Genomic DNA, 288,358 nt, shown 5'->3' on the forward strand with positions numbered 1-288,358 from the left:
CCAGGCATGTTATTTTACTTTTAACACTTTACTTGGTAGCATTCACTGGGCATCACTGAGCAGAACAAATATTATTTTTACGTATAGTATGGCTCATTTATTATAATTAAAATACATCAAATATAGGATCATAGAGTAGAACTTAATCTTATAACTAGAGGAGTCCAATGAAATCAGTAAAACCCGAATGATTCTTAAGAAACTGAATTTCAGTGGACTGATTGCACTGAAGATAGCAACAAAACCCTTGCTGTGCTATACAGATAATCCTTGAGGTATGACAGTCATTTAAAAAGTGTTAGCAATTATGACAGATCCAGCTCTAAAAGCTACGGAAGACCTCATTTCAAAGTTAAGTTGGCGGCTGCTGTGGTCATTCACTCTTACGACCCACCACAAGGTCAATGCAGCACGTTCCTGCCTTTTCTCCATCCCATCCCACCAGCACTCTGCAGCACTTGGGCCTCCTCCCCACAGGCCCATAACTCCCCAAACTTACCTTTTGAGGCTCTTTGGACCTCATGATGGTAAGGAGGGCAGGCAATGTGTCCTTGGGTTGTGACAACGATCACAATGTGGCTGCCATTTTGTCTTGCTCATTTGTATGAGGCCACCATTTTCTCCAGCCTTTTCTGTGGCTGTCAGAAAATTGTTTCATTTTGCTATCTTAGAGAGATCAGCACTGTGCTGCAGAATCTTCTGAATGCTGCAGTGTGCAGACCTTGTTAACGGAGCAGAACAAAATAGTTTGTTTCTGAGTCATGTGGTGGCAACCCAAATTTGGCTGCCATTTTATGGGTGAGACAAGATAATGGCTGCTTTTAGAACCATGCCAGGCAACCACACAAAGAAGAGAGTCATTCCATTGCTGTGGAAAGTTATGGAGCTCTTGGAAAAATAAGTGATGAGAATGGTGGTTGGAATAATGGGGTGGGAATCAGGCCTAAGGTCTAGATAGAACAAGTGGGAGTGGAAAAAGGCCTGTTGCACCCAAGATGTAGGAAATGGACTGTGGATTGCCTTAGAGGTGGAGGAGGCCTTGGGAGTATCAGGGCAGGTGTGCCTGAGCCTATATTGCCTCCCCACTCAATTTAACAATCTGCTTCTTTATTTTACATTTCACTGGGGACAGCAGTGATGGGAGTATTGTTACATGGCAGATTAATCTAATGACTGTTGTGCTATGTGATGTAATGGGCAGTCAGTCATATCTCAAAGACTACTTGTAATTCATGGAAATTAAACCATGAAATCTAAATTATAACATTTGAACTTCAACATAAAAGGCAATCTCATGATATATGAAACAGTATAAACAGACATGGAGTCTAGTAGCATCTTCAAGGGTAACCAGCTATATTGGGATTTAAGCTTTATAAATAAGCGGAACTTGATTTATCAGAGGTCTATCTAATTTATGAAATACATTCTCCAGTCTGTGTTTTGTCTACGGCTTTTAAAATTCCCATATGTCAGGCTGGATGGAATTCTCAGAGATGTAGTCCAAATATAGCAGAGGGAGATCAGATTGGAAACAGCTCATTTAGATGACAAAAGTTTGCAAAATCATGGATCTCAGAATTCTTGTATAATTTATCACTGTTGGTATACAGTGAAAGTAGTCGTGTTGAAAGCCAGCTGAATTAACCTATTCAGTGAGAAATATCTATCTGCCTTAAAAGATTTTAAACATGGATATTATATCAGCTTTGATTTTATTACTAGAGAAAGGTAATATAAATCAATAGTTGTATATTTACATTTTCACAACAGTTGAGCTATTTGCTGAAATTGTTTACCAGTTTTTATAGATTGTAGCTAATTTTATCATACAAAAAGTGCTAAATTATTTGTTTAAAGTATTATCTAGCAATACAATTCAACATCTTCCTAGAGGCTCAGAAATCAGTACTAAAGAGGAACAATAGCATTATTGCTCAAACCATAATCAATACCTTTGAAAAGATACAAAGTTTGAATTTTCTATTTATTTTCTGAAATCGCTTGTTGACTGTTTTTCAACTTGAGAAATTTTTGGATCTACAAGTTTGACAACACCAGATGATATTCCTTTAATCCTTCTTGAAATAAAATGTTAATTAAAAATTTTAAGATTTTTTTTTTAATAAATGTCAAAGGGATAATTATAATTTTGGTTTTACAGAGTTATATGAACTAAAAGACCAGAAAAAATTTAAATAAGGTTTTGGAATTTATTTTGATTTATTTATCATATTTAAGAACTGTCTATCTTCTTTACAGAGTAAGTCTAGGCAGCATACAGTAAAATAGTAAAACAGTATATAAAATTTTAAAAAGACAAACATTGTCAAAATTAATTAAGAGATGGGGAAAGACTTCAGGATATTAATCAGCCTCATGACTGCGTGCTCCTATGTGAGCCCTAAGCAAGGCTGCAGAGCCATATTTTTTAAAAAATAATTTTTATTGAATTTTAATCTTTAAAAACAATAAAAGAAAACACAACAAGAAAGAACAAAACACAAAACATACATAACAATATACAGTATTTTTACAGTTTTCTATATTGGCTTTCCTGCTTAGCTTTTATAATTCTCCATTCTGCATTGCCTTCCTATTGCTTTAATCTTGTCCTATAACAACAGTAGAATTAACACTTATAATAATATTAATTATTTGTATCACCATATTTTTATATTCTCTAGTTTGGCTTCTGATTTCTAGACACTTATACATTTTATTCCATACTTTATAGAAGTCTGATTCTTCTCTTTCTTTTAGTTCTATTGTCATTTTGTCCATTTCTGCACATTCGAGTATTTTTCTGATTATAGTTTCATCTGCGGGTGTATTTATTTTTTTCCAGTTTTGTGCAAAAGCAATTCTGGTTGCAGTGAGTATGTGTATGATAATGTATTGAGATTGTTTATCCATTTTTTGGTCTAATAGTCCTAATAAGAATGTTTCTGGTTTGAGTTCTATTTTTCGCTCAGTAATTTCTTCCAACCATTTCCGAATTTTGCACCAGTACTTCCTTGTGATGGGGCACGTCCACCACATATGGCAGAATGTTCCAGGCTTGTCGCTGTATCGGCAACATTTGGGAGATAAATTTGGGTACATGTTGGCCAATCTCCCTGAAGACAAATGCCATCTATAAAACATTTTATAGAGGTTTTCTTTGTAAGCTACTGCCGTCGTAAATTTATAATTTCTTTTCCATAGTTTATCCCATTTTTATAACTCTATATTATGGCCAAAACTTCTTCCCCAGCTAATCATTGTCTCCTTTACTGTCTCTTCCTCCATTTTATATCTTAAGAGAAAATTATATAATCTAGAATCATTTTTCCTCCTGTTCCTAATAATATTTTATCTAATTCCATTTGTTTCTCGTGTAGTCCATATTGTTCCCGATCTTTATAAAATCTTGTTTTAATTTGTAAATAGGGCCACCATTCCATATTTATTCCTTGTGTTTTCAGATCTTGTACTGATTTTAGTTCTCCTTTTAATCTAAGACTTCTGCTTACCATTTTACTGAGATCTATCGTAAATGGATATGTCATTGCCTCCATTGTTGATAACCAGATTGGGATTTTCACGTAATGTTTTTATTTTATTTTTCCCCAGACCTTAAACAGGGCATCCCTTACTATGTGTCTCTGGAAGTAGGAATGAGATTTATTCTTTCCCTCCCAGAGGAAGCCATGCCAGCTTAGGTGGAGATTGTGGCCTTCTAGCATAAGGATTGTTTTATTTTTTTAGTTGAATCCTGTCCTTGAGCTATGTTAGTGCTGCCGCCTGGTATTAAAGCTCCCAATCTGGGAGGCCAAAGCCCTCTTTGTTTCTACTATCTTGTAGAAGTTTGTATTTAATATGCAGTGTTTTCCCTGACCAGATAAATTTGAATGCCATTTTATTTAGTTGTTTGGGAAAAAAATTCTCTAATTTAATCAGTATTGTTTGGAAAAGATAAAGTAGTTTGTGTAGTACATTCATTTTAATTGTTGAGATTCTGCCAATTAGTGATATCTGTAGTTTAGTTAAGGTGACCAGATTTTCAGATTGGTAAAGAGGGACACTTTTGACCGAGGGGGGGGAGGCTTGATTAAAAATTTTATACGGAGCAACAAAAATTTTCATACAACACAAAAATAGTATCATAATATTTTTTTATTTCAGCATAACTACAATTTACAAATATAAATTGTAACTGTTGCCAAATATCAAAATTTTGAACACGTGACCATGAGGATGCTGCAACGGTCGCTAAGTGTGAAAATGGATGCTAAGTGTGAAAAATGGTAATCAGTCACTTTTTTCAATGCCATTGTAACTTTGGTCACCATACCACCTTTCTTGCCACAGTTCTTAAGTGAATAACTGCAGCTGGTATTTTGTATTTTGGATAGAATCTTTTTTTAAATAGTCTAAGACAATTAAAAAAAAGAATCCACACAGAATAAATTGAAGTAAAACATTTCAAACTATTCCACACGGAATAAATTGAAGTAAAACTATTTTAAAAAATTCTATGCACAATATATTTCAAAGTATTGTGCATAGAATTTTTAAAAATGGTTTCATTTCAATTTATTTTGGATAGAATCGTTTTTTAAAATTGTCTTAGACAAGGCAATTGCAGGCAATTGGCAGTCAGCAGATGTGATCTGCAGTATTGTACTCTAACCACATGGCTCAAAGAAAAAAATGAAAATAAATCATGTTCTATGACATTATTGAAATGAAATAAAGATTAAGATTGTTAGAAGTAAAAGGAAGTAATATAAATTTGATTTATTTGAATAAGGTTAAAATCAGTGGTGGGTTACGACCAGTACGCCCCGGTACGGGTGTACCATTCCGGTATGGCACTCCAGAGGGCCTACCCACCCACCCATGCTCCTTACTGGTATTTGAACTGTTCTGGGCTTGTGTGCACGCATGCAGAGGGTATGGTGCCTGCGCAATGCTTCACCAAGCAGCTGGAGCATCACAGAGGCGTCGCAGAGGCATTGTGGAGTGTTACAGGTGGTAAGTACTCGTGTATGTTGCGCATGTGCGTCCGTGTGCTGCACATGCTCATGTGGTGGACGCCTGGCTCTGTTGCACCATACTGGTTGCAACAGGATCCGGAACCCACCACTGGTTAAAATAGATGCTGTATGTTATCTGTGATGGAATGTGCAGCTGGCGAAGCAACGGGGAATAATTTTGCAGAAGAAGGAAGAAATCAAAGAGAAATCTAAATGTGCAAGCAAGAGGAAAAAAGTAAAAATATAGAAAAGAAAGAAAAAAGATGCAAATTAATGGTTTCCAATATTCTTTGCATAAGTTATAAATACAATTTATAAATTTATTTCTTCTGATTACAACATAACTCTCCTTTGTCTATAATCTATTCTGACTATTCATCAAAACCATAAATCATAAGTGCATTCTTTTTAAATTTTATGCTGAAAGTCTATATATTTGGTCCAAGTTTAAGATATATAATTGCATACTGCACATACATCATCCTGAATCAACAAATGAATTTCACTAGAGATGTCAGATAGATATTAAACAGAATCAGAGAGAAGACTGACTCATGGATAATGGTGCGTCTAAGTCCATATTTTCCAAATATTTTCCTTCATTTCCCCAAACCATTAACAGCGAAGAAAAAATTTGTTCAAACGTCTGAAAAACATTTGGTGATTATGATAGATCCTTTCAAACTGAAAACAAATATAATTTCAGAATGACTATCATATAGAAATCTTGAGATACATGACATTAATTTTTAATTACTATATTTAATCACATAGCCTTCAAGGCTGTTAGTGTATCTTCTTTTCTCAGAAAAATGCAGTTGTTTACTTGATCAACTATCACATATTGAGATCCAAAGGAGCGAATTATTTTAAATGTAATTAGAGTCAGGCTACAAAAATCTAAGTGACCATTAAATTGTAGCAAAAAGATACAGAATTTTCTCAAGCTTAGTAGCTCATTTTATCTTCTCCTTTGGTTTTCAAAGAGAAAAGTTTCTAAAATTGTCACCAAAAAAGTAGGTGTAAATGTGGACATAAAAGACTTCATTTTTTTCATTAAAACATTATTAATTCATAATTATTAAAAATTATATTTAATAACTAGAAGATATTATCTGTGAAGAGCAGGTGGTGAGTGTGACTAGGAAAGCTTTTGCTCAGGTACAATTTGTGCACCCGTTGTGACCTTTCCTGGATCATCTTTCTACACTTAATTATTCAAGTCCTTGTCATCTCTCAACTGGATTACTGCAATATGCTCTACACAGGGCTACCCTTGAAATCCTTTTGGAAGCTTCAAATAGGGCAAAGTGCAGCAGCAAGAGCCATCTTTGGGGCCTCTAAGATGGCCCATATCACACCTCTGCTCTGAGAACTTCACTGGGTCCTGGTTCTGCTTCTGAGTGCAGTTCAAGGTTCTGATTATGACCTTTAAAGCCCTTAATGCCATAATTCAGGCTACCTGAGGAACTGCCTTGTTCTGCTAGAACAATCCTGTCCTACTCACGGGGACAGGCAGGGCTTACTTGAGATCTTGTCAGTCAAAGAATTCCATTTGTTGGGATCCAGAAGTAGGGTCTTCTCTGTTGCAGTGCCTGTCCTTTGGCATATCTTACCCTTTAAGGTAAGATCATCCCCCATATTCTATTCTTCTACAACAGCCTAAAACTCTGACTGCACCAGTTGGCCTGGGGTTAAATGGGGGAGCTCCACACTAGAGGTGGTTGCTGGATTGATTGCAGACTACACACACACACACACACACACGTACACACACACACACACACAGAGGGAGGAAGGGAGGTAGGGTGGGAGGGAGGGAAGGAAAGAGATATTTTTTGGAAATCACATAATGTTTCTCATGTTCTTTTACATTGTTTATTTTATTGTACTACTACCTTACTTCTGTTCACACACTTTTCATTTCTTTCCTTTTATTGTTGTAATATGCCTAGAGTAGTCCCATGGTACAAATAAGGGTAACAAATAACAAAAAGGAAAATAACAACAAGGAAGTAACAGTTAGTCAACTATTATAAAATTGTTTGGGCCACTATATAATCAATAAAGCAATATACGAACAATCAGAGAAACAGAAAAAAATTGATGTTGTAACTTCTCTGATGCACCAACATTCCACCTGACCTCATCTATCCCAACGCCAGGGTACAATCAGGTTTAAGTATTCTTTAGAACAGCAGTCCCCAATCTTTTGGGCACCAGAGACCAGTTCCATGGAGAAAGATTTTTCCATGGACCAGAAGGGGCATGGTTTTGCATGCTGCCTGGATCTCATGGATTGGATTTTGCTTATTTGCATGGACTGGTTGCTGGTGGGACACGGGGTGGTGCTGGTACACTGACCAGGGGTTGGAGATACTTGCTTTAGAAGGATAGTAGGATCAGGACTTATCAAATCTCAAACATCTGAAAAGGGTATTCTATACAGCATTTTCAATTGTCCCCTAGGGAGATACAATCTACCTTTTCCCTTCTGATTTAAGCATTTACAATCTGGCTTTCCATCTAATCCAGGAGAAAAACATCTTGGTAAATTGTAATGCACTGAGAGAAATATTTGTGTATTTTTCCTTTATTACTCGTAGCTCTTATAAATTTTAAATTATTCTTTATGGAAAGGACTGGTGTTTTTCTTAAATTTCTTTAAGAGAAGACTGTAAGTCAGTCAGCGTCATCATGAACAAACGGTAAATTAAAATATTAAATAAATATTTCTATTTCTATTTCTATTATTAAATTTATAGGCCGCCCAATCCCGAAGGACTCCGGGCGGCTTACAGGAATATATGTGCCTTATTAATGGTAGGTGATGTGACATATAGTCAATAGCTTAGATAATTTCTAACTTATTTATCTCTGGTTTATGAATGAACCAAAACTAGCTGATTTCATATAGCATGCTTACTGAAGCTGATACCACTTAATACTTTAGCGTAGTCTAATCTGCAAATTGGAATGTTCTCTGCTTATATTGGGACAATAAATTTTTTTACACAGTATCTAAACCAGACAAAGTTAGATACCTCTAGATTAAACCTTATACTAGTGTTAGATCAGATTAAATATCAGTTTAATATTAAAAATCTAAAGGGTACAAGGTTAGGAAAGGCAAATTTAACATTTGTGGTTAATTAATATTAAACAACAGTTTAATTTAATAAAACATTGGATATTTCTTCAACCCAGTTTTATAACTTAAGCTTGCAATATTCTTAGATGTTTGAAAATACCTGAAGGACAGTAACTACATTTTATATATTCATTGTTTGACTTTAGAGATGATGAATGTAGGTCTGCTTTGCATTCTTCCCTTCCGACTACTCTCTTCTAACTATTTCTTTATATAGTTGCATCATACAATAGCATATTGAATGTATCAAATGCCTCCCACTGTAGGTCAAATATATATCCGGGAAGAATGAACATAAAATACACAAGTAATTTGGCATTGTTTCATACTACTTTATTCTGCATTTAGGAATGTGTATCTCAGAAGTCAACAAAACTTTTAAAACTGCTGTCATATCCATTGCTAAAAAAAAAACAAAAAACCTCCAAAGCTACTGGCACATTATAGGAAAAATGAACAATGGAACTGAACTGGAAAATACCATACAGTATAAGGAAATAAGAGCAAGTATATTGTTCTGTAGGGAGAATGAGGCAGGCAGGAACTGAGGCAAGGCAGGTTGAAGCTAACACAACCTCTATTAACAATTTAACAAAGTAAAATGCAAGGCAAGCCTTGAACCAGCAAACAGCAACATTTGACAGCTGACAGCCCTTTTTATACCAGAGCTGTCAGAAGCTGAACCAATACAATGGCTGCATTCTCCTGCCAGCTGGCTGTTGCGTCTTAACCAGTCAGGAGCTGGCAATGATAGTCAATAGCATCGTAGCCTCGAGGACTTAACACCCCTCTCCTCCCAGTTAGCACATGCGTAATCAGCCAAGTACGCTGGCCGCCATTGGCTCCACTCCGATCGTCTTGATTCAGGGGCGGTGGCCAAAGGAGAAAAAGCTGGTGTAGAGTCCTGTGTAACATCAGGAGACTGTGCAGTTGAGTCGGCAGGAAACTTGACTGCCACGTGACTGACCCGATTCTCAGGTAAGCCTGGCGACAAGAACACATCGATGGGGGGTGTTGCGTGTGACTCTATTTGCGCTGGAGCAGCCTCTGTCGGTATTAGTTCCCCAGGGCAGGATTGGGCCTACACTGGGTGCTGATCTGCTGCACTGGTGGCTCACCATCTGAGCTGGTTGATGTGTCACCGCCATATTCGCCCATCACTGAGCTGCATGTTAGTTGCATGATTTGTCTGGGAAGCCACCTTGGTTTGGCCCCATAGTTTTGGGCATAGACTTGGTCTCCCACATTAAAGTAGTGTGTGGAGTCGCCTGTGAGGGGGCTTTTCTCTGTTGCATAACCAGGGTGTAGTCGGTCTAGGGTTGTCCGGAGTCGACAACCCATAAGCCGTTCTGTGGGACTTTGATTGGTGATTGGGCACGGGGTTGTATGCTGTGCCAGGAGGTATTGGGGCAATTTGTTGTGCCAATTCCCTGGCCCCAGGGGGCCCAATGCCTCCTTAACCGACCGGATGGTTAGTTCTGCCAGGTCATTTCTAGCAAGGTGGAACGGGGCTGTAGGGGCGTGTCGTATGCCATGCTAGCCTAAAAACATCTGGAAAGGTGCCGACATGAACTGTGGCCCATTGTCAGTCACCACCATGTCGGGCAACCAATAGGTCGCAAATAGCCTCCTCAGCACCCTAATTACGGCCTCCGAAATGGTGGAGGGCATGAGTGCCAGCTCCACCCACTTTGAGTAGGCATCCATGAGGACCAAGAAGTTCTGCCCTAAGAACGGGCTGGGGAAGTCCAAATGGACTTATGCCCATGGAGCCCCGGGCATGTCCCATTCCCTGATGGGCACAGAAGGGGGAGCGAGTCTAGATTGCTGGCACTGCTGGCAGGTGGCTATCCAGCTTTCTATTTCCTGGTCAATATTCGGCCAACACATGTATCTTCGGCCCAAAGCCTTCATGCGTACAATGTCCGGGTGAGCAGTGTGCAGGCAACTTAAAACTGGCGACCTAAGCTTTGGGGGAGCTACCACCCTATTGCCCCATAACAGGCACCCGTTAAGGACGGGCAGCTCATGCTGCCGTATATAATAGGGGTGAAACTCAGGATCTACTGGCTTCTGTGGCCACCCCCTGCGCACCCAGTCCAAAACTTGGGCCAGTATGCGGTCTGTGGCAGAAAGCTTGGCAATATTGGCATGGCCAACTCTTCAATTAAGAGGACCAAAACTGCAGGAGCAGCGTCCAAAACAGCTACTGGCCCCAAGTTTTTTCCTGGTCTATATTGCAGCTGATAATTATAGGCCGCTAGAAAGACTTTCCATCTGGACATCCTTGGAGACAAAATTTGAGGAGTCTGGCGATACCTTGCCAGAAGACCCAAGAGGGGTTTATGGTTGGTCACTAAGTGAAAAAAACAACCATAAATGTAATCATGAAACCGCTTTACCTCTGCAACAGCAGCTAGGGCCTCTTTATCCAGCTGACTGTAATTCCTTTCAGCTGCTGAGAATGTGCATAAATAATAGGCAATTGGGGCTTCTAAGCATTAGGTAGAATGGGGAATGGCCCCAATGCCATCAGGCAATTAATCGCATGGCAAGGTTAATGGTAGGCGATCACTGTATTGCACTAATAAAGACTTGAATGTAAGGATATCCTTAACTGCCCTAAAGGCTTGGGCTTTTTTAGATCTCAAATGCCAGGCTGGAGTCCAGGAGCCTATGAAGAGGCTCTGCCAAAGATGCCTTATGGGGTAAAAAAATGGAATAAAAATTAAGCAGCCCCAAAAAGGCTTGCAGCTGAGTCTTAGAAGAGGTCGTGGGAGCTTTCTTAATCGCCTCTACCTTGGATGAAGTAGGGTGGATGCCTCTGGAATCAATTAGATACCCAAAAAATTCTACATTGGGAACCCCTATCCTACATTTTTCTTGTTTGAGCTTCAGCCTCGCTTGGCAGAAACAGGTCAGGACTGCTCTTAATTTATCGACGAGGTCAGCTTGATCCAAAGCAGAGATAAGCACGTTGTCGAAATAGGGTACCACCCCTGGCAGCCCCTGGAGCATGCGCTCCATTAGGCTCTGGAAAATACCCATGGCTACACTAACCCCAAATTGCAGGCATTTACAGGAGCAAATTGCAGGAGCAGATGTTGAATCACTGGCACTGGGTAAGGATTGCAACCCTTTATTAATTGTGCATTTAAAAACCTCACAAATTCTAATATTACCATCCTGCTTAATAGGTATTACTATGGGGGTCTCCCAAGGGAAGTGGTCTACTCCTTCGAGCACTCCTTATGATATTAATTTATCTAGTTCTAAATATACCTTGGGACAAAGAGCAAAAGGCACTCTCCTGGGTTTTAGATGTATAGGCGCCACCTGGGGGTCCAAGTTAAAAGAAATGGGGGTCCTATTATATTTACCAAGCTTGTTGTCAAGTAAGACTGTGAACACGCTGGCCAGTGTGAAGGAATCTGTTACAATGGAGTGGATGCCAGAGACGTTGAACCCCAATGCGGAGAACCAGTTGAGCCCCAGGAGGCTGGGCAGATGGCCATCTACAATGATGAGGGGAAGAGGCCCCAGGAAGTTGGTGAATGTGCCACAACCCTCAATGGGTATTGGCTGCCCTTGATGATCTCTGAGGAGAAGTGGGCACTTTCCGTTTGATAGTAGCCCAAGAGACCAGAGATTTGGAAGAGCCAGTGTCCACTTCCATCTTGCAGGGCTCGCCCTCTATGCGCACAGTCATGTATATCTTATGGGTAGGCTTGGTCAGAGAAGCATGGCTGATAGCCCATTCAGGGTGCTTCTGATCACCTGCGATGGCAAAGCAGTTTTCGCGGTGTTTGGGAAGTTTTTTTGTGAATCGTTTAGACAAGGCGTGCTCCCGAGGTGGTTTAGAGATTGGCATGGCCACTTTGCAGACCTTGGCTAAATGTCCTTTCCTGTCACACTGATGGCATATTACAGCTTTGAACCTGCAGACTCACCTTGCATGGTTCCCGCCACAACTCAGGCAGCCCCGCCTGAGGTAAAAAATAGCCTGAGTCCGTTTTTTTCTGGTGGCCAGTTTGAGGTGGCTAATCTCTTCTTCCTCATCAGAAAAGTCTTCTTCGTTGTCTTCTTCATGATGGACAGCATGGTCCCTGCTGGCATGGGTGGCGGGGGCAGAAATCTCTGAATTTCTGCAGTGGATTTGTCTGACATTTCATATACCATGGCTTCATCCATGGCTGCCTGAAAGCTCAGCTCTTTTCGTGCCAGCAAGCATCGCTGAAGTCTGAGGTCTTTGATACCACAAACCAGCTGTTCTAACAGGGCTCGTCCAGTACTGGAAAGTCACAGTGCAGGACCGCTGTTCTGAGGGAAGCCATATTGTCGCTCACAGATTCCCCTTCTCTCTGAGTTCTCTGGCTAAAAGCATAACGTTTGGCTATGCGCGAGGGAGTTGGGAGAGTGATAATTTTTAAGTTTCTCCAAAAGAGTCTCCCAGGGCATCGAATGGACAGATTGAAGGGCTGCCAAAGCCCTATCCATTCCAAACATCCCGTGGCTACATGCGCTGAAAAACCACACTCTTTTACGGCCACTGGACAGACCATTGAAATCGTTTGCCTCCAGGAAACCCTCGAACTGCTCAAGGTACACATCCCATGTTTCAGTGGCCGGGCTGAATGCCGTGAATGCTGGTAGACTAGCCATCCTTAGAAGGACGGAAACTGAGGAGATAGCCTTGGAGCGATGTCTCATCGCCTGTGACTTGAGGCAGCTCTTATTAATGACTTCACTTTTCCTTTAGCTCAGTCCTTATCCCACCCTCGTCACCAGTGCTGTAGGGAGAACGAGGCAGGCAGGAACTGAGGCAAGGCTGAAGCTAACACAACCTTTATTAACAGTTTAACAAGGCAAAATGCAAGGCAAACCTTGAACCAGCAAACAGCAACATTTGACAGCTGACAGCCCTTTTTATACCAGAGCTGTTAGACGCTGAACCAATAGAATGGCTACATTCTCCCGCCAGCTGGCTGCTTGCATCTTAACCAATCAGGAGCCGGCAATGATAGTCAATAGCATCATAGCGTCGAGGACTTAACATACATGTAGTATCATTATATAACATCATATATTTTAATATATGAACAAAAATATCACCATTCTTAAAAATGTAATCATTTAATCACCTGTATTACATTAATTTCTTAATGCATCCTAAGATAGAATAACAAACTCATTCTACAGTATAGTAGATAAAATGACTGAAAGATTCTAAAGCAAAGATGGGTACTATTATGGTGCCAAGTTTAGAGTTGGAATAGCTCTATGCTTGCCAACATAATTAGACTAGCAAATATGTGGTTGCATAATAGGAACTGGGTGAGTGAATGGTGAGTTTATGGTTGATCCCAGAACATATGGTTTTAAATAAAATGACCCAGATACAATTTCTTGGCATCTCCAGATAAAGCTAAAAATCAAAAAAGTTATTTGTAACTGTTCAGCTAAAGCTGAAAATCAAGAAAGCTTCTCTTGAGTTAAGTTAGCTAAGATATGATTAAATATGTGGAATCATATTAAACAGAATTACAACATATGGGATGCAAAGTTCTGGATAGACAGAGTAGGCAGCAATGAACTAGGATTTATTATATCCTTTTTCTGCCATTGTCTGGTCGTTGGAGTTTTGCAGTACAGTATAGATATGGTAGCCTTAACATTGTGCACTAAAATAGTAAGATTATCTCAATGTACATTATGTATCCTATTATAGATTGTAAATACTCAATCATCCAAGTCACGGTAGTCCCAAAGGTGCTTTTCCAAAAGGCAATTAGACTATCTTAAGTATTTGTTTGTTTATTTGTGTCCCCCCCCCCAACCTGAAAACATTTAGTTTCTCGCCCAAGAAGCTTCTTTGGTCAGAACTGAAGAAGCTTTTTGAATGGGAAGCATAACAATTTCAAGGAAAAAATCTAGGAAGTCCAGTTGCCTTTTGGAAAAGCACCTTTGGGATAGATGTACATACATCTCTTGGCTCTTTATCGATTGCTGTCTCTCCATTAGTTCATATCCTTGCATCTCCATTTCCTCCTTGTGCTTTCTTCAGGCTACATAAGAAAAATGTGCTTGACTACTGAGATAGAATGAATGAGCAAGAGACAGCTGTTTACTCATCCTTTGTGGTATGTTCACATAATATATTACCTCATTATCAACTTGGTTTACTCAATTTTCTGGCTCCATCTGACACATTGATTCATAAACTAAGCACTCTTTTAACAAATAAGGGCTAGTTTGTGTGATCTGTGAACATAGTTGGCATAGACAAGACAAGGCATAGTTGCCATAGACAAGATTCTATTTTGGACCAATCCTGCCAATTATGAGATTCAGGTAGAAAAAGGAATATTAAGTACCTTCCATTGCAAATTGAATTATCAATAATTCTACCAGTATGAAAATATATGCCATAACCTCACAGCAATCCTTCATGATCAACTGGCACTGGGAAGATTGTGGATTTTGCTTACAACATTTACAACTTTCAACATTATGTTCATTTGACAATCTTCTTAAGAAAACTACATTCTTTTTGTCCTGCAATGCTTCAGATCCTATAGTTATCATATGGCAACCTTTTAACCCTTGAGTTGGTTGCTGGCACATCAAGTGCATTGTTACTGCCTTTCCAAGTACAAATTTGATAAGCTAATATTCACACGACTCACTAATTCCTATCAGTACTTTCTTTTATTTCAGTAATAGAGAATTCTTGATTTACAATCATTAGTTTAATGACCATTCAGTTACAACAACACTAACAGTGATATATATGATTGCAGCATTCCCATGATCAAAATTTAAGAACTTGGCAACTAGCATGTATTTATGGTAACTGCAGTATCCTGAGATTATGATTGATACTTGTAACTTTCCCAGGTGGCTCCCAACAAGTCAATGTGAGAAGGAAGCTTTACTTAATGACTATGTGATCCACCTAACAACCTCAATGATTCACTTAACTATGGCAAAAAGGTCATAAAATTGACACTTAATTACTTATTTACAATGGAAATTATGGTCCCAATTGTCATCTTATGTTGAGGACTACCTATATTATCAGTTTCTATGGGTCCTTTTTGTGACTTTCAGTATCTAGTTAGTGGTTATTCATTATCGCATAACTGAATTTGTAGGTCTTTTCCAAAATTATAGAAATTTTTTTTAAAGCAACGAGAAAAATCATCAGATTTTATATTCATATTGTGTATTCCAGAGGTGGGATTCAATTTTTTTGCTACTGATTCTGTGGGCATGGCATAGCTTGTTGGGTTACTGCAAAATCCCCATTCCCTCCCTTTCAGCTGGGACTTGGGAAGCAGAGAATAGATGGGAGCAGGACCCCGATCAGAGGTATTTACCTGTCCTCCAAACTATTCAAAATTTCCGCTTCCAGTTTTCCAGAACTGGTCAGAACCTGCTGAATACCACCTCTGGTGCATTATGGAAGTCTTCAATTTTGGGGGACTCCCTAAAATTTAATGCTCTAAGTTCTGCTGAGAGATCAGCCTTAATGGTGCAAACGTGGAAAATAACTGAAAACACACCCTTTGGATACACTACAGATTATTCATACAACATATGAGGTGTTCGGATCATTTCATCAGCTTTGTGCAATAACATGAATTCAGACATAGTGGCTTCTTCTTCAGGTCAACGAGTTAACCTGCGATCAAAATCTGCTCCAAAACTGTTCTTTTTAAGTGAAAGCAACCCCGCCCCCCCATCACTGGGTCTATCCTCGCATCGGGTGGGCTCCATCCTCCCAACAGCGCCTAAAAGAGGAGGCGGCGGTAAGAACCGCTGCGGTCTTCCCCAAGTCTACACACGCCCCCTCGACAAGGAATCGGATGGGAGGCTCCACGAGTAGACTTCCACACAGGCCTCTTGGGCGGTTTGCCCCTGCCTATTTAGGCCCCGGCGGCAAGCCAAGAAGGAAAGACTGCTGGTCGCGGCTCCTCGCCTAACTTTATTTTAGAAAGAAAACCGCTAAGCCGTCACCTCAGGGTTGCCCTCGAAGCGCTGCTTTATTCCCCCTCTATTGCTTGGGTGTGTGTGTGTAGGGGGGGAGGGGGAGGCTGTGTGTGTGTGTGTGTGTGTGTGTGTGTGTGTGTGTGTGTGTAAAAAAAACAGAGAAAAGAAAAGGGTCTCGGTTGTCCCTTTCTGCTTCCCTCAGGCGCCTCCCTGTCTCCTCCCCCTCAACCGTAGTAGCAGTTCTTCCAAGCTGAAGCCGCGCTTCTAGGGCGAGGCGAGGCGCGCGGGGCCGCTGGATTACAACCCAGAGCTTTTCCTCCCCCCCCCCTCTCCCTTTTTGTAACCACCGCCCTCTCCTTTCCTTCGCCGTCTCCTCCGTCGGTCAGCCTAAAGGAGGCGAAGCATATGAAACATTTCAAAATGGCCCGACCCTGAGGGATTAGCAAAGCTTTCCTCGAGGACCAGGAGGATCGGCAACAACCTCAGGAGTGGGGGGTGGGGGTGGGGAATCCTTTGCAATTGCTTCACAGAAGCGCTTCTTCTTGGAATAGATCCCTTCCTTTCTCCAATGGTCCAAAGTGACCTATCCAAATCGCCTCCTGTCACAGAAGTAGCGGCGGCGGCGCAAGAGATGCAGATGGACTTCCTGGAGAATCCCCCGGCGCTCGTTACGGCACTGCAGGTACGACTTGGGAGCGTGGGGAAGCCACGGCGAGGGGCACCCACGCGGAGCCGCTACCACGTGCGTGGAGGTGGCCGAATTGTCGCGAAACACGGAGCCGCCACAAAGTAACCACCCCCTCGTGTTGGGCGAACCCACCACCTTAGGCCACTTGACCAAGTCGTGGTTCTGTTTGCTAAGACGAGACGAATTGTTCGGGTACAGGTTACACAAAGCCACAAGGTAGATTCCTGGATTGTGGGTTGGGCAGGTTGTGCGAATCCAGACGTGGCTGCTTGCCAACCAAGTATAATTTGTTGGGTGAACCTGACCAAATGTTATTCAGCCAGTGATGAACTGGTAAAGAAGTCATCATCTGACAGTCATATGTGGCTAATCTTGCCATTTCTAAAGACTGTTTCAATGTTCTGCAACAAAAACAAGACTCTCCTTGCATATTTTTAAAGCGAATCTGTTATCTGCATTAGTGCATTTCACTGCTCACTTCATAGGTGCTTTCAGCCTTCTGTCTCTGGAAATGTTTAATATCTTCCTATCATTTTTCAGCCTCCAACTAACTTAGAGGTAATTATCTGGCTAGAGCTGCCGTTATTGACCACTTAACCACACCCAGTGAGGCATAGGTAAAAGTTTATAGCTTCTGAACATAACAGCCTTTCTCAGAATTATTGTTATTAAGTTGGGTCGGACAAGATAGTACTGAAAAGTAACTTGGGGCTAGGTTACACAATAAAAAAAAAATCTAACTCTGTTTCTAAATAGGCTAAGTGTAGAAATAGAAATAATAGCAAAGTTATTTTGACATCAGTTCCAAGGTGTTTTCAAGGATGATCTCAAGGATATTTAAACAACTTTGACCACTATGCCAATGTCAGAGATAGCTGTGATTTTAGTATTTATTACATTATAGAGCCACAGTCTTATAGAGTTGTTTAACAAATAAGTCTGTTAGACCTTTGGATTGAAATCTAACAGGAATACCATATTGGGAGTAAGTCCCAATGTGTATAGTAGTTCACAGCATTGAAGTGTGATGTTAATTAACTGCAAGAATTACAATATGCAATAACACATTCTTTAACCTTGTTGCAAGATCCTTGGCTTTTTAATTCTGGCATTCTTTGCTAACTAGACTTCGTAATAATAAACTCCTGAATACAAATCCCAGATTGCTTAGAAGCATATATTCAAGTGGCAGTATAGAAACAATAACTTTCCCAGATTCTGAGAGTATTCTGAGAGGATACTACTTTTTTATTTTATTTCACACATTCTTGATTTGAAAATTATGTGATGACTGCCATGTTGGAATGTTCTGTCAAAGACAAAATTTCTATTTTTTACCTTTGCAAAGTTGTACAGTAATCACTGTAGAGAAATAAAATACATGCATATATTAATGGATTAGGCCACAATGATTTGCATTTTCTTAAATAATGTTTGCCTTTAGATACGTAAGAGAACTTAGACTTTCTCAGACCCTGTCATATTAACTTAAAAGCAAGTTTTTGTTTTAGTGAAATGCATACAGTTCAAAAGATCCAAATCTACCAAACTGATGGAAATGGGCAACTACACCAAGAAAACACATGCTTTTCCATATGAGTACATGCTGGAAAGAGCTGTAGCATATATATTACTTTTTCAATTTTTGAAAAAGTAATATATACATTTTTGGACACTAGCTGATAAGATTTGTAATGTGTTCCACATACACACTAGAAATTAACAATTCCTTAAACTATCCTGTTACACAGAAAGAGACAAGTGGATGTTTTTTTTTTTTCATTTTCAAAATACTTATGCACACAAAAGATATTCTAATGTAAGGACAAAGCTTCTCTAATTCTTTTTAATTGTGCAAATTTTTAATGGGAAGTATGAAGATACACAGTTGGATAATCAGATCCATCCTTAAAAAGTATTCATATAGAAATGTGTTACTATGAATGTCTTATTTAGTAACTCCATTGTTTGTCATGCTCTAGCAATTTGCTACCTGCTGCTTTCTATGCAGTATGATGACACCCAGTGCTTTAATTGCTCTTTTATTCAGTGATTGGGCAACTCTTCATTTGACAGGAAAATGTATCATTTTTGAACTTGAAGTAAGATAAATATATACAAGAGAAATCTATGTGCTTTCAGATTCCTTTTTTATTTCCCTACTTTTTATTTCTCTTGGAAAGGGAGCTACATATATGCAGATTTATAAGTATTTCTTATCAACTGCATGGTCAAATTTGCAAAGACATAGTTCATACTAATAAGTTCCATTTAATTTTTATCTGCATATTTTAAATATTACAATGTTCCATGATAGTACATTAGTTTATCTTGTACATGAAGTCTTTTTAATCTATTCTGTGATTAACTTTTAACACACTACATATTTTAGTGGAAATTAATAACCTACTATATACTTACCATTGCAATAATAAAGTATCCCAAACCTCAACAAAACTCTTCTCAGATTTAAACTATGTAATGTATGAACCATAAGTAAGGTTGTTCTAATAATGCAGCTAAGAGGTCTTCTGAAAGAACATTTTGTTTCACTAATAAATGATAAAAATGCTGAGATTTCCATCAAACTACTCTCTGGCTTTACTTATTTTTCTAGCAGAGTAAGCTCGTTTATAAATAGCTACATCCTTTTGTGTGTAATAAATGGGATTACAGTTACAATGTATCTTTTGCTCAATATATATTTACTGTGTTTTTATTTAATATGTTAACTTCTCCTATAATTTTGTTTGTGTGTGTGTATGTGTATATATATATATATGTATATGTATGTGTGTGTGTGTGTGTGTATTTATAATTTTTCTCTAAAGTGTTCTGATCTTAATAGGAAAGATGAAGATTAATATAAAATTTTAAATTACAATTTCTTCCTTGTATCATTTGATCAATTTTTTCATAGGTGAACTTTTTCCTGCTAGACTTAAAGTTAAATAAAACTTATGCAGTTGATGAATACAATTGCTTTTTAATTCTTTTCAGTGCTTTTGATTATATAATTAGGATCAGATTACAAGTCATTGTCAACAGAATTCTTTGTAAATAATTTTCTAAAGTTTTGATAATTTTTATTACACAAATTATTGTTTGTTCTCCATGAAACTGACATAGTTACCCCATCTGTCATGAGGTGCCCAAGTGAATGGATGCCCACCAGCAATCAGAAAAGCTATAAGGGGAACTTGACAATAAATCATTATACAATCTGTCTCATTTATCACTTACATTTTTGTTGAAGAACATTGTGCTTTTACTGAAACTGAAAAGCATTTTCATTCCATTACTTCAAAGTAATTCTGTGATGTTTAAGTAGCTGATAGGAAACTGATTTTTTCCCCTCAGGAATGAAAAAATAGTTTTCCACAATGACGTAAATGGTTATGGACCTTGCTAATTTTCATGACAGAAATTGTCATAGAAAATGACAATTGATTACTGATTGTAGATTGTATATCTCTAAGGTGTAGTTGCCGCTCAAGAAATGTAGACAATAGTGAGGGATGCTGACAGTTGTTGTTCAGCAATATCTGAACAATATCTACTTCTACCTATATAATTTATGATTAATTTATCTATTTGTTTTGAAATTTCTGAACAGCTTTTCTGCATTTTTAAAAGTAGTCCTAGATCAACCTTTTGAAAGCAGAAAGGAGAAAATAATATTTGAATTTAATTGCAGTCTGTGACAATTGCGGATCACTTGGATAGTACATAATGCCAGCAACTGATCAATGATCCATATTAAACACTGAATCTCATTAATCTTATAAAGTAACAGTGATCAGAGATAGCATTAATACCACTTATGGTAGTAGCAACAACTGTACAGTTTCAAGGCTGTAAAGTATAGAGAAACTTTAGAAATATGGGACAGGAAGGCAGCAGCAGCAACAGGTTTAAATTACTATGCGTATAAAAATTACAATTTCATACTAACATGGCATTCAGATGTTTACTATAGCTTCAAGCTAATTTGCAATAATAATGCTTATCTAGTCATAGTATGTTGAGTGCCTGAGGAAATTCTTCAGAGCTTGAACTTAGTAGTTTTGCAAAATTGAATGTTGGAGAATTACAGCCAAATTTTGGCCAATACAGTTTGACATAAGTGAAGCTATGCTGGGGTGATTGCATTCATATAGCCTGTTTTATTTTTTAATCTCATCAAGAAACTGGACTGCCACTTTTTAAACTTTCTTTTAAATAGATCTGGAACTTTCAGGCGTCTTTCCCTGCAAGTATTAGCCATAATTAACTTAGTCAGCTTTCAAGTTGTCTTAAAAGAGAACATCCTTACCATATGCCAAGAGAAAAAATACCCTTAAATTTATGACCACATCTGTGAATTGTTTTGGCAACTGCATGAAAATGGTTTGCTATTGTTCCTTTCTGCAATGTTTTTCAATTACACAGTACAGCCTAAAATTTCCAAGTAGTCCCAAGTAGCAGGTACTAATTGTGCTTTAGTTTTGGTATTGGCTTTGATTAGCTATGTTCTGTAGCTGCTCCTTTAATCAGTTCTTTACAATAGGGTGTAGAAGACAGATATATAATTGTTGAGCTAAAAATATATGGTACAGATAGTCCTGAACTTATAACAGTTGTTCAAATTTACAATGGCACTGAAAAATTGACATGACCGTTTTTCACACTAATGTTATAGCATTCCTGTGGTCATGTGATCAAAATTCAGATGCTTGGCAACTAGTTTATATTGACATGGGTTGCAATGTCCTGCGGTCAGAAGGTAGGCGACCTTCTGACAAGCAACGTCAATGGGAAATCCACATTCACTTAGCAACCTTGTTACTAACTTAATAACTGCAGTGATTTACTTAACAACTATGGTAAGAAAGGTCATAAAATGGGGCAAAGTTAATTTAAGAACTGTCTTGCTTAATATAAATTTTGATACAAATTGTGATCATAAGTTGAGAACTACCTGTATATATAAATTATGAATTTTGTTTCTATGTTCTGTTCAGAATGCTGCATGTGAGCTAAATCTTTATATATATGGGAATGGAAAGTTAAAGTGGTTTGACATTCTGTAATTTTTAATATTTATAGGCTGTCATGGATTTTAAAAGTGTTTGCATAAAGACAGGGAAACTATTGAATACTTGTGGCTGTTTTTAGGTCTTGACCTGCTTTGCATATCTCCAAGTGCCTTTTGCCACATAAATAAAATAATTCCCTTTGAAAATAGTTTTTAGGTGGGTAAAAGAGTTCTGAATCTCTTTGACTATTCATTTAGTGACTGCTTTGAATTTCTGTACCATTTTGAAATCCTGACCTAAAAACAACAAAAAAGTACCTGTGTCCAGTTTCACTGAGGAGTTATGCTGGATGCACATATTTTCTTTGCATCCACTTTGAGTTTTGAGAAGATATTTACATTCTTTTTTGAATGAAAATATCCAGTCTTCTGGATGTATCATAAAATGTGATAAGGAAAGAAAGATCTTGTTTTCATAGAAGGCTTTCAGACTTAACAAATATTCTGTGTCACTTGTTGTTTATGCCATTCTATAAATTAGCTCTGAATTTCCTTTATTGTAATGCAGATTGTTATAGTTTTATGAGTCAGAAAATATGTAGCTGTATATTGCAGACTATTAACATTCATACTGTTTTGTTAGTGCTATTTGCCATCTCTTCCTCACCTCTCCTTTTACATAATTAGTGTCAGCCATAATGTTTCTTTTTTAACTCACATATTTTACAAGTTGATTGTGATATATCACCAAATTAGCAATGTCTTTTTAAAAAAATGCTTTCATTCATTATGCACCCTGTCACACATAGATTCTGCATTTTTGCATAATTACAGTCCTCATGGTTTTAGAATTTGAGGTTTGGACTTATTTATTTTTTTAAATAGACGTAGTCCTCTAATTTGTCCCTTATATGTATATCTTGCTGATACCAAGTTTAGTCTTCTAAATATTAAGTTAAGTAACCTTTTGAACGTTTACATATTGTCATGCCTTTTTAATTCCTATTTCTTGAGAAATTATGTATACCTTTTGGGTCCTGTTTTCTCCTCTTTCTGGAATCCTTTAAATGAAATTACCAGTGAGCAACTAACATTTAAAAAAAAAATTCCATTCATTTCATATAACTTGCATTGTTATTTATACAGTTCTGCAGACTGTTGGATTATATAATTGTTATAATTATTTTGTACAGAACCTTGAAACATATTGAATAAAAATAAATTGCTTTAATGCTTTAAGTACAATTGGATTCCCCCCCTCCCCCCAAAAAGCCTAGTGTTTTTATCATTATCTGCTAAAATTGAAGAAAAATGTTTTTCTATGAATACATGAAATGAAGCTTGGTTTGTTTTAACTTAAGATATGTGAGCCATGTATTGCAGCTTGTTCAACAATGATTTAAATATGCATAGATTTGCACTATTTTTGAACTACATATACATCATTTGCTTAGGCATTCAATAATTTTTTTCCAAGATACATATTTTCAGAACTAAGTCTGAAAGTACATTTGCTTCATGCATTTTATAAAACCATAATATGGTTTCTTTAATTTTTGCCTTATCTTATATGAATTATGATTTGGAAAACATAATTTAGTACTTAGTGTGTTTTAGAAACATAGCCAATTATGGTTCATTCAATAAACTGGTTAAATCATGCCTTATGTCAATTCAGTCATAGAGTAGCTGGAAGAATATATTTGGTAACTGGAAGGGCATATAATATACACACTTCATTTTCCAGTGCATATGCCTGGTTTGCTTAGAATAAAGTTTTAATATTAATACTAGTCTCCTTAGCACTTCTGAGGTCTATTTCAAAGAATACTTCTTAGTAATTTAGGAAACTTGTAATAATAACATATCACAATGTAGTTTTCCTAGATTCTTTTGCCTTTTAAAGATTCTTTAATGCTATTGGAATTGGAAGGAATGAGATATGGAAAGGCAAGGCTGGAGAATCTGGGAAACTGCAGAAATGAGAGGAATTATTTCCTGATTTTGCTAATGGAAATCAATACGAGTATGAAAGAACACTGGAATAGGATTCCATTCATAGAGCTGGATTTAAAGAACCCTCAGCAAGAAGAAATTGATCTGCACAAGCAAGTGATACAAAGGAATTCACATAGCATTATAAAATAGTACTTTCAGTGCTCTTTTGAATTACTTGTTCAAGGTTGTATTATTGTTGTCTATTAGGAGCATAACCTGCTGCTGACACATCATTGTTTCCTCTGACAGACGGTAGCTCTTCATGAGACACTTACACATGCCCTTTCCTCTCACCATGTCTCAAAAACAGTTTGAAATGAACCTGACAATTGGCTAACTTTCCACTACCTTTATTTCACCTGACTTCAGAATATTGAGAACATCCTGGGAGCATGAGTAGAGTTCTGCCTCTAGCCAACAAATAGGAGCCTGCTAAGTAAAGTATTTTAAAAGATCCAACAGTATGTTCTCAAATATTGCTAGTTCTGGAGCAACAAATATTTCATACAAAAAGAAAACAAAGTATGTTTCTAGTGATATCTTTCAAGTATGTTTTAGCTGCAAAATAACACCCTGTCTGTTCTATTTCCATTTTAGCTTGTCATCTCTTCATGTTTTCATTATGAAAAAAAGAATTTAAAAAAATCAAATGTTGATGAAGCCATCTAGCTAATAAGCTATCATTCCCTTTGTATTAAAAATCCAATAGAGACTTATAGAATTAGCATTAGCATCATCAGTTTTGCACCCAGGCACATTTCCCAATTACTATAACCATGGGATGAGCTCCCTTGAAGAACAGTATAACTTCTGACAAAATACATTCTGAGCTGGAGGAATTGGAGCTCATTATAAGGTGTTTTCACCTTGAAGCAGCCTGTCACGTTGCATATTAGTTTTCTTCTTTGCTAATCAAGACAGCATTCCCTTAGAACCTGCAAAGCTGTCTGAAGCGCACTGAAAATGAGAGGAGAGACATTAGATTCTTTCATAAAGACACAAAATGTTCATTAGACCTGGAAAGTTTCATTGTATAATAAGAAAGATTCTTAGGTATGTGATTTAGCTCTCAGTACATCAGTTCAGATGCCAAATTCAGTCAGCGTTGGGGCCTCACATAAATATGAAACTCTTTACAGCCTCATAGAGAGTAGAATCCTTGTATGAACATGCCAAGGACTGTGGATTGGATCTAAACTCTTTTGTAGGCAAATCATGAGCCTTATTGTTGAGCTACAACCTTCCCCAAATAGAACAGTATAATGGAAACATGCATATTATTTTAAATTACAGATTAATTATGGGTTTAGGTGGAGTTTTGTTTTGCAATTGTGGATTTAATTGCAAAATTAAAATTAAAGAAAACTTGATATGAGCCACATATAATAGTGTGTGATAATTTATAACAAAAAAGAACAATAGAACAATGTCTATATTATTGCTTAGAAAGCAAGGTAAATATGGCAGAGGAAATCACAAAAATAATTAAATTTCTCCCAAATGTTTACGTATTTCCTAAATGCAGAAGGATGAAATTCCCAATGTCTGAATTATATAGAGCAAGGCTTCTAAAGTTGGGGTCACAATCATTGTGAGGGGCATGAACAATTTGTGAAGGATTATTGTTTATTTTAAAGCTGATCTGCCAACAAATAGGATCCTGCAAAGAAAAATAATTTACAATAATCAATACTTTTTTTCAACCATTGCTTGTTCAACTATGTCATATAAAATGAAATATGTTTATCTTCAAAAGGAAGTCTCAAGAAAAGACTTTGTTTATCAATTCTAATCCCAAATAAATTATTGTTATTCATAGAATGGCAGTCACAGAAATTTATTGATTATTCCTGAGGACTATATTATTGCAAAATTTGAGAATCCCTAAAGAAAGGCTCCATGATGAAATTCACAAGCCAAAAACTTTGCCAAGATTATGCATTTCATCTGATAACCCATTACTTATAGGAAAAAGGTTTGATCCTTAATTGGATTTTACTGTCATATTACAGCACCTTAAAATGTTGCTTTCAATCTAATAGATAAGAGGGAAATATGGAAACATTACTTTAGTCATCATTCTAATTGGTTTTCAGATTAATGTAATTATAGTGAGGTCTGAAAAAGAAGTGATGAAGAGAAAATAATGTTAAAGTAAATTGTAAAGAGAAAATGTGGTGCCACCACCAGCAGGAAGGTGAAAGTGTGTGCGCTTGAAGAACACGCTGAACACACTGAAAAAGAAATAGTGGTAAGATTTCAGAAAATTCTCTAGAAAAAGATTACTCAGTTCTATAGAAACACTAGATATCTGTTACGTACTTCAAGTCCTGATGCATCATGTTTTATGAAATAACCAGATTTCAAGAATTATATAAATATATATATATATATTGAGATTGTCTTGGCAACTTTATGTGTGTGTGTGTGTGTGTGTGTGTGTGTATTGTTTGTGTGTGTATATGGTTGTAAAATAATTTAGGATCACTGTTACAATACATCTTAGCAAACCTATACCTGAAAAAATATGAAATATGAGAGAATACAATAATAGCATTTACAACATTGTATCCATTTTATGTTTGTATATAGAAAAACAAGTAAATACAAAAAAGGACTACCCTGTTAAATCGAAACGAAATTAAAAATAGTTTTTTTCCCCAGTATAGTTAATTGGTTTATATAATAATGAATAAACAAACAAACAAACAAACAAACCATGGCTTCAGATAATAATAAAATAGATAATCTCTCATGCAGAAGTAAAAGGCATTTGCTGTATTTGTCTAACAATAAAGAAGGAATTTCTTGAAATTCTATTTTTGAATTCTGCATAACCCTGTACTTCTTGTTAAAACATGATATGGCATATACAAATTTGATAGTTTTTCAATGTAGCTGTGCTTTTTGTTAATAATTATTAGTTAGAAAATCTTATATACAAGATTGCATTATAGAATGCAAAAATTATGCCTTTTGCTTCTTTATTTTTAATATTGAATGCATGCAAAATTAAAATATTTTTATTAAATTTAATTTGAATGCATAAACAAAATAAGTAATCATGATTAAAGTGCACATAATATATTCAATCTTAAATGCCAAATAAAATGATACCAATTAATTTTTTTCTTTTAACAGGCTTATGGCAAAGGCGCAAGAAGGAAAAACAAATTTAAAGGCTCAGATGGCAGTACATCTTCTGACACTACCTCAAACAGTTTTGTTCGACAGGTAGGTTACTTTTCTCTATTTGTGTAATTTTTGATTCTATTGCTTCACAAGATATCAAAAGTAATATTGTAGTAATTGCACAATTTCTGCTGACAAAAAGAATAATAAAAATTAAAATAGAAAAGTTACTTCAAACTCTCTTCAATACAGATATAAATATATAATAAAATATTATTGTTTTAGTTTAACAAAATAAAGATATAAAACTAAATATAGAAACATATACAAATAATAACAGCAACACTGTATATCATAATCTGAATAAAATATATAAACTACATGCATCATTTTAACACTTCCAAAAAAAAGATAACACATATTACTAGATATTTCCATACCAAAACAAAACATCCTATATTTTCAGATTAAACAAATACATAACAATCTAAGATAAAAAGTATCTCTATTAAACTGGAGAATCAGAACATATTTAATCATCAGATTCCAAAATCAAAAAAATCATTTTTTTCTTTATGAAGCCAAAGTCTAAAAGTTGTTTCTATGTAGAAAGTCAAATTATCATCTTTAATCAAAGCAGTGTATATTTCCATCTTAGCCAACTACATTTATTTCACAATCCTTCCTTCCATTGTTATAGTTTGTATAGCCACCTCGCTCTTTGCCTGTCTTGCAGCAATTATTGTATATACGAATAAGATCCCTTATTTTAATAAAAGTTATCCATCAAATTGTGGTTTTAGTTTTCCTCATTCCCTCTTTTGTTGTAATTTTATAGTTTAACCTATATTTTTTGAAATGTAATAATATTCTTTAAAAAATTCTGCCGGCAAGTGATGTTTTGAAAAATCTCAGAACTAACATGTTGATAATTATGTATTTGCTAATCATTGAATGATATTGTATGAAATTAATTGTTGGCTAAGATGGCAATACGGACGGCTTTTATTAAAAGTGATAATTTGACTTTTTACTTGGAAACCACTTCTAGATTTTTGTTTGATAAGAAAATATATGAAGATTTTGGAATCTGGTGATTAAATATGTTCTGATTATACAGCTTAATAAAGATACATTGAAAGATATTGCATGATTTTTACAGTATATAGGTTTTAGGTTTAGGTTTAGGTTTTTACAGTATGTAGGTTAAGAGATAAAAGTTTGATCAAGTAGAAGATTAGATTCTGAATAAAGTAGTTCAGTTACAGTTGAATTTTAAAAAAATCATTATTTAATTTTTAGAAATTAAGCAACTGTAAAAATGGTTTGTGTTTTATATCATAAGACAGAAAAGAAAGAATGAGGTTATAAAGTTTCTAAATGTACTTACCTTCCCCTGACGGAAGAAAATATCAATGTTTTTTCCCTTGTCCACATTTGTTGGTTTGTTTAATACATTTCCATCCTGCCATTCTGTGATGCTTGTGTAAACTATAAATAGAACAATTTAAATTTTCCACAACTACATGCAAAACAAACAGATTTTAACTAATAATGATAATAAAACCATACAACAAAAGAATAGAAACATAAAATAATAGATGACATATAGAAACTCACATGAAAGCTTTCCAAACAATGTTGCTTTTTTAAAGTAGATATTCTAAAATGCTGTTAGCATTGTATAATACTGTATTTTTTAATCGGAATCTAGATTTCCATGATGTTGCTCCTGAAATAGTCAATTCCATTATGAAAAGCTATTTCTGTTTCTCTGTACTGTCCGCCAAAATATAATTACTTATAATTTAAGTCTATTATTTCTTATTTTATCTGTCTTGAACAAGTCTGCCCATCTTCTGTAAAAAGCCCTCAGATACTTGAATATACTGTCAAGCTGTCTTTTGTTCTTCATGCAAAACGTCTCTCATGGTCTTGTTGAAGCGCACTATTTTTGTAGCTGCATCATCTTGTTTGCTGATCATCCAGAAGGGAAATAGGTTCCTTTTTGGAAGTACTGCTACTTGATTCCCTTGCCTTTAGAATTTTCCTATCAAATACAGAACTTGCATTTATCTCTTGTTGAAATTAATGTTGCTGTTTACTGCTTATTGCTGTAGAGTTTCTTAAATCTAGTTCTCTGAAGTTTGCTCTTTTAATAATCATGTCATCTGCAAATGTGATAATCTTATTTATTAATCACTCATTGAAATCATTTATCAATACATTGGGCTGTACTCAGCCTAAAATGGAACTTAATGGTATATCTCTTGACAACCCTTTCTAATTTCATCACAACACTTAACATTCATTCTTTGGAAACTATTGTTTCAACAGTTATATATTCATTAATGGAAACATAGACCAGTTCACATATGGGATAGAAACGTAGAGGATATTTTTCAAAATCTTTATTGAAAGTCAAAGCGTACAATACTATCTGGCTTGAGAGTCAATAGTACAGGTAGTCCTCGATTTATGACCACAACTGAGCCCAAAATTTATGTTGCTAAGTGAGAAATTTGTTAAGTGTATTTTGGCCCATTTTACAAGTTTTCATGCCACAATTATTAAGTGAATCATTGCAGTTGTTAAGGAAACTTCACCATTTGGCTTCACCATTGACTTTGCTTATAAAGAGATCACAAAGGGTGAACACATGACCCCAGGATACTGCAACCATCATAAATATGAATCAGTTGCCAAGCATCTGAATTTAAATCACATGACCATGGGGAGGTTGCAGTGGTCGTAAGTGTGAAAATTGGTCATAAGTCACTTTTTTCAGTGTCATTGCAACTTTAAATGATCACTTTGAACACTGTAACTTTGAACAGGACTATAGTTTAAGTGTAACTGTACATCTGTTGGCATATGAAAAAAATATTGAAAGTTGCATAGCATATAAGTTTAATTAATAGATTATGATGATTGGAAAATAGCTAATGTTCCATTGTTTAAAAATGGAATACTGGAAACTGTAGACTAGTTACACATAGGTATCTGAGAAAATCCTTAAAAAAGATAAGCAGTGCATTGCAAGTATATAGAAAAGGACAAGATGATACTTAAAGTCAATGTTTTTTTAGTAGCAAATGTTGTATTCGTTACTAAAAACATCTTGTAATTATTATTTTTATTTGTATATTTTAAAAAGCAATCCCAGTTCAGATAGCATAGGAAAACACTATATTAAATAGTTCATATTTGGAGGTTGAAAATGCTGGAGTAAAGGAAAATAAAATATAAATAACATTATGTAAACTAGTTTGTTTTTATTTTGATGGGTGATTGATTTCTATAATGTTGCTATCCTATTTACAATTAGTGAACCAAAAGTAGTAGTTACTCTAATTATCTAAGCAAGTGTACTACAATTCTGTGCTCCTAAAACTGATCTAGTTTCCGAAGATTACAGAACTGTTTTGTAAGTAATATCTATCAGCATTGGTTTTGTTACCAAAGAGGAAAAAGAGGAAAAAGTAACACTGTTTAGTGCAGAATATTATTATTTATATCAGTTGGTTAAGGTAATAATAATATTCTATATTCAATATATTCAATATTTGTCTTTTTGGATTTTTGGTTAGTGACATAAAATTAAATATTGTGGCCTTCCCAGTTTTCATTATCCTATTCCTTTGGCTGTGCAACTAAAGTGTTGGAATTGAGTCTAAATGTGAGGGTGGCAGCAGGGGTGGGTTTCAGCTGGTATGTACTGATATGGGCATTCCGGTTGGTGAAATTTAGCTTGCTTTCCCATACCTGATCTTCCCATGGCCCCGTAACAGTACGCTCCCTCCCCTGGTCTGTCCGCCCGGTCGCTGCTCGCTCGCCCTGCTGTCCACACCGTACTTGCCCAGCTCACCCACTTCAGTTGCACTGACAGTTTGGTGGCAACGGTGAAATGGAGGCTTATTGCCAGCCTCCCATCTGGCAAAACAAACATTTTCCAGCGGCGGCTAAAGCACAATCCCAGACAGTCAGTTCTGGCTCTCCCTTCCCCAAGCATGCCCCGTTGCTACTGGAGCCGCTTTTGCTGAATCTGGCGCGGTGGCGATGACAAGAAGCGGCTCCAGTAGCAATGGGACATGCTTAAGAAAGGGTGAGCTGGGATTGTGCTTCAGCCGCCACTATGAAAATGTCTGTTTTGCCAGCTGGCAGGCTGGCAAAGAAGCCTCCATTTCCCCGTTGCCACTGAACTCTCTAGGACAGAAGGTTGCTCCCAGCTAGGAAGGGTCTCCAGGAGAAAAGAGCAATGGAATGTGAAGGAGTAGCTGCCAGCAGAGCTGGGGACTGGAGGTGGAAGGAAGGTGGGGGTTGAGGCCTCCCTAGGTGCCTGCAATGTGACATGGCAGCTGCTGGGGTAGAAGTTCATCAGAGGCACATGCCTGCCCCGTGGCTGATTCGGTTCCTGCTTGAAGGGCCCACCATTTGAACGAACGGGTGCTGAGTCTTCCTGCTACTGAGCACACCGCCACTGGGAGCATCCACAAAGAAATCCCCGTTGTGGTTGATTCAGCTGGGAGAACGGCCCCCGAAGGCAGGATGTGCTCTGCCGCTGCCACTACTGCTGCTGCTGTCAGGCACATCCATGCAGAACTCCCCAGTGTGGCACAGTTCTGGGATGGCAGAGAGCCAAGGCAAGCTTTCCCCCAACCACAGCTGATTCCGGGCGCATTCACACAGAACTCTCTGGTGTGGCACAGTTCCTGGATGGCGGAGAGCTAAAGCAAGCTCTACCACCACCGTCACCATCTATGTGCCCAGACAGGTGTGTGTGTGTGTGTGTGTGTGTGTGTGTGTGTGTGTGCGCGCGCGTGAGAAAGAGAGAGAGAGAGAGAGAGAGAGAGAGAGAGAGAGAGAGAGGGAGAGAGGGAGAGAAGGAAGGATAGACTCTTTGGAGAAATATAATTGATCTCAGGATCCTTTCTGGATATAAGATGATGGACTATAACAACTAATTGGTATTTCCCATCTTGGAAAATGGATTCAGAAGATGGAACTTCTTTCCTCCCTCCTCCCTCCCTCCCTCCCTCCCTCCCTCCCTATCTATCTATCTATCTATCTATCTATCTATCTATCTATCATTATCTATCTATACCTACCTACCTACCTACCTACCTACCTACCTACCTACCTACCTACCTACCTACCTACCTACCTACCTACCTATCTCTGTTCCTCTCAAGCTGTTCTTTTTATCCAGACAAATGGGGCATCTGCAATAATGCCTTTATTTTGCGTGGATACAAAAGACAACAATATTGGCCCTCACTTCATCCTTTTCCGTCACCCGTTCAAAATAACCACTATTTCACCAGCTTTGGATGAAAAGTAAAAGTAAAGCTGACTGTCCCCTCAGATTAATAATGCAGCCCACTTCGGCCAGCTGATCTCTCTCTTCTCCTATGGAAATAAATGTCTATAAAGCTGATAAAAGGTGGAATATTATGTAAATTCAAGGAATATTTTTTTCACAGCAGTGAAGGGTCTGTTGCTCAATTGGTGGCTCAGCTTTGTAAGGTGCCATCTATTTTATGGTACATAACATCTAGTTAGGTCCACCTAATGTGTCCCTTTGGACAGAAAGAAAGAGTAAGAGTAAGAGGGGGAGAAAGAGAAAGGAAGAGAAAGAGAAAGAAAGAAAAAGAAGGAAAGAGGAAGGGAGAGAGACAAAAAAGGAAGGAGGGAAGGAAGGAGAGAAAGAAAGGGAAAGAAAGAGGAAGGAAGGAAGGAAAGAAAGAAAGAGAACTCATGACCACAATTGAGCCCAAAATTTTGGTTGCTAAGCAAGAGTGAGTTTTAGTGAGTTTCACCACAATTTACAAGTTGGCCACGCCCAGTCAGTCACATGATCACCAAGCCATTCCCACCTGGTCACATGCCTGCAAGCTACTCCCACAAAACAGGCCACACCTACAGAATAATTTCTAAAAAGTTTTGAAACCCACCACTGGGTGGCAGATAAGAGAAAGATTCTAATATTGCATGATATTAGTATTGGATACATATTCCTTTTGACTTAATTTTAATAGACACATTTATAAAACAGCAGAGAAGCTCTTTTATAATAATAAGCCATTTTCATTCCCATGCTAATAACAGTAAGTTATACTCAAGTTTTTTTCTAAGGTACTTGACATTTATCATCTAAAAATGAAAAGGGTAATCTAATGAGCCTTTTATAATTAGAAGAACAAAATAGTTCTAAGAGTCACTCCAAAGAGTTAGAGGCATAGGAGGTATAAGAGGGGAAGTACAAGAAGGGGACTTCTATTATATGAGTCCATGCTTTTAATATTGGGAATAATCTATGAGCGCCTTAATTTATAAACATATTTACAAATACATAATGCATCTTTCCTAAGAATTAAGCCCCACTGAATTTAGTACAGCTTACTCTGTAGAGAAGGGGTGCCAAACTCAAGGCCCATGGGCTGGATCCAGCCCGCGGGGTGCTTAGATCTGGCCCATGGGGCTGTCCTTGAAACAGCAAAGGTCCTGCCCACATAGTGCTAGCAAAACAAACTACTAGTGGCATTTGATCACACAAGTGATGTGGATCTGGCCATACCTACCCCAGTCCACCGAGGTCAAACAACTCTGATGCGGCTCTCAATGAAATCGAGTTTGACACAGCTGCTGTAGAGTATGTGAATATAAAAAGGCAGCTTAATGAATTAATGATTGATTTAATTTTAATATCTCTTTCGTTTTGTGATATGTATGCATTGAACTGCCAATAAAGAAATGTGATAAGGAATATTGCATTTGGAGTAAATCCTTAAAACCATCACTGTGATTTACTAAAACATGCTGCTAGGAATATGTCTGAAAACATTGTGCGTGTGGTGACAAATACATATGCTCAACTGAAATATTTATGAGCTTCTATGCTAAGTTATGCGCAATATATTCCTATTGTTTTAATAATTGAATACTCTACACTCTACTACAAACATTACTCAAAGCAATGGCATATAGAAAATAGAAAAAATGCTCAATTATAGTTAAAATGCAGACAAAATAAATTAATTGTTTTTAAAAATGCCTAGTAGACCAAACACAAACTTTCCTTCACTATCTCTAGAAAGAATTCATGAGAATCTTAGATATAGTGCAATAAATTTGCAGGCCCTCTGTTATCAGGTGTGTGTGTGTGTCTGTCTGTCTGTCTGTCTGTGTGTTTCTCCTGATCTTTTGAAAAAAAAAACCTACATTCTAGATTTCTATGATTGGGGCTGATCTTGAGGTAGGATGAGGTTCTATATGTCAGAAAAGGCTTGTTTCCTAGGACCTTTCAGTTGGAATTTCTTAGCAGATGGATCTGCAACACACCTTTCTTGCCAGACTAGGGCAGGTAAATGTAATTGGGGAAAAAGAGTCCTTTAGCTATTCAAATATTAATACATAATGAATTTAGGTAGCCCTTGACTTACAACCATGTAAATGGATTTGCATGTAAATACACTCAAGTTAAGGAAGGCTATTCTTAGGTATTATACTCATATCTTTTGCAATATAATGAATGTGAAATAATGCCATATTAGATGTAGAAATGTTACTCAATTAACCTTTTATATTGGAGCCTAAGTATTCTTAGCAGGTCCAGTAGATCTGGATGACAATAGATTGGGAAAAGTTATTCTACATAATCTATTTTCTTTATTTTCCTATCAGAGGTCTAGAATTTGGTAATTCTATATAAACATTGATGATACATCTCATGATACATAATGTCTTGGGCAAAGATTGAAGGGAACCAAAAACAAGATTAGGCAATTCCTCTGGTGATTTGGGTCAGTAACTCTCAGCCCAGTGCACCTGACAGAATTGATGTTGGGGCGGATAAAATCAAGGGAGTTCCTTCAAGCCTATTTAGGTATTTCCTGAAACTTTTTTCAAACATGAAACTATTATTTTATTAAAATTGATAGTTGACAATAGATGTACCTATGTATGTTACATTTTCTTCTCTAATTAGTGTCATATATTCTCAGCTAATAAGATTTAACAAGCTTTTCAAAGGTATTAAGTTTCAGTCTTATGCATGACTTTTAATGCTCCATTCTGGTGTTACTATTTATACGTGCCTTTTTCTTGGGATGCAAATTGATGAACTTAGGATGTGATCTAGCCTCATTTTATCCCCAGCACAATCCAGATATATAAGTTATACTTTTATAAAATACATAGAGAGAAAAAGATTGCTAAAATCACCTGTAAAGTTGTGTAAGGTCTTGAATCTGGATCTATTCAGTTCAAATCCACTATGCTACACTGGACCTCATTTGTGTGAGACTTCTAGCTCTTTTTCAAGCATAACCCTAGAAATATTTAATTTAAATAATGTTTAAAACATACATATATTTCTTAACTAACATAAAACATAGGTATTGTTAGAATTTTTGGTTCGTTTTTGAAAACCCAACAAACAAATTATGATCTATTTTTAAAGAAATAATAAACAAAAGCCAAAAATACAGGCAAGCTTTGATTTTCCCGTAAATTTTTGACCATTGAATATGCAATCGGGATTTTAAAAAACCCTCCGTGCTCATTTCCACTAACTAGACGGCAAAGAAATTAACAAAGTATTATTAAGGTCAGGCTGTCCCCTTGGCAGTAGATAATGAACAGAAAGTGCTAACATTTTCCAGACATTACTAGAAAATGAAAAAAATTGAACTTGTCTCGTCTTGCTATACTGAAAAAAGAAAGTCTGAAGAAAGAGCTTATTTTAATTGTACTTTCAAATATTCGTCTAGATAAAGGTATAAAAGAGAGATATTCTAGCTGTTATAAGAACAGTGTTTGGGTGACTTTCACTTGGTGAAAGACTTACCTATATTTTAGCTTTTGGAATAAGATGGAACCTCTTGTCAAAGGTGGAACCTTTTCTATCATGGTGAGTAGGATGTATAGACAAATGGGGAAACCATGTATATATAGGCAAAAAGAGAATAAATGAGAATATATAGACAAATATGGGTAAAATGGAGATGTGTAGACAAATGGGGATAAAAGCAGCAATCTTTGCACATCTTCTGCCTTGTAAGTGACAGTATTGTGTCATGCATCTGAAGAGGATATCATATAGTATATATATGTATGCATATATAACAGATGATCAAATGACAAAAATGAAAGAATTCCCCTTTATAAGTATGTGATACAAATTGTGCATATAAGTTGGTTTTGTGTTTTTTTAATTAGTATATAGACCAATTCTAGTACCTTAAATTTTAGTTGAACCACTTTTTAACTGTCTTCCTTTTACCAGCTTCTTACTTCAAATCAATTTTGGTTCACTCAGTTCAACTTTTAAAAAGTTATCCTGCTAAGAATCAGAGAAAGCTTCAGGCTACTTTGTAAAATTTCTTTCCAGTATATTTCTGGATTACAAAGAATAAAATCTGTCTCTTAGATAGGCTATTGAAAGGAAGAGAGCTAGAGAAATAGATTAACAATAAAAGTACTGTGGATGCAATTCCTGTACAGAAGTAAACTTACGGGCTGAATTGGTGTCTTGATCCTAAGAACAGTATTTATTCTACACCCAATCATGGTTCACTGCTCCATCTTTTTGATTGGTGGACTACAGATCTTTAAAAAATGGATCCTACAGATAAGAGGTTAGTGAGATTTACTTTTGAATCAGTGTAAAAAAGTAGCATTATCAGATTTTCCCCATTTCTCTCCTTTTCTACTATATATTACTATCAAAGTATTAAAAGTATTGTTTTTGTAATTTTGGTTCTGATCAGTACAATGAAGTCTATGGCTTCTCAAATCATTGCTAACAGGGCAATTTCAACTGAGAGCAAGGCAAAGCACAGAAATATATTTTGTGAGAAATAAATAGTCTGTACAATATAATCCAGTATTATTCCTAAAATATCAAAGGGTATAAATGTTATTGACAATATCTTTAACAATTAAAATAGAAGATTAATAATTGAGTTTTGTTAAACTTGCATTTTCATTTGTGTAAGAAAAAATGATACAGGAATATTTGTATACAAAAGCTACATACAAAAGTTTTAATTTGCCATTTACAAATATTGTTAGTTTTAGAAGTAGAATATGGATTTATGGTAAAGTAAATGTTTTTTAAAAATAAAAAAATGTTGATTTAGAGATAATATTGAGAAATTATGTCTTAGAATTTTATTCATTTTGGATTAATTTGAAACATAGCATGACAACAAACTTGTAATAATATACACTATGTGCATAATTATTAGGCAAGTGAGTGTTTGACCATATCACCATTTTTATACGTATTTTCCACCTCCAAGCTATATAAACTAAATGCTTAGTGGATATAAGCATATCAGGCAATGTATGAGGGGGTATGTGGCCTAAGGAGATCAACACCTTATATCAAAGTTTGCATAATTATTAAGTAGCTTCTTTTCCTCAGGCAAAATAGGCCAAAAAAGGCTCTGACTCTGAAAAGTTAAAAATTGTAAAAAGTTTTTCAGAGGGATTCAACACTTTTGAAATTGCTATGATATTAGGGTGCGATCCCAAAACTATCAAATGTTTTGTTGCAAATAGTCAACAGGCTCTGAGACACATATTAAGAAAAAAGATGCACATTACCTGTCAAAAGGTTTTAGAAGAATCAAATGTGAAGCTACTAGGAATCCGTTATCCTCCAGTGCTGACATATTTCAGAATTGCAACCTACCTGAAGTGCTGGAAAGTACAAGGTGTTCAGTGCTCATAGACATGGCCAAGGCAAGGAAGGCTGAAACCTAACCACCACTGAACAAACTATGTAAGTTGAAATATCTGAAGACAAATTTGTCAAAGGTTTTATGGACTGGTGGGATGAGAGTGACTCTTGATAGACCAGATGGATGTCCCTTTGGCTGGATCAGTAATGAGCCCAGAGCCAACAAGGTAGAGGTGGAGTGCTAGTATGGGCTTGTATTATTAAAAATGAATTAGTTGGATCTTTTCAGGTTGAAGTTGGACTCAAAATCAACTCCTAAACCTACTGCAGGTTTTTAGAACATACTTTCTTCAAGCAAGTAGGGCTCGCTACATCACAGAGATCCCTCCTTCCGGCCCTAGGAGTTCCACTCCGAGGCCAGATGGTGCGAGTGATCAGGACCCCGGTCTCAGGCTGTTGTCGCTAAATGCCAGGTCTGTAGTTCACAAGGCTCCCCTTGTCCGGGACTTAATTATAGACGAGAGGGCAGACCTGGCATGTATTACTGAAACCTGGCTGGGCCCGGAGGGAGGAGTCCCCCTCGTAGAGATGTGCCCAGAAGGATTTCAGGTGCTTCATCAGCCGAGAGCCCAGGGAAGGGGTGGCGGTGTGGCTATTGTTATCCGGGAGTCTTTAGCACCTCGTAGGATCCCTGCTCCGGAGCTTGTCGGGTGTGAGTCCCTGCTGGTGAAGTTGGACCTCAAGGGTCAAGTGGGTTTGCTGTTAACATACCTGCCTCCCAACAGTGTTGCAGCAGCCCTCCCCTCGCTCCTCGAGTCGGTAGCCGAGCTAGCAATTGAGTTCCCCAGGCTTATGGTCCTGGGGGATTTCAATCTGCCTTCGCTCGGTGAACACTCTGATGGGGCGCAGGAGTTCATGGCTTCCATGACAGCCATGGGCTTGACCCAGGTAATCTGGGGCCCAACTCACTCAGCGGGTCACACGCTCGACCTCGTATTCCTCTCGGAGCAGTGGAGTTATGATCTTGGTCTGAGGGGTAATGAGATCATACCCCTGTTGTGGTCAGACCACTGCCTACTGAGGCTTGACTTTCGGAGGCCAAACCCCCACTGTAGGGAGGAGGAACCGACCAGGTGGTTCCGCCCCAGGCGACTTATGGACCCCTTGAGGTTCCAGACGGAGCTTGGGGTTATTCCTGATACTCTCGCCCACAGTCCGGTGGAGACTCTGGTTGCTGCCTGGAATTCGGCAGCGTCAGAGTCTCTTGACCGGATTGCGCCACTACGGCCGCTCCGAGGTGGTGGATCCCGGAGGCCTCCTTGGTTTACCGAGGAGCTCCGGGAGAGGAAGCGCCGGAGGAGACGCCTAGAGCACCTGTGGAGGTCCGATAAATCCGAATCGAACCGAGCACTCTTAACAACTTGCACTAAGGAGTACATCAGGGCATTGAGGACAGCAAAAAGATCGTATATTGCCACCTTGGTTGCGTCCGCTGAGTCCCGCCCAGCCGCCCTGTTTAGGATAACCCGCTCCCTCCTAAATAGGAGGGATACGGGGGACCCCTTGCAGGGTAGGGCTGAGGATTATGTCCAGTTCTTAGCGGACAAAGTTGCTCGGTTTCGGTCGGATTTGGACTCCACCTTTGCAGATCCAGCCGAGGCACAAGAGGATAAATTGGCAGACCACCCCTGGGTTGAGTTCCAGGATGTTGCCCCTGGGGATGTGGACAAGGCCATGAGAGCTGTGAGTGCCTCCACCTGCGTACTGGACCCGTGTCCCTCCTGGCTGGTTGCCAACAGCAGTGAGGTGACACGAGGCTGGATCCAGGCGGTCGTTACTGCCTCCCTTCGGGAGGGGCACTTCCCCTCCGCACTTAAAGCGGCGGTGGTGAGACCCCTCCTGAAGAAACCATCTCTGGATCCAGCCGTTGTCAACAATTACCGTCCTGTCTCCAACCTCCCCTTTGTTGGGAAGGTTGTTGAGAAGGTGGTGGCCTTCCAGCTTCAACGGTCCTTGGAGGAAGCTAGTTACCTTGACCCTTTTCAGTCCGGCTTCAGACCTGGTTACAGCACAGAAACCGCTTTGGTCGCATTGACCGATGATCTCTGGAGAGCCAGGGATGGAGGCCATGCATCCATCCTGGTTCTCCTTGACCTCTCGGCGGCTTTCGATACCATTGACCATGGTATCCTTCTGCGACGACTGCGGGAGGTGGGGGTGGGAGGCACTGTTTTGCAGTGGTTCTCCTCCTACCTCTCGGACAGGTCGCAGTCATTGTTGGTTGGGGGGCAGAGATCGACCCCTAGGCCCCTAACATGGGGTGCCGCAGGGTTCGGTCTTATCCCCCCTACTATTTAACATCTACATGAAACCGCTGGGCGAGATCATTTGGAGGCACGGGATAAGATACCACCAATACGCGGACGATACCCAGCTGTATCTGTCCGCCCCGTGCCAACTCAATGAAGCGGTGGACGTGATGAACCGGGGTCTCGAGGCCGTTCGGGACTGGATGAGGGCTAACAAACTGGTACTCAACCCAGATAAGACCGAGTGGCTGTTGTGTTTCCCTCCCAATAATTTGGCTAGTATTCCATCACTCAGGCTGGGGGGCCAAATTTTACACCCCTCAGACAGGGTTCGCAACTTGGGAGTCCTCCTGGACCCACAGCTGACCTTTGACCACCATTTGTCAGCTGTGACCAGGGGGGCATTTGCCCAGGTTCGCCTGGTGCGCCAGTTGCGACCCTACCTGAACCAGGAGGCTCTCACAACAGTCACTCGAGCCCTTGTGACCTCTAGGCTGGAATACTGCAACGTGCTCTACATGGGGCTGCCCTTGAAGAGCATCCGGCGACTTCAGCTAGTCCAGAATGCAGCCGCGCGAGTGATTGTGGGTGCCCCACGGTTCGCCCACATAACACCTATCCTCCGCGAGCTGCGCTGGCTACCTGTTGATCTCCGGGTGCGCTTCAAGGTGCTAATTACCACCCATAAAGCCCTCCATGGTAGTGGATCTGAGTACTTGAGAGACCGCCTCCTGCCAATTACCTCCTCACGACCTATGAGATCACACAGATTAGGCCTCCTCCGAGTTCCATCTGCCAGTCAGTGTCGACTGGCAACTACGCGGAGGAGAGCTTTTTCAGTAGTAGCTCCGACCCTTTGGAATGATCTCCCCGTGGAGATTCGTACCCTCACCACCACCCAGACCTTTCGCACAGCCCTCAAGATCTGGCTATCCCGTCAGGCCTGGGGATAAAGATAGTAATCCGTCCCCACCCGAATGATGAATGAATGTTGTGTTCTATTTTAATTTATGTATTGTTTATGGCTTATTGTTTTGTATTCCCCTCCCTATAAATTGCAAGCCGCCCTGAGTCCCCTCAGGGAAAAGGGCGGCCTATAAATAATAAACTAAAACTAATAAACTAAAAAGCAGCGATACAGGAAAAAGTCTGCATCTTTCAAAAAGACAATAATTTTTATGCAGTGATCCATTGCAGTACTCCACCGTGTGGCTAGTTAGTAAACGCCTTAAAGATGAAAAAATAATGGCATGGCCTCATTCCTCACCTGACCTAAACCCTATTGAGAACTTGTGGGCCATTCTTAAATGGGAGATTTACTTGAAGGAAAACAGTAAACTTCACTGAACAGTGTCTGGGAGGCTTTGGTTGCTGCTGCACAAAACGTTGATCGTCAAAGATCAAGAAACTGTCAGACTCCATGAATGGAAGGCTTATGACTGTTATTGAAATGAAGGGTAGCTATATTAGACACAATTTCTTTTTTTGAAATGACAGAAATGTTTATTTGTACATTTTGAGTTGTTTGTTTATTATTCTCACTTTAACAGATGCAAATAGATGAGTCAGGTGGGCAAATGTTTGTTTTTTAATAAATTGCATAATAATTCTGCACACTAATAGTTGCTAATAATTCTGCACATATAAGGCCAAAACCTTACTTTTACTTTCTTAAATATTCAGGTTTTAGGTTTATTAATATTTTGGATTGATGAGAGTACTGTAGTTGTTCAATAATAAAATGAATCCTCTAAATTACCATCTAATAATTGTGCAGACAGTATACAGCAGGGATGGCTAACCTTTTTCTAAAGGCATGCCAAAATTGTGCCTGTGCCCAGACCCACAATGGAATGGTCCTCACCCACCTGCGCATGCGCACACAACCATCCCCCACACATGCACGTGTGCCCCCACATGGGGGGAATTTTCACTCTCCCCAGGCTTTGGAAGCTTTCCTGAAGCCTGGGGAGGGAGAAAAATGGCCCAATGGGAAGTTTGGGAACAAACTTCTGGTTGTTCTGTTGAGCCTGTTTTTGCCCTCCCTAGGCTCTGGAAATTTTCCTGAAGCTGTGGGAGGACGAAAATGGCCTTCCCCTGCCCTCTGGAAGGGCAAAAATCAGCTGGTTGCCATGCACATGCACGCCGCAGCTGATGGCTGCTGTGCCGGCAAACATGGCTCCGTGTGCCACTTGTGGCACACGTGCTATAGGTTCGCCATCAGGGGTATATAGCATAGGATCTGAGATATATTAATTTCTAGAAATAAGCTTGAAGATTACACCATATTTAATCATTATCTTAAAATATGTAATAAGTATCCATATAGCATGATAATAGGGCTGAAGTTTCAATTACTCAGATAAATTCACACTTCAGTTTTTATAACAATTTCATACAATATTTCTTATAATTAATGTATTTAATAAAGGTTAATTTATAAATAAACATAACAAGAATGAAGAACATTACAGAATGAAATGCTCTGCTTCTATTGGGAAGAACATATGTTGTTATCTCTATGTTACTTTTTCTAGCAAAATCAATAACATTTTTTTTAAGTTCATGCTAAATAGGAACGCTGTTTTGCCTTATAAATGAATGGAGTTCTATCTATGTAAAATAAAAGTTAAAACAGTTATAAAGTTTGGATAAAAAAGCTAACTGTAATTAACAGTTTCAATCAATATTTTTAAGTTGCTTCTGCCATTGTAGAAATATCATTATTTGTTCATGCTGCCTAACACATAACTTTATGTGGCATTCAAATTAAAGTTCATCCAAGACACAATTACAGACACAAACATACATACAATCACACAAAGAAATACTGAAAATTGATCACACCCCAATATATTAGCACAGTTCATTCAGGCTATTTTTTGTGCCAATCTTATGCAAAACTCTTTGGGGTAATGGAGCCTGGAAATTATGGAATATATTTTAATCTTATATAATTGTAGTTCAACTGAATATTTTTGAGCTACCATAGGTATTTAATTTATGTAGGATATTTCCATTGAATATTGCAATATAAGAAAGAAATGGGTATGAACATTCAATATAGCATTCTGCTTTTCAATGATGCATTTTAGGTCAATGCTTGCATGTCTGTTTAATAAGAGCACATTTAAGGAGAGCTTGTAAAGCACACTACCATTCAACATTTTATTTATATATAATCATATAATTATGACACAATTATATAATTGTTTGTTTAATATTTTTGTACTGATTTCATGATATCCAGGACAAAAACAATATACTTTTGGGTTTTAATTATATATAATGAATTATGTGAGCAAATTTGTAAATTTCAGTGGAAAATGAAAGAAAGGCTAGGAGGAAGAGTTAAGGTAAGATAAGGATAATCAGTATTATTAATGGCAGGAAAATCAGGGAAACATGGCTGTATTGAGGTATTGTTTGTGTGTGTGTGTGTGTGTGTGTGTGAGAGAGAGAGAGAACATAACACACATGTGTAATATATGATCTGTCATGTTTCATGCTGTTGGAGGAAGTATTTCTCATAATACCCCTGCTTAATTTCAGTTTTTTCATCCCTCTTTAATGGATTATGTAATAATGAAAACATTTTAAAAATTACTATTGTTGATGATTTCGAAATGCTTATTTAAAGTATTTTGCCATAAACTGAATCAAAATCATTAAAGTCTTGTAAGTTTTCTCATATACGAATAGTTTTCCATGGTGTTGAATTACTCATTATAGTTTCTCTGTTTTGATCCATCTGATTACAGATGGTCCCTGTGATAGTTACTATAGAAACTAAGCCATTTTACTTCAGATTTTTCCTGTTGCTATGCTGTATGGAAGGCTGCTGTTTGCGGTGGGTTTTTTATGGCAAGCTGTGTAATAGAGAATATTGATTTCAAGATAACTGACAAGTTAGTTGGTAAAATAAAATCTGAACCGGATTAAAGGTGAAATTGCTGCTCCAGCAAATGAGTAGAAAGTAAGTTTAGAAAAAATATGCATAGAATTCTCTTTTCATTGGATTAAGCCAATTTTATATTTATGTTTAATTGTAAAGCAGATTGTGAATGGTATTTCTTCATTTTTAATTGTTACAAACTGAGACATTTTAATAGTTTAAAAAGTACTTTCCAAACTTTTTCTTTCATTACCCAATACCACTAATCAAAAAGGCCTTTATACTGCTTAACAGAAGTCCTGTTGTGATTAGGTAATGGTTAGTATGTTGTTACCCCCCCCCCTTTTACCCAATTTGGAGTAGTGTACCCAAGTTTGGGAAACAAAGTTTAAAAAACAGATTGAGAGTGAAAGAAATGCTGACCTAAAATTTAGCCCACTTATGAGATGTATACGGTAAAATTGTAGAAGCCTTTCATCAATTATTGTTTCAACAACAATAAAATTTGCCAACACGAAAAACGTGAAAAAGCTGCAAATTGTTTTTTTTAACTTTCCTCATTTTTATGAAGGGATGTGCATGGATTTGACATCAGATTATAGTGCATAAATGCAAATTCAAATTGTGTAACTTGTTTGGAATTATCAGTAAATACGATTTCTTCCATTATAGCTTCAGATATTGTAGCAGTTTCTGCATTGCTACAAGGTTTGTAAACAATTTAGAAATATAGTCAATTGAGAAATTCTTTAATTGGTGTATTTTAAAGAAGGAATAATATTTCAAGAATAGAATGCCTGACAATAATTATTGTTACCTAGAGTAATGACCATAAACAATCATGGGAGCAATTGTGGTTTCTGGAATTTTTGTTTTAGAAGCCAAAATTAATTTCAAAATGTTCATAAATAAATGAAATAACTTTTTAAGGGTTTTATGTATTTTTTTTCAATTAAGGTTTTAACTGATGAGAAAGATTTCAATAATCGAAAAGCTGGGGGGGGATGGAACAGATTGAGATGCATTGAATGTGTGTCAGTAGTTAGAAACAACATTTAGAAATGTAACAGTTAGGTGGCCAATCCTGCCATCTAGTGACCAAAACTAAATACAATATATTTTATTTCTCCACTCAAAGCGACTATGAAGCTTTTGTAATTATTTCTATTTTGTGTCTGAACTGATAACATAGTCTATATAGAATGTGGTGGGGAAATATCACCAGCTTTTAAAGAAAAATGCACAGTTGGTGTTTTAACATGATCAACCAAATACATTCTGGAAGAAAATATAAAGTCAAACCAAGAAGAATAAAGTAAATCAATAATACATTGCCTAGAGGCGGGGGTTGACGTTGCTATGACACAACATGCAATCTTGTGGCTCCAGAATTGCTGTCGATATCTCTGTTGCTGGACAATCGTTTTCGGATCTAAACCATTCTAAAGGAACTGTGATAGAGAAGGGCATGTCCTGCTGATCTCAGGGGCATCGCAAAACCTCTGATTGATCCAGGGAAAGCTCTTTTTGCCGGCTACAAGAGAAGCAGCCAAAATGGCTGCAGAAGTTTGGGACAGGCTGCTGAAACAGAAGCAGAATAGAAAAGACAGTGTGTTGAAATGGTGAGAAAAATCTTTATTATTAGAGAAGAGAAAACCAAAAGACTTAGAGTTAAAATAAAATTGAAGACAGAAGGAAGCAAGCGGCGAATTAACCCTGATTTAAAACTATCGTGTTATTTTTTTCACTTTAATTTTGTTCGTTTTCTATGGATGGACTTTTTACAAATGCCTCTTACTTTTAAACTGGACTGGTATTTTTTTCCCCTTTTTCCTCTATACTTTTCCCATTTTTTGTATTCGCGGATTAAAAGCCTCTTTCTTTGCAAGGCTCGGCCAGATCATAATCTTTAAACTTTTTTTTTCTCTTCCAGAGTTTGGAGTTTTGAAAAGAGAGGCAAAAACAGTGGGAAAAGGGGTAACACTGCCATCTAGAGGCTAGAGGCTTGGCAACATCTGATATTACAAAGCTATTGGCTTTGTTTAAACCTAGCAAAAGCCTTGGATGTTTTAGTGGCAGTGTCTATAATTTGGAAAAATGGCGCAATATGAAGAAGAAAAGGAACTAACATTGCAAAAAATTGTTAGAAATTCAAAAAGTCTTAACAATCACAGTGAATTGAAAAGAGACTTGAAACTATAGATCGAAATACAGAAAGTACAAAGGGAAGAGTTGAGAATACTTATAAAACAACAATGAAATTTGAGAACAGAGTTCAAAAAAATCACAGAGACATATGAAAGTGATAAGTAAATTGTTGACAGACAGCAAATCGAGTGCGGAGGGAAATGATAAGTGTGAAATATGGAAGGAAGAGATTGATGAACTGGAACTCTATCTCAGATGTCAAAACTTAGATGAAGAAAGGGGAGAAAATTTGGCAGAAACAATGAGAGTAATTTCGGCGAAAGCACCAGTGATAACAAAAGTCAAGCTGATGAAAGGAACAGATGGTGGGTTTTGAATACTTATAAGATATGCAATGAACAAGTTGTCAAGAGAAGTCCACATAAGGCTTATCAAGAAAACACTTAGAATACAGATTCTACAAATGGCAAGAGATATTGGACTGCACTATTTCTGGAAGGATACAGGATGATGAAATGAAACGTCACAATAAAATTTAGTTAAATGTAGTTAAACTTTGAGTATTATATATAAAACAAAGTAATAATAGTTTTAGTCAAATAAATGATTAATAATGATAATAAAGCATTTATATATACTAGATTGATAATATGAAATTTTATACAAATTGTAAGTGTGGATGATGGAGATGATGTTGAAAAGCCTTTTTATAAAAGATAAATAATTCTATATAGAATAGAATACAAAGATGTAATATCATTGGATGATTTCAGGGTGATGTAATGAAATGCCATAATATAAATTAACTTCAAGTTTAATATGCCTCATATAAAAAGGATGTAATAATAGCTATGCTTAATGGATGTTTAACCAGTGGCATGCAGTCAGGGGAGGCAGGGCCTCACCACTGTCATTGTGAAAAGAAAAAATAAATAAAAGGAAAAAGGCTGAGGTAGTTGCTGCCAGAGTCATAGTGGGTGACTCTGCTTAGTGCTTAACTGTTTTAAAAAGCCTCTAAAAAGTGCCCTCTACAGGAGGAGGCGGGAGAACCACGTGCCTCATTTAGTCTATCTTTATGATCACTCAAGCAGAGTTAAGCAAGGGTTAAAAGCCAAAAAATTCCTTATGTAGATGAGGCACGTGGTTCTCTTGCCTCCTCCTGTAGAGGGCGTTTTTTAAGAGGCTTTTTTCAACAGTTAAGCAGAGTCATTCATTGGGGACTCTGGCAGCAGCTAACCCAGTCTAACCTCAGCAGCTCTTGCCTTTTTCCTTTTACATTTTTACATTTTCATCATGGCAGACAAGAGCAGAGTTGAAATCCTCTGTGAAACAGCTGGATCGGAGGGAGGGGAGGAATTCAAAATTAATGTAATTTGTAAGTAATTGTATTATTGTAAGTAATTTGTGTGTGTATGTGTGTTTTACCTGCCTCTGCTGGCGCGCGGGCTGGCACTTTTTTTGGGTCGGACATAGCGGCAGGGCTTTTGGACATAGCAGCAGAGCTTTTGGACATAGCAGCAGGGTTTTTGGACATAGCAGCAGGGCAGGGCTTTTGGACATAGCGGCAGGGCTTTTGGACATAGCTGCAAGGCTTTTGGACATAGCAGCAGGGCTTTGGACATAGCAGCAGGGCTTTTGGATGCCCCAGTGCTATGTCTGCCATAGACGCGGGACGCCTCTACGTTGGACATAGCGGCAGGGCTTTTGGATGCCCCGGTGCTGTGTCCGCCATAGAGGCGGGACGCCTCTATGTCGGACACAGTGGCAGGGTTTTTGTGAAAATACGTTTATTTCCATTTCATTCTGTACTATCACATGTATACTGTGCATAACCGGGGCATATAACATTGAATAATAAACACAGCCCTCACTTTTATAAACAATACCCCCCAAAATACAAACCCAATATACCACCTTGACCCACCATACACCTTCTTTCACCCCCCTCCAACTTTCATTCTTCCTTCCGACATTCCCCTCTACCTACTTCCCCTCCCCCTCTAGCACTCCTCTCTCCCAATACCTTCCCTCCCTTCCTTCTCCTCCTGCCTCCAATCGTCTCTCCCACCCTCTCTACCCCCTCTTTCTTCTTTCACTCTACTCCTGGCGCAGTGGTTAAATGCAGCACTGCAGGCTACTGCTAGATCAGCAGGTCAGCGGTTCAAATCTCACCGGCTCAGGGTTGACTCAGCCTTCCATCCTTCCGAGGTGGGTAAAATGAGGACCCAGATTGTTGGGGGCAATATGCTGACTCTCTGTAAACCGCTTAGAGAGGCCTGAAAGGCCTATGAAGCGGTATATAAGTCTACTGCTATTGCTATTGCTCTCTTCGGTGTATTTGTATTGTCTATCAATATGTTCAGCTTGTCCTATTCTTACCCTAACATTAAGAAGCCACAGTATACAAGTGCAATCATGTACTTTAAAATCTAACACATATTATATTTCCCCCCTCCCCCTAAAACCCCACCTCCCTTCCCTCCCCCCGACTTCCCAGAGCCCGTACACGGTATAACTTTTTAACAAACACAGTCTAAAGTATCTTAAAACAACTCAGCTTCTTACTGTTACCCAAACTTTAAACAGTTTAACTTATTGCTAATCTTAAGCATAGGCTATCTGGAGTTTCTTAGTCCCATATTTGCTTTGTGTATAATCAATCCATTTTTTCCAGTCTTGTTTATATCTCTCGTTTGAATGTTCTTTAAGATATGCTGAAATTTTTGCCATCTCGGCTAAGTTTATAACTTTCAAAGTCCATTCTTGAGTTGTAGGCACCTCTTCCTTCTTCCAATATTGCACCACCAACAGTCTTGCTGCCGTTATTAAATACAGAACCAAGTTAATCTCCACCGCTGTAAAATCAGTACATATACCTAATAAGAACAACTGAGGGGTGAATTTTATCCTTCTTTTGAAGATATTTTGCATGATCCACCATATTTTTATCCAAAATGCCTTAACCTTACGACATGTCCACCATATATAAAAATATGTAGCATCAAGAGAACCACATCTCCAACATTTAGGTTGTACATTAGGATACATAGAAGCAAGCTTTTTGGGATCTAAATGCCATCTATAAAACATCTTATAAAAATTTTCTCTCAAATTTTGTGCTTGTGTAAATTTCACATTTCTTACCCATATTCTTTCCCATGTGTCCAGCATTATTGGTTCCTCAATATTCTGAGCCCATTTTATCATACAGTCTTTAATCAGTTCCGTTTCGGAATCCATCTGTATTAGTACATTATATATCCTCTTTATATGCATTAAGCTTTGATCTCTTATTTGTTTAAACAGATTGTCCTCAACTTTAACAAAGCCAGTTTTTTAATCTGTTTTCCACCTAGCCTGTAATTGGCCATACTGAAACCATGTTTGAACTACCTTCTCCTCTTTAAGTACCTCTAAAGATTTTAATTGTAACACTCCCCTTTCCGAAGTAAGAAGTTGTCTGTAAGTGGTTCTATCATGTTTTTGTTCTATATTCATATTTTGAATTGCATGTCTAGGAATTGCCCACATGGGCAACTTATTGTTTAGTTTGTGTTGATATTTTTTCCAGACCCGCAATAAAGCATTTCTTAAAATATGATTTTTAAAATTCTTATCCAATTTTTTGTTAAATAACAAGTAAGCATGCCAACCATATAACAAATCATGTCCCTCGATATTCAGTATTCTATCATTGGTTAAATGGATCCAATCACTAATTGCAGATAATGCCACTGCATCATAATATAATTTTAAGTTAGGTAATTTCAATCCTCTTTCACGTACATCCTGCATTATTTTCATCTTTACCCTCGGCTTCTTTCCTGCCCATACAAATTTGTTGATACCCTTCTGCCATTCTAGAAGGTTCGCATCTCTTTTAAGTATTGGTAACATTTGAAAAAGAAATAAAATTTTTGGTAAGATGTTCATTTTCACTGCCGCTATCCTACCCAACAAAGATAAGTGCAATTTCTCCCACTTTTTCATCTCCGTCTGTATACTATGCCAAAGTGGTTCATAATTATGCTTATATAATTTCCCATTTGAAGTTAAAATATTAACTCCAAGATATTTGACTTTTTTAACTACCTCACATCCTAGCATCACTCTTAATTCTTCCTTTTGTTTAGTATTCATATTTATGGCTAATATTTTAGTTTTTCCTAAATTTATTTTAAAGCCAGAGACTTGGCCATATTGATTAATTGTATTCATTAAAACCGTACTGGATTCCTGCGGTTGTTCCAATATTATGACCAAATCATCCGCAAAGGCGCGGACCCTATATTCTTGCTGTCTAATCTTGATCCCTTTTAAACCATCCAAGCCCTGTATTTTATTCAACAATACTTCCAAAGTTATAATGAACAATAGTGGGGACAAAGGACAGCCCTGTCTTGTACCTTTTTCAATTTGAAAAGAGTCTGTTAAGCTTCCATTGACTATGATTTGGGCTGTTTGCTGTTGGTATATTGCATCAATTGACCGTAAAAAAGATCTCCTATCTGCATTTTTTGCAATATCTTCAACAGGAATTGCCAATTAACTCGATCAAAGGCCTTCTCAGCTTCCAAAAATATGAATGCGGCAGGGATTTGATTATTCTTTCCCAAATATTCTAAAGCATTAATGATTAATCTAACATTGCTCTTCATCTGTCTCCCCTGTATAAAACCTGTTTGGTCGGTATGTATCAATTGTTGAATGACCACCATTAACCTATTTGATAATATTTTAGTAAAAATTTTATGATCTACATTAAGTAATGAAATAGGTCTATAATTTTTTGGCTGAGTAATATCTTGATCTTCTTTGGGTATCAACGATATAAATGCTGTCTTCCATGATGGGGGCACTTTACCTTCCGATTGAATTTTATTAAATAATTCTCTTAAGAGGTTCTACCATTTCTAACTGTAAATTTTTATAATAAACCGCTGTTAGGCCATCTGTACCTGGTGCTTTCCCTAACTTTAGTTGTTTAATTACCTGCAGGATTTCCCCAGAGGTTATTGGTTGGTTCAACTTTTGCCTGTATTCTTCTCTAACTAAGGGGATTTTCTCTTTATCTAAGTATTTATCTATATCTAAACCCCTAATTTTGTCCCCTTTGTACAGTTCTGTATAAAATTCCCGAAATGCCTTTTGGATCTCCTCCTGTTGAAACACCTCCTTCCCTCTATAACACAATTTAGATACATTTCGAGTTTTTCTTTTTTTCCTAATCTGATAAGCCAACCACCTACCGGGTTTGTTTGCGTTGCAGAAAGTATTGTGTTTTGCATATAATAAACTGGTGGCTACCTGGTCAGAGATCAGCATATCAAATTGGGATTTTAATATAGAGATTGCTTCCTTAGCCTTTATATCGCCTGGATTCATCATTAATTCCAACTCTTTCCCTTTAATTTCCTCTTCCAATTCTTTTCGTTTTTGCCCTTGTTTGTGTCTATGTATTTTGTTTATATTCATCAGTACTCCTCTCATACGCTTTGCTTGCATCCCATACATATTCCATAGATGTACCCTTATTCATGTTGAGAGCAAAGTATTCAGATAACAATTTTTTACAATCATTAATGTACTTTTCATATCTAAATAAATTTTCATTCAACCTCCAAGACCTTCTTGCCTGCACTACCCTTCCCAGTTCCATCCAAACTGGGTTATGATCCGAAAGAACTCTCGCCGCAATCTTTGTCTTCTTCACCCTAGAAAGTAAATCATTAGTAATTAGTATAAAATCAATCCTTGATAAAGATTGATGTCTGTCAGAAAAAAAGGTGAAGTCATATTCCTCTGCATTCCTTTCGCGCCAAACATCTCGCAATTCGAAATCATCCATCATGTTAAAAAAAGATTTGGGTAACTTAGCTCGGATTTTAGTGTTCGGGCGAGATGTCTTCTTATCTCTTTTAGTATCAATCACCCCATTCCAGTCACCCAGTAGTATACAAGACTTAAAGTCCCACTGTACTAATTTAGCATGGAGATTTCTATAAAATCCATCTTGCTGTTGATTAGGAGCATAAATTCCCAAAAGTAATGTCTTTTTCCCTTCTAAGATTAGGTCTAGTGTGATATATCTTCCAAAGGGATCTGCTTCAATTAGCTCGGCTTTAATGTCTTTTCTTAAGTATACAACTATGCCATTTTTCTTTTCCGTAGCAGAGGTCACAAAATGTTGACCAAGTTTGGAATTAAACAAGTATTTTTGATCAGTTGATTTGATATGAGTTTCTTGCAAACAAATTATATCATTCTTAAACTGTTTGAGATAATGAAATATTTTCTTTTCTGTGGAGAGTTCAGTCCGTTCACATTCCATGTCAAAATCTTAGTTGTCATTTTTGGTTGCCTGAAGTTTTTTTTAGAGTGGCAGGGTTTTTGGATGCCCTGGCGCTGTGTCCCTCTTGAAAGCGGGCAAAAGCCACCCTGCTGCCCCAGCGCTATGTCCGACATAGAGGTTCAGACATTCTCTCCTCTCCTCTGGCATCCCACAGACTAAAGCGCTTTCTTTTGCCCGCCTGAGCTCTGCTATGGGCAAAAGAAAGCACTTTAATCAGTGGGATGCCGGGGGAGGGGAGAGAATGTTCGGGCATTTCAAAGCTCAGGTGGGCAAAAGAAAATGCTTTAGTCAGTAGGGTATCGGGGGAGAGGACTGCCTCACCAGCCATAAACCTCATCGCATGTCATTGCGTCTAACAATTATAACAATTTGTATATATGTATATTAGATTGATGATACTAATAATGGTAAAAACATGGAATTGAAAATTATTAGAGAATGTTAATGCTAAAATAATAGAATGATTTGTTATAAGGTATAAAAATTCTTTATTATTGGATATATTGAAGATGATATAATGAATCATTATAATATAAATGAATACATATTTAGAATACCTTGTTTAAAATGGAGAAATAATAGTGATAATAAAACAAATGAAGTATAATAATAATGTATACAAAAATATTTGATTGACAATATGTAATTTTTGATAAAGCTTAAGTGATACTATGGAAAGGACACAGAAAGACCTTGTAACCAGTCGACACAATGTATGCAGTTAAAGAGGTTTTTATGTTGTATGTTTTGTGTATTTGTTTTTGTTTTTGTTTGAAAATAACAATTTTATTAAATTATTATTATTATTATTAATAATAATACTAATAATAATATATTGGCTAATATTTTTCTGTGCTAAATACCACAGGTATTATAAATTGAACAGTTCCAAAGTAGTATTTAAATCTCACAAACATTTTTCTGTTACCATTGTTTGTTTGGTTATTTTTCAAAATAGGATACTAAACAAAACGTCTCTCTCTCTCTCTCTCTCTCTCTCTCTCCCTGTCCCTCCCTCCCTTCTCTGTGTTTAACTTAGGGAAATCCACCCTAGAATCCAAGGTGTAAACACATGTAGCGTTGCAAACACATGTAGAGTTGCAAACATTTAGGCACTTCTGTATGAATTGTATGTTTCCAGGGATCCCTATATGAACAAATGCTGATACAACCCCTACATAGTAAAAACTTAGATATGTCATTTTTCTGCAAATTTAAATGTACACTTAATGTTAACAGTATATGTAATTGTTTCCATGTTAAAAATAAGAAAATAATGAATATTAAAAAGTACAAAAGTTTGGATACCCTTTCAGCCTCACCTTATTTTGCAGAAAAATAGCCTTCCAAATGTTTACTGGCACCTGATATCAACTTTTCTATTCTTGCCTTTTAGAATTGCTTTCGATATTTCAAACAAAAAAAACAGTCTTAAAATATACACTCAAATCCACCATGAAGTACTTATTTGAAAGAAGAATAAATGTTTAAGAATGATCTCCACAATTTGCATGCATTATTGTATTATTGAACATTTGTAGGAATATCTCAAATCTGCAGTACATTCAAGAAACACCATCAATATTTCTCTCAGAAAAGTTCTGTAAGAAAGAATGGAAAACATTTCAAAAGAAGAACAGAAGGCAACATGCAAACCGAGTACTATATTTTTCGGATTATAAGACGCACCTTTTTCCCACATAAAAGAAGGTGAAAATTCGGGTGTGTCTTATACACCAAATGTAGCCCACTGCCCCCCACCCTTTGGTCTCTGTCTCCCAGTAATTTACCTCCTTGAAGCAAAAGGGAAAATGGGGCTTGCTGATGCAGCAATAGGCTATGGCAATCCCTGCAGCCTGAAACAGCTGATCATTGGGAGGCCCTTACTGAAATTGAAAGTGAAACTTGCTGTTTGCTGCAAGGAAGCAAATTGCTGGGAGGCAGAGGCATAATCCCCCCCCCCCGCGTTCTAATCAGGCTAAACTGAAACAGGCTGTTTGCTGTTTGCTGCTTGCTGCAAGGAGGGAAGTCAATAAATGTAACTGCCTATAAAATGTTCCAGTTGTTAGACTTATTTTTTAAAGACTGCTTTATTAATGTTTTAGACAACTTAACAAAATGAAGAAGCTTTTTAAAGTAAATGCTTGATGTGAAGAAACCCAGTGCTATTGTATCTTCGTTTAAATAGCAAACAATAACATATACTTTCAGAAAGCCACATCAATTTTAATAGCATCTGTACAAGTATAGTCTGAAATGTAACATCATAAACAGTTTATATTGTCTGTGCTGTTTGCTGCAAGCAGACAAATTGCTGGGACGGAGAGGCAGATCCCCCCCCCCACTTGCTTTCCTCCACAAAAGCTAGGTGCGTCTTATACTTCAGAGCATCTTATACTCAAAAAAATCAGGTATGTGGCTAGATTCTTGGTCTGTATAGAAATAATAGCCCTTTGTCATGTGAATTATTTAAGGTCAATTACAAAAGGAGTTTCCCATCGCAGTACTACAGCTAATTTAATTTAGAATTTCATTTCAGAGGATGCAAACCTTCCAAATAAGTGACTTCCAATGCTAATAGAAGTGATTCTCATTATTTATTACATAATAAGAGTCAGTTTTATATAGTGGTCAAAGCATCAGATGAAAATTGAGTGACCATGAGATCTAGCCTCATCTTAGGTAAGAAGCTAGCTGGATAATGTTTGGTCAATCTTTCAACAAAAGAAAGTTGCAGTTGCAAACCAATAATCTTGCCAAGAAAATTACAGACTTACAGGCAGTCACTCAATACTGACTTGAAAGTGCACATTTGTTACACAATATATAGATATAGTACACTTTAATTGTATTTTCTTCTCTTGGTGTTCTGTTCACATTAATTTAAATGAGAGTGCTGCTTTGGGTGAGAAGACAACGGAACAGTGTGTTCACTTAATATATTTCATTTCATTTTTAAATCACTTTTTAAATCACCATTACAGTACTCATATGGCTGTGCTTTTTTAAGCAAGTTAATTACAATGATGACATAATCCTCAGCAAATAATAATATTTGACATTGACTTATTTCAAAATTAAGCACTTCAGTTCTGATTACTGTTTGGACCAGGGACCATCTGAGAAACCCTGAGCAATTGTCTAGAATGGAAATGGAAAAAAGTCCCACAAGGAGATAATGATAGATTATCCATTACGCTATCTTGATATTTGCATGGATTCAGTCACAAGAAATCTGAATTAGTTTGACAGCCTTATAGTGATGTAGTATTGTGCAACGTCCTGAAGTCTCAAGAAAGAATTGCCAATCAATGGGCAAAAGTAATCCGTTGACTCTGGCGCGGGTGCAGGCTCGCGCAAGTAGGGCAAGCTTCTTATTGGTTAATAGTTTGATAGCTTGCATATAAAAGGCTGTCAGTTAAGTTCGTTACTTTGTTTGTGGTCAGCTATGTTAATAAAAGGTTATCGTTACATTATCTCCTGGAGTTGCTTCAGGAGGATACTTTCCACATTGTAAGTTCATTTTAAAAATAAAATAGAATAAAACAAACTTTCTTTAAAGTATGGCTATATTACAGACCAGTTCTGTTTATATCTGTTAGACATTAGTCAAATGTCTAATTGTATGTATATAGCTCTTCTTTATATACATATATCCAATTTATATCTCATATATTAGTACAGTAATTAATATAAATTTTACATTAAAATATGTTACCATTATCAAAACTGATTTGCCAGATGGAATCATTGATAATTGTAGGTTGACATACGTAACTGCCATTACATCATTCAAGTTAATAACTTTTTACCTGAAGACTGTTGATTGAAGTTTCTGAGAAACAATGTACCATGGAAACGGGACTCTTAAGAATAGTTGCCTTTCATTGGTTAGCCACTACTGCTACTGGTAGGTAGAAGTGAGGAATAATTGAGCTAGAAGGAGCTATGGGGGTCTTCAGCTCAAACCCTGAGCAAGGTAGAAGTTCTTACATCACCTTGGACAAATGATTATCCAATAATGTTTGTTAGAACTTGTTTGTTTGTTGAATAAACGTAAAGGCTGTCCATATCATATAATAACTGGGAACTAAGTTTGGTCTAATGATCAAGGCTTCAAGCTATAAACCAGGAGACTGAGTTCTAGTCCTTTAAGCTTGAAAGCTACTTGGGTGACTTTGAACCACTCTCCAAGCCCAATTCAATTCATAAGAGTTGTTGTTTTTGGGAAAAGTGGAAGAGGAACGAGTGTTATTTATATAAAACAATAAGAGAGGGTGGGATTTTAAAGATTTTAAAACCTTTAAAAACAAAATAAAACAGTAAAATACAACAAGTTAAACCAACAAAAACATAACATAAAAATAACAAAACATGTTATTTATAATAATTTATTGTCCCCAAGTTTATATTATTTGGGCTTATGCTAGACTGAAAATTTTGCCCTAGATGAGTAAATCCATTAAAGCAGCTCAACATTTTTCTTATAGACATTCTAGATGTATTTTCCAGAGCTAGTTACAGTTTCTGCCTTTAAAATTAATTGACAAACAACGTGTTCAGCAATAATGATTTAAATGAAGTAATATTGTAACAGAACATATCTCCTGAGAGACTGTAGAAGCAAAGTGATAGCAGCTCTACTATTTAAAATGGGTAGATTAGATTAAATTAAAAATAAATGAAACAATTAAGAAAAGATGAGATGCTGATATTATTATTTGTCTCTAAAAACTCTTTGCCTTTCAATTTCTCTCTTATTTTTCCTCTCTCCTTTCTCTGCTTCTTCTCAGTTTACCGCTTCTCAGTCTTCCAGGGGAGGAATTTCTGGCAAAAGTTTTGGCTCTGGCTAATCTTTCAGAAGGTCCTTAATAAACAGCAGAAGAAAGCAGTAGCAAAAATTGATTAATGCGTTTTAATATATTTTAAACAGCAAGAAAATATTACTTGAGCTGTTTCTTCAAATATTACTTGAGCTGCTTTGAAGAAAAATCAGATAGTATAATTTCATCTGAATTCTGAAGCTCAAACAAATATTAAAATTTATCTGAATTCTGAAGCTCAAACAAATATTAAAATTTATCTGAATTCTGAAGCTCAAACAAATATTAAAAGGACATAAATAAACAATATTTATGTGAAATTAATTTAATGTGCTGAGTGATACATCTAACTTTACTTTTTAATATTTTGTTCTTCTCATAGGTAACATATAGTACATAAGATCATTATAAGAATTGATTATTTGGTACAGTGTCTGGGCACTGATCTTGAGATGAAAATGAGACTGCCCAAGTTAGATGTGGACACTGTTAGAAGAACTGTGGATTGTTGCTTTATTTTTGTGTTGTATAAACTTGTAGAAGTACTTGAAATAAATGTATGTAAATATTTAATATAACCCACTGCTCAGCCATTTACATTTGGTGAGAATATTACAAGGTTCGAGAAAATATTTTCTCACTTCATTTGCATGTTGGATATTAATCTAATTTTATTCTGTATAGTTTATTGCTGACAGACTATTAAGAACTAAATTCTTGCTTAAAGGAATTTTTTTCTCTATTTCTCTAGCTTAAAACTACCATATCTGGAATTCAGCATTCTAGATAGTCAGTAGATAGCAACAAAGAGATGCAGCAGAATCAGTTTGTTGTAATCCTAGTGGTCATCTGTAGTTTTTCATCTGAGATCTATTAAGCCTATAATTGGCTAAGTAATCTATTATAAATCAGATATATATCTAATTTAAGGTAGCTATCACCTTAAATATCACACATATCACATGATTGAAAATATAATAATAATAAGATATTTTAAAGAGTATATATTCCTCTTTTGTCTTTTATTTGTTCTAATAGGTATTTCACTGACTTTCGTTTTGGTTTTCTTTGCATAATAGTTTACATTAGCCTTTTTCAGCCCTTGAGATATTTTTCAGGCCTCGGGAAACCCCTTAATTCTCCTAGGCGCTGCTTGGAGTGTCCAAGCACGGGTTAACTTCAGCTTGCTGCCCAAGGAGCTGAGTTTAAATTTTGATTGTAACTTCGTCTCTTGGTTGCCTCAAAGGCTCAATTTCAAAAAACTCAGTCGCTTTATAGGACGTCTTTTGCTGAGCTCCAGTTCTTGGGCATCAACCTGGACTCAGACCCTTTTTGTGAGAGACTGTAGCGCCCTTTATTTTTATTTTTATTTTCGTTTATTCCTTGGGTTATTCCCTAGCTTTCTTAGCTTAGATAGTGTAGTTTAGGAGAATTAAGGGGTTTCCCGAGGCCTTTCCCCCTTATATTCCTTTGCATTGGGGGAGTAATTGCTAGCAGCGCGGACAGGCTGCCTGGAGTCCTCCCAGCCTATCCTCCTCCGTGAGTCGTGCTGTGGATCGGGGAGCGTGAGGCCATTGTCCGCGCTGCGAGGGTGAGTTTTAACAGCTGATCTTCCCCTTGCAAGGAGCGCTAGGCTCCAAAGGCCCCGAACTCGCTCCTGGCACGCGCGCGCAGCCGGCCACCATTTTGGACGGTTTATTTTGGTGCGAATCTTCTCAGAAGCCTCTAATTAACCACGCAGCCTTGTCCATCCAGCAGATCGCCGCGGAGGGCAGCTTTAAGTGTGGGACCTTGTTCTGGGTGGCCAGGCAGGAACCATCCCTCCTCGCTGCGGCCGCAGGGAACCTTGGCACCCCATGCTGACCTACCTGCCAGCGCAGATCTGCAGGCTCTTGGCTAGACTCTCTAGCCCGCCCTAACCAATCTCTCTTCTCCAGAGCAGTAGGCCCGAAGCCATCAGAGGCCCTGAGCCCGGCCTACATCACCTCCTCAGGCCTGTATTCTAACCAGCCTCAATGGAACAGCAGGCAGGCCATCAGGGTGGCACTGGGGAGAGACAGGAGGAGACCATGATGGGGGCCTACTCCCAAAAAGTGCAGTAGGCCTACCCCTGCAGCCAAGAGTGTTAGGGTGGGTGCCCCCTCTAAAGGCAGATAGCCCAAACCGGGGGTGCCTTCCAAGGCTGAGGAGAAAATGCCTGTGAGACGCCAGAAGGCCCTGGAAAAGCAGTTCCAGAAGGCCCAGGCCGCACAGTGCAAGGATCCTGTGGAGCCCTCCCCAGCTGAAATCGAGGGTGGGTCTCCCAGAGGTGAATCCCAGTGGGGGGAATCCCCCTTAGGCCCAGGCAGTGAGGACTTTGGGTTTTCCCCCAACCCTCATAGGGCATCCTTGGGATCACCTACCCATTCCATGGCTCTAGATTCCCTGGCAGATTTGGATTTGGGGGCTGAGGAGGAATCCTTAGCTCCCTCAGAATTGGAGCCCCCTCCCCCTCAGGGTCAGGATGCTAGTTTGTCCAGGGCCATGGAGGAGGTCGTGGCTCGGGCCATATCGAAAGGCATTTCCGATGGCATGATTCAGTTAGCGGCCAAGTTGCCCTCAACTGCCAGCCAGGCCAAGGCCCCTAAGGCTTCAGAGGCTAGGGCACCATCCCCCACCCCAACGGGGCTTAGTGAAGTGTCAGACCTGGAGGAGGCTGAAATAGAGGTTCCGGTTCTTTCTGATGATGAGAACCCTGCCCCTGAGCAGGGCTATTTAATCCCGCCATGTTTAGGGCCCTTCTTACCAAGGCCCGGGCAGTGGGGCCCCAAATGGGTCTTCCGGCCCCTGAGGCCAAACCTACATCTGACCCAGTCATGGGCGTCACCATAGGTTCCCAGGATCCCGGTGCAGGCCTTTTTAAGGAGGTGCCTCCACCCTTGGACCTTGTTCCAGCCCCCCAATTATTTATAGACATTATCCAACGGCAATGGGCTCAGCCAGGGACAATGGCCAATCCGAGTGGGACGGACAGGAAACTGTTCACTATGGAGGCCCCTCTGGAGGAGCTCTTAAAGCTTCCCCAAGTGGACGATCCCATCATGTCCCTTACCTCCCCCTCTTCCCTTCCTGTGGAGCCAAGGTGGCGCAGTGGTTAAAAGCAGCACTGCAGGCTACTGCTAGATCAGCAGGTCAGCGGTTCAAATCTCACCGGCTCAGGGTTGACTCAGCCTTCCATCCTTCCGAGGTGGGTAAAATGAGGACCCAGATTGTTGGGGGCAATATGCTGACTCTCTGTAAACCGCTTAGAGAGGCCTGAAAGGCCTATGAAGCGGTATATAAGTCTACTGCTATTGCTATTGCTAATTGCTGGAAGGGCTTAAGGCGGAGGACAAGAGGGTGGAGTCCGCAGCTCTAAAGACTCACCAGGCTACCGCCTGGGCCATGCACACTTCCGCCAGCTCCTCTTATTTTGGCAGGGCAGCCTTCTTCTGGCTTCGCAAACTGCAGGCCGGCAGGTCACTTGGATTTCCTGAAGGGCAGGAAACTCCAGAACTAGGCAGAACATCACCAAAATTATTGCTGCCGTGGAGTATTCAGCCGACGCGTCCCTTGTGGCCACAAAATTTTCCTCCAGAGCCTTGGCCTCGAATGTCACCTCGAGGCACCTGCTGTGGCTCCGCCACTGGCAGGCCGACATGAAGGAGAAATGGAAGGTGGCTTCCGCTCCCTTCAAGGGGGGTAAGCTTTTTGGGGAGGCCTTGGATCCGTTCCTACTGAGACCAAGGACAAGCGCAAGGTGCTCCCCCTGATCACTAAGAAACAAGGGCCAGCCCTTCCGCAAGATTTCCTTTTGGAATAACGAGCCCTCCACTTCCTCAGACGGCCCCAGTTGCGCCTACAGCGCCCCCCAGGATCGCTCCCAGGACAGGTTCTCATTTAGGGACAGAGGAAAGCAACAGGGGTTCCGCGAGCCTTTCCGAGGGGACTGTTCCAACAAGCCCTTCAGGAAATCCAAGTGACCGTCACAGGGCTCCTCCCATAGGCGGCCGCCTCCAGCTCTATGCCGCCCAGTGGGAGGAAACCACGATGGACAGTTGGGTCAGGAACATGGTTCACCACGGGCTGACCCTGGAGTTCCTGTCCTTTCCCCTGAGAACCTTCCTCTGTTGCCCTGTCACCAGGTCCGCCCACAAGCTCCAACTGATGAGGGCGGAGATAGACCACCTCCTGGAGATAGCGGCCATAGAGGAGGTCCCCAGGGGTCAAGAAGGCAGAGGATTCTATTCCATCCTCTTCCTGGTCCCCAAGTCATCGGGGGGGGGGGGTTGAGGGCGATTCTGGACCTCAAGCAGCTGAACAAACATCTGGCGTACAAGCGCTTCAAAATGCAGTCCCTCCAGACCATCCTGGGCTGCGTCAGACCGGACGATCTGCTGACTTCGATCGACCTGAAAGAAGTGTACCTGCATGTTGCGATCCACCGGGCGCATCGCAAATTCTTGAGGTTCCAGTTCACCGATCGCCATTACCAGTACAAGGCCCTTCTCTTCGGTCTTTCGTCGGCCCCGCGGACTTTCACCAAGCTGCTGGCCGCAGTGGCTGCACGGCTCTGGGGTCTTCCCGTGAGATTGGAATGCTACCTGGACAACATCCTCATCCACGTGTCATCCAGGGGGCAAGCCCACGCAGACCTGACCACCACCATCAAGGTCCTGCAGTTTCACGGGTTCTCCATCAACCTGACCAAGAGCCACCTGACCCCAACCTGCAGAATCCAGCACCTCGGGACCATCATCGACTCTGAGGCCTGTCAAGTCTTCCTCACCCAGGAGCGAGTTGACAGCATCTGGACTCTGGTGAGGAGCATCCGCTCGACCGGGTCTGCATCGGTCCTCTCTCTCTGGCAACTGATGGGGAAGCTGGTGTCTTGCATCTCGGTGGTCCCGTGGGTGCGGTTACACACGAGAACTGCAATGGTTCTTGTTCCCTCTCCAGAGGAAGAAGGCCAGCAACTCCAGGCGGGTGATATGGGTCCCCCCGAAGGTCCTCTCCTCCCTCCGTTGGTGGCTATCGGATGCCATCCCCAAGGGCAGTCACTTCAGGGTACCGGAGTGGCTGATCATCACCACAGACACCAGCCTCTTTGGGTGGGGTGCTCATCTAGGGACCTTGGTGGTCCAGGGCAGGCGGTCGCCGGCAGAGCTCACCCACAACATCAACTGGCTAGAGCTCAGGGCCGCGAAACTCGCCCTGCGCCACTTCCGCGACCAGGTCAGGGGCCGTGATGTACTGATCCTGACAGATAACATCGCTGCCAAGGCCTACATCAACCACCAAGGTGGCACGTGGTCCCTGGTCCTGATGTCGGAAGCGGAGGCTCTGGGTCGCTGGGTGGAGAGACATCTGGTGTCAATTCGAGTAGACCACATCTCCAGCGTGGACAACGTGACTGCGGACTGGCTCAGCAGGACCACCATCCAGAACTTGGAATGGCGGCTGCACCTGAGACTGTTCTACCAGCTGTCCCAGAGGTTCGGTCACCCATGGTCGACCTGTTCGCCTCACCAGCCAACGCCCACCTTCCCAGATACTTCACCCAGTTCCACTGTCCCGGGGCGGAGGGCACGGATGCTGTAAGATCCCGCTGGCCTCCGGGTCGACTGTACGCCTTCCCCACTCTTCCTCTAATTCCACACGTCATCCGGAAGACTCTGGAGGAGGGGGTGGAGGTGCTTATGGTAGCCCCTCACTGGCCGAGGAGGAGTTGGTTCGCCGACCTGGTCAGTCTGTTGGTGTCCCGGCCATGGCACATACCTCAGGAGCAAATTTCCCTCAGCCAGGGGTCCGTCCAACATCCGGAGCCCCAGTGGCTGCAGCTGGCCATCTGGCACTTGAAGGGGACCTCCTGAGGCTTCATCGCTATTCTGACAGAGTCATCCAGATGATTCAGGCCTCTAGACGACCTTCCACCGTCATAATCTACGAGGCAACTTGGTCGGCCTTCTCCCATTGGTGCCTCAACCATCAGCTTGAGGCATCCTCCGCGACCATTCCGCAAGTCCTTGAATTCCTACAGGACGGTCTGGACAAGGGGCTGGCGCCAAACATTCTCCGCAGACAGCTGGCGACTCTGAGCACCATTCTGTCTTCTGACACCCAGTTACCGATTTCCCGGCATCCTCAGGTAAAAGGGTTCCTGAAGGGGGCATCCAACTTGTGTCCACCTCCCATCCATAGGTACCCTATCTGGGACTTGACTGTCATTCTGCAGTTGCTTGCCGCGCCACCATTCGAACCTTTACAGACGGTGGGCCTACGTCACCTGACTCTAAAGACTGCCTTTCTGGTCGCCATCACCTCTGCCTGCAGGATATCGGAGTTGGCCGCCTTATCCGTTAGAGGCGACCTTTGTATTTTCCACCCCGATAGGGTCATCTTAAGATTGGATCCAGCCTTTGTCCCGAAGATTAATACCATCTTCCACAGGGCGCAGGAGGTGATACTCCTGGACTTTTGTCCTCAACCCAGGCACCAGAGAGAAGTGACATGGCACAAGCTAGACGTGCAGAGGGCGGTGCGCATCCACATCAAACGGACTGCTTCCTTCCATAAGTCGGAAGCCTTATTTATGTCTTTCCAGCCGGCTTTCATGGGGAAGAAAGTCACGTCCTCTCCATCGGATGCTGGCTCAGAGTGTCCAATGGCATCAAGATGTCTTATGAGACTCAGGCCAGACCGGTTCCTTCGTGTATCACAGCACACTCTACGAGGAGCGCAGCGACCTCGGCCGCCTGGGCTACTCAAGCACCGATTGAAGAAATCTGCCGTGCTGCGACATGGTCTGGCCCGTCTCCGTTCATCCGTAACTACAGACTTGACACTTTTGCCTCCGCTGAGGCGTCCTTTGGGAGGAGAGTTCTACAGAGGGTCGTGGCAAGCACCGCGGCCCTGGACATTTCTTCCCTCCTGACTTCGACATAGCTTTGGCATGTCCCGTGCTTGGACACTCCAAGCAGCGCCTAGGAGAAAGACCATTGGCTTACCTGAATGGTTGTTCTTTCGATGCTGTGGAGTATCCAAACCCACCCTTAAGGTGGAGCCGCGAGGTGTGTTGTTAGCACCTTCATGTCTTGGACTTGGACTCTGACTAGTTCGGTCACGGACTATTGATCTCCTTCATTTTTTGAAACTGAGCCTCGGAGGCAACTAAGAGGCGGAGCTACAATCAAAATTTAAACTCAGTTCCTTGGGCAGCAAGCTGAAGTTAACCCGTTCTTGGACACTCCGCAGCACCGAGAGAACCACCATTCAGGTAAGCCAATGGTCTTATTCAGTTTTAAGTATAAGCCAGAAGTTATAAATTAATATTTGCTTTTTGTGTAGGCTGTATATACACATTACCAGCGTTCTTAAGCTAAAAATAAAGAATGAAACTTGTGTCTTTAATATGAAACCTGTGCTTGTTTTTTGTCGTACAAACTCAATTATGGGTTGAATTTGAGATAAGCACACATGGTTTTCATCTTTAAATGAAATGTTTGAATTTGCTTTTGATTCTTGTTAAATAAGAAAATATTTGCTCACATATGTAAAAGTTGAAAGCAGCAACAATGTGTTTGATGTCATCCTATGAATTGCAGGATACATTTTATTGAGGAAAACCAAAACTTTTCCACCGGCAATCAATGCACAGCAGTGAGTCTCATTTTAAGTGTATAAACTTTCTCTTTCTTCAAAATGAAGCTCTTATCCAGTTGTGCATTTGTATTGAAAGGGAGGGAAAGTATTATTCAATTTTGTTCTGGAGTACTTCCATGAGTTTTTCAATTAGATTTGAGATTTTCTGGTATCCGTCCTTATGCTCAAGCCCAAGCAGCAGTAAAAATATATCAGCATTGCCTTTTGTATTGTGATTTTTCTATACATAAATATTTTCAAAAGGGCCAATTTGTTTGAGAGGTTAAACAAATAGAATAGAAACTGGAAGACCCTGATTTCTAATTCTGCTTGAATCACGAAAACCTATTGTGTGACTTTGGGCCAGTCCTTTTCTCTCAGCTCAACTTGCCACACAGCATTGTTGTGGGTAAATGGGAGAAAGAAGGTGTGTTGTATATGTCACCACCTTGATTAATTATAAAAATAGTAAAAGTAGGATAGAAATAAATAAAAATAAATAAATATTCAATTTACTTTGAAACTCAAGAATCTTATCATTTGAAGTAAAAATGTTTTCTCCAATTGCAGATACTTCTTTGATTGGTTCATGTAATGAAACATGTCCACTAAAAAATTTAGTTTCTTCAACTATTCTCCATCTTCAAAGCATTCCGCAAAAAAATAGAATACTATTTTTCAAATAAGTACTCTTCAGCTCAAATACTTGGTTAAGAACTATTCCTCACATAGTTTTAAAAACATAATTGAATGAAATGGTCTTTGTTTAATAAACTTGACCTTTTTGTAGCATTATTAAAAACCTTTCTATCTCCAAGAGGTTTGGATACGAAAACCTTTCTGTAAAGAAATCAATGTGTTGCAATCATGTCAGGATTTTTTTTTCTTACAACCATTGCCAACCATTGATGCACCACCATCAATACAAATGCCAACAAAATTCCTCCAAGACTGATGTTTTGCTTCTAGATATGAAGACAAAACATTAAATGCATGTTTCATACAGTTCTTAACATCAGAAAGTTTTCTACAATTTCACCATCTTTACAAGTCTTACAAACTCCTTAAGATGACATTTTTTGGTAAAAATCTGTTGACCCATCAACTTGAATAGAAAAGCTTCAGTTTATCATTCAAAAGTTATTCAGCGTCATGTGACGTAATCAATATGCTCACTTATTGTACTATTTGGAACTTTTTCAATTACCCATACTGCATCTGGTCCTAATATTTTTGCCATTATTATTTTATACGCTGGCATGATTACTTTTTCACCCAAAGTGTAACTTATCTTTTGCTGTGTAATAAGTTTTGCTACTAAATAATTTGCTTCTTGGCCATTTTAAAGATTCTAATTTTATTAACAAAAACTTTAGTCTGTTTTATGATTTTAATAGCTGTTTAAAATAAACAGAACTTTTCATATGATTTGTAATTAAGTTTCTTTTAAGTTAGCCATTGCAGTATTTCTAAGTTGTTTGCTACAGATGAGGCACAGTAGAATAGGACAATTTGGATCAATCCATATAAAGCCCATTGATCCTCATTGTAAAGATCAATTTTATGTTTAGCCGATAGAAATAACTGAGAAGATTTATATTCTTTATTATCATTATCATAATTAAACTTATTAGTATTGGGAAAATTACTAGATAAAATCTATAGGGAAAAGACATGAGAGGGAAAGAGTGACATCACAGACAAAAATGAACTTCTCCTTTCCTGAAATTTATTTCTCCCTTCCCACAATATAGAATTCACTTGTTAGCAATGGTGTCCCCTATCTTGCAAATGGAAGGCTGAATAAACTTGAGCTGGTTAGACTTGAACTGTTGGCTGTTGGCAGTCAGCCGAATTAGCCTGCAATATTGCATTCTAACCACTGCACCTCCATGGCTCATCACTTGCGAGCGTGTTGCAATAATTTTTTAAGTAAATAATGATCTCTCTGGGAAACCAAGTGATTTCCAATGAAATCCTAGGATTCCATGGAACCCTGGTTGAGAAATCCTGGTTTATGTAGTTCTCCATTGTTGGTAGTGATAGCATTCAGGAATGGGTTAACTCTGTATTCAATCGGACTGAATCTGCATTTTTCTCAGTCTCCTTGGAACTGGACGTGAATTTGTTTCTCTCCTCTTAGATTTTGTTCCAAAAAGCAAGAATAACAAAGAATTTACTTCTGAGACTTACTCCCTTTTTAAAACTCAGGTTGAGCAATTTGTCAATATTACTTGGGCTCCAGGATGTGGTGAACCGCTTGGCAGTGGCTATAGTGCTGCACCGCCAAGGCAAGGGCTGAATCTCACTGTCTGCTATCTGCCTTGTCAGCTCGGCTCCATGCAGCTCTGAGGAGGTGAGGGATGCAGCTCAGGAAGGCATAGCCTAGGATGGTTCCTAGGCCCTAGTCCTCTTCTTATGGCACCATTTTGAGCCCCTCGTTGATCCGGCTGCCATTTTGTTTTGGCTTCATTTGGCGCAAAAGTTCCAGGCACCATTTTGGAGCGCTCCTTTGCTGCGGAAGCTGAGTTTTTTCACTTAACAGGCCCAGGAGAGCCTTTGTGAACTGGAAAGGGGCCCAGGCAAGCCTATACAAATCAGATCGGGCCCAGGCGAGCCCTGTTATTTAGCAGAGCAGGTCCAGGTGAGCCCAAACCTCAGTGCTGCCATCCAGTGGGTTTTTTTTCTCCTTCATATCACCTTACCCGCTGAAGTGGATTGGAGTACATGGCTGATAAGGAAACAGTGACTGGAACTGAGGCCCCTCATCTTTCACCACAGCTGGAGACAGTGGTTGGCCCATCTGGAGTGAAGGAGGTGAAAAGAGTCATCAAGAACCCCCAGGGAAGGTTTCTAAGGCTTCACAAAAGGCAGAAAGCAGGCACCAGAGGGCCCTAGATAGGGAGTTTGCAAAGGCCTAGAAGGAGGCAGCCAAAAGGGCAGCTGAGCAACGTTCCTATGGCCAAGCCAGTCCTCCTCCCTTCTCAGAAGGGCCTTTGGCCCAGGCATCTCTCCAGCCAGAGGAACTGTCGCCAGACAATAAAGAATACCTCCCTCTATCCATCTCTGAGGGAATGGAGTCAGATTCCCTCTTTCTAGAGTTGTCCTCCAACCCATAGCCCTGAGATACCGGCCTCAAAATTTTCCTCCTTCAGCTCCTCTGCCCTCGCAGAGGGCGGTACCTCAGCCATCTGATATGGTGGCGATGATTACAGAGGCCATAGGTCAGGGCATTGCAGTGGAGCTGCAGCAATGGGATTCCCCGTGTTCTTCAGAGTGAAACAACACTCACAGAAAGGACAGGGCTTCTCACAGGCCTGCAGCCCATTCTATTGTCATAGTAGATAGGTCTCCGAGCCGGTCCTCTCTGATGAGAAGGAAGGGGAAATCCGCAGGGATTCAGAGTTCTCTGAGGATGAAGGTCTCTCCAGATCAACCACCTTTGTGGGTCTTTTTAAGCTGGCCTTCTACAGGTCCCTGCTCTTTAAAGCAAAGAAGACTGCCAATATGGGGTCTAGTTCGACCCCTCAATCTGACCCTTCTGGATCAGGAGAGATCGCAGAACCCCTGTTTTCTGAACCAGCAATAGAAAAGGTAGTCCCTTCTCCCAAATTATTTCTGGATGTTGTGCAGAGAAAGTGGAATGCCCTGGGGTCTGGGCTTTTTCCCATCATGGCAAGTGTTTCTATAATGTTGGCCCTGACTTGGCCAAGCTGCTGGAAGTTCCTTCCATGGATGCTCTGGTAGTGTCTCTGTCATCCCCTATGGTCATCACCAGGGTCCCAGAGGAATCTCTTTGTCTGGAAGACAGGAAATCAGAACAGACCTTGGTCAAGAACCATCAGGTGGCTGTTTGGGCAGTGAGAGCCTCATCTTTTTTTTACCAGAACCTCCCTACATTGGTTGAAACAATTGCAGACTACGATCCCAGCTAGCAACTCCAGGTCTCATCAGGACTTTAATAAACTCAAGTGGCCATGTAATTCTCTGCTGATTCCTCCTTGAATGCAGCCAAGTTCACTTCAAAGGCCATGGGTGCCTTAGTGGTGACTAGGTGCCTCCTATGGCTTTGGCAGTGGCAGGCAGACACTAAGAGCAGGTGGCGCCTGGCAGCAACTCCCTTTGCTAGAGACCACTTGTTCGAGGGCCCTCTGGATCCCCTCCTTATTGAGCCCAAAGATAAGTGTAAGATTCTCCCTTATACAGGAGGTTGGAGACCCACACTTCCTCATATTATTGGAGGTCGCCCTTTCAAGGGTTGGATGGGAATTCAACCTCCCTTGTCCCCAGCCCCAGTTTAACCCCAGACAGGGTCAACAGCAGAATAAGGCAGCAAAGGGTGGAGACAGATACCCACCCAGGAGATCCTACAGAGGGGGAACTGGTCGTCCCTTCCGGTGGCAAAAGTGACTACCGAACCTTCCATTGGAGGTTGATTGGCCTACTTCCCATTGGGAAGAGACAACTAGACGCCTGGGTAAGGGATATGGTAAAATTCGGCCTCTCCCTTTAGTTTTTCTCTTGGCTCCCGAGGTCTTTCAGAATCTGTCCTATTTCCTGTGATCGGGAAATTTAGGGTGAAGCAGGTTATTCAGCATCTCCTGGAAAACTGGGAGATTCAACCGATTACAGAAGGACAGTGGGGAAAAGAATTTTACTTCCTCCAGTTCATCGTTCCAAAGGCCCGAGGGGTTGGAGAGCTATTGTCGATTTAAAATGCTTGAACCATATTGTTTACCGGTGGTTCAAGATGTACTCTCTGTTAACCATTCTAGAGAGCATCCAGATGAATGATTTCCTCACCTCAGTGAACCTCATGGAAGCTTACCAATTCATGTGGATCATAGGCAATTCCTGCAGTTTTGTTACCAGGGGAAGCATTTCCAATACTGGGCCCTTCCCTTTGCCCTCTCTTCAACCTGAGGGTGTTCATGAAAATATTAGCAGCCATAGCAGTTCCAGTCAGGATCCAATGCTACCTGGATGACATCCTTCTGATGTCCAGGTCAGCGGATCAAGAGAGGGAGGATATAGACATTACTCTAAGGGTCCTAAGAGACCACGGTTTTTCCATAAATCTAGAAAAGAGTCACCTTTGCCCTACACACCACCTCCTTCACCTGGAGATGATTATAGATCCAGCGGAAGGCAGGGTTTACCTTTCCCAGGAACAGCAGGATCACCTCAGGGCCTTGACCAACAGTGTGAGATCTCAGCACAACAGTCAGCCGATCATATTGTTCCAGCTTCTGGGGAAGATAGTGTTCTGCTTCGCAATTGTTTCTTGGGCCCACCTTCACAGCAGAACCCTGCACTGTGTTGTTTTTTTTTACCACATCAGAAGGCCAAAAGGAACTGCTCTTTCATCATGGTGCAGGTACCTCAGGAGATGATCAGATACCTGGAGTGGGGGTGTCTATGGCCATATCCAGGGGCTCTTTGTTGAGGAAGCCACCCCACATCGTGTTGACCACTGATGCCAGCGTATTTGGATGGGGCACCCACCTGCAATCAAGCATGGCCCAAAGGCTATTGTCCCAGACAAATCTCCAACACAGCATAAACTGGCTGGAGTTACAAGCCGTTCAGCTGGCTCTGGCCTCTTTCCATCAGGAAGTGACCAATCAATATGTTCTGGTCTTTACGGACAACATGACGGCCAAGGCACACGTCAACCACCGGGGGGAGACTCGTTCCAGGTCCCTCATGCAGGTGCAGTTCAAGGTTTTCATTATGATCTTTAAAGCCCTTAATGGCAAAGGGCCAGGAGGCCTAATGAACCATCATCTCACAAAGAGGGTCCACTGCAAATACCATCGGTCAAAGATCTCTGACTATCGGGATCCAAAATAAGACCTTCTCTGCTGTAGCACCCTTTGGAACATCCTATTCCCCAGGTGAGATCTGCCTCCACGCTCCTATCCTTTCATGAGAACCTGAAGATCTAGCTCTACCAGTTGGCTTAGGAATCCAATGGCTTAGGAATCTAGTGGAGGAATACCATACTGGAAGTGGCTCCTAGATTGATAGCAAACCCCACCTCCCACCTCACTTCCTACTTCTCCTCCTGCTCAACTTTTATTTTCACATTGCTGTATTCTCATTGTATTCTTTTTCATTGTTTATTTTATTGTGATATTTACACTTCTTTTCATTTCTAAATTTTTATTTTTAAGTGCCTAGAGTAATCTCGCAGCGAATTAGGCAGCAAATAAATTTATCAAATAAAATAAATAATGCTAGCAAATATATTAAATAAGTTATGTTATATTTTTTGTGAATCTGATAATTTTTTTTACATGTAGTGTCACAGTTTGCTTCTGTTTGTATCAAGATTATTAAGTATGTCAATACAACTTTTCTGAATAAATCCATATACAATTCTGTAAGTAGAAAGATCCCTAGAAAACTTTTTGCAATATTTCTAGAATTGCAATATTTTTTAGATAAATTTAGTTAGAAACTTAGTTCTCATCTCTGCTTATTTAAGTTTTCAAGCACCAGATTCTTTTCCACATTGTAACATATTTAATAAAAGTAGTTATTGATGGAGGATTATGGTTGGAAACAGCATTTTAGTTGTTAAGCAATGCAATAATAAAATGTGATGTCACATGATTGTCTCACTTAGCAATAACAATCCTGGCAATCTTGATTGATGTCCTGACTCTCTAGATACATGAATTGCTAAGTGAGAAAGGAGGGAATCCCAGGTAAGGAGTGCAGGAATGCCATTGAGAAATGGGGAAGGCCCCAAGGGAGGGGAGCTCTCACATTGTGAAGCCCCCCGTTCTGGGAAGATCTAGCAGCCTTGGGGCAAATGGACTTTTTGGGCATGCTAGCTCCAGCCCAGCTATGTGGAAGCCGTAGTTACTTTTGCTACCCTGTTCTCTGAAGCCCCTAGCACATTGCACTCTGCAATCCAAGGCTGATCTTTGCCATTTTCTTGCTCTCACAGCTGACAAGGCATGCCTGGTCTGTCCCTTCATAGGCATCTATTGTCTACATGAACTAATCTTCCACAAGAAAACCACTGTAAGCAACCTGGGAAAGAAAGCCTTGTGTGGCCAGCAGTTACTTTACAAAGGACCAGGCAGGATACACTTGGTTAATAGCAGGAGAAAGAAGACAGTGAAGGTTAGTTATGGCATCAGGGACCATGGAATGCAGAGGACAAAAAGATGGGTATGTGGGCAAGTTGAAGTTCCCTTGCAGTTGTAAGTGCGGGCAGGATGCCAAGTACATGGAGATTCTGCAGTGACTATAATCCCTTCTTTTAATGCCACTATAAATTTAAGTAGTCATTGAAAGAATGTTCGTAAGTCAGGGACTATCTGTAGTTACCATCCCAATTAGGAAAACAAATTACTTTTTAAAAGTTTCTAACTCAGTGATCGTTGTGAATATGTTTTTTAATTGAGAGAGATTTAATTGAAATACGTATTTTATTTAAGAAAAAAATTGAAGAGATTTAAAAAGTTCATGTATTAATATATATTTAATATATTTAAAAATATTTTTCTGTCATCACTAAAAAGTAAAGCTGGAGACCATGTTTTTACAAGTTGACTGGCTGCTGTACAAGGGAAAAGAAGGAATTTTTTCAAGATTGTCTGGATTGTGATTGATACTTTTGGTTCTCTTTTAACTTTAAATTTAGTTTTCATTTTCCATTTCAACAAATTGACAGAAGGCAAAACATCTCTGAAAGATGGAATGTAGGAGCTTTCTTCACTTTTGTTTCCCACTTTCTTATCAGATTAATGTCTACCTTTTTCTGAGCTTCAACCAGATATAGTTGCTACTGATGCCATCAAATGATTTAAAGCTGTGATGGTAAATATACTTCAAAACTAAAGTGAAATAATAGAATGTAGAAATGAAATTCAGATGTAGAATTCTACATTTAAAATTTAGATATATGTCTAAAGCCAAGGTGGCGCAGTGGTTAAATGCAGCACTGCAGGCTACTGCTAGATCAGCAGTTCAGCGGTTCAAATCCCACCGGCTCAGGGTTGACTCAGCCTTTCATCCTTCCGAGGTGGGTAAAATGAGGACCCGGATTGTTGGGGGCAATATGCTGACTCTCTGTAAACCGCTTAGAGAGGGCTGAAAGCCCTATGAAGCGGTATATAAGTCTACTGCTATTGCTATTGCTATTGCTAAAGAAACATAATTTATCTGTAATATATTGGAAATTTGCAATCAAATTTGAAGATGTTAATAAAAGTCATCTCTTTTACGCTACAGGTAGTCCTCAATTTATGATGATAATTGGGACTGGAACTTCCATTGCTACGCAATCCAATCATAAATTGGGGCCACACTGTTTAGTGATAGGGAGTGAGAGAGAGAAGGGGAAAGAGGGGGCCAAAATTATCCAGCTGTTTTTTATGCCTAAAGTGGGGCTAGAATTTTCCTGATTTCCAGCCTAATGCCATAACTACTACATCAAATTTGTTCTCATTGCAAATAGGTTACAAAGATGACCATGTGATTATGGGGTGCTGAAATCGATTGCAAGTGCAAACAAATTACAAAGTGCCCAGATTGCAATCACATTATTGTGGGCAATGCTGGGATGGACAGATCTTCAAGAACAAGTCATAATCACATCATCACTCAACACTGTCGAAATTCTGAATATTTGCTGAATGAATCGGCATAGGTTGGGGGCTGTCTGTAATCTGAGTTTATCTAGAGGACAGTGTCTCATTCTAGGTCCCGCCTCTTCACAAGGTTGTATACAATTGCAATACTTTCAGAAGAGTGCAGAAAAATAATAATTCCTGATTTGTTAAACCAGCCCTTTGAGGAGAAATTTGACATTTATTTGTTAATTCTGGAAGGAAGATGCTGAGGCGGATGTGGCATCCTTATAAGAATAAGAAATTGAAATAAATAGAAAAATAAATTTAAAATAAATTAAATAGACTGTAATAACAGGAAGATAACTTTTGCTTGAAAATTAGAAGAAATGTCTTGATACTGTGACTTGTGGAAACAAATCTCCTTGGTACAGTTCTTTTTGTTGGGTTCAGGATTGTTTCTTTTTTGTTTCTTGCAAGAAATACTAGTTTGGCAAAATGGCTCACAAACCCCCTTTGATTTGGGTTCCATAATTGTTCAAAATATATCTTGTCATACGTGATAGTTTTAGTATGATTTAGAATTTTTCCAGCATTGTCAACAAGAGGAAAACATTATGCAGCTGCAGCTACTAAGCCAGTCAGGTATTGCAGCCAGTAAAAAAAATCTCTGCCTGCAATTCATGTGAAACACGTACTGTAAGACAAAGCTTTTGACAATTTGTGCAGTGGTTCTGTAGCCCAAAGTACCCAGAGAGAATTCAAGTCTAGACTCAATCATTTTTCAGATTTGGGGGGAGGGGAATAAATAAGGAACAGAAGTGTTCAATATTGTACAGAGGTAACACTGAATCAAAGATGTTCTTTCTCGTTTCTATATTGAAATGAAGCTTGAAATAACAGCAGCAGCAGCAGCAGCAGTAGCAGCAGCAGCAGTAGCAGCAGCAGCAACAACAGCAACGGCAGCGTTAAGAAATCATGCACAAAAAAGCGAATTTTGAAAGCTACAGGCATAAGATTCTCTGTGTGATTCTTTTCTAAGTTCAGTGCAGGTAATATAAAACCTTAAACTAGGAAAAGATTCATCTCTGTGATACATTTTAGTGATATAGGGATGCTAACGACAGAGACATTTTGTAATTATATATTCAGCTGAAATAGAAGGAATTGATTTACTTAAAGGAACACACATTCACATACACTGTTTCATCAGCCGCAAGGGCACATTTAACAAAATTGCTTGGCTGAATGTTTTTTGTACCTGTTCTCCTTTTCTGGGGCTGGAGAGTAAAGAGGAATGGCCAGTGTCTCAGAGGAAATGACAAGACAGACTGAAGCTCGGTGAGACCCTATACTGAGTGTTATCTGCTGTCCTCTTCATGCAGTGCTGTGGGTTGGCACACCGGCGGCGAGTACGGGTTTCGTATGTAAGTTTCTGATTGTTTTAGAATGGTGCTGATTGTGGAGCTGAACATAGCATATTTGGTGATGCAGTTTGCTTCATGCAGGTGCTTTGAGATATGTTTGCTGGGTGAAACAGCCACTTGAGCAATTTTTTTTGACACAGACCTTAAGAACCATTTGAACAGGTAATGCTTAAAAAAAAATAAGGAGTGGGTCATAAAAACAATTTGATAACTGACCTTTCTAACAAAAATGGCAGAATTAATTAAATGTATGTGAATGACAATTAGGATAATCTCTATAAATCCAGTTGACATTTTTAAAGAATAAATGGAATTGAGAAAACTAGGACAAGCATTCTACTATGTGAGAAAACTGCATTTTCCTTTATTTTCCAAAGAAATCAGCATAGTGGCAACATATGGCATAAGTGTTTAATCAGGTTCTAGTATTTTCTAGAATAGAGATATCAATCCTCTATTGCAAAATGTCTGTTGAAAAAATATATTTTCCTGTGGAATTTAGCAATAATATGTATAAATTACATGAAATTAAAATACTGGATAGTTATTACAATGTACATGAAATATGATTAGCTCATATCCCATCTTTAAGTAAATTTTGTTATAACTTATTTTTTCACCACTGAAAAAATACAATGGAAAAATAAAAGTTATGGAATATGACTACATAGGTTTTCATTATTTTTTAAACTAATAATTAGTTCTTAATTAGAGAAAATAATGATGCAGTGTTTTTGATAACACATTTTATTTCATTTATTATTATGGAGCAACCAAAATCAAAATAATTTAAAATTGTTTGTTTTCCAACCTTTTTAAATAGGATTTTGTTCTGGCAATTGATTATTTTTATTTTATATTTAATGGGTGATGCAACAGTTGACATAATGAGTTCCTCTAATTATGAGAAAATAGACAGGGAAATAAAAAGGAATTAACTGATTTATACTCTGTATTCTATATAATATGAAATATATCTAAATAATGAAATAATTTCAATATAATAGCCATACTATTGATTAAAGATTGTGGTCAATATTTTTATAAACTGAATACTTAATCACATACAATTGCAACTTCAACTTTTCTTCAATACTATTGATGTAGATGCAAGGCCCACATAACTTTGTAGACAATATAAAACAGCACTGTCATATTTCAGAAGAACTACACTTCTGTTATTGTTAACAAGTGAGTTTTCTGAACTATTTTTAAGGGATAAATGCTACATTATTAATGCCAGGTTAACTTAGGTGAAATAACTAAAATTGATATGTTAATGTATCACAAATGAAATTTAGGATTTCATGTACTGTGGTAGGCCAATCAGAGTTCCAAAATGGAAATAATGTTGCATTGTAGTCTTATGTCAAGACTATATGAAAGTCTGAAAAAAACATAATTACTACTCTTATTAGTATTGCTAGCCACCAAGATTGCAAGCTTGTAATTATGATTCTCCTTTATTAAGCATTTGTACAATTTCTTTAGATTGGTGTGACAGGTTCATATTAAAAATAAGGTATTTAAAATAAGGTATTTTGGAAATATTTTGATCAATTGCTTAAATCTCATATTTTCCCAAATTACAATTATTTAGTAAGAAATACACTTCTTCAGAGACTACAAAATTAACCTGTTTAAATTTATCTTCTAACTTGGACCAATATATATATTTACAAGCACTATAATGATTAAAATTTCTCTATAGTATTCACTTATTTCCATGATTGGAATTCTTATTATGGGTTATGTTCTGTATATAGTTATATTCTCTATGGGTAGTAAACACCAGATAAATTGTATGGATATGATTTTTAAGGAGACTCAGGGTAATCTATTCAAACATCACCACCGTGCAAGGGAGGGAGGAAGGAAAACAGATTTGTCTAGTATCTATGGCAAACTTGTAGCTCACACACTTGTAACTGTGATCAAACTTGTATTCCAGTATAGGTACACCCAAATGCTAATTTTACTACTTTGTCTTTTTAACCAATTATTCTAATGTCCATGTAAGTTGGCAAACTGAGAACATTTGGGAAATTTCAAAAATGAACTTTATAGTAGATATCGTTTACCAATATATTCCAGTGAATGCTATACCGTGTTGCCCAAACAGCAAAATTAATTGATTCATTCTGAAAATAGGAATGAGAACTGTACATCATTTATATTAAGTGATCTGAATTTTCCAAGAGTCTATATTAGACTTTTAATGTACAAAACATTAGCAGGCTTAGAAAAAAACCTCAATGGAACCTCTTCCTTCTCACTCTCTTTTCCTCCCTACACTCTTCCTGCACTGAACATAAAAAGTGGAAAAGAATGCTGATTGATTTGAAGTAAAATTGGTTTCCAGTATCATAAACTGGAGTCACATGACTATGGAATGATGCAAATAGCTATACATGCAGGTCTGTTGCCGAGTGCCCAAAATGCAATCACATGACCATGGTGGGGAGGGGTGGATATCAAAATTTCAAATCTGAATCATAATTATCTTTTGGGAGATGCATTGTAACTTCAAATGGTCGCTAATGACTGGACTATCATATTGAAAGGGAGAAATTCCAGCTTTGAGGTAATTTTATCTGGTAGCCTTTCCATTTCTAAATTCCAGAGATTGATGAAGAATATAGAATGCTTGTAAGTTCACTGTGAAAATCCACAAGCCCAGATTATTTTTTTGGCTTCATTGAGATGGACTAACTTTATTAGATCACCAGGGGCAAATCAATAAGAATGCGAACAAGCAAGTGATTTAACTATGACAAAGTTATAGTATATACCATATGATGCCTTTATATTCAAATAATCTTGCATTTGCTCTGAATTGAAGACCAAATTCAACATGTGACTACATACACATATAGGTCCTGAAGGCTACTAGTCATCATGAACATCCTGTGATTATTATGGAGGCCCAAAGCAATGTATCATAAGGGAGTTGTGGTTGAAAACAATCAAAATAATACTAAAAACTAAAATAGAATAGAATATACCAGATAATATTCAGCTTTTTCAAAGGTCTCTTTAAAGGGAAATAATTCACTAATCATTGACATATAATCTTGCAACAACATGGTTGTTCCCAGGGTATTCTTCCAAAATGCCATGTTTGTAAAATGAAGTATCTCATTTTCCTATGAACATACATTAGAACTCAAATCAGTTAAGGATCCCAGATGATTTTTAAAAGGTGAACAATGTGTGCATGGGAATACAAGAAAAGTGAAGCATTTAAATATTCAGATCCTGTGTCTTTTAGATATATGCAAGAATATATAGTGTAAAGAGATACTGTATATGCAAATATGTATACATAAATTAAATTCTGAATTGGATATAGATTATTTTATTTTTGAATGGATATCTAGAAAACATTGTTCAACTAATTGCTGATGTGAAGTTAATAAAAATCAGTGAATATTGCCTTTGCTAAACACAGCACTTTGGATTCCAAGCCTAAATTGACATCCAGTCCAAAATGGATTCAGACAAAAAGTTTAATTTCAGGAAAATTGTAACTGGAATACAAGGGAATGCCCTAACACAATATCTCAGAAATTTGATAATAATTATATAAAGATACCTAGCCATTCGAAATCACGTAAAAATGCAAGTAGAAAAATAGAACTACCTTTGGTGGGAAGATAACAGCGTTCTGTGCACCTTTGGTGTTTAGTCATGCCAGCCACATGACCATGGAGACTTCTTTGGACAGTGCTGGCTCTTTGGTTTTGGAATGGAGATGAGTGCTGCCCCCTAGAGTCGGGAAAAATAGCACATATGTGCCAGGGGAACCTTTACCTTTATTTATGTAAATCAAACAGGTGGAAAAAGCCTCAGAAAAGAACATCATGGTCTTTGCTTTAACATAGTTGAATAAGACTGTTTTAAGAAGGAAGAATCACATCTAGATAGATAATTCTGACATATAATAAAAGATTAAGTTCAGTTCTGTTTTTCTTTTACCATCTGACTCCGGATATGCCATGGACAGCCAAATACACTGTTTTTTGAATGCAGTAGTGGACAGAATAAGGAACAGTGAGTTGAAGCTGATTCCTTATAGGATAGAAATAGAGGCGAATGATACCTGAACCTAAGGAAAGTAGGAGAATGCTCTTTTTGGATGAGACTGCATGCTTCTACAGTAATGATTCTCAAACATTTGCAGCCTTTACATTCTTGAAAAAAATTGAAGAACCCAGAGAGATTTACTTTATGTAGAGTATGTCTATTAATACTTACTGTATTAGAAATTAGAATGGAAAATCTTAAATTAATTAATTATTTGCTTCATGGACTTTCTGACTGTATCTCAGTGACTCCTAGCAGTTCCTAGACCATATTTGAGAAGAATTGTTCTACAGCATTGATGGTGAACCTTGGGACATGGCAATCCATGGTGTTACAAATTAAGATTAGTAACTGTGAGAGGGATCTTGGAGTCCTAGTGTTCAACCATTGAAATATGAGCCAGCAGTGTGCAGCAGCTGCCAAAAAAGGCAACACAGTTCTAGGCTACATGAACAGAGGGATAGAATCAAGATCAAGTGAAGTGTTAGTACCACTTTATAATGCCTTTGTAAGGCCACACTTTGAATACTGCATTCAGTTTTGGTCGTCATGATGTAGAAAAGATGTGGAGACTCTAGAAAGAGTTCAGAGAAGAGCAACAAAGATGATTAGGGGACTGGAGAGTAAAAACATAGGAAGAACGGTTGCAGGAACTGGGTATGTATAGTTTAATGAAAAGAAAGACTAGAGGAGCTATGATAGCAGTGTTCCAATATCTCAGGAGTTGCCACAAAGAAGAGGGAGTCAAACCATTCTCCAAAACACCTGAGGTCAGAACAAGAAGCAATGGGTGGAAACTAATCAAGGAAAGAAGCAGCTTAGAACTGAGGAGAAATTTCCTGACAGTTAGAACAATTCATCAGTGTAACAGCTTGCCTCCAGAAGTTGTGAATGCCCCACCACTGGCAGTCTTTAAGAAGATGTTGGATAGCCATTTGTCTGAAACGGTATAGGGTTTCCTGCCTAGGCAGGTTGTTGGACTAGAAGACCTCCAAGGTACCTTCCAACTCTGCTATTGTATTGTATTGTATACATGCCTATATCTGCTGGTATATCAACCTCGCCCCCGCCTACATCTAGGCCACCCTGAACATCAGCCAGTTGTTGTAGCTCCAAAGGTGACCTTCATGTAGAGGACCATCCCTCAACTTTAGCCCTAGAGCCACTGCTGCCACTCAGAAAAGGTTGCCTGATTTGGTGAGGCTTGGGGAAATGGTGTCCCCACAGTCCACACTCCTCAGGATCTGTTGAGGATCCCTTACTTCCCTGGGTCTTCCCTGGGTCACATGAAACTTCATTCTTAAAGCAGCTTTGGAGAATGCTCTTTGGTGGCCTCAAAAAATTATATGAAAGCACACCTCATTGTGCAATGTTCATGATGTCCAGAGGATCATATCTTTCTCTGGAAGTTTCTGGGAGCTGTGTAAGAGAACACCTCATTTTTGCATGATCTGTTCAGCTTTTGAAAATTGCATTAGAATAGAGCATGCTATCAATAGTTGCTGGGGTTGGTGAATGCTAGTATGTCAAACAAAACATTGTGTCATGTTACTTATGACATGTATCATAGGTTCACCATCACTCTTGTATAAGAACATGTTTGCAGTCTGGAAGAGCTCATTAATATGGCATTGCCACTATAGGATTGTAGTGTAAGTATGTAGAACAATACATACTTAGTGTCACAACTAGCTTGATTGGGCCACTCTTGGGATTAGTTTAGAAGCTACTTTTTTGAAATATAGGCAGTCTTTGGTTTACAACAGCAATTGGGATGCTGTTGTAATTTGTGAAGTCACGTGAATATACTACTTAGCAACAGTTCTAGCAGTCTTGGATGTCATCCTTCAGTGAGGACTGCATGGATCATTAAGCAAAACTTCATGTGGTTTCCAACTTCCTGCCATTGACTTTGCTTTGTGGGAAGCTGGCAAGAGATGTTGGATATAGTAGTCATATTACTTTGGCTGGCTACAGTGTCATAATTATGAGCATAATTATGAGCCTGGCCTTGACAGTCTAGTTCATGACCATATAATTATGGGAATGATGCAATGACCTTAACTCTAGGATTAGTTGTAACTGCTACTAGTTCAGCATCACTGTAAATTTGATCATATATGTCTTTTTGACTAATTAACTGATTATGAATCAATCTAAATGAAATGATCAGCCAGTTCAGATTACTCAAATGACAGCCTATAAAATGCACAAGTTGTCCCAGCCAACAGATCCTTGCAAAAAGGCAACCAGACATGCCCCCCCCCCTTTCCCTGCTGCTTTTGCCCAAAGTGCCTGGCACAATTTCAAAAACAGCGTTCAACATCGAGCAAAAGAGCAGGCAGAGTTCCCAAAAGTTGGCAGAGCTTGTCTGGAAAGGACAGGCAAGGAGAAAGAACAGCAGAAGAAAGGATGGCCAATAAAGGTACCTAATCTGGAGAAACCAAAGGAAAATGCTGATAAAACTACTGTCTGCTCAGCAAGGAGAAAAGAAAAGAAAAAGAAAAGCTGGCTTTTAATGGCTCTTATTGACAATCAGCTTCATAGAGTATATCATCCTATGTATGATTTCTTTAAAAAAAAATCAACACTGTAACTGAATAAAATATGGCATTGCATTAATAAGGGAATGTTGCCTGCTAAAGGACAAAATGTTTCACCGTAAAAAACAAAACCCTTAACAAATTTGCTTAGTGTCTTCATTTTTGTGTCATGAATTTTTTTTAAATCAAAGTTTGGAAAAGCTTCGGTTCCTCTTCTTGTGTAGTACTTGTGATTATTTTACATTGTTACTCTAATTTGAGTTATGATATAAATTGGTCGTGGACGCACTACTTTTACTGTCTTGCCTGTTTCATTTGGCTCCCTAGCAGTTTTCTAAATACCTCTGAACTTTTAACAATTTAGTAGAGTATGTGGTCTGCTACTAAGCACTGCATTCTCTCCAGCAGTTTTTGTCTGTATTGTATTGGCACTTTATATTGTTTTTCACGGATTTATAACTTCAACACAGAAGTTGGCCTGTGTTAAAGACAAAAAAGGCAAATATTTCATTACCAGGTCTGAGTAATATCATTAGTGCTTTGATGGTGGTATCTAATCTAATGAAATACCTAGAGGGATTCAGCAAAGCTCAATTCACCGAATCCAACAATTCACCCTAGACTAAATCTATTATTGACTAGTAAAAGGTTAAATCTATTAGTTCGTTAAATAACCTGAAATTATATATTTTTAAAATTGCAGTTTTGGAGTATTTTATTGTATTGCTTTGTTGTTCTTATAATGCTTCTCAGATAATCATCAATGAGCAATCTGGTAATTATAAAACTAAGAGTTTCATTTAAGTTGAAATCCACATTAAATACAATATTAAAAATATTGTATTAATATATATTGTAATAAGCTTAAAATTTTCTGTTTTTTTTTTGAATTTTCAAAACCTGTGCATAAATATGATCTAAAATGGGATCTCTCCTCTGCACAAGTCCTAAAATTATATGTGTATGTTTTCAATCATTTATTAACATTGCATTGAATTCAGTAATAATTTCACATTTGTGGTATACTGTATCTGTCCTGCTTTATTTTTCAGCTACTGTAGTTCTAGAATGAAACATTCTAAAGTGCTAACTACAAAACTGCAGAGTTCAAGAATATACATTAATGCATTTAGTAATGTTGCATAGGAAATAGTAGACAATTTTGTCAGCCTCTTCTTGTTTTAAGGATTTAATATTTGAAATACATATTCAAAGCTTTTTGACTGCAAGTGATTAAATATCAACACTTAAATTCTGAAATATTATTTTGCTTATAGTTCACCAGAAGCTTTGCTTTAATTTCTAATTAAGAAATAATGGACCTAGTATATTTAGTTTTCTCTTTTAAAGAAACTATGTCTGGTTTGCCACTGCCTGAAAATGGATTCTTCCAAATGTTAGGTGAAAATAGTCTGGCCTGTTTGCTTAGTGAGAATGCAGAGGTCTTGTTGTATAATCCGATTTCAATCAGCTCACACTAATCACTACTGATAGTTGCAAAATTTAGCCTGGATCTGCTTTTGTAATCTAGATGGGCAGAAGTGAAAGGAGAGAACGGATGCAAAAAGAAGGGAACAGAGAGTCTGATTTTTCAGTTTTTGCTTTGTCTTCTGGGGCTTCTCTTGAAAACAAGTCCTATTGGTTGTTAGGTTACCAGCCTTTTCATTGTGGAGATACATCAACAACAGGTGCAATGTGAGGCAGCAGCAGTCCTTGTAAAGGAAAATGTTCAGGAGGTAGCAACAGGTATATACAGTGTATCTGCTTGTATTACATTATTTATGGAAACAGAGATCTTAATTCTTTTTATATGTCAGTAGTGTCCTGGAATTCTGAAATATTTAAGTTAAGCAATAAATCCAACTGCAAGCCAATTTCATTAAGCTTTGAAGAATATTTGACTTTAGCATTTATTTTTAAATCTTGGGTAAATTAAATTTCAGAGATTTTATTAATTCAGTACAGTATTTTTGAACATAAGAAATAATAACTTCAACTGAAGTTTATGATTCTGATTTTTAAAATTTGCTTTATCAACTTTTGGGATATTTAAAAACAACAAAAATCCAGTTTGTGTGTTTAGTTTTCAGTTTTCTTGATGGGATAAATATTAAGAAGAAAAACAATTTTCTAAATTGTTCTTTTGTTTGATGTTGCCTGTTCCTGCATCACCTTGGCTAAAAGACTTTATACATTTGGATAAGAGAAACATTTGAAACCTGACTTTCCATGCTGGTGGAGTTGTTGCTGATCATCTCAGCTCTGCATGTTGCCATGCTAAAAACACCAAAGGGTAAAAATGTATCTTGGGTAAGTAGAAAAAGCATACCAAAAATATTATTGTAAATGTGTATTGCTAAACAAACACTGGTGAATAAAGAATCCTTATATAAATATAGCTTTTTATTTTCATGATATGCTTAGGTTTATTTAGAAGCTCAGTTCTATAATACAGAGAGAGAGAGAGAGGGAGAGGGAGAGAGGGAGGGAGAGAGAGAGCATTGGCATTGGCATTTTGATAGATTCTATATGGGTGCATATATGCCTATTTATGTAGGTAAACTTACTTTCTTGGCCTAATAGCTTTGTTACTTTTAAAGTTTGTTAATAATCCTTTACTTGCTATGGCTTCGGGTTGGTTGTCTTTTAAGGTACCCCAGTTACTATTGAAAAAGTAGACTTACAAAGAGCAAATATATTTTGCCCTTAAATAAATGTTATATACATATACAGAAATAATGCCATAGAGATATTTGCCTATACTTGCTATTGTCCTGTCTGGCCAGCAGTATATGTAATTTTGTATGGTGTGATTCTGAACAAAGATACCTAAAGTGTAAAATGCATTGCTATAGACTTTGAACCATACATCTGAGTGGGATATTAAACCTTTTCATGTAATCAACCATGTAATGCAATCCTGTTTCAGGAGTAACAAGCACTTCAATATTGAAACTTTGTATCAGTTAAATAATAAACTAGCTTCTTTTAGTCTGTTCCCTAAGAAGTATGGAAAAAAATGACGTGTAGATAAGTGAACTCTTATTAATAGCTGCCTATTCTTTCCCCATTAACCAGATGAAACATAGGATCTGTTGCTTATCTTAATCACCATAGTTGCCCTCTTTATTACATTAGGTTTATTAGACTGTGCTCAGTATTGCTAATATTAGGTTGTATAAGTACAGCAAGGACATTCTGTGAAAGTTCTAATGCTTCTAACAACAGGTACATTTTTAAGAAGGCTGTACTATATTCAGGTTTCTTTTTTGTAATCTAACAGTGCCAACGTTATACAAATAGTGTGTGTGTGTGTGTGTGTGGATTGTATTGGTAATTTCAATAGTTTACACATAACCTCTATTTTTCATATTTCTTATAATATTTAAAAAATAGCAGGGAATTAAATTTTAGGATGTCTAGCAATAACTTGATCTTTACTCCTGAGTTGCATACTAAATTGTAATATTCGGTGTAGAAGAAGCCCACTTTGAACTTTGGCTATGCTTACTCATTCTCCTAAAAATATTACAAATTACAAGGGCTAATCATATAATTAAATATATTTGAGATTGTGTAAAGAAGTAAATATATGAGATTAAATATGAATTTGAAATGGATAAAGTAGATATAGACTTGAGTTTCGTACTCCATTTTCCCAGAAAGAAAAGTTAATCTGTTTATATAACTGCAGGAATTGCACTCTTGATTACATGCATATTTTTCTCCTTTAATTTTAGTTATGGAGGACTAGCAAAGTTTGATGATCTGAAACATTATAAATAATTTATAAGCATTTCTTTTACTTGACATATATTATGCTCCTATCATTCTTTATTTTGCTGGGCATGATTGTTCTCCTAAGAGATTGTGGAAGTTAAAAGTGCAGGGACATATATTTTTTTTCAGCTCAAGAATCACATCCATTTTGAATGATATGTCTAAGAGCTGCATTCTTAAAAGTAGTCCGGGCCAAAATACAGAAGTGCCGAGATTAAGGTAAAATGATTTAGTACAAAAATAATTTCTCATTCAGACAAATTAAAATAATTTTGTAATTTTGGCTTCTAATAAACTGATAGCTTTTCAAGGGAACCATTGAAGCTTCTTGGGGACACATTTAACCCTGCACTCAGATGGTTCAGTCATTTCTAACACAACTAGAATGTATAAGATGTTGAAGGAAAAATTAAGTCTGCAATCAAAAAATTTCCACGGATTCAGAAATATAAATTTCCACCAGTTTTGCAGTTAAGAATTAAGGATGTGTTTTTGAAATGGTTAAGGACACAGAATGTATATATAGTTCTTAGACATCCCTAGAAAATGATGTGCTAGAAGTTAGGGCATTTTTTTTTCACTTGGCCAAAAATAGCTGATTCTGCTAGCAAAAGCTGGTTCTTTGGCAGCATGCTCCCCAGATTTGAAAAGGATTAACAACAAATGACCCACAACAGCCCACGGATGACCATATATTTGCCTGGGAAGAGAAATCTAGAAGATTGCAATTCTCAGTGAGAGCAACAGGAGGGTGGGGTCTCCCATCTTTTTCAGTTGTTACCTTGTACTTTTAGATGCAACTCTGTTTTTAATTTCAAAATTGTTAATAGTTAATAGCCGGCTGAATGCTGATTTGCTATGTGTGCTTTTGTTTGATTACAAATGTAAATTTTCATCTTATTTGGGGGTTTTAAAATATTTTTATTTCTTTTGCCACAAGTAAGTCGGTGGCATTAGGGCCTTTTTTCCCTTCTTTGCAATGAAAGTGATTCAATTGATTTATACTAGATTTTTACTCTAAGGATTTTGTATTTTAACTTGTCTTACTAAAAGAACTCAGTTACTTCACGTTATTTGTGTGTGAGACTTTTTCCCTTCTTTCTCATTTACTCTTAGCTGTTAGAATCATTTTCTCAGCTTCTTCTATGGTTATTTTTATTATGAAGATCTATTCATAAGCTTCTTTTTAGACTTAGAATCAGCGGTGGGTTGCAAATATTTTCACTATTGGTTCTGACGCATCACAGAAGTATCCTGATGGATGGGCGGGTCCTCCCGCCATCGCTACTACCAGTTCGTCTGAACTAGGCCAAACCGGCAGCAACCTACATCTGCTTAGAATTAAATAGATGAGCTGAGGGCACATTCCAGCTTTGTCAGGTTTTCTCTTTTCAGACTTGTCCTTTGATTTTGAGAGTCACTGGCTCTTTTTAATAAGCTGGGGTGAGAATAGGTCTCATAGTCATCTGTGCATTCCATGGAAGGAAAGTGAAGTAGTCTAAAAGAGAACAGACCAGTAGTGGGGTTAATTTTTTTTATTACCGGTTCTATGGGCATGGCATGGTGGGTGTGGCATGGCTTGATGGCCTGGCAGGGGAAGGATACTGTAAAATCTCCATTCCCACCCACTCCAGGGGAAGGTTACTGCGAAATCCCATTTCCTCCTGATCAACTGGGGCTCGGGAGGCAGAGAATAGATGGGGGCAGGGGCAGTCAGAGGTGGTATTTACCAGTTCTCCAAACCATTCAAAATTCCTGCTAATAAAACTGGTGAGAACCTACTGAATACCATCTCTGGACCTGACTCTTGAAACTGAAAGACACACCTCAGCTCAGGAGTTGGGGGAAGATCAGAAAGAAATGCAGAGCAATTAAACTCTGTGTAAGTTGTGGTGGAATATTGCTTTGTCGAGCTTTCAAGATTCTATTACATTACCCAAATAGCAATAAAAATCTTTTCAGAAATCCCAGTTATTCTTGTTTGCTGAGTATGCCATCCTTTGACAATTGAACTACTTTTAGTGTTAGGACGTATTTTCTAATATTGTACTAAAATCTGTCTAACTGTACTTTAAAACCATAATTTTACAGCATACATTTTGGAATGAAGAAGTAAAGGCCCTGACATCTGTTAGATATTTTAAGAGTGTAACATATCTCTTTTTGTTCTTCTCTAGTCATCTAGCACTTCAGTTTTATGGGATTTTCTTTTAAAGCATTGCCTTTATATGAGTCCAGTCACACTAATTTCTTCAGTTCTCTAATATGCAATTCATTTGTTTCTGCAGATTCAAACTTGCCCACAGTAGAATGCTATTCCCTGATGATATTTCTATCAGTTGCAACCTTCAGTCTTGCCTTTTTTTATCGTGATGTTAATTTATTGAGGGAACACATATTTTTTATTGCAGAAACTAAACTAAAACAGGAGGTTATTAACGGTGCTTTTTTTTTTTGCTTCGCACTAGCATTGTTCTACATTTAAATCTTTCAAATCTTTCTTTTTGAAGTTGAATTTGTTCACCTATATAGACCTGCCACTTGTGTATAATGCTAGGGTACATATACACACAAAGGGGTAGCTATTTGACATTTGTAAAACAATTTATGGCATGAGCTACTTATACTACAGTTCATGCAAAGAATTAAAGCAACACATTTTTAAATTAGTTTTTAATTAAATACAATTTAATTTACTTTTTCATTAAATATCTATGAACTGGACAGTCATTTGTAATTTATTACAAAAAAGTCTTGTTTTAGATCTTGCAAAATTTAATGCAAATTCATTCACGTTCATTCAGTGTTTTAATAAATAAGCTTTGGAGATTCTGCAACTCTTGATATTGTATCCTGTAGGCTTTTGCTCATAGTCACACTGCAAATTTTATTTCAAGACGTCTTCTTTACATTCAAAAAGATAGGGTTACATCTTTAATTCTGAAAAGAAAAAAATATGTCTTTTTAAGGTAAAGTATTTTTCAGGAAATTTACATAATCACTGGAAAACTTCCTTATCACTGTAGTAACTTTTTCTAATTGACAGAATTGTAGTCTTAAACTTGAAATGAGGAAGTTGCAATTAATTAGAATGTTGTGAAATCTAAATCTAGAGTAAAAGGTAAAAAAATCCCTTTCTAGTCGTGTCCAATTCTAGAGCCTGGTGCTCATTTCCATTTCTTGCTTGAGGGAGCCAGCATTGTTCAAAACATTTTCTGTAGACATACGCCTAACATGGCTATATGCCAAAGATACGGAATACTATTACCTTCCTAATGAAGTGGTATCTATTAATCTATCCACATTTGCATGCTTTCAAACTGCTAAGTGGACAGGAGCTGAGGCAGGAATGAGAATTCACCCCATTGTGTGGCGCTCAATTCTCAAACCTGAGCTGCCAGTTTTCCAGCTAACAAGCTCAGTGTCTTTAACCATCTAGAGTAAATCTAGAATAATAACTCATTAATCAGATTTGTAAATAGTACATGTTGTATGATGATTAACATATCAATGTAGTTCTCTGGGCAAGGAACAAAATTGTTTATTTCTTCTTTGAAAATTGACTTCTGAAATGTTTTTTCATAAATCATTTCAGCTTTCTCACACTCTTGTGAAGTAAAATAGGAAATAAATCTTAGAATGGACTTCAAGTTGTCTGAAAACTATTCTTACAAGCTTAAATTGTCCATGCAGAAGAAGTTTCTTAAAGGTGGCAAAAGAATAACATATTTACAGTTTCATACATCCCCTTCCTTTTGGTTGCTTTCATGAAACTTCATTTTCAAACAATGCCAACAGATTATTTGGATAGAAGATATAAAGTGTTGCCATCAACATATTGCTTATGCATTTATAATAATGGAAGATCTGATCTATTATTTATTACATTGCAAATTAGATCGGAGGTAGATTCATTCTACCTTTGTTAATCCAATTGAATCAGTTTAGTCCAGAACATACATTTTCTGTTGATTGATGTAGATGGCTATATAACAAAGAAAGTTGTATTATTTGAAGTGTCTGCAAAGAAGACAAAAACAGATATTGACAGATAACTGTTAATATTAAAAGTAATATATAGAACTATATAGATTTATATCGATTTTGCTAAAACCTAAGGTTGCAAAGAAAATATATTCCTGCTCTATAGTTTATATAGCTAATGTGTATTTTGCTAACCTATATTTTTAAAAAGAGTTATTGCTAGTTAGACTGAATGGGGACTTTAGAAGTGTCAGGGAAAATGACAGTTAAATGAAATATTACAGTTTTAGAACTGTGTATATTATAAATAATTCCATTGATCACTCATACAGAATTACATATCTATTGGTAATTGCCTTTTTAAGCCATAAGTGTCATTATCCAGGTAAATAATATAGGTACTACAGTAAAAGGTTACAGAGGAGATATTACATCCATGATTAGGTACGTCTGTCTGAAGTTTCTTTGGACTTTATTTCAATTGTTATACAGAAACTGAAGTAGAAGTAATCTGAGAGGTTTGCTGCTTGGAGCTTTTCTAGGCAATACCTTTGGCTATCTTGAACTGTTTGCCTCACAGCTAATCATTATCAGAATTATTGCATCAAAAATGTTTTTCTCCTTGGCAACTGGGAAGTGGTTCCTTATTGCTTTGGTATGGATTGTATGTCTGTAGAATGGAGCTTTTTTATATGGTAGTTGGTTGATCTAAAAATCACTATGCAGACTATGAAAGGGAGTAAAATACTTTACATAAAAATAACCTTTCTGAAAGATTTTGATTCTCAATACATTCCCATTACTTAGATAATATGTTGAGGTAGAAATCAGGAAAAGAATGTGTCAGCATTCATATAAAATCATTTGTTGCAATAATTTATTTATTTATTTGTCAACAAGTACAAGGAAACAAGTACAAGGAAACACATGAAAAATGGCACAAATAAATGGATATAAATAAGCAAAACATACCCATAAACACATAAAAAGAGTTCATATACATGGGACAGTAGAACAGGAACGGTAGGTACGCTGGTGCGCTTATGTACATTCTCTTAGTTCCTTTTTGTTATCTGATTATTTAATTCTTCCATTGTTGTGACCTCATTGCACACTTCACTGATTTATTTGCTTCTCTGTAAGATTCATGTCAAGCTAATCTGCCTTGCTAAAAGAATTGACAAACTTCTTGCATAATATTAGCAATTAGTCCCAAACGTATCTTCTAAATAGATAAGAGATACCCGGTCTATAACATATGAGAAATAATATTATTATGAATAGGGAAATGCAATGAAACAATAGAAAACTAACATTTTCTATATAATAATTTTATATGTAATAATAAATGTGTGAACATATTACAGAAATAATTTTACAATGATTATTTATAATAATTACATACTTATCCTCTACTTATAATCACTCACTGAATGATAATTATGCAACAGACACACCCTCCCAAAAGTTACATCAACCCATTTTCGAATATACAATGCCCCCCTCCCAACACATGTATGTCACATGATCACTTTTTGGCTGCTTGGCAACTGTCTCACCTTTATTGCCATGTGCCATATCCTGCAATTTGTTACATTTTTTTCAGGTTAACCTCTAGCAAAAAAGGGCTCATTAGGGAAAAGTGATTCATTTATCGACCACTGTGTTCACTTAACAATCACCAGGCTCGCTTAATGATTGCCTTAAATAATGCCTCTACTTATAACCAATAATTCCAGGTTCAATTAGCATGGTAAATTAAAGACTATCTATAAATATAGTAGTTGAATGGGAACTTGGACAAGCTTGCAATTCCAAGAATTATTGCAAAAGAAATTATATATTCTTTTTGTATTTCTTCTTTTAGTAACCTATGGTAGATATAGGGAAACTGTTTGTTCTAGGGTGTCATGTTCGGATAATAAAAGATAATGAGAGTTATAATTCGGTAATATCTGGACAACAATATATTCTCCAGTCCTACTTAAATATTTTAATCTCAAATGTTACTGTTTATTCAGGTAAGTATGAATTCTTTGCTGACTGGATGCTTACTCTTAGTTCCAGCAAAATGCTAATTACCCTGTTTCCCCAAAAATAAGATCTCCCTGGATAATAAGCCCAATCAGGCTTTTGAGCTCATGCACTAAAATAAGTTCCCCCCCAAAATAAGCCCTCCCCGAAAATATTGCAACATAGCAGCAGCCTATTTGCTTCCACCTTAGCAGCATACTAGCATATAAAACCACAAAGGTATATTTAAATAACAACTTATTCTCCTATAACCTCGTTCAAAGTACCTTGGAGTAACATTGGGCCAAAGTCTCCTACAAGAAAGTCCTACAGAATACAGCTGCAAAAATCAATATTCAGAACAACATACTGAAATTAAGTGTCATTAAATGAAAAATTTTAGTTGCCACTTTCAGGTTATCAGCACTAGGACTGGTCTACTCCTCAGCAGAATACTGTGGCCTTTTGCAGCTTATCACTTGCTATACTAGGAAGCTAGACACCAGACTAAATAACACTATGAGGATTATAAGCAGATGTTTTAAAATCACTCTGACCCTGTTCTGAGCCCTAAAGCATCACTAGCTTTATGAAGGCACTAGGGAGAGAATATAAAAAAAATATGAACAACTCATTCTTACTAATGCTCATTTATCAGTTGGAAGACTCAAATCTAAAAAGCCCCCACTGACACTTGCACAACATCTGCTCACAACTTTGACATTAATTCCCAATGGAAAGCCAAATTGGTTGTTGAATGTCCAGACATAGGAAAACATGTAAGTGACCTCACACTAAAAGTGGACATCCTGAATAGGATTTGCACCTCACATGGCATCTTCTGGGAGTTACTATATAAATAGGATATAGTATCTTCCCATCTGTGTAACTGCAGGGCTTCACGTCAAACTGTACATCACATCATCATTGTAAGCTGATGACTATAAACTTGAGTATACCTATCCAGGATCTGATTTTTTTCATATAAATGAAGTATTGCTTCAATGATTAGATGACCTAGACATTGATATCTGAATATATATTTTTAAATATAAATGTGGAATTTATATTTTATTCTATTGTTTTTATTGTTTATGTTATTGTTTAGTTTTTTTAATCTAAGCAATAGGTTAATTTATATTGCAAGTCCATATGTGATATGTCATACGTTAAATACATAAATACCATATTTTTCAGAGTATAAGATACATCTTTTCCCCCCTAAAAGAGGGGGGAAAATTTGGGTGTGTCTTATGCACCAAATGTAGCCCCCGTTCACCCACCATCCTCCACCCTTTGGCTGCTGTCTCCCAGCAATTTACCTCCTTGCAGCAAACGGGAAAATGGGGCTTGCAGATGCGGCAATAGACTATGGCAATCCCTGCAGCCTGAAATAGCTGATCATTGGGAGGCCCCTACTGAAATTGAAAGTGAAATCTGCTGTTTGCTCCAAGGAGGCATATTGCTGGGAGACAGAGGCAGATTTTTCAGGCTAACTGAAACAGGCTGTTTGCTTTTTGCTGCAAGGAGGTAAGTCAATAAATATAAATGCTTATAGAATGTTCCAATTATTAAACTTATTTTTTAAAGACTACTTTATTATTGCTCTAGACAACTTAACAAAATGAAGAAGCTTTTTAAAATAAATGCTTGATCTGAAGAAGAGGGTATCTTCTTTTAAATAGCAGAGAATAATGTATACTTCTAGAAAGCCACATCAATTTTTACAGCATCTGTACAAGTATAGTCTGAAATGTAACACGACAAACTGGGTACATATTCTGTACTGTTTGCTATTTGCTGCAAGGAGGTAAATTGCTGGGAGGCAGAAGAAGATTCCTCCCCCCCCCTGTTTTCCTCCCCAAAGCTAGATGCACCTTATACTTCGGAGTGTATTATACTCCAAAAATACGGCAGGTAAGTATGAAGATGGCTTTCACAGCTTGCCTTTCTGTTAATACCTTTATAGTAGAGGCTTTGAAACTGTCTCTTCTAGTTTTCAAAATAGTAGGACAAGATAGCATAAAATTGATAAAATCTTTATCAATAGTTGTTGCAGTGACTACAAAACATTTTAAAGCACCTGCAAGAGGGGATTTGCAACATATTATGATCTACATTCTGTGCCTTACAAACTTTCATATGACTTCATGATATAAGTACAAAGAGGTAAAATTTTCCACACAGGAACCATTTCATTTTGGCATCATAATAGTTAGACATGTATGCTTGAAAGCAATGCTTCTCAATATGTGTGAAGTCTTTCTGTTCAATTTAAAATAGTTAATTCTTTTGTAAGAGACACACACTTACTTCAATAACTGTTACTGGCTACGTCTGCATGTATATATGTTCCCAACCATTTCACTTAATATGTAAAGACAGCTACAAACAGCGTTAGAAAGCCATTCAACCTTGCACCAGTTTTAACAATTTGAAGAAAGATGTTTTATTTGCCCTACTTTAAGCTGTGAAAATCCCTTTCAAAAGATTTGCATAGTCCTAATAATAATAGCAATGCAATGCAACATTGCATTTGCCTACCAGCCTTAAAATGTACATCTAGAGTGTGGCAGGTAAATGAAAAGCTTATTCTTCATAAATTGAAAAGTGTAGCTTTCATTCACAGACAATGGGGTGGGGGAGAAATGCGTGGGAAGAAAGGATTATCAAGTGCAAAAGTGCACTGAATAATTTGGTTGTTGATGAACAGTCAGGAATGGCCCCTGTTGACTAGTTTTTCTGGGAATCCATCGCATTAGCTGCATCAGGCAAAGGAAAGATTTGCAGGGAACCTGTTTTCTGATTACTTATAAAACCTGTAGATTTTTGAGTTTACAGGTGGTTCTCTATTAGTTGAATGAATGTTCAAAGTTATTATAGTATTGAAATAATGGGTACTTACAACAGATCTTCAAAGTTGCAGCCATCGCAGTATAGTTGTAGTTGTAGTTGAGTTTATTTATAGGCCGCCCTTTTCCCTTAGGGGACTCCGGGCGGCTAACAACTTGTATGGGAGGGGGAAACATACGATGACATATAAACAAAATATATAATTAAAATCGAGCAACATTCATTCAACATTCGGGTGGGGGCGGATTATACTCTTTACCCCCAGGCCTGACGGGATAGCCAGATCTTGAGGGCTGTGCGGAAGGTCTGAAGGGTGGTGAGGGTACGAATCTCCACGGGGAGATCGTTCCAGAGGGTCGGAGCTGCTACTGAAAAGGCTCTCCTCCGCGTAGTTGCCAGCCGGCACTGGCTGGCAGATGGCACTCGGAGGAGGCCTAATCTGTGAGATCTAATGGGTCGAGAGGAGGTGATTGGCAGGAGGCGGTCTCTCAAGTACGCAGATCCACTACCATGAAGGGCTTTGTAGGTAGTAAGAAGCACCTTGAAGCGCACACGGAGATCAACAGGTAGCCAGTGCAGCTCGCGGAGGATAGGTGTTATGTGGGTGAACCGAGGTGCACCCACAATCACTTGCGCGGCCGCATTCTGGACTAGCTGAAGCCGCCGGATGCTCTTCAAGGGCAGCCCCATGTAGAGCACGTTGCAGTATTCCAGCCTAGAGGTCACGAGGGCGCAAGTGACTGTTGTGAGAGCCTCCCGATTCAGGTAGGGTCGCAACTGGCGCACCAGGCGAACCTGGGCAAATGCCCCCCTGGTCACAGCCGACAGGTGGTAATCAAAGGTCAGCTGTGGGTCAAGGAGGACTTCAAAGTATGCCGATGGTCACAGTCCAAATGTCTTGTCAAGCCATTGTCATATGATTTGTGATTTTCTATGTTTACTTCCAGCTTCCCACAAGCAAAATAAGTGGAAAAGTCAGAAGTCGTGGGCATATGAAGTCCTTCCTTAACAACTAGCATGATCCTTGCTAAACGATGGAAATTGGGACCATGAGAATTGTTTTTGTTAAATAATGTGGCTAATTGACATTGCAATTTACGATCACATTACTTAGCAATATAAATTATATTTCTAATTGTCATCATAACCAAAGACTGGCTATACGCCTCTGAAAAATGGATAAATATCTAGAGAGAAACTATTGTTAGCAATATATGTGTATTTTAAGGAACACCAACAAACAATATTAACATTAATTTGAAATAGATATTCAGCTTCAGAAATTTTAATTATTCATTTCTTTTTCAAAAAATGTTCAGGCCTTTAATGAAGAAGAGAAGAAATCATTAATTTCATCTTTGTCCAAACTGTCTTTCTCTCAGTTTTTTTAAAATTTATTTATTACTAGTTATTTTTCTTTATTATATTGTTTTGAACTACTTAGACTTGGAGTCTGGGCACCAGAGACATTTAATAAATAAAAATGCACTGTAAACCTTTCTGGTGAACTTGGTTTTGGAAACCACTGTACCAATTTTAAAAAATAAATAAAATCTAAAATATCAACTAATATTGAATATAATATTTCGATTTAATAACTTTTAAAATCATAATCTAATTATGTAACAAATAATATAGCTTGTTATAGGGATAGCAATGCTGCTATTGCTACATAAGACTAACACATTCAGTACTTCCCTCAATTAAATCCTATTGAACTCAATAATTGAACTGTAATGTGTAAGAACATTTTATAGCAAATTATATACAGTGTGCACAGTAGGAGAAATTACTGTGCTTATGCTGTAATATGAAAATATTCTGATGAATTGTGGTTACATTGTTTTGAGGTAATTTCAAAGTTATTTATATTCTATTTTTCATATTAAAAGTGATGCACAATTCATATTTATTGCGTTAATAAAATATAAACATATTTAATCTTATCATTTTTAGTAATGTTTTAAGTCCGTACATGTGCTTTCAAATCTGTGATGTGTAAGATAATAAAATGTATTTTTGAACATTCTTGTTAGGACAGAGGTTTTGGGAATGATTATCTACTAATGAAAGTTTAGTTGTCGTGAGGAGGGGATCTGTTCTTAAGAGACAATGAAATCACATACATTTATCTTGATTATATAGTTGCACGTTATTAACAGCAGAAAGTTAAGTGGAATGCAACAGTTACAGTCATTATATTTTTGAAATGGTAAGTTTATAGCCAACCCAGAAGAATCCAATAAAATAGGATTCTATCAAAATGTCACCTAACCCATAAGGAAGACATCCAGAAGAGACAAAATCCAGAATAAACTTCTTTTAAGTTTTTCAAAAGTTGCCTTATGGGAATTCTGTTGCACAATGTTGAAAAAAGAAGCTAAAATAGGAAAGGAAGAAAGGGCAATAGTTTAAGCAAATGGTTCAGAACAAACTTATGTTGACAGTGGAAAAAACTTAATATTTTACTTAAGGCCCTCAAACAGTAATTTAATTAAATAAAAGATCATACTTCTAAATCAGTTCTTATGCTCATATATTGCTTAAACCAAATGCTCTTGTTTGCTTTGGGATTAATCCATTGTGTAAACTCAACTAATGGAAATAATATGTACAAAAATCCTACATATTTGACAGTTTGGAAACAGAATATTATAACTTTGTTGATTGGAATAAATTATTGCTTCATTATGCCATTGCTTGAAGACATTATATGTAAATACTTCAAAGACATACATGCCTGATGTCAAATGACAATGAATCGCTATAATGGCTTTTTTCCCAATAGTATTTACATTTTAAGTTTAGTTCCAATAAGAGGAAGAACCTGAGTCAGCCAATTAAAAATCATTTGCACTGGACTGTACAGCTCAAATAATGAAAACATGATGAGGTTTATATAATGAGATCTCTAGAGTCATATCGTTGTGTAGTTGTCTTAAGTAAAAACTTCCTTCAATATTTAAAAAAACTAAAATTAAAAATCACAAGAAAAGAGCTGTAGGTATCCTAATTGTGTGTTTTATGTTTGCAAAATAAAAGTAGTTCAAAGTAGATTGGAGCAATGTAGACATATCCAGTAACAGTTATTGAAGTAAATGTGTGTCGCTTACAAAAGAATTAACTATTTTAAATTGTACAGAAAGGCTTCACACATATTGAGTAGCATTGCTTTCAAACATACATGTTTATAGCTAACTATTATGATGCCAAAATGAAATGGTTCCTGTGTGGGAAATTTTACCTCTTTGTACTTATATCATGAAGTCATATGCAAGTTTGTAAGGCATAGAATGTAGATCAGTGGTTCCCAATCTGGGCAGTGGGATGACTTAGGGGGGTGCTAAGAGGCAAGGGTGGTGGTAGAGGAGTGCTGGAGGTGGCCCCCTCTCAGGGCGCAATTCTGTCTGGGGCTCTTTCGGCTGCCAGTCAGCTGAGCACTTCCAGCAGGGGTGAAATTCAGCTGGTTCTGACCGGTTCTCCTGAACGGTAGGACAAATTATGGGCAGTTCGGAGAACCGGTAAAATGTACCACTGACTGGCTCCGCCCTCACCTCCCACCCCTCCCACTCACTCTTTTTCGTACCTCGCCTGCCTAGAGGGCTTATCTCAACCACACAGCCCAGCAGATCTCTACCCGGAGAGTCTTCCTTTGCTTCTATTTTAGCTACCTCCCCCACGCCCCAGCCAAGGTATCTATTCTTTTCCCAAGCTATTTCCCTCCGTCTGGGCTCTCCCTTGCAGAGCTGAACCTAACATTCAGTTTAAAATCCAGGGCGGGGGAGGAGGGCAATGGATCAGCCAGGAAAAGGGGGAAAAGTTTTTCTTTTTTTTCTAAACTATTTTCCTCCATCTGAGGTCTCCCTTGCATTAAACTGAGCCTAGCATTCAGTTTAAAATCCAGAGCAGGGGAGGGGGACAACAGAACAGCCAGGAGGAGCGGAAAAAGTTTTTCTTTTTTGCCAAGCTCTTTCCTTTTTCACAATGAGAAGATGAAAGAGGGAGGGAGGGAGAGAGGCAGAGGGAGGAAGAGAAAGAGAAGGAGAAAGAAAGGGAGGAAGTCAGAGAGAGAGGAAGAAAAGGAGGGAGGAAGTGAGAGGGAAAGAGGAAAGAAGTGAGAGAGGGAAGGAGAGAGAAAGAAAGTGAGAGGGAGAAAGATGGAAAGAGAGGAGAGTAAGAAAGGAGAGTGGGATGGAGATAGGGAGAGAGAGGGGAAAAGGAGGGAGAAAGAGAAAGAGAGGAAAGGAGAAAGAGGGAGAGAGAAGGGGAAGAGAGGGAGGAAGAGAGTTAAGAGAGACAACTGAACTTTACTTAAGAAAAGGTGTTAATTATGTCAATGGAAGAGATAGGAAACTGCATTAGTGATATATATGTCAATGTGTTGACTTGTACTAAAAATGTTTAGCTTAAAGAAGTTATAAGGAATCATAAATATGTAAATTAAAAGTGTGAAAAATGTAATGACCCTTTGCATGAGTTGTATTGGGAAAAATAAAAAAAAATGTAGCCTTCCAAACTGAATGAACATTTGAAGAAGGTACATCCTGACAAGGCAGACAAGAACCTGCTAAGTGACTTAAAACCAGACATTGGGAAACTGGTATCACTTCATCAAGCCCATCAATCACATTAGGAATTTACTGAACAGTGAAGTACTTACTAAATTTTACTGAGTTTACTAAGTTACTAGTTACCAAGGTTCTTGATAAATGACTATCAGACTTTGAAAACCTGGTATCATTGGATCATGTTCAACAATTTTGTTGAATTAACATTAACTAAAAAGGTTTTTAAATTGGATTTTGAATAAATGAGCAATTAATTGTTACAGTTTTGAATTTTATTGTTACTATCTTCCTTCTGTCATGCAAACTGCCCAGTCACATGATCCCCCCAGCCACATCCACCAAGCCACACCCACATAACCGGTAGTAAAAAAAAAATGAATTTCACCACTGGATGGGGGGCACTGAGGATCACCACCAAGTGGCGGTGGACTGAAAAAGTTTGGGAACCACTGATGTAGATCATAATATGTTGCAAATCCCCTCTTGCAGGTGCTTTAAAATGTTGTGTAGTCACTGCAACAACTATTGATAAAGATTTTATCAATTTTATGCTATCTTGTCCTATTTTGAAAACTAGAAGAGACAGTTTCGAAGCCTCTACTACAAAGGTATTAACAGAAAGGCAAGCTGTGAAAGGCATCTTCGTACTTACCTACCGTATTTTTGGAGTATAGTACACTCCGAAGTATAAGACGCATCTAGCTTTGGGGAGGAAAACAAGGGGGGGGGGGAAATCTTCTTCTGCCTCCCAGCAATTTACTTCCTTACATCAAACAGCAAACAGTACAGAAGATGTACCCTGTTTGTGGTGTTACATTTCACACTGTACTTCTACTGATGCTGTAAAAATTAATAAATGTGAGATTGGATCCAGATTTTTGCATATTTAGAGGATAAATCCATTGAAATTAATGGGAGATTATTATTACATCCAGATCCAGGAAACTACTTAAGAAATATGGGTATATGATGAACACTATGATGAGAAAAATAAAAAGAATATTATAGTACATATCTCAATAGTTCCGTAATTGACATATGCAAAGAAACTTATGAATAATGTTTAAATAAATAGTACAATGAAAATCACTGTTATTAGATATAAATGACTTTGCTCTTAGAATTGCCATAAGTGATTAAAATGCATGAAGTAATGAAAAGAGGAAATTAAACACCAGGGAGAAGATTTTCAGTAGCAGCTGTCACATCCTGTGTTCTCTCACGGAAACCATGCTTGTAAAAATTATGCCAACATGTCATACTTGGTAGCTGTTGATGCAGAGAGGAATGAATTTATGCACAGAATACTTTCAGCAGGTTTTTATTTCATTCTTGTGGATGTGCATTTTAGTTATGGGAGGCATTGTGAGTAACAAAGCTATGCTTAAAATACAGTTAGTGTTGAATACAAAGGAGAAGGTGTCCAGAGAAGGATTGACAGGATAGGGACTTACTGTGTCATTCTGTCACTGATAAGATGGAAAATATCTATTTCTGGAGTTGAACTTCCTAGTGACCAGCAAAATGCCATTTAAAGTGCAATAGATAAGTACAACAAGATCTATAACAGGAAAGCTTAAAGATGTTTACTTCCCTCAAATAAAGTAACACTACATTTAACACATTGTGTTGATTTCAATGAAAACAGAAGTACCAATATTTAAATAAATACCAAACCAAACTTGATGTTTTTTCATCTTTTGAAAAGAGCAAAAGATAAATATTTGCATAACATCAAATGCTATCCGCATCTGTAATGTTATATTATTGGTCACTTTTTCTGAAATGGATGTGGAGTTTTAATTATTGTATGCAATGCAGTAATAAATAAAAATAAAAATAAAGTTAAAGTAAGGTAAGAAATGTAAAAAGGTTTGCTTATATATATAGAGAAAACGAAAGAGCACTTAGTGATGTTAATTAACAGATATCTGATGTCATTTTCTGTTTCTTTTCAAAGGTTTTTCCATACATAGTTATTTAAAGCCTAAATAGGTATGAATGCATCATCCATACATAAATAGTAGGTTTCAACAGTGTGTGTGTGTGTGTTTATTCCAAGCCATTTTTTTCATGGAATGACTGCTTCAGGAAATATCAGGAACTCTTAAATGAAAAACCAAATGATTACCATTCAGGATTTAGGCTGGCTGATTCTTAAGGATAAATTTTCAAATCCTTCCTGGAGAGGTAAGGAATTGGCTATAATAATTGCAAACAGTGTATGTGACTTATTACTTAACTATAGCTTATATTTCCAAAAAAGGGAAGAACAGCCCTCCATGAGTTATAGAATTTAAATTAGGAAAAGTATTCCAATTTATCCAGTTGGGTTTTAGCTAACATGCAAAGCATTCGTAGCTTATTTATTTTAATCATAAATGAAATTATTAAGCATCTAGTTGTGAATTTTATAATTTTTATGTTTTATTTTTTACTGTTTTATGGGTTTTGAAATGAATTTTAAAAGACTTTACTTTTTAAATAGTGATTCTATAACAAAGCTTGCTTATTGTAAAAAGAAATGGGAGGGAGAAATTGAAATTTATTTTTGAAATTTAACACAGTCTAATAGACAAAATATTGCAAGTGGTCCATCACCTGCTCTAGGCATTGGGGAGAGTTTTGTTTGTTAAAATTCGGTAGATGCTGTATAATTTCAGGTGGAATGTGGTTCCCACATATACATATCATGAGTTTTATTCTTACTTATCACATTTTTCTATGACAATTTTGGAAGTTCTATTAGAACATCAAGGTTTCTGAGCTTGCTTGTTTTCTTGCATTTGTTTTGTTATCCAAACTAGATAACATCATCAATGCTAGTCCTTTTTTTAGGATCCTATAATCTGCAGTGGATAGTGGACGATTGGACATGTTGACTACCTATTCAGACACTGGTGATTTTTTTTTTTTGATTTTTTTTTGTTCTAGAGTTGACTTTAGGGAGTTTGCAGTTTGGTTTTTCTTTTCTCAGCATGTCTGTGGGATATATCGATGATTGTGGTGGCCAGTCTCTCCAAATTCTCTGTTGTGATGGTCTGTTCCAACAGTTCTTTGAGGTTTGCTATGGCGTGCAGCTATTTATTTAATCTGCATCTGTGATCATGAGTTGTATCAATTTTTGTCTACTTTCTTGGGCTATTTTCCATCTAGCTGTACAGCTGATTGGAGGTTTGTACCTGACACTGGAGGGAGGGCATGCTGTCATAGGCATTCATGCAGGAAGAAAAGTTGTTCATGATGGAACTGTTTTTCCCATTTGTGTGCTGCCTGAAGCATTTGACACCCCTATATGGTACTAATACAGGAGAATATTTATAAATCAGGGTTGACATGAAGGGTCCTCCAATGTTTTCTGAGCTTGCTTGTTTTCTTTCAGAAATTTCATTACCCAAATTAGATAATATCACTGTCTTCAGACAACCCTAGGTCCCTTGGCTAAGAAATGGAGATTACCCCGTAGACTCGGAACATGACTAGGTAACATGACTGTTACCTAGCTTGAGTCATGTCAACCCTGAGCTACAATTATTCTCCTTTATTCGTAAAGGTTTCCCCTGTATAGTCATGTTCTACTCTTGGGCATGGTGCTCATCTCCATTTTTTAACCAAGGTACCCAGCGTTGTCAAAAGACACTTCCATGGTCATGTAGCCAGCATGGCTATATGCCAAAGTGTGCAGAACACTTTACTTTCCCACCAAAGTGGTACCTGTTTATCTACTCACATTTGCATGCTTTTGAACTACTAGATGGTCAGGAGGTGGGGCAAATAATGGGAGCTCACCCATAACACTGCACTTGGGTCTCAAATTGGGACTGTCAGCTTTCCAGCTGAAAAGATCAGCATCTTTACCAGGTCTGGATAAAATGTTTGGACGTTCTTGAAGGGCAGTTCTATGTAGACCATATTACTATGGTCATGTTGATAACTGACGAGAGTGTGAATCATTGTTGCCAGTGACTACATTTAAAAGAATGTACATAAATAATACTGTGCATAACTAGTCCAAGGAGTCCTTGGATTATACACCATTTCTTTCCAAGGGAGTATCATCCCATTTGATATAATAGCACCCCATTTGAATCTAAATTTGAAATTATCTGAGAATTGATTAGCTTCTAGATTAACAGCCACCCTGCCTTGTTTAGGTTAAAGTATTAGATACTTTTCTAGATATAGATTAAAACTTCTATTTCTGTTCAGTATGATATTATATATAGCAGTGATGGAGAACCTTATCAGCACCCAGTGCCCAAACTGTAATACCTGCCTGCGCCGGAGCACCGAAAACCTGAAGACCAGGTGGCTGGCATGCACTGGCTAGCTGGTCTTCAGGTTTCTAATGCTCTGGCACACGCGAAGACCAGTTGGCCAGAGTGCATGTGCATGCCGGAAACCAGAAGAGCAGCTGACGACTGCACACTTGTCCACAGAGAGGGTTCTGTGTACCATGTCTGGCATGCATGCCATAGGTTTGCCATCACGGATCTATAGCATTTTCAGATTTCTTTCAAACTCCCCCCCTCCTATTAGGGTAGATATTTGATTATCCTTAGTGAACAGTAGAGTCATTCCTTCAACTTTGACATATTGAAAGCAATTCTGGTATAACTTTTATAATAAACATATTTTATGTCAGTTTTTATTTGAATTGATGTTATAAATAAGTATTCTCCAAATCTCTGATATCTATCCAATCTTTTTTCCCCCCTGGGATAAAATGTAATGGATCTGTCAGTCTTTGAACATTCTGTTTGCCCATATGGGTGTTTGTTTATTTGGGTACAATGTCAGTATGCAAAGAAAAGTTATATTGCCTCAGTGATTTGAAATAATGCTTCGTTGAGCAACTAGCATGCTTGCTCTTTTGCATTTATCTCAATCTATAATGCCAGCCAATCAGTACAGTAGCATTAAATTAGCAAAAGACTTGACTGTCCTATCAGTGTGCTTAACTGTATGGTTCTACTTATAGTACTAGGTTAAGATAAGGTAGCTTTGTGGCTGCTTTTCTTTGTTTAAAGTTTTTATTGATGCAGCTTGCCAAATCCACACTTCCTTAACTTTCAGCAAGAACTTTTCTTTTTATAGAGTGGAACAATATTTTAAAAACTTTTGTGAGTGTGGGAAATAAGAATTGGAGCTCTCTTATCCCAGGTTTTGAAAATTACCAGTATGGTAAATCACTGAGTGAAGAGTAAAGAAATACAACAGAAAGCAATCCATTAAGTGATGTGAAGCTGTATAAAGCAAAAATAATGTACCTTTATGATGAAGATTATGAAAGGGTAAGCTGTGAATGTATGTGCAAAGATGGCATTGATAAAGTTGTAAAATTTGGGGAAATGTTTCAGTTAACAGCAATTTTACATGTTTTTAAGAGGATAAGAAACAGTTTAATGTGAAAAAATGTTATATTAAATTTTGACGTGAAAATGCCTATTTGGTCTTCAATAAGGTCTATTATATATACAAATATGTTTTGAGTTTTAGCAGTTGGAGATATAGGAGGGAATAAACTACAAAATGTCATAAATATTTTTCTATGTATATTTAAAAAGAGAATGTAAGTCAATGTTTTAATACGGTACCAGAACTCATATTTATAAAGCTAACTTTTTAAAAAAAGCTTTCATGTATGGTATTCCACAAGATTCTGTGTTTGCTTCTGTATTGAAAAAGTTGGTCTGAAGATTTGGACTATCCCAGATGCTGAATTCTAACTATTCCCCAAAAAGTTAAAGCATTCTATGCTGGTGCTTGAAATCTTAAAGACAGCCTAAATTCTAGATTGTGGAAAAATTAAACTATTGGTGCTATCAATTTGGTTTCCACTCAGAACATTGTTACAGAATATGTAAATTTCTTCTACAGTTTTTAAAATCTAAATATTATACTCCCTTCTTTTAGATCCTTACAGAATCTTATTATCAAGGATATATTATAAATTCCTCCATCTTTTCTAGTTGCTAGGAAATTGTTGCCTTTGCACAATTTGTCCTAGACAAACAGAATTCTCTGTAATGATACTTGGTTTTTCTTGTAACTTTTCTCCTGACCATTTTTTTGTGTGTAAGCTTGTTAGTTTTTTGACTGGGGTTGAGTTAACTGTGATGAGTGTTTTTCAGAAATGTGTCTCCACTGAGAAAAAAATATTTTCATAGTGTTATCCCACACAAGCAATTATTTGAATCACTATATGTCAAAGTACAGCAGGAAATGTGACAGAGAAATTAGGAGGTTTCTTTAAGTTTAAATGTTAATTACAACTACAGTAAAAGATTAATTCTAAATTTCAGTAAAGTAATTTATAAATGCAATGGTAGAAATTTAAATTATAGTACTCCGCAAACTAAATAGTAATTTATCTTTGTGCCATACAAACCTACTATTTGCAAAACAATGAACAGTAATTTTATCATTACATGTAGAAAGGAAGTCACCTTCTCCTTGTGTTTGATTTGGTATAACTTTAGATCTCTTTGCTTTGTGGGAAATAACCATAAAATATTCAAGTTATTTATAACACATATAAATAAGAAACATACTTATATATTTTATGTTTAGAAGATTATCTTAGAATACATCATTTCTATAACTTTGGTAGCTATGGTTTTAAAAGGTATTTCAAATTTATACAATTAATGCTATTATTTGAAGATCAAAGAGTGGTAAAAAGGTGTTTTTTAAAAATATATTTAAATATTTAAAATTATGCATCAAATTTTATTGAATTTAGAAGCAACGTTTTAAGCATAATATATCTCCTTATGACCTTGTATGAATTAAATGAGGGTCTGGGAAATGGTACAATTGTATATGCCTCCATATGAACATCTATATCATGATTTCATCCTGGAAACAGAGTTGAATCAATTTTTCTTTCTTGTCCTAATGATTTTCATTAGACTGCTGGTAGTATTGTTATTCCTAATTCCAAGGAAAAGCACACCAGGAATGCTTATGTGAGCACATACCCACAAGATTATAAACTTTTTATTTTATATTTTTTAATCTTTCTTTCAACTGTGTGTTGGCAATAGTCCCAGGTTTTGAGAATAATTTAATTTAAATTTGTAAAGCTTTTTAACTCCCTAGCGACTCTAGGCAGCATACTATATTAAGAATATTAGGTACAAAATTAACAGCAACAATAAAACAAAATTAACATAATGAATCATTCTTAAAAAGTATAAACCAGTACACTCTCAGTATGCTACATTCTTACATAAGACCCACCAAGCCTGAGCAATACCCAAGTTTTAAGACCTTGTTTACATTACAGCAGAATAGATGGTGTATGCATCCCTGGGGGTATAATGTTCCAGAGGGCAGGCAGGATGATAGAGACAGTTTTTGTTAAGTGATAATATTTTCTTAGTGGGACATAAAGCTTGCCAGTCTTGCTGATATGTTATAAAGGATGAAAAAACATTACAGGTTCAGTGATCTTCTGGAAAGTCAGGGTATATCCCATAACCCTTCACATATGATGTACACACATGTACATTTACCATTGTACATAAATGGCAAGGAGGTGGAGAGGATTGGTAGTTTTAAATTTCTGGGCATTTATATCTCGGAGGACCTCTCAAGGAGTATGAATGCTAATATGCTTGCAAAGAAGGCACAGAAGACGCTGAACTTCCTGGGAATGCTCAGGAAGATAAATCTATCTCAGCATCTATTTCTGTCCTACTATCACAGCACCATTGAAAATGTCCTGACATATGGCATTCTTGCATGGTATGGGAGCAGCTCTGCAGCGGACAAAAAAGCTCTACAGAAAATCATTAAAACTGCCCAGAATATTATCAGTGTCCAGCTACCAGTCCTGGATGACATCTTTGCATCTCACTGCTTGAGGAAGTTGCACAACATTCTCAGAGATTCTTCCCATCCTGCTTACAATCTTTTTGGACTGTTGCCTACTGGCAGAAGATACAGAACAATTAAAACTCAGATCATATGTCTTCTGAATAGTTTTTATCCTAGAGCTATAATTGCACTCACAATGAACTAAAGGGCTACCATCAGTGAGCTGTTGGACAGCATTACTTGGTTTGTTGTGTGGATGTTTGGGTGATTTAGGGATGGGGAATTTTTGGTGGGTGGGAGTGTATTTGGGGATTGTCAAGTGTGTTGGGCTTTGTCTCTGGGTGTTATGTGCATTTCATTGTATGGGTATACTGTGTATATATGTACAATGACAATAAAGTAAATCTAAATCTAAATGATAATGATACTGAGCACCTTAAATTCTGAATGAAAACAACATGTCCCAGGATAATGTTGCAGGATCCAATCTGGGATAGTCAGCAGGACCAGAGGTTACCCACATAGAATAGTCCAAGCATACAGTCTGGTAGAAAGAAGTTTCCTGAAGATGAAGTCCAGTACAAGTCCAAAAGCATGGAAGGCAAAAATCTCTGGCCTGGTGACCGACCCAGATTGGATCTTGCAACCTTAAATTCCATTTGCTGCTAACCAATGCAGCTCACAGAGCAGAGGATAACATACCATACTATGCCTATAACAGTCCATCGTGTTGCTTTTTTGACTAGCTGCAGAGAGGTGTTCAAGGCACCTTTATGTAGAAAGCATTGCAGTAGATTACACCTGAGATGATTAAAATCAAGATAAATGTCCAGAGGGTATCACTATCCAGAAAGACAAATTAGTTTACTTGCAGAATGCTTCTATAAATTGTTCAACTGTGCAGGCTTTATACTTTCAAATACTGAATGATGTAGATGATTTCTTTTAGGGTTCTTAAGCCTCTGGAACTCTTTGCAATATATAAATTATTGTGGCATATGTACTAAAAATATGAAAACATGCATCTTTTTCTATATTGATTAGTTTGTTCTTTATCTATTTTGGTGAACAGTTTTGGTTTAATTAATTTAAATCATCTTGGTTGTGGATATAAATATAAAATACTATTTAACAGGTATATAAATATTTTGCATTGGAACATGACTATAGCTTAATGGATGCTACTTAATCACTAGCAATTCATGGAATTTCTAGCATATTCGTATAAAATGCAGGATAGGATATACATATTACTATTGGAGCAGAGATTTTTTGTTCAGAAAGGAGTAGTTTTCATGGAAATGTTATTAGAAATTATGACAAAAATTAGACTCAGCGGAAGAACTGTTTTAATCAACTATTCCAAGGAATAAATCTGAGATAGTCAGGATAATGACTAATATAATTATTGAGATTTGAAACCTGCAATTATAGTCTTCTATTGAGAAATGGATAAAAGCCTGAGAGATTTCACTTATCATGTGAATTGTGAATTGTTTATATTCTTTTCTTATAATTTACTTTTTAAGTAGTACTGTGTTATTTCTTAATTCCAAGGTTTAAAAAAAGGATAAATTTTATTTTAAAACAATTAATTTGCATGTTTTATTGTAAACCTTCACTCTAGAGTCAGTTTGGTTGTATGATTTTAAGGAGGCGAGTTGATTGCACATTAATTTTAATGTGCAATCATAGGCAAGTTGATAATAAATATTCTGATGATAGGCAAGTTATGTCAAATAGTTAAAGTTTAATAGTTATCATTTGTATTGCTCAGTGATGCCACAGAGAGAGCTTTGATGTCTGCAAACCATACTTGATGTGGTCAATAGGGGGGCAGAAGGAGAAGCTCTGCCCCTTCTTCTAGCATTTTCTGGATCGTACGTTGTAGCAGTGGTAGAGAAGTGAAGGTATAGAGAAGACCTGGCCACGGGCAATGTAGTGATTCTGCTCCCTCCATGTCCGTGACTGTGTACCTAATGGAGAAGCGTGGAACCTGTCTGTTCTCCTAGGTGCTGCTTGGAGTGTCCAAGCACGGGTTAACTTCAGCTTGCTGCCCAAGGAACTGAGTTTTAAAATTGTAGCTCCGCGTCTTGGTTGCCTCAGAGGCTCAGTTTCAAAAAACTCAGTCGCCCTATAGGATGTACTTGTCTGGGCTCCAGTACTTGGGCATCAAGCTGGATCCCGGTTTTTGGTAGTTTGCTTAGTTTTGGGGGAGCTCCCTTTATTTCCCCTTTTTTGTTTTTCCCTTCCTAGCCCTTTGATTCTTTTATTTTTGCCTGTAAGGGGATAGCTTAGAAAAATCCTGCAATTTAGTCTCCGCCTGAGCCCTTGATTCTGGAATCGCGCAGACAGGCTTCCTGGAGCGCTGCCAGCCCCAGGGCTAATCAGGCAGCTCCCTGCGTCGGGGACTCGCCTGGCAGCCGCCCGCAAGTCCAACAGGTAAGTTAAAGCTACGATCCCCCATCGCTAGGAGCGTTAGGCTCCCCGAAGCCCGTCACTGCTCCAGGCGTGGGAGCGTGCAAACGGCTGCCATTTTTAAATGGTTTTTGGTGCGCTTTCTCTCCGCAGGCACCAAATCTTGCCGCGCAGCCTGTTAGAGTGTGCAGATCGCTGCGGAGGGTCGCCATAAGCACAGGGCCTAATTCTGGGTGGCCAGTCAGACCCTCTTCCTCCTGATCCTTCCAGCGGCCACAGGGAACCTTGGCCTTCGAGCCACCCTACCTGCCTCAGCGCGGATCTGCAGGCACTTGGCTACTGCATTTAACCACTGAGCCAAGGTGGCGCAGTGGTTAAATGCAGCACTGCAGGCTACTGCTAGATCAGCAGGTCAGCGGTTCAAATCTCACCGGCTCAGGGTTGACTCAGCCTTCCATCCTTCCGAGGTGGGTAAAATGAGGACCCAGATTGTTGGGGGCAATATGCTGACTCTCTGTAAACCGCTTAGAGAGGCCTGAAAGGCCTATGAAGCGGTATATAAGTCTACTGCTATTGCTATTGCTATTACTTACTCTCCCTCCCTGCATAGCGCTCCTGGGCCCTTCTCCACCAGGTCCCAGCGTTTGATCTTGGCCCATCCTTTACTCAGGCCTGTGCATTCAGCATCCAGTGCCATGGAGAAGCAAACAAGCCCTCATGGCAGCACCAGGGAGAGGCAAGAGGACAGCCAGACCGGGCCTACTCCCAGCAAGTTCAACAAGCCCAATCCAGTGGCTAAGGGTAGTGGGGTGGGCGCCCCTTCCAAGGGGAAGCAGCCCACAGCTGAGAAGGCCTGTAAGGCTGAGGAAAAGATGGCTGTGAGATGCCAGAAGGCCCTGGAAAAGCAATTCCAGAAGGCCCAGGCTGCACAGCACAGACTGTCCGGGGGCTCCAGTGCAAATGGGGCGGGGGTAGGGTCTCTCATAGATGCTCCCCAGCAGGAAGGCTCCCCTTCAGGCCCTATGGCTGAGGATTTTGGGTTTCCCCCCAATCCCTCTAGGGGCTATCTGGGGTCTCCGGTCCACTCCATGGCTGAAGATTCCCTGGAGGGCATGGATTCTGGGGCTGAGGAGTCCTTGGCCCCATCTGAGTTAGAGCCCCTACCTCCCCAAGATCAGGGGCCCCTGTTATCCAGGGCCATGGAGGAGGTAGTGGCCCGTGCCATTTCACGTGGCATATCTGATGGCATGCAACAGTAGCGACTGTCGCTGAGACGAGTCGCAGATTTAAGCCAAATGTCCCAGCAGCTAGGGAGGCCTCTCCCACACCCACCTAGATCAGTGAGGTTTCGGACCTGGAGGAGGCCGAGGTAGAGCTTCCAGTTCTCTCTGATGATGAACTGTGTTCCTGAGCAGTCCACCAGTTCAGGTCTCTTCAACCCCGTGATGTTCAGAGCCATTCTCACCAAGGCTCGTGCAGCGGGACCCCAAATGGGCCTACTAGCCCTCGTGCCCAAGGGTCCCTCAGATCAAACCACTGGCATGACCATAGGGCCCCAGGACCCTGGCGCAGGCCTGTTTAAGGATATGCCTCCGCCTTTGGATTTGTCCCAGCCCCCCAGTTGTTCCTTGACATTATACAGTGGCAATGGGTCCAGCCTGGTTCCATGTCAAACCCTAGCGGGACTGACAGGAAGCTCTATACTATGGAGGCCCCCCTGGAGGAGTTGCTGAAACTTCCCCAGGTGGATGACCCTATCGTGTCCCTCACCTCTCCTTCTCTTCTCGTTGATTCGCTGGAAGGGCTTAAGGCTTAGGACAAGAGGACAGAGTCTGCAGCTCACAAGACCCACTTGGCTACCGCCTGGGCCATGCGGGCTTCTACGTCCTCTTCCTACTTTGGCAGGGCAGCCTGTTTTGGCTTCGAAAGTTGCTGGCAGGGCTTCCGGCAGGAGACTCTAGGTCCAGGCAGGACATCAATAAGATAATTGCCGTAGAGAGTACTCTGCTGACGCCTCCCTCGCGGCCACTAGGTTTTCATTTAGGGCCCTGGCCTCTAATGTCACCTCGAGGCGCCTGCTGTGGCTTCGTCACTGGCAGGCCGATGTGAAGGCGAAGTGGAAGGTGGCTTCCGCTCCCTTCAAAGGGAGAAAGCTCTTTGGGGAGGCCTTGGACCTGTTCCTGATAGAGTCCAAGGATAAATGCAAGGTACTTCCCCCGGTCACCAAAAAGCAGGAATGTAAGAGTCAGCCCTTTCGTAAGGATTCCTTTCGTAACAATGAGCCCTCCACCTCATCTGGTGGACCCAGTCACCCATACATTCCACCCCAGGACCGATTCCAAGATAGGTCCTCGTTTAGGGACAGGGGCAGGCAGCAGGGGAACCGCAGGCAATTCCGAGGGGGTTACACTAACAAATCCTTTCGGAAGTCTTAAATGACCATCACAGGACTCCCCCCCCCCATAGGCGGCCGTCTCCAACTCTATGCTGCCCAGTGGGAGGAGACCATGACGGACAGTTGGGTCAGGAACACGGTCCGCCACGGATTAACTCTGGAGTTCCTGTCCTTTCCTCGAGAACCTTTCTCTGCTGCCCCATTCCCAAATCCGCCCACAAGCTCCATCTTATGAGGGCGGAAACAGACCATCTCTTGGAGATAGTGGCCATAGTGGAAGTCCCCAGGGGTCAGGAAGGCAGGCGCTTCTACTCCATCTGTTCCTGGTCCCCAAGTCATCAGGGGGGTGAGGGCGATTCTGGACCTCAAGAAGCTGAACAAACTTCTGGTGTACAATCGCTTCAAGATACAGTCCCCTCAGATCATCCTGGCCTGCGTCAGACAAGGCGATCTGCTGACTTCGATCGACCTGAAAGAAGCATACCTGCATGTTCCGATACACCTGGCACATTGCAAGTTCTTGAAGTTCCAGTTCGCTGATTGCCACTTCCAATACAGGGCCCTCTCCTTCGGCCTCTCATCGGCCCCGAGGACTTTCACAAAGCTGCTGGCCGCTGTCGCTGCGTGTCTCCGTGCCCTTCCCGTGAGATTGGAATGCTACCTGGATGACATCCTTATCCACTCGTCGTCCAGGGGGCAAGCGCAGAGCGACTTGAACATCACCATCAAGGTCCTGCAGCTCCATGGGTTCTCAGTCAATCTTGCCAAAGGTCACCTGAACCCGACCTGCAGAATCCAGCACCTCAGAATGGTCATCGATTCCAAGTCCTGCAAGGTCTTCCTCACGCAAGAGAGAGTGGACAGCATCAGGGCGCTGGTGAGGAGCATCCGCTCGACTGGCTCAGCGTCGATCATCTCTCTCTCGCAACTGATGGGAAAGCCGGTATTGTGCATTTTGGTGGTCCCGTGGGCATGGTTGCATACACGAGAGCTCCAGTGGTTCCTGCTCCCTCTCCAGAGATGCAAGGCCAGCAACTCCAGACAGGTGATTTGGGTCCCCCCGAAGGTCCTCCGTTCCCTCCGGTGGTGGCAGTCAGAGACTCTCCTCAAGGGCAGTTGCTTCAAGGAGCCGGAACGCCAAGTAATAACCACTGACTCCAGCCTCTTCGGCTGAGGTGCCCACCTACTAACCTAGGTGGTCCAGGGCAGATGGTCGCAAGCGGAGTTTGCCCACAATATCAATTGCCTGGAGCTTTGCGCAGCCAGGCTAGCCTTACGCCATTTCCTCGATCAGGTCAGGGGCCGCGGTGTTCTGATTCTGACAGACAACATAGCCACCAAAGCTTACATCAACCATCAGGGCAGCACGTGGTCCCTGGCCCTTATGTCAGAAGCCGAGTCCCTGGGTCGCTGGGCGGAGAGACATCTGGCCTCGATTTGATTTGATTGATTTGATTTGATTTGATTTATTCAGTTTGTATACCGCCCTATTCCCGAGAGACTCAGGGCGGCTAACAATCAGAAAGGGAAGGGGGTACAGAATAAAAATAAAAAGACAAACAAATTTAAAAACAACAACAGTCATGACCTCGGATGGGGCTGAAAAATTCAACAGCCCCAGGCCTGCCGGAACAGCCATGTCTTAATTGCTTTGCAGAAATCCGGAAGGGTGATGAGGGTCCGGATCTCAACGGGGAGATCGTTCCAGAGGGCCGGAGCAGCCACAGAGAAGGCCCTCCCCCGGGGAGTTGCCAGTCGACACCGGCCAGCAGATGGGATTTGGAGGAGGCCTAGTCTGTGGGATCTGATAGGTCTTTGGGAGGTAATTGGCAGGAGGCGGTTTCTCAAGTACCCAGGTCCGATACCATGTAGGGCTTTAAAAGTAACAACTAGCACCTTGAAGCGTGTCCGGAGACCAATGGGCAGCTACTGCAGCTCGCGGAGAATAGGTGTGACATGGGTGTACCGAGGTGCACCCACAGTCGCTTGCGCAGCTGCATTCTGGACAAGCTGAAGTCTCCGAATACTCTTCAAGGGCAGCCCCATGTAGAGCGTGTTAGTAGCCAGTAGTCCAGTCTTGAGGTCACGAGGGCGTGAGTGACTATTTGAAGGGCCTTCCAGTCCAGGTAGGGTCGCAATTGGTGCACCAGGCGATCCTGGGCAAAGGCCTCCCTAGTCACAGCCGACAAATGGTGTTCTAAAGTCAGCTGCAGGTCCAGGAGGACTCCCAGCCCATCTCCTTTCATACAGAACTGTAGACTTGACATGTTTGCCTCAGCTGAAGCGTCGTTTGGGAGGAGAATTTTGCAGAGAGTCGTGGTGAGCACTGCGGCCCTGGACAGTTCTTCTTCCCTCCCGAATTCGACATAGCTTTGGCATGTTCTGTGCTTGGACACTCCAAGCAGTGCCTAGGAGAAAGACAGTTGGCTTACCTGAATGGTCATTCTCTAGGTGCTGCAGAGTCTCCAACCCCACCTTTGAAGTGGGCCGCGAGGTGTATTTCACCTTATGTCTCGGACTTGGACTTGGACTGGCTCGAGTTATAGACTATTAGATCTTCGTTTTTCGAAACTGAGCCTCTGAGGCAACCAAGAGGCGGAGCTACAACAATTTTAAAACTCAGTTCCTTGGGCAGCAAGCTGAAGTTAACCCATGCTTGGACACTCCGCAGCGCCTAGAGAACGACCATTCAGGTAAGCCAACGGTCTTTATTCTTGGTGGCAAAGTGATCGACAGCTGGGATCCCGAACTGACTGATCAGTTCCTGGAAGAGATCCGGATGCAAAGTCCACTCTGCCTGATCTGAGTGCAACTTAGCCAGTCGACTTGGACATTGGCTGTCCTCGAAATGTGCTCGTCCCGCAGATAGAGGAGGTGAGTTTCTGCCCATAGACCGAGCCATTCAGCCTTCTGCATGAGGGATTTGGAGAGGGCGCCTTAGGAGAGAGGACCAGGATGTGGTTGTTGTCGATGTCTGCTTAGAGTTGTTCCAATGCCAGACGCACTGCTCAAAGCTCCAGCTAGTTGATATTGTGCTGGAGATCATCCTGAGTCCCTTGGACAATGTGTGGCTGAGTGTGGGCGCTTCACTCTAAAAGGCTGTCATTCATGGTCAGAGTCAATCTGGTTGACTCCTGGAACAATGGCCCCTTTGTAATGTCCGAGGACAACCACTATGCTAGAGACCTGGTCACCTCTGGTGTCACTTGAATCGAGACCAAGGAGCAGCTGCTGCCCGCCTTCTGGTTCGGGAGGAGAAGCCACCGAAGAGGTGTCCTGTGTGGAAGGGCCCACAGAATGATGGCAAAGCAGGACACCATCTTGCCCAGAGAGCATGAGTAGCTGGACTCGATTCTGAGACCTCACACAAGAGGAAGAGAAGTGAAGTAAATTCAGAAATGCATATACCAAAGGACAAAGCATATAGTCTATATATGCTGATTACATTAATGTAATGTAATGTACTGTATCTCTCACAATATACTTGTTCTTGATTTTTCTCCCAAAATTAATTAATAAAACGTCTTTGTATTTTGGTGGCATGACAAATTAAGAATCTACTTACATTATAACTGAGACATGGAAAGTTTGTTAAACTGAAAATAAAGATCTTGCAGCAGAAAATGGATGTGCAAAGAACTGTGATTCTGTGGTGTTCAATGTTCACATGTATGAGAAACACTGCTGGGCTCTGCAGCTGCAGACACTAACTAAGCTGGCTGGCTAATGAAGGCCACGTGGATGAGGCTTCTGAAAAGAGCCAAAGGCGGATGGCTGAAGAATTCAGATATCTGTGTAAGCTATATGTTTCAATTTGCTGGCATATTTTGTATTGCAGGTGGGCTGAGGAAGGCACTGCTTTCATCTATTCCGTTTGATTTAGCAGGTTTTCATTCCTCTGACTGTAGCAGAAGGGTGGGGATAGAATCAAAGATATATATTGTTTATGTAGTTATTTGGCATCATTACCTGCAATTGGTTATTACTTGACTTCAGATATACTGTCCGCTACAATTTGATTTGAAATTCTTTCTATTTTTGCTGACTGGTTGAGGCAGCAGATCTGAGTCATTATTTTCTGAAGGAAAAGGGTATCATTTGAAGAGGTATTTTTCAGTTAAGATATTATCTGTAGATCATAGCTGAAGTTACAATCCTTTTCAAGGATAATTCCTACCAACTTTGTATTTTTGATTTAGTTAGAGTCAAATTGCCTTGCTTCTAGTTTGCTGATATAAATCTATTCTTGAAACAGCTGCACATCCTTTAGCCTGCAGTGCACCATTCATACCATTGCACAGAACCTATCTTTACAAAGCAAAAATCATTTGTTGAGTAAAAGGAAGGAGAAAACACTCCACAACGAACATTGGTTTTCAGAACGGCTTCAGAATTAAAACTATTTCTATACATTTAATTTTTTATTGAGGCTAACGCAGTTACTGCAGTTAAAAAGAACAAAGCAGGATTTTCAGTTGGTTCTGAAAAAGAAACTTCACAGAAACATTCTGATTTTTTGTAACAAGATCATAGTTGTATTTTTCAATCTCTGTTTTTCTTTTTCTTAGGGTTCAGCGGACTCCTATACCAGCCGTCCGTCTGATTCAGATGTATCTCTTGAGGAGGACAGAGAAGCGGTGCGGAGAGAGGCTGAACGACAGGCCCAGACACAGCTGGAAAAAGCAAAAGTAAGAGGTGGGGGTGGGGCTGATTCATGGGAATGATTATTCTAAGAAAACAATTACTTGATTAATTTTTGGTGGCATCATTCTTATCTGTATAAAAAGGTACAACACATAGTTGATGTTACTGCATACAAAATAGGTCTGCAAAGCAAAAAATATTTTCCAGTTACAAGTCTATTTAAACTGTATAGGACAAGCAGTTCTAGTTACTAGTTTCCATGCACCGTGGGAACCTTCATGTATATGTATACTAGAGCATTGATAATGCAGTGCAAATATCCAAAGGTTGCCATACAAATGAATAGTACACATAACAAATTGCACAGTAGTTGTGAAAGATTGGTCTTTCATCACATCACAATATATATTTGAGAGAAGAGGATTGATTATTGCTTCTCACATGATCCACTCATTGTCTCAAAGAGAACTATTCTCTGTTTTATTTCCTATGGAGAGATTACAAAATAAGTAGTTTGCAAAATGTTACCAAAATTCTCTTACAATACTTTACAAACTATTTGAATATTGCATGTTAGAAAAAAAACTATTAAAAGGTTATTCATTATAGCAACATATTCTAGAGCACTCCGCAAAGCCAGAGCTGCCAATGCTGTAACAATGGTGCCCATACAGGTCTGCCCGACATGTGGCAGAACATTTCGTGCCCGTGTAGGCCTTACCAGCGAGCTGTAGACACACCGTGGACAGCCCACAACCTTTTAGATGTCAAAGTCCTCAAACACAATTAACACACATTATCATATTCTAACATAGATATGATTTCCTTCTGAATGGTTCAATACAATAGGGCTAGTGAACTACCGATTCCTTCTGTTAAACAGTGTCATTGATTAGGACTCGAAGGGTGCCTTTGCTGTTGTGGCACCTGCACTCTAGAATTAGATTCCCCTGTTAACTTGTGGTTCCTGCCTTGATGGTGCTCTGGAAAGCCTTAAAAATCTGGCTGTTCTCTCAGACCTTGGGATAAGGAGGTTTGATCCCTCCTATATTGTGTATAGATTGATCTGCCACTGGGTCTTCTTTTTTATTTCTCTTATTTAATTATTGCATTGTATTTTTGTTCAGTTTGGTTTTATTGTATACCACCCTGAGATAATTTAAGTTGGACAGCGCCAAAATAGAATGAATTAAATTAATATTTATAAATTTGTAGTATTTCATCCTGGAAATTCTGAATTGTATCTATACAACACCATAATGTGCACACTTTTTTTAATAAAAGGAGAAATTAATACATTATTTATTCTGTTATTATTACCTAATTTCTTAATTCTGTTTCCTTCCTTCTACTTCCCCTCTACATTACTAATCTCATTCTTGCTGTTTCTGAAAAATAGCTATGCTGTTCTGAATATTCTTTGAATTTTTTCTTATTCCTCTTTATCTTTAAAAACAACTAAGTTTTTATTTTAAAACTGATTTCCTAATCATAAATGAACTTGACAGGCAACCATTAAACTTAGATCCATCTGATTTTTTTTAAAGAGCATAGACAACATAGGCATTTAAAATTTATTTTTATTGCTTTTTTCTTTTGAAAAAGAAGACAAAAATAGTTATAATGCCATACATAGAAAAACAAAGCATGAAAAGGGATTAAAGAGAGAAAAATCATTGTAGCAATTAACAATAATTCTATAGTTATATAAATTTATGTAAATATTAAATGCATATTTATTAATTTTTGATACATTTGTATAACTATAATTGTTTTTTAAATTATATTTTGTATAAATTCATTCCATATTTCATTATAAAATCTGCAGACTAGTCAACCCTATAGAGGTAGCAAGTGTAATTAGGTCTACAACTCATTGAGTGATTGGGGCCATTCATTTATATGTTCAATGTTGCAATATCAGGTTTTTTAAGCCATAATAAGGCCTTCGAGAATCCATTTATGTTATTTATGCTTCAGCACTGCTGGAGGAAAATTAAAAACAAAGCAAACCAGACATAGGTTAGAGTTGCAATTAAAGCCTACCTTGTGATAGTAGGAGTGGCAAAACGTCACTATTTCTCCAGTATGATTGTATCCACAGAGTTTTAATTTACGGCCCTCTTCAAGTTCACCAGTCCTTCCTTGGGAAGGAGGGCTCAAACAATCATTTACAGGGCTGTGCAGAGGAACTTGTTAAATACTCGATGAATAAAATTGCTTGGATCCATTCTCATTCTTGTAGTCCATTAAAATGCCTGTGGAATTGATTTTCCAGATTATCTGGGAACAGATTGACCCAGTTAGACCTGAGGAAGTGGACGGGATCTTTGGAGCTGTTAAGGAACCTAATTGTTTTTTAGACCCCTCTTTCTCCTGGTTGGTGAAAGCCTCCAGGATGGTGACCTGTAGGTGATTCCAAACAGTGATTAATGCATCTTTACAGGAGGGGATGTTTCCAGCAATATTCAAGGTACCCCTAGTTACACTCACCCTCAAGAAATCATCATTGGACCCAAGTTCCATGGACAACATTTGTCCAGTGTCCCATCTCCCCTTCTGAGGATAGGTGGTAGAAAAAACCTTGGAACTCTAGAGAATCCTGGATGAAAAAAGATTATTTGGACCCTTTTCAGTCAGATTTCAGACAGAATTATGGGACAAAAACAGTATTGGTCATGTTGTGGATAATCTCTGAGAACAGTAGGATGAAGATACTGCATCCATTCTTGCTCTCTTTCCTCTTCAGCAGTTTTTCATTGACCATGGTGTCCTTTTGGGAGTCTACAGGAAATGGGATGGGCAGCACAATATGGTGCTGGTTCAGCTTCTTTTTTTAAAGACCAGGTCAAATCATTATTAATAGCGATTAAGAAATCCACTCTTTTGTGGGGTGTCAAAAGACTTGGACTTTTTTTTACTCCTTTTTAACATCTACATGAAACCACTGTGAGATCATCTGAAACCATGAGATGAGATATCAGATAACACAACTCTATATTTCCACCCCTGGTGATCCAAACAATATTGTGACTGCCTTTTCTAAGTGTAAGCATCTGGATGATGGTAAATGGGCATCAGCTGAAGCCAGACAAGACTGAGTGGCTCTGGCTAGGAGAAGATCTCTGGATTCAGTGGTTTATGAATATTTACTCTGCATGGGGTTGCAGTACCCCAGACAAATCCAATGTACAGTTTGGGAGTCCTCCTAGGCCAATGACTCTTGCTTAAAGAGAAAGTTGTAGTTGTGGCTAGGAGGGTTTTTGTGCAACTTCGCATTGTATCCCAGTTACCTAGATCCTGAGGCTCTGTGCATGATCACTCATGCCCTAGTCATTTCTTAGCTGGATTACTGCAATGCTTTCTACATGGGCTACCCTTGAAGAGTATTCGGAAGCTGCACCTGGTGTGGAATGCAGTGGCTCAGTCTTGGGAGCTCCTAGGGCTGCAAATGATCTGCATTAGTTGGCATTTGTTTAGCAGATCCAATTCAATGTTGGTCAATACTTTTAAAACACTACATGGCATGGGTCCAGAATATTTGAGCAACCATCTGTTCCCAAGGGGACAGGTCAGCCCAACTTGTTCCAGAGAAACAGGCCTACTACAGATCCTATTTGTTAAGGTATTGAAAGAGGCAGGATCAAGGAGAAGAGCCTTTTCTGCTGTGGTACCATCCTGTGGAACATTTTTTCATTGGAGGTAAGAAATGCCTCCTCTCCTTTGGTCTTCAGAAGGTTATTAAAAGCTGACATTGCCAGTTGACCTAAAGCCCTGAGTGGGTTCTTACTGGAGGTGACTAACAAAAAAAAGATCTCATTCCTGTCCCATCCATCTCTTGGCTCTTTTAGCACAGTTTTTAATAATATTTTAATGTTGGTTCTTTTTAATTTTTTTAATTATTTTTCAGTTGTAAGCCACCCACAGTCACCTTATAGGGGAGATGGATGGCATATAAAATTAATACTTGCATAACTATGTATATGCATGCATACATATGGTACAGACCATGTTTTTCGGAGTTTAAGATGCACCTTTTTCCCCTAAAAAAAAGGCTGAAAATCTGAATGCGTCTTATACAAAGAATACAGTATTTTTTTTGCCTCTTGAAACCCCGCCCCTTCACCAAAATGGCCATGCATAGCTTCTAGGAGATTTTTAGAGAGCTCCTGGGCTGGAAAGGGCAGAAATGAGCAAAAAATGGGCCGTTTTTTTGCTCAATTTTGCACCCCCAGCCCCCAGAAGCACCGTATAAGCTTCCTAATGCTCTTTTTTTTTTGACAAAATGTGCCTGTTGTCACGAAAAACGGGCTGGTTTTTGCTCATTTTTGCCCCTCCCCATTCCCCCTCTAGAGAACACTCTACAAACCTCCTAAGGGCTATTCATGTCCTTTAAAATATATATATATATATATGGGCCCGTTTTTGTGAAAAACAGCCTGTTTTGGGGAGGTTTTTTTAATTTGCCTTTTCAAAACCTTGGTGTGTCTTATACTCCAGTGCGTCTTATACTCCAGTATTTTATGTACTACAGTACATAAGATGTTGTTAGGTTGTCAAATTCCATATACTTGATATATATAGTTTAAGAGAATAATTACCCTCTGAACATTTTAGCTTTTGTCACACATTCATTATGTAGCCCACCACTGTCTCCCAAAACTTTTGTTAAGTATAGCATATTGTTAAAACATGTGTTTTAAATAAGTATTATTTTTATAATATTTTCAACAAAATTCTATCTTAGACAATCCTTTTTCTACCAATGTAATGGAGTACAATAAATTCTGAATATTGTTTGTTGTATAAGTCATAATTTGAAGTCTATTAGTGCTCCTTAATTGCAGAACATGTGCACAGACTTCACCATAATTTCAGTTGGGAAACTGTGAGCATCCTAGACCAAATTAAAGTAAAAACAACAACAAAACACATTAGACGATTCTGGGAAGCCTGGATTCAGACAAGTCAGGAACATAGAGATAAATAACATCTACATACCATTCAAAATAGACATTCAAAAAGCTAAAAGACGACAGGACCTTCTTCCCAACAATTATCGAGATAAGCTAAGATTAATGCCAAAATTAATACCATTAGGATTACAATAATGAAGAGGTAGGTAATATCCTAAACAAAGAAATACTAACGCAGACATAAAAAGGTTACAGAAAATAACAGCTTAATCAACGAACCATCAAAACAACTCCCATCCATATTGACAGGGGAACTCACATAGAGACCTTCTAATACTGATAATGTCACCTAGTTGGGTAATGAGATATCTGCAAGAAAACCATCAAGCTCAGAGAGCATCATGACCCCACAATTCAATCTGAGCTACAAATATTCTCTATTGGTATTGACTAGGCAATATAGGAACTTCCAATTCTTTATCCAGCTCATTTCTTAGCATCTATATATCAAATTGATTTATTGATAACAAATACCAATAAAACTAATAAGTTTTACAGTTTTAAAGAATTTAACAAATTATTCTAATATCTCAGAAACTGAAAATGCTATTGGTCCAAACAATGTGGCTAACAAATGTTGTAACTGTAAATCTATACTGATAGAAAACATTTATTCTTAAGATAGCACATATTAAAAAAACATTTGTATTATCTGTTAATTAGTTCACAGTCAATATACCTGCTTCCATACAATTTTCCATATCACCATTTTTTATCATTTTTAAAGTTAAATTTCAGATTTTTTAAAATTAGCCATTATACCCCAACTTTCTAACTGACACAATTGTTCTCAGAAATAGAAAAGTTATATTGTTTAGACTGTAATACTTTCCATCCAGATAAAGATTCACAAATCAGAAAAGTTTTAGTCTACAATAATTTCAAATTACAAGTTTTAATTTAAAATATTTCATATTTGACTATAGGTAAGGACAATAACAATGTTTCAGATTTGGAGGCAGTACACGCAATGTTGGCTATAAATATTTCTTTAAAGAAGAGTTATGTTGGTAATATACTGAAGGAACTAGTGATTAGGTCTGGTGGTCTACCTACTTCAATTTGTTTTCCCCTCTTTTTTGTTGGGGAAGGGGAAGGAAACATATTGTAGTACTTCTTTTGATCTGAATTCTCTTTTTTCCATTTGAAATGCTTGGATTGCTTGATGTACATTTACACTTCCTATAAAGAGAAGGAAAGAAAAGCAAATGGTACAATTATTGACTCAGATTCAGATCTCAATGGCTTTTAGTACTGTTCATAATGATGTCTTCCTAAAATGTTTCATTGATGTGGGATTAGATGGTACCCTGCTGCAATACTTCAGCCTTTTGTGAGTAAGTAATGGTAAAACATCGTCATTTGTATGTGGGGTTCATTTCCTGTTCAGCTGTTCAGATAGCTTTCACAGGGGGAGAGCCATTGCTAGTTTATGGATGAAAGTGAACTCTTCTCAGCTAATAGCCAGGAAGCTATAGAATTCGTAAATCAGTAATGGCTAGAATGAGTCCAAAGATCAATGGTCATTATATAAGCTTCTTTGGAAATGGTAAATACCCCATATTCTGAATCTGGTTTATATCATCAAATTATGAGATTTGCAATTTGGAATTGTTTTTGAATTCTGCTGACTGCAACTAAATTGTCTTGCCCTAGTTTCAGAAGTATGTTTCTTTTATCTCTGACTTACTAAATATACATTTAGTCATACTTTAAACATAGCCTCAGCTACATTAAGCTTGGCATATTACAATGTTTGTATGTGAGACCATCGTTAAAAAAATCACTGAAAACTTTGGAAAGTTAAAATGAATACTAGAATACATAGGCTAGAATATTTAGGTACTTGAAGTTATTTTAGTTATGAATTTTGTTCTTTCTTTTTATTCAGTTTTGCTTGTTTCTGCAAACATATTATTGTGTGCATTTTTATCCAGAAGCCTTAAACCAGCACTTCCCAAATGCCCCTGTTATGATTGGCTATTGTGTTCTTGTGTTGTTTATTCCAAGAAAAACTACTTTTATCCAATTTGGAAAGCACTGCTCTAAACAATTTAGTGTTAATGGAGGTCCACTTTTCCCCAGTAAAGAGATAAGTATTTAACACATGTGAAGAACCTTTGGTACAATGAAGACTTAAGACTTGTTTGTGTATTGCCCAAGTCCTGAGGCAACATAGCAGTCCCAAATGATAATTTTTCTACTGCTTTACAATTGGATTGGGCTCTTTTGATCTTTGTTTTTTTGCCAAACATGTCTTCTGGTACTTTGGCCAAATAACTCTATCTTTGCCTTGTCTGTCCAGAGTACATTGCTCCAGAAGTCTGGGTCTTTGCCTTAGTGTTTATGAACGAACCTGATGGGGTTTTTTTTTGGGGGGGGGGGGAGAAGTAACAAACTTTTACTCCTGGCACACCTTCCTCATAGATCTAATTTGTGCAGCTTCCTCTTAATGGTAGACTTGTGGGCTTTGTCATAGATAATGATGAGAGCTACCTTAAGTCATGTTATGAGATTATGGGCTTTGTAAAAACTTGATTTTGCATCTAAGCAAGTTTGCAATTGTTTGAAGTCACTTGTAGATGATCTTCTGGATAGTGGAATGATTGTTGTCAAATTGTTGGGCAATTTTTTAAAAATCTTTCCAAGATTCATAGGCATCTATAACTTTCTGAAGGCCTCACAGAGTTCTTTTCATCTCGTAACTCCACACATTTCAACAACAGAGAGCAAGTAAAACTAAATGTCTTAGTTTTCAATTTAAAAGGTTCAGATTTTCTCTCACAATGTTCTAATCATTTGCATCTGATCTGGTATCCTTGATTCTAATTTTAGAATTTTGAGGTAAAGGTAGCCCTCAACTTACCACTGAAATGGAACTCCAGAGCTTTTTATAGTACTGCTATAAACCATTTTAGGGAAGCAGAACAGATGGCTTTGGTGTGATGAGAAGCAGATTCAAGGTCTGCATAGAGATAGGATGAGGGAATGGCAAAGATTTTTGCAGGATCTTGGAGGTTGCCAAGGGACACTGCAGAAACTGTAATTTTGGGACTGGGTCATAAATAACATTTTAGCAGTCTGCTGTAACTTTGAATGGCCACAAAGTGACAGGTCCAAATCAAGGACTACCTGTAATGATAAATATAGTGAAATATTTACTTTTTCCATACATAAAATTTACATTTTTAAAAATTTAAATTACACAAAGAATTCAAAATATAAATGGTATATGATATTTGTTATAATATATCCCTTTTATTAGTATTGTTGAAATGAAAGATGTCTCTATGATGAAAAGTAAAACATTTCAATGGAGGTACTTTTTCACACAGCTGTATATAGTCTTTGGTGACACACAATGGCATAGAATAGAAAAAACTGGAGATTTAAATCCTTACATAGCAAAATATGACTGACCTACTTTTGATGGGTTTTATTTATTATTTTAACAAAATGTGTAATCTCTTCCTCAATGGATTCTAGGCACTGAACAACATAAGGAAAAAAACCCTATAGAATATAAATAGCTAAAATTAATACAATTTATTTCTAATACTATCCTATGGTTGGCCCCCTGCATCAGCTTGGGTCAAATTGTCTTCTATAACTCTTCTATTTCTGTGTACTGTTTGTCTTCTAAATGCCCACAAATATAGGCCTTTTCTATGATAGGTTCTGTTTGTGGGCATTTAGAAAGCAAACAGTCTTAGTTCATCATGCCTATGAGCCAGAATGATAGAGGGGCCAGAAATCGAAATATGAATTATTTAAAGTAAATTATTCTAATGCAGTTTTTAGAAGTAAATATTTTTCTGTATTAAAATGCTCATAATTGTGAATCATCATGAGAGCTATTTTTGCGCCCAAAATATATGAACAATTTTTAAAAGAAAAAATACTTCTTAAATGGATTGGTCTGGCTTTTATTAATTCTTTTCAATGTGTCTAAATCAATTTGAGTCCTTGTAATTTTCCTGTGCACTGCTTGAGAGTCCAAGCAATGCATTAAATCAGTCTGGTTGCCCTGGAACTGAGGAATCTTTTCCTTGACCACGCCTCCTGATGCTCGTTAACGCCAGATTTTTTTCCTCAGTCTGCCTGTTCAAGGGCTATTTCAATGAGCTCTAGCTTAATTTACTCCAGGCTTGGACTCTTAGTATTTTTCCTTCCTAGTTTGGTTTTTTCCTTGCCACTTAACCTTTTCCTTTAACTACAAGTCTTTCCTTCGGATTTCACAGTCTTTTTTTCTTTGCTTCTGGACTCTAAACTGCAAGCTGAGGAAGGAACGGACGTGGGGGGTGCTCCGCTGACCATGTTGCTTGTGGATGGCAGCAGGGGTCCTTTTAAGTCTTTTTTTCCTTCCTTTGAAAGGCGGCAGCACTCTTGCCAGCTGCCAGGAGGGGCAATCAGCTTGTTTTTTCTTTTTTCTTTGCCTTTTGTTGCTTAAGGTGAACCATGGAGAGTCTGGAGACTGCATGGCCACCTCATTTTCTCCATTTCTCCTTCTCCACCCTCCCACGAATGCAGTGGCCATTTTGAAGGGCTTTTTGCACCCTTTTTTTCATTGTGCCTTATTGCTGCCTGGTCCATTGGATGCAGATCTCTGCTGAATGGTTAGCTGGTCCCCTTTGGGTCTCCGGAAAGGCCGCTGCCACTCATCTTCTGCTATCTGGGCAGCACTGGTGGATTGGCCACCACGTGGTCATCCACTGGCACAGAGGAGGTTGGTTCCATTTTTGCCCTCCTCTGATTGATCTGTGGGTTGCGCAGCCACTTTTGACTCATGGCCTTCCCTAATCTTCTCTACCGTCTCTCGCTGATGACCGGGAGGCCTGCAGACGTCGATTTTGGTGCATTGCCTCACTTAGTGATGACTTGAAATTTTGTCTCAGTTAGTGATGGTTTGTTCCAACTGCAAAAACCAGGCTTCCACATCACTGCCATTGCTCTGACCCACTCAATGATGGCTAATACCACCTATTTCACTTAGTGATGGTTTTCCATCTTGTCCCATTTAGTAACGAGGTCTGCAAATCAACACGGAGGGTAGGAATATTGCATCCTGTGGATCTGGAACAGCCAGGACCATCGTCTCAGGATAGATCAAGTTCCTCCAGTATCTCTGGCAAAGGCAAGCAGTCTAGAAAGGGTGAGGTGGCAGGGCAGACCAGTCATTCCTATTGTGCATCATCATCCATGGCGGATAGGGACGTTGAGTGCAGGCAACGGGCTCTCAAGAAACAATTGAGAAGGCCCAGCGTCAGGCAACTCGGGCCAATCCACAGGCCCCCGCTCAAATGGAAGCATTACCTCCTCCCTCTTCCATTGGGGACCCTCTATGGGTCATTGAGGAGGAGGTGGAATCCCAGGTTTTGTGTCCTGACATCTCCATGGCAGATCCGGGCTCCCCAGTGCCCTCCTTTGTTTCTGATTTGGCCCTGGGGCGGCCCAGCTTGGGAGGGGTCTGGCCTCATCCCTCACAGGAGGGGCAACCCCCCAAGCTGGGCCCAATGATAGGTCCAGGGATGACCAGGACCCGAGTTTTCAGCTCACATGCAAGCAGTCATTGCCCACGCCATCTCCCAGGGTATAGCAGGGGGGCTTCAGAAGAAAGATCAGGCCCCACCTGATCCTGCTTCATCCCAGGCCTGGAAGGGAGTGTCCAGCGCTGCCTGCAGGGTACAACATCCTTCCTTGGAATCCTCAGTAGTCAGTGAGGCTTCTGCATGGAGGACCCAGAACAGGAGGAAGAACTCTTGGAGAACGAGAACCTTCCCCCATATGTTCTTGCCTTTTCTGGGCTCTTTAAGCCCACTCTCTTCAAATCTATTCTACATAGGGCCAAGACCACCACCCAAGTGGGTGCTAAGGCTCAGACTAACCAAGGCGCGGGTGAGTTTCCTGCAGCCATCCCCAACGACAGCATGTTTAAAACTCAGGTCCCACCTTGGGACCTGGTTCCTGTTCCTAGCCTCTTCATGGATGTGATTCAGCGGCAATGAGTCCAACCAGCTTCCCTTGCCGCTCCCAGTGGGTGGGAACAAGACATTAGAGCTTGCCTTGGAGGATGTTCTAACATCTACCTTCGGTAGATCCTCCAATAGCATCCCTCACCTCTAATTCTGTCCTGCCTGCAGACCTAATGGAAGGTCTAAAGGCGGAGGACAAGAAAGTGGAGAATGTGTGCCACAAGATCTACGAAGCGATGGCTTGGGCCATTAAGGCGTCTTCCTCCGCTTCATTTTTCAATAGGGCTTCCATCGTGAGTTGCAGGCTAAGGTTCCGGCAGGAGACACTTGCCTCCGCCAGGATGTGACAGGATGTGACAAAGATCATAGCAGCAGCCCAATACTCTGCCGACGCCTTACTTAATGCGGCAAAGTTTGCCTCAAGGCATTGGCCTCTAATGTCACCTCTAGGCGCCTCGTGTGATTTTGCCACTGGCAGGCCGACCAGAAGGCCAAGTGGAAGCTCGCTTCTGCTCCCTTCATGGGATCCAAGCTGTTTGGTGAGGTCTTGGACCCTTCTCTGATTGAATCTAAAGATAAACAAAAGGTCTTTCCCACCCTGACCAAGAAACAGGATCGTAAATCTGTCCCCTATTTCAAGAGGCAGTCCTTTCACTCCAACGATTCCTCTCTCCCCTTCTCCTCTGCCACCATATCATTCAACTAGCCCACTGTCTGTTTCCAGGACAGCAGTCCTTTCAGGACAGGGGTAGGCAGCAGTTCAGTCTCTGCAAGGCCAACTGCAGGGGGAGCTGTCACAGACCCTTCCACAAGTCCAAGTGATCACCAACGGTCACCTCGCTTCGGGGAACAGCTTCAGCTGTTCACCTCCCAATGGGAGCAGACCATGGAGGACGGCTGAGTTCTACAGACCATCAGGGAGGGACTGTCACTGGAGTTCCTTTTCCTTCCCCCCAAGCACTTCATATGATGCCCCACCCCCTCTTGGCCTCTCCAGAGGGAGCTCATGGACCAGGAGACCCACCACCTCCTGGAGATCAACGCCATAGACCATCCGACCAGGAGGGGAAGGGATTCTACTCTTATCATCTTCCTGGTTCCCAGAGCTCAGAGGGATGGAGGGCAATCTTGAACCTCAAAAAATCTTAACCATCACATCGCATATAGGAGGTTCAAGATGCAATCCCTGCAAACCATCCTCACAGGGATTTGCCAGGGGGACCTCCTAACATCAATCGACCTGAAGGAGTCTTATTTACACATCCCGATTCGGCCACAACACGGGGGTTCCTGCGGTTTGTCTATGCAGGCCGACACTATCAATACAGGGCCCTGCCCTTCGGCCTGTCGTCGGCACCCAGAACCTTCACAAAAAATCTGTCAGTCATGGCACACCTCAGGCACAGGTCCGTAAGGCTTCAATGTTACCACGAGTTCTTATTGAACCTAGAAAAAAGCCATCTCACAACAACTACCAAGCTCCTTCACCTGGGGACGGTGATAAATACCTCCAACTGCAGGGTGTTCCTCTCCCAGGACAGGATCAACAGTTTAGTTTTCTTGGCCCGCAAAGTTCAGGGGTTCAGACAGGTTCCTGTGCTGTTCCTCCTGCAACTGCATTATCGGGAAAATAATTTTGTGCATCTCTTTTGTTACCTGGGCACAGCTGCATTCCCAGGAGTTGCAGTGGCTCCTTCTGCCCCATCAGAAAGCCAACAGGAGAAACTCCTGCATGAGGGTCCGTCTTTCTCCAGCCGTGAAGAGGTCTCTCAGGTGCTGGCAATCAACAAGTGGTCTACAGCCGAAGCAGCTTGCAACATCAACTTCCTGGAGTTGCGGGCAGCGAGACCTGCCCTATGTCATTACAGGACATTCTACATCATCACGTACTCCTGAGGATGGACAATGTGGCCATCAAGGTTCACATAAATCACCAGGCTGACACAAGGTCCAGGAACCTCATGGCGGAAGCAGAGGCCCTGGGCAGGTGGGCAGAGCGTCACGTCGAATCCATCCGCTCTGATCACATCTCTGGGCTGGACATCACCCAAGCGGACTGGTTGAGCAGGATCACCATAGACGGTGCAGAGTGGCAATTGCACCTGGTCCTGTTCCGCCAGTTGTCCCATAGATTCGACACTCCCACAGTTGACCTCTTTCCACCCACAAGAATACACAGCTCTAACGATTCTTCTCCTGCTTCCACTTGCCGGGGGCGGAGGGAATGGATGCTCTCCACTGCAAGTGGCCCCAGGAACTGCTCTATGGTTTTCCGCCACTCCCTCTGTTATCACAAATGATCCACAAATTCATTGTGGAGAGGGCGGAGGTACTGTTGGTCGCATCTCACTGGTCTCAAAGGTCGTGGTACACCGATCTTGTCAGCTTGTCGGTGTCCAGCCCATGGCAAATTCCTCCAGGTCAGGTCTCCGTCAGCCAAGGGGCCATAGTCCATCTGGACCCCCAGTGGCTCCATTTGCCCATCTGGCACTTGAAGGGGACCTCCTGAGGATAGACGGCCTGTCAGAAGACGTCTTATGTACCATCCAGGTGTCTAGGTGGCCTTCAGCGATAAGAATTTACTACTTCTCTTGGTCCATCTTCGCCAAGTGGTGCGATGCCCTTCGCCTTGATCCAGTTCCAGCACAGTCCCGCATATTGGACTTTCTATAGGGGGCTCACTCCCAACATTCCCGGCGCTGGGTAGCGGCATGATCTACCATTTGGTCTGAGGCTCCGGCCCAGCCCCTCAGCAAGATACCTAGGGTTCGGTGTTTCCTCAAGGGCACCTCCAACCTACGCCCTCTGTTGGTTCACCGGTATCCGACCTAGCAGTTATCTGTGATCCTTCAGGCCCTCACCTCGCCTCCCTTTGAGCCACTGCACACAGCCTTACTCCGTCATCTTACCTTACCCTAAAAACAGTTTTTCTTGTTCGTAATAACATCTGCGAAACGCATTTTAGAACTGGTGGCTCTATCGATCCGAGAGGTCCTTTTATCATCCATCCATAGAAAATTGTTCTGCACCTAGATCCTGCCTTCATCCTGAAGGTCAACACCTGGTTCCATGGGGCGTAAGAAGTAATTTTGCTACATTTTTGCCCGTGCCCCAGACACCTGAGGGAATGCATGCGGAAGTACATCAAATGAACAGCGGACTTCAGCAGATCAGAGGCCCTCTTCGTGTTGTACCAACCAGGGTCCATGGGTAATGTTACATCTTCTACTGTCGGCAGATGGCTGAGAGTGTGCATTGCAACTGCGTATGAACATCAGTCTAGAGTAGTGCCATGACACATCACCACCCACTCCACAAGAAGCACCATCACCACCACAGCCTGGGCTACCCAAGCCACCATAGACGACATCTGCAGAGTGGCTACGTGGTCTTTACCATCGCCCTTTGTGAGAAATTATAAATTGGGCATGTATGCTTCGGCTGAGGCATCGTTTGGCAGGCGGGTCCTCCAGGGGGTTGTTTCCACAACCGAATCCCAGGACAGACATTCTTCCTGCCCTAGTGACATGTACCTTGGGTATGTCCCATTGCTTGGACTCTCCAAGCAGTGCACAGGAAAATGACCATTGGCTTACCTGAAAGGTCCTTTTCTATGCACTGCACAGAAGTTGAGTCCAACGCACCTTGGGTCTTTGTGTCTAGGGATTTGCTGCCATCAAGTCATCTCGGACTTTCTTCTACTTCTTCATACTACATCAACCTTCACTGGTTCCAGAATTCGTCAAAAATCTGGAGTTAACGAGCACTAGGGATGACCAGTAAGCGTGGTCAAGGAAAAGATTCCTTCATTCCCAGGGCAACCAGACTGATTTAACCCATTGCTTGAACTCTCCCGCAATGCACAGAAAAGGACCCTTCAGGTAAGCCAATGGTCAGTCTCTATTTTTTTAAAAAAACTAAATTATGCTACTGACTATTATAGCATATTTTTAAAACAATTTTTATTTATTTTTGAACAAAGAGAAACAAATATAAAAATAAAAAAGCCATCTTCCATTACAAATTGTAGAAAAGTGTGTCAGTTGGTTACAATATTTCCATGCATCTCTTCCATAGTCATCATCTGCTTTTCATATCAAATCGCATATTTTAAAATCACATATATTCATGTATATCATGATTATTATATCTCAACCTTAATTTGACTATAATTGTTTTTACATCTATTTATATTTAATATTCAAAATCTAGAATAGGATTATATGATAACATTCTATTAAATCATCGTAAAATCATCCAACCACAATACATCTTTATAACATATTCTAGATAAAGCTTTTAAACCTCCTCTCATATTCTCCATGTGTTGTTTATATAAAATTTCATATTATCAAACTAATATATCTATGTGTATTGTTATCATTATTAATCATTATTTAATTATAGCTATTGGCACTTCATTTTATACATACTACTAGTAAACTAAATTTAGCTTAGTTTTTATTATACATTTTCATTGCCTCAACCTGTATCTTTCCAGTAATAATGCAGTCTTATATCTCTTGCCATTTGTAGCATTAATATTCTAGTTACTTTCTTAATAAATCTTGTGTGAACTTCTCTTCACAACATGTTGTTCCTTTCATATTTCCTAAAAGCTGGAAACCCAGCATCTGCTCTTTCCATTAGCTTATCTTTGGCTATCACTGGTGCTTTTGTCAAGTTTTCTCTCCTTATCTCCATCAATTTTTCTCTCTTTTCTTCTTCTGTGCTTTGAAGTCTGGGGTAGACTTCCAATCCATCTATCTCCCCTTTCCATATTCTGCTCTTGCCATTACCAACCACGCTCACTTTGTTGTCAGTATCCACAATTTTGCAGGCACTGCCACTGTAGGATTCAAGGCTATTTGAATAAACTTTAAACAGGTTCATTTATTATCTTTCAAGTCAAAATGTTGTTTTCTCTCCAATAGCTAGTGGTAGAACTCCTGAAAAGCACCTGTACAAACAATTTGTGCTCTTCCTACTATCACTCTCAGTAAACAAACTGAAAGAACCTTGAATCTCAAGTGATCAAAGAGAAAGAAGAAAAAAACAATGTATCCAGCCTCCAGCCTCTAAGTGGCAGTGTAACTGCTTTTCCTCTTGTTGTTACAACCCTCTTTATAATCCTTCTTATTAACTTCTTTGTATTCCAAGCTTAAGAAAGAAAAAAACCCTTACATGGAGATCAAAAACAATCCAATCAATCCAATCAAGAATTATAAAAAAGAAGGAAAATTTTAATCCATAGATGTAAGCAAAAGTGAAAAAAGAAGAAAAAATTAATCCATTCAGTTTAAAAAATAGGAAGCCTTTGCAAAAATTCCATCCATGAAAAAAAATTAGAAACAGGATAACACACTAAGTTTAATGTAGATTAATTTCGCTGCTTACAGTCTTCTATCTTAAATTTTAATTTAACTTAATTTTTTTTTGGGGGGGGTAGTCTCTTTTTCTAATAATAAAAATTCCTCACCAATTTGACACACTTTCTCTTTTCGCTTTCTTCCTGTTCTGGAGCTGTCCCAACTTCAGCAGCTTCATTAGTTGTGTTTCTGTCGCTGGAAAAAGGGCTATTCCTGGATCTTTCAGGGACTTTGCGATGTCCCTGAGATCAACAGGAAGTGCCCTTCTCAATCACAGTCTCTGCAGGATGGTTTAGGTCCAAATGAACCGTACAGCGGCAGAAATATCGACTGCAATCTCAAAGCACCAAGATCGCATATCGTGTTGTCGCGACATCAGCCCCTTTCTGCCTATTATAGCATATTTTATTAAGATAAAAAAGAATTGTCCATAAAAGGATTCAAATTGAATTTTCAGGATTTACAGGTAAACCAAGTGGGTAAGTAGCACTCATTGCTACATTAATGCATCTTTTACTGATGAGAAAATCTATGTGAATTTCGCTAACGAATTTGGCTTAGTGATACTGAGTTGGATGCACGGCTAACTCTTATATAATATTTATGACCTCTGGCAAAGCTACTGAGCAGCTGCCAGCAAAACAAGACTACTTAAAACTGTTATTTGCATGCATCAAAACAATGTTCTCCCTTCAACTGATTGAGGAACAATTCCACATCTGACATTGTACTGACTGTGAGACAACTTGTAAACAAAAGAAGTAGGAGAGCACTGACATTATCAAGCTGCTGTTTCAGGACTAGAAAATTTTAATGGTGTAAACTTACTTGTCTGTTAATAAAGAATAGTGACTGCTGGAAAATATTTTAAGTAGATGTTGAAAATGTATGGAACTTTTTCAACTTGAATCCTGTTGTGTTTTTTTCCCCTGTAACATATGAATTGTTTTTTAAAGTTGTTTTTTAAACTTCCCATTCTAATTGTTTTTGATCTTTTTAAAGATACATAGTCTCTCAGAATCAGAAATGTCAACTGATGTTTTTAACATTGTGCATGAAAACATAGAATATAATCAATACAATAACAATTTTGTTCATAAATATGGATAAATATTAACGTAAATGAACTGTGAAAAGCAACAGTAAGACAGAAGGGTTGTTTATTTAAAATAATTAAAGGAAAATAAAACACAACCAGTGACCTACATTGAGAGTCACTGCTATCGGATTATAAATGCTGGTGGATTTGGAAGGTTATATGCTAATAGAAATCTTGTTATATATAAGGAGTCAAACTTCTTTAAAATTTAACTACAATATTATATAGTGTTTTGAAATCTGAATTTGATAAGAAAATATATAGCAACTAATTTTGCCTTACTATATTTTGATGTTTCGTATCTTCTCTCCTTTGTATCCTTTTTAAAGTTAATACATCTCAGAAAATTGTCAACATAAATAGAAAAACAGGATGGAGGGGCAGATTTATACATCCATTAGCTATTTTTCCATTCAGGAGATAGACATATTTCTGACAAACAAGAAAAATACTTAGTTAATTTGAGGACATTTCCGCTTTTTGATAAAGGCGGAATAAAGATACATGTCACTTTGTGTTTTCTGATTTGGGTATTAGTATAATTCATAGGTCTTGTTGATTGGGCCAACAATTACAGTATCTGGCAAATTAAGACAATTATGATTATAGTATATTGAAGGGGTATGATTAAGATTCTAATACTTTCAATATTAAGCAAAAATCAAGAGTAGGGGAGCTTAACCACAAATTGACAAGAGGTTAATTCAAAACTAACGTTAGAAAGTATTATTTCACGGGAAGTCTAGTAGAACCTCAAAGCCAATTCCCATTGCAGCTAGTGGGTAAGTCATCAGTAACTGAATTTATATAAGCTTGGTACAAAAATTAAAAAAATAAAATAAAAGTATATAATAAATAAAAATAATAAATAAATTAAGAAGAAAACAAAAAAGCAAACTCAAAGGGAAGAGTCAGTGGATCACTGTGTCTTTTTCTGCCATGAGTTTTTTATGTTTCTGTATTATACTGGGAATATAATTTTACTTTTTCTATGCACAGCTTACCACATTTACTTAAAATAGAAAAGACAAAATGGGTGTCACTTATTTAAAAGTGTTCCTCAACAATTTATATATTAGGGAAAAATTTCTTCCCTCTTTTTTACCAAATATTATTCAGCTATTTCAGCTATTGAGAAATTTCAGCTCTGGACATTAAATATAAAAGTTATGTGACATCATTGAAGAAAACTGAAAAGCAAAACAAAACATGATGGTGGTGGTGGTGGTGGTGGTGGTGGTGGTGGTGGTGATGATGATGATGATTGTTAGGTAAGCTCCCCGTTAGGAGAATGAGTGCATTCAGAGAAGTGGTGTGAGAGTGGTATTGGAGAACACACAAACCAGCATACAGAGACACTGCAGTTTAAATAGGCTTTTACTTTCGTGGAAATAGAGGTATCAGAGTCCATCAAAAAGTCCAAGTCATACATGGTTAAGACAGTCAGTCATCAACGTCTTTCAGTTTAGGGATAATCCAAATAACATAGTCCATAATCATACAAACAGTCCGGTACACAAACTGCTAGCAGTTGCAAAACTTACAATACCTCACGCTGATCACTATACAGCACTTCTAACAGCCAGCTTCCAAACACTCAGATCAGATCAGCATCTAATAGTGATTCTGGCGTCATCTTATGGCCGATTGAGGAAACAGCAACCAATCACATTTACAGCATGATTTAAAGAAACAGACAGGTACAGCATTGTACCTGTATGATTTATATATTGGTAACCGAACAGTTAGATTATATTCCTAACATTCTCCCCTTTGAGTAGGACAATATACAAATCTTACAATCTTAATCTGTATTCCTCGCAACAACGTTTATGCTTTATATTGCCTTGGGCCTTAGTAAAATGATCTGCAGTGTTCTGTTCAGACATGCAGTACTCCAATGAAACTAATTTACCATTCACACTTTGCCTTACATTTAGATATCTTAGTGTGTTTTGACCTAGCTTTTACAGCAAGATTGGATGCCATCTGAATTGCTGATTGATTGTCTTCATAAACAACAATAGGCTCTTGTATATCAATCCCGATATCAAGTAGGAGTTGTTTATAACAAACCAAATCCGTACATAATGACAAACATGAGAATTCAGCCTCCATAGTTGATAGACCTAAATGTTTTTGTTTAATAGACCGCCATCCAGTTAGTGCTTTTCCCAGGAATACAACAAACCCTGATGTTGATTTCCGTGTAGACACATCTATAGCAAAACTTGCATCGGTATATGCAGTTAAGCTCAAATTCTCATTAGGTTCTAAATACAATGCATAATGCATCATTTGCTTAAGATATCTTAATATCCTCTTAACAGCTTGCCAGTGCCTTACAGTAGGTTCAGCATTAAACCTGGTTAATTGATTTACACTATATGCTATGTCAGGCCTTGACCAATTACTCAGATATGATAAGCTACCAATTAATGATTGATAAACACTTTTATCAAATATAGGGCTTTGTTCATCATTATGGCTAAACTCTTGGCCCGAGTTTTTGCCGGTTTACACAATTCCATCCTAAACATTCTGAGTAGCTGGTTAATCTTCTCAGTTTGTGAGATTTTGTATCCTCCCCTAGTTTTATCTATTTGTAAACCAAGATATTGCCTAATCTCACCGATATGTTTTATACTGAACTGCATCCTTAACAGTGTTATAATCCTCATAGCTTCTTGTTCAGTTTTAGTGGTTAATGCTATGTCATCAATGAACAATAGCAACAATGAAATCACACCATCACTTTCTTTCTTAAACAAACATGAATCAGCCATGCCAGCTTTAAAACCTATCTTAGTTAACTCTTTAACTATACATTGTTTCCATTCATATCCTGATTGCTTCAAGCCATAAAGACTCTTTTTCAACCTCCAGCAATCAGTTTTACTATCAGTTTTGAATCCTGTAGGCTTCTGTAAATATATAGCATTACAATGGTGAATGAAGATATGCTGTCTCTACAGCTAAATGATTAACTATATAGTCATTCTTAGCTGCCCACACTAATACTGCACGTAACATTATAGCCTTTAAACTAGGTGCAAAGACCTCATCATAGTCATTGGCTGACTGAGCAAACCCTTGTGCAACTAACCTGTCTTTATGGGTTACAGTCCAATCTACACTATTTTTAATTTTGAAAATCCATTTACAACCAATGGCATGTTTACCTGGTGGTAACTTTACATTTTCATATACTTCTAACTTTTGCAATGATTTTAATTCCTTTTCTATTGCATCTTTCCAAGCTTTCTATTCCTCAGTTGGACATAGAGTCAATTCTTGGTAATTAGCAGGAACCTTATTTGCCTGATGTGCTATAGATGCCTTATACCTGTCAGGTGGTCTCGTTACACGAGTTGAATATCTAGGTATTTTGGGACTCACCAGTGGACTCTCCTGTATAATCTGCTCTTGTTCTCCTGGATTGTCCTGTAACTATACTTCTTCCTTAATTTCTTTAATTACTGGTTTTCCTACCTCATCATTAGGGACTACTTGGGTGTCGATAATTATATTATCATTTGTTTCTAATTTATTCCACCCCACTTGTTCCATAAACCTACCATTAGTGCTACAGTAAACCTTAGCTGTGCCTTTCTCCCAAAACCTAAATGATCTATGGTTAGCCTCATATCCTACAAAAAATAACTGTCGAGCTCTATGTTGCCCTTTCAGTCTTACTTGTGATGGTATATGCACCCATGCTGGGGCTCCAAATGTATGTAGGTAACTCAAATATGATTTTCTGCCATGCCATCTAGTGAATGGCAATTCACCGGTTGTTGTATTCACCACATTATTTAAAACATGGTTACTACATATCATAGCTTCACCCCATAGTGTTTCTGGCAAAACTGAATCAGCTATTATAGTTCGAGCCATGGCCTGTAATGTTTGCCCCCTTCGTTCTACAAACGAGTTATGTTGTGGCCTATAAGGAGCAGAATGTTTGTGCTCGATTTTTAACATGATGATGATGGTGACGGTTACAATCACAACAAGAACACAACAACACTTACGGATATGCAACTCTTTTAAACTTCACTTATTGCTACCACATTCTTTAGAAGGGGTAGGACAGGTTTTCATTAATTGGAAACTGGGATGCAATAAAATAAAGGTATGCCTATGATGTATTTATTTCTAATACTGTGCATATTCACCTCTCCAAAAAATATACCCTAATACTGTGCATATTCACCTCTCCAAAAAATATACCAGCCCCCTTCCCTTCCCCAAAAAGTATGTTTGGGAGGTAGACAGCATGCTAAGGACCAGTGGATTGGCAATTAGCATTTTTTTCCAGTATGTTTTCTAGTAAACTGGTTATGGGAGATGAGGGTGGGCAGAGGATTAGGTATATCTACTGTTCTAGCCATTTTGAGAATAAACTGGTTATTTCCTTGAAATCATGCCAAGGGTGATTTCAGAAAATTCCAAAGGTTGTATATACTTCAGCATCAGAAGGTTGTCTATCTCAGATTTAATGCACCTATAACTAATTTTTCACTGCATTGTAAATGACTGAATAAGGTAGAAATAATGTAAGACAAAAACTATGATTAAAATAATATATTTGTTGCTTTTTAGTTTTTGGTCTATAAATGGCATCCCATATATTCTTTTCCTAGCTCTATGGATTTCATCAAAGGTTCAAACTATGTTCTTTCTCTATATAATATATTTTTGTACGTAATGAAAATAATTTTTAATTCATAAAGATGTTGTACATAAAATACAGTAATAGTTGGAAAATAGTGACCATTAAGATACTTTACTTGAAAATTTATGTACACACACACACACACCACATAGATACATACCATATTTGTTAGAGTATAAGACATACCTTCCCCCTCCCAAAAAGAGGGTGAAAATTTGGGTGCATCTTATACACTGAATGTAGCTCCACTCACCCCCATCAGAGGCCAAAAACAAGAGACAAGGAGGCAGTGATGGTCTGTGGCAATCCCGGCAGTCTGGAACAGCTGATTGGGAATATTCCAGACGTCCGATCCATACACCAATCCACCACACGAATCAGCTATGCTGAATCAGGCTACAATAAGTGCTGAAGCTGACCTGGCTGGTCAGAGTTTGCAGTAGCAATCACATTCAGAAAGCACAGTAATTGATTCAGCAGGATTCAAAATAATAATATATAATACATTGCCAAAATCAGGTTTTCCAAGGTAGCAGTAAATACAAGCAAAACACAAGCAGTTTCACTTTCAGTTCTTGGCTAAACCAGACTCCTTCCTGTGTCCTTGTTGCTCACATAGCAAATTTCTAAGTTCAAATAGCCATCATTGGCTGACTTAGTTGCTATGCTTATTCATTGGATGACCTTGTTACCATGTGTCAGCTGAATACCATGGATGCTGGTAAGCAGAGGCAGCATTTTTTTTTCTTTTTATTTTCCTCCCCAAAAATTAAGGTGTGTTTTATATTCCGGAGTGTCTTATACTCTGAAAAATACGATACATACCTATGTACTGTCAATGTTCCAAATATTATCCAAAATTAATCAGAGTTCAAGGCAGAGCTTTCCTTAAAATTCCAATTTATTAAGAGAGACATGTTGGCATATCTGTGGAAAAGCCAAATCTGAAAGCTTCCTGGGTTTTCCATCCTGCTGAAAGTTCGTGATCTTGCCCCCACACCCATAAGTCCATCACATGGTCCAATCTTCCACTGACATGCTGGCAGTTCCAACCATCTAGTTCCACTCAGGTTCAGAGGTGTAGCGACAAAGGATGACCTTGGGCTTCTAGAAAGATTTTTTTTTATTTTGACAACAACACATTCTACTTACTATTCCCCCCTCCCAATTCCCTACTAATGAAACAGCATAGTAAAATAAGAGAGTGTGTGGCATGCCAAAGAATCCAGCAAGGAATATGGCTGCAGGCCTGACGAATGCATGCATGCATGCATGCATGCATACATACATACATACATACATACATACATACATACATACTCTGTTATATTAGGGGGAGATAGAAACTTTTCTTGTCACTTGAAAATTAGTTTGTAAGCCTACTCCTTGCAGTTTTTAATAATTAGTCATAACTGAGATGACAGTATATTATTTCCTATTATAATGCATATAATAGTACACTAAAGTAAGAGGTCAGTTTGACATTGACTTCAGTAATTCTAGTTAATCATTGCAAATTCAGTAAATTGAATACAAAAGAAGCAATTCTGCCCATATAATTATCTGGAGACATTTTTCTATTCATATATTTTATTTCTAAGATGTATATAGTGTACTTTCAGTACTATTTGTCATTTCAAGTATTTCCTGTCAACTAAACAAAATAGTACTTCAAAAATATATTAAAAATAATAACACAGGAGATGGCAAAAATATGTTGGTATAAGGAGAAGTTTGCAGATTTAAAAAGGACTTTAAAAGTTTGGAAGTTTTTAAATGCTGAGAAGATAGAAACTTCCTTTTATACCTAGTACCAAAGTGACAATAAAAAAGTAAAAGCTGTAGAAATTTTATATAGTATGCATCATCAGAAATACCTTGTCAAGAGTTTGGTTGAAAATATTTGTGCATAGATAGAATGGTGCATACATTTCCCAATGATATACCGTTAGGTTTTTAAAGTGTCCCTATCAATATTGAATTCAGTTCAGAAACAGGCTATGATCCACCTCCTAGCCTATTTTAGCAATCTACCACCAGCATTTTGCATAAATCACTGAAATTAATCATTTTCCTTCCTTGGACTGTCATGCCTCTGTTTGTAAAGTCAAAATATACATGCATCTTTTACATATGTACATGCAGATTCCTTATTCCTCCCTTTGCATTGGCTGTATCTAGGCAGTTCAAACTGTATTTACTTTTTATCTAGAGTGATGTTATGATTACTATATTTAAAATAAACAAAAATAGTAAGTCATGGTTCATAGCTGGATCACTGTATTTGTTTTCCCCAGATAAAATAGGAAATAGTTATTAATTATTGCTTCTAGAAAGGTAAGAACAGAGAAGTTGCTAATGCAGACAAGAGGCTTTTACAAATCTCTGTTTAATAAGATGAGATTGGATGACGAAAGTAGGTCAATATGTGTCTAGTTTTGGAAAGTATCATTTACTTTGGACACTTAATCTAAAATGTCTTGCCCATTGGAATTATTATAATCTGAGAATAATGCAAACCATGCCTGTCATAACTGTATTACTACTTAGTGAGCATTTCATCCATATCCATTCAGCTGCTCATTGGAAGACATTTATCTAGAGAGTTCTTTTTATTTTATTTTACTGTTTTTCTTTATTTGTGACTGTTGTAAAATATTTCAAATTGGCCTTGATAGTTTGAATATTTAAAATACATTTCACATGAAGATTAAAGCATCGTAATTTTTTTTTGGGGGGGGGGGAACTAAATACAGATCATATTTGTTGCCGTCATGCCAGCTACTAGTTGGGTTGAATTGTCTTGTAATTACAAGTTATATTTTTGTATGGACCTTTTTCTACAAAACAATTTTAAAAATAAACAGACCAAACATGTTACCATTTGATTCGTTAAAAGCATATCTCTCTTCCTTCCATACAACAATCCTTTCTCATTTTCCCTTCTTTTAGCAACTTCTAATGAAAATGGTTTTTTTATATATATAATTCAATTTGCTTTTTCTCCTTCCCAAATTTGTGAGAAAATTTTCTCTGAATTCAGGCATTGATTGTGTTCTTGTCAGGCATAAACAACAAGCCCCACACAAATACAATTCAAGTTAATTACTTTACGATGTTCTGCCTGTAATATAGGAATATTAGAGTTGCCTGTAATATAGAAATATTCGCACTGAAGGTAATGACTGACCTATATTATATTATCCAGCTCATTTCTAGTCCTTCTATGTTAAGGGATAGAACTCAGTTTCCCTATTTCTAGCCTAGAGACTTTACCACTGGATGAAACTGGATCCCTATATGCCATAATATGATTTTTTTTAAATGTATTTTTCCAGTTTAAAGTCTTACATAGTTTTTGAAGATAATTGAAAAAGTGACTGGACCTAGATTACTTGGACTGGAAGAGAGGAAAATTAATGAAAATACGTTGTTGTGAAAATGTGAAACAAACTGTAGAGAAAGAAAAGCATGATCTGAATGACTACATTAAGAAAAGCCAGGAATCCTTAATGAAGGAAATTAATCAAGGAAAACTGTTAAAAACAAGAAATGTTAAATTAAAGAAAGCGAAGATAGTACTAATAGTGATTGGTGTCTTGGGTGCAATTCCAAAATATCTGGAGCACCACTTGAAACCCTTCGGCATTGATAAGATCATCATCAATCAATTGCAAAAGCCAGCTTTAACTTGGAAAAGTTTACATACTGCAACAACACTATTAGTAGCATCAAACAACAACATCTCCCTATCCAAGGTCCGTGGGATAAACTCAATAGGTGATTGAAATGTCAAATCTAGTCTAAAAATCTGGCTGACTGTATAACCAACCATAATAATAATTACATGACTGTTATTGTAGGACCTATAATGAGAGTATTACTTATACAGGTAGTTCTCGACATATAACTCTTTGTTTAATGATGGTTCAAAGTTATGATGGCCTCAGAAAAAGTGACCAACCTCCTTTGCAACCATGTGACTGAAGTTCTGTTTCTTATGACAGTTGCAGTATCTTGCAGTCATTTGTTTGTGATTTGCAATCTTCCCATACAGCATCTGATAAGCAAAGTGAATTGGAGATACAATGATTTTGTGAGTTGCCTTTAACACTGCTTTAAAAATTATTGCAAAGTTGACTCTGGTCCTCTGATGACTCATTGAACAACCACATTGCTTAGCAATCAAAATTCCAGTTCTAACTGTAGTCATAAGTTAAGGACTATCTGTAATGCCTTCAAAAATATTATCTGTGTCATTTCTTTTGAATTGCCAATGTAAATAAAACTATAACTCTGAACAAGCATTCCAGTTAGTGTCAAATTCTGCCTTAAATTATATTCTGTTGACTCCTTCATAAAAAAGAAACAAAAGAATGCAAAAAAGTATATTTCAAGAATGTCTGAAATAACATAATTTGTTCAGTTAATGTATTTCATAGAGTTGACTATGAAGTGAGTCTTAGGTTAAGCAGAAGAGGTATTATACTTAGAATTTGAAGTCCCTCTTTTGCAGTGCATTCCTGATATTTATTTGTTTATTCAAGGTATTCAGCAATATTTATTGCCTTACATATTCAGATTCCTAGCATGGTTATCTGAGAAACTCATATATCTTAAAGCAAATATTTCCAAGAATGACTTTTGTCTTCCAAGCCTTGTTCTTAAATGTACCCAATTGCCTCCTCTTTCCCCTCCCCGTTCAAATCAACCAAGTTTTGATCTATTGGTTTCATTAGGGATTGGACTAGCCTATTTCCTGAACCTGACATCATGAACTGAGAGAGAATGATTGACAAACTCAACCAGCTGGCTTTAATGCTGAATTAGAATTCATAGTTTTCTGGTGTCTAGTCTGGTTCCTTACCCCTGGGCCAGGCTGCCTTTCAAAGACTCCTGGTGTTTGGATGTTATTATTTTCTGAATCTATACAGATAAAATTGAGAGATATAAATTGCTGCTTGCTTGCTGACTAATACTACCCAGGAGGCTCCGAGTCTAGTTTGCTCAAGATAACTGGGAAATCCTGCCTACACTGCTTTACAGTTTTGAGGGATATTTCCCCATTTTGCTCCACAATTTTAAAATATCAAGATATAATGTAGCTTTTAAAAACATTTTAAAGTCGCCAAACTTATCATAATTCATTAATAGTTGTATGCAAACAGAATCACTGGGAATAAATTAATTTAGATGATAGTGATATGATACGCAAATTGAAGAGGAATCCCAAAGCTAATTTACTTTCAATAAACGTACAGTTCCACAAATAATGTCAACACATTTGAAAGTTGGCTTGCATAATATTTTTTCTTGGTTAATTATTCCTTGCTTCTTTTGCAATAAAAATATGAACAAGTTATTTAAAATGCATTTGAAGTGTTTCATTTTATACAATTGCTCTTTTCAGTTTAATATATACAGCAAATGAATATGCACCAAGTTTTGTCTGTGTTTGCATGCATATAATATATATGAATAAAATATAGGATGGGCATATTGGGATGTTGTGTTGAAATAATATTATGTGATATAGCGATACTTATTGCTTCAGTGCTTTAAAAGCAATGGCAGTAGCAATAGCTCTTATATACCGGCGCTTTACAGCCGTCTCTAAGCAGTTCCATATTTAAGAGGCAGTTGTGTAGCTGGGTATCAACCAGGTCTGATCTGCTGCTAGCAATTTTTATATGAATTTAAGTTCCTACATTCAAAAACTAATTGAATTTATTTTTAGTTCAGGAATTTTATGGGCAGAGTTTAAAAAACCTAGCCTGTCTTGGTTTATCTGAATAAACACAAATGATGTAGATTATACATAGTTATGCGGATACAGTACTCAGAATAGTTGATAAATATATTATAACTGCAGTTAGTTTCATAATGGATTGTAACCCTTGGAACTAAACTAAAATCAATAATCTACTTGACTTTTTAGTAGTAGTAGAAACTAAATTACAATGTTTTCATTGAGCAAAAACCTTTTGCTGTATAATTGAGAACAATATTAAGCATATATCATCTTCTCTTCTGTTGTTGATATTTTCCTCTTTCCATCTCAGATTGATGTAATAATTCTTTATTTTGTTTTTCACAGTTTGATAAACCAACAGAATGTATAGTTTACTGCCTTTTTCAAGGAATTTTGCTTAGAAAAAAATTACCTTGTTGTAAGTTTTATGTACTTACTTCCACTGGATTGAATTGGTTACAATTATTTTGATCTTTTGTTCTAAGCCTCAAAGTAGGTTCAGTTACTTCAAGTCATTTATCAAAAATGTCCTTTTGTTCGTGTATGACTTTGTTTCTATTAGATGCCAGAGATAAACAGTCCTCTCATAAATACTTTATTAGAATATCATAAAGTATATAAAAAGATGTCTGGAGTTAAAGTGGTTTGGAAAAAACACTTTAATTGACCCTTGAATTTAACATCTTCTTATAACAATAGGTAATTCAGCTTATATCTTTTGGTCTAAAGGTTCCTTTTTCAATCTTACAAATATTGGATTATGGTATGTATAAATGAGAATTATAACATACACATCTATAAATTGAATTAATAATGAGGACATATAATTTCTACAGGAGCTCAAAATATCCTTGCATATCAAAGCTCCTTAAATTGACATATAAAGAAATGTTCAGTGTCCTTTCTTACCAATTCCATTTGCTAGTAGTAAGGTCGCTACTTTTGCTGTACTCTCTCTTAAAATCAGATAATTTTATAAATTCCAAACTCTAACATTGATTTTAATTCAACTTAATTTATTTTTATATTGCACTTCTTTTTATACATATTGCATTGTTATTTCTATTTTTATTTTTTCAGTCATGCTTATGACTCCAGTCACAGTAATAAATTACTTGGCAAAATGTATTTATTTATTTTACATATGTATATCTTTAAATGTTCTAGTGGTTTGAAAACATACAATTAACACATCTATAAAGTTTAAATGAAAAATAGGACAAAATTAAAATATTAGCATTAAAAAGCCTGAACAATTATTTCTGAGCCTCTCCTAAGGCATAATAAAGTTGGGATTTGTTTAAACTGCAATGCAATTTTTTTCCCATTATCAAAAAATGAGAATTATCAAATGTCCACTGTGGATTACATGGATAACTGAAGAGCAATAGATGGACTTTATGGGTTTGAGCAGCCTCATAAGCAGCTTAAGTGTAAGGTGGACAGGCCTTTCTTAACTTGGGAGGAAACCAGTATGTCCTGAATTGTTTCATCAAAGAATCGTCGCCAATCAGTATTACAGCATGGTATGGGGCTAGCTGCTTTTCTTGACTGATTTAGGACCACCATAAGAGTATATTACAGCATCAAAACCTGAGTTATGAGGCCAGAATGTATCATTTGAAACAGATACCCATAAATGTTAGACTATACAGCATCCATACTGGTTCCTAGAAAGTTCTTAGGCTTGTTTCTTAGAGGATGTCTATTTAAAGATTGAAGAATCCAATCTAGGTTATTTACATTTTATAAAAATAAAAAATGCAAAAAAGATAGAAATCTTTTAGGGAACATTCCATTCAATGTTTAAATATATTAAACTATAATACAAGTTTTCCCCTCTTAAACCAGTAATTCTGAAAACATTTTCAGTCATACGTGTAAAATATTGCAGATTGCTCCACTGGTGGGCAAACTTTCACCTTTAATCTGCTTTATAGATTTTTTTTGTTGTTTTGCCAATTATCACTGTGTGCAAGAAGTTTTGAACTTTTATGTCTCTTAAATGTATGTTCTTAGGATAATAGGCTCCAAGAATAGACTAGTCTTTTTCTTTTCCCATACATGATTACCATGGAGAAATTGAAAACAACTTGCTATAAAGTACCTATATTTAGGCTGCCATACACTTTGACAGCCATTTCTTTTCAAAGATTTCCATTTTCCCCAGGTTTTTTTTAATACAAGTTGTTTCATTTGAAACATAGAAAGTTGGTAACAAATAATACATAGATATCACCAAAGCTGCCTGAATATTTCAAGATGTATACTGCAACTTTTTACAGTGCTGAATATAGATATCAAAATTATTTCCTTGTCTTAAGTAGACTGTCTAAAATTGAATAAAAGTTAATGGAACACACTAACGACAGAAATAGAGAAGATTAACTTTGCAGAATGATTGTGAAAATTTGTGAAAACTTGAGATACAATTATTCTATTTAGATTTTTATAGTTTGGAACGTTAACCTTAAAAGTGTTTCTCTTCCCTTGCATACAGGCAAGGCACCTCCAATAACGCAAATAAATATTTTTGCCTTTTTGATTTTTTGTTACGGAATACTTTATATTTTTTATAGTCATAAATAAGACAAAGATAAAATATTAATACATTTTTCTCTCATTTTTTCTATAGGCAAAACCTGTTGCATTTGCAGTACGAACAAATGTCAGCTATAGTGCAGCCCATGATGATGATGTCCCTGTTCCAGGCATGGCGATCTCATTTGAAGCTAAAGATTTCCTACATGTTAAAGAAGTAAAATAGTTTACATTATTAATTATTGGAATACTCTTCTGACACTACTCTTAATTAAGCTTGTTGTTTTATTTATCTTAGATATAAAAAAGAAAATTATTATGTGTGACAGAAATAATAGAGCAATTTGCACAGTTGTTTGGCAGGAGATCCACTGCTCATGCATAACATCTAGTAGGTGCAATTCTCATCAAATCCTTTCAGTTATTTTGATTGACATAGTGGTATCCAGAAAATCAATAAGGTTGCCAGAGACCAAACAAGGTAAGAAAGTGGATTATATGCTTTCATAGAGGACCATTTAAAGCCAAGCAGTCCTTAGAGTGAGGTGAGTATAAGGAAACATGAAGATGAAAGATTTTATTTAGAGTATTAAGGTTGTTGCCAACCAGTGGTAGGATTCAGCCAATTCACACCTATTCAGGAGAACCAGTTATTAACTTTCTAAGCAGTTTGGAGAACTGTTGGAAGTTGGAAGAAATCTTATTTTCTTTCCCCCCTCCCACTTTACAGGACTAATGCTGTAAGGAAGGCAGGAAGGAAACATTCTGGTGTCGTTTATAGCCTAATATTTATTGCCCTGCTCACAGAAACTTCCTCTCCGGTTAATCCTTATTACATTGTAACAGCTAAGGCGAAGCGCCAATAATGTGAATGATGTTGAGTTGGCCACACCCACGCAGTCACATGACTGTCGAGGCCCGCCTACCCAGCTGGTCATTAGGGCAGAGAACCGGTTGTTAAATTATTTGAATCGTACCACTGTTGCCAATTGTTTTACTGTGTTGGGCATGCAGTGCTACTTGAGATTTAAGGACATGGGTGGTAGTTTAAGGGGAGAAAGTAAGGTTGTTATAGCCCACATTTATGCTTTTCTCTGTAATTTTTGAACTTTAAATAGTGTGTTACCACTTTTTATTTCTGAAAAATCTATCTTAAACCAAAGGGAAAAGTTCTACCTTTAAGTCTCAATTCTCAGTCCAGTGAAACAGAGTAAGATATAATGACACAGTGATGGAAGCCATTCTGATCATTGCTGTTGCGTCAACAACTTGATGAAGGCATATTTAATTCCTGTTCGATAAACATGCAGCTTCTGTTTCAAAATGTTGTTTTATTTATTTATCCCTATATTCCCTATATTCCTGAAAATGAGATAAAAATAAGGATGTCCAACAAAAAGCTTTTTTTCTGTACATACATTAAACAATTGGCAATCCAGAGGGAAAAAGTCCCAAAGAGAATAATTTACCTTTTAGACTGTCCACTAATCTGTTCTACCTATTCATGAGGGTGAAATATTATTCATAAAAGGACCGTGACTCTAGTGACACATAAATTAGCTGACGAGTATTAGAATGAGAAATGTCACCCTTCTTACTTTATCTTAAAAAGATTCTTGGTACAATGAAAAAAAATATGTAGTATGTTTTCCCACAAAAATAGAAGGGCAAATAGAATAATTTACATTTGAGAACATGCTACCCTATCAATTTGTTCGCTGTAGGTAGAGATATCTTCTGAAAGAAGATTAGACCTTAACATGAACACTAACAATTTCAAAGGAAATATTCACAGAAAAAAGAAATACAGTGGTATAATCATTATGTATAAAGGTATGAATTCTGCTAATTGAAAGGGCCAGAGTGTCTAGTTCAAGGGCAGTGGTCAAAACCTGACACTGTTTCACACAAAGATGGGGACTTAAGTGAATGAAGGAAAGATTTGGGGACTAGAATCTATTAGAGTTGTGAATTTAATTATGAGATTTTTCTTAAAAGAATGTCTTGGAGGGCAGAAACACAAAGTTTTCAAAAACTGTTACATGAGTAGTCAAATTCTTGAATATGAGGTGGGTTTCCATTGTGATTTTTTTTTCTGTGAGTTAGAATATAGTCTAGAGAAGCAGCCAAAGCAGGACCTTCCTTGAATATTCTATTCCAAGAGCAATTCCTAAGCATGAAGCAACTAAGTAGCACAAATCTATGTAGGCAATAGGGCTTTACAATGCTTCAAATTCAATTCAAAATATAGACACATGCTCAGAAATAATCATTTTGGCCATATACTACTTTATCAATACTCATTCTAGCACAAATGTTTAAAATGTTGATTAATTATAATATCTACTGTATACTGGGATTTAATTTATTTAAGTAGAGGGGTTTTTTCAATAAAGTAAGCTTCCATCTTCCTTAACCTTTTTCAACTCTAATACATGATTAAGCTAAGTAGTCAGAGGAGGATATATTTAATGCCAATATGATAATATGCCAATGTCATAATGCCCTTACATAAATCATTGGTGTAACCCCATCTGGAATATTACATGTAGTTTTGGTATATAAAAACTGGTATATTTCAAAAAGTATATAGGGGAATTAGAGACTGGTCAAAGAAAGACAATTAAGATGCTTAAAGGTCTGGAGCAGCTTTTCTATGAGGAAAGGCTGTAATATTTGGAGATTGTCAATGTGAAAATGATAGTGGAAATGATAGAGATATATAACATCATAGCATAGATAAAGTGGACAAGGAGAAGCTATTTTCTCTATCTTAAATTACTGGAACCAGAGGTTACCTGATAAGATTGTATTGAAGAATCATGGCGATAAAAGGATTTTTTTTTTTACCCAATACCTTGGAATTGTCTGTCAGTTTTGTTAACTTCAAAAGCTTTGTTTCAGAAGTGAAAACTGTAAATATCATTGTGAAATCCTGAACAATATATATTCTTTCTTCTGATGTGAAGTTTAGGAATGTACAATAACAACAAAAGTTGTATTTGAAGATAAAGCCTTAAACCCTTTAAGTGTTGGGGTATTTTTCCTACTTGTTTCTCTGATCTCTTTTTTTTAAATAAATTTTTTATTTTCAGACAAATGCAAACACACAACACATATAACATAAAACCCTCTTCAATTACACACAGTGTATTGATTGGTTACAAAGTCTTTCTGTGTCCTTTCAGTGGTCCTCACTTGATTGTCACATATTGACAATCAAGATATCTTTGTATACATTGTTATTATGCTTCCTCTTATTCTAATTCATTCAATCATTTTAGCATTGATAACATTCTCTAATAGTTTCCAATTCCATGTTTTTTCCCATTATTAGTATCATCAATCTAATATACATGTATACAAATTGTAATACTTATTAAACATCCATTAAGTCCAGCTATTATTACATCCTTTCAACATAAGGCATATTAAATTTAAAGTAAATTTATATTATAACATTTTATTACATTATACTGAAATCATCCAATGATATTATGTCTTTCTAATCTATTCTATATAAAATTGTTTATCTTTAATAAAAAGGCTTTTCAACATCATCTCCATAATCCTCACTTACAGTTTGTATAAGATTTCATATTATCAATCTAGTATATATAAATGCTATGTTATCATTATTAATCATTTATTTGACAATAGCTATTATGTTGTACATTACACTCAAAATGCAACTATGTTTAACTAAATTTATTGTGACATTCTATTATTTTAGCATTGATAATATTATCTAATAATTTTCAATTCCATGTATTTTCCCCATTATTAGTATCATTAATCTGATATACTTGTATACAAATTGATATAATTATTAAACATCCATTAAGCCTAGCTATTATTACATTCTTTCAACTTAAAGTATATTAAATTCAAAGTAAATTTATATTATGACATTTTATTACATCACCCCTGAAATCATCCAATGATATTATATCTTTATATTCTATTCTATATAAAATTATTTAACTTTTATAAAAAAGGCTTTTCAATATCATCTCCATATCCTCATTTACAGTATTGTATAAAATTTCATATTATCAATCCAGTATATATAAATGCTTTGTTATCATTATTAATCATTTATTTGACGAGAGCTATTATTACATTGTACCAAGCACTCAAAATATAATTACATTTAACTAAAGTTTATTGTGACATTTCATTTCATCATCCTGTATCTTTCCAGAGATAGTGTAGTCCAATATCTCTTGCCATTTGTAAAGTCTGTATTCTAAATGTTTTCTTGATAAGTTTTATGTGGACTTTTCTTAAGAACTTGTTGTTCATTGTAAGAATTTGAAACCCTTTATCTGCTCTGTTTATCAGCTTCACTTTTGTTATCATTAGTGCTTTTGCCAAGATTATTCTCATTATTTCTGCCAAATTTTCTCTCCTTTCTTCATCTATTTTCTGACATCCGAAATGAAGATCCGGTTCATCAATTTCTCCTTTCTGTATTTCACACCTGTCATTTCCTCCACTCTCAGTTTGCTGTCAGTCCCAACAATTTTCTTAACACTTTCATATGCCTCTGTTATTTTTTCAGCTCTGTCCTCAAACTTCATCTCTGTCCCCATACTTTTTGTATTTTGATCTATAACTTCAAATTTCTTTTCAATTCTCTATAATTATTAAAACTTTTTGAATTTCTAAGAAATTAGTGCCTTTTCTTCTTCACGTTGTGCCATTTACCAGGTTATAAACACTGCCAAAACATCTGGTACTTTTTAGGTCAAACAAATTCAGTGGAGTTTTTTAAATCAAAGCTTTCTCTTTCTTTCAAAGGAACACCTATATCAAAACGTTTTTCACTGTGCCTTTCAGTAAACAAAACTTATAGCTTTATCAGATATTGCCAAGCCTCTAGCCACTAGATGGCAGTGTTACCTTTTTCCCATCTGTTTCTGCCTCTCTGTCTGAGAGAGAGGGAGGGAGGGAGAGAGATCTGTAAAAATTATGTTGTGTCCCAGCCTTAAGAGAGAAGAAGCTTTTAATCCACGAATACAAAAAATGGAGAATGTATAGAGAAAAAGGAAGAAAAGAGACCAGTCCAGTTTAAAAGTAAGAGGCATTTGTAAAGAGTCCATCCATAGAAAACAAATAAAGTTAAAGTAGAAAAAATAACACGATCGTCTTAAACCAGAGTTGATTCGCCACTTTTTTTCTTCTGTCTTCAATTTTATTTTAAATTCCAATTCTTTTGGGTTTTCCCTTCTCTAATAATAATAAAAAAATCTCATCAGTTCAACACCATTCCTGCACAGCTTCTGTTTCAGAGGCTTGTCGCAACCTTTGGCAACCATTTTGGTTGCTTCTCTTGTAGCTGGCAAAAAGAGCTTTCTCCTGAATAAATCAGGGACTTTACGATGCCCCTGAGATCAGCAGGACATGCTCTTCTCTATCACTGTTCCTTCAGAACAGTTTAGGTCCAAAAGGACCGTCCAGAAACAGATATCGACAGCAATCCTGGAGACCCAAGATTGCATGTCATGTCATTGTGATGTCAAGCCCCGCCCCTCCCTGATCTCGTTTTTCATTGCATTAAAATTACAAATTGGCCAAATTCTGAAAAAAGCAACAGAGAAGGCATTATTAAGATTTAAAAAGTGCAAGTAGCTAACAGGTTTTTTTTCCTATTTCTTAATCATTAAGCTCTGTTATTGTACAAATTTGCACTAAATTTGCATTTCAAATTTAAGTTCTGCATAGCTACTTTAAATTTATTAAGACAATATGCACCCTCTCTCTCTCTCTCTCTCTCTCTCTCTCTCTCTTTCACACACACACACACAAGTGTGTGTGTGTGTGTGTGTGTGTGTGTGTGTGTGTGTATGACGTATATATGTATAAAATATACAAAATATACAAATAGGTCATACAACTACAGGGGGGGGAGGCGGTGAATGAGGAAAGAATGAAAACTAGTCCTTTCCTAAAGCTGAAGCTATTTGTGTATTATGGAGAATAATGTTATGCTCCTTGCATATAAAAATGCAATTTTTTGATTATAAAAATATAGTTCATCTCTTTTATCATTGCCACCTAATAAATTGATAGCAATACATGAGCAAGGAAATAGTTTGAAAAAGACTTTGTTTTTTTGGTGCTCTACTATTTCAGAGTATTGTTAAAATATAACACTTTTTGCTAAATTATAATCTACTGAACGTTGGTGCTTTCTGAAATAGGGGTCTTAGGCAGCATTACAAATCAGAAAACATTTAAGTAGCAGTTTTTTTATGATGAAAATTTTAAAAACTATTTGGAAAATAATGGAAGGAGCCAAATAGCCGTAATCCCTTGCATTTGAAATAATTTTATAAAGATCTAGACCGCTGTTCTTCAGCCTAAGTAATTTTAAGCTGTGTGGATTTCAATTCCTAGAATTTTACAGCAACTGGGCTTTCCATGTACAAATCTATTAGTGGCATTCACCGTTTTGTATTTCATGGAGAAATTTACTTCAAAAGTTTGAAAATATGTTGGTTGTACAATTGCTGATATACAGTTTAATTTATATATGTAAATAAGGCTATATTCTGTGAACATTTAATTATGAAGTAAATAGTGAATTTTCTGCATATATTGATTTTGCTTGATAAAATACATGGATACTGAAAAATATAAACAAAATAATTCTGACATTCTTTCTTTCAGAAATTTAACAATGACTGGTGGATAGGACGATTGGTAAAAGAAGGCTGTGAAATAGGATTTATACCAAGTCCGGTGAAATTAGAAAACATGAGAATGCAGCATGAACAAAAAGCTAAGCAAGGAAAATTTTACTCTAGGTAATTTAAAGTGACTGAATTTATCTGCGATCAGCTATCAAGTAATATAACAAAAAACATTATTTCTTTAATTGAAAGGAGAAAAGTAAAAAATCTAAGAAAGTTTATTTCTATTTACCTATTGCCCACCTTAGAAAAAATATTCACTATAGGAATGTGCATATCTTCTCTTGATCATACATATCTTGCCCCCCAAAAGTTCATTTTGATCTTTTTAATCCTTTAATCCTAGGAAAGGTTTTGTGTGCCTTTATGCAGCTATAGTTTGCTGATGTTCACATGCCATTTTTTACTTGGGTTAAAAATTGAAAACATTATGACATCATTGAATTATTGATTTCACAGGCCCATGAAACGGCTATAAGAACATGCAAGACTACTTCTCTTTTCTCTTGAAAACTACCTCTGTCCCAGAAATATGACTGAGTTAACAAAATTTGGCATGAGTCTGAAGTTGGTTTACTGTTTTATAACACAGAATCAGAAAGCTTGATTGACCAGAATTCCTTCCTTAAGTTTTATTGTGAAACAATGAAGCTGTTGACAGGAAAAAGATAATTTCTCCTGTGTGCTGCTTGGGGAATCCAAGCATGGGTTAACTTTGTCCATTAGCCTTGAGACTGAGTTATGTAAATTGGTGACTACGCCTCCTCAGACCGGATGGGCTCAGTTTTTTAACTCAGTCCAGCCGAAGAGACGTATACCAATTCTTCTCCAAACTAATGAGACAAATTTATACTGTAATTGGGACTTTTTGCTTGGATTTCTGGCGTTATGTGATGTTTGTGCGTGGCAAAGGGAGAGGCGGCAGTTCGCTGCCTGCCCAGTCCTTTGGCAGCTCGCTGATTCAATCAGGTATTTGGGAGCCTTTCTATCGCTGCTGGCTCAGTTTGCCTGAGGGCTGTTGGAGCCGTTACTAGCAGCAGGCGGCTGTTGCACTATTTGTGACTTGGGGGGCTCGTAATCGCAGTGCGCTGCTTGCAGCTAGCGCTGTCGTTATTGCTGGGAGCCCGCGACCTCAGGAGCTGGCACAGCACCCGCCGTTCGCGGCGTGGCTTTCCATGCCGCCGAGCAGATCCACCTGCCGTTCGTGGCGCAGTCCTCGAGCCTCCGCTGTCTGTTTGGCCCTGTTTAAAGCGTGCGGTGGCCGTCGCCGGAGCGATTGCTAACATGAAACGAGGGCGGCATTTTCTCGTTGCTGCCTGTTGGTTCCTTTTTTTGAATTTGGCGCCAGTTTTGTTGCGGTCGCCATATGGGGCTGCTTTTCGCGCAGGTGCTGTGAGATTCGGGCGTTGCCTTTGTTTGCACTCAGGCTTGCTGATTCACCGGCCCTCCCACTTCCCTCACTTTGGCTTTATTTGCCTTGGAGAGAAGTTTCATTCTCCGCTGCTCTTGCTGACCACACGGTTTGCCTCTTCCTGCAAACAAACACTGTGCTTTTGTACTCTTTGAGTCTTTTAGCTTCTAATCATTGCAATGGCTGATCACTCTTCTCTGGGAGGTACAGTTGAGTCCTCTACTGACAACCAGGGTACGGCCCAAGCGGGGGTTAGTTCAAGGCCTGGCAGGGCCACTTCTAGAACCACCAGCCAGCGGTCCAGGGAAGCCTCCGGGACTCCGGATAAAGGCCACAAAAAGAAAGACAAAACCAAATCAGCTTCCAAGGCCTCTGGGGAGGGTAGGATTTCTCCATCTCCCTTAGTGCCTCAACACATATCGCCAGCCCCACAGCCACCAGGGCGCTACCGGTTATTTCTGAATCTGGGGCGGGGGGGTAGGGATCCAGCTCCCTCCCATTTTGCCCGAGGCCCAGGCTGTTCCGGCCTATCTTATGCCTCGTGCTGGGCCTTCTGCTACATTCACCCCCCACTGCGGCAGGCCTAAGGCCTATGGAAGGTTATGACCAGGGCCTATCCCCGGATCTTTACCAGATGATATCTGCAGCCATTTCCAGAGGGGTAGATGCTGAACTTCTTCGAAGGCACCAGGCCCCAGTGGTAGTTGGTACTCATGGTGGGCCTTCTCTCCCAGCTCCCCAGGTGGACCTTCCTGATCTGCAAGCTGGGCTCTCTTCTTCTCCTCCTCCCTCTACTTATAGTGAGGATTCAGCCCTGGTGGAGGAAGGGGAGCTAATAGATAGGGAGTTCTCGGATGATGAGGGCATGATCTTTGATCAGCCAAATTCCTCTAGCCTGTTTAAACCTACGCTGTTCAACTCCTTATTGTTTAAAGCTAAGGCCACTACCCATATGGGAGAGGTAGCTCCCAAGGACAGTTTGGCTGTAGGCCTAGACACTACTGAACGCCTCTTTGCTGAACCTGTTTCATTGCAGGAGGTAATTCCTTCTCCCAAATTATTCATGGATCTCATTCAGAAGCAATGGGATCAACCAACCGCTGTTAATCCGCCCAGCAATGGGGACAGGAAGTTGTATACTTCCACCCCTGATTTGGAGAACATTTTGCAGTTCCCTACTGTGGACCCGCCAGTAGCAGCCCTGGCTTCCCCTACCCTGATTCCTTCTGAGATTTCCGAGGGGCTGAAAGCAGAGGATCGTAAGGCTGAGATAGTTATTTGTAAGACTCACCAGGCTGCGGCCTGGGCCTTACGTGCTGCTACTGCGGCATCATTCTTTAACAGAACATCTGTGCTCTGGTTTAAGCAGTTGCAGGAGAGGCTGGCCCCTGATGAGGTGCGCCTTTACCAGGATGTCACTAAGATCATGGCTGCCTTAGAGTTTTCAGCGGGTGCCACACTTAATGCTGCCAAATTTGCTTCACGTGCCGTGGTGTCCAATGTGGCGCCTCGGCGCCTCCTGTGGCTCCGTCACTGGCAGGCTAACATTAAGTCTAAATGGCGCCTGGCATCCACACCCTTCAAGGGTGGGGCCTTGTTTGGGTCTGTTCTTGACCCCATCCTTATAGAGACCAGGGACAAATGCAAGGTTCTTCCCTGCTCCGGGGGGCGCAATACCAATAGACGCCAGTCCTTTCGGGGTAGCTACTCCGGTTATTCAACGGCCCCTTTTGTTCCCCATTACAACAGGGGTTTTCACCAATCTTAGGACCACGGCCAGGATTGTGATGGGGCCACGGATAGGGGGCGCCAGCAGCACCAGTCGCAATCCCACAACAGGAGGTCCTTTCGTGGATCAGGGAACCGGTCCTTTCGGAGGTACCGGTGACTCACTAGGGGAGGAGCCAGTGGGCGGATGCCTACTGGCCTTTGCTCAGCAGTGGACGGAAACCACGTCCGACGCTTGGGCCCTCCAGGTGGTAAGGCTGGGCCTCACCTTGGAATTTCTCTCCATTCCCCCAAGAAGGTTCATCAGGTGCCCTGTACCCAGGTGCTCAGTAAAACGGCATCTCATGGAAGCCGAAATACAGCATCTCATCTCCATCAATGCGATACAACAGGTTCCCAAAGGGCAGGAAGGCCTGGAGTTTTACTCCATTCTATTTCTGGTACCCAGAAACTCAGGAGGATGGCAAGCCATTCTAGATCTAAAAAGACTCAATTGGTACATCAAGTATCAGAGGTTCAAGATGCAGTCGTTAAAGAGCATCTTGGCATCCATCTGCCAAGGGACATGATGACATCAGTCGACATCAAGGAGGCATACCTCCATGTGCCCATTCATCCGGCTCATCGGCGGTTTTCTGCGTTTCCAATTTGTGGGCCGTCATTTCCAGTACCGGGCCTTGCCTTTCGGTCTTTCTTCAGCGCCCCGCACCTTTACCAAGCTCCTGGCGGTAGTGGCAGCCTCCCTCCGCTCAATGCCGGTGAGAGTGAACTGTTACTTAGACGACATCTTGGTTCTGTCCCCGTCCCGAGGCCAGGCTCTATGGGACCTCCAAGTAACGATGGACTCCCTGCGGAGGCACGGGTTCGTGCTGAATCTTCCCAAGAGCCATCTGCAGCCGACTACATCGCTGCTTCACTTAGGGACCGTCATCAACTCCGCCACCTGCGAGGTTTTCCTGTCCCTAGAGAGGCGACAGAGCATCCAACGTCTGGCAGCTCAAGTTTCAGCCTTGCGACTTGTGCCCCTGGCCCTACTTTCTCAGCTGTTAGGGAAGATGATTTCTTGCATCGACATCGTTCCCTGGGCCAGGTTTCATGCACGACCACTCCAATGGTTCCTGCTCCCTTATCAGAGGTCTCATACCAGTCATTCTCAACTCAAGGTCCGTCTTCCTCCCAAGCCCCTCAGATCACTTCGATGGTGGGCGTCTTCCAAGGTTCTCAAAGGGTGCCCGTTCAAGGAACCGGAGCGCATCCAGGTGACGACGGACGCCAACCTGTTTGGATGGGGCGGCCATGCCCTGGATCGAGTGGCACAGGATCGTTGGTCGGACCGGGAGCTGTCCAACAGCATCAACTGGCTAGAGCTATGGGCCGTCCGACCGACTCTGTGAGAATTTCAGGACATTGTGACTCACAAACACGTACTGATCTTGACCGACAATGTGGCCTCCAAGGCACATGTCAACCACCAAGGGGGCAGGGATTCCAGAGCCCTCATGATGGAGGCAGAGAAATTGCATCATTGGGCAGAGTCCAGACTGTTGTCCCTTCGAGCGGAGCACATTTCGGGCAAATCCAACGTCCAGGCAGATTGGCTGAGCAGAGCCACAGTGAATCATGCGGAGTGGCAGTTACATCCCGACCTCTTTCAGCAGATTTCTCTCCGGTTCGGCCGTCCGGTAGTGGACTTGTTCGTGCAGCCTTACAATGCACAACTGCCCTGTTTCTTCTCCAGGTATGTGACTCCTGGAGCGGAGGGAGTAGATGCCTTGCATAGCCCGTGGCCGGCCGGCCTCCTTTATGCCTTTACGCCTCTTCCAGTGATCCCGGCAGTCATCCAGAAGATACTGTCAGAACGAGCGGAAGTCCTCTTGGTGGCTCCAATGTGGTCCCGGCGAACCTGGTATGCGGACCTGGTACACCTGTCGATCTCCCGTCCGTGGAGAATCCCGGACAATCAAATCCAGCTCCTTCAGGGGACCCTCATTCATCCGAACCCCCAGTTGCTACAATTAGCCATGTGGCACGTGAGCGGACTATTCTGACCAACCTTCATTATTCCAGCAAAGTCATCACCATGATTCAAGCGGCCCACCGGCCTTCTACCACTCGAATTTATGAAGCTACTTGGCAGGCTTTCTGCAGGTGGTGCCGCAGGACTGGGGCAGACCCCCTTCAAGATTCGGTGCCCCGGGTGTTGGACTTTCTGCAATCTGATCTTAACAAAGGTTTGGCACCCAATACGTTTCACAGGCAGGTCACGGCCCTTGCCACAATGATTGGGGGAGGTCAGGGATGTTCCTTGTCTCCGCATTCCCAAGTCAAGGCTTTCCTCAAAGGGGCGGCCAACATCCGGCCTCCGACCGTGCACCGCTACCCTACTTGGGATCTGTCGTTAGTGCTCAGGGCACTTATGGACTCTCCTTTCGAACCTATTACTTCCATCAGTCTTCGACTGCTGACCCTTAAGACGGTGTTCTTGGTGGCTATTACATCAGCCAGGTGGGTTTCCGAATTGGTGGCTCTTTCCGTTCGGGTGGATCTTTGTATATTCCGCCCCAACAGAGTCGTTCTCCGCTTGGACCCAGCCTTTCTACCGAAGATCAACACGCTGTTCCACAAGGCTCAGGAGCTCGTCCTTCCGGACTATTGCCCCAACCCTTCTCATCCGCAGGAGCGCCAATGGCATCACCTGGATGTTCGCAGGATTCTTCGACGCTACGTGAAACATACAGCGTCGTTCAGACGGTCTGAAGCGCTTTTTGTTTCCTTCCAACCATCTTCCATGGGACAGAAAGTTTCTTCTCACATGATAGGGCGATGGTTGAAGGCGTGCATCGCTCTTGCTTATGACAGTCAATCCCAACAGGTTCCCAGACGCATCACCCCTCACTCTACCAGGAGCGCGGCTACCACGGCAGCCTGGGCCACGCAAGCTTCAGTGGAAGAAACCTGTAGGGCAGCTACCTGGTCTACACCATCTCCATTTATCAGACATTGCAAGGTTGATGTGTATGCCTCGGCTGTGGCTTCCTTTGGGCGGCGTGTGTTGCAACAGGTGCTCCCCCCTGCGGGATTCTCCAAGCAGCACACAGGAGAACGACCGTTGACTTACCTGAACGGTCCTTCTATGTGTGCTGCGAGGGGAATCCAAACCCGCCCGCAGCTTCGGCTGGCCAGGGTGGTCATGACTTGAACTTGTATGTCCTCATTGACGTGTCACCGGACTATGACGGACGTTATTTACTTGTGCCTTATGTTCTTTCTGACATTGTTTGTATATTCTTTGGGGCCATGGGCTTTATTGCTACTGTTATTGTTATCGCTATTGTTCTTGTTATACATCATTAAACAGCTGACTTCATACAAAACTGAGCCCATCCAGTCTGAGGAGGCGTGGTCACCAATTTACATAACTCAGTCTCAAGGCTAATGTACAAAGTTAACCCATGCTTGGATTCCCCTCGCAGTACACATAGAAGGACCGTTCAGGTAAGTCAACGGTCGATTTCATTCAATATGAAACTACAGGTGTCAATTAGAACTTGCTTCTCATTATCAGAAGTTCAGCCCTAATGTTAACAGAGGAAGTCAGCCATATTATTTCAACTAGCTAATCATTTCTTTAAGAGTGAAAAATCATATGAAAAGCATCATTTCCTTATTTTCCCTTTATCATTTTTGAGTGCTCACTCTTTCTTTAGCTTTAGCAATTTCAGAATAGACAGTGCACTAATTTTATTGTTATTAAAATACAAAATTACTTAGGTCAGGGACTAAAGGATATTCTGATATGTAATTAAATAATCCCACTGCCTGCCATTTATTACATTGAACTAATTAATTTTGATAGTATTCAGAGTTTTTATTCTCCATTTTTCTATCAGTGGTGTTTATTGACATTTTAATGTCTTAAATAATATGCTTCTAGCTAAAAGAAATCATGACTTTAACCAAATACTTTTGTTATTATTGTAGAATTCAAATGATCTTGAATTTACACTAGGTAAATTAGAAGGAAGCAGACAGTAGAATATTTCTAAACGTGTAAAATAAAATTAAGACTTGTTCTCTCATTTTCTGAGCATAAATATCTATATGTATCATAGAGCCCTTGGTGTTTTCTGAGTGTGGTTGTTTTTTTGTAGAAATTTCATTACCGAACTAGGTAACATCATCAGTGCTAACAAGGATTCAACAGTTACAAATATTCTGTGCTATCTGGATCTATATGTATCTTTGGCAAAACTTTTTTTTAAAGAATCCTTAATTTAAAAAAAAAAAATTAAAAACTAGATGTGTGTGATCAAGAGAAGATATGCACAATCCTATAGTGAAAATTCTGCCTAAGCTGGGGGATATGTAAAAAGAACCCTTAATTCTTTTCCTGAAGTTCTCTAAAATGTACTGGATATCTTTTAATATAGAAATCATATTTGTACAAAGTCCTTGTGGTTTTTTTAATGTTGATTTAATTCTACTGGAACCGTTAAATTTTTAACCAATAAAAAGGGTCCAATTTATTCAACAGAAAGTTTCTGACTTGTAAATAATAGGTATGGAGATAGGAAGACCGAGGATTCTTCCAGTGGCCCATTTTATTGTAGTCAATAAGTCTTTGTTGAAGCCTTTCCAGCAAAGTAAAATTATTGTCTCTCCTAGCCTGTTAATTCATTGTCTTCAAAGTTCCTAAGTTCTTAGTTCAGATATAGAAGCCCTATCTGACTTCACAAATCACCAGTAGAAAATACTAGTAATACAATCACTCATCGTATAAAGTTGTTGCATAAGTGACACCTGTGGAAAACGATTGTATCGAAAAAGAGCTATTTAAAAAATTGGAGAAAATCAGGCATTCGGTTTAACATTTAAAGATTATTTTTTTGTAAGATTCATAGCAATAAAAGTCTAGATTGTGATTTTGAATCTTGGAGCCATTTTAAATATACATTAGAGCACTTCATTATATAATTATTTGTACAGATAGATAAGCATTTTCCTTGTGGTTTACCATACTGGAATACTATAATACATATCATAATTCTATAACCATTCAGGGAGAAAACTATCACATTACGGCATCTCTTGGTGCTGATTCAAGCAAATTATGAGATAATCAAAAGACTATTTATTTGTTTACTCTAGTAAATCAGGAGGAAATTCATCATCTAGTTTGGGTGATGTAGTACCCAGTTCCAGAAAGTCTACACCTCCATCATCTGGTAAGGGGTCATATGTACGTTACTATGGTCCACTTAATATGCCTATATTGATATACTTTATACTTTTCAATCAGGAGGCAAATGTTTTTAATGGTAGCAACCAATAACTTTTCCAAAAAATTATTAACAAATTTAATATCTCAAAAAGGTTAAATAATATATTTTGTGCATATGCTAAAATAGTGATAGAAGATACATTTAATAATGAATTGATAGAGTTAATTCATATGTTTGTGTTAAAGTAATTTGGTACGTAAATAACATGAGACCCAATTTGCTATAATGGTTAAAGCATAACCCCGGGAAGGAAGCAATGACTAACCACTTTTGGAAAACCCTGTGAAGAAAACGTCAGGTACTTGTTTAGGCAGTGTCCAAGAATTGTTCACAATTGAACAGAAAGAAAAATATGATAAAGCCATAGGGTTGATTAACTGAATTTTTAACTTAATGAACAACTAGAACACATCCAGTATCAATTGATGGCATGATTGATAAATTACTAAAGGTGTAACTTTCTGTGGCTAACTAACTTTACTAGCATCAATAATGAGAAATGGTACTGTTCTTATGCAGAATATAATGTTCTTATATAGTAAATCTGAAGATTTGATGGTGAATCATGTAATTTTTTTTTAAAGGGGATTACATGCTATCTGGAATACAAGTCTGTATTCTAATCATAATTGAATTTCTTGTCGTGTACTGTCTGTGGGTTTCCCACAGGTGATAATATATTATCTTTAAGGTTACTTACAACTCTTACATTATATCATTCTATTATCTTAATGGCAAATGTGGAAAATAAGATTCAGCAAGATTTTCTAAAAGTGAAAAGATTTCACATAGAGCCTGTGAAGAGATTTAAATTAGAGAATGCAAAAAAGGAATTGGTGAATTCATCATTTCTATAACTTATTGTAATATCCTTGTAGAGCTAATGCCTTGATCTCTTTGTTTTCTTTGTCTCTAACATGGAAATGTTAACATTTATTGCCTCTGATACTGTTGTTTTGAATGTTTTCAAATTTTGTTAAAACATTTTTGGTTTGCGGAAACAGTGTAGCCACATTTAATTTTAAAAACAGAAATAAACTGTTTAAAATCTACAAAATAAAAGAATTTCCTATCATGAAATTACTAATTTTCATGCTACAGTAATAAATGACTGCAGTAATAGATACTTTTAACATAATTTAAGGGGGCATGAAGGCTCAGCAGTTAAAGACGGTGAGTTATCAGCTGGTAAGCTGAGAGCCCAGATTTAAGATCTGAATGCCATTCAGTAAGATTTGCCCAATACTTGCCCCAACTCCTGAAAACATAGCAGTTTAAAAGAATGCAAATGCAAATAGATACCAGTTTGGTACTACTTTGGTGGGAAGGAAACAGTATTCCATGCACCTCAGCATATAGTATTGCTGGCCACATGACCACAGAAATGTCTTTAGACAATACTGGTTTCCTTGACTAAGAAACTCAGATCCCCTATAGTCAGACATGAATAGGCATGGGAAATATTTATCATTGCCTTTAACATAACATAATTAACAGGATTTCATTTTACTGCAAAATGTATTAAATATTTATTTTTAATGTATAATTTTATTATTATTTTATTATTCTTATTTTAAATGATATTTTGTGATTTTGATTCTTCTTGTCTGTATCCTTGAAAGGTTGTTATAATTTTAAGAATTATTTGCTTTTAGTATGTTATTATATTATAAATATTTTGGATAAAGAACATGCTGGTCTCCAGTCAACATGAATTCTACAGAACTTACAACAAGTAATAAAGTAGCCATTGTAGTAAAACACAAATTAATAAATTCCATAGAAAAGCTTCATAAATATATATGCATCACAATAAAACCAGCCAAACTGAAATAAAATATTAAACACTTAAATTTTGATAAAACAGTTTTTTTATTTGTCATTTTAACATTAGTTACAAAAGGCTGATTTGATTTCCTTAAAAACAAAATTCCAAGCCACTGGTATGTGGTGGGAATTCTCCTTCAACTATCACTTTATTAGTTTTAGGAGCATGTATTACTAGTCCTCGACTTACAGTTCATTTAGTGACTGTTCAAAGATACAATGGCATTGATAAAAGTGACATATGACAATTTTTCACAGTTATGATCTTGGGTGCATTCGCGTTATCATGTGATCAAAATTCAGCTGTTTTGCAACTGGTTCATACTTATGACTGTTGCTGTGTCCCAAGAACATGATATCACATTTTTCAATCTTTTGACAAGCAAAGTCAATGGGGAAGACAGATTTACTTAATAACCGGGTTAGTAACTTATCAATTGCAGTGATTCATTTAACAACTATGGCAAGAAAAGTTGTAAAATGAGGTAAAACTCATTTAACAAATGTCGCACTTAACAATAAAAAAATTGGGCTCAATTGTGGTCGCAAGTCAAGGTTAACCTATAGGGCTTTAAGTAATGGTGGTAAAGCCTGGATAATTCATGAAGTAAAAGGCTATTTTTCAAACTCACTTGTCCTAAGCTTTATGCAACTTGAGCCCCTTCCTATCTTTCTACATAATACATAATATAGTCAAGACAATTACATGCAATACTTTAAAAACAAACTCCTGAAACATCATCCAATGTTAATACAGTCTTAATAGTAAATATTTGCCATGTTAAAATATGTTAAATAACTGGTTTTTTTTAAAACAAAACAAAAATAAAACCTGCTTTAACTTCATGAGGCAAGTGTGCCTTTCTGGAGATGGGAAGGTGGGAATTTAACCTTACATGTAAGTTCCGTTCTTTCAATCAAATGTCTCATGGTCAAGTAAAAACAAAGACATTTCAACACTCCAGCAAATTTAAAAATTCCCAAATAACTAAGTTTTATGTTTGCACATCAAACTTAATTGTAAAACAATTGTCACAAATATCTGAAATTCCATATTCAGTTGGAAGCCACTCTTTTCAAAAGTGGCTTGTGTAATGAAACTTTTGGTCATGATTTATGAATTATTCCGTGTTTTTTTGTGTCATTCTAATATAGAACATACACATTATTTCTATTTGAATTCATGAATAACACTAGCTTAATTTCTGATTGATTAATTCTGCAATGTTGCATAAAATGGCACAGTTTTAAAAACACTTAATATAATTTGTACTGCTTAATTTCAGACCAAATTGTCCTTATATTTATACTTCTTAAAAAAAACTTCATTTATTACCTGTATGCTTTGCAAGGATTAAAATAAATTGATAGTCTGTTCTGATTTGTTTAGTACATGCATAATGCAAATATATTTAAGTGAAATGTGTTTATTTAAACTTGAGCAAAGCTTTAGTTTGTTGAAATAGAAAACTAGGTAACTTTCTTACTTCCATATAATTTCATCAGATTTTCATTGATTAAAAAAAAATACAGCTGTTTAAAACTGCTGTGATTTGTGCACAACCAATTTATTATATATAACTCCTTCTCTATACAATATATTAATATTTACACAAGAGAGATTTTTTAAATTTATAATAATTTTATCTGCAATACTGATCTACATTCATTTCTTCAGAGAACGAAATAATTAGACTTAACTTGTTTTTTGTTTTTCTCATGGCCCAAAACTTAATCCTTCTATGATTTTGATTCCAGCAGAAGTATGATTTTCAGTATGTAGTGTTTGTCCCCATGACAATCACATATTAGATCAGTGTTTCTCAGGCTTGGTAACTTTTAATATGTCTGGACTTCGATTGCCAGAATTTTCCAATCAATTATGTGGTTGGGGAATTCTGGGACTTGAAATCCAGACATCTTAATGTTTCCAAAGTTGAGAAAACTTTATTATAGTTCTTTAAGATTGATTAATCTCTGTTCTCTTATGGAATTTCATAAATTCATCCAGTAACACTGGTTGTAAAATCCTGCTTGTGAATTCAGTGTTTGATACAAATATTACCTCATTCTTAGACATATGTGATCAGTTTACAATAAAGAATATTTATAGATGTGAGTTGTTAGTAAAATTGGAAAAATTATGACCAAATATTAGATATAATTTATAATTTTGCCATGAATAAATATATATATTTATGTATATTCATATATATATATATATTTATGTATATTCATGTATAACCTCTGCCATTAAGGCGACACTCAAAGCTATGTTTTAATTTTTACAGTTGGCATATGTGGGTAGCACATTTTTCATGGTATTTTGGTTAAAACTGAAGATTGGCTTATGCAAGGAATGGTTTATCTAGAAGTATGTACAGGTTATTTTAAAAAGTATTACCATATATACTTTCACATAAGCCAATTTGTGAGTAAGCTAAATCCAACTTTTGGGGTGTATTTTGACACATAAAATTCTTCATTTATCTGCCCGTGTATATGGTACAGTGGTACAGTACTCTAAATGTACATACTTAATTCTGATGTAGTATATTTTTTAGAATTCCCTTTTTCTCCTTCTGTTTGATGGATCTTACATGCAACACTACTGTTTTAATATGTACCTCTCCTTCCTGTCTCATAATTTTATATTGTTTATCTGTATATAGCTATAGATATAGATGCCACTGGTTTAGAGGCAGAAGAAATTGATATTCCAGCAAACCATCGCTCCCCCAAACCCAGTGCAAACACTGTCACATCACCCCATTCCAAAGAGAAAAGAATGCCCTTCTTTAAGAAGGTAACACCTACTTCCAAGATGCCATCTGTACACCTGCTCACTGCACTGTGTTACATTTGAGTCCTGTTGACTGTCTGTGTCTCTTGACAGGACAATAACGTGCATGCCTTTGTTGTTCTTTGTTTCTTTTTCATGCTGCTATAGCTAAGCAGAAACAGAAATCGGTAAGTTTGCGCTGACAGAAGCTATATTTAATCTGCCATTGGCATCATTAGCATCATCATATACAGTTTATATTACACAATCATTTTAATACAAATAAATAAACTCATCAAACAGCTGGCTGATCCCATAAAACAGCAGACTAGGCCCTGTGAGTGACTGAGTCCTAATTGCTTATGGTACTTTTCCTTTTTGATGGAATAATAAGCAGCTGAGGGAATATTTTAAAACATTCATGGAAGTAAATCTTCAAGAACAGATGATGCACCACACTAGTGCATGCTTACTCTTTGTCATTTTTCCAGAACTTTTTTTTACTTGTGATTTAGCTTTATAACTAATTTTTGTTAAATCTAAACAGATACTCATCTTGTTCTTTAAAAAGAACCTGCAATTTTTAATTTAGTCAGTATTTAAACTTCTAATCCACTAGGTGCAAAATCTGCAAATGAGCAAGACCAGTGGAAAACTGCAGACTTGTTTTGGCGGTCTACTGTGAGTTTTTCCTATTGTCATATATAAATTATTTCCCATTGTTCTTGCCTTTTCCTCAGCAGTCATATTGTAGTATCTTGCCTATTAGATAAAATTGGCGGCACCTTTCTTAATTAAAAGTACTCCATAGATAAGGTATCAGATACGTAAATCATCATGATCCTTTCCTCTATCCTGGGGTTCTTAATATACGCCAAAAGGCCCTATAGAGTTTATTATAACTGCTCTAAAGCAGTTGAAATGTAATTGGGTTCTTTAATAAATAATCTTTAATTTTTATTTAGCAAATAAATTATTACATTCCCTACACTCTGCATTGCCCTCTCTTAAAAGAAGTACATTTTAGATGTGAGTGCCAGCTCTCATAATTCTTTAACCAATGTGGCCTCAAATTGCAGGATTGGGGGCTGAAATCTAACATATTGAGAGGGTATTAAATTGGAGAAGGCTGATAGGCATATTTTCTCAGAAATTCAGTCCAGACTGAACAAATTCCCTATATTTAATTTTTTTTTAAATACAATATTTAACAAATACCCATTGCTGCATTAATTTCTTCAGCAATATCATCTCCACTTTGGCACTAGTTTGTAAAATAGAATTGATCAAATTAGTAGACCCCAGTGGTACATCTTGTTTAGAGGCAAAGTATGAGCTTAATAGATAAAACACATTCTTTATTGCAGTTGCAGCTATATTTTTTCTTTTATACAATTCTGTTCCTTCTATTGGTTTTACACAGTAATCCTGTTCACAACTAGCTGAAACTTAGTCATGCTATAAAATTCTAAAATCTGCTGACTTATTTCTGAGTAGAGGTCAGTAAGATTGTACCTTATCAGGAACGGAGTCTATTGGTGGTAACACTACTTACTAATTATTCTTAATTTCTTCTCTCTCTTTTTGTAAGAGGGCTGTCAACAATCTCAACAAAATTGCCAGGTGCAATGGTAATTGCTATGATATGTTGACATTTGTTCGCCATAATTTGGACAGACATTCTAATTAATTCACTGATGAATCAAAGCATACCCATCAGATGGAAAAATCACCCTCATTAGTTTGTGGAATGAATTTGAAAGAGTAATACAGAAAGGAATGTCTCTTGTAGTCCATTTTAGCCCTTTAACATATTGCCATTGACAGCATAGTTAATTAAAGCTGGGAAAAACTGAAGACTGGCATACAATTGAGTTTAACAAGTACCAGTATTCCATCAAATAAGGTAATTTCTGTACCTACTTACCCTAATTTTCAAGGGTTATGATTAGCGTGAGGCTTTTATAGATAGTTACCATAAGACATGGACATATTACAGCAGGGCCCTGATCTGCTAAATATAAAGAGGGTCATGACATAGTTCTTAAAGGTTGATACATAATGCATGCAAAAGATTATACCTAGCAAGAATAATTCTGATAGTGCATTTCTATAACACAATGAATTAATAGGCTTTGCTTCTAACCATTAAGAGAGATCTGGCACTCTAAAAAGTTAAGTTCACATGCTTTTGATGCCTTGGGCACTATATTTCATTCTACTTAACATTATCAGTTATGTAGTGAATTAAATGAAAATAAATTCTAACATTGATATATGTTTCATGTGGTAGGTTGCTTTAGACTGCTGCTTGCGTGGCATTTTGTGCTGTTGCTGTATTATGTTTGTCCTTGATTTCTTATGATTGTATTCTTTTTGTGGTTTTGCTGTGGATATATCAAATCATTTTAAATCATTCTGTAATGTTGACTTATATATTTATATTGTGTTGGTTCTTGAAAAATAAATCTGGCATCCTATATTTAAGCTTTTCCCAGGTTGGTAGTTTTGCATTTGACATATATTGCACTCTGCAAAAAAGCATCAAAATTTCAAAATTAGCCTTCTGGGTGGTTATTGTTTTTGTTTCTTTATTTCCCTTCAAATACATGACTTTTCTTTACCAATTTCATTTAATTTAGTATTTACACATTAATTATCAATTACTTATATAACTTTTGTGTGTGTGTGTGTGTGTGTGTGTGTTTGTGTAATGGATTATCTTGAAACTTCTCTGATGTTAGCCAGGGCCATCTAGGAAGAGAAAAAAGTACTGCACAGGATTCTTTATACATTTAGAGTTCAGTTATAGCTATACATCTTAATTCCTATTACCATTGAACTAAATCCTTTAGTTTGAAACATGTAGGCAATGGCATTTCAAAATAGGATCATTAGGATTTAATAAATTTCAAATTTACATTGATGGATGAAAGAAAACTATTTTTTTTCTGTTTGCTTCTTGATCATACTTTCCAGTATTACTAAGATGTTGAGATTGATTGACTGTATTTCCTAAATTTGAATAATGGATGGAAACATTTCTTCAGATTCAGTGAAATCTTTTCATTTATTTTTTGATGTTTCTTTTACAGTCATTGTCTTGGCCCTCCTAAATAATTATTCTAATTCAAAATGCAGTTTAAATTCACTTTGCAAATTAGGTTGGATAGAAGCATTAACATTCTTGGAAATATCAATAATATTTATATAATAGTTTCACAATGTTTTCGGAAAAAAGTCTCAGGCAAAGTGATTTTTGACCTTGATGACATCAGTCAATTCTATTAAATAAATATATGTGAAGAATAAACTTTTTTTTCAAACTAGATATTGGAATTATTTTTTGATCTTTATCAGACAGAGCACATCCCTCCATATGATGTAGTGCCTTCTATGCGACCCGTCGTTTTAGTGGGGCCTTCTTTAAAGGGATATGAGGTAGGATATCATTAATATTTTTAATGTTATTTAAAAATTGGTTTTTGAAATTGTGAGTAAAAATGGAAGAATGTCAGTTTTTTCCCATTAGGAATTAGAAAAACTGAAAATGGTTAAATATAAAGTCTTACATTTTTTAAATCTAGATTTGTTGTGACATGTGAATGTATTTTTTTATTCTAGGTGACGGATATGATGCAAAAAGCATTATTTGATTTTTTAAAACATAGATTTGAAGGGCGGTAAGTATTAAGACTATCTAAATCATACTGAAATTAATATGTCTTTTTTGCCCAATTTTATCTGCATTTCCCTGATTTCAAGACTGGTTGTGATATTCAGTTAGTTATTTGCAGTGTTTATTAGGTCCAGAGATAGAAAAAGAAGTAAATTGCCATATAGGAGTAATTATGTGTCAAAAATATACACATTAATAATTCTACCTTTGGCATGCATAGCGAGAAAAGATATTCAATTAAGAAAGATTAAATCTGCTAAGAAATATGGCAATAAAACATTGATATAATTTTGAAATGAGTGAAAGAATTCCACTTAATAAAAAATATTGAGGAACATGACAAAATCCCTAAGTCTGCATTATGTAAAGTTGTAAAGTTTATATGGTAGGAAGAAAGTATATAGAAATCACCCTTCCACCATCAACTTCATAAGAGTTGGGGATTTTGCATTGAATGATATAATATTTAGTTGCCATATGTTTAAATCACAGAATTTGGTACTGTTTCAGTACAGGTAATGCTTGAATTAACAATAGCTCATTTAGCCACTATTTGAAGTTACAATGGCACTGAAAAAATTGACTTATGGCCATTGCAGAATCCCCATGGCTACATGGTCACAATTCAGATGCTTAGCAACTGATTCATAATTATGATGGTTGTAGTGTCCCTGTGATCAATTTTTGTAATATTTTGACAGGAAGCCAATGGGAAAGCCAAACTTACTTAAAAACTGTGTTACTGACTTAATAACTGCAGTGATTCACTTAACAACTGCGATAAAAATAGTATAAAATGGGGCAAAACTCACTTAACAAATATCTCATTAACAACAAAAATGTTGGCCTCAATTGTAAGTCAAGAATTATCTGTATTATAAGATATTTCTACCAATGTGCATATTTTAAAGAAGAAATTTGATAAATATGCGGAAGATTAAGCATCTCATAATTAGTCACGATGATTTTTATGGCCATATACTTTCAGTGAAACCTGCTGCTGAACAGTGTCCTAATCTCCTTGGTTGAAGGGTAATCAATGATACGGCAAAGAGATATTTAATCAAATCTCTGATGAGGTACCGTATCTATATTGGTGGCAGAACTTCACCAGCAGTATAAAAATATTCTTCATACTATAAATAGTTCAAGATCCTCTCTCCTATAGAAATAAGCTCCTGGTAGGTCTAAATTACAAAGGGCTTTTGAGAGCTATAAATTTTTCCATCTTTGTCTCTCACTGCTGCTCACAATTGGTAACATTGTATGATCATAAAGGGGTCTAATGCAAAATCCAGCAGGATAAACTTTACAGTAAATACTGTTTCTGTGTATTCCATAGTGTCTTTCTTTTTGAACATTTCTAAAGTAATTTCTAAAGATAAGAGCTGGTAAGGTAAATACTAAATTAAAAATAGTGAAATATTTATTCAGTTTTTAGTGGATCAAACTGGAAGTATAGAGAGCTAAAAAAAAGTCATAAATATTGGACCGAAACCAAAACTAAGATTGTAAAAAAATAAGGTTGCTGTTTAGAAAAGAAATACCAAATTATATCCTGAATGGATTTTTAAAAATTGTCTCTAGAGACAAAAGCAATTGTCTTTTAGCAACAGCTCAAACAATTTATTTAAAGATGTGTGTAACATTGAATTCAATTGCCGCAATCTGATTCATTTGCTTTCATAAATTTTATCTCTTGAATTTTAAATAATCATCACAGCATTGTTTGTCTTTTGTTGTGTTTAGTATTTCAATCACACGGGTCACAGCAGACATCTCGCTTGCCAAGCGTTCAGTATTAAACAATCCCAGCAAGCATGCGATAATAGAGCGATCGAATACAAGGTCAAGCTTAGGTAAGCATATGAAATGATAACTATATCACTACCGGTGACTTTTTAAAAACAAAAATTCATTGTAATGCCAGCATATTAATTCTTCCCCATTTTTAGAAGTTATAGGATTAAAAAATTACATACAAACACTAAATTTACTTTTCTCTCTTTTGAAGTTACTTTTAGTATCAATATAATACTAACCTCTTGGCTTGTTGAGATGAAATTATGTCCGTGCTTCAAAGTAACATTATGTTTTTCAAATTTTTGAAGTAAAAATCTGTCAAATATATTCTGAAACTATGTAAATTACTCATATAAAAGGAAATGAGAAAATGATGAAGTTACAAAATAACTCTAATCTAGCGTATAAATTGTTATGCATATATAATCCTATTGATATAAAAGCAACATATATATTTTCTAGATTGCATTAATCTGAGAAAAGTGTCTGTTTTCACATTTATATTTATTTAGTATATGTTAAATTTATTTGCTGCCTATACTGTATAAATAATTAACCAACAGTATTGGAATACATGTTTAACATAGCAAAGATTTCATATCACTGCTGACATTCTTGAGATTACAGGTAAGTCAAAATTAGTATATATTTTAATAATATGATGTTTATAATGTTAATAATATGGTTTAATTGAGTGCAAATTGTAAACTGATTAAGATCATGTTTACTGCAACCCAAAATTTAGTTAATGTGAGGCAGGAACATGCACAATTGAGGCTAGTGCATGTATAGTTAGGTTTGGAGTTTTAAATGCTTCTAATTTTCATGTCTGCAAAATTGAGAAAAAGAAGATTCTGTCAGAAAATTCTAGAAGTTTTAAAAAAGAAAAATTACTTTATAACTATAGAGTAGGAAATAAACATATAATGTACTTTGTATCCTTTTTTCTTTTTTCCTTTCTTACACTTTTAACTCATTCTTTTTTTCTTTTTCTTATAGTGGCTGTTATTGTATTATAGGCTTTATTAGTTTTTTTTGTTTTTTTTAAGTAATATAAAGAAGAGACGGTAAAATAATGTAGAAAAGAAGAAACTCATTATAATATTACATTAGAGCAATAACTTGATGTAATTGAACATGGACTTTGTAACACTAAAATAGGACTAGATATTAGAATTCCTGAATCTGCAGTAGCTTTTTTGTTTCTATAACTATTACTATAACTACTTTTCTTTCTATAATTACTCTTTGTTCATTAACTATAAATTTAAACTACAAATTTTATGTTTTGCTATAACATTTCAGTAATAAAAATATAAAAATACAGCATATTTAAATATTCATTGCTTATTTCTATCAAGCTGGAACCAGTTGCCATATTTTCCATAAAATATCACTTTGAATAGTGAAAATTCAAATGCAACCAATTTGTAGGATTCATTAGCATTAATCAAGGCCTACCTGTAATCAAAGAATAGCTTTGGTGGGGGGGTGTTGTATATCTTTGATTGTGCATTGTAGATATTGATTAAATAATATAATGATATCAAACAAGCTTAACCTATTTTTTAAAGCTATATTGTTCATCCAGGAAATCAAGTAATATTTCAATCAATCAATTTTTATTATGATTATAAACCAGCATTAACAAATAATATTTTTTATTTTCCCCTGGCCAATAATTATGTTTCAATTTTGGATATCCATAATAAACTCCATGACGGTTCCACCGACCGAAAATTGTTAAATAAAGTTGTTGACTTGTACTTATCTTTACATGTAGAGTAAGTGGAAAACTTAAAAATAAATGCTGGTATGATTTCTCACTATTTTGAGAGTGTAAAGAAAAGAAAAGAAAACCAAAAAGGGGTTTTGGTCATGCCAGACAAATTTTATTGCATTCTTTGACAAAGTGGCAAAATTAATGGATCAGAGAAGTACTATGGGCATAATTTACTTGGATTTCATTAAGGCATTTGATCAAGTAGACCAAACCAACTACCCAGTAAGAAAGAAAAATGGGTGATAGACAGCATCACCATTAATGGATTCATAATTTGCTGACCAATCTCACTCAACTTGTAGTCCTCTATGGAATGGAGGGAAGAATGCACTGGGATACCAATACTCTGTCTTAAATCCAGTATTCTTCAATATCTTCATCAATGATTTAGACAAGGGAATAGAAGGGGAACTCATCAAATTTGCAGATGACACCAAGCTGGCAAGAATAGGCAAGACTCCAGGAGATAGGCTTAAGATACAGATGGATTTTTCCAAATTTGAACATTAGGTACTATTTGACAAAATGAAATTCACTGATGACAAAAATAAGATTTTAGTTTTAGGAAAGAAAAACCAAATGCACAGATATAGTATAGATTGTACCTGGCTTAATGCAAATTACTGTGAGAGGGATAGTGGAACCCTAGTGTACATTAAATATGAGCCAGCAGTGTACTGCAATTGCCAAAAAAGTCAACACGGTCCTAGGTTCCATTAACAGAGAGATAAAATAAAGATTTTATTTTATTTATTACCCTAACATTAAAGATGTTAATACTAATTTATGATGCCTTGATAAGACCACGCTTGGAATATTGCATCCACTTTTTATTGCCACAATATAAAAAAGATGTTGAGACTGATAGAAGAGCAACAAAGATGATGAGGGGACTGAAGGAGTTTCAGGAATTTAGGTATGTCTATTTTAATAAAAAGAAGGACTGGAATGACATGATAGACCAGGAGGCAGGTGAAGGAATCCTATGATTCTAAGTGTAGGCAGACTGCCAAGCCAACTGGATTATTCTCTTTCTCCCTAGGTACTTCTGAAAATGTTACCTATAAAAAATGACATGAATCAAATTTGACTTGAATGTAAAATGATATAAATGACTTCTATTTATTATCAGATCAGTTATTGTGTTTTTACCTGTGGTATTAATTTTGTTTTCTTCTTATTGGCAATATTTTTAGGCTATCGAATAATTATTTTTTCTGTGTATCCCATTAATTACAATATGCCTATTGTAATTAATATAACATATCTCTTTGGATTTCAGACATAATATTTGTGTATAATATCTCAGTATATGTATGATGCATAACAAGTTCCAGAAAAATTATTTCATTGTGGAATTAAAAATTTCCTATTTTCCACATAGATAACATTGGGTTTCATTTAAAAGCTGACTGGACCTAAACACTAATAGTTATCAAAATTGTTGCATGATGTATAATCATCCTGTACCAAAGAATACAATTTATTTGTGAATAAGAATTATTCCAAGGTCAGCTGATAGTCTCAGAAAGTTGAGAATTATGTTCTGAAAATCTTTAGGGGGGAAAAGCTCCTCAATTTTATTTTATATGCCATTTTCATGAGATAACATAATGCACCTTTATTAATATGGAATGCATGTTGCTTTCTTAATTTTTGCCATTATGCATTTTTTAATATATTGAATGGAAATATATTAGAGACTACCAAGGATTGGTCTTTAAAAGATTGTGTAAACATACATTATTTTGTAAAAAAACATGCTTCACTCAAAACAGAGTTTAAATTTCAGCAGCTATAATGCAATCCTGTATGTCTATAGTATCTGTAACTCTTCTGAATCAAATATGTGGCTTTTGCTTTATTTCTTTGTCAGTTTCAAATCCAACCCTGTTTCTTATTTGCTCCCATGAACACCACATTTTTGGTTGCTCTTGTAAGTGTATCTCATTCTGTATGTTTTGGACAAGATCCTGATTCTCTTGAGTTTTTCCATTCATTAATGCCCTCCCTTTCCAGATGTTTTGGGTATGTATCTAAAATTGCTAGTTATTTTTTTCTTTTGTGCGTGTTTAGTACGCATTGTACTCACAAAATCACTATCTGCTACTGATAGAAGGTTTTGTAATGACAAAAATAAGTCATCATAGTTTTTTCTGGATTTTTTTTTCTGGAAGATGTTTCCAATTTTAAATGCTAGCAATCAATTTGCAATAGGTATAAAATATTTGATAATTAGAGTTTTAAATAACAGAATTCTTAAATTCTGTATTGCACTGTCCAAAACTGTAGATGTGCATGTCGCTGTTTGTGGTCACTATTTTCCATTGTGGAATTGGGCTACATGTACCTATATTGTTGCATGCACAAAAAGGGTACATTGCCTTGAAAATGTTGCCTTTGAAGCTGTGTTTGTCTTGTTGCTGTCTATATTGTGTAGATTGTTTTTATACTGTGGTCTCTAAATAGTTTTTAGAACATTTATATGAATACATAATTAAGTAATGATCAAAATTCATCCAGCAATTTTTTTTCTTTGTCAAAGATTCATGCAAATTAAATTTAGTACACTGAATCACTCTTGAAAATTTATTGTTTAAAATTCAGTCTGTAATTTATATTATTATATCCATTTTTTCTTCCACCTTAGTAGCTGTATCTATTTACAGACAATTTGGCCTATTGCAATATAAAGGATCTTATTTTCAGCTTGATTAGGAGGGGATGGGAGGGAAGCTAAGAATGACTCATAAACATATCCCTGGCTATTCATTAGATATTAAAATGCAACAAGGTGATAATATAAAAAGATTTAGTGCATTAATTGTGTAAAATATTATAATGGATTTATTCATCAGGTTCTGACAAAATGTTAGTGCTGCTGCTCAGAATCTAAACTACCTGTGCTGTAACTATGATACTTTCGACTTCAGCCATTGAAGATAAACAGTGTCAGAATGACTAGGATACCTATTAATTATCAGGAAAATAAATTTTGTGGGAATGTAACTATAAAAAGACTAGCGAAGAAGGAAATGTCCAGAGGCTTCCATTCTCCAGAATCACAGGGATAGAATCTTTCACCCAGTGGTATTCCTTTATATTTGTCATTATTTTCTATGATAAATGAAACGTAAATAAATAACCAAGCTGAGAGAATGCCAAAGACTCCATAGTTCAATCCTGAATAATATTCTCTTCTCAGAATTTCTGATTTCTTGATGAGCCTGTATCATTTTCTTTATGAGATGCTACTAAATAGCTTCCTTATTTGAAAAAAAAGAGACATCATGATAGATAGATTAATTGTCAGGCCATTCTTTAAGAACTTTAAAATAATTTGTTATTATTAAAACTTATCCAAAAAATATTCAATTCTTCCTGTTTTGAAATCTTTCTAGTCTCTTGACATTCATTATTATTTTTTCTTGTTAAGATAATTAATGTTGGGTTACTTAAGCATTTCAATATTTGCATCATATGAATAACACTATTTTCTTTCTCTAAAATGTCAAGCTTTCTGAATTTTTAGGATTTGTTTAATGAAAATTTTTCAAATGAAATAGAAGTAGAGTGAATATACATTCATTGGAAAATACACTGTATGATGTTATATTTATTTTAAAAACACTTTTTCAAACAATTTTATTTTATTCAAAAAAATAAAATCCAAAATTAAAAAATTGAACAGATGTTTTTTAGTTTTTCTTTGTCTCTGTTCAATTTTTTTTTCCTTTTGGATTTGGATTTTAATTTTTGAATAAAATAAAATTGTTGATTTAAAAAAATAATAATAAAAAGTACACTACCATTTTATTACTATGCTTGAAAAATACAACAGTGCTTCAAGGAACAGAAACTCAGTTGTGATTTAAGACTAATTGCAAAAGGGTGACAGGCGTATCTAATGCCATAATAATGATGTTTGATGAAAATGTATCATTTTCACTCTTTTGTCACCATAGATCATAATATTACTGAAAAACATCTGTAATTTTCTGGAAATAAGATTTTTTGAGAAATATTTAATTTTTTCGTATTTTTTCAGTGATTATGTTTTTCTGGTACTGTATGATATTCATTGTTAAACCAGTATCTGCCATGCAGATTTGTTTTTGCTGCATTGCCTTTTGTTTTAAGCCAGGTTTTAAGCCAGGTACGTTCTTAGCAAAATAGTCTGACAATTCTGTTGTTCATGCTTTGTTTGGAGTTTAATAACAATTTTTAATCTTTTAAAATTATCTTTTAACATTTAACCGTTGAACATTATCATTCACATTTGATTGATTTTATTTTGAAAAATTATAACCTATAATGTCTATGGAGATTCCCAGTCATCCAGGTTAGACCTGACCTTCTTGGATGAGAAGCAAAATGTCTTCAAAGAAAAAACAGAAAGTTTTTCCTCTTGAAAAAGCATCTTTGGAAATAACCTATTACCATGAAAGCCAACTGGGTGATCTTGGACCAGTCACTTACTCTCAAATAAACTCACCTCCCAGACTTGTTGTTTTGGAGAAAATAGGAGGATTAGATGTGTTCGCTGCCTTGAGTTATTTGTAAAAATAATAAGGACAATAAAATAAATAAATAAGCTCCATGAGATAGGTAAATCTATTGTTTATCTATTTGTATTCCTTTTTCTTGCATCCCCCCCATTTTTTGGTATACTATACATTATTTAGTATTTAATAATCATAACTTATCTGAACAATAATGTTTACAGATGAAGATCAGAAGTAGTCAAATTAGACCAAGCATTCCAGGGCTATGAATGAGTCGGATTTTCCCAACTAAGGGAAGTACACCAACCTTGAAGGAAAATCCAGCACTGGATTTCCTCTATTTTTTCCAATTTTTTAGCAGACTTTTAGATGCCAAGAAGACCAAAATGAAGGCTTATAGTTTGGGCAAAGTAGATGTTAGAAGAGGACAATGGATCCTCAATTTTTCTAGCTTCTACAATGTCTTCAGAAGCTTAAATCATGTAAACCAGCTTGTGTGCTGAATCATATTGTTTTGCAATCTGAAAAACACAGAATCAGTAGGAGAGATATCCTGATATTTATTTGTTACATAAAGCAACAAGAATAGCAGAAAACATTACTGTAACCTAGAGTTTGTTTCAGTGTTCTACTTTATCAACAAAGGACTGGACTCATTTGAGTGGCGCAGCAATGCAGCTTTTCCATTACACTGAGACTTGTGCCTTACTCTTTTCATTTTGCTATAATTATCATTACAGAGGGGCAAATTGCTGAGTGGGTATCTATATCAACTGAAGTAATAAATAATAGTTCATTTTTTCCCCATTTTACAAGTGTGATTTTATCTCCCTTAAAATATAAGGAATGCACGCATATATGAACACATATACACACTCACACGTATACACAAATGTTTAGATTTATATTCACACATTTATACAAATAATATTTTACTGAAAAATTCAAATTAGAAAAATCAAGGTTAGCCTATGAACAACATCTGAAAAACTCTTATCATATGAGGTATATGAGCAAAATCGGATCTGTAATTGAAACAATACTTTGAGAATAAACTAATATAAATACAATACAATACAATAGCAGAGTTGGAAGGGACCTTGGAGGTCTTCTAGTCCAACTCCCTGCCTAGGCAGGAAACCCTATACCATTCCAGACAAATGGCTATCCAATATCTTTTTAAAGACTTCCAGTGTTGAGGCATTCACAACTTCTGGAGGCAAGCTGTTCCACTGATTAATTGTTCTAACTGTCAGGAAATTTTTCCTCAGTTCTACGTTGCTACTCCTTGATTAATTTCCACCCATTGCTTCTTGTTCTACCCTCAGGTGCCTTGGAGAATAGTTTGACTCCCTCTTCTTTGTGGCAATTCCTGAGACATTGGAACACTGCTGTCATGTCTTCCCTAGTCCTTCTTTTCATTAAACTAGACATATCCAATTCCTGCAACTGTTCTTCATATTTTTTGCCTCCAGTCCCTTAATCCTCTTTGTTGCTCTTCTCTGTACTCTTTCTAGAGTCTCCACATCTTTTCTATATTGTGGCGATCAAATATTCAAATATATATAATCAGCCTCCTTTTAAAATTATTTTTTATGCCTTTGACTCACTATTGGCTGTCTGGTTAGTCGCTGTAGTTTTTTTTTAGCAATATTTTTTTGGGAGTAGTTTGCTATTGTCTCCTTAGGCTGAAAGTGACTGCCTCAAGGTCACCCAACTGGCTTTGTGCCTAAGGCAGGAGTAGAACATATACTCTCTTGGATTTTAGCCTGCCCTCAATCATTAAACCAAACTGGCTCTTAATCAGCTTTTATAAAATCACTTGGTTTAAAATTGATGGAAGTTTTAATATTCATTAAATATTTAATATTCATTAAAACTCTTATATAAACTGTACATTAATATGATGTCAACTGCTCTGAAAGAAATATAGTTGATTGTAACAATATTTCCCACTGCTGCTTACGTAAAAGGAAAGGAGACAGTTGAATGGGCCTTTCTATTATATTTCTATTATATGTGGATTTTTTTCTGATAGCTGATTTTTTTTTGTAAACTACTAATGACATATGAAAAGCAGTAAGAATGTTTGCTTTTTAAATTCATATTTTACCTTCCTATTGCATAATCAAGACAGCCAACAAAATTAACTATTGCAAAAATGATGACAGCAATCTATTGAAAAATTATAGGAAACCTACATATAGGAAATGACTATTGATAAAAATACAGAGAGCTGCATTTTCTTGTTTCATTGAGAACTGAAATTGGATATTAAATAGTGAGAACAACAATAGTGATAAAAATGGGGTGAGGACCATTTTGCTTTCCCTTGGTTTTAAAATCAGTTTCTGCAGAAGTATCCAATGTGGTGGAAAATGGCTTTGTTAGTACCCCAAATTCAGTCTGATGAAAAAATAGACTACATCAGTGACTTAGGAATTATGTTGAATCAGCCATTCCAAAGGAAAAACCTGTTAATGGTAATTGTTCATACTTGTTCATACAAAATCAAGGATATCATGACTGATTATCAGCAATTCAGGAGTATATATACACATTGAAAACATATTGATGGAAGCATAATCATTTTAAACTATTTTGTTGTGTATGCAACAAAACCAAAGAAAAATGTTCAATGTTCCTGTATATTTGCATTGTATTATTTGCTAAATAATTGTTTTACAATTGTTTAACTAGTATGTCTGTACTTTTTGCAGCTGAAGTTCAGAGTGAAATTGAACGAATATTTGAATTAGCAAGAACATTACAGTTGGTAGTACTTGATGCTGATACTATTAATCATCCTGCTCAACTTAGCAAAACTTCCCTGGCACCCATTATAGTATATGTAAAGATTACTTCTCCAAAGGTAAATAATTTCGTCTCATTGTTTCCCTTTTTTTCCTTTTATGTGATTATATCATGAAAGCACGTAGATTTTTACTGTTGCTATTAATACATTGACATTTTGAACCAATGAATGTTGAAAACAATCTTAATTGAATGGGAGCTTTTAATGAATTGTTAACATAATTTTACATTTCTTATTTCATTGAAAGATAGACTATCCTATATTACATAATTAATTGATGAAAGAGTTTCTAGTAAGTAATAACTTCATAGTTCAGAAGTAAAATTTGAGAAGGATAAATGTCTTCTCCTGAATACATATAACACTATACTCCATGTAGTCATTATTACTTTAAGACACTGGAATTAATTAATTAGAACATTCTAAAATTAAAGCTGTATAGTATATCCTATACTATTTCATTTTCTCATTAACTTCTATTTTAACTATAGTATCTTTTCCACAGGTTTTACAAAGACTGATAAAATCCCGAGGCAAATCTCAGGCTAAGCACCTTAACGTTCAAATGGTAGCAGCTGATAAACTGGCTCAGTGCCCTCCAGTGAGTCATTCTTAATATATATGTGTAGGGAAAAAAAACATTTTTCCAAGCTTTCCTGTTTTATAATTGTGGCAAATATTTGCTATTAGAACAAAAATCTTTTGGTTCAGTAATGGGTGCAATAGTAGGCAGTAAATGAAGTAGCCTGTGTGAAATGCAGTGATCAAATCAGCTATGGTCAAATCAGCTATTTACAGGTATGATAAAGAATAGCCAACATCTCTCCTTTGTTTTCCTCTTAAATGGGCAATCTTAATTTGGACTTCTTTCTATCCTGCTCAGGATGTTATGTCATTGTGTAGAGCTAATATTCTTAGTTTTTCTTTTTTATTTAGGAGCTTCAGGTAAAACATTATCTCCTAAACTGGCTCAAGAATTCTGGGTGTTATAGTTCACAAGTCATAAAGGGACCATAGTTCCCCACCTCTGTCCTAAACCTTGTAGACACTAATAGCAATAGCAGTAGACTTATATACCGCTTCATAGGCCTTTCAGGCCTCTCTAAGCGGTTTACAGAGAGTCAGCATATTGCCCCCAACAATCTGGGTCCTCATTTTACCCACCTCGGAAGGATGGAAGGCTGAGTCAACCCTGAGCCGGTGAGATTTGAACCGCTGACCTGCTGATCTAGCAGTAGCCTGCAGTGCTGCATTTAACCACTGCGCCACCTTGGCTCTAGACACTTTCTTTCATCACCTCTCAAACATCAGAATGGACTGTCCCTGTCACCCTGGAGATTTCAGATGAAGTTCTTTGTCCATTTGAGGCTGGCCAGACTTAAATGACCAATATACTGTTTTCTGGTTCCAAAACAGTATATTATATCAACTGGATAAAGGAGAAGGCTTGCACAGAAAACACATATTTTCATATACAGTACAATTACTTTTGAATATCATTGTATAATCTTAATTTCTGAATGTATTTCAGTGTGAGAAATCATTCTGTTTTTGTTTTGTTCTGTTTTGGTAGTTGAAATCAGAATGATACAAATGTGAGATTTTTAAAAAATATTTCTTAAAATGGTTAAAAAGGGAGACAAGAAAAAGGATATATTAAACCAAATATGATTTCTATTATTTTCATCTGAGGTAAAACTGTTATTGTTCCTGCAGTTAGCAATAGATATAAAACCGGACCATATATTTGAGAAAACTTTAATTTTAACTTGATTAATGGCAGTTATAAAGTATAGGTCAATTTCTCTGCTATGGCAGTACATCAGATATTCTGGCACCAGAATCCCAATGCCATAATTTTTTCCAGTGTTTAGCTATGGACATTCTAGTGGCATACCGTGTTGATTAAAATAATTACTAAATTATTTGGCCCAAATATTTGCCTTAATCGCTGAAAGTATATTTAGGGAAGCAAGTTCTGGATACATAGTTTTAGATTTACCAATCTCAGAAAACATCTCAGAGAAGATAGAAAACAAGGGGGCATGATCATGACAAGTGCAAATATGTTTTCCCCCCCCATAACTATTCCAAAAAGGGGTTATTTTTGTTCATATAAGCCATTTTATATGGAGTCTAGTACCATGTATAGAATAATTTAAGCAAATCTTCTTTAATTTGGATTGAAGATTAATTATTTAATTTAAATTGGTTTTCATTTCATATTTATTCTGTCTTGAATCTTAATTTATTGTTGGAAATCCTTTTCTAAACAATTTTCAAACTAATTAGATGTCAGTTTGTTCAATTCTAATATAATATAATTTATAAATAAGTTCCCCAAATATATGGGAGCACATTGGATCAGTATTTAAAGACACTAAGTTTGTCAGCTGGAAAGCTCCCGTTCCATGCACCAACTCTATTAGCACCAACTGCTAATCTACTTAGCAGTTTGAAATGATGCTAATGTGAATAGATTAATGGGTACCACTTGGTGGGAAGGTAATAGCGTTCCATGTAGCTTTGGCATATAGCCACGTTGGCCACCAAAAAACAGAGAAGAGCACCACCCCTTAGAGTTAGACATGACTGGACAGGAAATCTTTACCTTTTACCTTTTGATAGAACTGAAAGATTCAATATTATTGCTCTAAATTTAGCAAAGGACTTAAGCACACAGTCTTTTTCTAAATTTCTAAATAAAAATTCTAAAGGGTAAATGTGATTTACTTTTGTCCTCAAAACAAGCCACATATTAACATTAAATTAATTATTCTAAAATCATGTATTTTCTGCTTTTGTACTTGTTTAATATTGTTTGTGAGATTTTGCTTTTCCACATTTTTTTCCTCTGATAAGGAAATGTTTGATGTGATTTTGGATGAGAACCAGCTTGAAGATGCTTGTGAACACCTAGCTGACTATTTGGAAGCATACTGGAAGGCCACACATCCTACTATCAGCCACCCTTCCAATCAGCTTCTCACTCGCACATTGGCATCTGCCACTCTTCCTATCAATCCAGGCCCAAATGTTAATTTGCAGGTATGGTCATTTAAAAATGCAATACAATGGGTTGGTTATTGGGAAAACAGAATAACAGAGTTGGAAGGGACCTTGGAGGTCTTCTAATCCAATCCCCTGCTTAGGCAGGAAACCTTACACCAGGCAAATGGTTATCCAAAATCTTCTTTAAAAACTTCCAGTGTTGAAACATTCACAACTTCTGGAGGCAAGTTGTACCTACAACTAACAATCAGGAAATTTCTCCTTAGTTCTAGATTGCTTTTCTCGATTAGTTTCCACTCATTCTTGTCCTCCCCTCAGGTGCTTTGGAGAATAGCTTGACTCTCTCTTCTTTATGACAGCCCCTGAGATATTGGAACATTGCCATCATGTCACTCCTAGTCCTTCTTTTAATTAAACTAGACATACCCAATTCCAATAACCATTTTTCATATGTTTAGCCTCCAATTCCCTAATTATTTTTGTTGCTCTTCTCTGCACTCTTTCTAGAGTCTCCACACCCTTTTTACATCATTATTTATGTTATAAATATAATTGTAGCTTTCAAAAATCAGTTTGGTCTAATGATTAAGGTACCCAGCTTAGAAACCAGGCAGCTGTGAATTCTAGTCCCATTTCAGACATGAAAGTCAACTAGGTGACTTTGAACCACTTTCTTGGTCACTCTGTCTTAGTCCAACTCTTCTCACAGGCTGTTTGCTGTGGGAAAAATAGGAGGAGAAAGAAGTTTTCCTGACTCGAGTTATTTATAAAAACAAGACAGATTTTTTTAAAAAAATATATAAACAATTTCAATCCTATATCTTACACCTGTGTAATGTGATGTGGATCAAAATCCTGCAAATTTGCCAACTCTTGCAATATCATCACCTGTTCTATTATGTTGCATAACCTATTGCCTTCTGCAAAAGACAGTGAGAATAGCAGAAGGGCAAATGAATTATCTGAAACATTCCCAATAAAGATGGTAAATAAATAAATATGAAATAAAATTATTTTATTTTATTATAGATGTCCCCTACATTTAAAACATTCCATTAATATTTCTCTCTAAAATATTTTTGAAAACTAACAATAATAGAAAATATTGTGGTCTTTTTAAGAAAAAATCAAGTTGACTCTCATGGAATAAATTGGGGAAATTGCCATTATAAAATTCAGCTCTGAAACCAAGATTCTTCGTTAACAATCCACTTGCATATCTACCAAATTAGATGTAATATTCTCTGGAGACCAAGTACCAGTTTCAAAGTTAAGAAGAAATTATTTTCTTAGAAATTATAAATTTATAATATGCCTGAACAGTTCTGTCCTTGCTTTAACTTAATTTAACTCTAGGTTTGATCATGCAGACTGGATAACCAGAATATTAGCATATTTTTCACAATAACTGAAGGTTTTTTTATTTGCTTTTAAGTGATTTTATTGCTGAAATTAGTAAAAGACTGATAAAGCTACATCTCTAAACTAAGGTAATTAATTGCCATTTTTTAAGAATTTTTTTTATGGTGATGAACATGAGATTTGATTGTGCTTTGTCCTATTTTATTTCCATTTTCAATTGCTGGTATATATAGAGCTTGAATTCTTAATAATTCTTATTTTAAGAACAAAATACTGTCTTTAACAAGTATTGTTCTGCTGTTTGCAGTGATTTTTTTCCCCACTGATGCCTGCTCCAATTTTTTTTCTGAGGCTTATTTCATGCCTGGTTCATTCTTGTATTGCCAGATTATTTCTTTTTCTTTTGTGTGGTGCCTAGGCTCAGAGAAGGGATCAAACAGAAATTAGCATGACTGCCAGATGTTAGGATAAATTAGTAAATAAATAAGGACTGATCGCTTTCTTTTTGGAATGAAATTTCACTTATGCTATAAAAAAATGCTGATGATAAAGTTTGAATTATTAAATTAGTCTGAGTGGATAGCAATAAATAATTGCTTTAAACTTACTATTCTAAAGCATATTTGCTCAGTACAAATTTGCTCAGGAATTGTGAAGACTGACATCAATGATTTGAAAAGGCATTTTTCTAATGCATATTTACCATTTTGTTATATTGATCAGGGATCTCAGGTTGATCAGAGGAATGAGCAATCAACCACTGAAAGAACTGGTTCACAGGGAGAAGAAGAAACAAAAGTTGAAACTACCAGAAAATCTCAGCATCGCTCTTCCTCTTCAGGACATCATCATAACCATCGTAGTGGAACTAGCCGTGGTTTATCTCGACAAGAAACTATTGACTCAGAAACACAAGACAACAAAGATTCAGCATGTGTAGAACCAAAAGAGGACCAATCACATGAACCCTATGATTCTCAAAGAGATCATAATCACAAGGATGAAACCCATGGGGTCAGTGATCACAGACATCGAGAATCAAGGCATCGATCAAAGGAAAGGGACAGAGAGCAGGACCACAATGAAGGCAACAAACAACGTAGCCGCCATAAATCAAGGGACCAGTATTGTGACAGGGATGGAGAAGTGGTACCTAAGAAACGTAGTGACACTGTGGAATGGAAGAGAGATGTGTATATCCATCAGTAACACCTGCCTCTGACAGTTTTGTGTTTCTTTTGAAATTGGGTATGAGAAAGGTCCTTAAAATAATCTTGATTTTTTTTTCCACTGCAGAATGTAGTACACCTTGTATGCTGATTTTAAAGTGCTGGTACTTTCAAATTGAGGATATATAATAGGATATTCATTTTGATTAAGGTTGTAACTCATTGGCATAGTGCAACTACAGAATTTCTGAAGTTATGCTATGCTTTTTTCCCCCCAAACTGATTCTTGTAGCTGCCATTTGAACAGATATCTGTTGCCATCAAGGTTGTGCTACTGTTTTTAGACAAAATACAGTTGATGTTTAATACTTTTCCCCATTTTTCAGCTAGCCAAAATCAGCATATTCAAATTGAAGCTATCAATAGCTCTTTTTTAAAAACAAATCTATAGGCTCTTGACATATTGATTTCTGTTGCTTGTTCCTCTGGTGGACTACATTTTGAAACAGAATTCAGTCTTGCCTTATACACAGGGGATCATAAAGTCAAAATATCTTTTCTATATACTGGTACTGTGTACTGTATAGACAGTTTATAAATGTTATTTCTGCAGGCACCTCCTTACATAAGATTGATCACACTATTTTAGAATCCTAATGCCAAATCAGCAGATTTGCTTTTGAATTATGGGCAACTGAAAAATGGGTAGCACTGTTTACTCTAGACACACATTCTTATACTTAGTGTAAATAGGACTGACCACTTTAGATAACATGCTGGATTTTTCTTGCAAACGTATCATCTTTGCATTTAGAATCTATGGCAAAAATAATGTGACACTATAAATGGTCCTGCTGTGCACACTACTTAACCAATTGCTCTGACAGCACAGGTTTTTTTATCAACTTGACGGGCAACGGTTGACATGTATAAGCATGTGTGTGCCTGAATGAGAGTGTGTGTGTTTGTATTGTGTATGAGAAAGGGAGAGAGGGACGGGGAGAGATTATTAAAATTACCTGAGGATCATCCCATATCTTATGAATCTGCCATAATTATCATATGTTTAAGTTTAGGTATAATATCTTGTCAAGGAGGAGATATGGATGGTTATTCTTTTTATAGAAGCATATCATCTGCTTCAAGCTTGATCACAGCACCTGAATGTGGAAACTAGGATTAAATCATAATGCATCAATCAGCTCCAAGTATAGATTATTCTAAAATCTCTGTGGTTTTATTTTTTCATTGCTGTTTTTTAACTCAGAAGCTCAAGATTGCAGGCAAGTGACATGGGAAAGTTTACAACTAACAGGTAATTGGGAAAACATCAATCTGCTGGCTTTTTATTTTATTTTATTTTTTGAGGATCCAGGAAAGTTAAAAACATAAGCAAATGTGACTGAGTGTTTCACTGGAAATGTAAACTTTTTGTGTTCTAGGGTGTTTGTTTAGTAAGACAAGTTTACACAACTTGTGGGGAGTTATTTTGTTGGAAAATAAATTTTGTAGCTTCTCTGCTTTTTTCTATATTTGACCATCTTTCTATTCTAATCAATTTGTTTATTTAACTTTTACTTATGGGCTTTACTGCTACACGGTTGCTGAACCATTATAATTTCTACATTTTTGTCAGAAACAAATAATACTACAATAATACTGTCATTGCATTTTTCAAGTGATACTGTAAATAATTGTAGTATTTACAATATATATTTACAATAAAGATCCTGGATAGAACTAAATCTAGCCAATCCATGCATGAGGAATGTGTGTGTGTGTGAGTGTGTGTGTGTGTGAGTGTGTGTGTGTATTTACATTCATCACACATAGACAGGCTATATTTAGTTCTGCCCAGCATCTTTATTAAATAAGTATTATAGAAAAGAATAAGAATAAAGGAATAATATTAAGCAAATTGACTTAACATACATAGCATAAAAGATATTTATTTATATTGGGAGGGGAAGATCATTGTAGCTAAAAACATGTATTCAACTCTCCTGAAAATTCTCCTTAACATGTATAAAAGTTGAAAGTCTTTCATAAATATGCAACATATTGAAATATTTGGGGTAAATTCTCCAAATGTAGGCATAGTTACAAAATGTACTGCAGGTAGTATTTCAGTGTTGTATTCGTAAATTAACTGTGTACATAGTGTCTTAAAATGTAAAAATCTCTGTTGCAGAAGAAATTAGTATTTGACTTCATACTTTTCATTCTAATATCCAAGCTACAAGACCAAATTTTGTATTAGAATCTTGTGGCTACAAAGAAATACATATACATAAAAAAGAAGATAACTAAAGTATGAAAAGAGAAACAAGTGCAAACTGGTAATTCCAAAGAGTAATTATCAGGAAATATATAGTTACAGAATTAAAAGAACATGAAAAGTAATGTCTCTTTTGAGTTGAAGTCAGCTCCTTGGGACATAATGGATATACCCATGTAGTTTTATTGGCAAAAATATAAAAAAGGTTTACCATTGCTACCCTATGCATGTTTTTTCTAGAATCATAGAAACACTGGAATATTTTTAATGGATGATTATCCAGATTGTTTGAAAAGTCCAGTGAAGGGGTAGAAAGCACTTCATTCACTGGTACCTATTTTCAAGAAGCTTTTCCTAATACCTAATCTATATATTTGAAATTTCATTCCATCAGTTTTAATTTTACTTTCTGGTGCAAATCAGAATAAGTTTTAACTCTTTACAATGTAATAGCGTTTAGAATTTTTGAAGACCACTATCATGTACCTTGTAAATTTTCTCTTTTTCAAATTAAACTTACTTAGATCTTTTAATTGTTCCTCATAGAACTTAGTTTTCATTGTCTTGGTGGTCCTTCTCTGGACTTGCTTCAGTTTATTTAAAATTTATATAGCCACCCATCTCACCAACAAATGACTCTGGGGGATGAACAACAGAAAATAATTAATCTGTATGTTTTTTAAGTTGGCAGGTGCAGAACTGAATGCAATATCCCGAGTGAGACTTAACCAAGGCAGAGTAGAGCAAAATAATTATTTACCATAGTCTGGATTGCCAGTATTTGTATGATCTAGACTTCTACTGCTAGTTCAATTTGTTTGTGGGGGCGGGGGAGAATCATTTCCCAATTAAGTTTCCAAAGCCCCCAAATATCCAGGTTCTTATTTTTCAACATAGAAATGTGTATTGATATTAAAACTAAAATGTAGATCTTCCCTTATGCATATTTTGGGATGTTTCAGAATGAATAAAAGCAAGAGTTTTACAAGCTTAGGAATAATTTCCCCTTCAGCTCTATAGATATGAGAGATCATACTGATACCAATTTGTTTTCCTCAACAAGTTAAAATATAAAAGATACATAAAATCTTAGGTTAAAATAAATTATGATAGAAGAAAAACATTTAAAATAAACAATTGTGCTTTGTAGGACAGTAGACAGAGGTCCTGTATGTTTGTAAGATCATATGGGTGGGAGCCAATCAATTGCACTGAGAAATGACTTCCACAAACAAAGATGGAGCAAAAATGAATAAAAAAATTCATTCCAAGCCAGACACTACTGGAGGTGGATCTCTGAAGATTGAGTGGGATGAATCTTGCATTCCTCAAATATAAAAGAGTGAGGACTTTCAAAATAAGCAACATAATGTACACAGAAACAAACTGACAGCCAGTATAAAGATTTCAAAATGGGTGTTATGAGAACTCTAGAGATTAACCTAGCTGTAGCATTTTATATTTGTTCAGGTTTCTCAGAGTTAACTACAATTAATGACCATATTTTTGCCAATTACATTTAAAAATGTGGAAGAAATTGTGTAGCTATCCTTTTTATGATAACGGGTTCTCCATTAGGAAGCTATTTACTCAAAACTTTGACACACAGAAATTACTATATTTCCATATTGAAAAAGCTTGATTTTATAATTTAAGTAATTTTTTGAATGAAGTGCTTCAGATCTCCTTTCAATGCAGTTTCTTTCTGTTATCAAAGTAGTAGCTGATCTTTTTTTTTAAGATTTCTGCCTATGACTGAAAAAAGAGTATTATAGATTAATGGAACTCTAAAAGAACATTTGAGTTGTACAACACTTTATCTCCAAATATTCCTGGATGTAATACTTATTGTTATAATACCCATTTTTGCAAATCATAAATATAGTTCCAAAGACAACAAAAATACTTTATATAACACATATAAAGTATTAATTTGTATAACATAACCACATACCTCTTGTCAATAGATTCTCGAGTTGAGCTTTGCTAGATGCTCACTTTCTAACTTGATCTTTAGATGCTTAAATGCTACAACTCTTAGTTCATTTTTCTTCAGCAGCTTAAAAGATGTTTTGTGTCTTCAGCAAGCATGAATTCCATTAGATATTTTACCTTTGTTAAAGTTTTATTCTACTTTACTAAGCAGGTTTATTTTAACCAAATCACATTGGTGCTTAAAGGCCTGTGATCTCTGAGACAATTTTTTTCAGAACTGGAATCATTCATCTGAATTCCATTGCATACAAACAGAACATATCAGATATATCAACTAACATAAATCAGATTATACTTTAGGTTTTTTTATATTGCTCTATTCACTATTTATAGGTAACAGATTACACTATCTGGAAAAATTGCAGCAAACATTATGAGTTGAAGTTGAATATCCGTAAGCCCACATTACTTTATCCCTGAACAAGTGATTCCAAGCATTCTGTCCCCTTATTTCTATTTTACTTCCATAAGGAAACAGATTAATGTTTCTAATTGTTCTATTTTTCTATCGCTTTTCAACTAGTATCCAATGCCTATTTTTGTTGCAGATATTTGAGATATTTTTATAACTTTACTCCAAATTCTGCAATTTTTTAAATCACATAAGCATATATTACAAAACTCTATTCCCTTGCCCAACATTAGATAGCAAGATTTTAGTAGGACATTATAATTAAAACCTTTTATAAATAAAAGATGCAAGTCTGCTATTCTTATTCATGTTTGTCAAAAAAAGGATCATAAAACTTGAAAAAGTGTAACCAAAATGATACAGTATGAAACTAGTCAACTTCCTTATATTTGAGGGGGGCTGCTAAAATAGATAAGGAGACCATAAATAAGAAAAATAAAATTAAACTTGATGTGGGTAATGTTGACACATAAACATATTAAAATACAAGCACTAAAACACTGGGTCTTAGTGGAGAGTTTTTCATACAATGCATACACAATTGTACAATTGCTTTATCTCCAACATGGCAAAAATCACCAATGGTTTTAAAGGGAAACTAAAATTTAAGAAGGACATGAGTATTTAGAGGATTTCCCTTGTTGCTTCATCTCAGTATTTCTTCTTTGGTTCTGCGCCCGAATCACATACAACACATCTGATGTTTGAACAGTTAGCATTCCTGATATCATAAGTGAACATGCACTGTTGTGCTGGTAGACCCAAGCAAAACACATAATTTTGTGGAGAAGCATTTATAAAGCTCTCAAATTAATCATAATTAGCAGTCAGATGCTCACTTAATACCAGTTCTGATTAAATGAAATTCTTTAATATTATAAAATTGTTTTTCAAAAGCAATCTGTTAGATTTTATAAAGTAGGGATGTCAAACTCGCATCATTACGGTGGCATCACATGATGTATCAGGACTTTCCCCCTTTGCTAAACCAGGTATGGGCGTGGCCAGAGTGTGACAAATCTAGCCCATGGGTCAGGGTCATAAAGTTTATTAAAATCCATTCAAACTTTATTTTGAACTCAGTAGTTTGAAAGTAAGATTGCTACTGTGTGTGATAGTAAACAAAACCATATGGGCAAACTGAGCAAACAAGTTTCCATAATTAGTGATCTGTTGTTAAATGTAAAACCAAATGAAACTTGAAACTTTCCAAATTGAAATGGCCCATTTCCTTAGACTTGTTTCTCCAACCTGAGGATTTCTCCCAGGAGAAACAGCTGGCTGATTTTACTGCTGCTATAGCAACTATGTCGTCAGACTGTTGGCTTAGCAACATAGCTGGAGCACAAAGCAGTTTGGAACACTCCAAAGGCTAAAAAGAAAGCATAGATTTATTTACATTGATGTATAAAGCAATTTTCACTGCACTTTTATAAATTTTGCAATAAAAAATCCTATACAGTCTTTGTTTGCCAGGCGTATCAAATCCTCAAAGTTGACATTTTGCAAAAAATAACAGTCAATTCCCTGCAAAATAATTTCAGATGGATCAAATCTCTGTAGCAGTTTCAGCTGCTCAGGTGACAGTCCAGCTCCCATCATGCCTTCTCCGCCAACATGGGGCTCCTTTTAGGGAGCAAAATAAAAGGAACAATTGGTTATTTGCTTGGTCATTATTTAACTTAAAACAGAAGATGATATTTATAAAGGTCGGCATACTAGCTCTACCTTTGCAAGAACATTATTGGAATATTTTTAAGGCAGAAAACTGTCTTGCTATTAATCTCCGTAAAGAAAATAATTGAAAACCAACCAAACTGTTTAATGCCAACCAAACTGTTTTCAATAGGTACAGTTTATTTCTATATATATCATGCTATTAGTATGCTAATAAAATAGCATTGCAATAAAATACTATGTAATAAAATAAAGCATAAAAATCTATATTTAATAGCAAAAATTAAATATAGATGAAAAGGGACATGATTATATTAAGTTGCCATCTAAAATAATTTGAGTTCCTTTGTTGTAGGTGGAAGTAACAATTCCTATGTTAAGTAACAAAAATGTACTAAAACTTAGTCCGCAGTTGCATAGACCCTTATATGGGAATATGTCTCATAGAATTCAGTTGCCCTCCTGCTACTCTCAATTCTTTTGCAGGAGGAAAATTGGTATGCAAAATAAGAACTGTCAGATCTATTCTGATGAATGTTACAGCAGCTGGCCAGTTTGCAGGCTCTGGGTCCACACCCCAGTAAGCAGGTAGAAGATACAGGATTAGGCTTTTTTTAAACTTCTGCATTTACTGTTTTATTTGTCACCAACATACCCAATGCTCCTACTTCCTATTCATCTCACAACTACGCTTAGATATTGGTTGGGAAAACTGAGAGGGGTTCCGCCAAAGTCACTCAGTCAGTTTTCATGCCTGGAGGTGGTGGTGGTGATAGAACTAATCTCATTTAACCTAGCAAGTCAATTTTAATACTTAAAATATATATGCTTAAAAAAAAATCTGATTTTAATTTGGGTACTAAAAATGCAAAGGCAATTCTTTAAGGCTCAGTAAATTAAGTACAAAATCCATTTCTTGGCCTTACTAGATTCAATACCTCAACAACAGTAATTTAAAGCAGGAATATATAATATTGATTGGGCATGCTTTGTATAAAACTCTTCCTGATACTAAAAGCCTATTGCAGTATTGTGTGCTTTTTTCCCTCTAAGATACCATATATAGCTAGCCCCAGCAAAAATCAGTTCAGCTTTCTAAAGTAGATTGAACTGTTTACTTTCCCTCCCAAAGTATTTCATTTTAGCATTTGTATAATTTACAGAATGTGAAGTTCAAAAAGAAATAAAACATTCAGTCTAAGTTGGCTTCTTAACCACGCAGAGTTTGTTTTAAAACCCACCCAATCTCTAAAGTTTAAAAAATGCTACACCATTTTTTATGAAATCACATAATAATTGAGGAATGTTTCTTAGCTGTTCAGGACAGGAAGTTGGCTAAAAAAGCTCATTCTAGTTGTGTGCAGAGATAAACCATGATTTAGCAAGATATACAATTAATGCCTTCTCAAATGCTCCTTTCTATTTCCCCCCCCCCCCCCTTAAACTCTCTAATTCTTGGAGACTGCCTGAACAAGTCCTTTCAGGTTTTTTGGCAAGCTTTTTCTGAGTGGTTTGCCATTGTCTCCCTTCTAGGATTGAGATAGAGTGACTAGCCTAAGGTCACCCTGCAGGCTTTGTGTCCAAGGTGGGGGTAGAACTCCTGGTTTCTCATCTGATGCTTTAACCACTACACCAAACTGACCCTCTACAGATGTAAGCAAAATATGGAAGTGAGTTTAAAAATTACAAAATATATTTTTCCTAGGCAGCGGGATAAATTTGTTAACTCCCAAAAGAAAACAAAAGAAATGACAGATTCTTGATAACATAATAGATATTTCTTGATATCAGCTCATTTTTTTTAGCTACTAAAATGTAATTGCAATCAGGTGAATTCTTCCACAAGATGTTTTCAACTGACAAAGTAATATAAAAGTGGAAAGCAAAGTTACGTAGATGAAATTTTACAAAGAAGTTTGTTCTTACCTGTGACTTAAGTTGGAGGCAAGGAAAAGTTTCTAGTGCCCAAGCCACTTGCTCTTCGTTCTCAGAAAGGGTAATTGTGCACGTACTATATACTAGGATGCCCCCTGGCTTTAGCAGTTGCACTGCCTAGGATGACAATCAGATTTTCACTTCGTAGAATTTTTGCCAGTATTTCACAAATAACACTATTTTTAAAAGATATAAATTACAGATAATCCTCAATTTGCAACCATTTACTTAGGAACTGTTTGAAGTTAGAATGGTGCTGAAAAAAGTGATTTATGAATGATTCTCACACAATCCACATAATCAAAATTGGGGACAGATACACTGTGACAATGTGATCACTATTTATGTCCTTCCCATCTTGTTTCTGACAAGCAAATTCAATGAGGGAAGCTTAACAAATGCATGATTTGCTTAAGAACTGCTGTGTGTCTCTTAACAAGAATGGCAGAAAAAGCCACACAATTGGATGCAACTCATTTAACTTAGCAATGGAAATTTTGGGGTCAATTATGGTTGTAAGTCAAGGATTACCTGCAGTTTAAAAGCTTCACTACAGGTCAATGGCACTGTGCACATTAATTATAATATTGGTGTTCAAAGATTCATGGCTACTAATCATAATGGAACCACCATAGAAATGTGGCTGAAAGTGAAGAATTCTTACTATTTGGTGTATATCTCCACAACCCTGCCTCTTATTTGCATCCAACCTTTTCTAGCAATACTGTGTGATTGAATGGTAAATATTATTTACCAGGAGGTATTCTCCGAGGATGATCCAATAATTCCCAGATTCCTTTAGGAGAAAAAGAAGAACTGAAGACACCTTCTCTAAAGAATTGTATGAAAGACTTTACTTTCATTTTGGCTCAATGTCTTCCAATAGACAACAGAAGACATCTGAACAAATAAACAGTTGAAGTTGCAATTGCACTATTACAGCAAATATCTTGATTTTTCCCTCATACCCTTTTTTCAGAAATTGTTATATAGCCAAGGTAAAGAAAAGAAAAAAAATCTTTTAACAAATTTGTTTCCTGAAACTAAATTATTTCTGGTGTAAGGATATGAGAAAAAGTTTATCAGACATAATCTTATATCAACTCTGTTTGACAGTCGCTTGTATTAATTTTAATAAAATTTATTTCTTTTAAAATAACCCAGCAATCAATTGACAACTACCATCCATCTTCTTCATATTTTATTTTATAGTTTTTACTATTAAACATACCACTCTAAAAAGCTTGCGTTGCAAAGGCTGATAGGAAGTTATTTCTTTTAAAGACCATGAATAAGCCAAATTTGGCCTCTGTCCCATTCCACTGCATGGAGCATCAAGAAGTATCCTGTCGAAAGACTCAGGTAAGAATGGAGGTCCTTCTGCAAAAAGAAAAGAAAAATTTCAAAGACTATAGTTTGCATGTTTTACATAACCAATTGTTATTAATGAAAATTTCTGAGAACTTAATTAAAATTCCATAAATCATTATCAATTCAATGTAGTTAATATAGTAGAATCTAGTTGAACCCTACTGGCATTGGTTCAAAGTCTTTTTAATTAACTGTTATAAATAGCCATTGTATTTAGATGGAATTTTTATCACTATTATTTATTAAACAAATTTATATATTATAGCTGCATAGATGATTCCAGATAGCTTACAAAATTTTAATTATAGTTGCTTTTGCCTTCCACTCTATTTCTATGTAACAAGAAAATGTGTCCTGTTTAATTGGTATAAAAGTTGATCCAGTCTCCTTAAATCTGTATCATGATGTGAAGTCAAGATTTAATGTGTATTGAAATCCTGTGTAATAGACCAACACTTCACTTGTATTGATGAAAAATGAATCTAAGTACTAACATTTTAAGTTACATCTTGTAGAAAGACAAAATGTGTTTATGAAGCAACTGATGTGGAAAGATTAAGTTCATTAAAAAGACATTCTAAGGATCTGTTGGACAAGTAATTTTCCTACTTTAGTCACCAAACTGCACTACACAATGATTAAAAATGCAATATAACTTTAACAAAAGTAGATCCTTCTTTCTCACTTTTTTTCCATCTTATGTAGTCCATGTTGCTCCTATGAAGCTAGTAAGCTTCAGAAATTTTCATACCAAGTCCTCATAAATGATCATTTGGTAAGTTACAGTACTGGTATTATTAAGCAAATGGTAGATCAGAATGCTCTTCGAAGTTACAGCTGGCAACTCTTCTGCAGTCATATGATCAAAATTTGATTGCTTGCCAGCCTATCAGCATTTATTACTTCAGCATACACTTAATTACCCTACATACCTATACCTGCCTTCCCATGTCTGCCCTTTTGGCTATCTAGCACTCCACCTATGCCTACCTCTGCAGCCTTTACCCTTCATGCTGACCTTCTTCCTCCAACTGCTGAGGTGTGCCCAGTCTAGGTCTCATAAGACTACATGAAGGTCATCAGCAGAGAAGTGTGATGTCCTTGCCTGATAGCGCACAGTCCTCAGTCTAATAACTGTGTGTGATACTACCAGGCTACTAGGAGCCCTAGTAGTGTAGTGATTAAAATATAGAATTGCAGCTAACTCTGCCCACAGCCTGGAGTTCAATTCTGATGGGGCTCAAGGTTTATTCACTCTTCCATTTTTTTAAGATTGGTAAAATGAGAACTAGATTGTTGGGGGGGGGATATGCAAATAATGTTTTACATTGTAAACCGCCATAGAGTGCTGTAAAGCCCTATAGGGCAGTATATAATCCTAAGTGCAATTGCTACCAGAACTATCGTTTCTAAGTAGTGAAGTCATGTGATGCTTTGCTCAATGACCACATCACTTAGAAACAGAGATTCTAGTCCCACTTAGATTTGTTAATCAAGGACTACGTGTATAATTTTAAACATTGCATCTTACTGTGCCATCCAAATCAAATTCAAATTAACCTTTATATCATAACCTGTAATTTATTCCATGAACAATAGTTAAAAGTCACATTACCTTGTCCATTCTCTATTTTGCTATCAGTAAGCGCCTTGGTACCATCATAACAAAAAGCTTTAATACAATTCAAATTTAGTAATGCAGCATTTTGTTCAATCTTTTTCACTCGGTCCGCTATCTTGTCCAGCGCTATCACTTCCCCCTAAAAATTATAAATCAAAAGTTTTGAATGACATAAATAGCTGTTAAAACTGCTAACGTAAAGGTCAATATACATAATTTCAGATAACTAAAGAGCAATGCATAAAGCACCAGATTTACACAATGTATAATCTGTTTTAGCTCCAATTCAGTACACATGTGAAAAAATAGCTCCAAAGAACAATTGATGCCTGCATCTGAAAAATGTGACTTTCTCCATCTATTTGAGTCATCACATCATTCCTCATTTCTTAAGCGACAATGCTTGACTTAATGTGTTACAGTTTACTCATCACAAATTTCACCAAGACAACGTAATATATTTCATTCAAATACTTTAACATAGGTCAAGCTATAATTTTTCCATGTTAATAGTCTCTGTTAATAGTCTCTGTGGAGAGATCTGTTAAGTGGTTGCACTAATAACTACACACTTAGGAATGCAAATGGATTAAAAAAAAAAGCAACACCACACAGACACTTAAGTAGAACACTATTTCTATGTTTCAGGATTGTGTTATGAGTGCTGTCAATTTCTCCATGCTGGAAAATTAAACAGTTCATTAAACATAACAGCATTACATGTATATTACTGTACATCCAGGTTATAATTAGAACTATGAGTTAACTGGACACATAGTGCCAAACAGCACACCTCGCATCAGTAGAGTTATCACATGGCCATACCAATGTTCCTGATTATACACATTGATGCTACATTTTGAAACTTCCAAGTGATCTTCAAGGATAGCGCCATGTAAAATGCATTGCAGTAATCAAGTTGTGAAATGACATAGGCTTGAGTGACTATCTGAAGATCCACGTGATCCAAGAAAGGATACAACTGAGTACTGATGGAGATGTTCAAAGGCCCTCTTCGCCAAGACTGACATCAAGTAAGAACTCTGAGTTCAGGAGTATCCCTAGATTGCACGTCACCCTTGAATAAGAAAGTCTAATTCCATCCAAGGGTAAAAATGAAAAATTTCTAAATCTAGCTGACCTAACATTCACAACCATTCGGTCCTGATAGCTTTGATCAATTTCATTGATGTCCCTCCCTATCCAGGCCAAACAGCCTTCAAGCATTGAGACAGAATCTTGGCAGCTCAATAGGCCAGCCTGGAGTCAACAGATATAACTGGTATTATTAGCAGATTGATGATACTGAACTCCAACTGGCCAGTAAACTAATGGTTTCTTGTATATGTTGAACAGGAGGGGAGAAAGTGTTAAGAAGCCCTATGTTATCCCACAAAGGAGGGATTGGGGTATAATCTATTCCTCTTCAGCCAACATCAGAATGGCTCAGGAGGTAGGAAGAGAACCATGTAAAACAATGCTCCAAATTGCTAATATTTGAAATCCAGAAGGATACCAAGATTGAATGCATAAAAACTTGCCATGAAATCAAGGAGCACAAGAAAGAATACACTACCTCTATCCAAGTCTGCCACAGATTATATGCAAGTCCAACTGAGACTGATTCCATTCTAAATACCGAAAACTGAATGATATGGGACTAGATAATCTACTTTTTTCCAGGGGCACTGCAACTAGAATGGGAAGATTGGAGACAGGTCAAGTTAACCAAATGGCTGGATCCAGGAATAGTCTAAAGGAGAGAGTGCACTACCACTTACTTCAAGGCCAATAGCATCACCCCCTTTCTCTACCACCACAGCACAAATAATTTCCCTGCTAACAACCTAGGAAGGACCTCAGCCCAATAAGCAGATAAATAAACTAGGTAGCTTTCTTCAAGAGTCACCAATTCAACCCAACTCGGATTATATCCCAAGACTTATCCATCAGTCTATAAACTCATAGTTTATTGGATTGCCCACTTAAAAGTTCTTAGTTTCCTGGCATTTTTAGTTGCAATAATTTTTGCTAAATTTGTATTATGTCAAAATCTGCCTACTCTTTCTCCAAGGTAAGAGTCCAGAATGTATTTTACACTGGATGGCTATTTATGGCTTATAGACGGCATGTGCTTAAGTAGGATAGGGCAAAATTCAAAAAATGGAGGGGAAGGGAAACAAATCAGGGAGAGAAATTGAATTTAAACTCATTTAATTTTAATTAAATATATACCCCTCACATATTTCTGGGCATATGTTAGAAAAACGCCTATTTTCACATTAGTATTTATTTCTTGTATTAGTAGATTTGTGGTAACTCAGCAAGATCAATGTCCCTTTAGTGAGTCTACATATCTTGTTTAATTAGAAAGCATATACAAATTTCAAGTATGAAAGCTATGCTATTTTGAATTATCTGTGAATTTCAGCCAATGTGTGAAATAAGCTAATAAAATACAAGCAAGCTTCTTTGAAGAAAGAAGGAAGGAAGAAGAGAGAAATAGAGAAAGAGAAAGGAAGGAAGAAAAAGGAAGAAAGGAAAGGAAAGGAGGGAGGGAGGTATGGTAACTCACCTCATCATGCATTAGTGTTGCAAGGTGGGTAGTTTTGCCCCCGGGAGCAGCACACATGTCCAAGACTCTCTGTCCTGACTGAGGATTTAAAACATAACTCACAATTGATGAGGGCAAATTCTAGCAAAGGAAATGGTAAAAAAATATTTTAATAACCCAGAGATCACAAAAATACTGGAATATTTTTCCTGAATCTATGCCTGACCTTTCTTCTAAGATTCTAAACTGTCTTTTGATAGAAGAAGCTATTCCTTTAAAGTCAATATTTTCTCTTCCTCAGAGTTTTTGACAGGTAGATGATACTTGTTCTGACTCCTGTGGTTAGCTCCTATCCTTATTTTATAACTTTTAACGTATGATGTTGCCCTTTGTTGGGCAGCTGTAACTGTGTTTCTCTATCACATTGTAAACTGCTGTGAGTTGATAAGTGATATAAAAGTTTAATAAATCAATATATGCTGAAAGTTCCAAATCCAAGCATTCTCCTTATGGGAGGTAGATATTCTCGTCCTTAACTGGTAGATAAAATCTGAGTAGGTATAACTGAGAATTTATGCATATGGGAAAGGTACCTGAACAAAATGGTTGGTGTGGGGAATATGGTTACCCTCAGTCTCATAAGACTGTTCCTCATGGTATTCTCTAGCCTCTCCCATTCTGTATGCTCTGTTTCTCCCTCTCTCGCCATACTTCCAAACCAAGTCTTCGGATACACTCATCCCCTTTTTCATTTTCTAAGCCTGCTTATAGACACTAGATGAGACCCAGAGGCAATCTTAGAAATAGTAAAAGAATTATGCTTGATATTTTGCAGGATTAATTTTGGTTTATTTTGAATTAAAAGCACTTAAAACAATTAACATTATGTGAAACAAAATCCTGGTGGATGCCAAGTATCGAAAGATTCAATCGTTTCACCAACAATACTTTAGTAGATTATACTGATACTGAAAATGAAGTTCTTGGTAAACTTGCAATGGATTATATCGCAAGGTTAAAAAAAATTTAAATTAATACCTGGCAATTTGTGAATACTTTAGGTGGGAACACAATAAATTGAGAAATGTCTCGTTACTTTAAATGTACAAATGACACAACAATATATTAAATTCTACTTTTCTCCATAAAGTTTGAACTTTACAGCAAGGATTGGAGAAGTGGTCTTCCCAAGTCTGATGTTTTCTGCAAGAAAACCTTGAAAAAAACATCAGGATGAACTGATATACTTTCCTGAACTCTTGAACTGGAATAAAAAAGGAAATCCTAAACACCAAAGCATTTCACAAGAAGCACTACAGAAAATGGAAATACAGCTCACTCCCAAACAAATATATCAAATATAAAAATGCTACAATCTGATCATAAATACATTTGGATTTCAAGTTAAGATTTTTATTAGTTTACATGGCCTATGGTTTCTGACTTACCATGAGGTATGAATTCAGCCATATCACTATATGTCTAAGCAATAGCTATGCAGTATATGCGAATCCGGCCAGTCTATTTGATCCCAGGAATGTAGATGTCATTCTCAACTTACAACCACAATTGAGCGCCAAATTTATGTTGCTAAGTGAGAAATTTGTTAAGTGAATTTTGCCCCATTTTACAACTTTTCTTGCCACATTTGTTAAATGAATCACTGCAGTTTTTAAATTAGTAACATAGTTGTTAAGTGAATCTGGTTTCTCCATTGACTTTGCTTGTCAGAAGGCTGCAAAAGGTGATCATATAACCACAGGACACTGCAATCAACATAGATGTGAATCAGCTGTCAAGCATCCAAATTAAAATCATGTGACCATGAGGATGCTGCAATGGTCATAAGTGTGAAATATGGTCATAAGTCATTTTTTTCAGTGCCATTTGAACGGTCATCAAGGACTCCCTGTACTGAAACCTTAATGTTCAGAAAATAGTATTTATTTTGAATATAACATACCTGTAAAAATATATAACTGGATAACATATTGTCAAATGAGGGACTACGGTAAATTGGTTCAGTCATTTTTATTCCCAGCCCTCTGAAAGACATAACACAGGAACATGAATAAATTGTCTGCTCCTCATTTCTAGTTTGACATTATTTAAATGTATGTTACTTATTGGGGAATATCAGATAATACATGCTATTAATTTAACACATTCTGTTTTTACTTTCAGGAACATTAATTAGAGGATAAGCCCTTGGAATCCACATATTTTCAACTTAGTATAAAATGTCTTCTCTCAAATGGGTTTGTTAGGTGTGACTTAATTCAAAACAGACTGCTGTCATTGTTAATAATATCAAAATAATGTTCTTCCATAGGAATGTGGCTTGTAGTTTAGTTGGTTGATTTATATAATTTTATTAAATGCCCTCACCAACATATTATTCAAGAACTCTAGGGAAATTTCTAAAAATGTTGTTTCTGTACCATTAAAAGCTTGAAATTATGTTAAATAATCCAATCTGTAAAACTGATTACAGTCACTCCCTGAGCATAATAAAACTAACAGGATCCATGTAGCATTAAGAATCAGGAAAAAGATTGCAAAAGTTACTTGGAACTCTAAGAGAAAAGTGGGATGCAAATGCTAATGATAATGAAGAAGAAGATGAAATTATCATAACAGAGTCTATATCAATTCCAGATCAATATCTATTTGTTGTCCTCTAAAGAAATTTCTAATTCTTATTTTCTGTAGACTGTTTATACCTCTTATTACATTCCTGTTGTGGAATGCAACAAGAATGGAATTCCTTTCCAAGTCGACAATATAACATGAAAATAATTGTATTAGATAGGTTAAATCAATACTACAATTTCTAACCACCCAAAATTGTAACACTTTCCAAAACTAAGGATATTATGTGAAGGAAATTAATAAAGGAGAATATTTGTGCCTCAGGGTTGACATGAAGGGTCCTTGGTATTCTCTGAGCTTTCTTGCTTTCTTGCAGACGTTTCATTACCCAAACTAGTAACATCATCAGGGTTAGTTACTAGCAGTAACTACCGGTATCACCAATGATGTTACCTAGTTTGGGTAATGAAACATCTTGAAGAAAACAAATGAGAGAAAATTAACTACTCATTGCAAAGAAAGTCTTCATAGTTATTTTAGGACAATATAGACTAAACATTTCAATATTCTTAAGATTTTTTAAAAAGACAACACACAAAAAAGAGGGGGAGTACAAATCAAAATGTACTGTTAATTGATAAATAACTGCAATGAACATGAATAAATGCTTCATACTGGGCAGAATAGTTAGAACCCTATAAATAGGGGCATACTAAATTGTTGCAATCTGAGTATATCAACAGTGAAGCATATATTATTCCTGATACATTTATTAATTTGGCTGAAAAACATAGCATGGTTCAAGTAAAGAATGTCCCAGAGCTTTTTAAATCAATAAAATTATTCCAAAGCTACATCTTGATAAAAAAAATTCTGAATAAATTCAATAACTACTGTATATATAATTTTTGATAATCTTCATAAATGTTTATTAATATTTAACCATTTACCAAAGGTATGGAATAATAATAATAATAGGGTACCACTGAAAGGAATCTAGTAGCATCTTTTTCGACTTGTTTTAATAAAAAGTGCAAGCTTTTGGGAACTATCTTTCAATGTTTGCTACCCTAAACTTATATGATTCTACTACTACAGTGGCTATCATCTGACTCTTTTTTATTCAGGCCTTAACCATACTCAATTTTTTTTTGTTTGCTAGTAAAGAAAATCTCCATCTGTACTCCATCATTATTTTTAATTATTAATGTTAATAATATAAAAAATAAAACAATTTTAATAATTGCTTAATCTAGCCATGTCATTACTGAATCTATATTACTATCAAGGCTGCAACAAACTCTTATATAAAAAGTACTCTCTGTGGTTAACCATGGTCTACTGTATTACTGAAGCATAGAATCTAGATCATAAGTATCTGAAAACATTATCACTTTAACTGATCCTCGAAGATTAGTTCCTATGAGATTTCTTGATTTAGGATGATATCTGAGAATAATTTATTTGACTAAGTAATGAGTTTTTCAACTTATATCCAAATCCATACATTTGCACTGATGTTTAAAACAAAAGGCTATTTAATTCAGCATCCTAACCCTCTATTACCAACCCAAACATTTTGGAAAGCTCATCGAAGAGAAGAAAAACCCAACAGTATCCTCTTGCAATGGTACCTTTCATATTTGAACACCAAAAGTGGAAACCAAGAGGACTGATGACAACTCCATAAAACATAAAAAGTTACAAAAGTATTTATCAAAGAATAAATGTATACTACTGAAACTGCCGTCTTGGATTTTAACTTCTTTTTTCAGAACAGGCATTTTTTTTGTTGAAAAGCCTCAACATTGGAGAAATAAACCCAGCAGAAATTTGGGCTAAAGTATACATACTTTCAATGTGTTAAAAAACAAAATTAGTTGGATAGTGAGATGATTTACAAATAACCGTAGCTTTCTATTAAAATAAGCAATTTGGGACAGATTTTCAACCATGATTATATACTTCTGACTTACTTCAATGGGCCATTAGAAGTAAATATTTCATTGCGGCTCAATTCTGAAATCCCATTTCCAATGAAAACTTTATTCCCGGAAAACTCTTTGGCTCCTCTTTTGCATTTCCCTTCAATATCAGAGTACACAGAAACCATACTGCCAGCTTTCATGACTAGGGAAAAGAGAGGGAGAGACATCTATGGATTTTTGTTTGCCTTGGCTCAAGAACAAAGATCCAGACATTCACTGGGGATTTTGGAAGTCCACATACTCGAACCCCATGCGTCCAAAAGAATGCACTTGAGTCAAGATAAGCTCTGGAAAAACATCACTGATGTCTATTCCAGATGCAGACCTGGCATTTTTTTACATAACTTTTTAAAGAAATACATCCTTATTTTAATCCTCAAGAATTGTTAATGTTCTAACATGAAAGGGGAAAAGAGGGACGGTAGAATATTTTGGCTGAACCATTCATCTAAATCAGGGTATGAAAATAATCACAATAAAGCTCTGATACTATGTTGTTATGTTATGTTGCGTTTATTTATAGGCCGCCCTTTTCCCTGAGGGGACTCAGGGCGGCTAACAACTTATGGGAGGGGAAGACATACAATAACATAAAAATACAATATATAACTAAGATCAAACAACATTCATTCAATATTCGGGCGGGGGCAAACTATGGTCTTTACCCCCAGGCCTGGCGGGATAGCCAGATCTTGAGGGCTGTGCGGAAGGTCTGAAGGGTGGTGAGGGTACGAATCTCCACGGGGAGATCATTCCAGAGGGTCGGAGCTACTACAGAAAAGGCTCTCCTCCGCGTAGTTGCCAGCCGACACTGGCTGGCAGATGGCACTCGGAGGAGGCCTAATCTGTGGGATCTTATGGGTCGAGAGGAGGTAATTGGCAGAAGGCGGTCTCCCAAGTACGCAGATCCACTACCATGAAGGGCTTTATAGGTAGTAAGAAGCACCTTGAAGTGCACACGGAGGCCAACAGGTAGCCAGTGCAGCTCGCGGAGGATAGGTGTTATGTGGGCGAACCGAGGTGCACCCACGATCACTCGCGCGGCCGCATTCTGGACTAGCTGAAGCCGCCGAATGCTCCTCAAGGGCAGCCCCATGTAGAGCACATTGCAGTATTCCAGCCTAGAGGTCACGAGGGCGCGAGTGACTGTTGTGAGAGCCTCCCGATTCAGGTAGGGTCGCAACTGGCGCACCAGGCGAACCTGGGCAAATGCCCCCCTGGTCACAGCCGACAGGTGGTGATCAAAAGTCAGCTGTGGATCCAGGAGGACTCCCAAGTTGCGAACCCTGTCTGAGGGGTGTAAATTTTGACCCCCCAGCCTGATCGTTGGTACACTAGCCAAATTTTTGGGAGGGAAACACAACAGCCACTCGGTCTTTTCTGGGTTGAGTACAAGCTTGTTAGCCCGCATCCAGTCCCTAACGGCTTCAAGACCCCGGTTCATCACGTCCACCGCTTCATTGAGTTGGCACGGGGCGGACAGATACAGCTGCGTATCGTCCGCGTATTGGTGGTATCTTATCCCGTGCCTCCGAATGATCTCGCCCAGCGGTTTCATGTAGATGTTAAATAGTACGGGGGACAGGACCGACCCCTGCGGCACCCCATATGATAGGGGCCTTGTGGTCGATCTCTGACCCCCGACCAACACCGACTGCGACCTGTCCGAGAGGTAGGAGGAGAACCACCGTAAAACGGTGCCTCCCACCCCCACCTCCCGCAGTCGTCGCAGAAGGATACCATGGTCGATGGTATCGAAAGCCGCTGAGAGGTCGAGGAGAACCAAGATGGAGGCATAGCCTCCATCCCTGGCTCTCCAGAGATCATCGGTCAATGCGACCAAAGCGGTTTCTGTGCTGTAACCAGGTCTGAAGCCGGACTGGAAGGGGTCCAGGTAATCGGCTTCCTCCAAGGACCGTTGGAGCTGGTAGGCCACCACCTTCTCAACAACCTTCCCAATGAAGGGGAGGTTGGAGACTGGACGATAGTTGTTAAGTATGGCAATAGCAATAGCAATAGCAGTAGACTTATATACCGCTTCATAGGCCTTTCAGGCCTCTCTAAGCGGTTTACAGAGAGTCAGCATATTGCCCCCAACAATCTGGGTCCTCATTTTACCCACCTCGGAAGGATGGAAGGCTGAGTCAACCCTGAGCCGGTGAGATTTGAACCGCTGACCTGCTGATCTAGCAGTAGCCTGCAGTGCTGCTTTTTAACCACTGCGCCACCTTGGCTCTGATCCAAAGATGGTTTCTTCAGGAGGGGTCTCACCACCGCCGTTTTAAGTGCGGCGGGGAAGTGCCCCTCCCGAAGTGAGGCGGTAATAACCGCTTGGATCCAGCCCCATGTCACCTCCCCGCTGTTAGCAACCAGCCAGGAGGGACACGGGTCCAGTACACAGGTGGAGGCACTCACAGCCCTCATGGCCTTGTCCACGTCCCCAGAAGTAACATCCTGAAACTCAACCCAGCGATGGTCAACCAACTCGTCCTCTCGTGCCTCGGCTGGCTCTGCAAAGGTGGAGTCCAAATCCGACCGAAACCGAGCAACTTTGTCCGCCAAGAACTGGGCATAATCCTCAGCCCTACCCTGCAAGGGGTCCCCCGTATCCCTCTTATTTAAGAGGGAGCGGGTTATCCTAAACAGGGCGGCTGGACGAGACTCGGCGGACGCAACCAAGGTGGCAATATAAGATCTCTTTGCTGCCCTAAGTGCCCTGATGTAATCCTTGGTGCAGGTTGTTAAGAGTGCTCGGTTCGGTTCGGATTTATCGGACCTCCACAAGTGCTCTAGGCGTCTCCTCCGGCGCTTCCTCTCCCGGAGCTCCTCGGTGAACCAAGGAGGCCTCCGGGATCCGCCGCCTCGGAGGGGCCGTAGTGGCGCAATCCGGTCGAGGGTCTCCGATGCTGCCGAATGCCAGGCGGCAGCCAGAGTCTCTACCGGACTGTGGGCGAGAGTATCAGGAATAACCCCAAGCTCCGTCTGGAACCTCAAAGGGTCCATAAGTCGCCTGGGGCGGAACCACTTGGTCGGTTCCTCCTCCCTACAGTGGGGGTTTGGTCTTCGGAAGTCAAGCCTCAGTAGGCAGTGGTCTGACCACGACAGGGGTATGATCTCATTACCCCTCAGACCAAGATCACAAGTCCACTGCTCCGAGAGGAATACGAGGTCGAGCGTGTGACCCGCAGAGTGAGTTGGGCCCTGAATTATCTGGGTCAAGCCCATGGCTGTCATGGAGGCCATGAACTCCTGCGCCCCATCCGAGTGTTCACCGAGCGTAGGCAAATTGAAATCCCCCAGGACCATAAGCCTGGGGAACTCAACTGCCAGCTCGGCTACCAACTCGAGGAGTGAGGGGAGGGCTGCTGCAACGCTGTTGGGAGGCAGGTACGTTAGCAGCAGACCCACTTGACCCTTGAGGTCCAACCTCACCAGCAGGCACTCACACCCGACAAGCTCCGGAGCAGGGATCCTACGAGGAACCAAAGACTCCCGAATAACGATAGCCACACCCCCACCCCTTCCCTGAGCTCTCGGCTGATGAAGCACCTGAAATCCTTCTGGGCACATCTCTACGAGGGGGACTCCTCCCTCCGGGCCCAGCCAGGTTTCAGTAATACATGCCAGGTCTGCCCCCTCGTCTAAAATTAAGTCCCGGACGAGGGGAGCCTTGTGAACAACAGACCTGGCATTTAGCGACAACAGCCGGAGACCAGGGTCCTGACTACTCGCGCCATCTGGCCTCGGAGTGGGACCTATAGGGCCGGAAGGAGGGATCGCTGTAACATAGCGAACCCTCCTTCCCCGGTAATGGCCAGCCCTAAAGTCCCCGCCATATCTGCCCCTCCCCGTTATGACCGTAATGCTCCGACCCACTCCCGTGTCCGTGGTTCCCCCAACCACACCTACAGCTCCCGCGTTCCCGATCAGGCCCTCCGAATCAGACACACTCATTCGTTCACTCAAACAGTCCCCACGTGATAATTAAAACACACGAATACAACAATATAGGGTAATAAAAGTGGGCGCTTTCACTCAGTCACATGCAATCACATACACTCATCATACCAATTTAAAATAAAAAATTTAAATTAAAAATTAAAAATTAAAAATTGCGCAATGTGCAAAAAGCGTATAAGGCTTGTATAAGGTCTTAATTGTCTTAGTCTTCTCCTCTACAAGTCCGGTGGGAGTTCTGGCAAGAGTTCATTGAGTTCAATGGGGGGGAGCAGTTCAATGGGGGGGAGCAGTCCAGAGAGGGGTATTCTGTCCCTCTCCCTTCCTCCACGTCCCAGAAACTGTGCCCTAAGCCAGAAGGGTTTCCTCTGAAAGGGCTGAGATAACGTCTCTGGGCCTCCATAGATGATAATAAACCCACAAGGTGACCAGATTGCAAGTCCAGGCATCCAGCTACTATAAATAAAGGGGGCCAGGTGGCAGAGAGGCCCCGAAGCCGTGGAAAAATCACACAGGACAAGCTACACCAAGGGGTAGTAGCTTGTCCTGTGTGAGCCTAGCTGTCCAGATTGTGAGCCTAGCTGTCCAGATTTGTGAGCCTAGCTGTCCAGATTGCATCACACTATTGCCTACAAATAAGTAAGCTGTAAATAGGCATATGGATATTGAAGAAGCAGGATAGAAAGTATATTGACACTGTTGGAAAAGACACCCGAGAATACCGTGGATAATCTAGAAAGCTGGATCCTAAAATAAAACAATCCAGAGTTCTAACTCAAGGTATCAATGACCATATTCAAATTACTTTACTTCAACCCTATCATGAAAACTTAAATTTCAGAAGTGGTCCATGCTGGGAAACTTGAAGGAAAGAGAAGAGGTGACCAGTCATGGGTAGGTAGCAACAGCAGTAAGACTTATATAAAACTTCATAGTGCTTTACAGCCCTCTCTAAGCAGTTCACAGTGTCAGCACATTGCCCTCAACAATCTGGGTCCTCATTTTACTGACCTCGGAAGGATAGAAGGCTGAGTTAACCTTGAGTCAGTCAGGATCAAACTCCTGGCAGTGAGCAGTGAATTAGCTTGCAATGCTGCATTCTAACCACTGCGCCACCACGGCTACTAGATTGTTGAAATACTTGAAGGAATAGATTGGAGTCACATTTTCCTAGAGAAAATGTATCTATGTGAACCGACTTGATGGTGCATAATTAAATAGGCATGAGAAAATATATATGGAAAGAATGATGAAATGGGTATTGGTGGGGAGATGGTTGAAAATTAATAAATTAATACTTGGCCACAACGGGATACAAATACAAAAAAAACACAAGATGAAAGCTATATTAAAAAGGGGAAACATATTTTAACACTTAAACAGTTTTCTATTTCCTCTATACATATATATGTATTATAAACATAGACAAAATCTTCTATGATTTGAGACTGTGCTCCTGTGGGCTAGAGGTGTTGAAAGATAAACTGCTCCAAACTCAATTGCAGAAAATATGACTTCAGCAACAGAGTGGTCAATGCCTGGAATGCTCTACCTGACTCTGTTGTTACATCCTCAAATACCTACAGCTTCAACCTTAAACTGTCTATTGTGGACCTCACCCCATTCCTAAGAGGTCTATAGGGGCGTGTATAAGTGCACCAGCGTGCTACTGTGCCTGTCCTATTGTCCCCATTTATTTATACCCATTTCCTGTGTTCATGTCCTTGTTTATACTTATACTTGTTATCTCGTACATGTTTGACGAACTAAGTAAGTAAAATAAAAATAAATAAACTACAGCCCGTTCCTGCCATCTTACAAGTTCTTTCCCAGTTAAAACAGCTGGCAAATTCTAACCTTGTTTTTATGTGCAGTAGTTACCAGAACAGTATCAGTCAGTCTCCTTGAATGTAGCTTCATTTTGTTATGCTGCCTGTAAAATTAGGCCGACTTTAATGAGCCCACCCACCATCGTAATAATTTATTCTATTTTGTTTTTACTTTATATTTAACTTACTTTTGTTTTCAATTCTAGACAATGACCATAATAAAAATATTCATTAAATATACACAATCACTCTTACATTTTGAAGCGGATATAATCCCAGGAGCATAAACATGTGCTCCACGAAGCACTGCACTTCCACACTGGGCATCAACAATTACTTCATTTGGCAATCTTTGCAGATCCTTTCTGTAATAGAAAAATGATATTTAAATAAAATTAGTTTATTAATATTAATATTTAAAAAAGCTAACTTGACCACTTCCCACTCCCACCCACAGCAAGCATTCTTTTTTCCTATTTACTGACAGTACATTTGTTTTCTAGATTTTTAATTTTATTTGAAGCCTTTCGATTTTAAAGCTGCAACTATAATAATTGTATGTAAAAGCCACATTAAAGAATGTAAATATGAGTTTCATAAAACTAAGGAGTTATCTAAAAAGAAGTAACATTTAGAAAGGCCACATTATTGATAGATCACACATATGATCTGTTTCTAGATGTCTGAAATATAACCACATAGAGCTCCTTTTTTGATTTCGTGAAGATTCTTCAAAATAGTAGACCCCCATTTCTGGGCTGTGGATCAGTACCAGCCCATGGCCTGTTGAGAACTGGGTCATGTAAACGGCAGGTGAGCATGTGAAGCTTCATTGTGCATACATGGGATTCAGGTTGAGCTTGCCAACCATCTCCTGCTCCCAATTGCTGCCACCACTGCCAGTCTGGGAAAAGTTGGGGACTGCTGTTTCAGAATACATGGTAGAACAAACACAGCATCTATCTGAGACTTATTACAGCAGCTGCCGGATGTCTATGAGAGTCAAGCAATCCTAAAAAAAGATTGAGGTGCTTTAATGCTTTAATGACTTTCAGGCAGGTGCTGCATTAGCGTTCTTTTGTGTTCTGAAGCACTTCTTCATAATCCAATCCAAAGCTCTGCAAATTGCTAGTAATTGCAATTTTCCCCATCAAGCATCACAGAAAAATAAATATTAAATATTAAAACACTGACATTCTAGAGAAAGAGATTTCAGATGCTTTCCTTTCCTCCTCCAGTAGAGAGATAATTATAAAAAAAAATCAAAGTTATTGATAAATAAGCTGTTTTAAATAGGATAAAAATATTTCAAATTATCTTTTGTTTACCTTTTGTCCGAGCATGCAAAAGCTGTATAAAGTCATGCTGTGAATCTGACCTGCTTGAAACTGCATGTCAGATTTTATCAAAGAAATGTTAGGGATCATCCATGGAAGGCAAACACATAAGCTCAAGATTTCCTGCAATTTATCTCCTTCATATCAAGTTATGGTTTAAAATGAATATGTTAATATTCGTTAATAATGAATATTATTAATTTCATGTTGATAAGCAGTGATAATGGGCAAATATTTTTCATGTATCAGCTGTATATTCAAAATCAGGATTGGTCTAGGAATGGTTGAAGTTCCCTGAATGAAATTAAACAGAAACAAACACATATAAACAAACACACACACACACACAAACCTGGGTCCAAGAACAGGAATAAGTAACATGTCAGGAAGTTCTGGATGCTGTAGAACTGGAACACTAAGATTTTCATATTGCTGTAAGTTAAAGGCAAGAACATTATAGTTATAATATTATCTCTAATATTTTCATTAGACAGAAATATTTATGGTCGGATAAGTAGGGGCTGTACTATATATAATGTCTGCAGGAGAGTCAGTATTATGCAGATTTTGATTCCCCAGAGGATATCACTACCGTACAACTTGCAATGACATGCTTCCTTTCAGAATTCAAAAATACATTTATTAATCTGTTTCATATCCTACCAAAAATAAGTAGGTTTCCAAATGGAATTATACTTTGAAATTTGCCCAATGTTAATAGCACTTACATTTTCTGCACTTGTGAAAACTCCTATTTGGACAAAGTCCCTCTCTCTATAGAGAAATTCACAAAGTGCAAAAGGATATCTGAAAGATGGGTAATGTAATACATTCTAGTTCATTTACAGTTGACAGTACAGTACATACAGTGACAGGTGAAGGAATGATTTTCCTTTACATTAGTAAACACAGAAGTAGCATGCTGCTAAGTATCTTGGTTTAGATTAGACTAAATGATTCACATATGTCTAACAGTAAAATGAACAATCGTGTCCCTTTTGGGGATTCTTAATAATGGAATGGAAGGCAAGCAATAATATAGTTGCATTTCTTTAAAAAAAAAAAACCAATGCTGCTTATTTTTACCATTCACTGTATGGTAGCCTACTAAGGAAAGCTTTAGCATAAGCTGATTCTAAACATATCATTGCTTTGCACTGACTCCCTCTAAATGCTGAAATGTCCATTATTTATTTATTTATCTCTAGAGAAACAAGCAGGATTTGCCAAGGCAGATATCCTGGCATTACATAACCATCTGCTTTGCAGATCAAATAATACAGAGCAAATGTTCTCTGAAATAAAGATAAGTATAACTCTTTTTTTTCAAAGAAAAAAAAGTTTTGAGGTGATATTTTAGATCCCATTCCTTGAATCAGAAGGAAACATTGTGCTACTAGTAGAATTAGGGCTTAAAATAAGGTATTCTGGAGCTGCAGAAAAACAATTATAAATTCAGTGCCTCTTTGGTCTGCTAAGCCTCTGATTTAGGTTTATCAAGCATAATAGGCTGAGGAAAGCCAATTTTACTTTACTCGCCATAACAAGAGTTTTCTTTTTTAAAAAAATCAATGGTACAATCTAACTCCATTTCTTGCCTGCCTCAGCAGGAGTTTAGAGCTGCAGGTAGTCCAAAACATCACTTTACCCTTTTTCTTGATGTTGCTTTCTTTCACTCTAATTTATATGCAATTTATTTAACGTCTTACAGGCTATGCCAGCAACACAATATCTGTCTGATTTTTTGAAATGCAAACATCACAATATTTTAACATAGCTTCTAAATAAAAGCATTAGCAATTGCAATTATTTTTTATTATTCTTATTAAAATTGTATACTATAATTTGCCTTTTTTTGTATGTGACACCCTTGATTGCTCAACTTACGATCGTTGTTTAACTATGATTCAAAATTAATGGGAAAATATTACTTATAATTGTTCCACTGCCCCATGATATAATATAATCACAACATGATCACAATTTGGGCGCTTGGCAACTGGCTTCCCTTTAAGATCAGCTGTAGTCATGTGATTGCAGTTTCCAACTTTTGACAATTTATAGCAAAAAGCACCCATTGGGAAAACTGGATTCACTTAATGACTGTGTGATTTGCTTAACAGCAACCATAAAAATGTCATAAAATTGGCTCTGACCACAACGACTTATGGCAAAAATTCCAGCCTCAATTGTGGTCATAAGCCAAGGAATACCTATATCCTCAACTAACTAATAAGTAGATATACAACAAAGTAAAGGAAATGAAGGACTGACCTTTTGGATCTCTTTGGAAAGCAGATGTCTTACATATTCCACAGATCCCAAATGTGTGTTTATCCGAACACTGGTAAAAGCTGGTGGGTGCGCTAGGTTATTTAACAAGGACTCATATTTCTCTTCTGCTTTCAGTTGACCAATGCATGTTGTAATCTTAAGATAAAAGTAAAGAAAGAAAAGAAATTTAATCAATCAATAACAACATTTTATGGTACAATCATAATACTTTAGATTTATAACTTATTTTAACTTATATATATTGTACTTCACTTATAAATTTAAATAAGTAAGTTAATTTATTTATAAGTTTAAAAAATGGGAACAAGTTAAAATAAATTTCTTGAGATAAAGAAGAGATTTATAAAGTACAATTTTCTTCTACAAGCTCATTTGATGTTTCACAATTATGACACAATGGTTTTTATTGTTAATTGTTACTAGGTATATTCATTTTAACTAACAATTCTATTGTTACTTAATACTAACTACTACAGAGCTGGCTTTGCTGGGAGTGTGTGGGCAAAATAATTGGAAATATTTTGCTTTGAAATATACTTTATTTATAAATAAATTCAGCTGCACACATGTAAAGATATCATTAAATCTCCCACATGCTTGCTAAGTTAAATCATAAAGTTCAGGTAGGCCTTGACTGATGACCACAATTTAGTCTATAATTTATGTTGCTAAGTGAAACATTTAAGTGAGTTTTGTCCCATTTTATGACTTTTCTTGCCATTGTTGTTAAGTGAATCATTGCAATTATTACATTAGTAATATGGTTAAATGAAACTGGTTTCACCATTGACTTTGATTGTTGCAAAAGCTGATCACATAATCCCAAGGAACTGCAATAGTCATAAATATGAGTCAGTTACCAACCACCCAAATTTTGATCATGTGACCATGGGGATGCTTCACTGGTAATAAGTGTAGACATCACTTCTTTCAGTGCCGTTGTAACCTTGAACAGTCATTAAAAGTCCTTGACTGTTGTAAGTCAAGGACTACCTGTAATATTATTGTTTAATAAACCTCTTTAGCATCAATATAGTTTATCTAAAAACATACCGTAAGTAACTTGAACAAAAAAGTACCTCATTATATTCTGATAAATAAAATTTTACCCCTCAGATGCAATATCTGACATTAAATATTAACTTCTTTCAGACATTTTCTTTCTTAGATTAGCCTTGGGTATTCCTCCCTGCCACATTTAACATGTACACAATATGGTATATTCTATATACTTATTCTGAACATTTAGATTTCACTTTGTAGCAAGATCAAATTGGATAAAATAATAAATATAGAAGTTAAATATTAACTTCTTTCAGACATTTTCTTTCTTAGACTAGCCTTGGGTATTCCTCCCTGCCACATTTAACATGTACACAATATGGTATATTCTATATACTTATTCTGAACATTTAGATTTCACTTTGTAGCAAGATCAAATTGGATAAAATAATAAATTAAAATAAAAACATTATTATTAAACATGGGTAGTGTGACATACTAATTCTAGAAGCAACATCACTATACTCAGAGTTCATATTTACTGATTTATAATACCATCATTTGGACAATATCAATCCTGACTCCATTATGACATGTTGCCAATGCAAGGGCCTGATAGACTAACACATCAGTAGCTGTTTATAGCCCTGAAGAAGAATGCAGTAATTATAAAAATATATTTTTTCCTAATGATATTGAGAGCTGCACAGAATCATAATAGAAAACAACAGTGTCAGTACAATACAGCCAGAATTATAAATTAACTTCCACAGGACAGTATTCAACCTAATTTTTGCAACCTAATTGCAACCTAATTTTTCTTGATGCATTGCATTTTAATTAATCAGAGTAGTACTTACCTCATCATTTTTAAATGTAGCCCTGAGATATTCCTCAACCTCTGGTTTCAGTAAGATTTTGCAGAAAATAGACATAGCTCTAATATATTTTCCTTTTTACTCATGGAAACATCTGTAATAAGCAATGTATTATTTCATCAAATATGTGCTTTTAATAAGCTTAAAACAAAATCAGATGTTAATAAATTTTTCACACAGACAATAAATATGGTTATATCAGGAGGCCTATTGAAGAAATGTAATTGTCTTCCCATCAATAGATGTTCTTTTATCCACAAGTCTTGTTTTACATATAATATGAAGCAGTATAAGGTTGTATGGTTATATTTTAGCATGCTGTATTATTTTTTCAGTTTTTAACCATGATTTATGGTTTAGTATGCTGTGTAGATTTATCCAGTGGCATTTTTCATGATAAAAAATCAATATGAATTAAATTTAATATTCAGCAAAAGAATGATGAAATAGTTTAAAATTTAACAAGTTTCTTTTTCATATTACATCTTGATGATTACACAGGATATAGGATGGTATCACATAATTTATGGAGTAACGTAATATTCTCTATTATTACACTAATTCCATTTATATTTTGATTTTCTACTCAGACACTCAAAATAATATTACAATTTATTTGATATGTCTAGAAGCATGTTGCACTCAATGGAACATCTTGATTTTTATTTAACAATTTATTTTCTATCCTGCCTTCTAGTCAAACAAGTCCACAAGACAGAATTTACTTCTAACTGATCAAATTAAGACTAACCAATAAAATCAGTTCTTCTGGAGGGAAAGTTTGAAAAGGAATTAGTGATGAGCCAAAACCCAACTCTATTTTTCCCAAATCATTTGTTACTAAAACTTCAGATTTACTTGCTTTTTATCTCTGAAGCTGGCAACTGAAATCACATAGCATGAAATTAGATGTGGAACGGCCAGTTGCTAATCTGTAGTTTTACAGCTAACTATTGCTAAAAATATGTGTATCAATCCCCTGGGAGCTTGAGCAGGACTCTTCCTACAGTGTTTAAAAATAATGCTTAATGTCCATGCAGTGCTTTCAGGTGTTCAAAAAGCTTTACATGCAGAATTTGTTTATGAACTCTGCAAAAAAGAAGAAGAAATATTTCCAATTACCGTATATTTGAATGTTTTCATTTATTTGTATCCCTTTATTTTATTTCAAATAACTCAAGGCAGTGAACATATCCATCACACCTTCTTCCTCATATTTTCCACACAACCCTATAAAGTCCCAAAGTGTTTTTTTCAAAAGGCAACTGAACTTCCTTAGTTTTTTTTCTCCTCTGAAAACATTTTGCTTATCCAAGAAGTTAGACAGCAACATCACCCAATTGACTTTCACAACTAAGGCAGAGCAGATATCATGGTCTCCATGTTTTAAGCCTGGTTCCTTAACCACTAGACCAAACTGCGTCTCCTTTTAGCCCCTAAACTGCAAATTGGAGCAATCAAATACAACCATATCTCTGCTCTCTTCCCACTGTCAACCCTCCAGATGTGTGGATTTCGGTTCCATAATTCTCCAGCCAGCATAATCATTATTCAGTATACAGTACTATGAGCTCAAGCTCTAGAAGTGGAATATGAAAAGTTGCAGATTTTGGGTTACGACAGAAGTTATCTCTCTTCAGTGCTATATAACTGACTGTGAATCTAATAATAATCAACAAAAAGAACTTCTATCTCTTGAAATGAAATTGAATGACATCTGACTGCGTTTCAAGCCTTGGTATTTGCCCCGTATTTTCAACGATATGGCATGTAGTGTGCCATTGTTCTTTGGCTGGAATAATTATCACAGTAGCTTCCACCATCTTGATATGGATAAGTCCAATATACCATATCCCACAGGCAAGATTGGGAAAGCAATGCAGATTTAAAACCATTGTTAGTTCAATTCAAAGTTAATTCAAAGTTACAGCACTGAAAACCCTTTATAACCCTTTGTAGCATCCCCATGATCACGTGATCAAGATTCAGCAACTGGCTGAAATTTTTGATGGTTATAATGTTCTGGGGTCATATGATCACTTTTTGCAATCTTTTGATAAAATGGGAAAGCCATATTTACTTAACAACCTTGTTACTAATTTAACTGCAAATTCACTTAACTGTGGCAAGATAGATCGTAAAATGGAGCAAAACTCACCTAACTGTTTTGCTTAGCATCAGAAATTTTGGGCTGAATTGTCATCAAAATTGAGGACTACCTGTAGTACATTATTTACCAGGTCCCTAACTTTTGTCTTCCAAGGACCTTTTCTGAGTGGCTTTTTGCAGAGATTAGAGAGGAAGCTACTATAAAGGCCTTCTTCTCTATGATGCTCCTTGAAATGTGAGAGATGAAGCGATTGTTCAGCCCTGGAGAAAGAGTGGAAGCAACTCAGAATAGCCCCTGTTGTCCTTAAAAAGAAACAACTGTGGACAAGGTGATATTTCTTATAAACAATAAGTATTTCTGGCATGCCTGCAGTCTCTGTTTTGATCTGGCTCCAAAAAGTTTGAACATTGTCCAAGCAATGTTCTTCTTATTTCCAGCTGGATTATCTATATTGTTAGTTATCTGTGTTTTAACTAAGACTTTTTATTGCTTACTGCTCTTGCTAAGTTTCTATTATTTGCATGTACATATTACATTATAAAACTCAGTGGCTATAAGAGTGTTAGGACCAGTTCAACAAACTTTTCAGAATATTTTCTTAATTCTGCTTCTATGATCTATTAGGATCAGTCTTGATGTTCCATATAGATAAGAATATTAGTATTGTTAAACGTAAGCTATTATATACTCCTCCGTTTTTATTCAGAGTAATCTGCCTACAGGTGAGGGCTGACTTCTTTTGATCAACTGGCATCTCTTACATGCACACTTTAGAGAAATCCAATACCTTGGTCAAAATAATCTTGTTAAGTTTTTAAAGAACCAGAGACTTAAATAAGTAGCAGAGCATCAATAACATGGAAACAAAGACTATGAAAATATTAGCTTGCTTTAAAAGTTTTATTAGATGATTGTAAATGCAGAATACAACGATTCTGTATTTCTATCGCTCTGCTTCAAACAAAACATTCCATTTCTTCATTTCATACCAAGAGCAGCTCTAGGATGCAAGACATAAGGCCCATGATGTACTCAAATAAATGTTTAAATCCAGATTACCCCCCCCCTCCCCGCTCTCCTTTCACTTAGAACCACCCTGCTATGCAGCCTTGCTGACCCTGGCATCCTCCAGCTTTGCTGACTAAAATCCCATACCCTTCGTAAGATGCTATTTTGGGAGATCATCCTCTTTGTGACTAATCCCATTAACAGAGGCTGCCGAGACCCATTTTAAGGCCCATCATGAATATTCCATCCCTATATAATCCATCTGGCCAGGGACGGGTGGAGTATTTTGTATCCATCACAGCCTATTGGAGAAGCCACGTGGACCCCTCTTCCGTCTTTCCCGGGGACAAAGACTTTGCGAACTGACGTAATACTACAACCGGAAACGTCTCCTGGTTGCGGTGGGGGGGAAGTAAGCTAGAGCGGAAACAAAGGGCGGCCATCTTCGAATAGGTCTCAGTGATCGGACCCATCAAGTTCCAACCCAAGGAATGTAACAATCTGGGCGCCCTCTGCTGACGAGCGCTAGACCCTCTTTCCTCCTAATGCACCGGAACTACAACTCCCAGAATTCCCAGCCGGGAATTTGGGAAAAGTAGTCCGAGAGCCCGTCAGAGCACGAAGCCGATGTTTTCTCTTCCTCACCTCCTCGTTCTTCGATCCTACCTTCTGCTTTCCTTCTTCCGGCTTCATCCGGGGCACTAAAGAAACTCCTACCCTGCTTCGGCCCAGCCCAACCAGGGTCGCCGTTGCCGCCTCTCTCCTGAGGTGGAGGGAGGGGCGTCGCTGCAACTTGGCATGCGCCTACTGGGCATCAAGCCGCGCTGAGACTGATGAGGCGTTTTGCGAACCTGGAGCCCCCGAAATGCATTAGAGTTATGAATTGCAATATTCACAATGGCCAGAATGGTGGGGGATTCTGGGAAATTAGGTCCCTGGAGTGCTTTCAACTGGTGGAATACCAGCACCTGTTGTTTCTTCTCTAATTGAATTGACAGCAGGCAAAAGCACAGTGTTAGTAGGATGAGCAATCATCAAGCTACAGAGCAGGATTCATTTTGTGTGCATTTAAAAATATTGCTTTTGAAGAAGATAGCAATAGCAATAGAGCCAAGCCTTCCATTTTTATGCACAACCCTCTCATTTGTATGTCTTTTAAGAATTTTGCAAAAAGAACCCAAACCTTCAGCTTGCTGATTATATTGGAAATTTGGTAGCTCTGTTGTAGATAGAAGGAAAGAATAAACTAGCAAGCCAACTAGACTTCATTACAATGGCAATGGAGATACCATTGGAAGAATTGGACCAGATCATCATGGAGAATATCTGCCTACATACTTGCCAAGAGTCAGTTACTTCATCACATCTAATCAATAAATCTATTGTAGAAGGATGTTTGCCCACAATCTGATGGCATTCTGAATCTTGAGCTGCAAAAATCCAGAAGACAGCAAAAGACAGGCAAAAGAGCTTCTGGCAAAAGTTCTTTTCTTCCATCTGGTGGTCTTTTGGATTTTTGTATCCCAGAGATATAAGCCTCAGGTCTCTACAAGTTACCTTCCAGGCAGGTTTTAGGCATCTGGTTCAGCCTTGAAGAATCAAGTTTGACATCAAGTGACCACCACAATGAGATGACATCTCCAGAACATTGAATGTGTATAGTAGTGATGATGTGAAGGTTTGTCTCTCCTGTGCCCAATTATTTAGCTTTGCAATTAGAGCCTTACATGTAATGGTTAACATAAATCAACTTCCTGAAATAGATGAAGTGCTACTCCAGCTCATACATTCCTAAAGCAGAGGGCAATATTTCACTTCTCCATTATACTTCAAATAAGAGTAGATTGTGTAAATGATGAGAATGAATGGCTGTGACTCAGTGGTGGGTGTTATTTGTCATAATAGAGGTTTATTTTGGAAAAAAATGACTATATTTAAATGATACGTTTGTGGAAGTGAACACCCTAAGCCTTCAGATACTAAGCAGCCCTGATGGTTATAATGCAGTCAAGTGCATTGTGTAAGTGCTTTATGTGCGGTATGTAAGTCAAGTGCTACTGCTATTACTTCCAACTAGTACAGCAGCATCCTATCTTCACAAGAGGCACTGACTCCATCATTACCGTTTTGGGTAATTATTTTCCCCACTAGTGTATACAGCCCTCAGAGTCACACACACACCTCAAAAGGCTCTCCAATTTCACACTTTATGTTGTTCAATTAAAACTGGAAAACACACATATCTTGTGTAAAAATGAAGTTGTGGTTCTCCCAAGTATTGCTAATCTTCAAATTTATAAGTCCTTGACCACTTCTAACTCTCATTTGTTGGCCAGGGTAGATGAAAAAAAGATGAAAACATCTGAAAGGAAACCAATCACCATAATCAGAGTAAAGATGATCAAAATACTGAATAAACTTTCCAGTTTTTCAAAAACTTATATGTATGTGTGGCAGACATTGGGGTATATGGTTTGTCCTTGGTTTTTTTTTTTTATCCCACAGTGATTGATTAAATCTTGATGTTGCTTTAATTAGTTAAGTGCAAAATAGTCAGGCTGCAGAACAATGTAACTATAATAACCCATTTGTGCATTAGTGTATCTGTAGAAATGTATATCTAAGGGAAATTCAGTTTGTACTCCATATCTTTAGATTTTCAAAACACAAATGGTTTATTGGTTAGCACCAAAAAAGGTAACAATGACTAATCCACCTTTAGGACTCATAAAGTAACCCTAAATCATGCTTGTATAATGAAATAATGTATAACTTGTATAATGAAAGATATGTATCTTTTGATTTCACAACAGTTTTTGTTTCTGTAGAAAAACCAGCTTCAGGCTGTCAGAGCTAACAAACTAAAACGTCAGTTGGAAACAAATTGCAGAAATAGTTCTAAGATTCTATCGTAGTTTTTGTTTATTCATTGATCAGTATTCAGTCATTAAAATTAAATAATACATTTCTTTCCCTTACTTTTGTTTAGTGAAAATTGCTTAGACAGAAAATTATCTTCCAGTGTGGGGTTTTAGAAGTTCCAAAGTTTGAGAATACCAATCTAATCTAAATTTGATATGGCTGCCACTTAAAGGATTAACCTTTACTTTATTCATTCTATCCATTTTTAAAAAAATCTTGAGCCTAAGAATACACCTTAATGTCTGGCTGTAAAGCACTGTGGAGCGCTTTTGTTATTAAGTATATTTTCCCTAAACATGAAAATATAGAGCATTAATTTGATGGTTTACATTTTTAATTGCTCTTATAAATATATTACTTTCATAAAAGTAGGATTTTAGATGATAATTGAATAATGGACCAGTACTCCATCACATCTAGTCTATATATAATCAGATATACTAAATCTGAACTATTCAAAGTGAATAGAATTTATGAGCATTAAAACATTTTTAAATTTTAGAAATTGAATCTAAAGATGAGAGCGGACATACATTTATAGACCATGGCTTTGCAAATGTTGACTAAATTTCCAGCAGTCACAGGGCACAGGGAAGGAGCCAGCAAAGTGTAATTTGGTAAGCCAGGCATATTAGTTATTCAACAATAATAAGCGATTGCCCAGCTCACTGCCTACCTAATGTGTTTGATTGGTTTTCATCCTGCCTGAGAATTCCAATGAGTTTAATTCAGTGTTTCTCAAAACTTATCAACTTTTAAGATGAGGACTTCAACTCCCAGCCAGTTTTTAAAAGTTGCCAAATTTGAGAAACACTGGTTAATCTAATATAACTGGAAGAGAGTAAATTGAAAGCTAGTTGTATTTTCTGGGAGATGAATATCTATATGTTCTGTTATACCTGGTCATTATACATATATTTTGCTTTTATTAAAAAAAATGTTTTTTTAAAAAAGAAAAACTGTAAGGGCAAATTTTGTTTTTGTTAACTGGATTTTGGAAATCAAATACCCCCCCCCTCCCGCAAATGTTCTTTTGAAATGAGGTGTCCCTACACCCCTTCAGGAATGTTAAACGGATGGGTCCCTCATGGAGAGGGGGAGAAGACGGAGCCCCTTAACGCGAGGACAGGGATGAGGTTATGGTCTGGCGTTGCCCTCATCCTGCCTAGCTGATCGGAATCGGTACTATAAGTTCTAACATTTCCGCATGCGTGTTGAACCCGCGGGACCAAACGATGAACCATTCTCACTTGCAGCTTTCAATTGCCCCGCGTATGGCGGCACTTACAATGGAAGCTCTAGGACCAAGAGGAGATTTCCCCATTCGCTCTTCGGGCAACGTTATACGTCATCGCAAGTACCGGGGCTTTACCATCTTGCGCGAATCCCGACGTAGTGACGTCAGCTCCGAGGCAGGAAGGCGGGGCGGGGCTCCGCTTGCTGCCTGTGTGGCTGGAGGGAGGAGGCAGAGGCGGGGCCGAAGTGGTTTCGGTCCCACCTGCTTTTTCGGCCGCGTTGGATAGTGAATACGGGACGGAGGAGGAAGGCACTTCGCCAACTCTATCGGAGATCGCGGCTCCCGTTCCGGAATGGGGCTCTTGTTCGCCAAGCTGTGGAGTCTATTCTGTACGCAGGGTGAGTTGACTAGATCTAGCAGGGAAGCCCAGCAGCAACGCTGTTCCCGCGAGGCGGTGGCAAAGGGAAGACCCCCACGGGCAGCAATGATTCGAGTGGGCACACTTGGACTCTAGTGGCGGACACGGTAGCAAAGGAGAGAATGGGTTCCGCGGGGAAGGCCGATCTCGGTGGAAAGCAGCGGAAAGGGGTTTAGATGATCGAGGGGCTCTCCTGGGATGGGTTTGCAGCCAGAGGCGAAGCTTAGAAGGCTAAGTAAGATCGCCTCTGTTGTGGACTGGGATGGGAGACCACATGTAGAGCATCCTGGATGAGGACGTGGGAGAAAAACGAATGACAAATCCCTCCTGTATTGTTGCTGAGATAGCGCTAGGAACAGGGTTATGTTGTTGAGCTTGACTGGGAGTGGGGGGTCTTTCCCCCTTTTTATTGCCTGCGTTTTATTCTGAAAAATGTTATAACTTATTGTACTTCCACCCACCTGTTCCTCCAACAACCCTGTAAGTGACTAGGCTGGAAAAGATCGTTTCAAATCCACTAACAGCTAACTAGTATATAGTATTCCTCATTTAGGCATTAAACTAGAACACCCATTTCTCACCTGAGCAATATTAAGTGATGTAGACTTCAGTTCCCAGAATTCCCCAGCTAATATGTAGGCTGGCTGAGTTCTAGGAGTGAAAGTTCACCAACTGATACTGAAGTGAATTCCACACAAGAAGTTAAAGCTGTTAAGATTGGGAAACACAGATCTAAAGTAGTAATCAAGTATTTGGGACATAGTTCATTGATGGTGAGGGTAAATGATACATGCATTCAGGTCCCGAATCAAAGGGGAATAGAGAGCTGTGCTGAAAAGTTTCTTCTATTGTGTCTCTTGGCCTTTGGCTCTTTTGTAAGAAATTTTACTGTATTAAAACGTAAAAATATGAGAACTTTTGCCATCACTCTTCCAATATCATGTATCTGAAATTAGTCTGGCCAATGTTTAAGTATACGTATCAGTCTTTTTTTTAGTCTCTAATAAAGCAAAGATTTGTTTCTGAAATTTTAAAATTCTATAAAGCAAAGGACTAAATATTGCCTAAGTCAAATTATACATTGATGGTATACAGTTACAGTAGTTAATCATTTTTAAATGTTGGTAATGCCGCATTATATCAAACTTGAGAATAAGTTTTTGATTTCTTTAATTGAAACACACGTACACACTGTAACCATCTGTAGCCAATCTGTATTAATTACCATACTTCCCATATATTTAATAACTATAACTATATTCAAATTTAAAATTAGCATTATAACAATTTTATTTCTTCTCTTATCTCCTTTGGGGTTATGTTCCTCAGTATGTAAAAGAAAGGACTAATTTGACCTTTGATTCAAAAAAGTTTTATATTTCTGGGGGAAATTGCCTGAACTGTGTGAAAAAGCTTCAGCCTATGTTGTTTGCCAGAGATCTGAGAGAGTGGGATAGAAACTATTTTCTCACGCCCAGTTTTGTCATCAGAGGACAGTTTTCTTCAGAAGATTCAGTAGTAATTCTGATATGAGAAGCCGCTCAAAGATATTAATCAAAAACAACATTGGTTGTTGTGACTTGTGTAATAGCTTCAAGTAGAAAATTGACCTACTCCTTAGTTAACATGGAGAAATGGTATGATATGTTTGTTCTCAGCCTACACAGGGGTGGATTCCTGCCAGTTCTAACCTCTTCTATAGAAGAGGTTCCACAAATCTACAGTGCCATTTAGAACTGGTTCCAGGTTCCTCCCCCCGCCTGTCCGCACATCATCAAGATGAAGAGCGAGAGGAAGAATTCTGGGAACAGAAGTCCACAAGACTTAAAGCTGTCAAGTTTGAACATCCCTGGGTCTTCCTGGGAGGAGCCTACTGGTGAAGGCAGCAAAAAATCAGCTGCCTCCGAATTCCTGGCTACGTACCTGTTTAGAGGATCTTCCATCTGACGTCTTATCAGGTTTTCTTATCCTTCAGGCAAGAGGGAAAGAAGAAACTGTTTTGCTGGCAAATGCTCTTCGATTTTTGCAGCTTTTGTGCTTGCAAGGAAAGGGGGGCGAGCCCAAGGCAGAACGGCTGTCCGTGCTGGGAACTTCAAACTGCCTTGTGCAGGACAAAGTAGGTCTCTCCCACTCTGCTCTAAGTTTTGTTTGATTTAATCTTATCACGAGCTGAATCCGTTTACTGCTAGGACAATAATTGCTTATCAACATTTTAGTTTCTTCTCTTTTTCTCCTCCGAAAAATTATTTACTCAGAGGCTTTTAAAATGGCGCCGAGCAGGCTGGTTTCTCCGGTAATAACGAACACTTTTTGCTAATCCTCACAAGACTTCAAAAGAATTCAAAACAAAAGAGATAGCTTATCAAATGTTTTGGTTTCACAATAGAAGAATTTTACTCCTTCATTAACTTTGTTATTTGGAAGTTAAATGGTGATGAATCTGTTGAACGGTCTTGTTACAATGTTTACTCACTGAAAGTTTTGCCAAGCCTTAAACTTCAAAATAAAAGCCTCTTTACTTAAAGCTGCATATTTAGGCGATAGAGTTTTATTAACTGCAGGCAGACAAATTTTGAAATGGCCTCAAAACCAAATATTAACTTGAAGTCTTCACCCTCTACTTCCAGGGGTACACCCTCAGTGCCTGGCACAAAGCTGCAGCCTCCACTTCCTACGCCCCCTGCTGGGGATGTATTAACGAAAGAATTTTTTCTGAGTAATCTAAGCGAGGCTCTTAATGCACAGACAATTAAAATGGAAGATAAATTTAGAGATAATAGAGAGGAGAGAAAAGAGGAAATAAAAGAAATGAAAGAAGAAATTAAAAGTGAAATTAAAAGTGAAATAAAAGGACTTAAACAGGAGTTGTATGAGAAATTTGAGGCTAAGGTTGATAAAATTAGAGACGACATGCTGAGTCTTGTAACTGTATTAACAGAACATATTTCTGGAGTGGAAGATACTCTAGAGGTTCTTAATGATGCCAATGCTAACTTGACATTGAAAACAGAGGTGGTGGAACAAAAAGTGGAAAATGCTGAAAAAGAAATTATTATGATACAGTACCGACAAATGGAGCTTGCATTAAGAGTAAGGGGGCTGCGTGAGGAGAAACAGGAGAACCTGAAACAGATCCTATCGGAAGCTTTTGACCGCCTGATGGGAAGACCAGGGACCAACCAAGGCTGGCAAATTGACAAAGCTTACCGCGTTAACTCCTGGCTGGCAAAGCAGAAGCAGCTTCCTCGAGACATCGTTATATATTTTACTACAAGAGAGTTCAGAAATATGGTACTGCAAGCGTCTTATAACACTAAGCTTCAAATTGGCGGTCAAGACCTGGCTGTTTTGAAAGAGATACCACCTCAAATGTTAAGAGCCAGAAGAGACTACGCTTTTTTGGTCGAAGAACTCAGAAACCGTCAGATACAGTATAGATGGGATGCACCATTCGGCATCATATTTACATTTGATAAGCAAAGGTACCGCCTCAACTCTGTATGGAAAGCCCGAGATTTTTATTATAATATATTGAAGGCTGGACACCCTGCACCATCTGGACCTAGAGAAAGACCACAAGAAGGACAGGATAGACAGCAAACTACACAACCACCAGACAAGATGGAGCATCTCTCTTCTCTAGAAGTGCAAGGTGCTATGGAACCAAGACCTAGCCGCATGACTACTAGACGTATGGAGAAACAAGCTAAGAAGCAACAGTATCAACAATTATCGGCCATCGATCAAGGAACTACAACAACAAATCTGGAAGCAGTGGGAGGAGCTAAACCTAAGGTTAAACAGGCCGTGCAGGAAGCTCTAAAAATGCTTCAACCAACCAAAGATGACAACTAAGATTTTAACATGGAATGTCAACGGACTGAACTCTCCACAGAAGAGGAAGAAAATATTTCATTATCTTAAACAGTTTAAGAACGATGTAATTTGTTTGCAAGAAACTCATATCAAGTCAACTGATCAAAAATATCTGATCAACTCAAAACTTGGTCAACATTTTGCAGCTTCTGCTATGGAAAAGAAGAATGGTATAGTTGTATACTTAAGAAAAGATATGAAAGCTGAATTAATAGAAGCAGATCCCTTCGGAAGATATATTGCTTTAGACTTGATCTTAGAAGGGAAAAAGACATTACTTCTGGGAATTTATGCACCCAATCAACAGCAAGATAGATTCTATAGAAATCTTCATGCTAAATTAGTACAGTGGGACTATAGTTCCTGTATACTATTGGGTGACTGGAATGGAGTGATAGACACTAAGAGAGATAAGAAGATTTCCCGCCTAAATACCAAGATGCGAGCAAAGTTACCCAAATCCTTCTTTGACATTATGGATGATTTTGAATTGAGAGATATCTGGCGAGAAAGAAATGCAGAGGAATATGACTTCACTTTCTTCTCGGACAGGCATCAATCCCTTTCAAGGATTGATTTTATTCTAACTACTAATGATTTGCTTTCTAGGGTCAAGAAAACAAAGATTGCAGCTAGAGTCCTTTCGGACCATAACCCAGTTTGGATGGAGTTGGGAAGGGTAGTGCAGGCAAGAAGGTTTTGGAGACTGAATGAAAATTTATTTAGATATGAAAACTATATTAATGATTGTAAAAAATTACTATCTGAATATTTTGTTTTGAATATGAATAAGGGTACATCTATGGAATTTGTATGGGATGCAAGCAAAGCGTATATGAGAGGAGTTTTGATGAATATAAATAAAACACATAGAAATAAGCAAGGGTTAAAACGAACAGAACTGGAAGAGGAAATTAAGAGAAAAGAGCTGGAGTTAACAAGGAAACCAGACGATACAAAGGTTAAGGAAACTATTAACATATTAAAATCTCAATTTGACATGTTGATCTCTGACCAGGTAGCTACTAATTTATTATATGCAAAACACAATACTTTTTGTAATGCAAACAAACCTGGCAGATGGTTAGCTTATCAGATTAGGAAAAAAAGGAAAACTCGAAATATATCTAAAATGATTTACAGAGGGAAGGAGGTGTTCCAACAGGAAGAGATTCAAAAGGCTTTCTGGGAATTTTTTACAGAACTGTATAAAGGGGATAAAATTAATGGTTTAGACATAGACAAATATTTAGACAAGGAGAAAATACCTTCAGTTAGAGAAGAACACAGGCAAAAATTGAATCAACCAATAACCTCGGGGGAAATCCTGCAGGTAATTAAGCAATTAAAGCCAGGGAAAGCACCAGGTACAGATGGCTTGACAGCGGTTTACTATAAAAACTTACAGTTAGAAATGGTAGAACCTCTTAGAGAATTATTTAATATGATTCAAACGGAAGGTAAAGTCCCTCCATCTTGGAAGACAGCGTTTATATCTTTGATACCCAAAGAAGATCAAGATACTACTCAACCCAAAAATTATAGACCCATTTCATTACTGAATGTAGATTATAAAATTTTTACTAAAATATTAGCAAATAGGTTAATGTTGGTCATTCAACAATTGATACATACGGACCAAACAGGTTTTATACAAGGGAGACAGATGAAAAGTAATGTCAGATTAATTATTAATGCATTAGAATATTTGGGAAAGAACAACCAGATCCCTGCTGCGTTTATATTTTTGGATGCTGAGAAGGCCTTTGATCGAGTTAACTGGCAATTTCTGTTGAAGATATTGCAAAAAATGCAGATAGGAGATAATTTTTTACAGTCAATTAAAGCAATATACCAACAGCAAACAGCACAAATCATAGTCAATGGAAGTTTAACAGACTCTATTCAAATTGGAAAAGGTACAAGACAGGGTTGTCCTTTGTCCCCATTATTGTTTATTATAACTTTGGAAGTATTGTTGAATAAAATACGGGGCTTGGATGGTTTAAAAGGGATCAAGATTAGGCAGCAAGAATATAGAGTCCGCGCTTTTGCGGATGATTTGGTCATAATATTGGAACAACCGCAGGAATCCAGTATGGTTTTAATGAATACGATTAATCAATATGGTCAAGTGTCTGGCTTTAAAATAAACTTAGGAAAAACCAAAACATTAGCTATAAATATGAATATTAAACAAAAGGAAGAATTAGGAGTGATGCTAGGATGTGAGGTAGTTAAAAAAGTCAAATATCTTGGAGTTAACATTTTAACTTCAAATGGGAAGTTATATAAGCATAATTATGAACCACTTTGGCATAGCATACAGACAGAGATGAAAAAATGGGAGAAATTGCACTTATCTTTGCTGGGCAGGATAGCGGCAGTGAAAATGAACATTTTACCAAAATTTTTATTTCTTTTCCAAATGTTACCTATACTTAAAAAAGATGCAAACCTTTTAGAATGGCAGAAGGGTATCAACAAATTTGTGTGGGCAGGAAAGAAGCCGAGGGTAAAGATGAAAATAATGCAAGATGTACGTGAGAGAGGAGGACTGAAACTACCTAATTTAAAACTATATTATGATGCAGTGGTATTATCTGTAATTAGTGATTGGATTCATTTAACCAATGATAGAATATTGAACATTGAGGGACACGATCTGGTATTTGGTTGGCACGCTTACCTGTTATTCAACAAAAAATTGGATAAGAACTTTAAAAGTCATATTTTAAGAAATGCTTTATTGCGGGTTTGGAAGAAATACCAATATAAATTAAATGACAAGATACCCATGTGGGCAATTCCTAGACATGCAATTGAAAATATGAATACAGCACAAAAACAGGACAGACTTACTTACAGACAGCTTCTTACCTCGGAAAGGGGGGTATTACAATTAAAATCTTTAGAGGTATTAAAAGAGGAGAAGGTAATTCAAACATGGTTCCAGTATGGGCAATTACAGGCTAGGTGGAAAATAGATCAAAAAATTGGTTTTATTCAAGTTGAGGATAATCTGTTTAAACAAATAAGAGATCAAAGCTTAATGCATATAAAGAGGATATATAATGTATTAATACAGATGGATTCGGAAACAGAATTAGTTAAAGATTGTATGATAAAATGGGCTCAAAATATTGAGGAACCAATAATGTTGGATACATGGGAAAGAATCTGGGTAAGAAATGTGAAATTTACACAAGCTCAAAATCTGAGAGAAAATTTTTACAAGATGTTCTATAGATGGCATTTAGATCCTAAAAAGTTGGCTTCTATGTATCCGAATGTACAGCCTAAATGTTGGAGATGTGGTTCTCTCGATGCTACATATTATCATATATGGTGGACCTGCCAAAAGGTTAAAGCATTTTGGATAAAAATATGGTGGGTCATGCAAAATGTTTTTAAAAGAAGGATAAAGTTTAGTCCTCAGTTATTTTTACTAGGTATATGTACTGACTTTACAGTGGTAGAGACCAATTTGACTCTGCACCTGATAACTGCAGCAAGACTGTTGGTGGCGCAATATTGGAAGAAGGAAGACTTGCCTACAATTCAAGAATGGACATTGAAAGTAACAAACTTAGCTGAAATGGCTAAAATATCGGCATATCTCAAAGATCATTCAAATGAGAGATATAAACGAGACTGGAAAAAATGGATTGACTATATACAAAATAAATACGGGACTAAGAAATTCCAGTTAGCCTATGCTTAAGATCAGAAATGATTTAAATTGTTTAAAGTTAGTTCAGTAAGAAGAAGCTAAGGTCAATCTAGAATGTTATTAATTTCTTTATTTCTTTTTTCTCAATAGATTTTAGACTGTGTTAGTTAAAATTCTATACCGTGTACGGGTTCTGGGAAGTCGGGGGGGGGGAAGGAGGAGGGGGGGTGGGGGGGTGGAGGGAGGGAGGGGTATACACACAAAAAAAATTGTACTTCAATGTTTTAATGATTGACAAATGATGACATATTTGTGTTTTTTTTTTTAAAGAAAAAAAAAAAAGAAAAATAAAAAGTTTGAACATCCCTGGTTTTTTTTTTCTAAAGGGTTAGGGGTGCAAGGATCTTGTAACTTGACAGCTTTAAGACTTGCATGTTTCAAATGCCAGAGTTTCTGAGCCAACATTTTGGTTGCTAAGCAAAAACGTTAAGTGAGTTTCACCACATTTTACAAGTTGGCCATGCCCACCCGGTCACATGACCAGCAAGCCACTCCCACCCAGTCACATGGTCAGCTAGCCACTCCCACAAAGCAGGCCACACCCACTGAAGAGGTTCTAAAAAATTGTTCTAAACTGTCTTTATCACTGTGCCTACATGAAATGTGAATTCTTCTATTGTGATTTAGCATGGTATGGTTAACTATATTTAGCCTTAGGGAACAATCCATAGTTAAAAACTTTGTTTTATGAGTGAATCCATAATTTCAGCTGTTATAAAGAATTGAAATGAAAAAGTGAGATACTAACATTGATTTTTATGATGCTAGCTCATGGAATATGTATTTTGCATTAAGCTGATACAACTTCATATGTACTGTAATTGGAAGATTTCCCAATTTTATAATAACTCGTAACCTTAATCTAGTGATATTTCATGATCTAGTGATATTTCATGAGATGGAATTTCAAGCTCCTGAGGCCTAGCTCTGAGTTAACATTTCTTAATAGTAATTGCATTGGTTTAAAAGTAATTTGTACAGGTATACCTCAGCTTGTGATCACAACTGAATCAGAGTTTACATTGCTAAGCAAGGCAGTTGTTAAATGAGTCACACCCAATTTTATAACCCTTTTCACTAAAGTTATTAAGTGGATCAGTATTGTTCTAAAGTGAATCATGCAGTTAAGCAAAAATTTTGATCACATGATGATGAGGTTCTTGTGACAGTCATGCGCAAAGAGCAGTCGTAAGTCACTTTTTTCAGAGCTGCTGTAATTTTGAACAGTTGCTAAACAAATGGTTGTAAATACAGGACTTTCCAATATATCTGTTTATATTTATAAACAAATATTAAGAGACTTTTGGTTTTCTAACAAGTACTCTGTGCTTTTCTATGTGTGCCCTCCAGAGTTCTTTAAAAAAAATAATAATAATGATACTTAGGGAAGTCTATGGCAAGTATGGAAAAATGACGTAGGAGCAGAACCTCTTTTATCCTGGAAAACACTTGTCTGACATAATTTAAAGTCAGATTTCCAGTCATTCAAACTATTCTATAATGAAAGCATCACAATATTGAGGTGTATAAATGAAATAAGATAGCTGTGGGACATTCTAAATTAAAACATAGCTTGCTTGTAAGTGTAATGAGTTTTTTAATTGTTTTTTAATTGTTCATTTTTATGCATTGTAGAACATAAAGTGATAATTGTGGGACTTGACAATGCTGGGAAGACTACAATTCTGTACCAATTGTAAGTATTTCAGTATATAGTTTTAGCTTTCAAACAATGTTGCAATATTTCTGTAAGATTAATAAATTTCTGAAAAATGAAACCTCTCCCGAACTGAAAAATATTTTAAATTCCTAAGTATCAAATATCTCGGTCTGAGAGCTTGAATGTGTTTTTCAGCATGGGCAGACATTTTAAACAAGAACTCATTTAGTTCTTCCAGTATTTTAGATATTTCCTTAATCCTTTTGTATCAGAACTTGATTGATAATCCAGTTTATTGGTGAAATAATAATGTCCTATTACTGTTTTAGTTTGTACTGCTTATTTTAAATATGATATATTACTGGTCTATATGATTTTATTGGGAATATTTCTTTCCTATATTGCAACTGTCTTTATGACTTATTATAATTAGTTGTTCTAAAGGACACTGGCAAGTAATTGATATGCTGGTTGTCAGCACAAAGATCAAGTATTGAAGTCTATCCAGAAAGAGAACATTCTGGAAGTGTTGTTGAATCATTTATGCTGAGAATAAGTGAGTGAGAATATCAAACAGAATTTCTTATTGCAGCCCTTCTTAAGAAGATACTTTACACTGCTAAATTTCTCATATATGATTAAGTCCATAGCACAGTGGTAAGGCTTCTAATGTAACTGAGCACCCTTACCATGTAATGGAGAAAGTAGAACTGGATCTTGTAACTCTATTATCTGAACCTAAAGTCCTCCAGACATTGACAGGACAATGTGATTTTGATAGCACTGTGTGAGCTCATAACCCCTTCTGATTCTGATTGACCTTTGGTTGCAGACAACAGATCTGGTAATCATAAGTGGTACTCAGCATGTGGCCTAAATCTGTGATAGTGTGCCACAGGTGGCACGTGGAGCCATATCTGCCAGTATGCGAGCCATCAGCTCCAGCGCAGCCAGCTGATTTTCAGCCTTCCGGAGGGCTTGGGGGCAGCCATTTTTGCCCTCCTCGGGCTTCAGGAAAGCCTCTGGAGCCTGTGGAGGGCAAAAACTCCCCTGTGCATGGGGGGGGAGGTCATGCGCACATGCGTGGGGATCGTACATGCAAGCACAGGTGGGTAGGGCGCATTGCGTTGTGAGTGTGGGCACACGCAGTATTTTGGCATGCATTTACAAAAAGGTTCACCATCACTGTCCTAGATATTCTGATTGATAACAAACTAGCACTCTGAAATACTTCATATGTTGATGTTGTTGATGTTGATGTTGATTTTATTTATATGCCGCCCTTTTCCCCGAAGGGGACTCAGGGCAGCTCACAACTCAACCAGGGAAGGGGGATACAAACAAGAATTTAAACGACATAAAAAACAATGCATAATTAAAACACAACAGTCATACCAATTCGAGGCGGGGGCAACAGTTCTTTAGCCCCAGGCCTGTCGGAACAGCCAGGTTTTAATGGCTTTGCAGAAGGCCTGGAGGGTGGTGAGGGTTCGAATCTCCACGGGGAGTTCGTTCCAGAGGGTCGGAGCAGCCACAGAGAAGGCTCTCCTCCGAGTAGTCGCCAGTCGACATGGGCCGGCGGATGGAATTCGGAGGAGGCCTAATCTGTGGGATCTAATCGGTCTAGTGGAGGTAATTGGCAGCAGGCGGTCTCTCAAGTATTTGAATTAAATTTTGCTATGGAGAGTATATGTAACAGTTGTCTACAACTCTAAAGTAGCCAGGATCACATGGCAGCTGCTTAAAGTAAAAAGTTGTAGAGATGCTACATTTGCATTCATAAACCTCTTTTCAATGTATTTCCAAATTATAGCACGTCCCTTTTATAAACTTCTTTGAACAATGCTATACCAGAATTTGTGAGCAATATTTATTTATTTAGTGTATAGCAAACATGTTAAAAAGCTACTGCAAAGTACGATGAGTAAAAGCTAGCACAATATAAGGACATAATGAAAATCTCTTAAAAAAAGTTTTTTTTAAAAAAAAGAAAGAAAGCAAATTTGTGCTTAATTGCTGCCCTTTGAGTCAGAATTATTGTATCAACAGCCTTCTGGTAGCTGCATTTCAGTTGTTTTTTTTTAAATAGACCCTCTTTTCTCTCTCTTTTTAGCTTAATGAATGAGGTAGTTCACACATCTCCTACCATAGGCAGTAATGTTGAAGAAATTGTAGTAAAAAACACACATTTCCTTATGTGGGATATTGGTGGACAAGAGTCATTAAGATCATCCTGGAATACGTATTATTCAAATACAGAGGTAGGTAATTATTTTATTATGATTTTTGACCCTTTATGATATCAGGGCTCTTAGTGCATTGTTTCATAGCCAGTAACTGATGGGTATGTTGGACTTCAGGTTCATGACCATAGTCTAGGACAGCATTCCCCAAACTTTCAGGTTGGCGGTCTGGCATTGGGGGGAAGAGAGGATAGTTTTGTGCAAGGAGCAGACCAGTGGATTCCTGCATGGCTTCATTTGCAAGTGGGGTTGTGAGCAGTGGTGCCCACTGCCTGTCTGTGCATACCAGACCATCACTCTCACAGCCCAGTTGCAAATAGACCATGGCCTGGTAGTGATCTGCAGCCCACAAGTTGGGGTTGCCTGGTCTAGGGAACAAATTTCCTAACATTGGTGACATCTTCAGAGGCAAGGTAATCACAGGCAAATAAGCAAGGGCTATCTGGGTTCCTGTCTTTATAACCAAGTGTCTGTCTTCTGAATGGCCTTTAGCCAAGCAGGTTTGCAATTGGTACAAGTTAATGATGGCTGGTCTCAGGTTGGTTCTTTGTGTGTGTCCAATGTTGATTGTTCATGTTGGTGGTATTGGAGATTTGTATGAAAAACCTTACAAGGAGAAATACTACATTTTTGTTAATAAGAAGTAGGAGGGCATTATTATAAATGCATCAGTTGGTATCAAGGTTTCATTCTGCCCAATGGTTTAGCAAGTGAGATGAGATTTAAAGCAGGATATTCCTGTAAAGACAGTAATAGAAAAAGCCTTTGCTTTGAGTCTCTGTGTTTTAAGGCTTTCAAGCTATAGGAAGGGATCTTTTCTCCTTGCCCATGAGTGGTTCCATATGGTTTTGATCTCTGAAAAGCCTGAAGAGGAAAACAAAAAAGTTTCAGTGCTAAATGCTCCTGTTGTTTTGCACCATAAGATTTCCTTGCCATTTGCTCTAAGAGAAGAGCAGGGGCTTAAGAAAGAGTGGAAAAAGAAGCTATGTTGCTCTTGTTTGTGCAACAGTCTTATGCAATTTCACATACATAAATAGTATGTAAAAGATACTGCCTGTTTTACAACATATTTCTTCAGTTCTTTCTTCAACTCTTCCTTTTTCCACAGTTTATAATCCTTGTAGTTGACAGTATTGATCGTGAGAGGTTGTCCCTCACAAAAGAAGAACTCTACCGAATGTTGGCCCATGAGGTATTTCATTTAGCCTTGACTGTATTCCTTATGCATTCCCAGGATTTATACCAGGAAGTAAATAAAAATCCCCAAAGGGGGATTGTTGCTGAGAAAATTCTATGAATGAATTTGAAGCCAGCATTAAATTAGTTCGGGTAAAGGGAATCTTTGATTTTTATTCTGGAATGCCAACTTCAGTTTGGATCTTAAGGGTGTAAAAGTGAATGGCAGAACCTGCCAACTAGTGCAAAACAGAGTTCTGATTTTATATCATAGTTATTACAGAAAGTTTGGTAAATCTCTGAAACAGCCTTCTTGGACCAACAAACTATTTCATTGGCAAAAATTATGAGGTACAGCACTGGAGAAGTAATTTTATTTAGAATGGGAGGGAGAGGGGGGACAAACTTTGATAATGGCTAAAATTTCATGTTTTAAGGTGTTGACTTTTTGTTGTTGCTTGTTAAACTTGCATGTCATTGTGTGGTACTTCTTAAAAAGATTGTCCCTTTTTGGCACAGGGAAATCCATCACTACCTTATGTTAAAGCAATTGCCACAATTAAAGTTATAACAGCATATATATTTATATGGGATTTATATGTGTAGCATCATTATCTGAGTCATCTAAATATTGCAATTTACAGGATTTACAAAAAGCTGCCGTTCTCATTTTTGCAAATAAGCAAGATATGAAGGGTTGTATGTCAGCAGCTGAAATTTCCAAGTATCTAACCCTTAGTTCCATAAAGGATCACCCATGGCACATTCAGTCCTGCTGTGCATTAACAGGAGAAGGGTAAGTATTGTAATAAAATATTTTACTTCAGAGAAACTTACAACTTCTATATTTTTCTATATTTTTCATTCAAGCTAAATAAAAATTTCTAAACTACATGATTAATATTAGCTTCCCAATTAAGGAAATAAATTGTTAATAGAAAAGGGGGTCAATGCCATTAGTTTCTTAAAGCTTAAGCTAAATATTTAAGAAAACATGAACATATTTGAGTAATTTTCAAGAGAGCTTTGAAATCACTCTAATTAACTTTTTCCCACTTAATCAGATATTTCAGATCAAATACTTTTGGCTATGGAGCAAAATGAAAATTTATATAATATACTACAGGATAATTTTAAATTTGGGGTCACTGGATAGGAAGCAGGTATATTAAAATGAGCTACAATAGATTTAGTTATTGTTTACTATCTTTAAACAGTTCCTTAAATTCAAGATTTTTCTGTTCAAGAGTATTTGTTAATTGAAGAGACTTGGATTAGTGAATTTTGATGTACCCAGATAGTCCTCTGCTTTTTTCTTTAAAACAATTATGTTATTGTGCCTGGGCTTGGCCTGGAGCAGACTGGGGTGTCAAAATACTAAATGGTACAAAAGTTAATGCCTGTCTGCTACCTAATTGCCTAACTGACTGCCTTCCTTCCTTCCTTCCTTCCTTCCTTCCTTCCTTCCTTCCTTCCTTCCTTCCTTCCATTTTTGGATGCATAATCACAAAACAATGCGTTTTGTTTAGGTTCTTAACATTTTGCCTTTAAATAATGATCTCTTAATGGAAACTACCGTATTTATCGGCGTATAACACGCACCGGCGTATAACACGCATTCCCCATTTTAACACAAAAATTTGAGTAAAAATTTTTTTCATTAAAAATAAATGACTTGGAAGCTCGGAACTTAATGTTGGATTAAAATTTATAACATTAGAACATGAATTATAACATTAACTCCTCTTAAAAGGCAAATATGAAATGAAAAAACACCTCTTTGAGCAAAAAAACTTAATCAGAATCACTGCTTTTTGGAAAACCAAAAAGTTTTCGGAGGGTCCTGAGGAGCAGCCTTTAAAACAGTAGCGCGGGCGGCTGCGGACTCACAGCTGATTGGGAGAATGCCGGCGCGTACACTTGGGACCAGAGAGCAGGCGGGCGGGAAGGTAAGCACCCGCAATGATGGAGAAAAAATACAGGCAGCGGGCGGCTCTCTGGCCGCTGCGAGCCGCTGCTGCTAGGATGGGGTTAAATCAGGCAGCGGGCGGCTCTCCAGCCGCCGCTTGTTCAATGATGGGGTTAAAGCGAACAGCAGGTGGCTGGAGAGCTGCCGCCATGCTGCAAGGTAGGGGTTATATCAGGCAGGGTAGCTGGAGAGCCGCCGACGCTGCCATGAAATGGATGCTGCACTTCTATGAGTATCATGGGCGCCGGTGAATCAGCTGGAGCAGGCAGTTTGGGACCCGGCGTATAACACGCAGGCAGGGTTTAAGCTTGCAATTTTAGTTTTAAAACTGCGTGTTATACGCCGATAAATACGGTAATCGTGCTACAATAATTAACAGATGTTTGTTAAGACCTGGGTGTTATTCTTTTCTCCCAGATTGTGCCAAGGGCTGGAATGGATGACTTCCCGAATTGGAATAAGATAATTCCTCTGGTTTGGAAATGTGAATTATCCCATGGACTACCCTTTTGTGGTACACTTGTCTGCTTAGTGTAGCAACAGGTTTGATTTAAAAAGGAAAAAACCTTTTGAAATCTCCACAACAAGCAACACTTGAATCAAGTGCAGCTAATCAAAACTCAGAGTATTTTTTAAACTTTTTTAAAGTGCACTAGACTTGGATGGTTAAAAATGTACTCCTACAACATAAGCTAAAGAATTCTGCCTTGTATAACCAAATTTACAGTTGAAAAGGTTCCTTCTTGCAGTTTATATCCTGTAGCATTGGTCAATTTGCTTCTCTTTTTGTTTCATGCTACAACATTTAAGCTTTAAGACTTCCAGGATTATGGATTTTAAAGTCAGTGGATTTCCAAGGGATGGGAATTCCATTGTCAGTATACGTAATTGGAATTCTCCAACATTGAAAGAATTATTTATTTGCTATCAACGCTGTTGCCTTTTACCATTATATTTCTGCCTGAGAAAGTATACACTTTTTTCCTAAAGTGTATGCTATAAATATTTTATATATTGAGGATTTTGATAAAATGATTATAGGGAAAAAACTTCATGTTATGCAGGAGGGCTAATTGTACTGCACTGTGTTTTAGCAATGCATATTTAATAGGAAAAAAAACTATAAGTAGAGATGTATCAAATGATAGTACATGTCATTCCAAATTCTTTGGGATTCTGTACTATTGGCCAATGGGACTCTTTAATTGGATTCAAATTATTGATTAACAGAATTAAATTCTTTGAATGGTGAATAATGTTTAAATAAGTTTGAAAAAAATGACTGCTAAATTATTCATTGAAGAAAATTAGAAGGTATGCTTGAAATTAATTCTGTTCTGTGCAAATCGGCCTATGACTTTTTCTTATAGAAAACTGGATTATTAATGTGATTTCCTTCCAGAATTAGAACTCATACTACATATCAGTGTCATATTTTGTATGGAGTATGTGAATGGCTTGCGTTTTCATGGACAGCAATTGTAAATGTCCCACTAACAGTATTATGTAGTATTTTTAAAACTCAAGAGTTGTCTTTTTCTTATGAAGAGAGATTTCTTGACATGCCGTAATGCTGGTTGTCATGTGCAATCTAAACTGGTTGTGGAGGACCCTCCTTGATCTCCTTGCCATGTTCACAGAGTAATTTATGGTTTTAAAAGTGGACTTATGATACATCCAGAAACAGGTGGATTGAGAAAGGCCAGTGTACCTAAGTATCCAGTATAAGCCCCAATAATATGGTCAAGAAGTGATGCAAATTATGTAATTTCTGCCATTTGCATCATGATACCTGCGATTATGTTTCCCATCATTTGCAGACACTCATTTTGATATATCTAAAAACTACAAAGGTAAACTTTTCTGTTCAGTATATTCTGTACATGAAAGCCTGAATAGAAAACTCATTTTGATTTAATGCACAAGGAATATGTGTTATAGTTTAAAGAGGACTGTAGCTTCATGAGGAAACAATGGTTTAGAAGGCACAGTATTTCTTGAAGCTCATTTTGTATCAGAAGAAAATAATAAGCAACTGTTCAAGACATAGAAGTTAACTCTTTCTATGATTTCGTAGATATGATTTCATAGGTACATCCAGATAATTTTCTTGGCAACCGTACTGAAATGGTATGCCATTATCTTCCTTGTAATCTGAACCGACTTAGTTTTCTGAGATCAAACAAGTGAACAATTAATTCTTCTATTTCTTAGGGGAGGGGAACTTTTCCATTCCATTAAATTTTATAAGAGCATTTTTTTTAAAAAAGGTATTGAAGTTGGTCATTTAGCTTTAAAAGTCACCATTGGAAAAGGCTACTTATTCATTTTCAAGTATTAACTGAAATTATATTTACCTGACACCATGATAGTTAGGAAACAAACAAGCAAGAAAACTAGGGTTATTTATTATTATTTATTATAATTTATTATAGATTTGTCCCAGTAACATGTATGCAGTAAACTCAGTATACACATACGTGCGCATGCACATACACTAACATGCACATGCATATTAATTTAATGACCAAGTTACCTTTCATTCAATAAGAATTGTTGCTTATCCATAATTTTGCTTATTCCTAGCATTTGTCCCGTTATACATTTATCTGGATATGATATCTTCAAATCTAATTTCAGAGGAATTTTTAATTGAAATATACTTACATCTCTCCACCCTTAATTATGTCTATTCCTTTGTGTTGTCAACTATAAATTGATTTGATGTACCATTTTATAGTCCAAGTTCCATAATTTGAAGATTCAGATGGAGCTTAAATAGGAACAATAATAATCTATACAGTACCAGTTGTTGGATGATTTCTTCCTTTGGGCCAATATTGTTTTTGGCTCTTTGGGAAGATGTGTTTCTTATCATCTATTCATTGATTGTTTACAAACTAGAGATGTCTTAGAGTTATATCTGGGATGTTTTGGGAGCCTCTTGTCCACAAACTCACTGTGATTCTCTCATGTCCAAGAGACTAGAGAGTTTTAACTATTTCTGATTCAAGGTTCTGGTAATTCTTTGCCCTACCCTACTTGTGTCCTGTGCAAAGATACATGATCCTTTGAAAGAAAAGGTTTAAGTGAGATAGTATATCATGACAGATCATTCTTTCTTTCTTTGTCTCCATTTATGATCCCCACAGTAACTGCAAAGATTAACTTTTTTTTTCATAGAGGGAAACTGTATGTTTTTAAACCTTGGTGTGGAATTGGAATCGCTGACCATTTTGGCATTATCATTTCATGTGGTCATAAGGTTTTATCACTTTTATATTAAATGGTGAGCATGACATTGCACTGTAATTATGTTGAGGTGAACTAAACTGCGTGGTTATGTAAAACCCTTTGTGCTGCTGTAAAAACTGCTAGCAACGCAATATTGATTGTGGTGGGGCAAGAACGAAAGATGGGCTGATTGGCCAATAGGACACCACTCCTTACTGTGTTTGCACCCACCTTTTGCATGTAAATACGGTGGGTTTTCTAAATTGTGACCATGGATTTTATTTCTTGAATTTGGATATATAACATTTTGTATTTCTGTAATGAGCAATTGATTGAGTTTAAAAACTCACTGAACTTGTATTGAAATAAAAAAATAAAAAAATAAATTTATGTATTATGGACTACTTTGTTGGACCTGCTTATGAAAACTGTCCAAACAAACATTTAGATAATTTATGTCAGCATTGAGGATTCATAAAATCAGCTAATACCATTCTCTTTGCCCCCTATAGTCATGTGGCAAAAATAATTCTGCATATCACCAACATAGTTTGGTAATTTGATAAAGGGCCTATGCTTAGATCTTTTGAAATGTTACCCTCCGTTATATATTTCCAGTAGCAGTTGGGGTTTTGTGGTTAGCTCTTAATTCCTGTGTTAGCAAGAAAGACTTCCTATTCTGTAAATACCAAGTTATAGAAATCTTTATTGTCCTAGCAGATTAGAAGCGAAAAAAAGTATTGTGGCCACTTTTTTTTTACAATGAAGAACCATATTTTTCAGAGTATAAGACGCACCTTTTTTCTTCAAAAAAGAGATTGAAAATCTAGGTGCATCTTATACACTGAATACAGTATTTTTGCCTCCAAAACCCCACTCCTTCACCAAAATGGCTGTGCATACACTTATGGAGGCTTTCAGAGAACTCTTGGGAGCTGGGGAGGGCAGAAATGAGCAAAAAACAGGCTGTTTTTTGCCCCCCCCCAGCCCCCAGGAGCATTCTATAAGCCTCCATAAGGCTATGCATGCAATTTTTTTTGACAAAAAATGGGCTCGTTTTTTGCTTGTTTTTGCCCCCCTCCCCCCAGGAGCACTCTGTAAGTCCCTCCCAAGGCTTTTCATGCCTTTTTGGGAGGTTTGCAGAGTGCAAAAAAAATTTTTTTTCCTTTTGGAAAGCTCTTTAACTGATTTAGAATTACATTGATCAAGTGCTGTGCCAGCAGAAACACCTACCCATCTACTGTATTTCTATCTCTATTTCTCTCACTCTTATCCACCTACCAACCTGCCTACACACACACTCTCTCCCTACCTACTGTATTTCTCTACCTCTCTCTATTTCTTCATCTCTCTATCCTACTTACCTACCTACATATCTAACTACTCTCCCTACCTATCTACTGTATTTCTCTCTCTCTCTCTATCCCTCAGCCTATCTACTCTCCCTATCTACTGTATTTCTCTCTCTTTCTCTCTTTCTATCCCTTTACCTACCTACCAACTAACTACTCTTTCTCTCCCTACCTATCTACTGCATTTCTCTCTCCCTCTCTTTCTCTATTTCTCTCTATCCCTCTACCCACCAACTACCTACTCTCCCTACCTATCAATTGTATTTTCCTCTCTCTTTATTTCTTTCTATCCCTCTACCTATCTCTCTCTGTCCATTAACCTACTTACCTACTCTTTCTCTCTCTCTACCTACCTACTATATTTCTCTCCCTGTCTATCCCTCTATCTACCTACCTACCTTTTTAAAAAAATTGCCTCTTCAAAACCTTGGTGCGTCTTATACTCTTGTGCATCTTATATTGAAAAAAATACAGAATATAATTAATAAACTAGAAAGAAGAAAGTGTAACAAATCTGAATCAGTACTTAGCCTTTTGAGTTTATCCTGATTATGTGCTTCAGTTAAGTTCATCATTTTAAAGACTGAATTGAGGAAGGACAAAAAAATTCTGTTGAAGGAACATGATCTGAACATGCTTACAATTTTTTTATCATTAATTTTATAGAAAAATAAAATACTTAATCAAACTGCTAATATTAAAAATTGCATTAAAGTTAAATCAACATTAAGTGATCTTTAAGTTTTAATGTATTACTTGATAGAGATTAGAAGAATTTCTAGCCTTATTTGGAAGGCAAGACAACTTATGGAAGGAATCAGTTTATTCATGCTGGAATTAAGTCATGTGCCCATTTTTTCCTAATGAAAAGGAAATACACAATGTTTCAATTTTTCTCAATGGATATGGTGAAACTTTTTGTTTCTAGAATAATCATAACCTGAATGCCATATCTCCCTATAACATTCCTAATATTCCTATATATCTAAATCCATGTGAATAGTATGTTATATTTATGTATAATCAACAAACTCTGTATCAAGTCTATATACGGACTGTTCATTTTTGTCTGTGAGAGTGCATCTATCTAACCTGCCATTTTGGGGGAAATAAGTGGCAAAGGCAACAGCTATTTTATATATTTGATGGAAACAACCTACTTGTAGATAATCATCTTAGTGGAGATAAATAAAAATCCCAATTTCACAAATTCTTTTAAATTAGAACTTTTTGTAAATATAAACCATGGTAGTTGCCTTAAATACAATGTGCTCAGAAGAGAATCTTAAGACTAAATGTAATGCTGTTGTGCAGCTCCAGGAGTTTTTAGTTGCTTAACATTCTGCTTGGAATATTAATAGCCATTAAGCAAACAATTTCAGATTCCTTCACTATTGACCATGGTTGGTAAAATGGTATCTCACTTTAGTAATGTCCAAAGGATCATGTATTTCTCTTCCTGGCTTATAACAAATGATGTAGCTAGTCGGTATAGTCATGTAGGGAATATAGTCATTATACTCTTGCTTTAAGAGTACAATTCAAATGAGAAAGCTTTAAGTCTAAATTACTAGCTATGTATCTGATGCTGCCAAATATGAATTCACCATTCCAATAGAAATGTGCATAATGCTCTGTGGGGCAGCGTATGCTGGAGAACTCCAGGATGTATAAAGTTTTTAACAGATGTATAAAGTTTTCAATCATAGACATCTCAGCAAATATTTTAAGAGCTGTTTATCAAAGTGACTGGTGTTATTTTATGTTACTGCACAACTGCAGTAACAAGTGACTTCATGAATAATGTGGCTCCCTTGTTTTACAGAGTAAAGTACTAGTATTCTATTTCTCTGCTATGAAGCCTTCTGTGATACAAGTAACCTAAAAGAAGCTTTTCTGAAAAAAGCACCTTCCGAAGTTTCCCATCAATTACTCCAAGCTTTTAAGGAGATGCAAGTACCTCAGCAAAAATACATCATTGTAAATAGTAAAGGAAGGCAGTCAGTGTGAAGCATTTTTGTTACTAGAGCATAAAAAACATTTTTGTGCTCTAGAGATAATCAAATCTAGAGCACAAAAGATTTCTTTAAACAAATCCATCTTGGCATATACTACCCTTGTAATCCTACTCTATATATTTCATGATGAGGTAAAATCACTTCTATATAATTCAGAGTACCACAAGGATCAGAGATCCAGAAAACAGTACCGTGATTATGCTTGCCAAAAGTTTGAAGTAACTCATTGTAATATAGGAGCTCTTGATATTATGATAAATGTCTATGAGCCTATGTAAGCCTATTTAATACTCTACACATAAAACAACTATATTAATTAGCATTTTTAATGGATGAGAACTCTGAAAATGTGGCTGTGTGAGCAATCTCGGCTACCCAAAGAAAGAAAGTCCAGGCAACACCTTTGCTCCAAGAGTTTGTTTGAGTTTGTTAGAAACAGATCATGCCAGACCAATCTTATTTCATTCTTTGACAAAGTGACTAAATTATAAACAAGTGAAATGCTGTGGATGACATAATATATTTAAACTTCAGTAAGGCATTCGACAAACTAGACCACATCCTACTTCTTTGTAAGCTAGAAAAATGTGCGATAAACAACAATACCAACAGATGGATTTGTAACTGCCTGACAAACTGTATTCAAAAGGTCATTCTTAATGGCACTACATCTACATGGAGGGAAGTAAGTGGGGTGCCACAGTGTTCTGTCTTAGTCCAATACTCCTCAATATCTTCATAAAAGACTTAGATGAGGGAATAGAAGTGGAACTCATAAATTTGCAGATGACACTAAACACCCCAGAAGACAAGCTTAGGATCCAAAAAGATCTGGATAGATTTGAACAATAGGCCCTATCCGACATGAAATTTAATGCCGTCAGAAGTTGTAAGTGCTTCATCACAGGAGGCTTTAAGAAGAGACTGGACAATCACTTGTCTGAAATGGTATAGGGTCTCCTGCTTGAGAAGGGGGTTGGACTAAAAGACCTCCAATGTCCCTTGCAGCTTCATTCTAATTGATTGATTGAGCTACATTGGATGTTAATATACTTCTAGGATTCGGTTATGACCTTTAAAAACATGGGGCCAGGTTGCCTTTGAAACTCATCACCTATCCACTCAGGAAAGGTATGTTACAGACCCTGTCAGTTAAAGAATTCTGACTGGCAAAATCCAGGAAGAGAACACTCTCTACTATTGCCCCCTGCCTTTGGAATATTCTGCTCTTAGAGGCGAGACGGGTCCCAGTCTCCTGGCCACTCAAAAATATCTAAAGACTTGGCTCTGTCATTTTGCTTGAAGCTTGCAGAGAAAATGTTTAAATTCTATATTCAATTTTATGTTTTTAACATTCATATACTGCCCAGAGTCCCTCTATGAAGGACCTGAAGAGATGAGTAGTTTCTAAATGTGATGCCAGATAGATGATGATGATGATGATATTGATGATGAGAGATGATGATGAGAGAAAGGGTGGTATAAATGGGAGAGGAAGGGGTTTTTAGAGAGATAAAATATCCTCAGGAACACATCCTCTAACAAAGACTCCTGTTGAATTAAAATATCCAACAATGCATAGATTTTCAGTTTTGTAGCTTTGCACTTTTATGCGAAAAATCACTCACTGTTCCATAACTGTTTTATTCATGCCATTCATTCAATGTATCACATAGCATTTCCTTTTCCATTTGAAGACAATCAACATATGGTTCCCAAAGAATGCCAGCTGAACAATTGTCCTTTTTGGTTGAGGGCCAAGTAAGTTTAATGCAGGACCTCTTTTCTAGTGAAGTCGGAAATAATGGGACAAAGAGTTAAAAAAAAATGTTGAAGCAGTTGTTAATAAAGATTAAAAACCTATTTTGATTACTGAAGGCTAATACGGAAACAAGATAAGTAAAGATGTTTAGACTTACAGGTTTGATCATTATAAAGGGTAGATTACAGAAAGAAGAAAATTATGTTGTAACCTTAGAGAAAGAGAGGATAAAATATAAACGTAATTACTGTTAAGATCAGAACAATGAAACTTTCTCCTTTCTGTTTCTTTGCACTTTTTCCACTTACTACTTTCCTTTTTTCTTTTAAAAGTTAGTTTCTTTTTATTTTTTTAAACATTAATTACACATAGATACACACACACACTATATACAATGTGTATGTGTGTGTGTGTGTGAGAGAGAGAGGAAGAGAGAGAAACAAATGATTGTAAGGGGAATATAATTTAGAATACATCACATACTTTAAGTGCAGTGAATTTGGGTTTAGTCTCTGAAATTTCATGTTAAGAGGACCAGGAACTGGATAATGCAAATGTCCCTAGTGAGAAACCTTTGTGATTTTCAGAATAAAAAGGTGATATGAATATAATTTGGTTTTTGTATCAAACACCCACAAACACACTACTTTTCATTTTTATCTGTTTAACACAGAAGTTGTGAACGAGTCAGATATATTACTCTTATAGCAAATAAGGAAGTCCTTACATGATTCCCAATCTATAAATTTCATCATAATTGCTCCTTGTTTTACAACCCATAAAATAACATCCCCATCAGGCCCTTTTCCAATATTGTATCTGCAACAAATTTATAGGCAGGATACTTCAGCTGAGACCGCTAGGTGTCACTGGAGGACTTTGTGATATAATATCTGATCTCCAATTCTAACTGTAAGAAAAAGAACTGGGAAATGTGAATAAGGAAAATTCCCTGAATTCTCTTACCTAAATGCTCTCTTTGTGGCAAAGGTTTTTTTGTCTTAAATATAAATCCAAAATAGCTTATATAATGCAACTAATAAGAGATACTTGCAAAAAGTATATTGCAATTCACTACCATCTTTCTCAATCCCAAATATTTACTTGTTTATTAAATTTATATGGTACCCGTCTCGCTATCCAAAGCAAATCCCTATGGCTTTTGGTGGGTGGGTTTGCGCATGCACTTGCATTTGATTCCAAATTCTAAAAGGAGTCTCAATAATTAAAGACCTTTAATTTATCCTCCTTCCTTAGAAAATGCAACATATTTGTTACGAAATGGAGAAAATAATGCTTGCCATGTTCAGCAAGCTGGCTGTGAGTTTAAATAGCCAGGTAACATAGTGAATTAAGACTATTGTTAGGATGGCTTTTTTTTCTTTTTTAGAAAAGGGAGAGAAAATAGATTATTTCTGTGATAAGAAACTTGAATTCTCCAAAAATTGTTAGATATTGTTTCTTTTTCAGCATGATCAAGGACTATAGATAGTGGAATTACACATCCCTCTTCTTTTGTCATTCTGTTAAATATAAATGAAGAATTACTATTTCTTCTGGCTAGCATGTGTGTGGCCTCTTACTAGATTTAAATACATATGTTTGCCTTGTTCATTAATATCATTGAAGTCTGGAATTTTGAGTGTGCTGCCTGGAGACAATCAGGAGATATCCTAAGATGAAAGTAGACATTGCCCAGTTGCAAATGGGAAACAGACTGAACAAGAGTTTGAGAATCAGTGTGTGGAAGCATCTGGATAACTATTGAGACAGAACTTGACAAGAAGCCTCCAGACCTTGTTAGTTTTCTTTTCCTACCCTTGGAGACTGGTCATTAAGAATAAAGGGAAGATTGTTAGAGTTCACTAATACACTGTGCTGTAAACAGGATGTCAGCCACCGAAGGGCTCAAAGATCATTAGCCTTTATATTCTACTTTTATCCAAGGACTTCAAGCAGTCATGCTTAGTAGAACTTTCTCTTATTAACAGGACAGGTGAAGAGATTGTGACCAGAAAAAAAAATAGTTTCATAGCTGGATTAGGACTAGAATCCTTCTTAGATAGACAATGTAACTCTTAAACACTGTCGTTCTTATGAATAAAATGCCAGTAAGATCAAATACTTCAAATAAGCAATAATGGGGTAAAAAAATCAAAGCAATTCTAGGGATCAGCTATCCTATTTTAATAATAGTGTGGACTCTCTCTCTCTCTCTCTCTCGCACGCACACACACACACACACACACACACAGAGAGAGAGAGAGAGATAATATCACAGAAGTGAGTATACCCCCTCACATTTTTTAAATATTTAATTATATCTTTTCATATGACAACACTGAAGAAATGACACTTGGCTACAATGTAAAGTAGTGAGTATACAGCTTTATAAGAGTGTCAATATGATGTCTCCTCAAAATAATGCAACACACAGACTTTAATGTCTAAACTGCTGGCAACAAAAGTGAGTACACCCCTAAGTGATAATGTCCAAATGGGGCCCAAAGTGTCTATATTTTGTGTGGCCACCACTTCTGTGATAGACTCAGTTTGTGTGTGTGTGTGTGTGTGTGTGTATTTAATTATCTTCTTAATTTGCAATTAATGGATTTCTTTTACAAGTATAAACACTGCATTAGTTTTACATGCAACCATCCCATCAGTATTAAATGTGATTAAGTAAATAATACGGCATTTGTCAGAAGTGTTTACAAAGACACAACAGAATACACAATGTTTCCTGAAAATAGGTTAATGGTGAGAAAATCTAATATTTCATTTGGAAGTTCAGAATTTACCATGAAACTGGAATAAAGAGTGGGGACTGCCTAACCCAGGAAGAAGCAACTTCATCTGAACAATGGATAAACAAAAACAAATGGAGGGGATGCCAGAGGCGAAGAAGGGGTAAGCGAGTGAGAATTTTGAATAGAGTAAGGAAAAGTAAGATAAAAACCTTCCATCACTCTTTCTGACTAATCTATGCTAATAAGATGGATGAAATACTACTTAGATGCAACTTTGATTTTTACAACTCAGCAGCTCTCTGCTTCCCTGAAACCTGGCTAAATGAGTCAATTAATGATAGCAGCCTGCACATCCCAGGGTTTCAGATACAAAAGCAGACAGAATTGCAGAAACATCAAGTAAAAAGAAGGGAAGAGACCTAACTTTAGATATTAACAGCCGCTGATGCTGAAATATAACTATACCAAAGAAATTTTGTGATGTGGACCAGTGGTGGGATTCAGTCAGTTAGCACCACTTTGGGTATAACCGGTTGTTAACTTTCTGAGCAGTTTGATGGACTGGTTGTTGGAAGAAATCATTAGGGCAGAGAACCGATTATTAAATTATTTGAATCCCACCACTGATGTAGATTTAGAGACATTAATTATCAATTGCAAACCATTTCATTCTCCACAAGAGTTCTTCTCATTTCCTCTAATTGCTGTGTGTTTCTCCACAAACTTGTGTAAATAATGCATTATGAAATCTAGTTGACCAGATTATGTGGGCTGAAGTTGAATACCCAGATTCACTCCCCATTGTTTCAGGAGATTTTAATAAAGCTAACTTAAGAAAAGAGCTACGAAAATATTTTCAGCATGTCAATTGTCTCACAAGAGACAAAAATACTTTAGAAATTGCTACATAGTATTAAAAGATGCTTATCGGTCTTTACCATGAGCAAGCAAAACTAAAGCTACAGGCTTGCACTGATTGGAATGTTTTCAAAGATATCTAAAGGTTTCAAAGATACCAAAGAAATTTAGAACTGCGGAGAAATTTTCTGACAATTAATCAGTGAAGCAGTTTGCCGCCAGAAGTTGTGATTGCCCCAACACTGGAAATCTTTAAGAAAATGTTGGATAGCCATTTGTCTGAAACGGTATAGGGTTTCCTGCCTTGGCAGGGGGTTGGACTCAAAGACCTCCAAGGTCCCTTCCAACTCTGCTATAGTATTGTATTGTGTATAAACTTGTACCTATACAGACATAACATCATATGTCTGTTTTTGTGAAGACCTATGCATGCCGACCAGAAACCTGTAAATATTCAGTAACAATAAACCTTGGTTCACAGCTAAACTTAAGCAGCTACATCATACCAAAGAGGAAGCTTATAGAAAAGATGATAGAATGCTGTACAATCAGACCAGAAACATATTAACAAGAGAAATCAGAGCAGCAAAAAGAAGCTACTCTGAAAAGCTAAGGAATCAGTTCTCAACAATTGAACCAACAAATATGTAGAAAACTCTTTAAAATATCACCAGTTACAGCAAACCACCTTCCCATGCTGAAGGAAATCAACAACTGTCAGATGACCTGAATGTGTTTTACTGTAGGTTTGAGAGAAAACTACTGCCACCTACTTCCACAATCACCATCTCAGACAAACTAACAACAGCCAAGCCTCCTACAACTGACTCCATCCCATTGGGCCTACCACCTCTGGTGATTACAGAGAATGAGGTACAAGGTCTATTTCATAGACAAAAGCCCAGAAAAGCACAGGCCCATACAAAATAACCCCTTGCTTAAAAGCTTGTCCTGATCAACTGCCCCCCATATTCATATTCTTTAATAAATCACTAGAGATATGCTATGTTCCCTCTTGCTTCAAATGCTCTACTATCATCTTAAAGAAACCATCAAGGAACTAAATGACTTCATTTAGTCTTCAAATGACTAAATGACCTTTGAAAGGCTAGTGTGGGTCCATCTGAAAACCATCATGAATCCACTGTTAGACCCCTTGCAGTGTGTCTACCAAGCAAATAAATTGACAGTTGATGCTGTTAATATGACTCTGCACTACATCCTACAACATTTTCAATCTCCAAAGACCTATGCAAGGGTCCTTTTTGTAGACTTCAGCTCAGCATTCAATATCATTATTCCAGATAGTCTTCTAACTAAAATAAAGCAAATCAGGTAGCTGTACCAGACCACACTTATAAATGGATCATAAGCATCCTAACAGACAGGAAGCAGCAGGTGAAACTAGGCAAAATCACATCACATACCTGTACAATTAGCACAACCCCCTTCCCCCAGGCAGTGTTCTCCCTCCACCTGTGTTATAGTATTGAAGTTTGCAGATGATACAACAGTTATTGCTGTTATTCAAGATGACGAATCTGCATACAGACAGGAGGTTGAACAACTAGCCTTGTGGTACAACCAGAACAATGAACTAAAGACACCCAAAACCATAGAAATAGTAGTAAATTTTAGGGAGGCGGGACTGACATTGCAACGGTATGACCTGTGATCTTGAAGCTCCAAGCTCCATCTCTGCTGCTGGATGGTCCTTTTGGACCTAAACCATCTCATAGAGAAGGTGATAAAAAAGGGCACATCCTGCTGACAAAGTCCCTGGTAGATCCAGGAGCAGCCCTGTTTTTCTGGTGACAGAGAAGCAGCCATTAAAGCTGGTGAAAGTTGGGACAGCTCCAGAATGGAAGGAAAACTGGAGAGAAAGCGTGTAGAATGGGTGAGATAATTTGTATTATTAGATGAGAGAACACCCTAAAAGATCAAAAGTAAAGTTAAAATTGAAGACAGAAGAGCTCAAGCAGCAAGATTAAGCCTGAGTCAAATTTAGTGTGTTATTTTTCTTTAATCCTTTTATTGCTGGAATTTTTACAAATGCTTCTTATTTTTTAAAGTGGACTGGGTTTTTTCTTTTTTTTCTTTTTTTAATACTTATTGTTTAAGACTTTCTTTCTCTTTCTTTTTTCAATGCTCTATTGCATTTTCTTTTTATTTTTTATTTTTTTCCTTAAGTTTGGAATATAAAGAGGGAAGTAAATGTAGAGGAAAAGAAGTAACGCTGCTACTTGGAGGCCTGGAAATGGATTTCTTTCTTTCTTTGGGCATTGATAATCTTGTACAAAGTAAGAGCTGGTGTTACATTTCAAGGACTCTGAGTTTGTTTATTAAAAGTGATAGCAGGATGAGCACAGATTGTTTATACAGGTGCTCCTCTGGGGTACTATTAATAGTTGGGCTGTAGTGAAAAGAAAGCTTGGATTTGTAAGAAAGAAAATTACAGTGAACTTGGAAAGAGAACTGTTAACTTTATTTGGAACTTAATTAAAAAAGCCTTGGATTCTATATAGTGGCAATGTTTACTATCTGGAGGAAAAGACAGATGATGTTGCAGCAGGAAAAAGAAAAGTAAGTGACATAGCAATAGCAGTTAGACTTATATACCGCTTCATAAGGCTTTCAGCCCTCTCTAAGCGGTTTACAGAGTCAGCATATTGCCCCCAACAACAATCCGGGTCCTCATTTTACCCACCTCGGAAGAATGGAAGGCTGAGTCAACCCTGAGCCAGTGAGATCTGAACCGCCGAACTGCAGATAGCAGTCAGCTGAAGTAGCCTGCAGTGCTGCATTTAACCACTGCGCCACCTCGGATGATTATGCAAGAAATTCAAAAAATACAAGTAAGAACAGAGAACATTGAAAAGAGCAGAGAATATTGAACAAAGAACAGGAAAAACAGATGAAAAAATGAGAATATCCACCAAACGATGATGAAATATGAGGACAGATTTCAAAAAAATTGAAGAAAAAGATGAACAAAGAGATAAGAAAATTGGAGATATTGACAGCAGATTTAGCATGGTTGAAAAAGACAAGAATAGAATATTGGAATGGGAGATGAACAGATCAGAATTTTACATCAGATTCCAGAATATAGAAGAAGAAAAGGGAGAAAATTTGGCAGGTAATGATAGAAATTCTGACAGAAGCATTGGTGATAACCAAAGGGAGGATGATGGAAGGAACAGACGAGGGGTTTCAAGTCTTTACAAGATATGCAGTGAAAAACAAGTTGCCAAGAGAGGTCCATATAAGATCTACCAAGAAAGCAATTAGAACACAAATACTACAAATGGCAAGAGATAAAAGATTGTACTACTATTGGATGGATACAGGATGATGTAATGAAATGCTATAATAAAAAAATAATTTAAATTTATTTAAATTTAGAATATTTTACATAAAATGAAGTAATAATAGTTATAGTCAAATAAATGACTAACAGTGATAATATTGTATACATACATACTAGATTGATAATATGAGATTTTATATAAATTGTAAGTGAGGAAGCACAAACATTTTGTAACCAATCAACATACTGTATGTAACTGTAGCATGGTTTTATGTTTTATGTTTGTCTGTGTTTGTTTAAAAATAAAAAAAGAAATAGTGGTAAATTTTAGAAGAAGCCCTCCTACACTAACACCTCTTACAATACTAGACAACACAATATCAACAGTAGAACCCTTCACGTTTCTAGGTTCTATCATATTTCAAGACTTAAAATGGACTCCTAACATCAAAAAGGTCATCAAAAAAGCACAACAAAGAATGTTCTTTCTATGCCAACTCAGAAAACTCAAACTGCCCAAGGGGCTGCTGATTCAGTTCTACAGATGAATTATTGAGTCTGTCATCTGCACCTCCATAACTGTCTGGTTTGGCTCTGCAACCAAACAAGACATACACAGACTTCAACAGATCTTTAGAACTACAGAAAAAACAATTGCTACCAACCTGCCTTCCATTAAGGACCTGTATACTGTATGAGGCTGTGAAAATATCTACAGACCCCTCTCATCCTGGACATAAATTGTTTTAACTTCTACCCTCAAAACATAGGGTATCGCGTACCAGAACAACTAGGCACAAAGACAGTTTTTCCCCGAATGCCATCACTGTGCAAAACAATTAATTCCCACAACACTGTCAAACTATTTATTAAGACTATATTAGTGTATATCAGTCTATATTACTATTATTCTTCTCATCCTTCATATTACCTATCTCCTCTCACTTATGAATATAACCATATTGCTTGTATTTTTACAATTTATATTGTTCTATTTATTTCCTAGTATGATTTGATTGCTTATTAGTACCGTATTTTTCAGAGCATAAGACACACCTGAATATAAGATGCACCAAGGTTTTGAAGAGACAAATTTTTAAAAAGTAGGTAGGTAGCTATAGGGATAGAGAGAGACAAATACAGTAGGGAGAGAGAGTAGGTAGGTAGGTAGGTACGTAGGTAGATAGAGCGGGGAAAGAGAAATACAGAGGTAGTTAGAGAGAGAGAGTAGGTAGGTAGAAGGAGAGAGAGAGAGAAATACAGTAGGTAGGAAGGTAGGTATGGAGAGAGAGTAGGTAAGTAGCTAGATGTTTCCAGGTGTATTTATCCATGAGCTGGAGAAAGAAATCGCTGACAATTTGCACACCTAAGACTTTGTTTCTGCTGGCACAGCACTTGATCAATCTAATTCTCATCAATCACTCTAATTAAAGAACTTTCCAAAAGGAAAAAAAAATTGCACTGTGCAAACCTCCCCAAAACCACCCCTTTTCCCGTGAAAACGGGCCTGTTAAAAAAAAAAAAGTATTGAATAGCCTTTGGGGGACTTGCAGAGTGCTCCAGGAAGTGAGGCAAAAACAAGCAAAAATGGTTTGGCGTCACGCCGGTGCAAGCTGCCGACAGATTTTCTGCTTGGTTCGCCCGGCCTTTTGCACGATCGTGGCCGTAGTAGGCAAGATCTTTTCGAGGTACGAGGACCAGTGGAGAGGGAAAGCATCAGAGCAGTGGAGGGAGAAAGGCAATCCCCCCCACAAAGCGAGAAGCACCCTCAGATCGAGTGCAAAGGAGGTCGGCTTATTAATGGCTGACCAGAAGACGTGACTACCAGCCCTTAATAAGGAAGTGAAAGACAACTGCAGGAAACATATCGGATTGTGGAAGATGGTAAACAAAAGACTTTGATTTAAGAGACTAAATTTGAATAAGCTAAATAACCTGAGCACGGATACATAAGTGGGTGCATTGGGTTGAAGCGGCGAATAAAGATTGACCGAGAAAGATTTAAGATTTAAGAAAGCTGATCGGCAGATCGGACAGAGAAAGACTGAGTTTTTGAATACTTAAGTTTGGAGGACTAACAGTGGGCGAGGCGGTGAAGAGAAAGAAAGACGGTTGGATTTGCCCTCCCCCTGAAAAAAAAAGGGAAGAAGATTTTGTTCGAGCCATGAGGGTTTGAAATATCTTTAAAGCTCCGGTGAGGCGGATGCTGAGACATACTGACAGAGACAATAGAGGGGCGACATCTTAAAAGCGAAAACTGAGTGGTGAGAAAAAAATTAAAATTAAAACACGAACCTCTCTCCTTGTGCTTTCATCGCAGCTACTGCCCCAAAAGCCCTTTTGAATTGGACTTTTTTCTTTCTTTCTTCCCTTCATCTTTCTCCCTGCCTCTTTCTTTATTTTACTGACGACAAGAAATGATTGATGGGTGAGCTCTGAAATGACGATCTTGAGCTCTGACCTCTCCTGTCTTTTGACTCTCCACATTGAAACATACTCTCCCTTCCTTGTGGACTCTCCTTAGATTACCTCCAGATCCCTTTGACAACCTTATTGAAGTAGTACTCTGTATTTCTATTTTCTGAAAGTAGTATATCTACATTAAAACATTAAGTGCATTAACTTTTAGATATTGGTGAAGGGATAGACTGTGGAAATTATTTAGTGCAATAGGATAAGAGTGACTATAAACAAGTGATTATAAGCTTACCAATTTATAGAACTGTTCTACTGTATAGTGCTGCACTAAATTAACTATCTCTTTCTTCTTGGGTGTTCTTCATAGTGGATCAATCTGGATTAATAACTGATTATTCTCTGGTAGATCAAACTTCAACTGATTATTTGATTAATTGCTGAACAATATATTGAGATTTGGGTAACTGATATATTATTAACATTATTGATTAGCCATTTAACTTATTGATTAATTAATTAATTAAGTATAAATTAGTTAAAAAGATTATAGATTAACGTAATAGAATTGTTTAAACACTTTAACAGCAATTAAAAGGTACCGGAGCTACAGAACTACAGAAGGGGGATAGATGAATTAAATCAATACCAATGACAACAAGAACAGCAACCTTAACTAAAGGAAGCAAAAAACAAACTTTCCTATCCACCCCGGTGAGGCAAAGGTCGCCGGAAAGCAGGCTGATGGAAGATAAGACAGCCTCAATCTCACAAGGCCAAGAGGTAATGATGAACTCTCTACAGGAAGCAATTTTGAAGATGAATGATAACATCACCAAAGGCCTGGAGGGAGTAAAAAACAAAATGAGTGAAGTCAAAAATAATATGGAGAGGATTGAAGAGCAAGTAAGGGCTATTCAAGCAGGTTTGTCAAGAAATGAACAGGAAATAAAAGAAGTCAAGAAGAGAACGGAAATAACAGAAAAAAGAATAGATAAGACAGAGGACAGACTGGAATCTATAAACAAAAATCTGGAAGAGGCTATTATCCACCTAGAATTGGAGAGATCAGCGTTTTATCTGAGACTACAAAATGTAGAAGAAGCGAGAGATGAAAATCTATGGGAACTGATTGCAGAAATCTTGGGATTAGTACTTGACAGACCAAAAAATGAGATCATCAATGAATTGGACGAAGTTTATAGAATTAACACAAGCTTCGCGAGATGCCATCGACTCCCAAGGGAGATACATGTGAGGTTCTAAGAAGACAATTGAGAGAGGATATCTTAAACACAATAAGAGGGGAATCATTAACATATAAAAGCAAAGAAATTCTTATTCTGAAGCAGATTCCCTGGAGAGTTAGAGAGAAAAGAAGAAAATATAACTTCCTCTCTTCACAACTAAATAGACATAGAATCCCGTTTCGATGGCTCCTTCCGGAAGGAGTGCTAGTAACATGGAGGGAAAAGAAACACCGGATAGATTCTTTGGAGAAGGCTCAAGAATTTCAGGAACTCTTAACTGCAGACGAAGAGAGATTTAGTAAAGAAGAAACTTCAAGTAGAAGTCAAGAAAACATTATAACTGAATCCCAACTGGAGGAGCGAGACACGAGAGAGGTCAGAGAACGAGAGAGATATGGCAGAGAAGAATCAAGATCAAGGACGCCAATTGAGACAAGATCGAAAGGTGCCCTTAAAGCAGACAACAAGTAAAGAATCTGAGGAATGGGAAACAAATATACTATCAGCAAATATAAATGGTCTTAACATAACAATAAAGAGAAAACATGTACTGTTGGACTTATTAAAACAAAAGTTAAATGTAATCTGTCTTCAGGAAACCCACATAAAAGAGAAATACAATAATTTGTTGAAATGCCCAAAATTAGGAAAAGTATTCTGTTCGTCAACACAAACAAGAAAAAGAGGAATTATGATGTATATAAAAGAATGGCTAAACCCAAAATTAAAATATGTAGATAAAGAGGGTAGAATGTTAATGGCAGAGGTAACAAATGGTGGGGAAAAAGTCTTACTAGTAGGAATTTATGCCCCAAATCAAAAACAAGAAAGATTTTATGTAAATTTATATAAGAGGATAAATGAAATAAATTGGCAAAATATATGTATTTTAGGGGACTTTAATGCAGTAGTAGACAGTAAAATTGATTATAAGGGTACACATAAGAAAAGCACCAGAAGGAAATTACCGACCGCCTATATAAATATGGTGAAGGAATTAGATCTCTATGATGTCTGGCGAACAATGAACGATAAGATACAACAGTACACGTTTTACTCTCAACCACATAATTCTTGGTCACGTATTGATATGGTTTGGTCAAACCCAGTACTACTTATGGACACAGTAAATATTGGAATATTAACAAACAAGTGGGCCGACCATCATCCAGTTATATGGCAGTGGAAAGGAAAGACAAAAATAAAATCTAGGTGGACGTAAATCAGAACATATTACAAGAGAAACAACTTGTACAATGGATAGAAAAAGAATTGGGTTACTTTTTCCAAGAAAATTGTAAAGAGCAGACATCAACACAAAACATTTGGGATACGATGAAGGCAGTCGTGAGGGGAACATCAATAGCTTATATAGCAAGAAGAAACAAAATGCATAGGGAAAAATTGAACACATTGAATAAAGAACTGAGAGAGATAGAACTGTTGATTCAGAAAGAGCCAGACAATATGAAATACAGGGAAAAAGGAGATTTAATTAAACATCAAATAAATCTGATTTCTCAAGAAGAAATAGCCCGAAACATTAAGAGAATGAAGCAGAATTACTTCGAACATGCAAATAAAACTGGGAGATAGTTGGCTCACAAAATAAGAAAAGACAATGCAAAAAAAAAACTATTAAACAACTGAGGGACGAGGAGGGGAATTTGAAACAAGAAATAGGGGAAAAGAAAAAGATTGTACAGAATTACTACAAGAAACTATATGAACGGGATGAAATTAGTGAACAAGACATTAGAAAATACTTAATAGAACAGAAACTTCCAGCCTTGTCGGAGGAGATGAGAGAGAGATGCTTGATAAGGAAATCACACAAGAGGAATTGAAAAAGGCCATTCAAAAACAAAAAAAAACCAATAAAACACCTGGTCTGGATGGGCTTCCGTCGGAAATCTATAAAAAATTCCAAAACACTTTAGAAGACAAACTATTAGAATTATTTAATGAGGTACTACAAAAAGGTAAGGTCCCAAAATCCTGGGGGGAAGCTTTCATCACCCTAATACTAAAAGAAGAGGTGGATAACAGTAAAATTCAAAACTACAAACCTATATCCTTGCTAAATGCGGATTACAAAATTTTTATATCAATTTTGGCGGAAAGATTAAAAATAATATTAAATCAAAACATTCATTCAGATCAAAACGGTTTTCACCCTAAAAGATACATTCGGAATAACACAAGAATAATAATTAACACTCTGGAATTCTATGAAACAAGATCTGAGAAACAATTAGTGTTAATTTTTGTCGATGCGCAGAAAGCATTCAATAATTTAGACTGGAAATTTTTAATTACACAACTAAAAATGATGAAATTCAGCGACAAATTTATTAAGATTATAGAAACCATATACTCACAGCAATTGGCAAATATCATAATTAATGGAGAATTGACAGAGAGGGTGCAGATCAGAAAGGGTGTCAGACAAGGTTGTCCGCTTTCCCCATTATTATTTATTATGTCGTTAGAGGTACTCCTGAACCAGATAAGACTAAATCAGGAAATTAGGGGTTTGACCATAAAAAAGAACAATATAAAACACAGGCCCTTGCGGACGACATGGTCTTTATTGTTGAAGACCCTCTAACCTCAGGACCAAAATTAATGAAAGACATTGAGGACTTTGGCCGTGTGGCCGGACTAAAAATAAATAAGGAAAAAACAAAAATGATTATAAAAAACTTCCCCAAAAAACAGATAGAAGAACTAGAAAAAGTAATGGAAATTAAGGTAACCAAAAAAGTCAAATACTTAGGGATTTGGCTATCCGCGAAATGTTCTTCCATAAAAGAAGATAACTATAATAAATTATTACGAAACATTCAAAAAGATTTTAAAAATTGGTCGAAGCTACAAATATCGTTGATGGGAAGAATCTCAGTAATTAAGATGAATGTCTTGCCAAAAATACTTTATTTATTTCAAACGACACCGATTAAATTAGGAGAAAATTTTTACAATGACTTGGACAAAATGGTACGAAACTTTGTATGGAAAGGCAAAAAGCCCAGAATTAAATATAAATATCTCCAAGATAAAAGAGCACAAGGTGGAATGGGTCTACCAGAATGGAAGACATACCACCAAGTAGCAACAACAATGTGGATAAAGGAGTGGGTAACATTAATCAATAAAAGAATTCTAACTATAGAAGGTTACGACTTGCAATGGGGGTGGCACAATTATTTATGGAGTGAGGGAAACAAAGTCCACAACTACTTTAAAAGACATCATCTAAGAGGAGCACTGATAAATGATTGGCTTGAAATTAGAAGGAAATTCTATATCCAATTATCCAAATGGATTTCCCCAACGGAAGCCCTGATATACCCAAATCTGATAAACTTCGACAAAAAACTTCGACAATTGTTAGATAACCAAAATAGATTAAACTCAAGGGAAAACTTGGCTGAAATGGGAATAAATATTGACTGGTGGCCATACTTTCAAATACAAAATAAGTATAAATCAGATCTAGCACAATTTGGCTTCCAAGACAGGGACCAGGAATTGGATTAAATTCTAATAGGACCAGACGAGAAATTAATCTCGAAAATATATAATTGTTTGCTAACTCGAAAAATGGAAACAGAAAGAGTGAAAGAAGTCATGGTAACTTGGGCCCGGAATATCGGCCACACAATTATGCTAGATGATTGGGAAAGGGTATGGGAGTGGAACTTGAAATTGACGATGTCTACGGCCTACAAAGAAAACATATATAAAATGTTTTACCGCTGGCATCTCTCTGACAAGACTGGCAAAAATTTCCACAAAATCATCGGCCAAATGCTGGAAATGTAAAATAACACTGGGCACATACTACCACATGTGGTGGACGTGTCCGGTGGCTAAGACATATTGGAAGCGAATACTAAGGTGGTTAAACGAAATTATGTCAACTAAATTAAACCTCAATCCGGAAATGTTTCTATTAGGGATAATAGATCCAAAAATAATTAAAACCAATCAATATCTACTCGTCCATATCCTGACGGCGGCAAGAATCTCATATGCGCAGTGCTGGAAGAAAGAAAATGCCCCCACTAGTACCATGGTTATGAATAAAATTTTAGAAATAGTGGAAATGAATAGACTAACAATGCTGATTAATGAAAAAGAAGATACAGACTTCTATAAAGTCTGGGAGAAACTATACAAATGGTTTGATAAGAAAGACAATGAGAATTAAGATATATAAATGAGATATTTTCTTAAAATAACTTAAGGAACAATTTAAAATGAAATTATGATATACAAAAACTAAGTAACAAATGAGATAAGATATATATTAGAGGTGAGAATTCACCTACAAGTAATAGCAATAGACTACAGTGTTGAAAAAACTTTGACGATCTGATAGGAAAAATCCGTTATGAATACCTGCATAGAATTAGTAATCTAGCTTCATACTGTTTCCTTCTTAGTCTTTTTTTCCTTCCTTTTTTTCTTTTCTTTCTTTCCTCCCTCCTTTCTTTTCCTTTTCCTTTACTTACCTTAGGTAGATATGTAGATAGGCAAGGTGAGATGAACTATGTATATATATATATGTATGAATTTTTGCCATTTGCGTTGTAAACATGTAATGAGTTCTATTTCTCTTTTTGTATTTTGTAAACCTTGCCTTTTTTACAACTTTTAATAAAAATTTATTTTAATTAAAAAAACAAGCAAAAATGGCCCATTTTTCACAAAAACGGGCCCATTTTTTGTCAAAAAATGCATAGCCTTATAGAGGCTTTTAGAGAGCTCCTGGGGCTGGGGAGGGCAAAAATGAGCAAAAAACAGCCTGTTTTTTGCTCATTTCTGCCCTCCTCAGTGGCCAGGAGCTCTCTAAAAGCCTTCTCCAAGCTATGCAAGGCCATTTTATGAAGGGGGCGGGGGTTCAGGAGGCAAAAAATGCTGTATTCAATGTATAAGATGCACCCAGATTTTCAGCTTCTTTTTTGAGGGGAAAAAGTGCATCATATACTCTGAAAAATACAGTAACCTATGAGTGTTGTATCATGATTTTTGATGAATGTATTTTTTTTAATGTACACTGAAAGCATATGTAACAAAGACCAATTTCTTGTGTGTTCAATCACACTTCCCCAATAAAGAATTCTATTCTAAAATTCTTTGTTGTTGTTGTTGCTGTTGTTGTTGTTGTTGTTGTTGTTGTTCTTCTTCTTCTTCTTCTTCTTCTTCTTCTTCTTCCTCCTCCTCCTCCTCCTCCTCCTCCTCCTCCTCCTCCTCCTCCTCCTCTTCCTCCTCCTCCTCCTCCTCCTCCTCCTCCTCCTCCTCCTCCTCCTCCTCCTCCTCCTCCTCCTCCTCCTCCTTCTTCTTCTAAGATATATTTTAGGCAGAAGGGTTAAGGACCAAATCATCTTTTTGGAACATAATAGTTGGAAGGGAAAAATAAAAACAAAAGAAGATGGATTTCACAAGGATTTGTTAGATTCATTTCAGATTTAAGGTCTGTTTGCTTAGCTATGATAAGACTCTTGTTCTGAGCTTGGGAGTAGATTTGTTTATTAGAAGTGTTGGCTCCCCGCCCTTCTTCCCTTGGCTTTGTGTTAATTGCCACAAGTATCCTGACTGTGCCCTGGGGCATTATAATCCATTCAAGGTAGAGAAGGACTCTCCTTCTGATTAAGTCTTTTATTAATTTACATGTTTTTTAGTAGAATAACTGCAAATCCTCAAGGTGGAATGCAAAAAAGAAAAGGGAGGGAGGGAGGGAGAAAAAGGAAAGGAAGAATCTGAACTTTCAGGCAGTGCTGAAGTGGAAAATTCAGCATCAACTGATTCGTAATTCACATAATGACCTTTTAATCCAGTGCAATTGTTTGACATTTCCTTTCAAAGCCGTCTCAGTACTCTGGTTGTGGAGGGATAAAAGATAATATGTGGGAGAAAGAAAATATGTGTTATCCTTTTGGACAAATGGGGAAAGCAGATCAATCATGGGTGAGATGTAAGCCGTCCACAGAACTATACTAAATTGAATATATTGATCTCTGTTCCACAGTGTAGTTTCCTGATCTGTTGAGACTGACCCCACCCAGATTTACAACCTGTTTTATTAAAGTAGTCACACTTCTCATATGTTGAGCGATTTTACATTCTTTACGTTGTTTTAATTGGGCTAATTGTTTTATAGATGCTTGAAAGTATTAATTAGATGTGTTTAGTAGCCTGAAGCAAAAACACAAATCAGTTGCATCAATATAGTAATATCTGAAAGTACATGACAACATCTGAGAGCACATGAGTCAACTTTGGCAGGTCTTAAAAGCTGAGCAGGATAAGAGGGGTTAATATGTAGATGTGAACTTCTAAGACTGTAGGCTAGACTCAGAGGTCAATCTTAAAGGCAAAGGCAAGTCTTTCACATTGTTCCAAATGTCTGGATAATTTCCAGAACTCAAGCTGGACTTGAGGGTCATGATGTCTGCACCTGGTCCAATGAAAAACTACAAAAGAGATGGTTTGCATCAGGGGTGGGTTCCTCCTGGTTCGCACCGTTCGCACGAACCGGTTCGTCGGTGAACCCGGAAGTAATTAACTTCTGGGAACGCCGGTACCGGTCCTGGCCCTTTGGGTGGGGGGGCGGCGGCGGCCTCCCTCGCGAAAGCCGCGGCCTCGCATACGGCGTGCGGCCACCTTCAGGTGAGTGGGGTGCGGCAGCAGCCTCCCTCGCAAAAGCTGCAGCCTCCTTTGTGAAAGCCATGGCCTTGTGTACGCCGCATGGCCACCATCTGGGGGGCGGCGGTGGCCTAGCTTTCGCTAGGGAAGCCCCCCGCCTCCCCTCTAGCCTCGCCTGGCTGGCTAAGCCTGCCTGGCAACCTAAGTGACCCTAGCCTTGTCCCTCCAGTCAAGTTTCTTACCTGTTCCTGCTGCCTGCCATCGCGACGAGGATCCATCCATCGCATCGGAGTGCTGCTGATTCTGCCTGCTGCTGGTAAGTGACCCAGTTTTATTTAATTATTATTTTAATGAATTTTAAAATAATATTTTATTTAATGCATAGAATTTTTTTTTAGTTTTACATATAAGTATTGAGTGTAGAATACTTTAAAATGGTTTACTTTAATTTATTTTGGATAGAATCTTTTTTAAAATTGTCTTAGACTATTTAAAATAAGATTCTATCCAAATAAATTAAAATAAACCATTTTAAAATATTATATACTCAATACTTTGAAATGTATTGTGCATAGTATTTTTTATAATCATTTTATTGTAATTTATTGTGTATGGAATATTATTAATGGTTTCATTTTAAGTTATTGTGTGTGGAATAGTTTGAAACTGTTACAGTATAAATTATTGCTTGTGCTTTGAAATAATGGTTACATAAGGTGACCAGATTTTCAGATTGGTAAAGAGGGACACCATTGACCCGGGGGGGGGGCTTGTGTCAAAAGGTGACACAAGACCATTACATGACCCCAGGACACTGAAACCATCATAAATACGAATCTGTTGCCAAACATCAAAATTTTGATCATGTGACCATGAGGATGCTGCAATGGTTGCTAAGTGTGAAAATGGTCGCTAAGTGTGAAAAATGGTCATCAGTCACTTTTTTCAATGCCATTGTATGTATCCTAGAAAATCAGATTTAGTGTGTTTCACCCTCATTATTTAGGTAATTCTGAGGTGGTTGATCGTTCTGTGAGCACCTGTCCTTTATAATTGCCCGCAATGCCTTGATGGTTTTTATTCCAGTGGCTTTGTCTTTCCTGTCCTTAGGCTTAAGGAAAAAAAACTGGTTTCATTTGCAGTCTTTTTTTTGGGGGGGGGGATTCTTATTTTTTGGTATTTTCCATCATAGTTTGTGTGTGTGTGTGTGTAATGTCCCACAGTTATCTACGCATTAATAATTATTTAGTAATATTTCCTTATACATTCTAGGGACCTTTCCTTACATAATTGGTGTTTTCTTTCATACTTTTGGCTTTCTAATTCCTGTTTCCATTAGTTGGCAATAGCTAAAACCAATCCCACATGAAAAAGTATTCAAAGCCTTCTTGATTTTAATTGTCAATTTATTTATTCTTGCACATTGTAATATTTATTCGTTTACATATCTCTGTTTTTCCACTATTGTGCAAACACAATTCCAGCAGCTGCTAACATGTGTAAAATTAAATATATATTATACTCTCTTTCAAATAGCCAACAAAATATTTCTGGTTTTAATTCCATATCTTCCTTTACGATTGCTTCTAACCACTAAGCCAATCAACCTCAACTTAAATGTAATACGGTGGTGTGCAGAAGACCGGCAAGCCAGCGATGCTTCCCCTGTAAGTACCTGTCTTTATTGCTGGGTGTGGTGTGCTCTGTGTTGTGTTCCTCCTTGTGGTAGTGAAGTGCCAGCAATTAAGGTGTTGCTTTCTGTGTCTCTCTTTGTGCAGGTTTTTGGAGCAAGATGGTGAAGCGGTGGTGCAGAAGACGCAAAAAAGGAGAGTAATTTTCCTTTTCTATTTTCTGGGCTGGTTTCATCCCAATGCAGTGCATGCAATTACTGTGTCTCTTCTTTGTGCAGCCCATTCATTGGAGTCCGTGATACTGAAGACTGGCAAGAACAGGCATCTTCCATCTGTAAGTAGCTTTTTTATTGTTTTTGTACTTATTTTAATCTTACTGTAGTTCATCCATTGGGGGAAAGAATTCAGTGACATCGTCTTGGCCACTCCCATCCGGTCACATGGGCGGCAAGCCACTCCCATCCAATCACATGGGCAGCAAGCCACTCCCATCCGGTCACATGGGCAGCAAGCCACTCCCACAAAGGAGGCCACTCCCACAGAGTACCAGGTTTGCATCCAGTGGTAGGATTCAAATAATTTAACAAATTAACTGGTCAGAAAATCTGTGGTGGCCCTGGTTTTAGGCTGCTGCTTTTAAATATCAGATCAGTCTGTGATAAGGCTAGTCTTATTGCCAATTTGATCCTTGAAGAGGATGCTGATCTGGCTTGTATTACCAAGATCTGGCGGGGCCCAGAGGGAGGTGTTCCCCTCATAGAAATGTGCCCAATGGGTTATCGAGCATGGCACCAGTCTAGACCTCAGGGATGGGAAGGTGTGTGCTGTTATTATCAGAGAATCTCTAGTAGCCTCCAGGGCAGGGTGGGATACGACCAGTAGGCCCAGTACAGGTGTACCGGTGCCTGCTGGGAGCATAAGGTACCATTCTGGTACAGTGCTCTGGATGACCCACCTGCCCGTCTGCTCTCCTTACTTCTATTTCAGCCAATCGGGGCATTTGTGCATGTGCACGGAGCGTACAGGTCCTGCGCAATACTCCGCTGAGCACCTGGAGCGTTGTGGGTGATAGGTTTCTCAAGAGCTACTACAAAGGCTTACCTCATGGCGATTCGTACGGTGAAGGGTAAATACTTCTCCACACCAATTGCATCTGCAGATAATTGTCCAGCAACCCTCTTTAAGGTGAGCCTCCTGCAGGAGGAGCCAACGTCACGATGATATGGCCATGTAATGGGTGGAAAATAATCAAGGAGAGAAGCAACCAAGCACTAAGGAGAAATTTCCTAACAGTTACAACAATGAATCAGTGGAACAACTTGCCTCCAGAAATTGTGAATACTCCTACACTGAAAGTTTTTAAGAAGAGATTTGATAACCATTTCTCTGTAATGGCATAGGTTTCCTGCCTAAGCAGGGGGTTGGACTAGAAGACCTCCAAGGCCCCTTCCAACATCAGATTAAGATTTTATCTTTACATTTATCATCCTACACAAGATGCCTACAAATTTTGAGAATGTCCCCATTCAGAAATCCATCATATTCCATTGATTCAAACAATGATTGCTTACTTTATGAGAAGCAGACTAGACAGGAAATATAAGGAATTTGGAAAACCAAAGTGGAAAATTAATGAAGATGACAGAAATGGTTCAAGTAGCTAAGAATTAAACATTGGTATAATTCTTTCATTCCTTTAAAATGAAGAGGAGAAATCATGGAGATTTGAAAGGATCGCTTTCTCTTTTGGTTTTGAAAAAGAGGTTTTTGAACCTTGGAGAATATTTCAATTGTAAGTAGGAAAAAATCGATGCATAACATTGTACATGATGTAAGGACAACTAGGCAAGAAGGCATAATATAAATGTAAATAATGTCCATGATTCTTTGTTTTCCATTTCAAAGCCAAGAGAGAGCAATTCTCTTTTCAAGGTTTTTTATCTACTCTTGAGCATCTCTTAAGAGTAAATTGCTTCAGTGCTCTTGTGCACTCTCCTTGCCCCCAAGTATGATAAAAAGTTTTACTTATAGACATTTCATAGTCCTTTGGGAAGTTGTTTCTAAATGCTCTTTCTTCCCTTCACCTTTCCAGAATAGTTTCTCTTAATGGAATATTTCTGAAAATTTCTTTCATAAAGTCTCCCCATTTGAAAAATTACAAGCTGCAATACACAAAGAAAATGTGTCAATGTGAAGTGAAAAAAATCTGGTTGAACAATAGATCTTTCTAGCCAGAAGTGGGTTCAGTTTGACCAGGTTCGGCCCGGTTCGGTCAAACTGGTAGTGGTATGCCAGCCTGGGTTACGGAACCGGCAGCGATCCAGGCTGGCCATGCCCTTTAACTGGTTCCGCCATTGCTTTTGCCATCTCTTTTTTTAGTTCTGTGCATGCGCAGAACAATTTCCATTGAACTGTGCATGTACATGCAAAGTGTACACACGAGTGAACTGGCAATAACACTGGCTGAAACCCACCTCTAATTCTAGCTATTTATAGTTCTGACTAGAAGAATGAAATCCATATGGAAACCCATCTTCCCTGATGATAAATATTTATGCCTGGAAGCTCTAAGCAAGCCTTGAATCTTAAAGTGTATAAAGATTTGTTCCTTCTTGAGGCTTATGTGACCTATTGTTGTGGCCCAGAAGCGGCCGGCTGCGTTGTTTGTGGACTCTGACAGTGATGACCATTATGGGACTGCTCTGCAGGATGAAGAAGACTCTGGAGGGTGTTTGGAGTCAGAGCAGAGAGACCTGTTGGCCACCAGGTGGCATTTGAGTCAGGGAGCAGTGAGGAGTAACAGAAGGAGGTTGTCCTTGATATCCATGTCCATAGAGCTGAGAAGAGACAGAAGCAGCTGTGGAGAAGACGTCATAGAAAGAAATAGGGACAGCCTGGATACTGTTGTGGCCCCTCCCAAAGAGCTTATAGGTGGAGCGACAGGAGGGGAATCTTTGCAGGAAACAACAGTCCACTTTACTAGCCGTTGAGAAAGCATTCCTTAAGTCTAATCTTGGTTTCTTGAAGATAGCGTTCTAGGCTCCTAGCCAAGGGGTGGCTTTATCTCCGTTATTAGTCATAGCAGACAGCCAAGCCTGTGTCTGCATATTCATTAGAATCACGGGACAGAACAGTTTGTTTTCTGCCTTAAAATAAAAGCTGTAAATATCATCACCATGAAGCAGCTACGTGCTGAAAATGTGCAACTTTCGCAACAGGTGGCTATGTTGGCTGCCCAGGTGACACAGCTCCAAGCTCATCCTGCTCCACCCCAACCTTGGAGGAAATGCCCGGTTGCAGTGCCTAATAAATTCATGGCAACCAAGCCATGATTCCAGCTTTCTTGGGACAATGCCAGCTATTTATCAGCTTGAGAGCAGAGGATTTCCCCACTTAGCAAGATAAAGTGGGGTTTATGATTAGCTTACTCTCTGGCTCTGCAGCTCATTGGGCGATGCCACTGCTGGTGCAGGCTATTCCTTTGCTGGATGACTTAAGGGGATTCTGTGATCACCTTCGGTTAATGTATGAGGACCCCATTAAGACGGAGATGGCTACTCAACATCTGAAGACTCTGAAGCAGGGCCGAGGTTCCTTGCAGGACTCCATCAGTGAATTTATGCTACTAAACCAGGATTCGGCTTGGAATGAGGCAGCCCTCATTGACACATTTGAGGATGGGTTGTCAGATAGGCCACCGAATTTCAACGTGTTTGTCCACCTGTGTCTCTGAATTGATGCTTGGTTGCAGAGGCAGGGAATTCACCACATGTTCCAGGAGGTGGTTCCAGCCATGCCTGAGACTCCAACTCCATGGGAGGAGCCCATAGAATTTATGTGCAGCCAAACCCTGCTCGCCGATAATGGAGAAAGACAGATGGAGCTTAGGGGGTTGTGTTTTTATTGTGGGGAACCTGGGCACATGGCAGCCTTTTGCCCCAAGAAGAGACAAGGGGCATCAGTTACTGGACCTATACCCCAGCCCCAGAACCTTTTGTCGGGAAAGGCCCCCAACCCCCGTCTAAGGGAGAACTTGAGTCAGGCGTAAATCAATTCAGAGCCATGCTCAAAGACAGTGACTTGCGGCCTTCCCCGACATTCGATCCTGGCATCATGAATAGTCCTGTCCAGTAGTCTGCAGGGGATTCTGGTGCATGCTCTGGTCGACTTTGGGGCTACCATGAACTTCATAGAGGAGGTGTTTATGACCAAGTATGTGGTCCCTCTGTGTCTGGTAGACCCTCCTATGCTTGTGGAGAACATTGATGGCTGGGTGCTTCTGTCTGGGCCTATCAAGGCCACCGTGCAACCCTTGCGCCTGGTCATCGGGGCTCATGAGGAAACCATCCAGTTCTACATTACCTCTGGCCTGCATTTCCCCGGGATCTTGGACACAGCTTGGCTTCGGGCACATGACCCACAGATCTACTGGTCCCAGAACCTTGTCACCTTTCCAGCCTTGCAATGTGTGGACCACACCCGTCAAATCTGTGCAGGCCAGCTGCTGAGTCCACCCGGGGTGTCCTTGCCTTACGATATAGCAGATTTTGTAGATGTGTCCAGTGAAAAAGAAGCAGACCAATTGCCACCACACCGGCCATATGATTGTCCCATCAATGATTCTGTACACGCCGCTCCCTGTGGGTTGTTTGTATTTGATGTCAGATCCGGAGTTGGCCGCATTGCTGGATTTTTTGGACAAAAACCTAGCTCAGGGTTGTATCAGACCCTCGTCTTCACCATTGTGTGCCCCGGTCTTGTTTGTCTGTGACTATCATAGGCTCAATTCTACCACGGTGCGCAATCAATATTCTCTACCCCTTATTCCTGAACTGTTGGAGCGGCTCAGAGAGGCTAAGGTGTTCGCCAAATTGGATCTCCGTGGAGCTTACAATCTTGTCCGGATCTGACCTGGGGATTAATGGAAAACAACATTTGGCACCAGGTATGGGCATTTTGAGCATACGGTCATGCCTTTTGGGCTGACCAATGCCCCTGCTGTCTTCCAACACTTTCTGAATGACATCTTCCGGGACCTTTTGGACCAGTTTGTCGTCATTTATCTCAATGACATCTTGATTTACTCATCCTTCCAGGAGAGCCATTGGCAGCACCTACGCCTGGTCCTACAATGGCTCCATGAGAATCGCTTGTATGCGAAACTGAAGAAGTGCCAGTTTTGGCAGTCCATGATCAAGTTCCTGGGACATCGTATCGCTCCCAAAGGCATTGCGATGGAGCAGGGCAAGGAATTTCATTGATTTTTAAGTAAATTTTAGTTTCTGCTCTGCATTTGTCTAATTTTGTTTTGTAGCCTGATGAAACTAAGTGGGAATCTGTAAGAAAAGTACCATTTCCTATTCAATTACACCCAGGGATCTAAAATCCTTTGGCTGAATTGATTTAGAAATTTTGTAGATCCCCAGTTAATGAAAATTGGAGAGTTATAGTATAGAAAATGTGAAAAGCATCAAACTAGGAAAAGCGGGTTCAACATAGATTCATTACTGATTTAAAGGTAGTCCTCTACTTATAACCATAATTTAGATTGGAATTACAATTGTATTTTGCGCTAGTTGTTAAGTGGGCCACCATATAACTATGCCTGATTTTACAACTTTTGTTGAGTGGTCATTAAGCAAATCCATTGTCCAAAATGGTGTGTCAGGCCTGCAGCCATCTTTCCTTTTGGACCTCAGGTCTGCCACACTTTCTATTATTCTACTATGCAATTTCTATTGTGGGAAAATGGGGGGATTATATGGAGTTGGGTAATATGTAGCCAAACAAAATTCTTTCTGGAAAGCCAATGTCATCCTTCGCCTCTGCACCTGGCTGGAACTGGATGGATGGAACTCCCAGCATGGCAGTGGAAGACTGGACCATATGATGGACCTGAGTATGTGGCAGGATCTTGAACATTCAACTGGGTGGGAAAACTGAGAAGTTTTCAGATTTGGGTTTTCCCAGATGTGCCAACATGGCTCTCTTAATAAATTTGAACTTTGAGGACTTCTTTGCCTGAGACTCTGATTTATTTTTGGATGCTATTTGGAATCCTGAAATTAACCTGAATTACCCTTAAAATACTTCACTAGCTACCCTGAAATTCGGGGTGCTGTTGGGTGTCCTGAGCCCCAGCATCAACCCAAACCCAGGCAGCATAAACACTCAGGGAAGATGGAGGAAGTCCACGGAGAAAGCAGTAGATGATCAAACGTCTATATATGTCGAGACCATCTACTCGCCTTCCCAAGCCATGGTGGAAGCTGCAGAGGCAGCTGCAAAGGCTGCGGAGAAGGAACGCAAGCTGGGAGCCAGTTGCAAAGAGCTGGCTCTGGGCAAATCTCGCAACCAGACCTGACTCTGCAAGGTGAAGCTGCAGGATTCACCTCCCCTAAGGAGTTGCTGTTGGAACCACAGATGTGTGTGGGATTGGCCTCGACCCATGAGTGGAGGAGACAAAAGCAGACACTAACTGGGTACTTAAAAGATTGGGGATTCCCAACACTGTCACACATTCAGTCGCTGGCTGGCCTTCCAGATCAATTTGGACAGCTTAACATGACTGGAACCACCCTTTGCCTTAGCTCTGAGCCACCCAGTTGGACCCTGGCCCAGCTAATGTTCATGACTAGTATAAAGTTGACATTGGAGGGAGAATTCCATGCATACCTTCGGCCAGAGTAGGATCTCATATTTCTACAGCCGGTGTGTGGGGTGCAAAGTTCACAGCCTGCTGCAGCACCTCATTAGTGGATATGATTTATGACACAGACTGAGGGGAGGGGAGACACAGGGGTAAAGTGCAAAGACCATTAGCCGGAAATCAGTTTTGGCTCCGAAGAACATGCCAAAATGTTGATCCTAATAAATGACTGGATTTCTTTTGAACTGTGTCTTGGGGCTCATAAATTAATTAGGTCATCTTTTGGAAACTTCACAGAAAGACGAAACTGACTTTTAGAATCTATCAAGATTTCATGGGTTTCATAGCTCTCCAATCACTTTCCAATATTTGGGATACTTGGAGGGAAAATCAGGCAACTATGGCTGAAAAGAGAGACTGATTGTAGCTGGAGGTATGTGGCTAGCTCCAGACATCCAAGCTGCGATGACTTTCCCAGTGGCAGAAGCAAGAAAGGATGAGTACTGGTGGAAATTATCCCCCAAGGCAGCTGAAGTTGAGGTCTCTTACCCCAGTTCCCAGATACAGGGAAGGGTCTCAAGCAAGCTGGCAAGGGTGGAGTGGAGGTGAGACTGAGAACAACCCAGGCTCCCAAAGCCCCAGATGGGGTTCCACCACAAAACCGCGCTGGACTAAACCGCACCCGACTAAACCGTGTCGCTGACGTCATCAACAGGGCGACAACAGCGCGGAGACAGAAGCACGCTGTAAACCCTAAACCTAAAATTAACACCTAAACCTAAACCTAACCCCCCTAAACCTAATCCTAATCCTAAACCTAACCCTAAACCTAACCCTTAACCTAACCCTAAACCTAACCCTAACCCTAACCCTAACCCTAACCCTTAACCTAACCCTAAACCTAACCCTAAACCTAATCCTTACCTTAAATTGAATCGGCTTGCTTTCAAAGTGCTATTTAAAGCGCCCTTCTTTCTCCGCACTAGCTGTTGTCGCCCTGTTGATGACATCAGCGACGCGGTTTAATCGGGCGCGGCTTAGTCGAGCGCGGTTTTGACGGGTCACGCCAAATGGAATCCCTGTGGCATGCAATAGAGCAACAAAGGGAGAATTTTGACCAGATCACCCTTCATGATGAGGGGCCATCATGCTGTCGAAAAGAGAGGGGAGAGACATCTAATCCTGTTGAGGGGAGGAGACACAGACTGGAGTGCAGCTCCTCTCCTCTACCCAATAGAAGGAAAAGGAGCCCGAAACTGCAACCAGTGTCTCTCCCACGGAGCAGGCAGGCTGCCCAGGGCAGGCAACACCCTCCCTCTCTCTGAACTAGAGGTGAGGAAGATGGCCAGCCTATCAGGCACAAGCATACAGAGACTGCCAGGAGGTTGGAAGAGTAGGGCTGAGTAATTTGGTATTATAGAAATGGCTAGTTATATATTAATGTGTAAAAGCAAAAAAATTGAGGTTGGAATGTGTTTATCTTGTACTGTGCTAGGAAGAGTTGGAAGTCAGTGCATCCTTTTCTTTTTTTTCTCTTACCCTTTGTATCTCACACCACCTTTTCTCCATTCCCTTTCTCTCCCTTCCTATTTTCTTTTTTCTTTTGTATTTTATATAATATAAAAATGATAAAAGTCAAGTGTAGTCTTTAGGAACATGAAGTGGCTGCCTTGTTTAACATTGTAGCTTCATTGCAAAACTTGCGTCCATAGACTTTTGGGAACATAATTTGTTCCCTTTCCAGGCAATCCCGCCCCCCTTAATGTCAACTCTTCTCTTCCCAGACCCATGTATCTGTTTGAAGTTATTTTATCATTTGTTGGGTCAAAGTATCGCTAGGGTTCAGGTGTTTCTTCTTTGCCTGCTGCTGTGTGATTACTTGTGCTGTCAGCTACTTCGTAGGAATAATACATAGGAATAGAATACTTCCTCTCAGGTGCTTTTGTCTTGGGACATACGGGACAATGCATTGGTTAGGAAATCCCCACCCCGGGAGATTTGGCCTACCTGATTGGGAGCTATAGTACCAAGCAACAAACTTGATGTGGATTAAGGAGTGGATATCTTTAAAAAATTCTAGATTATTGAATGTAGAAGGTCATGATTTACTGTTGGGATGGCACGCTTTCTTATGGTATAAGGGAACTAAAGCACATGGTTATTTTAGAAGACATTATATAAGGGAGGCATTGTTATTAAACTGGGAAAAGGTAAAAAGATTACACTACTTAAAAATTCCAGTCTGGATATTAACAATTGAAGCATTTTCATATCCAATAATATATAAAAAGGAACAAACAGTTAGATATGTTGAATTATTGAATGCAGAGGGTGAACTCAAGAGTTGAAACAAGAAGGGATAGAAATGAACTGGTATTCATATGTGCAGATACAATCTAGATATAATGAAGTTAGAAAATCCAAAGGTTTTTACAATAAAATGACTGAGTTAGACAAAATTTTAACAGGTACAGATGAAAAAGTAATTAAAAAACTATATGGATACTTATTGGAGGTTAAATTACAAGAAGAACAAGTCAAAGAAATTATGATAGCTTTGGGGGGAAATTTTAGGTATGGGATTGATTTAGAAAAATGGCAGAAACTGTGGTCTCAAAATTATAAAATGACAATGTCTACTGCATATAGAGAAAACTTGTATAAGATGTTTTACAGGTGGCATCTACCCCCAACAAGAATTGCAAGAATAAAACAGAAAAGTGTTGGAAATGTCATCAGATACTGGGCTCATATTACCCCATGTGATGGACTTGCATTGAAGCTAAAAGATACTGGATTAAAATCCACATGTGGCTGGAGAAAATGACACACAAACAAATAGACTTTAAACCAGAGGTCATTTTATTGGGAATCATACCAGAAATTTATAACAAAGATTTAAAATATCTGTTTGTAAATGTGTTAACAGTAGCCAGAATCGTATTTGCAAAAAACTGGAAAAATGAAACAACACCAAAACAGGAAGAAGTTATTCGAAAAATAATGGACTGTGCTGAAATGAGTAAATTGACACTTGAAATTAGAGAACAAGAGGACAAGCAATTTTATAAGATATGGGACCTGTTTTATCAGTGGCTGGGGGAAAAAACTTGGAAATGAAAAATGTTTTACTCATGCTTTAACTGAAGGAGCTAAATGATAACATAATCATGCTGTGAAATAAATTAACAATGATACAATGAAAAACTAATATAGCTATGAATTGAATACTTTAGAATTTTTTGCTTTATAAAGGATAAGGATAATAATGAGTTTCCGAAGAGAAGGCGTGGGAGGAGTAACACGTGGGTATTACCAAAGCCTTCTTGCCCATTGGAGACTGAGGTATTAATCTTTTGGAGCCACACCTCCGTACCTCCTCCTACTCTTCCAGATTACCTCAGTCTGAAGCCTGAAAAGGAGTGTTTTTCCTTCTCTCCCTTCTCTTCGAAGACTTAGAGTTTTTTCCCCTCATATTTGGTTCAGCGATCTCTAGCTACAAAGGATTCCGACAAAGACCTTGCCTTTCTCCTCACCTCTCCTCCGCTGTGCTCCACGCCGCTGGAAAAGCCTCGTTGCAAACCAGCGTGTGCGCGTGCGCCCCATGCGACCGGCTGGTTGCGTAAGAGAGGGCAAAGAAGCCTCTGCCTGGCAAGATCGATCCAGGCGAAGCCCAGGCCTGTGGGAGGCAGAAGAGGACCCGCGAGGCTTAGGGACTTCCAGGAGCTTCCCCCTACGATCTCCAGCAGCAGGAGGATCGGCCCGGTCGCCATTTTGAAAAGACCACGTGGTCAAGCATGTGATCAGAACTTCCCTACGGAGGCCCAAAGTGCTCAGAAGGCTCCAGCAAGCCAGAAGAGGCTTCTTCTAGGCTCCACCCCGCCGGTGATCCGAGGGGTAATCCAGAGCTGGGCCTGCCGGCAACTGCTTCAGAGGATCAGCAAAGGGCTTAAGGAGCAGATCCAGCCCCTGAGAGCAGAATCCAATCTTGCAGCCGGCTATAGGAGGAGGAGGAGGTGGTGTGCATCTAACCGTGAGTAACGGCAGAGGCAACCAGGAGCAAGGGCACCAGGCCCAAGGCCCCAGGGGGTGAGGATCCTGGCGAGGGAACTTCCAGAGGTTTTTCCCAGCACCCAGGGGGAGATCCTCACTGAGGAGGGATAAGGCCAGGGCCCCCAAACAGGTGGCCCCCAGGAAGGAGGCCAGAAACACCAGGGCCTCGGCCAGGGAATTCAGGGCAACCATCAGCCCTTCCCCTTCCAGGTCTTGTTCCCCTCGCAGGGCCCCAGCCCGGGTGGAGGGCCGGGCAGCATCTCCAGCCTCTCCAGGGAGCTCCTTTAGAAGGCATAGCTCTTTATCACCCCCCCTTTCACCTGCTCCCCCAGCGGACTCCAGAGCGGATCCCTTTGGGCACAGAACCACCAGCCCAACCAGGCCTCGCCTGGCTCCCCTTTCTCCGGAGCCCAGGGAATATTCCCAGCCTTCAGAACTACAGCCTGCCCTACCTGACTTAACCAACAGTTTCCAGGACATGCTAGCCAGGGTTCTGGCCCAGGTAATGGCTTCTAGCTTAGGTCAGCAACCTCAAGGTTCCAGGAGCAGGGCCCCACAGGATCCCCCATAGGATCCAGCAAGAGCGCCCCAGCAAAGCAGCAGCCAGGGAAACCAGGTCCCCCTCCCCCTCCACAGCCAGCGAGGCCTCTGACCTAGAGGAAGGAGAATTGAAGGAGGTGGGATTCTCAGATGATGAGGATCCCCAGGCAGAGGATGATTCCACCATTGCAGGGCTTTCCCCCCCTTCCTTATTCAGTTCCTTGCTTCGCAAGGCTGCAGCCACAGCCAATCTGTATCCCCCCCCCCCGGATCCCAAACTGGCAGCGGAACCATCGGACAAGGGTAAGAGCAAGAAGAAAAAGGGACCCTTCCATAGACCCCCCGTGGTTAAGGAAGAGATCCCCACGCCTGAGATGTTCATGGAAGTGCTTAAATCGCAGTGGGTAAAACCAGGGTCCTTCCCCACCCCAGGTGGAAATGAGAGAAAGTTTTATAATCTTAATCAGACTTTTGCCCAGGCTCTCCAGATACCGGAGGTGGACAACCCAGTGGCCACTCTGGCTTCATCCTCAACAGTGGTTGCAGGAGACACTGCCAATTGCCTCAAACCCGAGGACAAGAAGGCAGACATTGTCCTGCGCAAAACCTTTCAAGCTATCACCTGGGCTATCAGGGCGGCTGCCTCCACCTGTTTCTTTTACAGGTCCACAGTCCTATGGTTGGAGCAGCTGAGGGACAGGACTCCGGCCTCTGATGTGCGCCTGCTACAAGACAAATCCAAGATGCTGGCGGCAATGCAGTTCTCAGCAGACGCCACGCTGGATGCGGTAAAGTGTGCAGCCCAAGCTATGTCTTCCTCAGTTGCTTCTAGGCGCATGCTCTGGCTACGTCACTTGCAGGCGGAATCCCGGATGAAGTGGCACCTAACGGGCGCAGACTACACTGGGGCGAAGCTATTTGGGACGGCACTGGATCCTCTCCTCGTAGAGGATAAAAACAAGCGGAAGGTGCTTCCAATAACAACTAGGCAATTGGACTTTCACCACGTGCCATACCCCAGGAGGACCCCATACTGACCACCCGATGGGGACAACCAGAATCAGAGGTACCAGACCCCTAGATTCCACAGGCAAGGGGATAGACAGTTCCAGAGGGACAGATTCAGGGGCCAGCAGCAGGGCAAGCGGCCCTTTCGAGGGGGAGGCGGTCGCCCCTTCCGCAGATTCAGGTAATCCGGGCCCGGATTTCCCCATCGGCAGTCGTCTCTCCCTGTTTGCGGATGCCTGGGAACGTGTCACCTCGGATGAGTGGGTTCTCCAGTCTGTAAGGCTCGGGCTACACCTGGAGTTTCGTTCTCTTCCCCCCAGCAGATTCCGCACTTTCGCCCCCTCCAGGGATTCGGCCAAGCGGCCCTTAAGGCCAAAGCCATTAAACATCTACTTGACATCAGGGCCATTGAAAGAGTCCCAGAAGGGGAGGAGGGATCCGGGTTCTACTCGAACCTCTTCTTAGTCCCTAAAAGCTCAGGGGGATGGAGCGCCATCCTGGACCTTAAGCTCCTGAATTCCAGGGTGGTATACCGCAAATTTAAAATGGCCTCCCTAAAATCCATTCTGGAGGGCATTCGACCGGGTGACTTCTTTGCCTCTATCGACCTCACAGAGGCATACTTACACATCAGGATCGCCCCGGAACACCGTAAATTCCTCAGGTTCTCACATGAGGGGCAACATTTCCAATACAGGGCCCTTCCCTTTGGGCTGGCTTCAGCCCCCAGGACTTTCACCAAGATCCTGGCGGCAGCAGCCGATCACCTACGCTCCCTCCCAGTCTGTCTGTTTTGTTATTTGGATGACATCCTCGTCTTAGCCAGGTCTCCCGGCTTGGCTGAACGAGACTTGAAAATCACCATAGACACCCTGAGGGCCCTGGGGTTCTCCATCAACTTGGGGAAGAGCCACCTGGTCCCTTCCACCAGGCTCCTTCACTTAGGGTCCATTATCGATTCGGTAGCTGGGGAGGTCTTCCTGTCCCAAGATCGCAGGGACAGCATCGTTAAGATGATTCTTGAGGCTCGCAAGTTACGCTCTATCCCTGTAGTTCTTCTTTCCAGACTCCTGGGGAAGTTCATCTCATGCATAGGAATCATACCATGGGCCCAACTGCACGCCAGGGAGCTCCAGTGGTTCCTGCTACCTCACCAGAGAGCCGGGACGAACGATGCTACCTTCAGGATCAGAGTGACCCCCCAGGTACGACTATCCCTCCATTGGTGGCTCTCCCCAGCACTGAACAGAGGATGCCTCTTCAGAGAACCGACAAGGAGGATCCTCACCACAGGCACAAGTCTCTTCGGCTGGGGGGCCCACCTGGAGAATCAGATCGCCCAGGGCCACTGGACACCGTTGGATCTGCGAAACAACATCAACTGGCTGGAGCTCAGAGCCATCCATCTGGCCCTTCGACACTTCAAGGTCTCGGTAGCCAGTCAACACATCCTAGTTCTGACCGACAACGTAGCGGCCAAGGCGCACATAAACCGACAGGGCGGCACCCACTCCAGGGCCCTTCGCGATGAGGCCCTGCGGTTGGGGAACTGGGCAGAGAGGCACCTTCAGTCCATAAAAGCCGGAACATCAAGCAGACTGGCTCAGCAGGGAGACGGTGGACAACGAAGAGTGGCAGCTCCATCCCTCGATCTTCCGTCAGATCTGTGAGAGGTTCGGTCATCCGACAGTGGACCTCTTCGCGACCCAGCAGAACGCCCAGCTGCCAGAGTTCGTTTCGAGGTTTCCGAACAGGGGAGCCATGGACAGGGACGCCCTTTGTTGCAGTTGGCTACCAGGTCTTCTTTATGCCTTCCCCCCCTTCCCCTCATTCCCGGGGTCCTGAGGAGGGTGGTGGCGGAGGGAGCGGAGATGATAATGGTGGCTCCCTTCTGGCCTCATCGCCCCTGGTTGGCAGACCTCGTGGATCTGTCCACAGCTCCCCACTGGAGGATCCCAGCGGGGGTGCTGGCCCTCCGCCAGGGGTCTCTGGAGCATCTGAACCCGGAGTGGCTTCATCTGACTGCCTGGCGATTGAGCGGGAACAATTAAGGGAGGCTCAATATTCCGAAAAGGTCATCAGAACTGTGGAGGCATCCAGGAGACAGTCCACCACGCGCATCTACAATGCGTCTTGGGTGGCCTTTGCGGACTGGTGCCAAGCTAAGGGTCTCCGTCCAGCTGCCGCCTCGGTCCCACAGGTCCTGGACTTCCTCCAGGAGGGACACGAAAAGGGTCTAGCCACTAGCATGCTCAGGAGACGTCTCCGCCCTATCCACGGTCCTAGGGGGGTAAATGCTCCTCCCTTGTCCCAACATCTGGTCCTAAAGCGCTTCCTCAAAGGGGCGGAGAATCTGAAACCCTCAGTGGTCCATCGATTCCCCACCTGGGACCTCCCTACGGTCCTTCAGGCCCTCACCAAAGCCCGGTTTGAGCCCCTGAGAGAGGTCTCTTTTCAGCTCCTAACCCTCAAGGTTGTCTTCCTAGTCGCCATCACCTCGGCCAGGAGAGTTTCCGAAATCAACGCCCTCTCCAGTAGGGCGGATCTCTGCACCTTCTTAGATAACCAGGTCATCCTCAGACTCGACCCCGCTTTCATGCCCAAGGTTAATTCCCCCTTTCACAGGGCTCTCGAGATTATTCTTCCGGACTTCTGTCCTCACCCCTCAGGTGACAGGGAGAAATCCTGGCACAAGCTGGATGTCAGGAGAGCCTTGCGCATATATCTGAAGCGATGGCCCCCTTTAGGCGCTCGGAGGCTCTGCTCAGCCTTCCTCCCAGGGAGCCAAGGTCTCCCTGGCCACCATCAGTAGATGGATTAGGGCGGCCATCTCACAGGCCTACAGGGCCCAAGGACTCCCGGTCCCTGAGGGCATCACGGCTCATTCCACTAGAAGTGCAGCCACTTCTGCAGCCTGGTCCACCCAGGCCCCCTTAGAGGAGATTTGCCAGGCGGCCGCCTGGGCTTCTCTTTCTCCCTTCATTAAACACTACAGACTGGACGCCTTCGCCTCCACGGAGGCTGCCTTCGGCAGGAGGGTCCTGCAGGGGGTTCTGGACTCCCCGGGGGGCTCAGGCCCAACGAATCCCTCCCAGGACATCTAGCTTTGGTATGTCCCACGTGTTTCTCCTCCCACGCTTCTCTTCAGAAACTGGCAGTTGGACTTACCTGAACTGCATTTTTCGTAGAGTGGTGTGGGAGGAGTCACTTCCCTCCCGTTCTGGGCGCCCTGCGCCTAGGGCGGCCTGAGCGAGTCCAGGTTCAGCGTTAGCAATTAGGAAGGATATGTGTTGGCTGTTCTTGTTTGTCCTTCCTTTTCAGTGTCTGCTATGATACATCGGTAATCTGGGAGAGTAGGAGGAGGTACGGAGGTGTGGCTCCAAAAGATTAATACCTCAGTCTCCAATAGGCAAGAAGGCTTTGGTAATACCCACGTGTTACTCCTCCCACGCCACTCTACGAAGCATGCAGTTCAGGTAAGTCCAACTGCCATTTTATCTATACTTGATAGAGGACTGGTGATATAATGTATAACGTTAAGAACATACTACAATAATATCTTGATGTTGATAAATAATTTCAATAAGGGAATAATTGAAAATTGGTATATATATGTAGCGACTATTTAGAATATTTTGTTGAAAAATGAAGGAATAAGATGTACAAGGATAATAATGAACATAAGCATACCTGATAGTCGATTGGTGGAATTATGCATAATTGAAAACAGTGATATATAAATATAAATGGTTGGTAAAAAAAAAAATTTCTATTACATGGGATTATATAAAGGTACACTGTTATTAAATAGATAATCAAGAATGTAAGGGAATCATGATTTACTGGGAAAAAATAATACTAATTGTAACTGAACATATACTGTACAATGAAAGTGAGGTATTTAGTTATACTAGATGAAAAATCTGAGATGGTAAATATTATTTGACAATATGGATGTTAAAACACCTGTAACCAAACAACATGCTGTATGTGATGATGGATTTTTTTTTGTTTTTTTGTGTTGTTTTTTTATTGTGTGTAGGTGTTGTCTATGTAATAAAAATAAAAATAAATATTTTAAAAAAAGAATAAATGAAAGGTCTTCCCGGCTACAACCAGATGGTCAGATCACCGACAGGCTCCTTATCCCAGGAAAGCATCTTACCACCCACCTGACAATGACTCCCAGAATCAGAGGTACCCTAGGTTTCATAGACAAGAAGATAGGCAATTCCCAAGGGACAGATTTAGAGGCCAGCAGCAAAGCAAGTAGCCCTTTTGATGAGGGGGCGGCCGCCTCTCCTCAAGGGCATTTTTGAGGAGGTTCAAGTGATCCAATCACCACATTGGCAGTCATCTCTCCCTATTTGCGGATGCTTGGGATCATGTCACATTGGATGAGTGGGTCCTCCAGACAGTTAAGCTGGGGCTACAACTGGAGTTCTGCTCGCAGCCCCCAAATAGATTCTGCACCTTCGCCTCCTCCAGAGATCTGGCCAAATGGGCCCTTAAGGCTAATGCCATCAAACACCTTCTAGACATCAGGGCCTTTGAAGTTGGTACCAGAGGAGAAGAGGGGTTCTGGATTCTATTCAAACCTGTTCCTGGTTCCCAAGAGTTCAGGGAGGTGGAGAGCCATTTTGGACCTTAAACTGCTTAATTCCAGGGTGGTCTACTGCAGGTTCAAGATGGCCTCCCTGAAATCCATCTTAGAAAGCATCCGTCAGGGCAATTTCCTGGCTTCTATTGACCTCACGGAGGCCTTACCTGCACATCAGGATCGCTCCTGAACATCGTAGATTCCTCAGGTTTTCCCACGAGGGCAGCCACTTCCAGTATAGAGCCCTCCTCTTTGGGTTGGCTTCAGCTCCCAGGACCTTTACCAAGGTGCTGGGAACAGCTGCGGGTCACCTTCGTTTCTTCCCATTCCAACTCCATTGCTACCTGGATGCCATCCTTGTCCTAGCCAGGTCTCCAACCACTGCCAAGCAGGACCTGGGTCTCACCATCGACACACTAAGGTAAATGGGGTTCTCAATCAACCTTGAGAAGAGCCATCTAGTTCCATCCACCAAGCTCCAACACCTAGGGTCCATTATAGAGTCGGTATCTGGAGAGGTGTTCCTCTCCCAGGAACATAGGGAAAGCATTGTTCAGCTATTGCATGAGATACGCAAGTTAGGCTCTGTCCCTGTAGTTCTTCTTTCCAGGCTCCTTGGGAAATTCATTTCTTGCATAGGTATCATGCCTTGGGCTCGTCTCCATGCCAGGGAGCTTCAGTGGTTCCTGCTTCCACACCAGAGAGCCGGGACGAGCGACGCCAGCTTCAAGGTTTGAGTGTCACCCTAGGTGCTCCTCTCATTCCATTGGTGGTTGACCGCAGCCCTAGACAAGGGGTCATTCCTCAAAGAACCAACGAGGAAAGTAGTTATGACAGAGGCAAGCCTGTTCGGCTGGGGAGCACACCTGGAAGCCCAGATAGCCAAGGGCCACTGGATTCCAACAGACCTGTGCAACAACATCAATCGTTTGGAGCTCATCCATCTGGCTCTACATCACTTCAAGACTTCAGTGAGCGACCACCATGTCCTGGTCTTGATGGACAATGTGGCAACCAAGGCCCACGTGAACAGCCAAGGGGGCATACATTCCAAGGCCCTGTGTGATGAGGCCCTCTGGTTGGGGAGCTGGGCAGAGAGAAACTTCAATCAATCAGAGCGGAACACATCTCCAGGATCAAGAACCAACAGGTGGATTGGCTCAGCAGGGAGACGGTCAACAATGGAGAGTGGCAACTCCATCCCAATGTTTTCCTACAGAACTGCGAGAGGTTCGGATGCCCAACTGTGGATCTCTTCGCAACCCCAGTGAATGCTCAGCTGCCAAGCTTCATATCGAGGTTCCTGTCCAGGCGCCATGGACACAGATGCCCTTCTTTGAAGATGGCCGCCTGGTCTCCTCTATACCTTCCCTCCCCTGCCTCTCATTTCCGGGGTTCTGAGAAAGTTAGTGTCAGAGAGAGCAGAGATGGTTCTAGTGGCTCCATTCTGGCCACGTCATCCCTGGCTAGCAGATCTGGTGGATCTGTTCTCAGCTCCCCACTGGAAGATTCCCCTAGGGGAGATGTCCCTGTACCAGGGGTCACTGGAGCATCCGGACTCAGAGTGGCTCCATCTGACCATCTGGCGATTGAGTGGGAACAACTAAGAGGGGCTCATTTCTCTGCAAAGATCATTAAGACCATTGAGGCATCTAGGATGCAGTCCACCACTCGCATCTACAACACCTCCTGGGTCGCCTTTGCAGACTGGTGCCAAGCTAGGAACTTTGACTCAGCTTTGGCTTCCATGTCCCAGGTTCTGGACTTTCTACAGGAAGGTCTGGAAAAAGATCTGGCCCCCAGCACCCTTAGGAGACAAGTCTCTGTCCTCTCCACAGTCCTGGGGGTGGGGGTGGACTCCCCGCCTTTGTCACAGCATCCGGTCCTAAGGCGCTTCCTTAAGGGAGCAGCGAATCTGAAACCCCCTGTGGTCCATCGATTCTCCACCTGGGATCTGACCACGGTCCTCCAGTCACTGATGGAGGCACCTTTCGAATCCTTGAGGGAGGTTTCCCTCCAATTCCTGACCCTTAAGGTCATTTTCCTGGTTGCCATCACATCAGTCAGAGAGTATCCGAGCTTAACGCTCTGTCCAGCAGAGAGGACTTCTTCACCTTCCCGGAGAACCTGGTCGTCCTCAAACTGGACCCTGCGTTCATGCCCAAGATCAACTCCTCCTTTCACAGGGAATTAGAGATACTTCTGCCGGACTTCTGTCCGCAGCCCTCCAGAGATAGAGAAAGATCATGGCACCAGCTGGACATTAGAAGAATCCTGCGCATCTACCTGAAGCGCATGGCACCCTTTAGGCATTCAGAGGCCCTCTTCATCTCCTTGGAGCCAAGGTTTCCCCGGCAACCATTAGCAGGTGGATCAGAGCGGCCATTTCCAAGGCCTACGAGGCACGAGGACTCCAGGTCCCAGAGGGTATCACTGCACACTCCACCAGGAGTGCGGCCACCTCAGCGGCCTGGGCCACCCAGGCTCCCATAGAGGAGATCTGCAGGGCTACCACCTGGTCTTCTCCAGCGCCTTTCATCAGGCATTACTGGCTGGGTGCATACGCCTCTGTGGAGGCAGCTTTTGGGAGGAGGGTTCTTCAGGGAGTCCTGGACTCTCGGGGTGTTCAGGCCCATGATTTCCTCCCAAGGACATCTAGCTTTGGTATGTCCCATGTGTGACTTCTCCCATGCCTCACTTTGGAGACTGCCAGTTGGTCCCTGAACTGCATGTCTCGAAGAAGGCATGGGACTAGTTATTCCCCCCTCCTTTTTAGGGCACCCTGCGCCAAGGACCTGAGTTAGTCCAGTGGTCAGGCAAGGCCAGGCAGTAAGGATGTGTGTGTGTTTTTCTCTGTCTGTTCCTTCCAGGTGCTCTGCTACGAACCATCAGTTAATCTGGGAGGTCAGAGGAGGAATGGCGGTGTGGCCTCAAGATTTACCTCAGTCTCCAGGGCAAAAGGGCTGTGTTAATATCCATGTGTGACTACTCCCACGCCATCTGCGAGACATGCATTTCAGGTAAGACCAACTGACAATTCCTATGCCTGGTCCAGCAATGGCTCCAGGAGAATCGCGTGTATGCTAAACTGAAGAATTGCCAGTTTTTCCAGTTTTTTCGACCATCGATTTCGTGGGACACTGCATTTCTCCTGAGGCCATTGCTAGGGAGCCGAGCAAGGTTGAGTCCCTGCACATTTGGCAACATCCTTGGTGAGTTAAGGATGTCCAGCAACTTCTCGGGTTTGCTAACCAAGCCTTGAAGCAAGCATTCATGCAGGAGCTCATCTTGAAACCCTGCTCATTTGACATGGAAGCAGATGTGCCCAATGTTGCCATCAGAGCAGTGCTCATGTGCCTGGTGGTACCATCTTCCCTTGCGCATACTACTTTCAGAAACTGAAACCTGCAGAGCGCAACTACAAATCTGGGAGGAGGAGCTACTGGTCATCATTAGGCATTTGACGCATGGAAACATCATTTGGGGAGGGGGGTCTGGCATCAACTCAAAATCTGGACAGACCACAAAAACCTTGAGTTTCTGCATACCACCCGGAAATTGAACAAGCATTGCTTTTTCCAGCCTCATGTGCTGTTATTGACATCTGGATACTTTGCTGTGTTTGTCTTGTTTGCCTTTTTTGCTATGCTGGCCTGGCCTGGCTACATGTGTTGTCACAGTGATACAACTATTCTCTAGGTGGTGCTGCAGTACCAGTGAACTCTTTCTGTGATGAGGACTCCTTGGAACAAACTTCCCTGAATTGTGGCTGCTCTCAGAACTGAGCTGTCCCCCTGGACTAATAGCAGCCAGGAAGTATTGTAGGTGCATGTTCAGAGCTTTGTTTCTGGACTTGTAATGAACGGTGGGACTTTTGGGGAAAAGTTGGTTTGTTGAATAACTCCCCATGACTCTCTTTATTGCTAAGCCAAACATAAATCAAAGCAAATTATGGATTAATGCTATTTATGAGTAAGGTACAAAACCATTAAAAAGCGAAAGAATATTTTGGACATGTGATGTGACATCTGGAGAAATACACCATACTTCTCCAGAGAAAGATTGAAGGCAACAACCCCCAGACAGAAGAAGAACATCATGGCTTCAAAATCTAAAAAACAAAACTCAGCAGCACTTTTTCTTGCGGCTGTTGATAAAAATAGGATCACCAATGTCCGATGATGGATGAAGCATAAGAAAAAGAAGAAGAAAATGAATAAGGTCAACATGCTGATTGTTGTGCAGTGTAAATTTGAGAAAGATCAGATTCTTGAACTTTTTGCTGAAAAAGTAGACATAGGTCTCCAATCACCAGATGTTGCTTTTCATTCAAACTTGGAAGCTATGGGCAGACTCCCCATGCAGACCACTTAAAAATATTGTGAATTTGCATAAAGCACATGCTTTCTGAAAATTCAAGTTAGATGAAATAGAAATAATGGTAATCTGGTGATGGATTACTTGTACAGTTTGATAGAATTAGCCTGGTCTTGAATATTCTGATGAGTGGAAATAAGTGGGAATGTATAATTTGTCCTTCAATGTTAGAAAATTTGAGGCTGATTCTCTCTAAGTTACAGATTTATTCATGTGAATAATATTTAGTAATAAGGATTTTCTTTATCTGGTTTCCAAATATTTCTCACAATACAGCATAAATCATTTGGAAAATGAACATTTGATGAGCTCTATTGCAAGTTTTAATTCTCCTAGAGAATTCAGGGTATGTTTCTCTAGAGATGAGCAACCATCATATATCATTGCTTTGATGAGGGGAAATCTTCCCCCTCCTGCACCCCTGAATGATTGTGCCACTTTTTATATTCTTTCATATAAAAAGAAAGACATGCTCAATTATAGAACAGTTCCATCAATGCCACTTTTAACTTGGAGACTTGGAGTTGTCATAAGTGTAGCACTGCTATATTGGACATGTTGGAATGTGGAAATATATTGAATTTTGCAAAAAGAAAGAAAGAAGGAAGGAAGGAAGGAAGGAAGGAAGGAAGGAAGGAAGGAAGGAAGGAAGGAAGATCTCACAAATAAATAAAGAAATGGTAGAAGATAGGCAGAAAGTTTTAAGTGATTTATTTATTGTAGACTGGGAAAAGACATGGCTGTTTTAAAGAATTGTCAATTGAACATTCATACCTATGTGTGGTTTTTACCTTGACTACAAAGTGCTGTCTAGTACTATTGTTAGAGAGGCAACAATATATAAATATTATACTTTTATGTTTTCCTGAACAAATCCTTGAATAACCACTGCACAAGTGTTGAATTATTTAGAATGGCAAATTATTGGTTAAATAAGCATTGCAGAAATATTTACGAGAAAGCTGTACTTCCTTTTATCTCTTGGTCTTTTAACTACTTTTCAGCTCTAAAGTGAAAATCCTGCTTTGAAAGAAAATATTTCTCACAATGATATTAAACTTGTTTCTCAGCACTGAACTTTTTTTTACTGTGTCTCTGACCTTTAAAAATTACTACTGCCAATAAAACCATAGCTTTATTACTTTGCTCTAATATTTAATTGCATTACAGTTGATACATCAAGTGTATGTATCAGAGAGTATGCAGAGAGTATTAAGAAAATACACATGAAATCCCATTATTTAATCTGACATTCCTAATCTATAAAACTATTTATATTTACAATATACTATTTATTGTTCTTTTGGATACAAATAGAAAAAAAAGAAAAAGATTTTTATGAATTTGTATGGGACAAACTGTTAAAGCATAGACATTTTTCAGAGTCCTCATTATCAGACACAGATTTGTGAGTTCTATTGTAAATAGATAAGGATTTAAATAAGTAAATATGCTTTATACCAGTATTTCTCAACCTTGGCAATTTAAACACTTGTGGACAATGCCGGATTTTCTATAGGCTAACTAGGCTTCAGCCTAGGCCTTCAAGATCAAGGGGGGGGCCTACATTCAAATTGTTAGCAAAA

The 288,358-nt window shown here is 38.2% G+C and overlaps 3 protein-coding genes across 13 annotated transcripts; 2 read left to right on the plus strand and 1 right to left on the minus strand.

Annotated features, from left to right (window-relative positions):
• Positions 1-16,708: 16,708 nt before the first annotated feature.
• Positions 16,709-196,490, plus strand: CACNB2 (calcium voltage-gated channel auxiliary subunit beta 2). Of its 5 annotated transcripts, none has more exons than XM_014062528.2 (14): positions 16,709-16,846; positions 27,009-27,101; positions 115,920-116,039; positions 146,477-146,599; positions 153,058-153,194; positions 161,368-161,444; positions 166,279-166,298; positions 169,471-169,551; positions 169,735-169,793; positions 171,539-171,648; positions 180,601-180,752; positions 181,201-181,296; positions 183,558-183,743; positions 185,793-196,490. In XM_014062528.2, the coding sequence occupies exons 1-14, from the start codon at positions 16,733-16,735 to the stop codon at positions 186,276-186,278; spliced, it is 1,854 nt and encodes a 617-aa protein (XP_013918003.2). In that variant the 5' UTR covers positions 16,709-16,732; the 3' UTR covers positions 186,279-196,490. The 5 variants fall into 5 exon arrangements, with proteins under 5 accessions (XP_013918003.2, XP_013918004.2, XP_013918001.2 ...); XM_014062529.2 differs by lacking the exon at positions 166,279-166,298 and adding an exon at positions 166,730-166,791; XM_014062526.2 differs by lacking the exon at positions 166,279-166,298 and adding an exon at positions 166,001-166,134 and having other exon boundaries at positions 16,717-16,846.
• On the minus strand, positions 192,297-223,307 carry NSUN6 (NOP2/Sun RNA methyltransferase 6). Of its 6 annotated transcripts, XM_087712670.1 has the most exons (14): positions 219,723-219,866; positions 218,118-218,329; positions 215,942-216,053; positions 214,059-214,214; positions 212,137-212,216; positions 210,703-210,812; positions 204,650-204,803; positions 202,045-202,126; positions 200,103-200,222; positions 197,522-197,666; positions 195,767-195,915; positions 195,290-195,331; positions 194,527-194,652; positions 192,297-192,549 (listed from the first exon to the last, which is right to left on the minus strand). In XM_087712670.1, exons 3-14 carry the CDS (start codon positions 216,014-216,016, stop codon positions 192,343-192,345), a joined length of 1,446 nt encoding a protein of 481 aa, XP_087568796.1. In that variant the 5' UTR covers positions 216,017-216,053; positions 218,118-218,329; positions 219,723-219,866; the 3' UTR covers positions 192,297-192,342. The 6 variants fall into 6 exon arrangements, with proteins under 6 accessions (XP_087568796.1, XP_087568797.1, XP_087568798.1 ...); XM_087712671.1 differs by lacking the exons at positions 218,118-218,329; positions 219,723-219,866 and adding an exon at positions 223,288-223,307; XM_087712672.1 differs by lacking the exon at positions 218,118-218,329 and having other exon boundaries at positions 200,103-200,180; positions 219,723-219,868.
• Positions 223,308-223,502: 195 nt separating this feature from the next.
• On the plus strand, positions 223,503-241,911 carry ARL5B (ARF like GTPase 5B). 2 transcript variants are annotated; one of them, XM_014062533.2, is made up of 6 exons: positions 223,506-223,634; positions 232,899-232,959; positions 235,037-235,184; positions 236,275-236,358; positions 236,987-237,138; positions 238,729-241,911. In XM_014062533.2, the coding sequence occupies exons 1-6, from the start codon at positions 223,589-223,591 to the stop codon at positions 238,775-238,777; spliced, it is 540 nt and encodes a 179-aa protein (XP_013918008.1). In that variant the 5' UTR covers positions 223,506-223,588; the 3' UTR covers positions 238,778-241,911. The 2 variants fall into 2 exon arrangements, with proteins under 2 accessions (XP_013918009.1, XP_013918008.1); XM_014062534.2 differs by lacking the exon at positions 236,275-236,358 and having other exon boundaries at positions 223,503-223,634.
• Positions 241,912-288,358: the final 46,447 nt, after the last annotated feature.

The sequence above is a fragment of the Thamnophis sirtalis genome, unplaced genomic scaffold, assembly GCF_051295495.1.
Source record: "Thamnophis sirtalis isolate CommonGarterSnake01/CBP01778 unplaced genomic scaffold, rThaSir2_p1.2 scaffold_4, whole genome shotgun sequence".
Taxonomy (NCBI): Eukaryota; Metazoa; Chordata; class Lepidosauria; order Squamata; family Natricidae; genus Thamnophis; species Thamnophis sirtalis.

Bases quoted from the DNA above. Each gene is read 5' to 3' on its own strand.
- CACNB2 (XM_014062526.2), top strand. From the start codon at position 16,733: ATGGTCCAAAGTGACCTATCCAAATCGCCTCCTGTCACAGAAGTAGCG. The intron at 169,794-171,538 runs GTAAGTATTAAG...TGTTGTGTTTAG, and splicing joins AAACATAGATTTGAAGGGCG to TATTTCAATCACACGGGTCA. The intron at 180,753-181,200 runs GTAAATAATTTC...TCTTTTCCACAG, and splicing joins TAAAGATTACTTCTCCAAAG to GTTTTACAAAGACTGATAAA.
- NSUN6 (XM_087712671.1), bottom strand. From the start codon at position 216,016: ATGTCTATTTTCTGCAAAATCTTACTGAAACCAGAGGTTGAGGAATAT. The intron at 200,223-202,044 runs GTATGTTATATT...TTCCTTTGCTAG, and splicing joins CCAGTTATATATTTTTACAG to AATTTGCCCTCATCAATTGT. The intron at 192,550-194,526 runs GTAAGAACAAAC...GCTCCCTAAAAG, and splicing joins GCCTCCAACTTAAGTCACAG to GAGCCCCATGTTGGCGGAGA.
- ARL5B (XM_014062533.2), top strand. From the start codon at position 223,589: ATGGGGCTCTTGTTCGCCAAGCTGTGGAGTCTATTCTGTACGCAGG. The intron at 232,960-235,036 runs GTAAGTATTTCA...CTCTCTTTTTAG, and splicing joins ACTACAATTCTGTACCAATT to CTTAATGAATGAGGTAGTTC. The intron at 236,359-236,986 runs GTATTTCATTTA...TGCAATTTACAG, and splicing joins ACCGAATGTTGGCCCATGAG to GATTTACAAAAAGCTGCCGT.